The sequence below is a fragment of the Miniopterus schreibersii genome (genome assembly GCF_964146895.1).
Source record: "Miniopterus schreibersii genome assembly, chromosome: 8".
In the NCBI taxonomy this organism is placed as follows: domain Eukaryota; kingdom Metazoa; phylum Chordata; class Mammalia; order Chiroptera; family Miniopteridae; genus Miniopterus; species Miniopterus schreibersii.
Window position 1 is genome coordinate 26,765,708 of NC_138109.1, and position 206,514 is coordinate 26,972,221.

Consider the following 206,514-nt stretch of genomic DNA (forward strand, 5'->3'; position numbering starts at 1 on the left):
GCAGTTCAATTCCGGTCAGGGCGTATGCCCTGGTTTTGGGCTCGATCTCCAGTAGGAAGCATGCAGGAGGCAGCTAACATTGATATTTTTCTCTCCCTCCCCTTCTCCGTTCTCTCTCTACAAAAAAAAAAAAAAAAAGACTGTGGTCACTGTAGCCCCTTAAAAAATCAATTGTATTTCCATACCCCTGTAAAAAAATCAAAATTTAAATTTAAAAATTTTATAATACCATAAAAAGATGAAGTCCCATGAGTAAGTCTACCAAAATATGTGCAAGACCTCTTTAGGGAAAATTATAAAACTAATGATGTTACAGAAGATCTAAATAGGTGGAAAGATATGTTTATGAATTGGAAGAGTCAATATTTTAAATGTGTCGTTTGTCCAAACGGATTCAATGCAATCCTAAAAAAGATTCCAATGTGACCAGAATATTGTACGATATCTGTGGAAATGTAAAGGGCTAAGAATTACCAATTACTTCCTGAGGAAAACAAGGCAGCAGGACTATTACCAGACTCAGGGTTTCACTGCTTGGGGTGTTCTATTCAAGAACAGATCCGTGGTTGTCACAGAGCAGTTTTATTTCCTACAGTAAGTAAAGGAAACAGGGGATTCATATCCAAACCTCTGTGTCCCAGAAGGGAGGCTTAGCTATTGCTTATAACACTATTTGGTCAATTACACATTGATTTCTTCTTTGCAGTTGGCTACATTTATCAGGTTGAGTCACTGTAAAGCGCATTCTGTTTACATCTGGTCTGTAAAATACTGTACTGGGCTACACTTTAACATTTGTAAGAATAGCATTTAGTAAGGATGGCCCAGACCTTGAGACCCTTATCCTGTCTCATAGGGTCTACACTGTCAGGGAGCAGTATTTATTACAAAACTATTGTAATTAAGACAGTGCGGTGTAGTGTAGGGACTGGCCAGTGGAAAAGTGTGGATTTGGATAAAGGAAGCCCATACCTAGCCACTCTCCAAGAGGTCCAGCCAGCTCTGGGCACCTTCTCACACAGACCACTACCTCCCTTTATTCTCTAAAGTCTGGAGCCCAGAGTCTCCTTCAAGAAGTATAGTAAGGATTGGAAGGAGTGCCCGTAATAAGAGTTGGTAAACTGCCTCAGGCTATGAGCATCTGGCAACATTCTCCTAGGAGATTTTATAACTCAATTTATACAAGGAGCACACTCAAACGGAGTCAACATAGACCCTCCAGCATCCATGGCTGGACCTCATGAGAGCATACCTTGTTCTGAGTCTCAGTTCATGCTGAGAAAAACCACTCACTTCTATACCCAGAGGAGAGAACAATTCAACAACAATGGTTATAAAAGGATGCTGGCCCTGCCGGTGCGGCTCAGTGGTTGATCACTGACCTAGGATCCAGGAGATCCCAGTTCGATTCCCAGTCAGGGCACATGCCCGGGTTTCGGGCTCGATCCCCAGTAGGGGGCGTGCAGGAGGCAGCCGATCAATGACTCATCATTGATGCTTCTATCTCTCTCTCCCTCTCCCTTCCTCTCTCTCTAATCAATAAAGATATATTTTTTAAAAATAAAAAAGGATGCTGAAAGGGACTTTTCCTCTTATTCCAAAGGGTCCTCTAGGACCAACGTTGAGGACAAAGCAGCACAAAATACTCCAGATTCTAAAAAAAAGAAAAATCCTGCAATAATTAAAGGCTAGCCACCCCTTTGAGGACTTGAGTTAACCCATCAGCTCTGCTATCCCTAACCACCATCCCAAACTCCCCACCTCCATGTAAGCAGAAGAAAAGGAGGGAGAGAGGGGAACGGGAGTTACAGACAGGAATCTCTGGCCTAGGGAGAAGAGCCGTGGCTTTTCTTTCATCTTCACACGAAGGAGGAGGGGGATAGTCCACACCCCTCCCCAGGAGTGGCTGGTCTAAGAGAATCACTTGCAGAGGCGTTGGAGGTCATCACAAGGAGACTGGCACGTCATGCCCATGCTGGACGTGCAGCGGATTTGGTCTGCTTTCTGTGACTGGTTGAGCAGGAGGAAAGGAAATTGGAGAGATGGCAAGGTGACAAGAGGATACGACAATGGAGCAGCCTGTACTCCTGATTTGGAGTCGCCTATAGGCCAGCGGCCACCATGGAAGAGAGTTGAGCTTAAGTTACTCTGCCAGTTCCCTACTGTGATACTGTGATTTATAATAAGAAATATATATTTGGTCTTCTTCCAAGTTTGTGGCACAGAGCTCTGAAAACCCTTGGAATTTCCTAAGTGATGAGGGCATAAAGGTGTCTTTTGTTGTGTGAATGAGGTGATTTTGGATCCCCCTAAGGATAAGGGCTGGTAGGTAGCCCAGAGAACCAACCATGTGATTAGAGGGTTGGAACTTTCAGCCTTATCCCCCTGACATCCAGAGAGGGGAAAGGGGCTGGAGGTCGAATCAATCTCCAATGGCCAATGATCTAATCAATCATGCCTCTGTAATGAAGCCTTCACACAAACTGGAAAGGACAGGGTTCAGAGAGCTTCCAGACCCGTGGACATGCAGACTCAGGGAGAGTGGTGCACTTGGAGAGTGTGTGGAAGCTCAGCCCGCCCCCTTACACATACCTTGCCCAATGAATCTTTTACATCTGGCTGTTCCCGAGTTGTATCCTTCTATAATAAAACGGTAATCTAGTAAGTAAAATGTTTCCTTGAGTTCCAGTGAGCTGCTCTAGCAAAACAGTGAGACCCAAGAAGGGGGTTGTGGGCACCTCCCACCTATAGCAGGTAGGTCAGAAGCACAGGTGACAACCTGGGCTTGCAACTGGAGCCTGAAATGGTGGGGGCAGTCCTGTGAGGCTGAGTCCTCCGCCTGTAGAATCTGGTGGTGTCCCTGGGTAGATAGTGTCTGAATTAAGTGAAATTGTAGGACACCCAGCTGGTGTTGGAGACTTGCTTGGTGGGGGAGAAGTGAAGTCTTCTGTGCAAAAGTAAAAGGACACACACAGGGAATAAAGACATAACAGGGAAGGACTGGGTTTTGCCCTACTCAGGAGTTAGAAAGTCCTCCTTTACAAGAGGGTATGAGGCCACTAGGCCAGGCTGGACTGATCGCTAAGAGGGCAGTCTGTGCAAACAGGAGTCTAATTTATGCAGGCCGATGCATTTCCTCCATGGGGAGCGGCAATGGTCAGGAGCTGGTTTTATGGTTTGACCATTGCTGATCTCTGCTGGGTGGAGGATGAGATCTCTCTGTAGGGTGAGAGATGACAGAGAATCTGGTTTGTTAGTCTTTTTGTTTGTTCCCTGTTGATTTATGAGACCAAATCACTTAAAATATTTTGGCCCAGTGGAAAGGAGAAGAGGCCTTTGAGATCTGGACTGGTGAGTTTTTGTGGCTCTGCACCCACTCCAAGTAGTGACCGAAGCTGTAAAACTGAAGCTGCAAGCTCTGGGCATCCGTAAGCCTATAAATGAGAAAAGCCTTAAATCTCATTGTGTAAGTGTAGAATATTTTCCTACCTCCCAAGGGTATTAACAGATTAGATTATGAAGACTCAAATGAAAGTATATTTGTTCTGATGGGTTTATAGAGACCAACAAGAGCTTACATAAATCCAATATTGCCCAAACTCCCAGAAAACAAAGCAGCTGAAATTCTAACACTTTAAATGGGTTTAACAAAACAAAAACCCCTTTCTCATAGACACTAATAGCTCAGAAGCAATTTTATACAAAATCCAAGTTCATGTAATCAAGCCAAGTTTAATCTTTAGACTGATCTGAAGTTTTGCCTTAAAAACAAACATGTCTGTCTCCTGATTTTACCAGTGCGGAGTATGGTGCAAACATACATTTTAGTTTGATTTTTAAGATTTGTTTTTGTTTTCTTATGAAGAGAATAGTTGATGTGAACATTCCTTTTTTTAAAAAAATATTTCTTTATTGATTCCAGAGAGAGGAAGGGAGAGGGAGAGAGAGAGAGAAACATCAGTGATGAGAGAGTCATTGATTGGCTGCCTCCTGCATGTCCCCTACTGGGGGTTGAGCCCATAACCTGGGCATGTGCCCCGACTGGGAATCAACCAGGATCTCCTGGATCATAGGTCGATGCTCAACTGCTGAGCTACGCCGGCCATGCAATGTGAATATTCTGATACACAATACATTCCTCTGCCACTGTTCCTGCTACAGCCTCAATCACCTCATTATCATTTTTATCCAAGTAGCTAGTTCCTCCTTCAGAGAGAATGGGGAGGTAAGACATTAAGAACCATCTATCATGAACAAACATTTTATCAAACTCTTTTAGGTTCTTGGGCCTAATTCCAATGTGTATGAATGTATATGTATGTAATTCTCAGACACAAGCCTGGTGTCCTACAATTCAACTCAATTCTGACACTATCTACCTGGAGACAGCATTAGATTCCAGAGGTTAAGGGTTCAGTCCTACAAGACTCCCTGCCCCAGGTTGTTACTTGTGCTTCTGACTGGCTCCAGACTGGAGGTTCTCGTGACCCCTTTCTTCCTTGGGAGCAGTGGGTGGGTGGACAGCTCACTGACCCAGGACTAGAGCCCAGAATGACCCAGGTTCTGGGAGGGTGACAGGGAGAACAAGGAGACATGCCTGTGCCTGAGTCATTCCCAGGCCCCTGGCATGTTTCTGTAGGACATCAGTGGATAATGGGGTGTAGTTTTAGGTTGGGGCTGGAGGCAGGATTCCAGAGTAACTCCCCTTCCCCTCCAGCCCTGGCGTTCCAGACTTCCATAACAGAAACAGGCTCTGGATAAAAAAGCTGAAGGGTGGGGATGGCTCTGTCCTGTCCTACCTTGCCCTGGGAGGAGGGGGGATTGTTAATGGAATAAATGGATTGTTTATGGTTGGAATTAATGGATCATTCATAATTCACAAAGCTAATTCTTTCGGGTGCTGGTTGCTAATAAAGAACGAGAATCAGGAAGATTAGATCACAGATCCCAAAATCTCAGAACCAGAGCCAATTGTGGAATTCAAACCCAGGCCCTAACTCCAGACTTCACCTCTTAACCAGATGGTGCATTTGGAAAATTTTCCTGGCCCTATCCAGTTTGGCTCAGGAATTAGAGCATCAGCCTGTGGACTGAAGGGTCCCAGGTTTGATTCTGGCCAAGGGCACGTACCTTGGTTGCAGGTTTGATGCCCTGCCCGTCAGGGCGCGCGTGCTGGAAGCAATCAACCAATCAATGTATCTCTCTCACGTCGATGTTTCTCTCTCGGAAAAGCAATGGAAAAAAATACCCTCAGGTCTGGATTAAAAATATATAGTAATAAAATAGTATCTAATCACCATCATCAACCCCCACCAAAGACATCTTCTCTTGGAGAGCTACTTCAGCCTCTAACTGGCATCCCTGCTTCCATATTGTCCCCTATAATCTCTAAGCCTCAAAGGAGCCCAATGATTACTTTAAAAACTTAAATCACATTACACCAATTTCCTGCTTAAAATCTTTCTGTGGCTTCCCATCACACTTAGAATAAAATCCAAACCACTGTCCATCATCTCCAAGACCCTGCCCATCTCTGTCCTCATGCCATCCTTCTCTGCCTCTTGCTCGCATCACTGAGGCCACCCGGCTGTCCTGCTTTCTGTCCAGCATGCCAGGCTCTTCTTCGCCTCAGATTCCTTCAGTCTTCCAGTGCATGGCTCCGCTTAGGCCGTTAGTTCTCGGCTCACATTTCTCTGTTATGTCTTCTCCGTAATACTCGTCACCATCTAAAATTATATTATTGACTTTATTATATTCATTTTTCTGCCTGCCCACTGAGGATGAAAGTTCCTCGAGAGCAAGGCCTCTGTTCTGTTTTGTGTGCCACTGTATCCCCTAGTTCCAAAAAAGCAGCGCCTGACACACAACGGGGACTCCACGCGAATCGTAGACTAAAACCCCTTGTACGGCGGGGCGCGCGGCTCGGGGTCTGCGCGCAGGTGGGGCGGCGGCAGCGGGCGGAGAAGATCGGGGCCCCCAGGAGCTGGGGCAAGAGCCCTGCCCCGGCCGGTGGCGTGGGGCTCCCTACGGCCCGGTCTCCCCCCTCCAGCCTCGGGTCAACGAGGCCTGGCCGACGTGTGAAGCCCCAGCGTCCCCCAGCCCCGTCGGGGCCAAACGGAGACGCTGAGGCCGAGGCGGGCGGGGCGGGGCGGGCGGGCGGCTGACCCGGGGGCGGCGAGGCGCCGCCAGGTGTGGGTGGGTGGGGCCGGCCTGGCCCCGCCCCGCGCGGCGGGAAGGAAGCGGAGCGAGCGCCGTGATTGTGGCGTGAGGCGCGCGGCCGCCGACGTGCGACGCCGGCGGGGCGGCCGGGCCGGGGCGTCGGGCGTCGCGCGGCCGGGGCGCGGCGGCTCGGGGCCGGCGATGGACCGGGGCGAGCAGGTGCTGGACGGCTGGCAGGCGGCGGGGCGCCCGCCGGCGGAGGTGGGCCGGGCTGGGCCGGGCCGGGCCGGGCCGGGCCGGGCCGGGCCGGGCCGCGGCCGCGGGTGGCGTCCTAGGGTTCGAGGGCCGGGCTTGGGGGTTCGGCGGGCCGTGTTCGTTCGAGTGGCCGTGAACAGGGATTGGAGAAGGTGCAATGTTTCTGCAGCGTGGACGGCACCGTACACATCTACCAAAAAGCCACGCGTCCCTCGTTCCGCTAACGCCCGCCGAGCCTTAGGGCCGGCGCTGGGCGCTGGGCGTGGACGGCCCCGGGCGGCGCCCAGGGGGCACTTGAGGGAGGAGGCCGCGGTAGAAGTCAGCGGGACGTGGGCGGGGAGGAAAAAGTAAATATTTATTGGAGTCCTACGAAGTGGCAGGCCTCTGCCAGCCCATGGGAATACGTGGCGCGTTTTCCATAAGACGGTATACCTTTTTATTAATAAATCACGGGTGATTGGAAGTGTACGGTCAAGTACAGGGGCCCCGGGAGCAAATCAAGGTGCGTGGTCGGGTCTCGGGCATGGAGAGGCAGCAGTGGGCTTGGTCTGGGACGAGGACTGGCTAGGCGAAGGGCTTGCAGCCCCGAGAGCAGACCGCAGGCGCCTCCTGGGAGGAGGGGAAGGGGCGCCGTGAGACCAGGCCCAGGGAAGGGAGGCAGGGCCTCCGGCGTCCTGGAGGCCGTGCCAGGGCTTCGGGTGGTTATCGCAAGGTCAGTGGGAAGTCAGTGGTGAGTTTAAACGTGGTCAGGCACAATTAGGTTTGCATTTTTTGTCAACTGAGATTTGCATTTTTTAAAAGAGTGCCCTGTCAGTTGCGGGCAGAATCCAAGGCCATAGTGAGGAAGCTATTGTGATAATCCAAGTGGAAATGAAAATGGCGGCCTAGCTGAAGGGGTGCCGGTGGAGATGGAGATCCTGGGATCCTGGAGGTGTTTCGGGTGTGGACACCACAAGAACTGATAATTACTTGGATCTAGTTGGTGAGGGAGGCATCCAGGATGACTTAACAGGTTTCTGGTTTGCTCAATTCGGTGAGAATAGTGGTGACATTTTCTGAGAGGAAGAGATGAGAACAGGATTAAGCTTTTTTTTTTTTTTTTCCCCCTCCCTGGGGGTGTTTTGGGGGTTGGGTTAAGATAATCAGGATTTTGGACGTAGTCCAAAGTGCCTGTGGGTCATCCAAATGAACAGCATTAGGCAGCTGGAGGATTCTGGAGAGATCTTCCCCAGAGCTATTGTTTTGAGAATAATTGGAATATAAACAGAAATGGATTATTAGCATGAGAAAGATTGCCCTGAGAGTAGCGCCGGGGAAATCTGCAAAGGAGCCTGAGAAGGAAGGAGGAGGGCCAGAGAGTAGGAAGGAGAAAACTAGGCAGGTATGTCCAGGTGCTCCCGAGGCCAAGGGAAGGAAACATCTCAAGAAGAGTCCCAGTACTCTCAGAAGCTCCTGAGAGGGCAAGCAAAGAGGAGTCTGACAAGGTTTTGGACTTAAGTCATCAGTGACCTTTATGCAAGTTGGTTCTGTGGAGCAATGGGAACCAGAGTGAATTTGGGAGAATAGTTGAGGAATTGGTAAAAGTGAGTTTAGACATTTCTCAAAAAGTTTACCGGTGAAGGATCAGGAAAATAAAAGAGAGCCATTACTGGGGGGGGGGGGATGCGCACCCCAGAAATACCGTCCAATAGACATTTATCTGGGGCCTATTATGTGTCTACTTATGCTAGTTGCTGAGCATATAGTGGTGAATACAACAGGATCTCCCCAACACTTGCAGGGTTTAAAAAATTTTTTTCCCTCCCTAGTCAAAACATTGTCAAATCTATCAAAATTAATGATAGATAATCTCTTAATGACATTTTAGTGAAATTCTTATTCAAATTCCCCTTATTGTTCCTAAGATGTCTTTTAGCTGATATGTCCAAACCAGGATCCAATTTAAGAACGCACACTGCATCTGGTTATTATGTCCTTAGGGTATCTTTGAAATTATTATAGTTTTCTTTTTTCCTGACTTACTTTCCTTTTTTCATAATCCTACTTTTTGTTTTATAAAATGTTCCTTTTTCTGGATTTATCAGATTGCTTTCTCATATCATTTAGCTTGATGTTCTATCTCTTGTATTACCTCTAAATTAGTTAGATCTTAAAGCTTAATTGGATTTAAAAAATATATATTGATTTCATAGAGAGGAAAGGAGAGGGATAGAGATAGAAACATTAATGATGAGAGAGTCATTGATCGGCTGCCTCCTGCACGCCTCTTACTAGGAATCGAGCCCGCCACCCGGGCATGTGCCCTGACCGAGAATCGAACCCCTATCCCCTGGATCCTGGGTCGATGCTCAACTGCTGAGCCACGCCCGGCCAGGCTTAATTGGATTTTTGATTTTTGGTAAAGTCTCATAGGTTCGGTAAGCTTCATCTTGCATTGCATCTGGCTCTCCACATTTGCCCTTGAATTGATCTTTCTATTCAAGCTTATCATATATATATATATATATATATATATATATATATATATACACACATACATATACATATATATATATATACACACACACACACACACACATATATATATATATATATATATATGTTATGTGTTTCTTGATTTCAGAGAGAGGAAGGGAGAGGCATAGAGAGAGACAGAAACATCAACGATGAGAGAGTCATTGATTGGCTGCCTCCTGCAGTCCCGCAACCCAGGCATGTGCCCTGACCTGGAATTGAACCTTGATCTCCTGGATCATAGGTCGATGCCAACTGCTTAGCCACACCGGCCGTGCAAAAAATGTCACCACGTTTATCTTTAGCCTTACAGTCAGAAAGTAACCTGTGTACTGTTACCTTGGATGAGTCCCATTGTCCCAGTTTCCCACCATTCATATACCTACTGATTTCAACCAAATACTAATTTTTCCTCAATCAGAAGTTTCAACTATCATATATTGAATTGTTTTCCTAATTTCCTTTTCAGATTGTTCATTGATAGGGTTTAGCAACAATTGATTTTTGTGTGTTGACTTTGTATCCTGCTACTTTGCTGAATTTGTTTATTATTTCTTTTTCTTAAAAAAATTTTTTTTAATCCTCACTTGAGGATATTTTTTCCATTGCTTTTCAGAGAGCGAGTGGAAGGGAGAGAGAGAAAGAGAAACATCGATTGGTTGCCTCCCGCATGCACCCCTACTGGGGTGGGGATCCAGCCTGCAACCAAGGTGGCCCTTGGCTGTCATCGAACTCAGGACCCTTCAGTCCACAGGCCGATGCTCTAACCACGGAGCAAACCAGCTAGGGCAATTTGTTTATTATTTCTAACAGATCGTGTCAGTGTGTCTTTCAGATTTTCTACACATAAGATTGTATTATCTGAGACCAGAGTTTTACTTTTTTCAATTTGGATGCCTTTTATTTCTTTTCTTGCTTACTTGCTCTGGTTGGAACTGCCAGTACCATGTGGAATAGAAGTTATGAAAGTGGGCATCCTTTTCTTGTTCCTGACCTTGGAGAAAAGGCTGTCAGTCTTCCACTAGAGTTAGCAGTGGGTTTTTCATGAATGCCCTTTATTGTGTTGGAAGTTTCTATTTCTAGTTTTTGAGTGTTTTTAAATGAGAGAGTGTTGAATTATTTCAAATGCCTTTTCTGCATCAATTGAGATGATGATTCCCCCCCATTATTTTACTTATGTAGTACATTACATTGATTGATTTTCATATGTTGAATCACCCTTGCATTTCTGGGATAAATTCCACTTGGTCATGTTGTATAATCCACTAATATGCTGATGGATTTGATTTGTTAGTTTTTTGTTAAGGACTTTTGCATCTATATTCATAAAAGACTTATCTATTGTTTTATTGGGAAGGATTGCATTAGATGTGTGGCTTAATTTATTTTATTTTTATATATTTTAAAATTGAATTTATTGGGGTGACATTGATTAATAAAATTATAAGTTTCAGTCATACAATTCTAAAATACATCACCTGTATATTGTGTTGTGTGTTTACCACCCCAAGTTGGTTTGTTGTTTTTTTTACTTGTGATGTTTTGTCGGGCTTCTGTATCAGAGAAATGCTGGGCTCATAGAATGAGTTAGGAAGTATTTTCTAATTTGAAAACCATTGATGTTCTTCTTTAACTATTTAGTAGTATAAACATCTAAAGTGTGCACCTTAATGAATTATCACAAAGTAAGGACTTGTGAGATGTTGCCATACCACAGAAGCCCCTCCAATGCCCTCCCCCCCACTATAACTCAGCCTATTGTCGGAGCATAACTTCCTTGAATTCATCTACTTCTGCTCTATGATTCTGTAATTGGTATAAAAGCTGCAATTGCTTTCTTAAGTTCTGCTTTCTTTTTCTTTGATTTGTGGCAGCATTTTTCTGATGAATTTTATTTTTCTTTTGAGAAATTCCTTCCTTCCTTCCTTCCTTCCTTCCTTCCTTCCTTCCTTCCTTCCTTCCTTCCTTCCTTCCTTCCTTCCTCCCTCCCTCCCTCCCTCCCTCCCTCCCTCCCTCCCTCCCTCCCTCCCTTCCTTTTCTTTTTATCTTCACCCAAGGATATTTTTTCCATTGCTTTTCAGAGAGAGTGGAAGGGAGAGAGGGAGTGAGAAACATTGATGTGAAAATGACACATCAATTGGTTGCCTCCTGCATGCAGCAGGGATTGAGCCTGCAACTGAGGTACATTCTCTTGGCTGGAATCAAATCCAGGACCCTTCAGTCCATAGGCCATACTCGAATGCTCTAATCACTGAGCAAAACTGGCTGGGGTGAGAAATTGCAGTCTTTAATTTCTGTTTTGATGGTTTTGTGTCTTTTATGGATAATGTATCTATATATTTTTTAATCTTCACCCGAGGATATTTTTTCCATTGCTTTTCAGAAAGAGGAGAGAGAGACACATTGATTGGTTGCCCCCCCCCACGCCCCAGGGCCAGGGATTGAGCCTGCAACTGAGGTACACCGAGGTATGTGCCCTTGGTCAGACTCGAACCTGGGCCCTTTTAGTCCGAGGGCCAATGCTCTAACCACTGAGCCAAACCAGTTAGGGTGATAGTGTGTTTTTTTAACTTATGTTTTGGTTTTCATATTTGATTGTTTTTTTCTGCACTGTCCCAGTGGAGGAGTGGATGGGAGATGATGGGGTAGCTTTCCCAGTTTCCCAGCTTGAGCTCTATTGCTACAGTAACAGACGATTTAAAAAACAATTTTTGAATCCTATCCTGTTTCAAGAGGTTCTGCCACCAATCACTTTTTTCTTCATCTCAAAGTCTGCCTCTTTTTCTTTTTAATATATCTTTATTGATTTCAGAGAGAGGAAAGGAGAGAGAGAGAGAGAGAGAAACATCAATGATGAGAGAGTCATTGATCGGCCACCTCCTACACGCCTCCGACTGGAGATCGAGCCTGTGTCCCGGGCATGTGCCCTGACCGGGAATCGAACCCCAGTCGCCTGGATCCTAGGTCAATGCTCAATCGCTGAGCCACGCCCAGCCGGCAGTCTGCCTCTTTTTCTTACTTCCTCCAGTGCTTGACCTCAGACCTGCCCACAGCAGTTCCCATTTAGGTGAGACCCTCTTCTGTAGGTAAATAAGTATTTGCAGATGGTTGTAAGTTTTGCTAAAGCCGGGACCTAGCTGAAGTCTCTACTTTTCCTACCTTTGTGGTTCTCTGCACCTACCCTGCTGGTTTGAGATGTTCTCTCACCCTCACATGTAATCTGGAGTTTGAAGGTTTTCTCAGAGTTTTGTTGAAGGTGTAGTTTGTGTAATATTTTATTTGCTCTTTGTTGCTTTTTATGAAATAATAAAAACATGCCAAGGAGGAAAAGTGGCATGAATCACACCTAAGCTTCCACTGGTCCTATCAGCCAGACCTGCATCTTAGAAAAGCCCCAAAGGGCCCAGCCGGGTGTGGCTCAGCGGTTGAGCGTCAACCTAGGATCCAGGCGATCGGGGTTCAATTCCCGGTCAGGGCACATGCCTGGGTTGCGGGCTGCAGCCGATCAGTGACTCTCTCATCATTGATGTTTCTATCTCTCTCTCTCCCTCTCCCTTCCTCTCTCTGAAATCAATAAAGATATATTTAAAAAAGAAAAGAAAAGCCCCAAAGGTTTCAAAGAGGAATGTATTTCTAGAGAAACAAATCCATCCCTATCTTTCCACTTACTGGCCTATTCTGGTTAGACCCTTTACCCACCTGGTTTCTTGAGGCAGCCTTTCTGCCTTATTCTTACCTCCTTTGATCCATCCTGCAGGCTTCTCCCTGGTTCAACTTCCCAGATCTCTGCTTATCATGTGTTACTCTCTTCTAGTAACACTCTGATGCTTACAACTCTGTTCTTTTATGTGGCATTTAGGACTTTCCTTTTTATGAACCCAACCCCATTCAATCCTGGGTAGAGATCCCTGGGAAGTCGGGGAAGAGATTTGGGGTCCCCGTGATACTGGGAGCTTGGCCATGCTGTATAACAGGCCCTATTAGCCTTCTGAAACTTTTGCAAAAGCCACCCTGCCCACTCACTATCTGCCCTATGATACTGAACTCATGCTAACCCCTGAGTATTTGTTCACACTTTTTCCCTACAGCATGCCCTTTTTCCTCTATCTCTCAAATTTGATCCCTGCCTCAAAGAACACCACTTTGAACCCTCCCAACCCCAAGGCCATTCTTTTCTTTCCCTAAACTGAGGACACTCATCACACCTAGCCTTTGGGTGAGGGCGACCAGCTGGCTTCTGTGATGTTATATTTCTGTGTATGCATCTCTGTCTTATCCATCCCAGAGACCAGGGGCTTCTTAAGAAAGTCTGCTGTCAGTGTTTCTTTGCACCTCTCACTTAGTAGACAGCCGTAGTTTATACCATCACAGAGCTGTAGAGCTGGGGCTTGAGTATGAGGTCTAGACAGGTAAAGTGAGCATGCACAGGTAGAAGGAAAAAAAGAAATGCCCAAGCTGGAGCCCTGGCCGGGTGCCTCAGTTGATTGGAGCATCTTCCTGTGCACCAAAAGGTTTTGGGTTCGATCCCTGCTCGGGGCATGCACTGGAGGCAGTGGATCGAAGTTTCTTGCATCAGTGTTTCTGTCTCTCTCTAAAGTCAGTTTAAAAAAGGAAAACATATCCTCAGGTAAGGATTAAAAAAAAGAAAAGCCCAAACTGGAACATGGCCTGGAGGTAGGATAATACAGGCAAGAGGTGATGGATTCGGGTGTGGTCTAGAGATGGTGGGAGGGACATGTGGAACTGGAATTGGAGCTAGGATTAATTCCACCTGACTCTCCCTCTCCAAGGATACTGAGAAATCAATGTGCATCTTGGACATGTCTCCATCTCCTGGAAGCAGTGGAGTACACACCCCTTGGAACCGTGGCTCGTCTGGCATTCAACAAGACATCCTTCAGTGTCCACAGCTGGAGAGGATCCCCTTGGTTCCTGCTGAGGCGCCCAGGCAGAATGTGAATGAAATGGGGCCACAGTTCAGTGTGTTGCTGCCCGAGCATGGTGTGAACTACTGCCCCCAAGTGACTCGCCATCCTTCCCAAATGATTTACTCTCAGGGAATGTCTCCCTCTCAACCAGAAATGGTGATTTTCAAGGAAAAGTGGCATGATGTCCTCAGGAGAGCCCAGATGATGTCCTTAGGAGAGCCCAGTATTCAAGGGGTGGCCATGACCTTCCGTGGGAATCTAAGAATGCCCCGAAATGGGCCACCAGTCACAGCTCCCAGTGAAATCCTAATGATGTCCCACATTAGGACACCAACAATGTCTCATTCTGGCCACCCTACAGTACCTTCTGTTAGAGACTCTTTAACACCTAAAATGTTATTGCCCCCAACCATGCCTTCTGCTGAGGGCCAGGCAGTGCTCCCCTCTTTGGCTCAAATGTTGTCCCCTAGAGATCCCCACAGCTGTGGAATGCCCCCAGCTGGGTCCCCATCATTACTGACTTTAGAATCCCAGGACTCTTTTGTTAGACAGCCAGCCTCCCAGGAAGACCCCTTCCTACCTGAGCAGCTCACACCTGCTCCACAGAGAGCAGAGCAGAATTGCAGGGCCCTAGAAAGGGCTCCCTGGAGGAGAGCCCCAGTTGCAAGGCCTTACTGCTGCCAGTATGAGAACTGTGGAAAAGCTTACACTAAGCGCTCCCACCTCGTGAGTCACCAGCGCAAACACACAGGTGAATGAGGTGTCAGACAGGCGGGGTGGGAGGGAGGAGTCTGGGCTTTAGATTTGTGCTGGACCACTGGTTTGTAGTGGTTGGTGATTAGCCTGTTCCTTCCATTCTGGGACCTTCCTCTCTGTCCTCACCCCTTGGCTTTCCCACAGTCCAGTATGGCTGTACCAAAATGATGGGCACTGCCGGTGCTGTTACCTCCTCAGTTTTCCTGTGTTTCTCCTTTTGATGGCTCCGCCTTGACTGCTCTGCCTCACAGAGTCAGCCCCCTTCCTTCCCACCTGCTGGCCTAAATTCCTGTCCTTAATTCCTTCTCTCCCTGTCACTTCCCTTCCCAGGTGAGAGGCCCTATAAATGTACGTGGGAAGGTTGTACATGGTCTTTCTTCCGTTCTGATGAGCTTGGACGACATACAAGGATACACACCAGATACCGACCTCATAGATGTGATCAGTGTGGCCGCGAATTCATGAGGTCTGACCATCTCAGGCAACACCGAAGGATTCATCTGCGGGTGCCAGAATCCCCCAATCCACAGGCCAACAGTGAACAGATGGCTGGTCCTCCTGCTCCTGGTCTTTAGATCAGTCTCCTCTTCCCTTCATGTTGGCTTCTCCACCCAGATCCTGCCTGCCTCTGACCAGCTAGTCTCTGGTAGGTATAGGCTTAGATGCCGACCGAGAAAAATTACGAGGCAGTGTTAAATGAAGCCCATATGAGCTCTGGACCCCGTCAGGGACTCTTCCAAAACTGTCTTGGATGCCTTTACCTCTCTGGGGCCACCTACTTTTGCTGAGTTAAGCCACATGGAAAGATGGAGCAAAGTAGAGATTGGGAGCTTCATTAAAAAAATCTTTATCTTCTGCCACTCCCCAACTTGAAACCCTTCAGTGACTCTCCTTTGCCTGCTGCATAAAATCCAATTTCCTTATCTTGGTCTTCCACAGTCTCCAGAGCCAGGCTATGTTCAAATCCTGAATTTACCACTTGCTAGCCATGTGACCTCGGGACAGGTCCTTGATCTCTATGCCATGTTTCCTCTTTTGGTAAATGAGAAAAACACTATTGGACTGTTTGGGACACATGTATTGAGTCAGATTCTGCCTGGCACTCACCAGCCACATGCCCAGAGTTTCTGTCTCCTCCCGCCCTTCCAGGCTTGGATGGAATGCCCCACTGCAGGGCATGGGATCTGGCATCTCAAGTAGCCACTAGCAACACAAAAGCGTGGGGGAGCTAAAGGGAGTTGGGAGACCCAGACAGAGAAATTCCTTCTTCTCCCCTCCCTTCCCTGAATTGCTGCAAGGCACTGTTTCTCCAAACAGTACAGCCAGTGGGGAGATTTGCCAAGAAGCCAGTGTACACACCTGCTGTGCTTCTTCAAGGCTTGTGGTGAAGCAGGACCCCACCTACTGCCGCCTTGCATTACCTCCCATTCTCCCCTGCCTTGCTTTTCTTTTCTCACTCTCAGTGCCTTGGGTTTACACCATCCAAATAAAACATTGGTACTTAGTTCTTGTTTTGGGCTCTGTTTTCTAGGTGACTTCATGGTGAGGGACATTAGACTGGGGCAGAGAAGGGCAAACCCCCTGTAGCTTCCCCTTCTCCCTACAGAGCTCAGGTACCAAATACCATGTATTAGAGGGCCTGTCCTGCCCCTCCTGTTGGGTTGAGGGCCTAAGGGCTATCCTGACAACTCAGCGAGGTAGTTCAAAACCTCATTTCTGGGCTTTTCAGCCAGCCATTTTACTGACCAGCAAACTAATAGAAAGGAACTTGCCCAAGCTCTTAAGTGGTAGAGCTGGGATCCGAACCAGTATCTGTCTACTCCAGAGGCACATCTCTTAACTAAGATATGATGCCTTCTACAGGGGTTGCCTGAGCCTAGTCTGATGCAAAGCACTGCCAGGTGATGGCCGCAGTGAGATGAATTAGGACTGGTTCCTGCGGTCCAGGAACCATTTGGTCTGGGGGTTGAAAGGTCCGCCTGCCTAGGTGCAGTGACCATGGAGAGGAGGAACACCTAAAGGGGAAGGTAAGAAAGGCATTTTGGAGGAGGTGACCCTTGAGCTCAGCAAGCAAGTGTATGTAACATTTAGTAATTCCTTAAATGCTGAAATAAGCAGCAGGTGAATGAAGAGAGAATCCCAGGCAGGGAGAAGATCCTGGCAACTGCTCAGAGGGGAGCGAGCCTACAAGCTTTCATTTATTCGGCAAATATATATATATAAGTAAATTCTTTCCCAAGGTCATGCTTAGACACAGGAAGGGAGAGAGAAAGAAACACCAATCGGTTGCCTTCCCTATGCATGAACTCGCAACCTGGGAATCAAACTGGCAGCTTTTTGGTGCAAAGAACGATGCTTAATCAACTGATCAACACGGCTGGGCTCTGCAAATATTTTTGAGTCCACAATTCAGAGAGCATCACAGCTGTGGGGACTCATGGTGGGTGGCATGGAAACAACAAAAACGTGTCAGGGAAGAAAGACTTCTCAAGGAGGTGCCCGCGTCAGACCTGAAAAGCGCATGGGGGTTAGCTAGACCTCCCATTTTTCCTGGATGTCTGCCCTTGGTCATGCTTGGTGCTGGACAGAATGTGATGGTGCTTGCTGTAGGGCAGAAAGGTAACGGACAAAAATTCTGACAGTACTGCCAAGGTGAAGAGCTGAACCTCTGGGGGCTCGAACTTTCCCTGGGCAGCTGGGGAAGTCCCACAGCCTTAGCTATACCTGCCTCTCTCACCCCACCCTAACTGTTGCATGGCCACCTTGGTCTGTTCTAGTGGCCCCAGTGTACCCAGGCCAGGCTTTCAGGTGCCTTCCACCCAAATTCCAAGTGAGGAAGAAGGACATGATTTTTTTTTTTAAAGTAGGGGTAAGAGGGCACTGGCCCCAAGGACTCAAGGTTTCGAGTACTGAAGATCTCTTATTCCCACCTGCGCACTAGGTCCCTTCCATGGTGAGGGGTTGACTGGAGAAGAAATCAATCTGTCCTTTAACACGGGTGGGGAACATCCAGCCCACAAAATCATTTGGTCTGGCTCTGCCAAGGTCTCACCAAAACGAAGCAGTTCCAGCCATCACATTAGGGGCGAGTTAATTAAATATTTGACCAAATATAGTAGGCTAATTTTTAAGGTAGTAATTTTGTATGGCCCACAAATTTATAAATACCCCAATTGCCCTTGGCAGAAAAAAAGTTTCTCCACCCCTGCTTAACAAGTGATTACCTTATGCTAGGTTTGGGCTAAGCCTTTTGCAGTATCTTTTTCCACACGAGGCAGGGTAGTGGGTAGGAAAGACTTAGATTTTGAACCCTGTCTCTGCCATTTCCTGGCTCTCTGGTCTTGGACAATTTACTTTTATCTCTGTTGCTTCTGATAGCAAGTGGGCAAGATTGGATTCAAACTAAAAAGATAACAGTCGTGTTTAAAAAATGGTTTCTGCGACTGCCTTAAGGGAGAAGAAGGAGTTTCAGTGCTCCAGGTGACCGCTGAAGGGGGCTTGGACCAGTGTGTGGAAGGAGAAGATTAGGAAGGTTTAGGAGTGATAATTAATTGGGTTTGGTTGGGGGTGTGGTAAAGGATGGCCCCAGGTTTTTGGCTTGTGTAATAGCATAGAAGACTGGAAGAAATTAACTTATTTTCTATTTTTATGATCTCTGTTATACATGCAAAAAGTATTATTTTGTATTTATGCAATTTAAAGAATAATAAAACTTATCTACCCTTTATGTCCCTTGAGAAAAAGTGCATGCTAATACATTTGAAGCTGTGAGCTCCTCTCCCTGATCACACCCCCATCCTCCATAGAGGTAACCACTATCTTGAATTTTGATTAATCTTGCTTTTGCTTTTATTTGTTGTTTTTTACCATATATGTATCTAATCTTAAACAATATAGTGATTGGTTTTGAACTTTATTCTGTTTGGGCTTCCTTGAGCTGCTTCAATCCAAAGGCTTATAGTCTTTTTTTTTTAAGGTTTTATTTATTTTTAGACAGAGTGGAAGGGAGGGGGAGAGACAGAGAGAGAAACATGGATGTGAGAGAGACACATCAATTGGTTGCCTCCCACATGCATCCTGACCAGTGCCAGGGATTGAGCCAGCAACTGAGTTACATGCCCTTGGCTGGAATCGAACCTGAGACCCTTCAGTCCTTGGGCCAACACTCTAACCACTGAATCAAACCGGGTAGGGCCAAAGGCTTATAGTCTTAATAAAATTTGTAAAAAATTTGCCTTTGTTTTGTCAATTTTTTGTCCCTCCCGTTCTCCTGACTCACAGTCTGCTCACATGATAGACTGCTTGATGTTGGACTCAGACTGATGCAATCGGACCATGCTTGTGTGTAAGGAGAATGCAGTTAGCATCCGATACTGTACGGCATCATTGCATAACTGCACATCACCATGTCTGTCAGTGAGTTCATTATGCTTTAAGTAAAAATGTAATTGGGGGTTTCAGTGTTTTATATAATGTGAAATCCTTGGACTGTTATATGAGTGTTTGAGGAGATTTGAGGGAAGTGGTTGGGGTTTTCAGATGGGTTGGGAATGTGTTACCATTTTTCATATTTTTCAGACAATGTCAGTGGATTAATTTGGGTAATAAGGGATGGCTGCATTATTATTATTTTTTTTTAATCCTCACCCGAAGTTGTTTTTTCCATTGATTTTTAGAGAATGGAAGGGAGGGAGAAAGAGAGAGAAACACTGATTGATTGCCTCCTGCACGAGCCCCAACCGGGGTGGGGATTGAACCTGCAACCAAGGTCTGTGCCCTTGACTGGGAATTGAACCTAGGCCCTTGGGTCCAAGGGCTGACACTCTAACTACTGAGCCAAACTGGTCAGGAATCTCTTTTCTTTTTGTGGTTGCACTTAACATGAGGCCCAAGTACACTCTTATATCTCTTTGATCTCCCTACCCTAGTATGTTAATAATGTATAGAAATTTGGGGTTGTTATGGATTTTTTTTTTGTCCTAGCAAAAACACGGATGAATATTAGAAATAGGTTGAGTTGAGAACAAGCCAGTTCCAGAAAATTATAGAGAACATAATTTATATGAAGCTCAAATTAAAAAAATTTTTGTGATAAATCTATAGCAGGAAAATCAAGGGGATTTGTGTAACAAAGTTCAGAGTAGTAGTTAATTCTGAAGGATAGACAGACGGTTGGATGGGAGAAACGCATAGGTAAATGCAAAAGTATCAATAATATTCCAATTCTTAAATTGGATGGGGAGTCTGGCTCCAGGCCAAAATCCTATGAGTGATATTTTAGGCCTGACCATAAGGCTTTGCCTGGTTGGCCTCATGGGGGAAGCTGCCCTCCCCGCAGCAGACCTGGTGCACAGCCGGGGCACTGAAGTTTTCTGAAGTGAGTTGCATGGACTCAGGGCCCTCTGGGCCAGACGTGCTCTTATGCATATTGGCATTTATAGCCCGGTCACCTCCATCAAAGGCCTCCTTTATTTCCCACTCCTAGCCTCTCCTCTTCCTCCCCCAGGTCCTCCAGGTCCATGAAAAGGCAGGGACCCTCTGTTTGGGGCTGCTGGCAGTGAGATGACTCCGCTGACTGCCTGCATTCATGTGGCCCTGCCAGGTGCTGTTCCCTGGAGATAGCGGAGCAGGAGGGAGCCAGTGTCCCTCCTTTTCACCTCTTCTTGCACTGTCACAGTAAGCAAATAAAGGTTTGATTTTTATCTTCAATTTGGCTCATTGTTATAATTAACCATCTTGGCACCTGGCAACTCAACAAATTGATGACGTGAGCAGGGTGGCTAATTGAGCACGAAGCGCTTCTGGAAGAATAAGCAGCCTGAGGGTCCCTGGGGGCACTCTCCCAGTCATGCCATTGGGCCTTGGGGAGTGCTGGTGGGTTAGTTACAGAAACTTCAGTTCTGAGGGGAACCATTCGTCCCCTTTACCCTCTAATCCCTGTCTAGGTTCTCCCAGTTGATCAAATTAGAAATCTAACGAAGAGACTCTAGGAAAGCTACAGAAGCAGTTCTCTGGCTGCTACTTGTGGTCCTGCAGCAGTGGGACCAGAAACTGTCAGAGGCCTTGCATGCTGAATCGCATCCAATAACTATTGGCTCTAAGCAGGTCCCTGGGACCAAGGGATATCCTGTGACGCCTGGTGTTACTGCAACTCATGCCTTCAGTGAGAGTGTAGAGTCTCTTGGAATCACTTTGTTGAGTGGCCCAAAGAGACCTTAGTGACTTGGTTAGTTTGCCTCCACAATGAAAAAGATCATCTTGTTAAAGTTAGTGACGGAGAGCAGTGCCTTGTGGGGTGCATTACTACAGAACTACTCTTTCAAAGTGCCGTGACAGTGGCCACTTTGCCCAAAGAGGAAGAAGAGGTGGCTGAGAGGGTGTGAGCATTTAGGACAGCCTTCCTCAGTGGGTACTATTTGACTCTGAATGTTTGGCCCACCCATGACAAGTTTCTTGTTTGGACCACACTTGCAGAGGTTCTAACATCCCTGCAAGCCATCCTTGTGGTCCTTTGAGTCTACAGTGAGGGACTGAGAACAGTAGATGTAAGACTGTTAGCTAGACAAATTTCCAAGTTTGTGCTGTTCCTGCTGGTGTTGGTCACTGGGCCCCATTAAATCTCCTCCTGAGGTCAGGTAAATTGGTCCAGAACACAGCCCAAACCTTAACAAATTCCTGGACATGAAAACAGTGGCAACTGGCAAAATGGTGATTCACCAGGAGAAAGAGCAGCTAAGAGTAATAACCTAGTGCCCTCTCCTGGCCAACCTGGGCAAAAAGATCTGAATTTGATTCTGGCAGACAGTCTCAAAGGAGGAGTTAAGGGCCAAGTACCAGGCCAAGGGACACCTGATGGGGCTCTCAGTGACCCTGGAGATGAATCAGAAAGTACTGCCAATTTTACCTGGACCTCTTGGCTTTCAAAAATAAATAAGATTAGGGGTTAGGCCAAGGTCCCTCTGTCCCCATGGGGAATTGGAGACCTTATGCCAAGGTCAAAGGTCATTGAGGATGTGAGGGAGAAATGCGCTTCTTGGGCTTTGGCTGCTTGTGCACAGGTGACTGAGATTCCTGAAACCCTGGCTCCAAGATGAGGGGAAACAGATAAAGCTCTTTGGTTCTGGGTTTGAGGCCATTACCACTGGGACCCTTGCCCAAGCCTAGTGGGTCTTTTCAGGTCTTTACATACCTCCTTTGCTGTGTATGGCTCCCTATTGAATATATTATTGGTATAGATGCATTGTCTATGCGTACCGCTACTTGCCTTTGCCCCAAATCTCTGATAAGAACTGTTGCATTTTAGTGGGCCCATGAACCACCCAGTTACCTACCAATGACTAATACCATTGTTTACCCAAAACTGTATTAGCTGCTTGGAGGAGAAAAAGAAATAACTGCCCACACTGATGTTTTAAAATGCTGTCTGGGTCCCTCAAAAAAGGCTCAGGGATCTAGCTTCTGGGGCCTTTGTAAAGTAACATGTCAGGAAGAACCTGAAATGTTGGGGATTTGAGGTCCACTTCCCTTTGAGGGCTCTGGGTGGAAAGAGCTTTCAAAGTGCCCCCTCTTGGAAATAAGAAGTGGGACAGATCACATCATTGACTTTACTGAGTTATTTTCAGGGCAGGGACTACACAAGCTGGAGTTGGATGGGGGTCAAAGCCAAACCTAGGAGGCAAGGGCCTGCAAGAGCTGGGGGAAGGACCCAGTCAGCAGGGAAGATGGCTAAGCTCCTCAGAAGCAGATGCCAAGCCATGCCCATGTGAGGAAAACAGGCCACAGGTCACCCCAGCTGCAGACATGTCAGCAGAAACAAGGAAGAAAAGGGCCCAAGGCCCCGTGGAAAAAATAGATCCTTCCCCTCTTAGCCAGCACCTGACCATCCCTCTTCCAATGCCCCCCCCCCCATATTCTGACAACATATTGAGAAGACAGAGGGGAATAGGGGACACTTTGCCTGCGAGAAGAAATAGCCATAACAGGAGGTTCAACTTTTAAAAAATATATGTCTTTATTGATTTTAGAGAGAGGAAGGGAGAGGGAGAGAGAAACACTGATTGGTTGCTTCCCATACGCACCCCAACCGGGGATTGAATCTGCAACCTGGGCATGTACCCTGAGCAGGAATTGAACCAGCGACCTTTTGGTGCACAGGGTGATGCTCAACCAACTGAGGCCACACCAGTCAGGACAGGAGGCTCACCTTTTGAACAGATTAAGTGCTTCTGATTCTATTGAAATGTATGCATGTATTTCTTCTATGTTTTAGAAAATAAAAACCTTAAAAGTTTACAAGTAATATTAAGCATATAGTAATGTGGTAGCACAGTGCCAGGTGCTGAACAAAGTCTTAGTAGGGAGAATCTTGGTTGTACTCGTTTCCTTATGGGCTGATGGGTTCGTAGTCAGCAGTGGACTCTCTGATGCTGCTTTAAGTGATCAGATCGTGCAAAACTCTTCTTGCACAGAGTACACAGGTAGGGTCGCTCCCCACTGTGCCTTCTGTTGTGTCTGTGGAGCTCATCGGAACGGGCGAATTCCCATGTGCATCCCTTCACATTGCACTTGTAAGGCTTCTCCCCTGGACAGGAGAGAAAGAGACTTGTCACGCTTCAGGGTAGCATGGGACAAGGAAGCTGAAAGTGAGTGCAGAAGAAAAAGGTTTTGAGAATGTTAGTGTGGGAGAGGGAGAGCCAGAGGAGAGGAGACTGCAGAGGGCGTTTGAACACACACAGGAAGAGTGAATGAAAGAGGAAGAGGAGGGGGCAGCAGGAACTGGAAGGACGAGAACACGGGAGGAGGGAAAGGAAGAGAAAAAGAAAAACAGAAGTACAGGTCAGGAGGATAAGGAGAGACGGGGCGTGGGTGGAGGGGGTCTGTTGGGTCTCGGGAGAGGTCCAGGAACTGACAGCCCCAGTAGAGGCAGTGTCAAAACCATTCATAAGAGGCCAAACAAATCCCTCCTCTATTCCCATCATCCCAGCAGAGGCAACACGCAAAAGGCTGCAGCCAGGTTGGCTTTGATTGAGAACTAGTGTCTGTCCCTAGGGCTTCTTTATCCACCCCTTCAAATTTGCCAACCTTTTCTAGAGTTTAGTAGGGTTCCAGTCATTTTTTTAAAAAATTTTTGAAAAATCAATGAGACAGAAACATCCATTGGCTGCCTCCTGCACGCCCCCTACTGGGGATCAAGCCTGCAATCCGAGCACTTGCTGGATCCAGGAATCAAACTGGTGCACGGGACAATGCTACACCGGCCAGGCTAGGGTCCCAGTCTTAACGAGAGAACAATCTCAAGTGATCCCAAAGCTTTGTAAAGGCACAAATCTTTCGATTTACCTGTCACCCCTAACCCTTGGACCTTACTCACCGGTGTGTTTGCGCTCATGGATTTGGAGGTGGGAACGCTTTGAATATGATTTCCCACAGTCCTGGTATGTGCAAATGTAGGGCTTCAAAATGTCAAGATTCTTCTGTAACTGACATCCCTGGGTCTCAAGTTTTGACTGCTTTTCTAGGGATTGTTCTTGGGTCAAATGGGAACTTGAAAAATACAGGAATCTTGGGTATAGCAATGATGATGATTGACATGGCATTGTATGGCTTCCATAGAGAGTGTGGTCATTAGTGAAGGTTGTCATCTGACCACCATAGAGAGTCTGGTCACCGCTATATATTGTCATCTGGTCTCCAGTGAAGGTCTGGTTCCCACTGAAGGTCACCTGGCCTCCATAATGGATTTGGTCCCTACTGAAGGTCATTTGGCCTCCATAGACGATCTGTTCATCACTGAGGGTCTTCATTTGGCTACCTTCCTTGGAGATTGTCATGTTGTTTGCAGTGATGATTGTCTTTTGGCAATCAGTGAACGATGTCTTTGGGTTGTCAATGACATCTGTCATCCAGGAGGTTTCTGTGGGTTTTCTCTGATCAAAGGAGGTCACCTTCTGGTCCATGGAGAAAGTCTCACTTAATTCTCCAGGGGGCATATCAAGGGCTTTAACAGGGAGTGATGTTGAGTTCTGGCCAAGGACTGTCCCAGGGGTGTTAGAACATGCAGAAATCATCATGGTGGGCCTCAAGGGAGTCATCACCTGGTTCTGAGTGGACTCATGTTGGCTGTTCTCACCACAGGCAGTCAGAGGCATATAGAGCTGTGGCTGTGGTGCAGCTGGGGTTCTTGCCTTATGTGTCTCAGAGAGGTCCTGGAGAAGTTCCTCGATGTCCTCAAGTGCCTGAAGAAAAGAGTTAGTTTCTTTGCAGTTGCCTGATAACTGAAGTGGATCTTCAGCTGTGGGATCCTGCAGAAAAGTTAGAAGTTCAGGGATCCTACCCAAATCAAATCCCAATTACATATAACCCTTCCTTTCCATCCCTGCTGACCCAACCTAGTCTAGCCCACTATCATCTTTTGCCTAAAAGCCTGCAATTTCCTCTTAATTAGTCTGAGTTTGGAATTGAGTCCATCCGGTGTGCCTGTCCTCCAACTCTCTCCTCCACACCCAGTCAGGAGAACATTTCTAAAATGTAAACCCTTATTATGCTTCTCCTGTCTTCCAGTGGAGATGGGAATCTAGATGAATGCCTGACTGCTCCAACCATCCCCAGCAGAGATCTTGCCCCAGAGACTTTTCCAAAGATGCTCAGCCTCCCAGACGTGGTACTGGAAATTTGGTTAAATTGATGAACTTTTGCCCTGGCTGGTGTGGTTCTGTGGACAGAGTGTCGGCCGGTGCACCGAAGGGACACAGATTCGATTCCTGGTCAAAGCAACGTACCTGGGTTACAGATTTGATCCCTGGCCCCTGCAGGAGGCAACCAATCGATTCTCTCTCTCTCTTCCTCCCTCCCTTCCACTCTCTCTGAAAATTAATAGAAAAAACATCCTCAGGTGAGGATTAACAAAAAAAATTAAAAAGTAAATATATTCGAGTTTATTTGTCAATTGTATACCTCAATAAAGCTGGGGAAAATAAAAATAAAAGGACTTTCCGGAAAGAGAGGAAAGAAGCCACCTTTTTAAAGTCCTCACCTGAGGATATTTTTTCTATTGCTTTTCAGAGACAGTGGAAGGGAGAGAAAAACATCGAGACATAGATTGGGAATCGAACCCCGGAGCCTTCGGTTCGAGGGCCGACGCTCTAACCACTGAGCAACCCAGCCCGGGCCTGGCCCGCCTTCCCGATCTCTAGTGTTCAATCCAATCCACCCAGGCCCCTCCTCTCCCCCGCCTCGGCTCTACGCATCCTTCCGTCCCTTCCGCAATGTCCGAAGTTGCCCAGGCCCAGGCGGTGGTCCCGGGGACCAGCGGGGCAGCGGCCGTGCCCTCGAGGAGCCTGGGCAGTGGCAGCAGCAGGCCGTCTCGCCACTGGCTCCTCGGCGGCCTGGGGGTCTGCACGAGGGCGCCCCCGCGCAGGGCCGGCGCGCTGCTAGGAGGCCCGCTGTCTTCCTGGGTCTCTGACCTCGCACCCAGCGCCCGCACTTCTGCCCCGGAGCGGGAGGCGCGGACTCACCATCGCCGGGCGGCGTGCGGTCCGGAGCCACCGCGTCCCGCCGGCGCGGAGCCAGCGCGGAGCTGCGGGCAGGCGGGCGCGGGGCCGCCTCTTACGGCGCCCGCGCGAGGCCCGGGGCCCCATTCGCGCCCCCGCCGGCCACGCCCTTCGGGGGTGGGGCGGGGCAGGACCCGCCGCGTCTCCGCCCCTCGGGGCGCGGGCGAATTGCGTTCCCCGCACGGCGGGCCTGGGTTCCCGCCGCCCGGAGGCGCCCGCAGGGCCCGGCCGCCGCCTCCCGGGGCGTGGAGGCGGGTTTGCGGTCACCCTGCGAGGCCGACGGAGGCCCGGCGGGGAGTTCGCCGGGGCCGCAACACAGGGTCCGCCGTAGGTCCTGGATTTAAACCCCAGCGGTTTGCCCGAGTCCTTAAACACCGGAGGCCGTAATCCCTAAGTGGACCCAAGCGCTTATCCTGTAGGTAACATGTCTTTGATCACCGTAAACTTAATCAGATTACCTCTCGGGCGAAATCCTAAGAATTCGATCGGGTGGCCTGGAGATGGTAATGGCCTCTTTGGATGCCCACCCTCCCGCGAGCCCTCCCCCAACACCCACACACTCAGGCCCCACTGAGCCGGCTTCGCCCATCGGGGGACACAGGCCCGAGGCCGTGAGTGACCTCTGACCGCCTTCGCCTGCGCCGGGGTCTGCGTGGGACCCCGCCCCGCGCGGCCCCTCCGTCACCGGCCAGCCTGGCCGTAGCGACTGGAGGAAGACCCCGTCCTCTCCAGGGCTCCCTGCCAGCCTCGATCGCTACAATTCTTTATTTTATTTTTCTTTCTGGTTGGCTGAGGACCACCGCTGATTTCGTTGTGATTCACGGGAGCACACGGGCCTTTGAGGGTAAAACGGTGTGGCATTTGGAACCGAGCTGCTTTCACACACTTCAGGTGCAAAAATGCAAAATGATGAAAGCCCGGCATTGGTGTAATTGCTGGAGGTGGGAGTGCTGAGCTAGCTGGAGGCTGAGACTCCAAGTATTCTATGACTGAACTTATCCCTTGTTTATTTTTACCTGATTTCCCCCCGCCTTCTGGTCACTAAAGCTATTTTCATAAGGAGCAGTGACACCTATAGCCTGTATATTCATATGGTAAGTCTGAATTTGTCCCTGTCAGTGTTATCAGCAGAGTAGAATAAATACATACTGGTGATAGGGTTAAAATAAGTTTCTACAACTTTTAATGCTAGCCGCCCACACCCCTTTGCCTGGGGCCCAGGATGGGTAGTTAGGTGAGGCCAGGGGGCCAGCAGGAGCGTGACGGGCCCAGGGCTCCCAGGCGGACTTCTGCTCCAGGCTGTGGGAAGGCCCGTCCCAGGCGCACCTCCAGTTGCCTGCTCTCCCCTGGCTCAGAGGCAGCTATTGTCGTGGGATAAATGTATAATCCAGACTGTTTTCTCACCCTCACCCCTCCATCCCCAGGCAACCACTGTTCTACTTTCTTTCATGTATAGAAATGACAAAGTATAGTGTTTTATATGATTTTAAATGTATATAAATGGCATTATTCCGCACTTATTCTGAAACTTGCCTGTCTTCACAGGATGTGCGTCTTGAGAACTGTTCGTGCGGCTAGAGAGTTGGCTTGCTCCTTTAACTGCTGCCCTTTCCCTTGTGTGAGCAGAGGGACTGAGGGGGGCCAGCCAAGAGGACTTTGGATCCCAGGAGAGACCGGCTTTTCAGATTCGGAAACAGGGCAAGTAAGGAAGCCTTTGGTGTGAGCAACCACCAGGGCAAAGGAAACCGGTTCCTTTTCAGGTTACCTTTGAATAAGTTGGGAAATTACCTTTGAATAAGGCAGGCCAGTTGACCTTCATAGAGGTGTAAAAATAAAGGGCATAAGCCTCTTAAATTGAGTGTTGCTGACTGAATTTATATTGATCAGTTAAAGAAATACAGTCAATGGCTTGAAGGAATTAGTCTTTGGTAGTCTGAATCTTATGATGGTTTTCTATTTTTTTTTAAAATGTGCTTGCCAAGTGAAAAATAATTAAATTGGACTAGAATGAATTGTAAAACTTTGGTTAAAAGGTAAATATTACACTCTATTAAAAATTTAGAACTTCGTGTAAATAACTATGTAAACAACTAAGTTACTGGCAACATTTTAAATAGTATTTCTCTAATATAATTCCTTCACCTAAAGGTTTGTTAGATAACAAAGAGAAAAACTACCTTTGGCTCTAGTACCCTTGCTGGGTTGGAGATAAAGAATGAAGACATGCCCTGCCCAGTGTGGCTCAGTTGGTAGGGAGTCATCCTGTGCACCAAAAGGTTGCTGGTTCAATTCCGGGTCAGGGCACATACCCAGGTTGTGGGTTTGATCACCCAGTTGGGGCATGTACATTGATGCTTCCCTCTCTCTCCCTCTCCCTTCCTCTCTTTCTAAAATCAATTAAAAGAACATATTTTTAAAAAAGAATGAAGACGGGAAAGTTGACATCAAGTCAACAACAGAAAAAAGGTTTTAAGAAATTCTTTTGTATTAAGCCTTTTAACTGAGATTTAGAAAGTTAGCTAGATCAAGGAAATGAAAATTCCATCAAAATTAATTTAATATACTTAATAAGGTAAACCCTTTGATAAATTAAATTGTTGGAGGAGTCAGGGGCTTAAAAGATGGCTCTAAGACTTCTTGATTTTACCACAATGAGAAATAAACATGCAAATATGTCATTGTAATTTATGTAAGACTCTGGATCTGGTTTAAATAAAATGGCTAAATTAAAAGACTCACCTAAATTCCATAAAATTGCCTTATGAGTCATACAGTTTATTATTCACGCTAAATTTAAGAATTCTAATTGTAAACATAAGTGTATAATTAAGTTGAATCATAATTTAAATAACTAGTATCTTTATAAATTTTGTCCTTGTAAATCTCAGACAAAAATGAACATTATGTGAGCCTCTGGAATTATGCTAACTATACTAACTGGGTAAAGTTTTAAGGGGTCATATTTCTCTGTCAGATTCTTTTTTTTTTAATATGTCTTTATTGACTTTAGCCAGAGAGGAAGGGAGAGAAACATCCATGTGAGGGAGAAACATCAATTAACTGCCTTCCATACACACTACAACAGGGGATCGAACCCACAACTGGGTATGTGCCCTGATTGGGAATCAAACCGGTGACCCTTCGGTGCACAGGGCAACACTCAACCAATTGAGCCACACTGGCCAGGGCACTGTCAGATTCTTATTATTAACAGTGACTGTATTATTCTTTAGTGATTATTTAATTATATTATCTAAAATTGCTAACTGACTTCAGGACTAATTCTTGGACTAATACGATATTGAGATAATTAGTAGTTATTGTTTACCTGGAAGCCTCCAAAGAAATTCAAATTCAGGGAAGGGGAGAAAAAAATAAAATTCTTAATTGCCATTCAATCTTCAAATGAATTTTTAACCAATGTATTCCTGACTATATTTTCATTCTTCATAATGTTTAAATTAAGATGTAAAGTCAATCTATGTCTAAAAATCATTGCCCTAACATAGTGCATCTTTGCATTAGCTTTAGTTTATAAGAATCACCTGGAGAGCTTATTGAAATACAGATTTCTAGGTCCTACCTCTGGAGATTCTGATTCCATAGGTCTGGAGTAGGACCAGAGTTTGAACCTAACCAACTCTGAAATGGTGCTACTCCTGCAGATCAAGACTATTTTGTGTAACTGTGGCCCAGAACGAGGCTGATTAGATTAATTTTGTTTTAAAAACAGTTTAAAGCTTTACATGATATTATCATTTAAATATACTGTTTGATGTGACTTTATAAATATGTGCAGTTGTACATACTTGACTTTCAATGTATAATAAAATTAGCAAATATAAGAAATGTGTAAAAGAGACTGGTAGCACAGAAGAAAACAATTGGGCCCTGGGTATATAATCTGTACTCAAAACTAGGTAGAAAAATGTTTCTTGTCTTGTCTTCTTTTCTTTTCTTTTTTTCAGCATCCAAAATCTTTTTAATAACAAGGTAGGATCTGGGTTAGTTTTTGTAGCTGTGGCTGGCCCGGCCTCTTGCAAGCTCGAACTTCTGACCCTCCTGTTGTTTTATGCAGTCACCTGCTGTATAGGCTTGTAGCGTGGGAGCAGTAGGCTACATACACCCTTTAGCCGAGGTGTGCGGTAGGTTATACCATCTGGGTTTGTGTAAGTGCACTCAACAACAAAATCACCTAATGACACATTTCTCAGAACGTATCCCCACTGTTAAATGATACATGACTGTATTTTACTAAATTATTTAAAAGGGCTTAAATAATATTATGTTTCCAGGTTGTTTAGTCTTACTCAACACAGGGACGATCTATTGCTATTCTTTCCTTCAGTAGATGCCTGCAAATAAAACATCTTTCCTGTATAGCCTAAAAGAGCCACTTGCTTTTGTGGGGAAAAAAAATACAGTTATTGTGACCTGGGTTTACTACTTAGAACATAATATCTCTGCAGGGGAACACCATCTCCTAACAATCAAGAAAAAGATATTTTCAATTTCATACTATAATTTCACAGATGTACTCTTTATTGGGCATGATTGAAATTTTTCTCTTTTCCTTTCATGCACAAGAAAAGATAAATCTATGACTAATGGGATTCCATATTCAAAACATAGGTGTAGGTGTCTTTTTGCATTTAAATTAGCACTATTCATGAGCGTGAGATACCATAACTGTGCATAAGGCACCTAACCAGCCTTGGACAGTGGTCCTGCCAGAGACTTGGTGAGCAGGGGAAATAAATCCAAATCAGAATAAGTGTCTATTCCTGTGGGGGTCAAGTCACTGCCACTTTATGATGTGATCATCTTTCCTCCAGGTGTCTGGCTATCTGTCCCCAAGTTCAAGGGGCTAAGGATTAGTTACTGTTGCTGGCAAATTGGGCATCAGTAATGGCAATAAGTATGTCAACCTTGATAAGGGGAAGTCCATGTCATTGAGCCCATTTTCTTTATGAATCTATTGAGCAAACCTGGATGACTAGGGAATGAGGCTGACTAACACCCACAGAACAGGTCATCTTGTCTACCCGATTATGGAGCATCTCCTCCATTTTAAGGATTCACAAGGTGAATAAATACTCTCACAGTCTGGACCCATTTCAGGAAGGTCTTAAGTCCATTTACATACCTTTTCTCCTATCTTCCTTGTCATCAGTTTTCTTATCTTGCCCCTTCCAAGTCGTCCCTGACCAAACAGCTAACAATTTGCCACTGTCTGTGTATCACATAAGATCTTGCCTCAGGACATCTTCCCTAGTAGGTAGGCAGAAAGCAAGCTGTGCTACTTGAAACCTACCCACTAGAAGAATCTCTCTTTTCCACAGTCCTCCAGGGACGCTTTGAACATAACATAATAACACAATAGTGTACTGTGCTGAGAATTCTTAAAAAAGCTAGTAGTTGTCCCTCTTTGCTCACGGATCATAGGAAACTCTTTGTGAGGTCATAGATGTAGCTGAGGGATGGATGGCATTTGATAGGAGTAGACATCCTGCGAATGCAAGCAGACAGCTCCTGCAACTGACTTGTATATTCAGACTTGGGCTTGGTCTTATAAGTACCACTCCCACCTGATGGATGGAGTGCTCTCTATGTTATTGTTTGAGATCAGATTGGGCTGCCTAGTCATCAAGTATTTCATTGTTAAGTGCTTTTTTTGGTTTGTTTTTTGTTAAATATGTTTTTATTGATTTCAGAAAGAGGAAGGGGAGAGAGAGATGGAAGCATCAATGATGAGAGTCATTGATCAGCTGCCTCCTGCACGCCCCCTACTGGGGATCGAGCCCACAACCTGGGCATGTGCCCTGACCGGGAATCGAACCGTGACCTCCTGGTTCATAGGTCAACACTCAACCACTGAGCCACGTTGGCCAGGTTGTTAAGTGTTTTTATACTCTCCTGGAGTCCAGGAGCAAGCCAGGTGCTAGTTCTCAAAAGAAGAGCCATTTGCTGAAGAGGACATGCTTTCTATATGATACTTTATTTATTAGGGTAAAGTCAGCTTAACCTGGCAATTTCAAACGATTGTCCTTGTAGCCGTAATGTTCTTATGTTTCTATCAAACCAGACTATCTCAAACCAAAGTCTACCAGCCCTCATTTTTACTTCGCTCTAACTAGTCAAATAAGAGATTACTTCATACCTCATTTCCTCCCATCTGCCCCATTGATTTTAAAGAACCAAACAGCTCTGGCGAGGTGGCTCAGTTGATTGGAGTGTCATCCGGTACACCAAAAGATTTTGGGTTCGATTCCAGGTCAGGGCACATACTTAGATTGAGGGTTCAATGCCCTGTTGGGTCAAGAATCAGAGGCAACCAGTTGATGTTTCTCTCTCACATCGATGTTTCTCTCTCTCTCTTCCTTCCTTTCTCTAAAATCAATAAAAAATATATCTTCAGGTGAGGATTAGAAAACAAACAAAAAGCAAAAAGGAAAGGAAAGATGTGGTGTTAGAGAGCCCTTTGGGAAATTTCCCTATATTGCGTCCTGGATCCCATAAAACTGCCATATAACTATTTATCCTTCTCATGGGAAGCATATGGGATTAACAGACTGTGACACTGGTCTTTCATTTTTCCATAATATTTTAACTTCTATCTGTTAAAAGGCTTTCAAGACCAAAGAAAGCAACTTAAAGAAAGTAATTTATATTATACAATTTTTATTTGATTGAACACTTGATCTTTCTCTTTTGAGTTCAATGGCTTCACCTGGGGAGACATGAATGAGGTATTCATACCTTTTTTATTATGAAAAATTTCAAACATACATAGAGAGCATGCTATAATAAGCCTCCGTGTGTCTATCACCGGCTTCAACAATTACTAACATTCTGTTACTCTTATTTATACTCTACCCTCCCCACCACTACTTTTTTTTCTTTTGCTGGAGTATTTTAAACATTGCAAGACATATCATTCACTTGTAAATTCTTCAGTAAAAATCTCTATCACATACAAACTATTACTATTTTTTTAATATGTCTTTATTGATTTCAGAGAGAGGAAGGGAGAGGGAGAGAGAGAGAAACATCAATGATGGGAGAGTCATTGATCGGCCGCCTCCTGCACGCCCCCGACTGGGAATGAAGCCCACAACCCGGCATGTGCCCTGACCGGGAATCGAACCTCTATCTCCTGGATTATAGGTCAGTGCTCAACCACTGAGCCATACCGGCCTGACTGGATCCTTCCATTTTAGAAAAAAACAACTTTCAGAATAATGAGATGAATATACCTTGTTTTATAGTTTTAATATAAAAGTCCAGCGGTGATCAATGAGGTTTTTGTTTTTTTAAGCTACTAAGTTTTGGGGTGGCTTATTATGGCAGCAAAATCACAAGTCACAAAAGATCAGCATATAGCAATGAGGGTTCAAAAATTACTATAATCATGAGCTCATGAATGTTTATACATTGCATGTGTTATTGTTCATTGTAGTCATTCTTCTTGGTTCTGAAATTGTTCCATATTTGGCCAACGAGAGCCCCTTCCAGTTGGTGCCTGTCACTCTGACAGGTGCCCCTGTCTTTGATAGCGTTTTTACTTTTGGGTACAAGATATCCTAGGCTCATTCTGTATATTTTCTGCTCCAGAGTTGGAATCAGCTGTTTCTGCAAGGAGCCCTGGTTCCTGTTAGAGGGAAATGGCATTTTAGAGACCACCATCTGACCATTAGGGGTACTCATGGCTACTTGATTGCCATCAATTCTAGGGCTCTCCAGTGAACAGAGGAAGGAAATACTTGTGTGTGTTTTTTATTTTTTTAAAAAGTAAACAAGAGTTCAAACTGATATTTTCAATTCAAATTCAATATAGTTTTTACTCAACTTCTTTGACTTTAAACATACATACTTTTTTTCTCTTATGCTGAAAATCTTGGTTCCTAATGACATTTTCTTTACCCTATTATATAGTTCTGAAATATCGACACTGTTACTGACAGTAAGTCTACTGAGTACTGTTTAAGATCTCTTGGTATTGTTTTCGTCCTTCAGATTTATCTCACTATACACTGTACAGCTAATACACTGTGTTTCAAAGTCACTTGAAACGTTTCTTTCTGTACGGCCATAACACAACTTGATAGACAAAAATGTTTGTTTTTATTCAGTTTTTAAAAGTGATTGCTTGTTATTTTCTTGTAGTTAAGTTTGTTTTTCGAATCATTTGTATCTTTTATTTTTAATTTTTACCTGTATATTTTATTATATCAAAACTATAAAACAAGGTATATGCAGAGAAAAACAGCTTCCATTCCTATTCTTTCCCTGATAAGTAATTATTTTTATTAGTTTTTGTTTTCGACACTTTTAAATTTTGAAAACAGTGGAAGCAATTACATACTTTAGTTTCCTTTCATTTTTACACAAAAAGTATAATAGTATAACACACTCTTCTGCATAGTGCCTTTTTCACCTTCATTGCAGGAATAATTGAAAAGCATGTGCAATTAAAATTTTTTCCAAATGGAAATACTTTATTATTGTTACCAATTTCCAGCATTGTAGTAAGAGAGCACTGTTTGTGTTATTTGCATTTGATTGCAGTTTTTCTTTATGGCCTAAGATATCCATTTAAAAATATATATATTTTTAGTGATTTCAGAGAGAGGAAGGGAGAGGGGGAGAGAGAAACATCAATGATGAGAGAGTCATTGATCAGCTGCCTCCTGCACGCCCACAACTGGGGATCGAGCCCAAACCTGGGCATGCGCCCTGACCGGGAATCGAACCTCGATCTCCCAGATCCTAGGTCGATGCTCAACCGCTGAGCCACGCTTGGCCGGGCCATCCTTTTATTTTTTAACTTTCTTATTGTTTTTGTTTTGGCATGTCTTATATGTACCATATGGTTAAACTTTGCTTTTCTTGACAGTTTGGAAATACTTTTGTTGGATATGTGAGTTAGCCTCATTTATATTATTGATAAACACCATTTTTTTTCAATTATAAAATATTTTACCTGAGGATGTGTGCTTTATTGATCCTAGAGAGGGAGGGAGAGGGAGAGCAGTCAATTGGTTGCTCCTGCACGTGGATGGAACCCGAAACCTGGGTATGTGCCCTGACCAGACTCAAGCTCAGGGCCCTTCAGTGCACAGGGAAGACGTTCCAACCAACTGAGCCACGCCGGCCAGGCCTGCTTCTCTCTCTTACTCTCCAGATCTTTTAAAGAATGTTTCTCTTGGAATTTAGGGAGTTTTATATTTTGTTTTAATTGTTACCTTTATAATAATACATTTGCAAAATACTCTATCCTATGTATTTAGCAATCTCTTTTTTAAAGATAATATTCCAACTTCTCCCTTTGACTAATAGAATAATGTTAATAACAGAAAAGCCCAAACCTGCTTCTCCCTTTCCTTCCACAGGTGTTGGTACTAACAGCACTCCCTAAACAGAGATTGGAGTGTCTGAATTTCGGAGTTTGCTTTTCAAGACCCTCAGCCGGCCCTGGCCGGGCGGCTCAGTTGGTTGGAGCGTCACCCTGTACCCCGAGAGGCTGTGGGTTCGATCCTGCTCGGAGCGTGCACAGGAGACAACCGACTGGCGTTTCTCCTATAGATGCTCCCCCCTCCTCTGAAATTAAAAAAAAAAAGCACATCCTTGAGTGAGGATAAAAGAAGTCTTTTCTTTAAGCAGAGGGCAGAACAGTATGAGTGTCTGGATAGGGTTTGGCCATGGCTTTCGTAGGGGAAAAAGGAAATTAAGACTCTTTTGATAAGTTTGTGTGTCTGGGTGAGATTCAATTTCCATCCTCTTGTGTAATACAAAACCAAAGTAGCCTCGTTTATAGAGGTGGTCATTCCCCTCTATACTTTGGCAGGCTCTGGAATGAAGTCTGCTCTATGTTGTTACTCCCACTTTCAAATCCTCTATTTCATTTTTACACAAAACAATTTTGAGGGATAGCAATGGTCCCTGCCTTGTTCCTGACTTTAATGGCAGTGCATTTAATATTTAGACATTTATTATGATGTTTACTCGTAGTTTCTCAGAAAAAGAAAACCAACCAGCTTAGGAAATGTCTTTTGTCTCTTGTTATACTTAAAGTTTCTACCAAAAATGGTTCTTGAATTTTCTCAGCTGTTATGTAATCTAATTATATAGTTTTCAATTTGACTTTATCAATGTGATTAATTAGGTTGATAGATTTCCTAATTTTGAACTATCCTTGAGGGTCCCAAATAAATTCTGTTTTTAGGTTTATTCTTATGTGGCTAATAGTTTTTGTTGCTACTGTGAATGGAGTCTTATTTTCTATTACCTTTTCTAATTGGTTATTGCTGGTATATAGGAAAGCTATTGATTTTTGTATGTTGATCTTATATGTGGTCACCTTGCTGAATTCTCTTATTAGTTCTAATCGTTTGTCAATTGATTTTCTTATGTTTTTCTATGTAAGCAGTCATGCCATCTGCAAATAATCACAATTTGCCTCTTCTTTTCTAACATTTATACCTCTTCCTGCTTTCAGCCTCATCTTGAATTAGAACATCTAATACCACTTTGAGTAATGGTGATGATAAAGGTCACTCTTGTCTTGTCTCTGACTTCGGGAGGAAGTCACCAGTAAACATGGCATTCGCTGGAGGTTTTTTTTTTTATCATTGTTCTATTAAAAACAAACACTATTAAAAATTAAGGCTGTTTTTTTCCTACTTTGGCAGGGGATGTTTTTCTTTTGTATCATTAATGGGTATTGAATTTAAGGTAATATTTTTACTTTTAATGTATTCACATAAGTCAAATTGATATATATTCTAACACTGCACGGTCTTAGCAAGGCTGGAACAGGCCCTCTTTGGCATGATAAATTATTCTTTTAATACACTGTTGAATTTAATTTGTTGACATTTCATTTAGGACTTTTGCTTCATTGTTCATACATGGAATCATGTATATATTTTTTCTCTTATTGTTCTTGCCTGGCTTTGGTTTCAGGATCTGCTAGTCAGTAAAATGCGTGGGGTGGTTTTCCATCTTTCCTTTCTTTCTTTTTTTTTTTGGATGAATGACAACTTTGTCTTTTACACTTAAAGGCTAATGAAAGATGATCATTAATCCTATTAAAGAAAATCCAGCATCTGAATTGAAAAGTTATGGTACCTAGATTTACTCATTAAATACTATAAGTTTTCTAAAACAACTTGAAACTTCCAGCATGCATGTTCAATTTCAGAACAATGGATTCAAGACCAGGTATTCATGTTACATGCATCAAAGCCAGACTACAAATGACCTCAGTCGTCATCGTATCATTTCAGCTGATGGTTGATTAGGTTAGTTGAAATATGGTGCTTGGTGGTCTTCTTGCATTGCCTGTTTCATCCATCTCCTTGTCATGATGCATATCACAACTATTTTAAAGATTTACTTATCTAATAGGCAAAAATGGTATCTAATTACAGTTTTAAATTTTTCATTTCTTTGAATATCAGAGAGGCAGAATGCTTACCTGTACATCTTATGGCTGTTACTCTTTTTCTGTGACTTTCCTAATCATGTTCTTTGCCCATTTTGATAAGTAAGAAATTTGCCATTGGTTGGAAAATGTTGTTTATAATTAACCTGAGCAAGACAAGGTCAGACTGAGGTGCTCTGGATCTCACCATATACAAGGACCTTCTCTTTGCCACATTTTCTAAGGAGCCCCTGCCAATAGGGCACATGTGCACCACGTGCTGGGATAGCTCGGAGGATGAGGAGAGCCACTGTCACGCTTAAGGAGCGCATAGGATTGGTGGGGAGAAGGGAAGAGTGTGAGGACGCAGAGGGCAGGGGGAGAAGGGAGAGGAGGGCCCAAAGGAGAGAAGCCAGGCCAGGCACTGGGGGCTCCGGCCTACTCTTTCTGGGTCCGGCTGTGGACAGGCTGAGGAAGGACGGTCTTCTGGGGCCCTTTCATTCTACTTCCCACAGCTCCATCCAACCAGTTGGTCCCAGTTGACTCTCCACTGCCTCCTACCTGGTTCTCCTGCCTCTAACTCCACCTTCCCCACTGGCAGGCCACCAGCGATTTTTCTAAAGGATGAATCTGACTCTTTTCAGCCTTCTCCCCAAATCTCCTGCACTCCCACCCCCAATGCCCTTCAATGGCTTCATATTGCTCTCAAGATTAAGTAAAAACTTCTTTAAAGTTGGCTCTAGAGCCCCAGAGCGCTCCAGCCTTAAGTTCCTCTCCCAGGCCCCTTAATAGGCCACTGCAGTGCCAGAGTCTTTTCAGAAGTGACCCTGGGTTCCCCAAGTGGACCACCTGGGTGAGCCCTGCAGAGCAAGCTCCTCCCAGGGCTGGCAGTGGGACCTGATGCCACCTGCAGTCTGGTAGAGGAAGCGCGGCCAGTGGCTTCCCAGAAGGGTCAAGCGAGAGAGGGGGCGTCATTGCCTTGGAGGGTTTGGCTCAGTGGTTAGAGCATCTGCCCGTGGACGGGAGCGTCCTGGGTTTGATTCCAGTCACTCAGCTGCAGCCTTGATCCCTGACTCCCGTTGGGAAGCGTGGGAAAGGCAGCCAAATCCATGCGCCTCTCTCACATCTATGTGCCTCTCCCCCTCCCTTCCACTCTCTCTAAAAATAAATCAATGGAAAAGATACCCTCAGTCCCCCCAAGGGAGCTCTGGGGGATTTTCAGTGATAGTAGCTAAGGTGGCACTCCAAGGATGGGCGTAGAATCCAGACCATGACCAAGAATGGATGAAATACAATCCCTGAAGGTAAAACCCAAACTCCTGACCATGGTCCCCAGTGCCTGCCTCTGATTTTAGTTTGTTTGTTAATCTTCACCCGAAGACAAAGATATTTTTCCCACTGATTTTTAGAGAGAGTGGAAGGGCGGGAGGGGTGGCAGAGGGAGAGAGAAAAACATCTATGTGAGAGAGACACAGCAATCGGCTGCCTCCTGCACGCGCCCCAACTGTGGCCAACCAGGGCCAGGGATCAAACCTGCAACCCAGGTACATGCCCTTGACTGGGAATTGAACCCCGGAGCCTCTGTTGCACTCTGTTGCATGGGCCTATGCTCTAACCACTGAGCACACCGGCCAGGGCTGCCCCTGATTTTAAGTCTTCCTATATTCCTTCTCACCCAACACCCTGACCACACTGTCCTTTTTGATTTTTGTCCCTTCAGCATATAGTGTTCCTTCCATTTTAGGAGCTTTGCACTTGCTCTTCCTCCTGTCTGAAACATTACTTCCCCAGGTATTCTGTGGCTGTTTCTGTCATTTAAACTCAGCTCAGATTTCAGCTCCTCAGGAAACCTTCCCTGAACCCATCCTATTACGCTATTTTATTTTTTTCATAGCTCTTGTCACCATCAAAAGTTACACTACCTATTTTGTTTATATGCTCAATGTTTCTCTTCCTCCACTAGATATAAACCCCATCAGGAGATAGTTGTCATTCACCCACAGCGTCCTCAGATCCTAGAACTATGCCTGACAGTACATACATTTATGTACCATGATCCCTGTCCTCAAAAAAATGAGTCTATTAAGGGAAATGTATGTTAGACAAATAATTACACAGTAAATTAACTGTAAGTAGAGTCAAGTGTTTGAGGGAGAGGTGTAGGACCCTCTCCCCTGCTCTGTCCACTTCTGGCTCCAAGGACCATTCCCTTACCCTGTGGACAACTTCCGCTGCAAGACCCTGGCTTCTCCTTGGAAACTGTAAAGAGCTCAGAGGATTCACCCAGAAATCAGGTCTCAGAAACAAGGCAACGTTTGTACCCCCAGGCCCGTTTCTCCAAAGTTTTGGGATGTAGCTAGGCTTGTGTCTGCAGCTGCTGTGTCCCTGTATCCCCCAAGCCAGAACAGGCTACACCCATAGCCAACTTGGTGGGCTGTCTGCTCCTCCAGTGTCTGCTTGCGTCTTTAGCAAGCTTTGGCTTGGGGTCTGGTCCCCTTAATGCCTTTACAAGCCCCACTTTATTCTCCATTCTCAGTGCCCACTGTATGTATACTCTTGGTTGATTTGCAGAAGCTGAAGTTGGGAGCTGCTTCCACCATCCCTTCTACTCCTCTTCAGAACATCCTGTTCTAGGAGTTTCTCCAGGGAGATCAGCAAGTTTCTTCCCTTGAGAGATATTTCTTTCTTTTTCTTTTTTAATATATCTTTATTGATTTCAGAGAGAGGAAAGGAGAGGGAAGGAGAGAGATAGAAACATCAGTGATGAGAGAGTCATTGATCGGCTGCCTCCTGCAGGCCCCCGACTGGGGATCGAGCCCGCAACCGGGGCCTGTGCCCTGACCGGGAATCGAACGGATCACCTGGATCCTAGGTCGTCGCTCAACCGCCCGGCCGGGCGAGAGATATTTCTTTCAGCTTCTCTCCGCTAGGGCCCTGCTCCCGGCCCTCTGTAATCCACACTAATGCAGTCAGCTCCTGCACCACGGAAGTTTCAGGAAGCTGGGCGCCGGGGAAGCCCCACGAGGCCGCAGCCCACAGCCGCCTCCAGCCGAGGCGGTGCCAGCGAGGGTCCAGACTCCCCTCCATCGGGGCAGTCCCCTGGGTAGCCCCGCCTTGTCTGGTTTATCTCTTCAGCTCAAAATGCTTAGCAAAGCACCTGGTACATACGTAGCACTGAATGAACAGGGGAACTTAATGCCACTAATTCATGTAATAAAAAAATTAAATGTGCCAGGCACGGTGTTCACGTTCTGCACGGATTATCTGTACTTCACTTAAGCAGGTACCGTTACAACTTCCATTTTACAAATGAAGAAATGGGCTCAGAGAAATCAAACGACTTCCGAGGTCACAAAGTTCTGCGCACTCTTTTCCCTGCCTGAAATGCAACGGGGCAGCGGAGGGAGAAATGCCAGCGAGCAAGCAGCGCAGGGGCCCGGCGGGGGGCGGGAGCCGCGGCCCGTGGCAGGCTCCCGGAGGCCCGCAGCTTTCGCACCGTGTTGCCGGGGAGCTCGGTTCCTGCTAAGCACAGACCGGAAGTGTTCCTGTCGGCCGCGTTTCTGATGCGCACGACCGGAAGTTTCTGTCCGCGGCTCTGCGAGCCAGGGGAGCGGCGGTGGCGGTCGCTGGGGGCTACAGGTGCGGAGGCGATGGGGCCGCCCGGGAGACCCAAGCGGCTGGACACAGGCGGAAGGCCGACCTGACCCGGGCCCCCTCCTCGCGGCTGCCTCTTCACCCGCCCCCGCTTGGCTAAAGTGGCTCTTCCCCCTCATCTGAGCCTGGTCCCTCCTCAGGCGCTGACCCGTGACCTGGGGGCGCTCCCCCGTCAAGCGCGATGGCTACGGGCGCGGATGTGCGGGACATTCTAGAACTGGGGGGCCCAGAGGGGGATGCAGCCTCTGGGACCATCAGCAAGAAGGACATTATCAACCCGGACAAGGTAGCGGGGGCGCCTGAGGGCGCCGGGTAGCGGGAGTGACGTGTGGGGAGAGGCAACGGAAGAGAGATGGGTGAGGTGATGGGGTGCTACCCTTCTAGTGAGATGGGAGGTAAAAGTGTGACATAACCTGACAGAATGTGTGCTACCTTCGTGAGATGGGACAGAGGAGGTGAGACACCCGTGGGAAATGGTGGGTCCAAGAGAGTGTGATACTCGTAAAATATTGGGGTGGGGGGCACCAACTTGGTGTGATATTCTGAGCGATGGTGGAAAGGTATCTTCTACTCTGACAGGTTGGGACTCTACCCAGGTGAGGTGAGGCTGAGGAGGGCAGTGATCTGCTCAGCCTGGGGGTGCCCTTGTGAGTGGGTTTCTCTGCCTTCATAGTGTCACTGTGTTCCGTATTTGTCATAGTGTGTGTGTGTGTCATTGTACCTGTAGGTGCTGGTTTGTTCAGGGATTGAGCTGGGATAAAGAATTTTCAGGAAAGGGAGTCTAGGCTGTGGTTCCTCTCCTGTGGTTTCTCTTCTCAGAAAAAGTCCAAGAAGTCCTCCGAGACACTGACCTTCAAGAGGCCGGAGGGCATGCACCGAGAGGTCTATGCACTGCTTTACTCTGACAAGAAGCAAGTATTAGAATCCCAAGTCCCACCTGCATGTCCCTAACTTTTAGTTTTCTCTGCTAATTCTCTCCGGTCTCTCTGCCCTAGCCAGGGCTCCTGCTTACTATGTAGGAGGCAGGAGGAGCTCAGATCTCTCTCTGCAGGATCTGACTTCCTGGGTAGACCTGGGCCTGAAGGCTCTCTCCACACCTCTGACTCTAACCTCTCTCCTCCCTACACCTTGCTGCCAGGGATGCACCCCCACTGCTACCCAGTGACACTGGTCAAGGCTACCGCACAGTGAAGGCCAAGCTGGGCTCTAAGAAGGTACGGCCCTGGAAGTGGATGCCATTCACTAACCCAGCCCGAAAGGATGGAGCTATGTTCTTCCACTGGCGACGAGCTGCTGAGGAGGGTAAAGACTACCCCTTTGCCAGGTTCAATAAGGTGAGCCACCACCATTTGGACATAGGCCACGGTTGTCCACACACTGTGAACCACTTGTGTGGGCTCTAGAGGCAGGCTCAAGCCTTTGTTTCAACAGTGGTTAACCACTCAGTCTTGTGGCAAATACCCCCAGGGTGGGACTTTCTGGGTCTTTTCTGCAGTGGGCTCCTGTCCTTTCCTGGACCTGCTCTGGTTTTTGGTGGCTTCTCTTGACTCTTCAAATGTTGCTATTCCTTAGAGCTGTGTCCTAGGTGTTCTACTCTTCTCACTCTGTATTTTTTCCCTAGTTAACGTCTCATTTACCCCGTGGCTTCAGTTACCCTCTGTATGCCATTGACCCCAACTTAATACTTCTAGTCCAGAGCAACAGTTCCCACATATCTCATCTTTTGCTTAATGTCTGACCCTGAAGGTTCCACAAGTGCCTCAGTTTGAGTAGGTTCTCTTTCTTCCCTTCTCCCAAACCTGTTCCCTATATCAGTGAATGGTACCACTATCCATGCAATTGCCTAAACCAGAAACTTGGGAATCATTCTTGACTTAGTTCCTCCCTTAGCTCTCACATTATTTCCATCAACAGTGGGACGAAGAAGGTAGGGGAAGACAGATCAGAAACATAAGCAAATAAATTGGATTCTTCCAGGAAAGAGCTATCAACAAAATGAAACTAGGATGTTAATGGGATATGAAATGAGATAAAGAGTGAACTTGTAGGTGAAGGGGTTACTTCATTAGATAGGGTGGCCAGAAAGGACCTCTCAGAGAAGGTGGCATTTGAGCTAGACCTGAGTGATAATCATTGAGTCATATGGATTCTGTTTCCATGATAAATCACATCTTCCTGTTTATCATTCTTTGTGTCAGCACCCTAGTCCAACCTGAATTATCTGTGGTTTAGATTATGGAGCAGGGTCTTATCCAGACTCAGCCAGCCAGTGAGAGGCAGAGCTGTGCTGAGCTAGGATAATCTAGGCCACTGTTTAAGCTGCTGTACAATATGACCTTGCATTCCCTGCAGCCTGGAACAGCCTGCTCTTTGAGCCTGAAAACACTGGGGGCTTAAACACAGGACTCCCAAGTCCTGACTTCTTTCCCTCAATCCAATATATCCCACTACACCTGGATACCTCCCCCTGATGGCTTCTCAGACTTAGCATGCCCAGGTGTGACCTGTCATTCTCCCCTGTGCCCCAAACCTGGTTTCTTCCATCTTACCACCATCCTTAGGCCCCTCAGGCCCAGTGGAGGGAGAGGCTAGAGATGTAAGATTGAGAAGGGACAACCAAGAAGTGAGGCATTTGAGGCAGTGGGAGAGAAGGTTGGATGAGAGTTTGAAATGAAGATAAAAGAATGTTCATGTTGCATTTAGTAAATATCGCTCCATGGCATGCCAGGCCCTAGGCACTGAGGACACAAAAGTTAATCAGACATAATATCTGTCCTTGAGAAACTCTCCATGTTGTTGGGGAGGGGTTCGGGGGAGGCACAGGCAACTATGATTTGGTAGGATACGTGCTATAGTGGGAGGCTTTGAAGGTCATGAAAGCTTCCTAGAGAAGTTAGAACTTGAATTGTCTTGAAGGATGTCACCAGATGATATTAGGGAAGTAGTTCAGTGATTTTTTTTTAGGCAGAGGGGACAGCATGAGGAAAAGGCACAAATTAAAAACCAGTCACATGTATGGGATGCTCTGTGCATCTCCCTGTAGATGAAGCCTAAAGCTCAAGGCAGAACATGGTGGGAGATAAGGGGCCAGGTCAGGCAGGGCTTGGCAACCAGGCTCAGGAATTTGGGCTTTGCCCTGATGTCTTGGGTGGCCACTGAAATTGTAAATTTCAGTTTTAATAAGATCATGGTAACCACAGTGGATAATGAAGTCAGTTAACTGAACAAATGTGCTTCCCTCCAATACTCCTTATTTCTGGATTCCCGCTCTTAGTCCCTGGCTCCCAGTTGCTCTCTGCTTGAGCCAGAAAACATAGGAGTCAGCACTTCCTCTCCACTCATGTCCAGTTGCCAAGTCCTCTGGATTTTAATCTAAAGCATCTCAAGACTGTGCCCTTTTCTCTACCTTCCACTTGTGCTGCTTTATTTCAGGCCTCCACTTCTCACCCGGGTTATTTCTAAATGTGCCAGTTAGTCTTCCAAGCTCTTGTTTCACCCCATCTGTCCTCACTGCTGCCAGGGTGCTCTTTGCAAGAGAATCATGACCATTTCAGCTCTTTTCTTTAAAACTAACCTTATTGGCTCACACAAGGCCTGCAGCAGCTGGCCTCTTCTGACTCTGTTCACACCTTTCCTTGTGTTGCCCTTTACTGTTTCCCTAATGTGTCCCTGTCAGGCTCGCACACATTAGGCTGTTTCTCATCTCTGTTTCGCCCCTTCTGCCTAGGATTTTCTCCACCATCTCCCCTCACCAGTTCACTTTTGCTTGACCTTAAGATTGAACCAGGCTTCATTTACCTCTTCCCTGACCAACACCAGTCTGGATCAGGTGTCACTCACTACACCCTAGGCATGCCCTTGTCATCAGACTTGCCACACTGTTCTAAGTTATTTTTTCAGCTGGACTGTGATTCCTGTCCATCTTATTCAGTACTGTATCCCCAGCATAGGTCTAGTAGGTTCATGATAAATGTTTGGTGAATGAATGAATGGCTCCCTCACTTGAAAGTAGGACTGGCTGCACAGTTCTTGAATATTTTTTTTTAATTAAATGGAATTGAAATGCACAGGAGGGATACTTAACCAAGCCTGGGAAACCAGAGACTTCCCAGAGGACATGAGAAGTTATCTAGGTAGAAGGAATGTGGAAATGGGAAGACATTTCAGGCAAGAACAACGGAGGCTGAGGGGGACATTGCTAGTCATTTGGCTGGAACTTAAGGTCCAGGAGGCACAATGGCTGCAGAGAGACAGGTCTTTCACCCGTGTTCAGTGATTGATTCAGAAATATTCATTGACACCTATAGAGTGCCTGGCCCTGGGCTGAACCCGGAAGGTAGGAAGTGAATGAGACAACCCTTGCTCTTGAGGAGTTTACAAATTATCTCTAATGTGCTTTTAGACTAGTGGAGAGCATTGAGGAGTTTAAAAATGGATGGCTGGGTGACATGATCAGATATATATTCTAGAACAGTGCTTCTCAACTTATCCATGGTAAAGGACATTAAAAAAAATTCCAATCCATCAGAGATTGATATAGTAAAATTGTAAGACAAAGTACAAGTCCGTGTTTCTTCATAGTAGATTCAGCGGTGTATGATTACTGTAAAATCGTTACAAAGGTCTCTAAATGCCTACTCTCAATTGCCTTACTTACCACACACAAGGGATAAAAGTCTGCAAACAGCACTGGCCTGTAGGCTGTTCGTTGCACTGCTCAGAGATCCCATCTTGGCTGCAGATGGACAATTGCTTCGGGGAGGATTGAATGGAGGCAGAGAGACCATGAGAGGCTGTTTTTCTGATCCAGGAAAATGGTAGTGGTGATCTGGACTGGGATGTGGCAGTGGAGAGAGATTCCGGAGATAAAAGCCACAGATGCGGTGGAGAGGGAGGGGAATCAAGGGTAAAGGTAGGAATTAAAGAATGCCTCCCAGGTTTCTGGCTTGGGCACCTGGGTTGAATGATGGTGACTTTGACTGAGATCTGGACTGGAAGAGTTATAAGTTTGAGGGAGGGTGATGAGCTCAGTACTGAACATACTAAGTTTTTTAGTTTTTTTTAATTAAGGTATAATTGATGTAACATTATTAGTTTAAGGTGTACAGTATAATGATTCAGTATTTGTATATACTGTGAAATTACCACAGTAAGTCTTGTCAGTTTTCTATCACTTGAACATGTATAGTTGTATGTGGGACCTCCATAGGAGATATTCAGTATCTCAGGAGATACTGGAATTAAGAGTCTTGAGAGCAGGTTCAGAGCCCTGTGGTTTTCGATAGAGAAAATTCCCTGCTCCAACCTAGTATTGACTCCTTGGGGTATCTGACAGACCCAGCTCATGGTGGTGTTGCTTGTCCCTGAGGGAGGTCTAGGGCATGGGCATGGGCTGGGGTGCATATGTTGGAAGTCGGATTCAGGTGCCTTTTCTGTAGAGAGCTACGTGAACTTGGTCCCCTCTGGGGGACCTGCAATTCTCACTGTCACCACTGGATGGCAGTAGTGCTTCAGACAAGTTTTCCACGGACTAGGGGAGCCTGGGCATTTTTCCAGTATTTAGCCATCTGCCCTACTCCAGAGTTGACCTTTGGACTCCACAGAAGTGCTTACATGTGGGCCTGTCACCTTAACCATGGGGGCAGGAACATGTGTGCCATTACCGGGGCTCTGGAGCTGAAGGCATGGTAGAGTGGCTCCTGGAGTGAGTGCAGAGGCAGGCTGCAGTGCCACAGCTGGCCTGGGCTCTGGTTAAGCAGTTTCTTCCCTTACTTTGGAAACACCATCTCCAGGCTGCCCGGTGTAAGGCCCTAGGCAGAGGATTTGCTTTTGTCCAACCCAGGGATTGGCAATAAACAGGAGAGGCTATGGTCAAAGGAGACTGGAGCCTACTAGACATGACATGATGTGGGCATGCCCCAACTCTGCCCCTCTGTGCCAGTAGACGGTGCAGGTGCCCGTGTATTCAGAGCAGGAGTACCAGCTTTATCTTCATGATGACGCTTGGACTAAAGCAGAAACTGACCACCTCTTCGATCTCAGCCGCCGCTTTGACCTTCGTTTTGTAGTTATCCATGACCGGTATGACCACCAGCAGTTCAAGGTGAGCTGGTGTTGTTCATTTCCATGTGTGCCTAACCCCTAGACCTAGCAGGCCCACTAGTTTCATGCCATCCCTTCCACATGCCTCTAAGTGCCCCCCCCAATGTCTTTATTCTCAGAAGCGTTCCGTGGAGGATTTGAAGGAACGGTACTACCACATCTGTGCTAAGCTTGCCAATGTGCGGGCCGTGCCAGGAACAGACCTTAAGATTCCAGTATTTGATGCTGGGCATGAGCGACGGCGGAAGGAACAGCTGGAGCGTCTGTACAACCGGACCCCAGAGCAGGTAAGCCCCGAGCCCACAAACTCTCCTTCATGCCCCAAACCCACTGCTTCCATCCTCAATACCCTCAACTCACCCCCAGGTCCCCCTGCCTCCCACTGGTTACCAGTGTGCCTCACACCAGTCTTACCCCTCACTGGACACCTTCTCTGCTCTCATAGCCCTTCACCTCCCTCATGATCTTTTCTCAGGTTCCCTCACAGACAGCCCAGCACCCCTTCATCTCCCTGTCTACCCTCATTCCCCCACGAGCCTGTATGTACTTCTTAAGCCTCTCTCACTTCCTCAGGTAGCAGAGGAGGAATACCTGCTACAGGAGCTGCGCAAGATTGAGGCCCGGAAGAAGGAGCGGGAGAAGCGCAGTCAGGACCTGCAGAAGCTGATAACAGCGGCAGACACTACTGCAGAGCAGCGGCGCACTGAACGCAAGGCCCCCAAGAAGAAGCTACCCCAGAAAAAGGAGGCTGAGAAACCGGTGTGGAGACTAAAGCAGCCCAGCTCAGGGCAGAGGGGTCGCCTGACACTGGGGACCCTAGCTCTGAGAGCACCCTGAGCTGGCAGGGTGGAGACTAACACTAGGCCCTCTCGCTGTGACACCTTGGTCTTCATAACTCCTCCTCCCACAGGCTGTTCCCGAGACTGCAGGCATCAAGTTTCCAGACTTCAAGTCTGCAGGGGTCACGCTGCGGAGCCAGCGGGTATGTGTCACTTCCTTCAGTGTGTTTGGGCCCTGGGTGCTCGCTCTGTGGCCCAAATTCTGCAGGCCATGGGGCTGGAGCAGTAGGAGAGGTTGTGCCATGTGTTGCAGGTAGAGGTGGCCTTGGGGATGTGGCCAGGCTGAGGTTACACCTTTCACTGTATTCCACCACTTGCTGTTTCCTTTGTGACCCAGAGCTGCCTCCAGGGCTTAACTTCTCTTCCACTCCCCCACTGCCTTTAGTCCCCTTCATCTTAAGGTGCTTGTGGGGTGAGAGGGCTGAGTTGCTGGGTCATTGCAGATGAAGCTGCCAAGCTCTGTGGGACAGAAGAAGATCAAGGCCCTGGAACAGATGCTGTTGGAGCTGGGTGTGGGTGAGTGTGAAGGCTGGGCCCCTCAGGATGGGGGGCTGTGGGTAAAGACAGGGAGGGCATTTTCTGTTACCAGCCTTCCAGCATACCCTGGCTCTGTCCCTGTGCCTTCCACCCACTACCTGCAGAGCTGAGCCCCACACCCACGGAGGAGCTGGTGCACATGTTCAACGAGCTGCGGAGTGACCTGGTGCTGCTCTACGAACTCAAGCAGGCCTGTGCCAACTGCGAGTATGAGCTGCAGATGCTGCGGCACCGTCACGAGGCACTGGCCCGGGCTGGTGTGCTAGGAGGCCCTGCCACACCAGCATCAGGCCCAGCCCCAGTCTCTGCTGAGTCAGTGGTACCTGAATCTGGTCTCGGTCCTGACCCCACCAAGGACACCATCATTGATGTGGTGGGTGCGCCTCTCACGCCCAATTCGGTAAGAGCTTGGACAAGCTGGAAGATTATGAAATGGTCCTGCATGTGAGCTCACGCACACTTGTGCACAGGCTCTGCTCCCTCTAGTGCCTGTAATGGGAATTGTCACTCTGAGGGGTTGACACTGAGGACAGGAGTGGGTGGCCAGTATGAAATATGCACCAAGCCTGAATCAGGCCTCAGGGACCGGCCATTGACCTCAACACCTTCCGTGTCTCTCCTCAGAGGAAGCGACGGGAATCGGCCTCCAGTTCCTCTTCTGTGAAGAAAGCCAAGAAGCCGTGAGGGGCCGCATGGGGTGTGGGTGGTATTGCCGTGTAAATAGAGTTGCCGAGTTGGACTGGGCTGCTTCCTTTTCCTTCCCACCACTTCTGCTGCCCCTGGCTGGGAGGGTGGGCAGGAGGGGTCACCACACACACTTAATGGGTGGCATTGGGGCTTGCCTGCATGGAGGCCCTTAGCCCTCTAACCATTAACCAGTGCCCATGTTGCGCAAACACCTGTGCCCAGGAACACCTGAGGTTGTGCACTCAAGATGGTTCATACGCAGCGGTGGCGTCAGATACCAGCAGATTCAAACAGCCTTGTGCTCAGTTGCTGTGGCCCTGTGCATATTCATTGAGGGTCTCAGAGGCACTTCAGTGACAAGTAGCTGCACTGGTGGCCTTGAGCACAGAGCAGCCTGGAATACAAACTCCTACCCTTCCCGACAGTGTCATGCACAGCATACCTGGTCCACACACATATCAAGGGCCTTGTTTCCCCGACTTTATTCAGTGGCACGTTCACAGTGGGGATGGGGTAGACACAAGGTGGGCCCGATCTGTCCTGGAGCCCTGGGGGCACCACACACCATGCACTATGGATGGGAGGGGGCACAGGGGGCTTGGTGGTCCCAGCAGAAGCCTGTGTACCGGGGAGGAGGCAGTGAGTACCTGGGTCCCCCTAGCCCAGGCCCATAGTGGGAGGGGCTAATACTGAGCTGAGGTTGGGTGGGGATGGGGGGGGGCACAATGTATCTGCTCCAGAGGGACCAAGTGGCCAAGCCCTTACCTAGGGCACAGGCCCACAGGGAAGGCTGGGGGTCACTTGATGTAGAGCTGTGCCACTCTCCCTTTTTTCCTCTGGTGAGGGAGAGGAGGGTTCTGGGCTGGGCCAAGCAGCTATCCTGTACTGCCCCATCCCATCCTTGGCCAATCAGAACGGCTTCGAGGTCTGCTTGAAGATGAAGCCTCGATATGCAAGAGTCTTCATGATGTTGGCAATATTCTTGCAGTCATCTAAAAAAAGGAAGAGAAGACATTTAGGTGGGCCCCAGATCCTTTCCCTCCATGCCCACAGGTGCTCTTACACAGGTGGGGTGGGAAGCATGGTTAGATTCAGGAGGCAGACACTAAACTAGGGGGCCCCATTCCCTTGCGGCAGTATCTCCAGCTTTAGGTTTAGCTGGGTGATGCTGGCCGGGCAGGAAGCCTGGTCTCAATGCTTCTCAGTCCCATAATTCATGCTCGAAATTGGCCGGCGTGTCCCGCCCCGGCCCCAGCGGTGATGTATGGGCGCCGTCGCAGTAAGAAAAAGGCAGAGTAAATGTGTAATTTCTCCCTTGACGGCCCCCGGCCGCTGGGCGATCCTTCTTGTTGCCGCCGCGTGGGGACGGCCTGTCCGCCACACTCCGTCTTCCCGCCACCCGCCTTGATGTCTCCATTTCATTACTGTGCGGCCATTCATCACGCCCACGGCCAGGGTGACTTTGCCGGCACTTGCATGTGTGGGAGATGTGGCCCAGGCCATAATCACTGGTGACAAGGCACAAGCCTTGGCACTTTCGGGTCAGGGCCCTGGGAAACACCTGCCCTGGCTCCCAGGCTTATGTGCTCAACCAGCAACCTGCCTGGACACCTGCTCCTGTGCAGTCCCAGATCAGTGGAGAGGGTCCAGGTTTATGGTTCCCTACTGGATCTACCTGAGTCCACGCCCTGCCTCTTCCACCCTGACCTACTGGGCTCAAAGCTGGTACTGGTAGGGCTTTAGCCCTGTCTGGCTGTCTCTCAGGTTAAATATGTCTTCTGTCTGCCAGACCCTGTCATGGCAATTTCACCAGTATTGTTCCCCATGTTCAAAGCTGTCCCAGAACCCTGGTGGCCACAGGAACAGGTACTCCTGGGCCTCAGTATCATGGACATAGGCCAGGATGTGTTCTGTCACCACCAGCAAGAGGTACGACTGCCCAGAGCTTGTCCCACTATAGTAAGCCTAGGACAGAAATGGACCAAGTGCCTGAGTTTTTCTTTTCCACTGTCCAGAGCAGCTGCCAACTCCCTATCCCTTCACCAGCCTTTCCTCCCATTACTCTCCCATCTCCCATAGAGGCTCCTGGGCCATAACCAGGGCCTCAGCCTCCACCAGCCCTCATGGGATCAATGGCTGTGGTGGCTTAAGTATTATACATCGATGTCATAATCAGGTATGGGGGGTGGTAAGGTCAAGGTGGGGTCAGGAGGCCTCCACAGCTGCCAAGGAACAACCCCTTCCAGAGTGCCCCAACCTGCCCTTGCCAGGACTTTAGACTAGGAAACGGGGGCCCACCAGAGCTAGAAAAGGGTTGTGGGAGTGGGAGAAATCTCTGGTCAGCCCAGGGCAGGTATCAGCCAGACACCAGCTCTGCAGCCCCTCAGACCTGTCTTTGCAGACCTCAACATGAATGTACCAATGGTGGATGTGAGCATGGACAGGTGACCCAGGACCTAGACACAGGGACACCTTGTTCCTCCAGGGACTCAGGAAGCCACAAGGGCTGGTCTGAGGCAAAACAGAGGGAAGACAGATGGGTGGATAGTGGCGGCCATGGCAACTCCAGACGTGACCCATCCCCGTGGTTTATGGGCCGGACACGCACCCTGTTCATCTGAGGCCCCATCATTTGTCTCCCTTAGTGTGTATGCCCGTGCTGTGGCGGTGGAGAGTAAAGGGAGAGGGCTGTGGCAGGAGGAGGTAGGCAGTTGAGAGGGAGGGGGAGGGGGCAGAAAGGACCCTGGGAGGGGGTAGGGTTTATGATAGGACCCAGGGCTGTGATAGCACCATAAGAGGGGCTCTGATAGGGTGATGTTCTTCCTAAAAAAGTCTGGTCTTGTTAGGGCACCTCCAATCCTTCCTGTCTCCTGCACTCTGGGGACTATAGCTGTTCTGCATATTAAGAATAAGTCCCCTCGTTATCTGCAATTACCCAGCGGCCACACACCTCATTTCTTCCAGCAGAAAAGAAAATTAGTTTTCTATTGACTTCATCTGGCTCCTCCCTCATTGCTGGACAAAGTGCTCAATCTGCCTCCCCTGGCGCAAGTGAAAGTGCCCAGCCCCTCCCCTAGATCACCAGTCATCCAGAAGGCAAGTACGGATCTCCCACCTGTGCCTGGCCCTGAGCTGGGAGATCCATGTGCCCCAGCCTCTGTCCTTGACCTCTTCTGACTACACATGAGATGGCTTCATTCACAGCTGGAACTTCAGCTACCTCTGAGGATCACAGTGTCCAGCCTGGACCTCTCTCCTGAGCTTCAGACCACAGATCCAAATGCTCTGGAACATCTCTTTCTAGATATCCATACAAACTCAAAACACCCAGTAATGATAAGTTAAAAAAAAGGGGTGGTGGAGGGGATCAATGGGGGAAGCTGTAATACTTTCAACAATAAAGATTTTTAAAAAGCCCAGTAATAAACTGATTTCCCCCCCCAAGCCTCTTTACTCCCCTGTGTTCTCCATCTCAGTAAAAGGTACCCCAAATGCCCAAATAAGAAACGTGAGAGTCAAGTGTGACATCTTGCCTCCCTCACTCCCCAAATATAATCACACATGAACTACAGATTCTATCTTCTTATTTTCTGTCTAATCATCTACTTCCCGTCATTCTGGCAGTCACCCCCTTGGCCAGCTCATCATTTCTTGTTTTTACAACAATAACTTGTCCTCTTTTCCCCTTTAATCCATTCTCCTGTCGCCAAAGTGATCTTTCTTACACAAACCTGATCACATCCTTTCCTCTTTAAAGTCCTAACCCCTATCTTCCAATGTCAAGGAACCACTTACTGTTTTCTGAAAATGACAAAGTAGGAGTTTTACAGACCTGTTTGTAGTCTGAACTTCGCCCTATGGTGAGTGCTTAGTTTCTCTGAACTTCAGGCTCCTCCGCTAGGGGTGACAACGGACACTGCCTTCAGTGTTATGAGGATTCAACAGGTGACGCGCCCGCGTGTCTCTGTGCATGCTTTCTGTCTGGAATACCTCTTCCTGAAGGGAAGGCAAGGATGCTAGCTTTCTGGATGGCCCCATGGTGAGAAAGTGTACACTGTACAATCTATGGCATAGATGGCACGGGCTGGCACATTTGGTAAAACCATCATTCACTCCGCCAACTTTGACTGCTGGTCCCGTTTACTGGAGATTGTGGAGTCTAAGTTGCAACTGGTCCATTACAATGAAGAAAGAGAGACCCATACTGGGGGAGACATGTGTTTCAGTTCACCCAGCAAGTCAGTGGCACAGCACTTAAGGGCTTCCACACAGGCCTTTTCCCGTCCTTGAAGCCTTCATAAGAGTCTGTGCAACCTACTTACTGAACAGTTTAAACAGTCAATGGCACAGTTAGAAAATGAGGGACTGGGCAGAAGCACAGAGACAGATCTGGGTCCTTTAACAGGCCATACGATCAGAGAGACAGCAGCAGGATGAGCCTGGCGACAACATGGCCTCTCAGAGTCCTCTGCTTGAAGCCCTGTGGCCACCTGGGTCAGCAGCCCCACTTTCTGGCACCTCTTATTGAGTGATGAGGTAAGCCTGAAGCTGTTACAGGGTAGGAGACAAGAGGTGGTCCACAGCCTTGTGCTCACACTGAAGGCCTCCAAGGACAGGTCTTTCTCACCTCCAAATTCTAGAAAATTAACCTGTTTTATGTTATTGCAGGGTCATCAATTTGTGAAAAAAAGACCTTCTTCTTTTTATGGGCATTAATACTTAATGTTGAAAATATTTTTATATTGTCAACACCATAATGGGAGGGGTGCAGCAGCAGCATAAATTTTTCAGACAGGTGAGTGGAACTAGCACCTAATAAAGGATAAGCTTGTTGGCCTGGCCCAAGTTTAGTTAGTCCTGTATCTGCTTGGCAATAGAGCTGCTAGTGGAAGGGTAGCTCAGATCACTCGGGACACCCAGTGAGAGCTCACAGGGGGCAACCACCTGAGGCTGACATGCTCCAGTTAGCTGCACTTGTTTGGGAATTGAACAGTAGAGGACAGGAAGCAAGGCCTGGGCCAGGGCCAACCCAAGGAGGGAAGGGGGCCAAGGAAAGTCTTGGAGGGTCATTGATTCATGCACTCATTCATTCAGCAAACACTGACACCTCTGTGTACTGGGTGCACACAGGACATGTTGGCCACAGGGCTGCAGACTCTATAGCTCCGTACCCTCAAAGAGCTCAGAGACAGACCTGTAGGTGGTGCAGTGTGAACAGTGCTATGACAAAAGGAGGCACAGAAAAGGTACCTTGTTCAGTCTGAGGATCAGGAAAGAGTTCCTGGGAGGACGAAGTTAAGCAGAGGTCCGAGGGGCATGTGGGAGGGGCTAGCCAGAATATTGGGGTTTAAGTGGAGGCCATGTCCTTGCATAGTGAACAGCATACGCACATTCTGGAGGGGAAATGTGGAGTGTCCAAAAATACTTAAGTTTAGCGGGTGGTGTTGGTGGGGGTGATGAAGAATAAGAGGCAGGGGAGTGGAAGGAGATGAAGCTAGTGAGGTCAGTAATGACCGGCTAGAGAAAACCCCAAATACTGAGGCAAGGAACTTAAGGTTTTATTATTTTGGGAATGATTGGGAGACACTAACATGTTTAAGGAGAAACATGACAGGACCAAATCTGTGTTTCAGAATTATCATTTGAGGATGGGAGGAATTAACCCTCAAGGCAGAGACACCAATTAGCACACTGTACTATGGTTCAGGCCAGAAATGGTGGCCCAGAACTAGGCCGGTGCAGGCAGAGACAGAGGTGGAGGTCTACTGGTGATGTGGAGAAGCTGATGGAGGCAAGAAGTTTTTAGGAAATGAAATGAGCAAGTCTTAATGAGGGGATGGGAAGGGCTGGAGGAGGGAGGAGTCTAGGATCTTAGTGCTCACTGAGATAAGACAAACCAAGAGAGAGTGCAGGTTTGGGGCAGTGATGAACTTTGCTCGAATGTGTTAAGTCTTGAGGTTCCTATGAAACATCTAAACTTATCAGATATTTCCTTTATGGCTTCTAGCCTTTATATCTTGCTTAAAAAGGCCTTTCCTATCCCAGCGTTATTAGAAAGCTATCATCTATTTTCTCCTAATACTTTCAGTTTTTGTTTTTTGTTAATATATCTTTATTGATTTCAGAGAGAGGAAGGGAGAGGGGGAAAGAGAGAAACAACAACGATGAGAGAGCAACTGATAGACTGCCTCCTGCATGCCCCCTGCTGGGGATCGAGCCCACAACCCAGGCATGTGCCCTGAGCAGGAATCAAACCACAATCTCCTGGATCCTAGGTCGATGCTCAACTGCTGAGCCACACCTGGCCGGGCAACTTTCATTTTTTATATTTAACTTTTTAAACTGTCTGGGATTTATTTTGTATATGGTGAGAAACAGAAGATCTAACTTTATTTTTTCACTAGTGGATAGCCAGTTGTTCTATATCACTATTGATTGAACTACCTGCACTTCCCTCACCCTTTTGAAATGATGCCTCTATCATATGTACAATTCCCAAACCTGGGTCTATTGGAGCCAGGAAAGAGAATGAAGGTGAAACAATCAAAGAGGCAAAGGGGACATGACCTTTGGGAATATGAAGCAGTGTGTCTAAAAAACGATTCAGACACAACCTGAGGACTCCTGCCTAAAAGCCCAGCCTGGTGACACATCTTACTAGTAATCTCCAGGAACTGGTTGGGAATGGGGCCAGACCCGTGGAGCAGGGACCAGCAAAGGCCGTGTAGGGAGAACACTGCAAGGAACAGGAACCATGGGAAGACTGTGTAGACACTCTAGAAGCTCTTTTTATCGCCACATCTTTCTGTTTGTCTGGACATCTGGGCAGCAGCATGCCTGAGGACAAAGGGCCAGTGGGTCAATCCTAGCCTGCTTGACACAGGTTTGTCAGACTAAATATGTCCCCAGCCCCACCTGAGACATACATATACTAAAAAATTGTTTATCTGAAGTTCTGATTTAACTGATGTCCTATATTTTTATTTATTAAATCGGCAATTCTATGCTGGAGGCCAGCATCCTAAGCTACAGCTGTGTGCAGTTCAAGATACAACAGCAAATGGTAGCTCAGAGGGAAGGCAGTGAATTTAGGACTGAACCAGCAGAGGGACCCTGCATACCCTTAAATTCTGGGTTTGAATCCAAATGCTACCACTTAACTGTGAACTTGCCAAGTTACTGTACTTTATTTAACCTCTCTGGTTTCGATTTCTTCTTCTCTAAAATGGGAATAAAAATGATAATTAGAGCAATTACTTCCCTCAAAGGGTTGTTAAAAAAAGATGAAATGAGTTTTTGTGAAGCGTTTAAAACAGTGGCTGGGTTAATTATTATCATTGTTGTTGTTATTCTAATAATTTCCAATAGTAATATTGTTATTCCAAAAGTAACACTCTGATATTTCCTAACCCCTTTTTTCTTGTCCCAGGCATGGCCCCCAGTCTCCTGGGCCCTCCCCACAGTGCCACCTTGGCCCACCTAACACGCCCCCTCCAGACATAGACTCCGTCTCTCCACGGACGCCGCTCCCACAGCTCCCTCCCCCTCCCACAGACAGGGCCCTTATAGCCTCAACTCCAAAGTGACCCCTTCTTCAGTGCCCCCCCATCCCCTTCCACCCCACTGAGGTGCCTGGAGGTGCCACAGGGCTGATGGTGAAGGATGACGGTGGTTCCACAATAAGGGGAAAAGGCAATTTCATCTTGATTAGCAGGCGATTTCTCTCTCCATAATAAGCACGCTCCAAATAATTAGCGTGTTTTACGTAATAATGAAATTACAGAAATGCAGTCCACTTATTCAAACAACTCACCATTACCATATTTTTAAATATTAGACTTAATTAGAGTTTATCACTTCAGAGAAGTATGCGGACCGAAGATGTTTTTAAAAAAATCCTCATAAAGTGTTTATTAAGCGCTGGTAAAGCTGGGATAATGATGTGTTTGGAAATTAAGGCAATCAAACACTTACCGCTGCTCCTGGAGGCCGGGCATGGAAATGAGGCCATTACACGCCCATTACCCGCCAGCTCACAGCCACTTGGGGGGTGGGGAGAGGATGCTCCTGGCCGAGAGGGCAAAGTGCCCGGAAACGCCTGTGCCAACATATCCAACAGCCTGACCAGTAGGCACAGCATCATACCTTTTATGTCACCTACATCACATTTAGCCACCAGGGCCCAACTCAGACTTAGCCAGGCAAATGACAAGACTGGTCCCAAAAGCCAAAGAAGATGCCTAAGACCAAGCTTGCTCCAGACTCCCAGGCCTGGCAGGGTATGTCAACTCCATTCAAATCCCAGTGCAGAGTGGGGACAGAAGCCAGGTTGGTTAGTGAGAGGAGAAGTAGACTGAGGAAGCTACAGACCCAGAACAGGTGACCACTCCCCACTATGGGCCACATAGGAAGGGGCAGCTAGAGTGGCAGGAAGGGGCTAGGAGGGAGGTACGGAACTGAGTTGGGAGTCAAAGATGCTGAGGAGGCAGGGACCAGGCTTGATACACACCTGGGGATACAGACCTGGTTCGGGGAAAGGAGGCAAGAAGGGTGGCAGGAGAAGGGCTGGTGGCTCCAGGCCCCATTTATCCCGGTGAATAACTAATTCCAGAATTTATAGTGCTGGGGTTTTGTTCTGTGGCCATTTATATCTGCGAGGGGAGGAAATGAAGAGGCAGCACGGACGCCACATCTTTCTGTGTTATTGCTTGTCTGCCATTTGCAAATCATTATTAATTGTGGGCCCTGGTGGCGGGCCGGGCGGGGGCCGGACTGGGTACATCCACATAGCTCTTCATCAAGGACCCCAGCCGCTGCCCCAGAGAGCCAATTACCCCGCCCTGATTGGGATCAGATAAAGAGGGAATTTTTACAAATTAGGGAATAAATAGAATTTCCACACAGGGCGCGGGCAGGACCTGAGAGGCTGTAATGAAAAACCATCCGTCACCATCAGTGGCCTGGGCACGCAGGCCCGGCACTCCCTCCCCTTGTGGGCCCGCCCTTGTGCTCAGGGGCCTGGGTGTACAGGTCTAAGGATATCTCCAAGCCTTCCATGGCTCACAACAGGGAGAGTTCTCCAAAGGGGTATATACACCTTTTGGGCTGAAGAGGTCTAGGCCCCAGCTTTGATATTGTCCCTAGTGCTGCCTCTCCCTCTGGGTCTTGACAAAGAGGAGACTGACGAAGTTCTGAGAAAGGCCAGAGTTGGGGGCTACAGGGCAAAGACCAAATCTATGCCCCTACAGCTATGGCAGCCCTAGGGCAGAGCCCCAGCCCCGTGGACCACTCACTCTGGGCTCCCATTAGCGCTCCTCCCCTTGGATCATTAAATATGTATATCTTATTACACGCCTTGTTAGAGTATCGAGCTCTATTGACTGATGATAAATCCTGAGCCTCATCCTGGCCATAAATTTATCTGGAGATGATGAAGACTCAATAATCTAGTCAGGCAGATAATATCATCGGGCCTTAAAAAAGATCATTACATTATATGTCAGAATTAAAAGTGAAATACGCCGTAGTAACAGGGAGGCTGCTCTGGCCATTATAATGGGTGCCCGCTTTCCCCCACTTGTTTCTAGCCAAGGCCCCATCCAGGTAGAGGGGCCAAGAAGCCTTACCTTCCTCCTGGCTCTGGGATGCCATAGCTAAAAATGCCAGAGGATATTAGATAAGCTAAGGCCAAGTGAAGGGGACCTGGCCAGGGAGGGGTGAGGGGAAGAGATGGTTACTGAGAACAGCTGAGCACATCTGCCATACCTGGCAGCCACCTCTGGTCCAACCAAGCTTCCACCTTAACCTGTCCCTAAGGAGTGTCCTGTGGGACTATCTTCTGGGGGTACTTGAGTGGTTATAATAGGAAGGTGACCAGGGCCTCACCTCCTTCCTAAATGGCCTAACCAGGGCAGATGCTTTCCAAAATGGGGATATAGAGAGGTTAGGCTACTTGCCTGTGCTGCCCCAGGTACCTGTCACCTGGCCCCAGACCCATGTGTCAGCAGCCTACCTGGAGAATTTCTTGTGAGCATGTGTAATCAGTCCAGACCATGACTACCACCTTCCTGAGACCTGCCTGTGACAGCCTCTATATCCTGTCCTCTGAGAAACTTGCTGCCAGCCTCTTGGTTTTTTGACCTCAGCACTAATGACCTTGTCTGTTATACCTTATTTCCACCATTTCCACAATCACACCTTCAACCTCTTTAATACCCTCTACTGCTCTTAAAATATTAAATTCAAATACTCCTAGTTTCTGATGTTAATACACTTTTTCTTTCATCTCACTTGAAACCATTTATAATTCTGCTTCTCCATATACATCACCCCTCTTGCCTTCACCTTCTTCCCTGTCCACTTTTGATTGCTTACGCAACAGCCCTGCCTCTTCTGCCAAGTTGGCAGAGCCCACTCCTCACTCATGTGACCAGGGTGAATGCTCCGTGGTCTGAGCCATTGGTGGTGACCCTATTTCCCTGGCCAGTCACTGATTTAGGGGTGACCATGTGTTCTGGCTACTGACAGGAGGGTAAGTTAGCTAAAAGACCTTCATGGAAAATTTCTTCACTCTTAAGAAGAGAAGCACAGGGGGAAATAGCCCTTTATGTCCTGCTGGATATTTTCATGTTTGCACACGTCTGGGACTGCAGTAGCCATCTTCCAACCTTTAGGCGAGTTAGCCTATGAAAAACATGCTGAAGATAAAATAACAACAACAAAAAGGAAAGCCCGGCTGGGCGTGGCTCAGCTGTTGAGCGTCAACCTAGGATCCAGGTGATCGGGGTTCGATTCCCGGTCAGGGCACACGCCCGGGTTGTGGGCTCGATCCTGTCAGGGGGTGCAGTAGCCAGCCGATCAATGACTCTCTCATCATTGATGTTTCTACCTCTCTCTCCCTCTCCTTTCCTCACTCTGAAATCAATAAAAATATATTAAAAAAAAAAAAAAAAAAAAGGAAAAAATCTGGGTCTCTGATGACATTGCTAAGATGCTGAATTTAAAAGCCTGAGGATCACCTCCAAACTTTTGTGAGGTAATAAATCCTCTTATTAGTTAAGATATTTTAAACTGGGTTTTCTTTGTAGCTGAAAGCATACTAACTGATACAGAATATAAAGACAGAAAAGAGACTGATATAACAAATGAACCCTATAATGTAAACTTGGCTGAATGGAGGAGGGAGGGCAAAGGTCAATGAGGACACTGATATTTCAGGCTAGAAAGATGATAACTCTTATCATGCTCTCTATACACATGATCAAATTGTTTCCTGCTGCATCTCAGGATACATGCCATGCTACTAAAAAGGCAAAAAGAGTCCAGTTTAGATGGGAACCCATGCGGAAACAGAGAGAAAAGAAAATATAACTTCACTAAGAAAGGTTTTCAGTCTGTGGCTTGCAATCTAAGTTGACTAAAAGCCCCAAAGCTCCTCAAAGTCATGAGACTTGGGCTGCTTCTCTCCACCCTGCTCTTCTCAGCATGTTGTTTCTAATTTCCAAGTTATCTCATGATCCAAAATGGCTGCTGGAGCTCCAACCATCACATCCACATTTTAGGAAAGAGGAAGAAGGAAAAGGCAAGAACAATGTATATCTAGCTGAGTCACTTCCTTTTAAGTACTGTTCCTGGAGGTCTCACACAATATTTCCTTTTATCTCACTGGACAGAACTCAGAGATATAACCATATCTAACTGTATGAGAAACTAAAAAAACTAGCTTTTTAACTGGGTACATACTGCTGCCCCTAATTATACAGGGGATTTATTTAGTGAGGAAGAAGGACAATGGATCCTGGATGTGTATCAAGCAATTTCTGTTCTAGCATCATAACTGATCCATCTCACTTTGGAACTTGGATTCCATGACCCATCATGTCAATCCTTTCTTGCCAATATTCTCAACTCTCTTGCCCCTCTTTCCTTCCATCACCCTTGCCTGGAAAAACCCAAACTCTGCCTTTCTTATGCCTGCATTTGGGTTGAGTGTAATCAGAGAAAACTACAACCATATAGATTCACCTCACCCATAAAATCAGTCATCAACCTCAACTGGCTGTATAAAACTGCCCAGCCAATTTGGTCAGTGTGCACGCTCTCTCCCTTTTTCCCTAGTGACAATTTTAAATTTTCTTTTGCTGCCACAATCTCAAGTGCCCTACCCCCAACATCAGCCCTGATCCCCTCACCCACACACTCGTCTCCTACTTCATGGGAAATACTCTCCTGCATCTGTGCCAGCTCTCTCCTCTCATCCTGTTACAAGAGAGCACCCACCCTGATGTCACTTCTAAAGCCCATCCCTGCACTCCACCTGGAGTCCAATCTCACTGCCTTTTCAGGGCCTTATGAGTGACCCCAAATGTTTCTTCTGCACTGGCCCCTTCACATTAGCATGTAAATATATTAAATCTCTCCCATCTTTAAAAACTTCCCTGTAATCTCCTTTCCCATGAGGCTAGTATCTAATCTCTCCTCCCTTTCATAGCCAGACTTCAGAGTTGTTAACACTCATGGTCTCATTCACTCATCTCCCACCCTGCAATCTCCCTCACCACTGCTTTACCAAATTGCTTTCTCTAATGATCCCTATGACCTCACAGGGGTGAAGTCCAATGGAAGCTTCTCAGGTTTAGATGGATCTGATCCAATGGACTTACACCTCAAAACGTACTTCTTGGCTCCAGGAACACCATCTTCTCTCTATCCAACCCTCCTCCAGCTCCTCTGTACATGCCTTTGCTTCTGACCACCCCTAAGATGTGGGTGCTGCTCAGAGCGGTCATTGGCCCTCTTCCCTTTTCACTCTCTACTCTCTCCCTGGGCAACCTTATCTATCCCTGAGGTTTTAATTACCATATAGTTTCCAATAATTTCTAAACCTACATTCCCACTACTACTATCCCAGTCCAGGGCACCACCATCTTTCATCTAGGTGACACTAGTGTCCCTGCCAATCTTCTCCATGGTGTCTGTCTAAACTACAAATCTGGTCAGTTCACTCCCTGTCTTAAAACCCTTCAACGATCCAGGAAGGTCATTAGTGGAAGTACTGGTAAAATTCAATAAGGCCTTTAGTTTAGTTAAGAGTATAGCATTAATGTTAATTTTCTGGTGCTCATAATTGCAATATGATTATATAAGATGTTAACACTAGGGAAAGCTGGGTAACATATATAGAAACTTTTCTGTTAATATAAAATTAGTTCAAAGTAAAAAGTTGAAGAGTTAATAATTAAAACAACAAACCATCACCTCTAACAGTGCCTCACTGCTCTCAGGACAGTGTCCAAACTCCTTCAGAAAGTCCGGGGATCTGCCCAGGACTGGGGCCCCATCTGCCCCACTCTCCTGTTGTGTGAAGGCGGTGGGTGGAAGAGGGACTGCAGTTCAGACTCTCTTGTTGCTCAGCTTTTTCACATGCTTTTCCTTCTGCCTGGAACTTCTCCCTCCTCTTCTCCCCTAGCATTCCCCCGATCCCTCAGAACCTGGGCTTGCTATTGTTTCCTGGGGTGCCTTATCTGGGCCCCCACCTTTGTTAGGAATCCCTTCTATGTGCTTCCCCACTAAGATTGCCTCGGTTACCTCCTGCTAGATCACAAACCCCTTGAGGGCACTAATGTTAGAGGCCCCCAGTCTACATGTATTAAGTGGAAGAATGGAAGGATGGAGGAAAAGGAGGGAAGGGTGGTGTGACAAGATCACAGGTGAACCTACTCTGGCCCTGACATTTGCCACCTAAAGCCTAGACATGCCGGGGCCCTGAAAATCAGTTATCATCCCATCCCCAGAGCTCCAGGCCCTTCCCTACCTCCACTCCTTCCTAGTATCTTGGTTTCTCTAAAACCTGCCATGCCAGGAGGCTGGATGGGACCTGAGCTCTCAGCACTCTGGCCAGTCTGGCCTGCAAACCAAGGTACTGGGGGCAGCAGTAATGGTGCTGGGGCTCCCCAGTCCTAGCCAGTGATGCCCTAGACACAGGCCTGGCTATGCCTGAGGACTCAGATGGGGCTGCCCTCCCTAAGCCCAGTCTCACCTGGTAAATATTTCATCCTCAAGCTGCTCAGCTAATCCCTATTAATTTCAATACCGCAGCCTTGCCTGGCTCAGCTCCCAATGCATTATTTATCCCCTTTGTTTGTTTGTCACTAACAGGTGGGCCCCAGCGGAGCGGCTGACTGGGGAAAAGCCTACTCCATCACAGTGTGGTTGTGAATTAATCATGAGGACTAATGGGAACCACCTCAGCTCCAGGCACTTCTCTCTCCGCCTTCCCTTGCCCTGGCACACAGGGGTGGGCCAGGGCCATCTCAACTCAATTTAACTCAATTCAAAACAATACATTTTATTTACTATCTGCCTACATGAATCAGATGCTATGTTATGCTTTGGGGATACAAACTGAACAAAACAGATGTAAGTTCCTGCCCTCAGGGAACTTACAATCTAGTGGGGGAGAGAGGCATTAAATAACTCATTTCTTAATTATGATTGTGACAGAGTGTATAAAGGGAGTGAGGGGTGCTATCGAGTGCACGGGGGAACAGGGAAGACTTCCCTGGGGAAGCAAAATTTGAGCTGTGCTCAAAGGATGAGCAGGTATTAATTAGACCAAGAGGTGGGAATAGGGGCTCCCAGGGGAAAAATGAATGTGGGAAGCCTTAAGGTGAGAGAAGGCATGGAAGGTTCCAGGAAATGAGGGTAGGCATTGTGCTGGTGTACAGGGAACATGAGAGTGGCTTGAGAAGGGGCAGGGGACTGTCCCTACACCAACAAGGCCCAGTTTGGGGACGCTCTTCTTCCTAAACAATCAGTCCCAGTGGATTACCACAGAGTCACTCTGAACACCTTGATACAAACACACACTTACATCACTTCTGCTAACTTGAGCAGTATCTGATTTCTTGACTGTGCTCCTGAGAGATGATCAAAACCATTAATCCTCAATTGCACAGATAGGGAGCTCTGGGGAGCACTTGGTCTGAGGACTTGTGATGGGCCTGTGCAGGCCTAGGTGGTTTAGAGCTACTTGGAGGCTTAGGTGCACCATAGCACAACAGCACAGGACCTGCCCATGGTCCCCAAGGGGAGACCAGGCACAGGGTGGGGAACACTGACCAACCTCAGCCACAAGTGTTCACATCACCTACTAGGAAGGGACTTCCCTTGCCTCTGAAAACCCAGTACTGGACTTCTGAATGACTGAAAAAAAGCAAATGCCTGGCAGAGATCTTTTCCCCAGACATGATCCTCAAAACTCTCCCAGAGATTTAAGTAGACAACTGAGCTAACTTGTACTCAGGGTTTTATAGCACTTTCAAATCCTCGGAGGAAGCCTGGAGAGGCAGGAGCTATCATCAACCCCACTTTAAAGGGGAAGAACCAGAGGCCTAGGAAGGTGAATGGCTTACTCAGGACGCCCCACCTGGAAGTGATGAGCCTTAACTAAAGGCTCCAGAATATTCACAGATCCACCCCCTCTGGGCATTTCCCTAGGAATCTCTCTTGGTGACTCCAGGGACCTTAGCTCCCAAGAACAATCCTAAAAGGCACCTGGCTTATGAATCAAGTGCTGCTCTGCCAGGGTTTGTAATTCTATTCAAAGTGGCCACTTTGAAAATCCATATGTCTTCAGGCTCCCCGTACATCATGGTGTCAAGTCCTGGAGCAGAGGCATCCATCGGTGGCTCCCAATACTATGGTCTGTGTGCCCACACGCCTGATCCCACCCATGCATCTGTCTCTGGCGCCCAGCTGCTCTGGCAGCACTCCCCACCCTGTGCCAAGGCTCATGCTAGCTGCCTGCTTGGCCCAGCCTTACCCTTGCCTCCACACTAGTTTGGCTGCTGGGCCCCAGCCCCACCCCCACCCCAAACACCTCCTCTGCCCTACCCAGATACTCTGCTTGCTCTCTTGGAGCTAGGCAGCCAGCACAGAGGCAGCCTCGATAACTCGCTAACGTGCTGCCCATGCTGTTCTTAAAAATTTATGACTGTGCAACATGAAAAATCCGGCTGAGGAGCCGTCATTAGCGGCGCTGCCTCCCTCCCCCACCAGAGCCACCCTCGTAAATTGAGATTTATGGCTGCGGCAGGCGGGTGGGGTGTGTGCAGGCAGTGGGGATGCTGTGGGGAAGACAGGGAGAGACCGATGAGGCAGCGGTGGGGCCAAGGGCTCCCCCCTGCGGCAGCTCCCGTTTATCACAGTCTGCTGTGATACCTACTGAGAGAATGCCTGGCCTGGGTGTCAACATGGCGCAGATGCTAGATTCTACAAGCAGTGGGATGGGTGGAGACGGGCCTATCCTGTGCCAATCCTTTAGGTGAAGGATCAGATCCTGAGGTCCAGGTGCTAAGCAAAGGCTGCTTAGCTGGGTGATTTGGGAGAGGGAAGGTTGAACCTGCGGAGGAAGCATCATCCTTCTTGTTGAGGTCACAAACCTGGGTTTCTCCAACCAGATGCATCTAGGTTGGACTGTGACTGTGGTATCCCAACCACAGAACTGAAGGGGAGGCAGGGAAGGTGGAATAAGGATGCCAGGAACCTTCCCTTCCCTCTCCTTTCTCTGGTAAGAAGGGCCAGTGCAGAGGCTAGTAAAGGTGAGTGCAAGTACTGGACCCAATCACTCAGCCTCCCCCTACAGAGGCCAGACTGGGGCTGAAAGAAGAGGAGGTGATTCCACAAGCCCGCCCTCCCCCTCTGCAAGCCCTCCCTATTACCTCCCCTCCCCTCCTCCCCTGCTCACTTAGCCCTGTCAGCCAGGCCATTATGAAATTGGGGTTTCATTTACAGACTAATTAAACATTACAGCTTGTTCACAATTACAACGCGGGGATGAGGGAGTAACTAATTACGGAAGAAATGAGCTAACATTTATCTCTGCTCCCACCCTCCCTCTCCCCACTGCCCCCCCAATTTGGCTTTCTTCCACTCTCTGGTCAGTATCAGCTGGAAAGGCTTATTTCCTAGGATGGGGGACTGGAAAGACCCAGTCCCCACCCATCCCGGACACAAGATCTTACTGCAATTCCCAGCTACTCTGGGGGAGGGGCTTAGCTCCCAGGGCCCTGTCTAGGGGACAGTCATGGCTTTTGTGCAAGCCAGTGTATGACTAGAGTAGGACCCTGTGACAATGTGGGTTATAACACCTGGGCTGGGGGTAGGGGGACACTGTCTACCCTTTGGTGTATGACAGTACTGTGGGGCTCTATTTATCTTTACCTCGTGGGGCAAGGTTTTGGTGTGACTGATGTAGACAACTGTGTGACTGGGTATGGCAGTGAATGAACCATGCCCTCATCCCACAACCCCAGGAGAGAACAGATAAGAACTAGGTGGCTGCAGGAGGTGATGGTCAAAGCAGGCTTGGGATGTGGCCCTGGCAGCCCCAGGCCTGAATCTCCACTGGGAGGCCCCATTCACTACTGCCTCTGAAGCAAGAGAGGCAGAAGGGTTACCCTGCCCTGGGTCTCACCTTGTCCCTGGCCTTGGCTACTGACCAGATGTCCCCTGGGGCCCAAGGAGCCTTGGGGGGCCCCCTGTGGGCAGGAGTCCTGGGGTCTGGCTGGCCTGCCACAGAGTTTAATAATAGTAACAGTGAGAGTAAGCGTTTCCATCCTTCCTGCCTTTGGGCAGAAGAAGAAAGGAAAGAGGAGGGAGAGGAGGGAGAGGAGGGAGTGAAGGGAGCGGGCTGAAGGGAGGCTTTGAGGCCTCAGAACTCACATCAAACGGCCGGATCTGGGCCTAATTGTCTGACCCCTGCCCCTGCCTTCAATCAACTCTGAGGCTCCCCGCCCGCCCCTCGCCTAACTAGCAGCCATGTTCTCCTCATTAGAACAAGCTCCCCTTGCACACGTGTCCCCGGACATGTCCCCAACACTCCCAGCTCCCAACCTTGCCTGGTGGGTGGGTACAGCTGGAACCCAGTTTTGGAGGGGCCTCTGGGACAGCTATACCCTCAGCCACCACAGCTGGCTGGCCTGAGCTACTCAGCCCCTATCCCTGAGCTGTAGGAGCCTAAATGGCCACATGCTGTGACATATCCCTGGACAGGCTCAGCTGCTGGGTACATTCTGTCCTCTGTGTGTCCTTCTTGCTACAGCCCAACTGTCTCAGACACAAAGCTCCTGAGAGCAGCATGTGCTTGAATTCTGTTCCCTCTGTCTAGTTCAGCCTGGCAGGGGATCTGGTCTGGGTCAGGGTTTGTGCTCAGAGGCTACAAGCTGAAGGAATTTATCTGCCTACTGTACATGACGGTTCCTTTAAATAGAGACAGGTGTGGTGATGTGTGTGTCTGAGTGTGAGATGTTGGAGGCCTGGCTGTGAGGTAGTACAACTTGCTGATTAAGAGCTCTGACCCTAGAGAGATGTATATTTAAATTCCAGCCCTCCACTTCCTTGCTCTGTAGACTTGGGTGAATGACAACCTTCCTGAGCCTCAGTTTCCTACCTGGTGATATCTCCTATCTCATAGGGTTTGGGGATTCAATGAGATAACAGACATAAAGTCATCTTTACTACTTCTGACACTCAGCAAATGTCATGGAAGGATGCTGATATAGATGGGGATTCAGGCCAGACCAAACACATTCCCCTTTCTGTAGGCCCCAGGCCCCACTTTTCCCAGCTGGGCTCTGGGCCCTGGCCAATAGTGTTAAGGACTGGAAGACCTGTGAGGAAGGGACTAGAATTCTGAAGAAGAACAGCTCCCAGGGGCACAGCTAATACCAGGGGCAGAAGAACCTAAGCTGGAGCCTAACCTTGGAGGCAAGGATGTCACACAGCAGCAACAGGTGGGAGGGGCAGGGACCCAGACGAGGTAGGTTAGTAGGACTAGTCCGTGAGGTATGGGTCACCCTGTGAGTACTGTGGGCAAGGGAGGAGGGCTGCTGTGAACACCACTGGAGTGCAGGCTGTCTGGGCTGCTCTAGGAATTCATTCTCAGGGTACCAGGCCTGCACAAGATTGGGGGAGGGGCCGGCATAGTCTGGGCCCTGACATTGTCTCTCACCTTAAACCAGTGGTAATGACTTGCAAATATTGATGAAAACGCAAACTAGAGAGATTGTGTTTTTCGGGGAGCGAAGGTGGGGAGAGGGGATAAGGAGGAAAATAAACTGAAATGAAGTCCGGTTATCTCCCATCTGTGGCTGCTCCTAATCCCTCAGCCCAAAGGAATCCAATGCAGCCCCTTATCTGCCCTGTCAATCACTCCATCACCACCCAGTGCTTGGTGGGCACCGCACGCCCTCACATACACTCAAGCACATGCTCACGCATGCACACACACGCACACACACTTACTCCACCGACTCTTGCTCCAATACTCCCGCCCACCCCCAGCCCATTACTCCTCTGAGTAGAAGCAGCAAGCACGCGGGTCCTGCCAGATGGATGCAATTTGCATAATATCAGCAGTGAAGGCTGCAAGATCACCAGGGGTCAGGGCGCTGACATCCCCACACAGTCTATCTGCAAGTGCTAATTTGGCCAGCATTGATCTGTCTTTCTGATTTCTTTGTCATTTATGTCTGCGGTGGTTTGACAGGAGATACAGAGAGAGACAAGGGGAGGCCCAGCTGGGGCCTGGGGCTAGGAATATAGGGAAACAAAGATTGTACTTCCCAGTGCATCACACACACAGAACATATACGTACATATACCAGAACCTTCCTCCATCCATCCATCAATCCATGTGTCCATACATCTATCCATTTTCCCTGTGGTTGCTACTGAAGACTAGAGCATGGTGTCTGGCAAGGACCAAGTCCTCAGATGTCTGTGGGGCTCCAAGGATGCCAGCTTGGGGAGGAAGGTGTGTACCTCTCTCCCTGAGCACTATCCAAGCAGGCCAGTGTAGACTGTGGGTGCCTGGAGAGTCCTCTCTTCTCATGGCTATCCATCCTCCTCACTTTCTTTGGGTTACACCACAAAGAACAGACAGGAGTGGGGGTAGTGCTGGGGAAGCATGTACTCCAGCTGTCTCTGTGCCCTCCCCATAAGGCAGCCGTGCTGACTCCTCCCCTCCCAGCCCTGAAGATAGCTGAAGCAGGGGGGAGCTGCGGAGGTACCCCTCAAGGTCAGCTAGAAAGAGGGCTATCAGGTCTGCAGGGCCTTCATATCAATACTTCACCATCAGGTCATCTGAAGCCCAGACACTGGGCTCTTGCTAATTCTGAAGTCCTAGATGAGCCAAAAAATTCTATATCAGATCATATCTAAATGCCACATTCTGTTGAACCTTGGGCCAGAGTTCCCAAATTCTTCCTTGCATCGGGAGGAAGGTTCATCATAGGGATGGAGACCCTGCCAGGATGGGAGATGTCATGGGGAAAGAGGGGCAGAGAAGATCACAAATCTGGGAAGAGCCCACTGCACAGAAGTGGACATGGTTAAGGGAGGCAGAGGGCTTAAGTCTTCCAAAGGTGAAAGCCCCCGCCCACTGGCCACAGTGGCTGTCTTGGCCCCACCTCCTTTCCCTTGCCTATGGTAGCAGGCAGGGTGATCAGAAGGAACTCCCTGCTGGGCAAGAGGGGGGCTGGTGTTTGGTGTGTGCTAATCCTAGGCCTGAGGTCTTCAGAGGGACCCGGAGAACTTCAAGGAGGGGAAGGCAAAGCTGTACTGTAGACGAGCTCATTAGCCAGCACCCCCACACCCCCACTAGGAGGAGGAGGGCAGGCGGCCCAGGGAGCTGGTGGCAGAGACAGCAGAGAAAAGGCTGTCACTGTCCTTTCTTCCTTTTGGTACAAGAGTCTCCCTGAGCCGATGATTCTCCCGCAGTGACACCTCTTCAAGGCGCTAATGAGATCCATGTCACAAAGCTAATGTGCTCTGACTAGACTCTTAATAGACACCCCACTCCTTCAGGGGAGACCACAGGCCAGTACTGCCCTCCTGGGGCCAGACCCCCATCCTGCCACTTGCCAGCCTAGCTCTCTTGCCAAACTGTGCTGGGCTATAAGTCCCTGAGAGAACCTACTTGTTGTCTGGCCACCCCGCCTTACCATGAGCCTTGGAGGGGCCCTCCTCAATCCCTGAGCAGAGGGGTGAAGCAACAAGGGTAGGACCACCCAGCTGGGCATCAGGGAAGGTTCCAGTTATTCTCCCAACCAGCTGAAACCAACAGTCTATGGGGCCTCCACGTCCCAATAACTGGTTAGATTTTACTAACATTTCCTGTGCAGATTTCCAAAAAGAAAGAAGCAAAGGAGGCCTGGATCTTGCCCTTAGAGAGGTAAAGTATATGGGGACTGATCATTAGTAAACAAGTTATAATTGGGGCCTAAAGGTATATTCTGTATACTCACACTGGGAAGGCCAGGCAAGATTCCAAGAGGAGGTGGCCCCTGGAAGATGGGCAGGTTTTCCTGAGCCAAGAGGTAGAGAACAAACCCAACTCACAAAGTAAGAACTGTCGGGGTCAGAAAGACGTCAGGAGGTCAGAAGCCAATGGTTGCGGAGCCCTAGCTCTGAGCGAGACTACAGCGGAAGTGAAGGGGTGGCAACACCTCCTTTCCTTTCCTCCTCAGTTGTTGCTACTGAAGCTTTGTCAAGGCCTAAATGTTTCTCATCACACTGAAGGAAGTGAGGGAAGTGAACTTGTGTTCTTCCTCATTGTCTCTGTTGGTAGCACAAAGCCTGACACCAAAAAAGCACTTCGAGTTCAGCACAGTGGTTAGAACACAGGCTCTGCATTTAGATGCACCTGGGTTTGAATCTTGCTCCTCAGGTCACCTGGCTGTGTGACCTCAGGCAAGTCACTTAACTAATTAAGCTCCAGTTCCCTAACCTATAAAATGGGAATGATGATGCTGACCTTCATAATACTGGTGTGAAAATTAAATTAGTTAACATAAAGTGCCCCTAAATAATGTGAGTGCCTTGCTGACGCTTGGCAGAAATGAAAACAAAACCACACAGCACTCAGCAGTCCCTGGTGGAGGCTGCCTGCCGAGAGCCTTTGGACCAAGCCAAGAAAGCTGACAGAGCCCACAAAACAGCAAGTTCTACATACAGGCAGTCCCTCCTCACTCACAGGCCACTCTAGCACCACCTTGGTCACCAGGCTCACAAGGCCAAATCCACTCTCCCAAGGAAGAGGCATCCCTCCCCTAAGCGGCCATGCTGACAGCCCTATAGCCCCTTTCCTCCCAGAGTTTCACTGCTTCCGTCCCTGAGCCCTCTCCTCCTCCTCAGTCCTCAGGGCAAAGCCATTACCCCATCCTGAACTGTGCCTGTGAGCTCTGTAGGGGCTGGGCACTGTGTCTGTCATCTTTACCAATATATTTCTAGCACTTATCACAGCTCCTGACACATAGTAGGAGCAAGGTAAATGTTCACTGACCTGGTCCTGACTCCATTCCCACAGCCACTGCTGGCTCTGAATTAACCATCACCTCCATGTGCCTCACTGCACCTTCCCTTCTGCAATTTCTCCTCAGCAGTCCTCCCTGTGTACTCTCAGGCTGCTCTGACCGAAGCCCAACTCTAACCAGGTCACTTCTCTGCCTGAACATTCCCACATTCCCCCTCAAACAGCTCAGCTACCCATATACATCCCAGCGGCCTTCTCCCCTTCTATAGCTGGATCTCTCTGCCCCTCCCATCAGTCTACCCCTCCAGTATGCCTGCTCCTTTGCTCTCTCAGCACCTCCACCACCCAATGCTCAGCAGGAGTCCCCGCCAAGTAGGCCCCACAGGCTCCCCCTGCCACACATACCTTAGAAAGAGGCTCAGGATCATCGATGGGCCAAGGGTCATTGGTGATTTGCACATTGAGCCACTACTCCCTCCCATGGCATTATGGGAGAACCAAGCAGATCCTGGAGATTGTTAAACTGTGAGAATCTGCAGGACCCTTGCCCAGCATAACCAGTGCTACCTCCCCCCCACCCCTCAATATACATACCACTCCCCACTCCAGGCTGGCAGCTCCTCACACAGTTAATTAGCACCATGTCACTGAGGACCAGCCTGAGTGGCCAGTGACAGCAGCTGACCCCTGACCCCAGGGCTGGGAAATAGTCCACATCAAACTCTTACAGCGCGACCCTTTTAGCACGCACAGTAACTCGGGGCACCGCCAGCTGAAGCTCATTAAAGCTGTCTCTTTGGCGCGAGGGCCATTAACCTCACTGCTCAAAACCCATGCCTCCCCTCCCCGCCTCTCCCAGCCCAATTAATGCCCTGCATCCTCCCTCCCTTCCAAGCACCCTCACCCACACCTCAGAGCCAGCCAGGAGCTGGCAGGGCAGCCCTCTTCATTCAAAAATACAAACACCAAATGTCAGGAAACCCCAGTGTCCTTGAGTACCCACTGTTTGCATGTGCCAGGCACTGCACAAGCCCTTCACACAGCTGACTTCACTGAACCTTCCCAACAACCATGAGAGGAAGGTCACAGGGCTCTGGATGGTAGAACTAGAACTTCTGGCTCCAAAGCCCTTACTTACTCTGTTGTCACTCACAGCCTTGGGCTATCCCCTGGGGCCCACCCAGATGGAAAAACCTTCTCCTATGAAGAAAGAACACTTAAGGGGTCCTAACCCAGAATCAACATGAGTGAAGAGACAAGAGGGACACCACTGAGTCCCAGGAGGCAGCAAAGAGTGGAAACAAGGAAGCCTCCTCTCAAAAACACACCCTAGACAGATACATAGAAGCAAGGCACCCAGCTCCAGGGTGGGCAGGATGAGTTAACCCAGTCCTGCTCTCTCCCACTAGCCAGACTCAATTACAGGCAGTTCCTCCTCCCCTGGGCCAATGCAAGTCCTCTCACTGGTCCTCATTCTCTGTGGACCTTTCCTATCACTCTTCCATTGCCTCATCAACTCATTCATTCATTCACCTGATTGAACTGAGCACCTGTTAAGAACTAGTCTGTGCAGCAGAGTGCCTCAGTGATTCTGAATCAGAGCTCTGATCGTGCTGTTTTCTCACTCACAAACCTCCTCTGTCTCACCAAAACCTCACGAGAGCACAGCCGGGAGCGGCTCAGCGGTTGAGCATTGACCTATAATCCAGGCAATTGGGGTTCGATTCCCGGTCAGGGCACATGCCCGGGTTGCGGGCTCCATTCCCAGTGGGGTACATGCAAGAGGCAGCCGATCGATGACTCTCTCATCATTGATGTTTCTCTCTCTACCTTCCTCTCTCCGAAATCATTAAAGATATATTAAAAAAAAAAAAAAGAATGACACAGGGCATCCCAGAAGTCAGTGGGATGTAAATGAAGGAGTAGAAGCTCCCTTGGTAACTGAGGAAACCTTGTTTGGGGCAGCCTTGATATTTCTATCACAGCCCTCAGTGCCTTGGGTGGCAAATGCCCAGTTCAGTCTCTGTCTCATCCCAGGATGTGAGCTCCCTGAGGACAGGAACTTTTACTCAGAATGCCCAGCACGCACCAGGCACCAGTGGTATCTGTGGAGAGGATGACGGACTCGTTTGTAGCAGGCGACTGGGCCCTTTTGGTGTATTTTGCCAGTCCCCTCCCCTCAACCCGATACTTCCCCAAAGGTACATAGGTTATGATAATGTTGTAGCACCACCCAAGAATACTGCTGCTCCTCCCCACTTGGAACAAAGCTTATGCCTGCTTGGTAGCATTTGCATGCACATGTGTGCATATGCACACAAAGTAAGATACACAGAAACGAACAGACATACTTTCTGACAAGCTGACAGTTGCTACCATATATAGATACTGACCTCAAGAAAATATATATGTACTGTTACACACACATGCATCCCTCAGATACAGATGTACACAGACACATATATACTCTTAGACACATGGAGACAAGTAGCTGAAGTTGTCAGACACACTCAGACACACACACACACACACACACTCACAGACAGAAACGTATCCATACTGACAGATCAGAGGCTAGCAGAGCCTCCAATGCCTAGAACCACAGCCATTCCAGCCCCCTCCCAAGCAATAATCTCCCTGAGGGTGCACCCCCACCTGGTACCCCAAATGACCCCTCCCAACCCAGGCACCGCTCAATGGAGGCTGCTGCTCCTGCGGGGGAGTCAATACCCTGTGGATGGAGCCATCGGTCAGAAGGACCCCGACTAATTAAAAGCTGGTGAGGTTTAAATAATTCATCTCCTTAACTCCCATTGATTGCCCAGTTTAGTGGCCACAGACTTGAAACAATATTAAACAGCCTCTTCCAGCTCCATGGGGGGTGGGTGAGCTGACATGTGCCCACCCCTCTGAGGACATCACCCACCAGAGACGCAACCACCAGAGACACAGCCCACGGTGGGGGTACCTTGGCTCGAATCCAAGGCTATCTGTGAGTCTTCTCCTAAATATTGTTTTGAGAGACCCTTTCCAGTGGTCTGGTTCCACTCTCCCCTGACGCCACCTCCATTCCCCACTCTCCCCAGCTACAGAGAGCACGCTGTTAAGAGCACTGAAAGAGCCACAGAACCCCTCTGTGTGCTAGGGGACTGGGACATGTGGGCAGGGGACTGATTGAGCTGCCAGGGGGACATGTGGAAGGACTGACCAATGCCGCTGTGGGGCCGGCCTATGTGCTGCAGGCTGAGGCCCTTGTTCATGTCTAGAAGTCCATTCTTGGGCCAGCAGCCCATGGCGAAGCTGTAAGCCTAGAAGACAGGAGGCAAGAATGGTTAACAGAGGCCCTGACCCCTGAACCAACCCATCACTCACCCTCCCCCACCAAATCTTCCCCCCAAGACTCATAATACCACTTCATGAGAGTCCCCTCACTGGGTCTCCCTTCCATCAGAAAACCCCTTCCTCCTCCAGAGCTCCCTCTCTCCTGGGCATCTCTCCCCATCAGAGAGCCTTGACCCTCATTGGGTACCCCCTCACCAGCTCCTCTAGAGAGCTCCCATTTACTAAGATCCTTCTTGTCAGGACTCCTCCTCTCATTAGGGTACCTCCTTTGCCCGTAAATTCCTTCCTCTCCAAAGTCCCTAGCACTCTGCTGGGCCCCCTCCCCACAGTATTACTGGTCACAGAGACTGGTATCTGGAAGGACTTGGAGGCCAATGTATTCAAACTTCACGGATATGAAAATCGAAGCGAGAGGGGGCCAACCACCTGCCTGTGGTCAAGTTGCTTTTGACACAGAGACAGGTGAGGTTGTAGAGGCTGAGTGCCATGTGGGAGCTCCACTGAGGAGTAAGGTCACCTGGTTGACTCAAGCAGCTGTGAGGGGAGCACAGGAAGGGGGGTGGTGGTGGTGTGTGTGTGTGTGTGTGTGTGTGTGTGTGTGTGTGTGTTAGGGGGAAGCAGATCTCTGCTGAAGGTCAAGTGCTCACTTATGCATATTCAAAGCGGCCACCCATCGATCTGTACTTAATTGTTTTCCTGGGGTTGGGGAAGGAAGTGCTGGGGGCATCGATCTGCTCAGACCCCCGGCACTTCATTGCCCCCCTCTATCCCCTACTCCTGTCACCTGGCAGCCTCCAACCTCCATGGAGGGGGGTGGGTAGGACACATGGTAGGACATGAATGGCACCTGTTCTTACAATTCCTTACAGGCATGAAGACCTAATGTCACAGGTAAGGAAACTGAGACCCAGAAAGAAGAGACATATAAGGGTTAGAACACTATTAAGTGGCCCAATGGGAATTTAATTCCTGTTCAGCCTGCTAGCAAAGTCCTGGGCTTCTACCAGTGGGCTTGCGCAGCTAACTGATACTTCAAACATTACCCATCCCCTCACTTTAGAAGTCCCCAAACATCAGGCTGCCCTTCTCCTAGTGGCAGGAGGAGTGTGGGACAATGGTGAATGGGAATGAAGCTTGGGTGAGTCCCCAGAAGTCAGATGGTGAATCCACTCATGATACTAAAGTGACTGCAGCCATGGTCAGACAGGCACTGAAGTGCCCCTCACTGGGCCCAGGAAGTCCCCATCCCACTAAAGACTCCTTCACAAAGGAGAGCATCCAGCAAAGGTTCAGAAACTAAAGACAGTAGGCTGTACATAGTCTGTGCCAGGGGCAAGGAGCTGGGCAGAGGGTTAGTACCCTTCGTGCCCAGCTGCAGGAACCAAGCCTCAGCCCCATGGGCACTGAAAGGCTAGGAGCCAGTGTATTTCACCCTCAGCACCCTCCAAAGCCATTTTCCTTTACCACAGAGGTACCAGCCACAGCCCAACACCCCAGCCAACCCTCCCACCCTTTCCCAAGTTACAGCTCCAACCACAAATTGGGGGCTGAATGTAAGACTCAAGGACAGGGGAGAAGTCCCTGGCTTTGAGCTAGGGCAGAGCCCAGGAAACACAGGCAGGCAGGGAAAGCAGCCAGTGGGTGGTGCATAGCTGAAGAAGCTGCTATGCATGGTCAGGGCCATGGCTGGAGTGCAGTGGGCCAGAGAGCAGTGGCGGGCCGGCTTTCAAGTACTTTAAAATCACTTACAAAGGCCGGATTAAACGATCAGAAATTCCATTTAATAGGACAAATAAAGAAATAACAATCTACTCTATCAGCCTGGAGAAGGCAAGCTGGATGGGTTTTTTTTTCTCCTTCTAAAAAGGAAAAAGGGAAGGAAGGGGAAAAAAGAAGGATAATGTGTGTTTACTCAAGCAAAGAAAAAAATATTTAAGTGATGTCGGGGAGAAGATTGCAGTAACTAGTGAAGAATAACATCGTCTACTTTGCTGTCAAATCACACCCGAATTTCAGTAATAGATTCTCGGCTGACACTCAATTCAATTCGAAGGTGATCCTGCTTTATCCCAGCCCATCAAATATTAAACACTTGCATTAGCAGGTGCTGCCGCTTCCCGGCTTAAAGCGGCGGGCGGCAGGGCTGCTGAGGCCCCTCTGCTCTGCTCTCAGCTCGGGGACAGGGCAGCTCAACGTTATCTGCACGTCATCCTGAGTCTTATCACAGTTAAGCGGGAAGACCACTCCAGATAACATTAGACGCTTGCCCCAATGCGTGTCAGCATGATTAGATTATTATTATAATAATGACTCCCCAAGAACTTCCCCAGACTGGGACGTGTGGAAGGGGGGGTGGAGGGCAGTGAGCCCAGGAGGACCAGGCTGGACCAGGGCAAGCTAGCACCCATGTCAGGAAAGCAGGGGCACCAAGCAAGGCGTCAGCCCCTGTCCCGCCTGACGGATGCCTTTCAGGAAGGGCAGTCTAGCTTGTCAGAGCCAGGGTGAGATGAATTGGCGTCTCCACCGTGGCCGCGGGTGTTATGCCGCACAGTTTCATATTCCCAGATAAGGCGTGATAACCAATTGCTACCGTGACATGGCCTCATCCAGCACTTCCTCAGGGGGGCAGGGGAGGGGGGAGGAACAGCACGTGCACATGGGTCTGGCAAGCTCCTAATAAGAGGGATTTAATTTTTACAAATGCTGCTTCCAGCGGGGCCTTCACATACCAGCCAAAGTCCAAAATGATATTAAAAATGGTTAATTAAAACTGCTCTCCTTCAGCCTGGGCCCTCCCCCTGCTGCCTGACTGAGAACCCTGGCATGTTTCCTCCAGGTACTGCCACACAGCCCTGCAGAGCTGAACTTCACGTGTGACCACCAGTTTATGGAACCCTCTAGGCACAATAAGATGGACCAGCACCTCAAGCTACCCCTGCCACTTCTGGTAACCTTCAGGCACAGCCAGTGGACACAGAGAGCCACCCAGAGAATACAGGGTCCTACAGCAACCTGTGCTCCTACCAATGTGTGGTCTGGGTACTTGTACCTGCTGCCCTATGCACCTGTACCCACATGCCCACTGACCCCCCTCCAGCACACCCCTGCCTTCTAAAGCCCCTGCTCTCTCCACTGCCCTTCCATTTCCCACTCCCTCTTGACATCCCCCCTAAGAGATCATAACCATCCAGGATTCTTAGCAGAGCCTTCCTGGGAGTCTAGCTCAGGACAGGACCATGTGGACTATGTCTTAGATTCTGGCTGAGAAGTGAAGTCTGGGACCCAGGGAACCATCAGAGCAGCAGGATTCAGGGAGGCTGTCCCCTTGGGTTGCCTACAGGGACAATGGAAACAGATAGCCCTGTGGGATTAGAGGTGGCTAGGAAAGCTCCCTGGAAGGAGTGGTGCTGGAGTGTACCAGGTAGAAGATATAGCAGGGGCAAAGGAGAATTACAGGAGCAAGGTTAGTGAGTGCACAGGCAAGGGTTGGGTGCTGCTGGGGTAGCCAACATGGACAGAAGGAGCCATATCTTGAAGTGCTGCCTCTCAGCTTTGTGCAAACTGGCATCAACTGAGGGGCCCTAATTAGAGTCTACCCCATTTCCCCCTGCTTGCTTCCTATCCCCCCCTCCCCCTGCCAGCCTGTGCGGTGCGGGGGTAAGACCCAGAAGCTTTCTGACCTTGATCAGTACAGGGCAGCAATCTGTTTTAAGAGCTCTTGCCAAGATCTGTGCCTGAGCCCCGTTTCCATGCTGGTTCCAAATTCTCTGGGTACCACTTTTCCAGCTGCATTTCTCCCGGCCATCAGGGCCTACCTGATGGGTCCCTGACCAGAGAGTGGGGCAGGTAGAAGGATGTCTGAGGAGTCCAAGTCCTATCCAGGGCAGAGGGAGTTGGGGTGAGAAATACTGGTCTACCAAACTGCGCCATCCCAGCCCTGTGCCAGGCAGGCATGCACACTTCCTTTCCCCTGGGCTGCTGTAATTTCCATGCGCAGGGAAGCAGGTGCCGAGCTGCTCCCGGCTGGCTCTCCCCTCTTGTGGCTCTGCCTGCCTTGGCTGCTGCCCCATTAGCTTAGTGGCCAGCCATCTGCGACGGGCCTGCCACGCAGCCCTGCTGTAGGCGCGGCGGGTGGCCCCCTGTGTAACAGGGAGCTTTGCCATTAGCGCCTTTAATATTCTGACACCTCAGCACAGCCTGCTATTACATGCAAACGCTGATCGCCCTGTGAAATTACATTGCTGGGCCCGCGAAATGGAATCGTGTATAATCAGCCTCCTCCATGCACTGTCAGTCCCATCACAAACACGGCGCCCGGCGGCTTACGGGGGCTTAGCAGCTGCGACAAGTGTATTGGGTTTAATAGATGAAGTAGCCCTCATTGGCAGCAGCATCAGATCCTTCAAAGAGGAAAGAAGAGGCATCGACAGCTGCTGGGGTGTCTCTACCTACCCATTTGCTACCTACCAGGGCCCTGAGAGTAGAGCGGACATAGAGTGAGCATGAACCCAGATCAGACTGCAGACAGAAGCACAGACCACCCTGCAAATTCCAGAAAACACAGGGCTTCCAAGCCAACCCCAGCACATTGATTTATCCAGCCTCTCCACAAGTTGGGAGGAGGAGGCCTTTAACCAGATCTCTGGGTGACTGTCATCCCCTGGGCATAAGGCTGATGGGCCATTTCCCAAGATGAGGAACAGAGTAAAATCAACTGCCATCCCCATAAACACCCAACAGACAAAGCCATAAACATGATACTCTGGAGGAAGGGGGAGATAAAGTCTGACAGACATAACCACTACCTAACCTTTTTATCTAACTGGCCAATACTTCTATAGCTGGTGAACCGAGTACCGAGACCACAGGTAAACATGACGATGGCACGCCTGGGAGTCCAGTCTTACAGAAGGGCAGTGTCTGGGCTCAGGAGTCAGACAAACCAGGATCTGGTTCCCAGTTCTGCCAGTTATTGGTGCTTTAACTTTGGATGAGTTGTCAAACTTCTCTGAGCCTCAGTTTCCTGTACTATAAAATAGAATGGTAGTTCTTTCCTCCAGGTATGCCTAAGATCACTTAGGGATGCCCCTCCCACTGCCACCTCCAAATATCCTTGGTGCCAACACCCAAAGTGTACCTTGCTTTTGAGAATGCTGTTCCCTCTCCCTTTTCTGGGTACTAATACACCAATTGTGGCAGATTGTATTTTCCAGTGATGGCTGTAATATTATCTCCCACCTCACATGTTCTTACAATGTGACTGATACACCCACCATCAAGAGGGGAGTCTATGTCACCTCCCTGTGAAATAGGGTGGGTGGGCTTTTTTTTTTTTTTAACTATTTCAAGCAACATAGTAATGCAGAAGTAATGCTACGTAACTTTAAGAAATGCTATATGCTAAGGCCGCTTCCTCCTCATTCATTGGAACTCTTGCCCCGGAGCCCTAAGCTGCCCTGAAGTAGTCAGACTGCTCCGAGGCAGCCATGTTGTAAGGAAGCCCAAACAAGCCCATGCAGAGAGGCCACAGAGAGAAGCCACAAGACTAGGTAAAGAGAGATGCCCAGCCAGCCTCCAGCTGGTCCAACCTCACACTGTACCAGCTCAGTCACTGAGTACACGCGTGTGACAGAACCTGAGCCAGACCACCTAACTGAGCCCTTAATGAATGCCTGACTTACAGAAACCATCAGCTAATAAAATAGTTATTGTTTTCAGTCACTCTGAGTTTTATTACATCTCTGACGTTTTCCTGGCAATCTCTTATACAGTCTCTTCTGCATCTGGTCATCCAATGTGTGTGCTCATGAGCTCTCTCTTCCTGTTTTTGCTACTTTACCACTCTTTCTGTGTAATTTCTTCAACTTCCTAGTCTTCAACTTCTCCAACTTCTAAACTGATATTTCTTGCCTATACTTGAGTGTCAAATATATATATTCTGTTGTCTACCTGGCATTTCCACCTGGATTTTTGAAAAAATATATGTTATTGATTGTAGAGAGAGAGGAAGGGAGAGGGAAAGAGAGATAGAAACATCGATGAGAGAGAAATATCGATCCGATGCCTCCTACATGCCCCCTACTGGGGATTGAGCCCGCAACCCGGGCATGTGCCCTCACTGGGAATCAAACCAGTGACATTTTGGTGCATGGGACAACGCTCAATCCACTGAGCCACACCAACCGGGCTCCACCTGGATTTAGAAATTCCAGTGAACACTGTTTTCTGGTCTATCAGAAAAGTGGGGGTCAACCTTGCTTCCTTCTTTTTCCTTACTACCCACTAAGTCCTGGGATTGCTGTTTCATGCCTCTCAGACTTGGCTCAAGAAATTCTTCAGCCTACCGAGAATGCCCTGACTTCTCCCACGTTCTGTCCTAATGAACACATATTCCTCTTTCAATACTCAACTCAAAAGTACCTTCCTTGCCTGGCTGGTGTGGCTCAGTGGCGGAGAGTAGACCCATGAACCAGGATGTCATGGTTTGGTTCCTGGCCAGGGCACATGCCCGGGCTGTGGGCTCGATCTCCAGTAGGGGGTATGTGGGAGGCAGCTGATCCATGATCCTCTCTCATCGTTGATACTTCTATCTCTCCCTTTCCCTTCCTCTCCCTGAAATCAATTTTTCAAAAAAGTACCTTCCTTTACTAAGTCTTTCCTGACTCATGCCTTTTTTTTTTTTTAATCCTCACCTGAGGATATGGTTTTTATAGATTTTACAGAGAGCGAAACATCGATGTGAGAGAGAAACACCGATCAGTTGCCTACTGTACATGCCCCAATCGGGGATTGAACCTGCAACCTAGGTTGAGCCCTAATCAGGAATCAAACCCGCAACCTTTTGGTGCACAGGGCAATGCTCCAACCAACTGAGCCACCCAGACAGGGTCTTACTCATATTGTCTTTAAACCCACCCATACTCTACACAGTACCTGCAACATTAGATTTGCTTATAAATCTGTTACCCATATGCTAGGAGATCCTCGGGGCAGGGATTATAACTGCTGCCTCCCTGAATGGTCTCCATTGACGGAAGGAGAAAAAAGTCCTCTCTTTAGTTATAATTTTGCCAAGCAGGAAGGCCTGGTTTTCAGAATTGCTACCGCTGTCAATCAATTCTACCCAGTCTCCTTCAGGACCACTGCTGTTCTTGCCCAGCAGAACAGCAATCCTGATAACTGTCCTTAAAACTGGGGGCTCAGCTTCCTGTGTCAGCAAAGGAGACTGTTCCTGACCCCTTTTCCTTTTCTGAACTCTTTGGCCTTATGGGTAGCCCCCATTTCTCAGGCCCAGCAAAGGCCTGGCCAGCAATGAAAGGAAGGACACTCGCATCAGGTGACACAAACCCATCCTCTCTACTCCCAGCCTGTAGTTTGGTATGCTCAGTGTTCCCTGACTACCAGCATAGTTCAGGAGCCCCAGAGCTGCTGCTGCCTCTGTCCATCAGCAGAACCTGAGTGGGATAATTACCATCTCTGTGTACTTAACCTTCCTGCTCACTGCCTACTGTAGAACAGCTGCCTCTAGCGCACCGGACTACCACCACAGCAAAAGCACGGGCTGCACCGTACATCCAGGGACCACAACATTTGGAGAACAGCTGCCAGCTCAGTTTGTTCCCATGAGGGTCCTGAGTCTATTTTCAGGTGAAGTATTCTCCCTCACATTCCCAGAGCTTTATTACGGAGTCAGAGAGGACCTGGGGACACTGAGGTTTTGGGGATGAGAACCAGATAAGGAGTTCCTCAGCCACACTGCCTTGGCCCCTACAGAAGAAGAGGCTGGCCTGTCTGGGGATCCACGTGTACTGTCACAGAGTCAAGGCAGCAGGTCAGTCTGAGCCAACTGCCCAGGGTGAGAGTTACATTGTGAGTTTTCTTTGTTTTCATTACAATCTCCTCGCCCATTGCTTCTTTTTAGCCAGCCCTTTCCTCCCCGGGGTGCTGGGGATTGAATGAAATACCACCCCTGGCTCCAATAAGTGTATTTCAATTACATCTGTCACTGCATAACGATATAATGATATATCATGTGATATTAAATCCATGGTAATCATATCAGGGATTTTTTTTAATCGTGCACTAATTGCATTATTACATCTCTATAATTAACAACAGGAGGTATGAAAATTAAGTTAAGACAGAAGGCTCGATGTACTCCCCTCACCCCACCCCTGCCCTAGCTCCCCAAGATTAGGCTCGATTAAGAGATGGGGACTGCAGGGCACTAGCAAGATAGGGCAAAGCCCCCACCTCCCAGTGCCTCAGCCATGAGCAAAGCTTTCCATATCCAGGGCTGGCAGAAATAGGCCAGACTGAGACCTGTCTGTCTTGTGGATACTCAGGAAAGAGTCTGGGCAGAAGCCATACAGAGAGGCCCAACGACAAGACTCAGCTGAGCCTTCCGGAGCTCCTGCCACTATAACACCAAATCTTCTCCTTAGGGAGGGTTGTTACCTTTCCTTCAAACCAGCAAAGCCCTCAAAAGTTCTTATAAGGCCAGTTCCTGCCTCAAGGACTCCTAGACAAGAATTCCTCTTGCTACTGCTACACATACTCCCTCCCTTTGACCTAGCTCTTAGTGGTGGCAGTTCTCAACATCACCAGGTCCAGCAGCTGTGATGACTCTGCCTCTTGGTCCTATCATCCCTGAACTACACAAACCCAATTCTTCCTGGGGCCTTTCCTCCCCAATTTTCTCTCTGAAGTCTGGTTCTTCGTATTATATGACAAGTGGGTTTTTGATAACCATTGGGGTCATTCCCCTATCTCCCCCAAATGGTTCAAGTTCTTATGCCCTCCCACTCAGGCCTATATGGAGATGGGATGGGCTCAGGACTATAGCTTGAACTATGTCAAATGACCCTGTCTCTCCCACCCCCTTCCTGATATTGAGCTGTTGGGCTAACCCCTCAGGGGTGTCAGAACCAGTCTGCAAAGCAAAATTCTGTGTTTCAAGTCCAAAGCTTTGAACTTGGCATGTAACTAGTCCTCAGTGAGGGGCAGGCATTTTGCTAAGTTTGACTCTCAGAAGTTGGACAGGCCTGAAGATAAAAGAGAAAAATCATGTCCTTTTTCCTAATAAAAAGGAGACACTAATAGCAGTCAGCACTTAGGCAAAGCACTTTAAGTTTCTAAAGTGCTTTCCAAATTAAAATATAATCCTTTATTGAGCATGTGACACAACTAGGCCCACCCACTCCGCAAACACGAAGGTGTGTGCATACCTGTGCACAACACATGCACCTCCACTTTCTTGCTCCCTAAAAAAATAAAAAGGGTGTTTAAAACCTCCACCAAAGCCCGGCCGGGCATTGGCCTAGGATCCAGGAAATCACGGTTTGATTTCTGGTCAGGGCACACGCCCAGGTTGCGGGCTCGATTTCCAGTTTGGGGTGTGCAGGAGGCAGCCGAGCAATGACGACTCTCTCATCATTGATGTTTCTCTCTCTCTCTCCCTCTCCCTTCTTCTCTCTGAAATCAATAAAGATATATATTTAAACAACAACAACAACAACAAAAAAACCCCTCTACCCCAGATCCCCCCTCCCTCTTCACTGGCTTGCTCATATAACATACACTTACTAAGCAACTACCATGTGCCAAGCTCTATGCTAGGTGCCAGAGACACACAGATCACGTAAACTAAGCCACTGCCTTCAAGGGGCTTCCAAACTAGAAGGAGAGACATGTAAAAATGTATGTAAACTCACACACAGTGAGGGGTTGAGGACCTGCAAGAGCAGAAACCCTAACCAGGCTTGGAAGAAAATCACTGAGAAAGACCAAAATGGTCTTCAGTGGGACATCCAAGGTGGGCTGCCTGGAGAAGGTGGATATGTAGACCAGGAGCTCAGTTCAGTGGTCTGAGCTGAGATAAGACAGTTCTACGAAAGTATACAGGTGGTACATGAAACTGTGGGAGTAGATAAGTTCACCCAGGAAGAGAATAAAAGCTTTTAGGGTCAGATGAGGCCCTTCTCTTCTCTGATGTTTAGAGGGGGGAGAAGGAAGGCTGAGAGACTACAGTCTCCAGAGATAAGGCCCAAAGAGCCTCCTCTCCAGGCACGCCCAACCTCTGGGTCCCTGTACCTCCCTTTGTCACCTCTACCTTCACTCTACTCAGGTGTAATATGATGGAAGAGTATGGACTTGGAAATCACACTGACTAATTCACAACAAATATTTACTGAGAACCTGTTATATGCCAGGCTATATGCATTCACTGAAGGCCTGCCAGACCCTAGCAACTTAAATGAATCATATGTAGATCCTGTCCTCAAAGAACCCACTGTCCTTTGAGAAGAAACAGACATGGATTCCAATAAGTGCCCAATCACTGCAATAAAGAGTGATCAGAGAAAACTGCAGAGGGATATAAAGGAGGAAAATGCTCAGGCTCAGAGGCATCTGGAGCCCAGAATGGGGTGGGCTGTCTCCTATTCCTCTCCTCACCACACAAGCAGCAGTCAACTGGCTGGGACAGAAATCTCCACGCAGACTGCAGATTGGGCTGGGGGCAGGAGTGTGAGGAGAACCCCGAGCCAAGGTTAGGAAAGGGCTGGAGACTAAGAAGTGGTGAACCTAAGCCAGGATCTCCTGGTTGCAAAGATGAAGGTTGTAAGGCTATAACTAAAGTCACAGAAGAGAGAAGAGGGCAAGGCTCACTGTATCATCCCAGGATGATGGAAGGGGCACCTTTATAACAAATAACAGGACTTGAATAGAAAATGGCAACTCTAGTCCCCAGGCCTGTTTCCCCAGTGGAAAGTGAGGGACTTAATTGCTTGATTTCTTACATCCCTTCTTGATCTGAAATTCACCAGATCTGAGGCTCTTCAACCTCCCACAAAAGTCAGGCTTATTTCTGTTTTCACACCTTTGCTTATGCTAGTTCCCCACCTAGAACACTAGTCTCCCTCTACCCTCTCCAAATCCTACCTGTCTGCCAGGACACCACCTTCAGGAAGCCCTTCTTGATTTCTCTTCCTCCCTCTTCCATGTCCAATCCTGACCTCCACAGTTTATATCACAGTTCTCCCAACAGCACTTGGCTTAATTGCATATTACATATGGTCTGGTACTCTTACGTGACTGGCCTATGGACTGCCTACCACTCCTTGACCCTTGATATCCATGTCAAGGCAAGAGGGAAACTCTACTCTCACAGGGCCTAGAAGCAGGCAGGAGTCTAGGTCCTTGCTCCCTTTGCCCATACTCCTTTGAGAACTCGACAGGCCTCCACTTGAAAAGGGTGCTGAAAGCAATGATGTCTCCAAGTGAGATGGGAGATATTTGTGTCTGCTTTACCCTTGGCTTTTTGCTCCGGTTCAGGTAGGAGCGGGGTGGGCTGGCTGGCAGATCTGAGAGCGTGGCACGCCCCAGCGGGCAGGGCGCACAGCGCGGAGGAAGGCGCGAGTCAGTCTGGAGTGCTCCCCATTTATCAAGCTCACGCAGGCCGCCAGCCGAGCGAGTCTTTCTATCATTACACCTCTCAAAATCCGATTCATACCACTAATCCTGCCTTCATTCTCCCAGATTAATAACATCTCTTTCAACCTTCACAGTGTGATAAATAGACAAAGAGAGAACAAAAGGAGAGACAGAAGAGAGAGAAAGAGCTGGAGCAAGTCCCCATAATAGAGAGAGCTGAGAAAGAGGAGAGGGAAAAAAGGAGAGAGAGAGAGAGCAGGCAGCGGCCAGAGACTACAGCTACCTTAGAGAGCCACTGAGGAGAGCAGGCGCTGCACCCCGCTATGCGCTCTGCTCTGTCCCCAAGAGAAAGAAAGGCTCATTAACAGCTCCTTCCTGCCTGCACTTTTGTTCAAATTCTTTTCTTCCTTTCCAATCCTGCTTTAGGTCAAATTCCAGTGAAAATGAGTCTTCTGGCTTCCAGGTCTCCTCCTAGCCTCCCTGCCAGGCCCTGGCAACAGAGCTGGATCTCGGCACAAGGCAGGGCTGGAATGGAGTTAGCAAGAGTGGAAGAAACTGGCCTAAAGCTTCGCCAGAGCCATTTCCTTAGCCTGAACCTCTGCTCCCTTCCCTGTGTTGTGGCAGAATGAGAGAAGGAATAGAGCTAAGGGAGAGCTTGAGGTCCATTCCCTAAGGCTCTCTCTAGCACATCTTTCCAACGTAACACTCCAGCTGGTCCAATCCAAGGCCTGTAGTCCCCAGCAACCCAGGTAGATGGTGAAAGTAGGTACCCTTCAGGCTTGCTAAAAGAGAGGTAGGCCATTCCTCTAAACTAAAATGAAGTGTGACAGAGAAAATAAACCCCACTGGCTCCAGCCTTAGTCCTAGCACAACTATCTGTGACACTTATCATTCTCTCTGCCCAGATGCTTGCCCACACTTGTCTTCATAGCACACTACCCATCCTCCTCACAGACTCAGTTCAAGGGGCTCTCCTTCTGGATGCCCATCTGAGCTCTTCCAGGATAATTCAGGCATTTCCTCTTCTGGGTTCTGAAAGGCAACACCATTTATATTACCCTGTGTGACTGTCTCTCACTCCACTGGAAGTCTGTCTTCTGAGTTCTCTATTCCCAAGTCCAAGCTGCCCATAGCACTTCCATTCTTTCTTGACTTTGCCAAAACTAGCCCTAGCAGAAGACTAAGCCAAACATGGCTCAGTCCTCCCCCTGGACTGCAAAGTGTTCCTAGACAGCTGGCAAGCCTAGCTCAGAGGCAGAGGCAGAAGCACTCCACATTGGTCCTATGCAACCAATCCCTTCACAATCCATCAGAGTGGGTGAGGGGAAAGGGGGGCTGCAGCAGCCCCCCACCTACTACTCTATCCCCCAACATACCCTCTGAGGGGAGTGGAGGGGAGGGTGTGATGGCGCATGTGCAGAAGGAAGGCCTGCCTTGCCCAACCCAGTCTAGTAGGAGCTTCCCAAGAATGTCAAGGTTTCTCTGAGGACAGAGTCTGGTAATGGGTAGAAAAGACATGGAGTAGACCCTCAGGAGAAAGCTGGTGGCCCAGTGGTCTATTTAGCGGCAGGTCCCATCTAGGGAATATCTTGCAGGCACTTGCCAGATTTTTTCCTCCAAAAAACCTTCCTCTACTCCCTGCCACAAAACACAGTCCTCTTTTTGGATCAAAATGGCTGCTGCCTACTCCCACTATTCACTCCTGGGGATTCCATCACTTCTAGCCCCAACTCTCAGGTTAGCCTAGTTACATCTCTACTTGGGGAAATAACTCAAAAGCTCAGAGAAAAGGAGCCTTCATAGGGCCAAGCAAAAGAGCAAAGTGGGTAGAAGGTAGTCCTTGGGATCATATCCCTTTCACAAAAGATCCAGAAATTCCATTAACCTTCCCTTAGCCCCACATCAGAAGGACTCTTCACACTTTCACTTGCTCCAGCAGGACTCAAAGATCAGACACCTTGCAAATAGGGAGGATGGAAGAAAGACAGTGAGATGTTTGTTCATGGGTCCAAGTGGCCCAAGGAGGTGGGAGGCTGAAGAGGGAAGGCAAGGAGAGATGATGACACAGCCTCAGTGAAGGAGAACAGTCTTCCCTATTTTCTCTATTTTACAGCCAACCTAACCTTCTGGTGCCTGGCCTCTAGGGCAGGCTAGGTCTAGCTGGCCACACAGGCCCATATGCCTCTGAGTCCAACTAAGGGGACTCTCCTAAGTCCTAAAAGGAGAACATTCCCAGGCTCTGAGAGGAGAGGTCATGGCAGCGCTCTATTTTCTGCCTCTATTGCCAGTCCTAACGTAATACACATATCAGTGCCTCCTCCCAAGGTGAGCCTCTACCATGTCATCCAACTCTGAGGGATGAACCCCAACCCCTCAGGGGGCTTGGCCCCCTTAGTTGAGCAAGACAACATACACTCCAGTAAGGGAGCTGTCTGGGGATCAGATAGGAGGAAATCAGCCAGACACAACAGGGTTTTTGGCAGATCAAGAAGCCAGACCTGAGTGATGCTTCCCCCCCTAACCAGACTTTGAAAGCTCACTTCCTGAGTATCTGGTTCTGGAGCCCACTCCTCAAGGCAGCCAGTGGCATAGAACAGGGAAGAAGTTGGGTCCTAATGTGTAAAAGCTCCAGCAAAGCAAAATCATTTACTCTTCGGTGCAACTGCTCAGCAGAGCTAATAAATCTTGCATGAGCAGGGCCAATTCTAATTTCCTAATATGAAAAGGCATTTGGATTGAGAGAGAGAGGGGGAGATAAAAGTGATTGAATCTCCAATAGTCCAGGTTACTGACAAGAAACATCCTGCTCAGCCCTAAGAGAAGGATGGCAGCGCCCACCCGCCCACACACACCCATCCGTTCTACCCCCCTCTTGGCGCGATACATCTCAGTCTTTTCTATTGACAGGACGCGGCTTTAAACACAGTTACACAAGTTATCATTTCTGCCTTCTGATCAATCTGAATTTTCAGGACAATTACCCTCTTAATCAATGATTGCTATCAGCAGCCCTGCGCCTGGACGGATTTCTCAGCAAGGTAATCATGCCGCCAGGCTGGACGGCGCGTGCATAGGCAATGAAGCTCTGGGTGGGGTCTCCTCCCTCCCCAGTCCCCCATATCCCAGAGCTACTGCCAGTATCGAGGACAAGGACGACAAAGTGTGAAGGCCACTTCAAGGAGTGATGGGAGTAGAAGGGAGGGGAGGGGGCCCAGCCACCCAATCAGCCTTCCAGACCACCTGATTATGGAACAAACCTATTAAAACCCTAGATTTACTGCCCACCACCCTGATACATCTCCACATGTCCTCCTGCCAACATTCCTATCTCCTAATTAGCCTAATAAAGCCCAATTCCAATTATGGGCTCAAACTATTAGGGTGAGTAAGTACAAAGAAAAGAGAAATATTAGTTTTACTAATCTCTCAGAGCCATTGGTTCTAGAAATTCCTTTACTTCTACAGACCTGGTTCATATAGGCTACTGAATGGAATAGCAGGGGTAGCATATTCTCCTCCCCCAGATGCCCAGGAATTTGGAGCTGTCACAAAGCCAGCCTGTAAAAGTCCAACACTCCCTTCCCTCCAGGTTCTCCCACAGGCTTAGCCTTCCTTGTATAAAATAATCCAGGCCCTTCAGAAGAGGGAAGAAGAGAGAAAGGTAGAATCAATCTCTGCCTCAGTGTTGAGTTGGACGCTGTATCTGTCATCATGGAGGAAACTCAGGAAAATTTCCAAGATGAGCTATTGCTGGGCACGGACTTACACAGAGAGGTCAACAATGGAATGAAAAGGGTGTGGTCTGGGATACTAATGAATGAACTTATGCTTAAACATGGGTGGTGGAGATGTGTATGCAGTTATACCAAGGGCAGAGTGAGTAATGGGATTAAAACAGGTCCCCATAATTTGCTATTATATCCCAAAGGGTAAAAAGAATTAGAAAGCATGCATGTATTCATTCACTGACATTTACTGAGTGCTAACCATGGTCTAAGTGGTGGGAATGCAGCAGTGAACAATAAAGAAGTGACCCCTACCCTGGCTGGTGTGGCTCAACTAGTTGGAGCACCGTCCCATACACACCAAAAGGTGGCAGGTTCGATTCCCAGTCAGGGGCACATATTCAGGTTGCAGGTTCGATTCCTGGATGGAGTGTGTGTGGGAGGCAACCAATTTATGTTTCTCTCTCACACCAATGTTTCTCTACCTTCTTCTCTCTAAAAAAAATACATAAATAAAAAGAAAACACTGTTCAATTATAATACATTAAAAAAAAAAAGTGACCCCCTAGTCTCAGGGTCAGGAGCTCACACTCTACTCGGAAAGAGAGACAAGTGTAAAAAAGAAAAAGAAAAAGGAAAAAACCCAGTAAAGTGAACTTGTGCATGTAAGGTCATAGCAGCATTTGTCATAAGAGCCAAAAAGTGAAAGCAATCCAAATGTCCACCAATTGATGAGTGGATAAATAAAATGTGGTATATCCATACAATGGAATATTATTCAGCAATAAAAATAAAGTACTGATCCATGGTACAGCATGGATGAATCTCAAAAATTATGCTAGGTAAAAGAAACTAGTTACAAAAGGCCACATATAAGAAATTCCCGGAACTGCAAGAATAGGCAAATTTATAGAGGCAGAAATTAGGTTAGTGGTTGCTCAGGGCTAGGGTATTTGGGGGAAATAGAAACTGACTGCTAATGGAGTTTCTTTCAGGGGGATCAAAAATTTTGTAAACTTAGATGGTGGTGATGGTTGTACAACCCTGTGAATATACTAAGAAATACTGAATTGTAAACTTTAAAGAGGTAAATTGTGTGGTATGTGAATTATATCTCAATAAAACTTTTTAAGTACACTACAACAGAAGAAGTGCCTATAGCTGGCTCACCAACAGTGAACAAAGCCAGGGAAAACTCTAGCACAGTGTTTAGACACTCAGTATAGGTGTCTGAAGAGGGAGGAAGTTCCCAATGAGAAACTGGAATTCTTCACAGGGGACATAAAGGAGTTAGGTCTTGAAGGATAAGCAGGAATTCAGTAGGCAGGAATGCAGCAAAGGGCATTTGTTACAGGCAAATGGGACAGATGTGAATAAGGCCTGAAGTGGAACATATAGGCTATCTTGGTATAACTGGAAAGGTACTTGGGGGGGGCTCAAAGGATAGGGTAGAGAGCTTATACTAATCATTCAGCAGACATTAAGATTTTTCAAGTAGGGAAGTCAGATGGTCAGTACAGGATGGTGGCATGGGTTGGATGGTTGCATGGAAACAGCTTGTCATAGTTGAAAGGGCATGGTTTTTGGAGTTAAGATATCCAGGGTTTAAATCTTTTAATCCTTCTCCCGATAAACTGGAATGACCAGTGAAGGCTGGAATTTTGTCTGTTTTGTTCACTGTTTTACCTCCAGTGCTTGGCAGAGTGCCTGACCCAGTAGGTGTTCAATAGCCATTTACCGCATGAGAATGAATGACTGTTGAATTTAGTCCCATTTGACAAACATTTATTCAACACCTACTGTGAAACTGAACTCTGGTTACATAGTGTGAGCTCTTCAAGGGTAGGACCCCTGTGTGATCTCTGTCTCAGTGTCATACACAGATTCTGTTTGGCACAGGGCAGGTGTTCAAATCATATTAATTCCCTTCCCTCTCCTGGCCTAGGAGGTTTCCTTAAGACCCAGTGAATTCTTAAATAGGCTGGGCCTGAACACATCACTGTGGCTGGCAAGAAAAGGGTAACTGAAGCTGTAGGGGTAGGAAGGCTCAGAAGCAGGAAGTGGTGCCCACAGTATTTGTCCCAAAGCAAGCCATGGAGCTCTAGGAGGCCAGCGGGCCATCTGAGTCCTCAAAGAGAGTAAAGAACTGAGTGGCAATAATAGACCATTCCCACAGATCATTCTCAGAACCCTCTGCAGACTGCCCTGAACCCAAGGCAGCAGGCCTATGTGTAGGGTGGAGGCTAGCATGGGTAGAGTGGAAATAGGACTTGCAGCTGGATGAGGAGGGTAAGGTCTGGGCCTTATTTCCTGAGCACTGTCCAGATCCTGGAGATCCACCATTTCCGCTTCTCCCCTCAGTTCAGGAGAGCTCTTCAGCTCATGGCTGACCACAGTATAAAGGGGGCTTCTTCAATTCCTGTAGGGCCTCCCCTCCCCTCCCTTTTCTTCCTGCAGAGCTTCCCTCGAGCCATAAAAATAAAATAAAACACAAACACCCACAGTCCAGGAGGAGGGCGTCAGACAGATAATGGGCATTTTATATCTTTTTATGACACTCCCCATAGGCAGCTCAGCAATCACAGCGCAATAAAGGCAGGCATGCAGCTTGCATAGTTAAACAACTGCCGGGTAATTAGGCACAGCAAACACACCACTGGGGAGGCCTCATGGCTGTCCTGGGATCTGCCTACAGCCTTTACTCCTGCTTGCAGCCAAGTAGGTGCCAAGCCCAGGCCTAGCACCATAAAACCTGGTTGTGGTGCTGAGGTCAGACCACCGGCTACCGCCATATGCACACTTGGGCTCATGCCTGTGCACACTCACAAGCACACCTGCTCACACCCACACACAAGTATACTTCCTCAGCAGCTAGCCTGGACCTCATCTCCCCAGGAGGGCCTCTCTTCTTTTCTAAATAAGGCAGTCTATGGTCTCTCAAGGGCACTGCCTTAAGGCCCTTGACAAAGTGACATGAGCTTATCAAGTTGCACAAGCAGGGGACACATGAGCACACGGGCATGCTTACATAGACTCTGTCTCTTGTAAATTCCAACTCAGTACGGAGCTGAATTTGAAATAAATTATTTTTTTAAAATACACTTTACCCACACCATACACATATTCCTATCACTGTACTTACTACTACCTCTACTGTGCTTTCCCCCTCATCTGCCTTCACCCACCCATCTTCCATGCTAGAACAGGACCTCTGTAAGGGTGGAAAATAGACCTGATTCACTGGAGTCTAAATTCTCTAACACATAGGCTTCAGTGAGTGACTAGTGGCTGCATGTTAATTTAGATGTCCTGGCCCCGGCATAACACAGGTCACTTGCTACCTGAGGATTAGGTCCAGGCTAATCTAAGCCCAAACAGCAGAGAGAAGTCCTCACCAGCACTGAAGGAACTGCATTACGAGTCCACACAATGCCCATTCCTTCTCTAGTGACCCAGCTAGTCAAAATGGAAATTTCAGGGAATGGATGGCTAATTAATGGCACAGAATAGGCAAAGCCCGGCTATAATCCCACTTGCAGACTGAGACAGACAAAGGTCCCATCTTTAGGAACCACTTAGATAAGCCCTGAAGAGTCAGCCAGGGAAAATGAAGGCACCCAACTCTAAATCACTCTTCCCCCAAGATAGCTGATAACAGATCAGCTGAGCTCACAGACAGAAACTGCGATGAGCTGGTAGTCCCATATGAATGTGAATACATGTCTAGCTACCTTTCCTGGCCTACCTTGCCATCACTCTGCATCTGCCAAGACAATCAACACAGAGAATCAAAGGCCAGAGGAAGGGCCTGGGCTGCAGCCTGCATTAAGAAATAGGGAAACAACAAGCTTCTCCTCACTCCATATTCTCACAATGCCCTGCCTTCCCTGGACCCTCAACTTTTCCCAGTGGAATAGCATAGTAGTTCCAAGGCTAAAGATCAAAGTAGGTCAGGGTAAAAGAGGGAAATCTCTTACCTTCCTTGTGTCTGTTTCATTTTTTTGCTAGTAGCAAAAAGAGAAAACCTAGCCCAGCTGGCATGGCTCAGCGGTTGAGCATCAACCTATGATCCAGGAGATCAAGGTTCGATTCCTGGTCAGGGCACACGCTCAGGCTTGCGGGCTCAATCCCCAGCAGGGGGCGTGCAGGAGGCAGCCAATCAATGGCTCTCTCTCATCATTGATGTTTCTATCTCTCTCTCCCTCCCCCTTTCTCTCTCTGAAATAAAAATATATATATTAAAAAAAAAAACAACACTTAAGGTACCATGAATGATCTAAGAACAGCAAAGCTAGAAGAGTTTACTTCATCCAGCTCCCTTATTTGTTAGATGAGGAAATGGAGGCCTCAGAAGGGGCAAGAGACCCAACACGAGAGCCCATTTCTTGATCTAGCTTCAAGTGCAGTCCAGGGTTCTTTCTATTGCACCACATTGTCTTCTGGAGACAAGGGCCTCATCTGCCCACTTACAGGTGCCTGAGTTAAACCACAGATCCCATACCTACATCCTCACCCATATTCCCACATATGGGCATGTGCATACACCTAAATATACACAAACATCCCCACATGGAGTGATATACTTCTTTAAACATGTATAGACATGCACGTACACAGGGGCATATCCTCTTACACACAAAGACAGATCCCCATACAACAGGCGTCACTCCCAAGAGACCAAGGAGGCCAATGCCTATCCCTCCCTAATCACTGACTTTCACTGATAAGGCTAGTAATAGCTGGTATATGTTTGCCCAGGCCTCCAGCTTAAACCAGGCCAGACAAGAGGAACTACCTTCAGGGGGTATCTGCAATGGAACAAGTGACAAGAAGAAAGCCATGGAAAGACAGAAACTGGATCTACATCCTGGTCATGTGGCTCTGGGCAAGCATCTTAATCTCTCCAAGTCTCTATTTCAGCACCCATAAAATAGGGACAACAGCCCCTTCCTTGCTGAGTAGCTGAGGATTAAGTGCAATAATGTGTGTAAAGCACCTAGCACAGAGGCTGGCACTAACTGGGGCTCAGTACGTTGGTGCTCTATTATTAATACCCATAGACCTGGTCAAACCTGCCTTTCTAGAGTGGTCTATGGGGCAATGTGGGAGATGAGAGGCAGGGCTGTGCCTCCTGCCTTCAAGGAAGTCTCCTTTCCCTTTCTCTCCTTTTATGCAACTCCTCTCAGTTTCCATGGTCCAGAGTAGCAGCAACAACAAAAAGAACAAAAAGAAAAAAACAAAAAAACCTGGGAGAAGATTTTTAAGGGTTCCTTTAGTTTTCTCAGACTTAATACTGAGCACTGATGAGTCCACTTCTCCCCTGCTGCCTCACCCCTCTCCCAAAGTGCCCTCAGCTCTTCCACAGCACCTACACCTCTACTAGCCTCCTGAGGTCCCCTCTGCTTGCCTATCTCTATGGATTCAGAGAAGAAGCAGATCTAGTCCCTTTCCTTGAATGGCTCGTGGTCCTGCACAGGGACAGATCAGGCCACACACAATAACCAGGAGGCATAGACCCTGGGCTACTGTAGGCCCTAGCACCTGGATGAGGTTTAGAGTATGGGCTCTATGGGCAGGATGCCTAGGTTTAAGTCTAGGCCTTAAACACACTGAGGAGAGCTCCCCTCTCTCCCCTGCTCCAGAGTGAGCTCAAAATTCACTTCCTCAAGGACACAAGAGAAAGACAGACGAGGCTCATAGTGGAACCAGGACAAAGAGGTTGCATCACTTGACAGGGTACAGACTCTGAGCAGCAGCCAGTAACAGGCAGGCAGACCATGAGGCGGGCCTTGCTGTTAAGACCTGACACTGAGGGCACTGCAAGCAACTCCAGGGTAGAGGTCGATTTATAGCAGCTGCAGGGAACCTCACATAGGTAGAAAGAATCCCAGCTGCCTTGAGCTGATTCCCTCCCCTGCTCCTTCCCCCTTGTGACCACACTTACATGGGATGCAGAGCAAAGCAGGCCAGCTCAGCTCCCTGGCTGACGCTGTGCCAGGCTGCCCACCCACACACCAAGCCAGCACTTGGAGAGCTTACAAACATTACCTAATTGATTCCTCACACTGTAATTTGGCACATTTTGCCATAAGAATACTGAGGTCTTTTGGTGTAGCAGTCTTAGACTGCCCAGTCAATACTGCTATAAGGGATGGAGGTCTCTTTCCCTCCCTGCTTTCCTGGGTCCACTGACTCTCCCCTCACATGGACATGAACATGGCAGTTTTCTGGAGCTACTGCCTCATTCTTAGAAAGCAGTTTAGGCTGCCTCTACTCTAGACATTGGGCAGTGGTTCCTTACTGTGCTTGCTTGCTCTGCTTTTCCTCTGGTAATGGGCATACACATAGCTGGCCCACATAAGTAGCCTAAAAAACCTGAAAACTACTGTTTGTAGCTCCCCAATCCAGCAAGTTGTCTAACCCCTCGAGGCCTTTGTCCACTGCTCTCCCTGCCTGAAATGCCCTTTCCACCCTGTCTCCTGAAAACTTAATCTCAAGGCTCCACTCAAGTGTTTCCTTAATGAAAACTTTGTTGACTTTCTCTCCTACATGCCAGGTGAAAATGACTCCTCCTCCTTTGCACTGGAGGCAACAGAGCAAATAAATTCAGAACATAGTCTCTGCAGTCTACTGCCTAGGTGCACGTGCCTACTCCACCACTCATTGTCGAACCTTGTGAAAGGCATCTAATGTTTTGTACCTCAGTTTTCTCATCTGTTAGATGGCTAATAATTGTACTTAAACAGTTGTTTGAGGATTAAGCTAATTTATATAAAGCATTTAGAGCAATACCTGTTTATTATTATTATCTCTACTTTACAAATGAGGTAACCAAGGTTCTGAGAAGGAAAGTAAGTTGCCCAAGGTCATAACACAGGCAGGTGACAGAGCCAGCAACTGTTAGAAGGTGAATGTGACTGTATGCCATTGGACTGACGACATGCTGATGGCAGCTGGAATCAAGGACAATGAGATGATCAACTCTGTTCCTCAGAGTGAGCTGAGGATCAGTTAGTCTAAGGTTGGGATTAGGCTCCTCCTTCCTGGTGCTCCTTTCGATTCCGCCGGGTAGCCTCTTTTTCTAGCTCCTGCCCACAAAGGCTTGTATGGCTACCTTGAGCTTCTGTCTCCTTCACCCCTGTAGCCTAGATGAGATGACTAGGGGTGAAGAAGACAGTGTGAGGAACAAGGGAGGAACAGAAGAATAGTGTTACCATTTCAAGCCCAGGACAACACTAGGAGTGGATATTGTTTTTCCTGTTTTACAGAGGAAAAGACTGAGGTTGAAAGAAGTGAAGTAACTTTTCTAAAACCCCATAGCTAGTAAGTCCAGAGTTAAGGTTCTAAATCAAGTCTACTGGACACCAGAGACTAAGTTCTGTGTGTGAGATATTAGTCATCTTTTATAGGTTCAGAGGGGTTAGGGAACTTGCTCCTGATCACACAGCTAGTTGGCAGTGATATTAGAAGTTTGAGCCAGGCTCGTCAGGCTCCAAAAGCTCTTTCTCTTGTACCAGTGCTTTCCAGCCTATGAGCCACATCCCCAGGGGCCAGTGTACACACCAAGTACCACCAAAAGACTAAGTGAAGGGTAAATCTCACATGTAGCCTTTATGTGAAATAACTGTCCAAAGGTCATTAGTAGCAACAGGAGGCACAATCCCTTCCAGGATTTGAGTCCCATGAATGTTAAGAACCAATGCAGTCTCCAGCAAAGAGGACTCAAGTCCTGAGCTATGGAACGAAGGAGTCAGGGAAGTGAGTTTCTGTATTTCCTATCCTGGCTTCCAACTCCATGCCTGTTCACCTGCCTAAGATACATGGTCTGGGGAAAAGAACACACTTACCTGGGTTCAAATCCGAGCTTTACCTCTTCCTGGCTATGTGACCTTAGGCGAGTTACTTAACTTCTCTATATCTATTTGTCTGAGAAATCTAGCAGGGGAATAAGCATCTGGACTCTGGAGCTTACAGTCAAGCCCCATACTCAGTATGGTCCAACTAATACATGTTGATCCCTAGTGTGTGTCAGGCCCAGTGCTGAGCACTGGAAATACAGAGATGGATGGTATGTAGACCTCAAGTGGCTCAGTCTTATAGAAAACATAAACATGTAAGCAGATAATCACAAGACCATGTGAGACACTTATTACAAAGTCCTGAAGTCATACAACGGAGGCGATTAACTATCTACCAGAGGTGAGAGAACATCAGTGAAGGCTTCACAGAAGAGAGTTTTGAAGGATGAACAGGACTTTTTCTAACACACTAAAAGAAGAAAGGCAATGTAAGCAAAGGGAACAGAATAACCAAAGGGAAGTGAAACAATTACATATACTTGAAGAGCAGCAAAAACTTTTATATGGCTGGAATGTGAGAGGCACAGGAGATAAGATAGGGATGCTACAAAGAGCTAGCTCATCCAGGGCCTTGGGTATCTTGCTCAAGAGAAACGATGGGCCACAGCCTTCTATACCTATTCTCTTGGCTCTAGTGTTCTTCCTGTCAAAAAAAGCACACTGCAATCGCACCCTTTCCCAGGCCTTTGATTTAAGAGTTCCTCTCCTGGCCCTGACAGTAAGGCATTTCTGTCCCACAGATTATAACTCACTCTGGGCTATTATTCAGCTCCCCAGCCCTGGCCCTGCTGCAGTTAGTCCAAACATAATATCCTTCATGCATATATTATCTGTCTCCCTATTATCTGGAATCATTTCGGAATTAAATTTCAGTCCTGCAATATTGGCTTCAGGAGCGGCGCGCTTTATGGGCTAGTCAAAGGTTAGAATACCAATCAAAATAACAGTGCCGATGCAGCGAGACATTTTAATATTCCAAAACCCGGTAATTGTAAAAGGACATAATATTTTTTCCCTGATTACCCCAAAGGCAACACATGTTAACAAGGCAAGGGAAGGAGTGAAAGAAATTTCAGAGTTCAGACAGCTGTAAGACATATTTAAAAGAAAAGCCCAGGCAGGGCACTCCACCATGGGGGCAGGAAGATGAGAAGAAAGGAGACATTTTCTCTAGCTGCAACTGCCCCTGACTCCAAATACAGCACTGTTCCCTCTGCTACCTCTGGACTACATCCCAAGAGCTCATCCCCAAGGGCAGATGTTGCAGAGGGTGGGATAAAAAGAGAAAGAGCTCAGGATGTGGAGTTTTGAGGCCTGGGTTCTAGTTTCAGCTCTACAATTCAGTAGCCTCCAGCCCCCCTCCCAGGGCTTCAGCATCAAATCCAGCAGCAAGTTCGAGGCTGCATTCCCATTTGCCCTCTCTGTCACGTGCCTGTGCTCCCACCTCTCCCTCATTTATACCTGGTGCCTGTGTCTTGTCCTCTGTGCACATATTTCTTCCCAAAGACAGCTAGAGGCCCTTATCTTCCCGGCTTCAGAACTGGCTCCCACCAGGAGAGCAGCCTATAATTGCCTACTGCCCCACAGACAACGCTCTGTACTTCAGATGATGCCAAAGACCTGGACCATAGCCCGTCTGGTTCCTACCACTGAGTGGTCCTCTCCCCTCCAAAATATAACAAAACAAACACCTTGAAGGGCCCCTGGATCTTCATGCCTCTCTTGGTTTTCATTTTTGTTTCATTCTTGTTTTTTCCAAATTAGCTTCTGAATAGCCCCAATTGAGAGGCTCTGCAGCCAGCACCATGCAGCCACAGTGCTATAAAGAGTCCCAGCCTCTGTCAGGCTACCTACCACCCATGCAGCTTTATCCCCACAACACCAAAAAGTGAACTGACAAACAGAATTTCAGATCCTTCCACTTCTGATGGCTTCCCAGCTAGCTTAGCTCACTCACTGGAGCCTCCAATCTGCATCATCCCGACCTGCTGACCTGCCTATGGCCCCCAGCAAAGAACTTCATTAAGGCCGAGAATTTATTCCTCCATAAGCCCTTAATTTATTACTGTGCTGATTGGGACTCTGAATGCTCCAAGGTCAGGAAAAGTCATACTCAATTGTAGATACCAACCCTCCCTTCACCGGTTTCTCCTGCTGTCCATTCCCAGGGGAGGGGGAGGCAGAAATACTTCTTGGAGGGGCCCAAGAAGGTCTCTTCCTCCTTACTCTGTCACAGCTGGTTTCAGCCTCACCCCCTTCAGAGCACCCAGAAATTGCAGGAGGGTGTATAGCACAGATGGCAGAAGAAAAGTGGAGCAACAACTGTCACACCCTGCTACAAATGGGTCTGTTAAATTCTAGGTGACTCCCATTCCTACAGCTTCTGAGCATGACTGGCTGAGCTCCACCTGCCAAGACTGAGACAGAATCCTAAGGCTGCATGCCCGCTTTTCCAGAAGCCTAGCTAAACAGGTCCAGGCATCAGAGAGAATTCAAGACCTTTTGTGAGTGTATGTGCACAAACCTGCATCTGCATGGCTTAGTCTGAATGGACATGAATTGTGTACATATATGTGCAGGCATGCATTTGTACACATATTTATACCTATGTGTCCAAGCATATGCAGTGAGTATATATATTATGTGTACATGTATATATCCTTCCTTAGGAAGGATAGTATTCACGTCCTTATAGAGGCCTCATCTGACCTATTCATTTCTTGACCTCTTATTTACAATGTTCTCCTCCACCCAACCTTAGCTACCCACTCCCATGGGCATACCTTGGAACTTGCCAACACCTATAACTGCCTCATCTCTGAAATCACTAATCCAGACATTCTACTGTCTAACCATAATCTATTATCCTTCCATCTGGCATGCTCAATTACACCCCATATAACTGCTCCTCATCTTACTAGGACCTATCTACTTTTTCCATCAGGCTTCTTGCTGTCCTCTCTTCCCTCAATATCCAGCTTAGATCCCATAGTCCATCTTGGTAACCACTGTCTTGACAATATCTTCAACTCCTTTGTTCCTTTCATCACACTTCATGGGAAAATCCCCACCCAGGATGAATCCAAATGTCTGTCTTCCGCATGCCCACAGCCAGGCAGCTGAGCTCTGCTAAATAAAAGTCATGCAATTGAACAGAGTAGTTCCACTATAAATTAATGTCATCAGCCTCAACTGAACCCTCAGCACTGCCTAAAATCCTACTATACTTCTCAAGTCATCTCACACGTCTATTTACTAAAACTACAGCAATCCCTTTCCACTTCCTGCAAACCTTCCCATCTCTCCCTATTAGTTACCAGCAAATAACTAATCATCTACTTCACAGAGAGAAAAAAAGCCATCATATAGGAACTACTTCAACTTGCCATCATCAAACTCACAAACCTACCTGCATCTATGCACACCCATCTTCTTCTTCCTCTTGAGGAGAGCCAATTTCAAGAACCTGGGCTTTCCATCCCACCTCCTTTCACCTTCTCAGAGACCTCTCTCACTCCTATATTTTCAACCTTTCCTTCTCTAATAGTGCCTACAAACAAGCACACATGTCTTCCATCTTAAACCACAAAATCTGCCTCAACCCACTTGTCCCACCACAGCTCTTGCCCTTTCTCCTTTGAAGCCTCTCCCTATGTTTAGTACCCTTCAATAGCTTCCCCTTACCCTAAAGACAAAGATCAAAGCCTAAAGTGTGGACTACAAGTTCCCACTTCCCCCTCCAGTTTCATCTCATGCCACTCTCCTCTCTTTCCCACATCCACTATGCTTCAGGCAGTCATTCATTCATTCAACAGATAATGATTAATGATGGGGACAGAACAGTGAACTAAAGAAACAAAAATTCTCTGCTCTCATGGAACTTACATTCTAATTCCAGGAAGCTGCCAGGCTTCTCCTCACCTCAGGGCCTTGTCATATACTTAGCCAATTCCTGCTCATCCTTCAGATCTCAGCTTAGCCACCCTTCCTCAGGGGACCATTCTCTGACCCCATAGGTCAGGTCCCCTTATGAAACAATCCCATGACTCTGAACTTTTTAGTTTTGCAACACAATTAATACTCATCTTTTCTGTTTTATATTCCAGGGCCTAGTGCAGTACCTGAAACACAGGAGGCACTCAAGAATATCTGTTTATTGATGAAGATGTGTATGTTTATTTATATGCATGTGTATTTATACTCTAGGAATATGATTGTATAAACACATTTATGTCTATTTGCATATATTCTGCAGGTGACTATGTGAATATATGTGTATGTATGTATGGGTACCCATAAACACTTTTGGGTATGCCCACTTGCATGTATGCATTCACATGACTATACATGTGCATATCTGTGTGTGTGTGTATTCTTCCGGCTCTTCAGTGGCAACTTTGATCTGGAGGGAGCTGAGAGCAGGGCCCCAAGTCCTCTCTAAGCTGACAGTTCAATAAGAGTATAAGATCATTCAATGACACTCCAAATGTCGGCAAACATTGGCTTACTCTACTCTGTTACAGGAGAAGTAGGTGGAGGCGGGAGATGTGGAAACCTGGTCATTGAAAAGCTGCTCTTCCCTGATGCAACCCACACTGTTTCTGGACAGGAGAGGGCAGGTGAAAGAAAACATTTAGCCTCTTCTCAGATTAGAGGCCTTAGGAAATTGGGATGGTGAATTCAGCCTCAGTCGCTTACTTACTAGGCAGGTCTAGGTGGCCAAGCAGGCCAGAACTCTCCCCATTTTTTTTTTTAATGGGGCAAAGTTCTGTAGGGGAATTGAGGAGGAGAGGAGAAGGAAAGGAAGGAGGGACAAAATAAGATCAAGGACAGGAGAGGACCCTGTAGATAGCCAGAGTGTGGGTCATATATAAAGAAAGAAGGCATGGAGTAAGTAAGACTTTTGCATAATACTCCCACAACCTTGGCAATGACCTTTCTGGCTTTGCTTTTATTGTTACTCTTTTTAAGGGAGCAGGTATCTTTGTGCAGCCTGCACTAAGTCATATGGTATAAAGGTCAGAAAGATCACCATGCCCCCTCCAAGGCCCTGCAGCCTTCCTAACTTGAATGGCTGCTGGCAAGGACTGAACCGAAGTCTGGAATTAAGACATCTCTCCTGCTGGGTCTTCAAACAAAGCTGCAACATAATGTGGCTGGAGGGCAGAAAAGAAGGGGTTAGATCTCTTGCTTTTCCTAGACCTGCTAAGTTTACCTCACAAGGCCAACTGGGAATAGAGTCCTCAGTTTCCCCTTGTGCCCATTTCCCCTCTATGGCTCAGCACAGTCTGGTAGAGAGCTAACCTGAACAGGCTCAGGACAGCCCACCTCCACCTCCAGCAGCACCAAGGTAGCCTTGAGTGGCAATGTTACCACAGGGGTCAACTGCTTTCCTGCCTTTCCGCCAAGGAACCTAGAGGCAGGGAGCTATCCAAATGCCAAAAGTCTAGTGAACTTCACAGAGCAATTGTTTATGGTCAGCGCCTGCCTCGCCTGGCTGGGCCTTCACACTGCATCTGCTGAGGCCAGCAAGCAGCCTCAGATGTACTCTGACAGCTGGCATGCTGTCTTCCAGCAGTGCAGGTCTAACCACGCCTGCACATGCAACCCTATCAAATCCTGCGTGAGAAGGCCTCTATGGAACCAGTTCTCAATGACCAGTCAGCCAGCCAGCAATCATTCACAGAACACATACTCTGTACCTAGCCCCAATCTGGCCACTGGGGCTAGGTACCAGTGAGGAACCAGATTCAGTCTCTGTGCTCCAGATAGACATGTCTACAAGGAAACACACACAGACTTTGTTTCAACACTCTAAGATCCAAAGTGTCAAGGAGCCTCAAGGCAAGAGACTGATTGCTAAGCTTCTGAGCAGAGGTGATACCTGAGCTGAATCTTTAAGAGGAAATATGCCGATGACTGGAAATATGATGACTGGGGGGTACTTCAGAGAAGTAAGGTCGCAGGCCAAGGGCCCAAGGTAGCACAGAGCCTGGCTTCCTCAGCCAGATGGCAGGTAGTAAGTAGCTACTGTTTAGGTGCATGGGGGATAGGCAGAGAGGTGGGCAGGGGTCAAAGTACAAAGAAGCCAGAGTGCAGAGGACCTGCATACCGTGGGAAAGCAAAGGAGTTCACAACCGTTGCCATGAAGAACGAACGGCTGCCCTGAGACCTACAGAACAAAGTCCAAGGTCATTCTCTCCCACTGTTCCTTCCCATGCTCGCTTAGCTCCAGACCCACACATACCAAAAGCACACTGCTCCCCTTGCCTAGAAAGCCTCTCTTCCTCAGATCCATATCTCACCTTCCTTGAAATGCCCAGTTCAAGACTGAAATCATTACAATCCCAGCCTGACCCTCCAATAACCTTTCTTCTCTGAGCCCCCTGGGAGCCACTACTCTGATCCCTGGTGTGGTCTCCCTTCTCCGAGCTTCCTGGGAGTGACTACTGACTGGTGGCATGGGGTTCCTGAGGATGCCCCAGGGCTGTTGCTCTTACATTACAAGGATTTATGGGGATGAGCCTCCCTAGTGGACTGGGCCTCCTGGAACAAGGATCCTACTAGAGCAGGGATCTGGGGAGTCTATTCCTACACCTCCTTTCTTCTGCTTACTTAAGAAGTACAGCATATGCTAGGAAAGGGCAGTTTTCTGAGTGATTCATTCTCTGCCAGGGCCCACTTTCCTAGCTACATGGGGTCCCTCCCAGCCCACAGCCTCAGCCCACTCCCCAGGTGCTTGGTGCTCGAAGGGAATTGGGCTGCAGTTTCTGTGGCCCTTCTCATATGAGCAAGGCTCTGCTGTGGCTAGGCAGGACCAAAGCCAGCGTGAACCAACTCTACCTCCCAACCAGAGGAAGATACCAGGGCTAGTCAGCAGGGTCAGAAGCTACACTCATGATCGCATCAAAGGAAGAGACATTCCCAAAGACTCAGTTACCACCACATCTCTCCTAGAGGTAATACAGTTCAGCCCACAGATTCAGCTCTGAGCAAGAACCTGGAAAATCCCCTTAAATGGAATTTCTCTGCATATTAGGTGATACCAAATAGGGAAGTGTCATACTCCACTCAGCAGCCTGGTCCTTCCAGCAGCTCCCCACTCCCAGAAATAACCATAACCTTACAGTGCGCATTAGCTAGGGAAGAGGAAAGAGGGATGTTGAGAAAAGAAGAACAGAAAGAAAAGGAGAGATAACAACAACAAAAAGAACAGAAATGAGAAAAGAAACCAAGGGAGGGGAGATCTGAGGCACAGGAAAACCAGACAAAGCACACAAGTGGGGCTCAGATACAGTACCTTTTTCAGATTAATCCACTGCTTGAAGTAATCTGCCACTGGCAAGCCCAAGTACTGGCACTGGCCGGGGAGCCTACAAGAAACGGAACAGAAAAGTTGGGGACACCCACGTCACAGGTATGGAGTCTTAAGCTACAAAATCCAACATATAGCCTATAGACAAGACAAATAGACCTCATTAGTCATGGGTCCCACCCCACCCAAGAAAGGCACCCCATCTCCAGCACCCTGGACACTAGACTCCAGATCCAGCCCTCAGATCCAAATGTGAAAACCTGAAGACTGTTCAAAATAATAGCAGCTACTATTTTCTGATGGCCTATACTATGCTAAGTACCTTACTAAAATTTTCACATTATTCTTCAGAATGGTGCTCTGAGGTAGGTAGTGTGGACTACATTTTACAGATGAGAAAATGAGATTCAGAGGGGTTACCTAAGATTCCAGAGCTAAAAGAAATAACAGTGCCAAGAACTGAACCCAGGTCTGTCTCATTCCAAAGCCTATGTTCTCTCCAGTGCATACTAGCTTCTTGTTGTTTTGTTACAACAGAGAGGCAGAGATATAACCCATGAGGAGAGAGAGAAAGAGCACATGATTTAGAGATAGCTGGGCAGCGACTTCATTCACATTTAAGTCTCTAGCAATATGCTTTCTACAGATAGAGACCACGTGGACGGATGAGAAGAGGTCAAAATTTAAGCCAAGAGTCTGTTCTTGTTTTTTCTTTAAATTCAAATTTATAAACTGTCTACCCTTTGAGCTAATGATGCCATTTTACCCACATAAATCCATTCACCCAAACATTTGCTGATGTTTACTAAAAGTCAGGCACTTGGGACTCAAACAGTAAGGCTTAACTAGTGCTCATACGGGGCTCACAGTTTGTTCAGTGGGATGGACAATAAAAGAAGTAGACAACCCAGCCTTAAGTTGGAGCACTGGGGTACATGGAAGGATGGAGGAAGACATTAGAAATATCAGCTGGGGAAGATCATAAGAGTTTTCTTGCTAAGAGAAGAGCTTAGCCTCAGGCAATAGAGAGCCTTTGAAGAGTTGCGGTTTATACTGACCGAGGCAACAAAAACAATACACTAAAAAAAGCCAGGAGAATAGACAATAGTCCAGATATTGGAGATGTAAAAGAGGACTGAAGGGGATGTGGGGCCCAGTGAGAGAAAGCAGTAGAACCCAACTCAAAGGAGGTTTGTGCCTTGGCTAGCTTCTTGCTACTCACTGAGAGATATAAAGGAGACAGGGCGGAGAGAGCAATATTTGATACCCAGAGCAGACCAACATTTAGTCAATTTTATTATTGTTTTTAAATTCTCTATATACACTGTATCCTTTTTCTGCCCAAACCAGGGTGGACTGCTCCCACTGCCTCACCCCTAGTACGCCACTGGAAGGAGGCACAAGTTTGGGAATGTAGTGTTAGGTAGGTGGCTGGCACATAGTAAGCACTCAGTATCTGTTGAGTGTGAGGTGCCTATGAGACATTCGGCAGTGGGATGCTATCTAAGTGGCAGCTGGATATCCAGTTTTCAAGAGAGGTCTGGACTGGACATACAAAATGCTGAATCATTAATGTAATTTAAGTAAAATTAAAGCCATGAGAATAGGTTAAGATCACCTGGGCCCGGCAGGGCGTGGCTCAGTGGTTGAGCGTCGACCTAGGATCCAGGCGATCGGGGTTCGATTTCTGCTCAGGGCACATGCCCGGGTTGCGGGCTTGATCCTCAGTTGGGGATGTGCAGGAGGCAGCCGATCAATGACTCTCTCATCATTGATGTTTCTATCTCTCTCTCCCTCTCCTTTCCTCTCTCTGAAATCAATAAAAGATATATTTTTAAAAAAAAAGAAAAAAAAAAGATCACCTGGGAAGAATATGGCATGAGAGGAACAGAGGGCCCATATCTCGTAAATTTTACTGAGCTAAAATGGAACCCGGCCACCCCTACCAGACCATTATCACACACAAGAAACTCACTGCTTCAGCTCTAATTTGGGACTCCTTCAATTCTTAGACCATCCTTCCTTAATACAAAACTAAAATCTGTCTCCTTGTAACTTCCACCTTGAGGAATGTCTTTAGAAACTACAGAGAATGAGACATCCATCTCTTCCTTGCAGAACCTTCCCAAGAGCTGAGAGCCCAGGAAGCTTAAGCTTCCCCCAGAGTTCCCTTCTCCAGGTCACACACCCTGTGCTCCTTCAAGAATTCCACAGGAGTCTGTGGAGTGGCCCATTCTCTGTCTCTCTGCTTCACTAATAGACTCACTTTTACTTTAAACTAAAAAAAATAATAATAATAATAATAATTCCACAGGAGATAATGTATCATGAGTCAGGACTCACCCAACCCACCCCCATTCCTATTTTAGCTATCCAAAATCACACATGGTCTTTTTTTTTTTTTTTTAATTATTATTATTTATTTATTTACTTTTAATATATCTTTATTGATTTCAGAGAGAGGAATTGAGAGGAAGAGAGAGAGAAATAGAAACATCAATGATGAGAGAGTCATTGATCGGCTGCAGCCCGCAACCCGGGCATGTGCCCTGACCAGGAATCGAACCGCGATCTCCTGGATCCTAGGTCAACGCTCAACCGCTGAGCCATGCCCAGCTGGCCACACATGGTCTTTTTAAAAACTATATGTTTTTATTGATTTTAGAAAGAGAGGAAGAGAGAAGGAGAGAGAGAAACATCAATCGGCTGACTCCTGCACAACTCCCCACAAGGGATTGAACCCGTAATGGGGGCATGTGCCCTGATTGGGAATCAAACCAGCGACCGCTTGGCACATGGGATGATGCTCAACCAACTGAGTCACGCTAGCCAGGGCCACACATGCTCTTTTGACCCCATTTTACATCACCTGTGGTCAACCTAAACTACAGTGAAAGGAAGCTTCCCCTTTCTGGGTTCCTATACAGGGTGGGGCAAAATCAGGTTTACAGTTATTCATATGGAAAATAATACAATAATTAATAAATAATAATACAAGAATAAACTCTGTGTTTTGTGTACTCACAACTGTAAACCTACTCTTGCTACACCCTGTATATAACTGATTTTTGAGCTAAAAATGCAGATCATTAGTGTCAAATGCCATCAAGTGGTCAAGCAAGATGAGAGCTGAGAAAAACCCAAGAATTTGGTGTCAGTGGGCTGGTGGGAGCAGAAGGTAGCCTACAACATGTTTAAGAGGGAGTAAGAGATAAAACAGTGAAGACTACAAGTACAAACTCCTCTTTTAGGAAGCTTGGCAATGAGAATACAGTTGAGATGACTGATTCCACCCCAGAAAGTTTCAGGGCAGCTCAGTCTTCCCTCCATTCCTTTTCAGTTATCTGACAGACACCAATAGGAAGTTGATCCCCATGTGTCAACCAGTACAGTAAGGATTTACTTTTCTAAGTCCTGAGATAGCTTACCTGAAGGGAAGGTTCTTCTCAAGCATCCAGGTGGCAGAGTGACATTAACCACAACCAGTCAATTTCCTGGAAGGGAAATTCTGCTGAGGTCAAGACGTTGAATGGGTATCTAGGCAGGATGTGTCATGTGGGAACCAAGGACGAAGAATACAAGAAAACCAGGGAAGGTTTTGAAGGACGAAAGGTAGCCTGGGAGCTAGAATGTGATTGCCTAAGAAGCAGAACTGCAATGTTTGGATTATTTTATTTTCTTCAATTTCTTTTTCATGTTCCTAATCCTTATTATTTGTGAAAATGTTTGCTGAGCTCAGCTACTTTTGAAAAATCACATTAAGGACTGTGAGTGAAGGGGGCTACTGGAAGCAGCAGAGTCTACAAAGGAACAGTCAGGGGGACTAGCCAGCAAAAGGCAGAGGTCCTAGGCACCGATCATATTCTCCGTTAGCCAAGCCCAGCACCCTGATTCTCTTAGTTGACACAGGCTGGGAATGTTATAGGCTGTGGCTAGCCTTGGGGGAGGGAGAGAGAGCCTCTTTAGCAAGATTTCAAAAGTAGACATCAGGTATAGACATTCCTACTCAGGTAGTAAGGGTCTAGCTCAGTAGAATCCTGCCTGCTCCTGTTGGAAGCTGAATTATACCAGAGGGGCCACACTGAGGACAGATGAGGCAGACAGATTGTTAGGTAGCACACTTAGCCGCAAGTATGGCTCAGCAGCAATCCTGACTGCTGTCTGTATCCCATAACTGACTGAGGCAGAGGAGAAGGGGACTATCATTCTCACTCAGGGCTCCAGTCACCTGCAGGTACACATGCAGTTTGCACTCACAAACATTCCGGTTGTTGAGTCCTCTAGCCTGCAGCTGGTCCTAGCCCTATGACTTCAAGACACAAGTACAGATGTAGCAGGGCCCAGGCCCATCTACACAAAGGACAGAGCCAAATGCTGCAACTTGAACTGTCAGGTGCCTCATGGGAAGACAGCTACACATTTCTGTGACAGAACCCTATCCCAGCTTAGAGAGCACCAAGAGTAACTTGTGAAGAAGGTGAGTTTGAGTGGTCATTCCTTACATAGAAGATGAAACTGAGACCCAGAGAAGAAAAAGGACTTGCTTGAACATAAAACAAGCCAAGGGCAGAAGTAGAAACGGAATCTAAGTCTTCTGACTGCACAAGGAATCAGTTATGTAGATGCACTCAGAGCTCTTCACAGTCCCTAAGAAGGCAAGGTCTAGGAGGGCCTTAGAAAAGTAGGTAGCATGGTGATCATGGCTCATGGTCACACCTGGGTCCAAGGTTCAAAGAATCCTATAGCTAGGGTCAGTGGGTACAAGTGGGTACATGGTTCCCACCAGTTTGGAAAGGAAGAGGGTAGAAGTTCCCTTGGCACAAAGGGTCTGAGTGCTGTGAGTTCCTACCAGATACTGATCCCAAGAAAAGAGCCACTGGCAGTGGGCCCTGGACTAGCCTACGGGCATGAACATGCAGGCAGGTTTATGGTGCCCAGGTCTCCATGCAGCTGGAATCATGGGCACAAAGCTCCTCAACTGCCCAAACATCATCTGGCCATACTTATTACTGCTGCCCAATGAAATTTTATGCACCGAGTCCACAGGTGTGATTTCCCCTTCTTTATGAGGGTCGGAATGACATCACTGATGGCCAATAGAAAAGAGCCAATTATGTCCAGGCCATAAAAAGGAATGGGATTTTTTCAACCAAATCAAAACTTCCTTCAGTTTCATGAATGCAAGGGGCTCCCTTTAAGGAAGGGCCCCCCAGTCCTGCCTGTGGACTCTAAGCTGAGGAATATGATTGCTTTCCAAATACTGTGGGGTTTAGGGCCAGACCTCCCCGCCTTTGGCATTTAACACGTAGCCCTGCTCTTATCACACTGGACCCCTAGAGTCATCAAAACAGAACATCAAACCCTACTCTCAGACACCTGACTGGCTCCTTGCTACTGCATCTGGGGGAGGTTGGAGAAGATAGGATATGCCTCACGTTTCCTTATTATCCTTTTAAGTAACAAAAAAAGCAGAGAGCCCTCCCTGCTCAGAAAAGAGAGAACAGTATGGAAGGAACAGGGTTGTGAGAAACAGCCCCTCAACAAGTATACAGCACAAAGCAATAGGAGCCCAGCCTTCCCCACCCACCCCTCATCCAGCTCCACCACCTGCAGCCCAGCACTCGGGCTTGGTCCAGACAGCCCTGATGGCAAACAGGTGTGAGGAGCTGGGTGCAAGCCAAGGCAGGGGACTAGCTCATTAAGGGAACGCCACCCGCGCTAATGGGTATGGGCAGGATGAAGCCATTGTGAGCAGGAGCTCAGCTTTGAAGATTAGGTCAAGCAGTGCTGGGAGGCTCTGCTAGAATTGCTAGTCTTGAGTCAAGGAGGCGAGCAGCATCCATGGAGGTCTGACAGACACCAACAGCTAGGACCAGCAGGAGAGCAGGCACCAGTGACAAAAAAGGTCATGAACACTATTCCTTCTGTGCTTTTCTCTTTGCAAGTCTCAGGGGCAACCCCAAACCAGGGAGATGCATGCCACTCTAACTTTCAGCAGGCTCAAGCCTTTAAAGAAGAGGAGGTCAGCCAAATCTGGAGCCACATCTGGCCCCTTTCTGCCTCTCTGAAAAGGCTGTGACCCAGACCTTGGAGTGATATAGGCTGTCAGTTCTGGTGTCCAAAAGCTTTAGGACATGCACATACTGTTCACCTGCCAGGGCAAACTATTTTGTCCTGTTTGATATACAAAGGGGAGTGTTGAGGAGCAAAGGAGAAGAGCAGGGAGAAAGGCTCTATCTTCTTCAGTCATAGCCGGACCATGAAGGCACGGAAGGCCTAGTGTGGGGAAGAGGTTGGCCAACAGATCCAGCCAACCAGCCAAATGGAAACTCCTGCCAAGGGGACAGGTATGAAAGGTGGGTGGGGCTTGTTTCCATGCAAGGTCTCTCTACTTGCTCATTCCAATACAAACATTCCCACGGAATGTTGTTGCTGGCTGTCCTGCTTCTCAGGACTGCCACACTTCCTAGGCTTCTCCCCAAGTCCCGAAGGTGAGCCTCAGGCAAGGTTCCATTCCTACTGGGTCCCAGTCTGGGAGTCCTACCTAGTTAGAGCCTCCAGTCAGCAGGATGTGAGTCTGCATCCAGTGTGAGCAGGTTACCCCAGCTGAGGCCACACTGAGCTGGGGAGACAGCTTTTTGTCCCTCCTGTTTCTGTTCCCCCACCCAGAGGAGATAAACAGACCTGGGTGATAAACGGCCCGCCTTTCATGATCACTTTTCCTCAAGTTGAGGAGAGTAGCTGGTGATGGATGGGCTGGAATTTGGTTATCAGGAAGGGCTGTCAGCCAGAGGTGCCTATCTCCTCCCCCACTACGCAGGGCATCATTACACTGTGGCATCGAGGTAAAATATGAGCAAGGGGAGGGAAGGGAGAAAAAGGGAAGGCTGGGCTTCCACATGAAGCAAATTGAGCAACAATGAGAGCAGGCACGAGGCTGGGACGTTAGTTATCTGCCCGTGACACCTTTTATCTCTGCACAAATTGGTCCTTCCTCCCCCACTGCAGCCCTCTTATACAAACAGGCAGGCACAATGTGTCACCACTGCAATAGCGTAGCAATTTAACCCGAATTAGTGAGGGGGTCAAGTCAGGAAATAGGGGTTTCTCATTTCAACAGGTTCCTTAGTCTCTGCTCTGAACCAGCACATTGAGGGGAGGAGGGTAGAGAGAAAGCGGACTAATAATTGAATTCACTCACTTGGCTGCTGCTGATGTATAAAACATTAATGCTTGAGCCTCCTACTTATCAAAGCCAGTTAGTTTCCATCTCACCTGCGAGATGGCACCATGGCAGAAGACATGGCCCGGCCACCCTTGGTGGGCTGAGAACCCAGTGCTTTCAGCCAATGCAGGATCAGCAAGAACAGGAAGGGAGAGAAAGGCACTGCCTATAGACAGCAGCCTCATGCCAGCAACCCCTTCTAGAAGCCTAGAGGACAGAGTGCAGAGTAGGGGATAAGATGGGAGCAAAGAAGTGATCATATTAAAGACAACCCTGGACTGTTCAACACACTTGAGTCTATAGACAGAAAAGGCATTCTGGTTCTACCTTCCACCAGATGTCCAGGGTGTTTTTACCAGAAACCCTGCTCAGCCTTCAAACGGAGACACACACATACACTGCTGTGCTGAAACTGAGGAAGCCAACAGCAGCACTGATGGCACTGACAAGACTAAAAGAGCAGGGAGTAGAGGAGCCTGGTCTACTCCCCAGTGACTTCCCCCACTGCAGAGCCTGGGGCTAGAAGGGCCCCTGATGGGGGGCAGAGTAGGGGAGAGGGAATGCAGTAGAACTCTACCTAGCACATGGCTCTGTCACACTAAGAGACAACTGGTCAAGTGACCATGTGTTTTTAGGCAGGCTACTTCACCTCCATGCCTTACTCTGGGAAGGTTAAAGAAGCCAGCCAAGGGAAACATTGTATAAATAAGCGCTCATAGAATGATTCTGGCTATAAGAAGTCAGCTGAAACCAAACCTGCAACAACGTTTGAAGATGCTTCCAGGCCACCTGCATTGAGAAGACAGTGCCTTAGTCAGGTTCTGGATACTGGGGAAAACTACTGAGGATGAGAGCCAAAGGGGAAGTTCCAGAACCACTCCACAGTTGCAAAAATGAATTCTAAGAAGCTTGGGGGTAAAGGGAGAAGTTGTGGGTGGAGGAGGCAGCTTGGGACTCATTCTCCAAATTCAAATATCAGGGAACAAAAGCCAAGGCCCCCGTCTAGACACAAAATAGGATAACTTTCTACCTCAATTGCCACCACATATTTACAGGTATCATTGAGACTCAGGACCCTCAAGGGATAGAGGCCAATCAAGCCTGATTCCCATACTCAGGTAGCTTCCAGGCCCACCCAGAAGATAGCCACAGCACAAAACGTAATGATCGCTCCAGGAGAGACTACTGAGTAAGGGCAATCTCATTTCTGGTGATGGGAGGACAAAGTCAGGGGGCACTTACAAGACCTTTCTTTGAAAACACACACACACACACACACACACACACACACACACACACACACTCCCTCTGTTCTTTTCTGCCTGCTCACAGCCCTGGGAGAATGCACTGCCGACTTCTCAACCCACTTTGCCCCACACTTGCCCCCATCCTCTGGGACAGCTGCAGGTTACAATTCCAACCACAGGCTTCAGAAAGATGATACACTTGCTGGAGCCTGCAAAGGGTCAGGAGAGAGTGCTGTTTGAAATACCAGTGTGACAGCTGGCTTCTTGTCTGTCTCTTCCTCCCCCACCCCCCTCCCCAAACTTGTCATGGTACAAGAGTCTATAAGCATCCCATCAGCTTTAAATATCAGTGTGCGTGAAGCAGGAGCATGAGAGCGAGGGAGCGGGAAGCAGACAGCGAGCACCTCTGTCGCCACTGCCTGTCAGGGAACACTAATGAATTTCACCACCAGCAAGCCATGCTTCAGATGGAGGAGGAGTGGGGGGAGTTTTCTAGGGAGAACTCTTACAGTATTAAAACATCTTTCCCCAAAGCCCTGTTAATAAATGTCACTGCAGAGGGTCTGTCACTAGGACTTCAAGGCAAGGGAGGTGTTGGGATAAGCCCTAAAACCCTCCCAAACAGGAAGGGCAGTGTAAGTGTGAGGCTGGAGGGAGCCAGCTGAGGCCCACGGTTAGAGGAGGGTGACCACCATCACCCATACTCATTCATAACAGTCTATGATGCTTGGTTGAGAGGACTAGGACAGGAAGGAAAGGCCTCAGGCAGGGAAAGATTACCAGTTGTGCCTTCCTGACCAGACTTACTACCTATCCCACTTCCATCAATTTCAGCCAACTCACTTCACAGATGAGCAGGGGGCTCCAGACCATCCTTCTAGAGACCTAGGGGAAGTAGGGTGAGGAAACTCTGGCACCAGTCCCAAAAGGAAGCTACTTCCCCTGCAGATGACAGGAGGAAGAGCTTATTATAATCTCCATTTTACAGATGAGGAAATGGAGGTTCAGAGTAGTATTGTGACTTCCCCAAGATTCTATAACTAGTAAGTAGTGGAGCCAGGACTTGAACCCAGGTCTCTCTCTCAATTTTTAATAAAGGCCCTGATCTTTTTCCACAATACCAAGCAGCTCCTCTGAAGGAGGGCTGATCACCTCACTGTCTCCTGTGTCCTCTATTCCCTCCCACTGGTACACACACACCTCTGGCCTGGCATGGGCCACAGCTGTCATGTAGCACAGAGCTGGGCTCCAGGCCAGGGTGAACCCAGACTGGCAAAGAAAGGCCTGGGAGTGAGCCAGGCCATCACCTGGGAGTCTCTACAGCTCAGAGGGCATGGTTGCGGGCACAAGCTTTCCCTTGGGTGCCCTCTGCACAGCTCTGATCAGCAGTGTCTGATCTGGCAGCGACCTGCTATGCAGGGGGCAAATGACATTTAATTTCCTCTCGGTTTCCCTGTGGTACAGACGAAAGGCCGTCACCTGCGTCTAGGTCTGGCAGCACAGCTGGAAGTGTTCCCAGACATGCTGCTCTGGAGAGTTCCCAAACAGAAACCAGAACACAGGGTGCGGAGGGACGCCCCATAGGCCAGGTTGCCAGTCCTTCCGGAGAAAAACAACCTCAAATCCCCATTGCCAGGCAGTTGCTCAAAGCCTCCAAAAGGCACTGTACATGTATGTATACAGCGACTCTCTGCTCCACTGCTTTCTGGCCCACTTGCCAACTATCTCTACTCCCATTTCTCCTACATGGAGCCCACATAAATGACCACATGAAGCACACAGTGCCACAAACATCCTTTGGAACAATATAACATGCGCCTTCCCAGTACCACAAATACTCCCCTGAAATCAAATAACTTGTATCTCTCCAGCCCCTTTCCAGTGAAACGAGACAAGTGTCTTTCCAGGGTTCCTCCCAGGGCAATTCTTCCACCTGTTGTGACTGCAGGAAGTATTGGAGCTGCTGTCAGGACCTGGCCAGAGCTCTCTTTCCCAGATCAATGGCAGAGGCCTCAGCAGGCAGCAGGGAGTGGGGTAGAAGGAAGAGAAGAAGCAGGGGATGGGAGGTTTCCAGGGCACTTTGGTCAGTGTCTCAGCTGATGAGCTATTTATTCTCTTTTGCTGGAAAAATTAGGAGCTCCTTAGCAGTTGGAACTATCTCCAATATACCTCACTTATCCCCTACTAGTCTCTACTTGGCCTGTGGCCATCTTGACCCTTTGCCTCGGCTGCCTTTGTATGGCCTACATTGCCCTCTGGAGGCTCCACAGAGAGGCATCCTGCAAAGCGTTCAGGATCTGGAATACAGTTTGGCCTCTGCTCCAATACACCAATGAAACACCTGTTCCCTCTAACTCCTGGCTGATCTACTCTGCCCTGATCCCAGCTCCCCTGAATCTTTCAAGACATGTGAGCAAATGGTCTACACAGACCATTTCTGGGTGGGCATTAGAACAGGTTAGTGGTTTGTAAAATGTGCTCCATGGAGCTCTAGGGTTCCAGGAGGGATGCCAGGCTACTTTGAAGACTGGGGCAGGAGGAAGAAGAATGGGCTGGGCCTTGTCCCAGCTTCAACCAGAAGAGCTCAGCTTTTGTATATTTTGTAATTAGGCTTTCTTTAATATTTTGGGTTTTTAAAAAAAGTTTATAGCTAAAAAAAAAATACTACCTATTTAGTGTTTCTACTATGCTCCTCTGGGTTCTCATAGTATTTGTTTTGTATCTTCTTCATAGCGTACTCATATTCTACCTCACTTAGTGGTTAGTTATACACATGCTGCTCTTTCTGTCCTGATCACCTGGCGGTCCCTACAGATCCCAGCACAGTACTTACTGGGCCCAGAGCAGCTCTCAACAGGGGCTAACTTCAGGCTACTGCTGAAATGCCAGTGCTTCTAGGATATGCAGTACTTAGCACCTTCAATGAAGTTTCCAACAGTATCCCTTAGAAGAAAAGAGCTGCAGTAGAGGCTAACTTACATTGAAAAGAAAGTCCTAGTGAAGATGTGTGGCACATGCACTCTTAAGTCAACAAACGGGGCATACCTGCTACCATCATCAATCACTGAAACTGACCTCCAAGGGACCAAAGAGACTTCTGCATGTGGCCAATCTTTGGGCAAAATACAGCACATTCCAATAGGAAATATCACTCTTAAGTTTCTAAACCCTGAATGTAGATCCACTGGAATATTGGATGATAACCATAGTACTCAGCTGAGTACGCAAGGGTCTGTGCCCCTGTAGAGGAGTCACTAGGATTAGAAATGGGTGAAGCCCCTTGGCCCCATTAACCAAGCCCACGGTTTGGTCCCCCTCTGGCCAGCTTTGGGGAGGAAGCAAGGGGGAGGCAGGGTTCTGTGCTCCTCCTAGCTAAAGCCACTTGTTAATAGGCCCTAGATTCCCTTATCTCTGGGGAAAGGAAGGTAGCAATGAGCCCTTCACCCCACCCCCATACACACATGCCTCCCAGCAGGGCCAGGGAGGACAGCCATTAGTGTGTGCCTCAGCAGACAATGGGGAGGAGAAGTCTCCAGAGCAAAGGACAACTGCAGCAATTAGAATGCAGGGAGGTTCAGAAGCTATTTAACTGGGTGACCCCTGAGGTCGCTGCATCTGACTCCCATCCCTGGATAAATATTGTATGAGAGGGGAGGGGGGCGAACTAGGGAGCCATCGGAGTGCTGCTCCTCCTTCCACTCCTTTCCCCATCCCACACAGCTGCCTCCAGCCACACATGCCAGGAACATTATTTACAGCCCTGACAGACAGAGCAATCACACTGCTAACCAAGAGGGAATGGACAAAGTCGACTTACCAAAAATTGACTATGGCAATTGAAGAAGAAACCAGGGTTGGTGGGGGAAGGGAGCTGAACCAACACTGAGATGCAAGGGTCCAGCTGCAGAAAATACTGTCACCCCCCAAACCGCTGGCAGATGAAGCTAGTCCCAACTGGCAGAGAGTAAGTCAGAAATGGAATAGGTTACTGCCTTTTGAAGGCTCTATAAGGGAAAAATTCCTGGATCTTATCACTACCCAGGTGTTCCTTAGTAAAGACGGGCATCTCAGCTACCTTCCTAGAGCAAGTGGGACAAGCCACATGCTGCTTATCCAGCTGGTCCCTTAGCTGACCGAGTGGGGAAAAAGCAGGAAAGTCAGACATAGCAGAAAGGGGTCAGGGTGGGAGAAGAGGACAGTGTCTGAGTGTGGGCTGCGCCTCAGCCCCCACATTGCCGCTCCTCCAGTCCTGCTCTAATGCACCCTGACGTTCCTCTGAAGACAGAGAGCTGTTTGCAGTCAGCACCGTGATTTGTTAGTAATTATTTCCATGGTGTCACATTGCTGTCACTCTGTTAACAAAGAGACAGGCTGCCTCAGGCTGCCTGCAAGAAAGAATCGCAGAGAAAAAGGCCTGTCAGGCTCCCCGGAGTCTCTGGGCTAGCTGGCTTTCTTCCCCAAACCAACATCCTTGCAGGCTTTGGAAGAAACAGTTTTACAGAACTAACAAGTTTGAGTCATGTCACCCTTTAGCCAGGAACACTGGGAATTGATTCCAGCAACTCATAGCCACCATTCCCAAAGCCCTACAGAGCTGAGCCCGAGTCCACAGATCACTGAACCCTGGGCCACTACGCCAGCCACAGCCTTGGAGTTCCCTGGTCTTCCTCTTCCAATATCCCTGCTCCCTGACCCTTCTTCCTTTCTGAATGTTCAAAACCTCTCCACGCTCTTAGGAGCCCAGCAAAAGAAACCTACTTCAGACCACAATGAAGCAGTTGCCCCTCTGGCATAGACGGTGGTCAGGGAGAATATAAAGACAGGGTACCTTCCTTCCTTGAATCTGCCAAACACCATTCAGGACCAAAGCTGCTCAGGTGCCAATGCCCCGGTAGCCTCCAGCACTTGCACACCTGCAAGGAGATTCCCACAGAGCTTCCCTGTCGTTCCCAGTGCCTGGAAGGGTGTAGCATCTGCGCTCAAAGAACTGGTGCTTTGCTTTAGCACAAAGTAATGTCTCCATTACCCTGGCTGGGAATTAGAGGACAGATTGGTAAGCGCTGACAAAACAGAGGTCACTCACCTTACAGGCATGGAAAGTTGGAGATTAATTCTCTCCCTCACAGAGGGAATCAGACTCCTGGCTAATGGAAGGGAAGCACCAATATTGAGAAACCCTTTCAATGCCAAGCAGCAGCAGCAGGAAAGGGAGACCAAGACCTACAAGCCCTAGAGAGGCCTTATCAAGGTGGCAAGGGCCAATGCCACCTAGCTCCTGCAGAATCCCACAGGACAGAGGAGCCTGGAACAGACTAAGATTCTTCTGGCATTGGAGTCCAAGAGGCAGAGGGCAGTGCTAACTGCATACACTGAAATGTAAACTCCACAAAGGGACTATGTTTCAGAAGTTTGAGCTCTTTGCACACTGCTATACTCTCAATACCTAGAACAGTGCAAGGCATATAATGGCTATTCAATAAACACCTGCTGAAAGAATAAAAAAATGGGTCAGTATGGCTCAAAGGCCACTTCCATAGGAGTTCAGAGAAGAGGGAGGCCAGTGTGGATTTCAGAAGGGACAAGAAAGAACACATACCCAAGGGACTGGAATTAAGTTTTAAAAGATGAGGGGGATTGGGACAAGCTGATAGGCCTAGGGAGATTCTCATATCAGACTGAACATTCACATAGTCATTCAACAAATATGTCTTCAAGGACTAAAGAAGGTAGGTAGTCCAACAAAAGGAGAATAGATAAACTATAGTATAGTATCACAATGGAATACTATACAGCCATAAAAAGGCTGAACTGATACATAAAATAACATGGATGAATCTCATACATTATGTTGAGCAAAGAAAGTCAGACACAATACAGTACATCTTTCATGATTCCATTTATATGAATGTCAAGAACAAGCAAAACTAAGCAAAAGTAATAGAAGTCAGAACAGTGGCTACCTAGCAGGGGGAGGGCATTACTGACTGGGAAGGGGCACAAAGAAACTTTCTGGGATGATGGAAAAGCTCTTTCATCTTGATCTGGGTGGTGGTTACACAGGTGTGTATGTGTATAAAAATATAATGAGATGTACACTTCACATTTGTATATTTTATGCACCCCACTGCAATTACTTCATACCTTAATTTCCAGAAATATTTTTCAAAAAGTTGGGTCTCAAGAGTCGCACAAAGAGTTTTAAAAAAGCAAAAATATCTCACCCAAAGGAAAACAATTTCCAAGCCAACAGTGGCTCCTTCTTGAGTTCAGGGCACAAGCCCTTCAGCCTTTACTCTTTATCTGCCAGAGGAAAGAGGGCCCAAGCAAGTGGCCAGGGCCTCGAAAGATCCAAAAATATTCAATCACGAAAGAGTATAGCCCAAGTCCTAGGCGTTGTAGCCTGGTCGGAGGCCCACGCACCCTCTATTTCACACCTGGCGGGCTCTAGGGAAGCAGAGACAGATCAGATGGCCAAGCCGTGCTCCAAGCTGTTTCTGAGGCTCTCTGAAGCAGCGTGTCTGTCAAATTCTGCCACAGAGAGTAGAACCAGACTTCCAAAGACTGCTCTGAAGAGCCACAGACACAAGACCAATTTGTCTTCTTGACAACCTGCGCAGAGACTGGCTGAGCTACCCCAACACTGGGCTATAGCAAAGGTCTCAATGCCTGGCAGCCCCTCCTGCCAGCAAGGAGGAGGTGATAAGACCCTCACAGATGGTCTAGGGGAGCTCCAGTTGTAAGTCTGTTTTTTTAAGCAGTAAAAAGCCATCCTGCCAGTAGCTCTATAGCAGACCAAAGCATGAGGCTTCCACTGCCAAAACATCTCAAAGCCTGATTATTTACTACACAAATATCTTTTATTGGGATTTTAACTGAGCAAAACTTCCATTCTGGAGGTTCCTATAATCACTAGTTCTTTAGACCCTCTGACACCTTCCCAAGGCATGAGAAGAGGCTGCCACTAGAGTTTCACCCTTTAGCCTAGCAGTGCCCAGAAAGAGGAACTCCAGAGGCTCTGTCTGCCAGGGAGACAACAAGCATCCCCCTCATTGCCCCTGTAAGCCCCAAGTCCTTCCAGAGCACACCAACTTCCACAAACTCAGGCTCTGAGGGAAGGATACAAGATGAGCTGCCTGTTGACCTGCAGTGCTAGGAACATGGAGAAGACTGGGAAGGGAGCACAGATAGGGAGCCAGGAGCCTGCTTGGCCTCCACAGAAACCTGCTCTTGCCCTAGGGCCTGCCTATGGGAAGTGGATAGTCCATGGCCAAACCCACAATCAGGAGCCCCTTTATGCAAGCTCTAAGACCCAAGACATGTGCAGAAGTGGGGGTGTCTCATGCATTTGTGAGGATGCTGGCCCCAGAGGAATGTGAGCTCTTGGGTGGAGGTGGGGCACCCGTCGTTCCTCCAAGCTCAGAAACTCTCAGCCCAAGGAACTGTCAGGCTAACGAGGCTACCCCACCACCACTCCATCTGAGCATGTGGCAGGCTGTACCGCACGACTGGCTTCAGGTGGCTCTTCTTTAATTAATGGCATCCCAGGCTCTGCAGGGAGCTTCACCCCACAATGAATGGCCTCTCTCATTAGAAGCAAGCCTCCCATGATGTATTCAGGGTGAGGGCCAGGATTCATTTCCTTGTCTGTGGGTTGGGGATGGGAGGGAGGGGAGAGGCAGCAGGGACAGATTTATATCGAGTGACTTGGATTAGCTGCAGCTGAAACATGACCCCATCAACTCAAGCTGCCTTCTTGGGGCTAACCCAATGCACCTTTGCTGACGAGAGGGCTCTAGGGAAGCTAAAGGGAGGGCAGAAGGTCTGGTTCTTGTTCTCTCTGGGCTTTGGCTGCAGCTCAAGGGCCCAGAATTCCTATACAACCTCCAGAACCTCCCCCACAACACATACATACACTGTGTGCACTGGAAGCCTGACCTGACTGAGCCTCTTCATGGCCAGGAAGCTATCCCATTGGCCTCAGAGCTATAGGACTGAGATTTTGACAATGGCTGTCAGCTCACTCTTCTGCCTTCTGTAGAAAATACCCTCACTCGCTACATCAGAGGAGACCACAATGTGGAAATGCCCCCATAACTGCTGTCTGGAGAGGACCCAAGTATATCCTGACCCAGTGCATCTCAGCCCTCAAGGCGCCCAGCACTAAGGAAAAGGCAGGCATCAATCTGACACAAAAACAGATTGTCAGCCATCACCTCACTATGGTGAACCATTAGGCTAAACCCCACCTCTGGGGTGGGGAGATTCTGAGCAATGCTACTCCCGTTCTCTCCATCTCTGCCTGGCACCACCTCACAAGGATCTTGAGACTGAGCAGGGGAACTGAGGGCTTGTAGGCAGAGAGGAAAACTTGGGCCTTCGGTTGTCCATATTTCCACTGTACTCACAGCCTTAGAAAGGCCACCTGCACTCTGCTAGCCACACAGGTGGCTTTAGGCCTAGGTAGGTTCAGGCTGGCAGCAAATAGACACAGCCCTACAAACTCCCCCTGCTAATCCCACTAAACTTGACATTCAGTTTTGCTTGTGCTTGGAAAAAGTCATCCCTCAGAGTCTGCCCTCTATCCATTCTCAGCCCTCTTAGAATGCCCAATTCACTAAGAGAGGTGGTGGGTGGGCCTCACCTGCCCCTGCCAGCCAATCAGAAGGTTGCTTTGCAGGCCTGCTGTGTCCCTAGGAGGGCCAGGGCAGAATGCCTATCATCTGTACACACACCCACTCCACATCATCCATGCTTCTCCCGGGCCCTCATGGGGGAGCATTCATATACCCTTCCTTTCCTACTCAGAAAGAGATGTAGCTCAGTTCCGCTTTGCTAAGCCCTATTTGGCAATGTGTCTAAACACATGCAAACTTAATTAGTTCAGGAGGAGAGCCCAAGCGCTTGCAGTGACAGATAAAAGTATCAGGAAATGAGACAAGTCAGGACTGCCCAGGAGTTCTTTCTTACTCAAGCTCCTTCCCCCAGCAGGCTGCTAATCAGAGGTGATACAGCTCAGTGCTGGGACCCTCTGGCACACCCATGAGCAAGGGGTGAGGCTTTCATGGGCTTAGTGACATAATAAGATGTTCTGTATGCTTAGAGGGTCCACATGCTTTCAAACATACTAAGAGATAGAGGTGCCCAAAGCAATACTGGTAGTGGTGTTTTTTTTCTTGTTTGTTTTTTAATATTTCTTTATTGATTTTGAGAGAAAGAGGAAGGGAGAGGGGGAGAGAGAGAGAAAAAGAAACATCAATGTGAGAGCAGAACATTGACTCCTGCACACCCCCTACCTGGGATTGAGCCCATAACACGGACATGTGCTCTGACTGGGAATCAAACCACCAACCTTTCAGCGTGTGGGACAATGCTCAACCAACTGAGCCACAGCGGCCAGTGCCTGGCAGTGGTTTTCTTAAAACAGATCTGAGGATTCATTCATTTGTAGCTCTGCAAGGAGGCTCTCAGCCAGCCTCAAATCGTCCACCACCATACCTCCTGGCCAACCATGCCCCTACATCAAAATGAATGTAATAGCCCTGGTCCACCAACACCAGACCAGGTATCAGCAGCCAAGAAATCAGAGAACATCCCAAGGCTCTGCCACACAGTGCAAACAAAGGTGAGGGTGTTAAGCAGGGATGTGAAATAATCTGCTGCAATTATGAAAATGGAATAGAAGCAGCAAGACTGGAGTCAAAAAAGACTAATTAGTAGACTTTTGTAATAATCCACAAAGAATACTGTGACCTTAACTAGGGCAGTGGAAATAGGGATAGGAAGAAGGCAATGACCCTGAGAAAGCTCTGGGAGGAAGACTCAACAGGATCTGGCAACTAACTGGTTATGGCTAGAGAAAGGAACCAAGTTTGATTCTCAGGTTTCTGACAGAGCTATGAGTCAGTATCTGAGGGAATGCTGGAGGTCTAGTGTTGAGAGAAAGCTAACCCTTGAGCTTTTAGGGGCCCATGGACATCTAGACGGGGATGGAGAATAGGAGCTAGATATGAAGGCTTAGAATTCAGATGGCAGATGGAAGTGTCTTTTTTTCCAGTGGGATCTCTGCTGCCATGTCAGTTTCCATTTCTCAGTTGCAGAAAAAGATTAGTAAAGGGATAGTTGAATCTATGGCAAAAGATGAGATCACTCTGGTAAGTGTGAGTGTGCAGAATAAAAAGATAGCTAGGACAGAGATCAAAGAAACACCAATATTTAAGAAACACAGAATTTAAGAAAAAAGGAAAGAAGCATCCATAAGACACTGTGAAGGAAATGCCAGAGGGAGAGGAGACAGAAAAATAAAGATAAAGAACATTCCAAGAAGGATGGAATGGTCAGGTCAGCTCTGCTGAATGATGACAAGAGGTCCCAGCCTTTCATCTATATCCTACACTCTCCCTCCCCCCACAGGACTCACTACGCCAGAGTTCTCTCCTAGGTGGGTGATTCCATTACTATGGGACTTCATTCCAGGTGACTATAGTTCTTCAACAGACTTGGCCACTTGACTGCAGCTCTGAGGGCACCCTCAGTAGTCCCCACTGAGTTCATCTCCACCAAATAAAACTGAGTAATCTCAGCAAGTATCTTTTAATCTCCAGACTTCCTAAAACCTGAAGTGTTTCAGGTCCACACTGCACAGCACCAACAGAGGGGTGTAGTGTGCACACCTCATGAGAAAAGCAGCCCAGCATTTACACTTTCAACCTCCAATGGAAGGAAAACCTATTCCAGAGCTGAGGCTGAGCTTGGTGAGGGTCCTCACAACAGGCTCTGAGCAGCCCTAGACCCTGCTCTACCAGAGCAGAGTCTGATTATCCTGATCCTCTCCAAAGGTCCTCTTCTCAGACTGCACTGAGGACCCGGCTTTCCTTCATGTCAGCTCTTCCCTACCCCCTCCATTTTCACTCCCACCCCCATCTTTCTCTCTTCTTGATCTGCCCCTCTTCTCAGACTCACAGGCCACTGGAAAAGACTCTGGTCTAGCTTCTCAGCTACTCTGTGCTGTTCAGTTGGTGAACCCAGATCTTCACGCTCAGGGCTAAATTCTGAATTTCTCAAGGGTGGCACCTGTGCTGGTGTCACTCCTCACTCTGCACCAGCTCTACCCTCCCACCACGCCAAAGATGGAATTCCTTTACAGAGACATTCCTGCCTAGGTAAGAAGAGAAGAGAGAAAATTGGTGAAAGAACACTACACCCCATGAGGAGCTTCAAGAAACACAAGGTAAGGCAGAGCAAAGGTAGGTCAGGTAGGGAAGGCAAGTAGACCAAGGGCCAATGCCAGAAAAAGTGTCATACCTTGAACATATTTAGAGAGAAAATTAAATCTGCACTTACTAAATTAAAACCCTCCTAAGCAGGATCTGTGACTATAGCATCGAAGCCCACATAAACCTGGAGTATAAACTCATCCAGTTTTGACAAAAGATGGACACAAAATGATTTTGTCAGGATGGGAGATTTCTTTTCTCCAGTGGGATTTCTGCTGCCACTTCAGTTCCCATTTCTCAGTGCTTCGCTAATCAGGCCTTTCCAACAAAAGTGATGTGAAGCTGGCTGGGGGAAGCGGGGGTTGGGAGAGACAGGAAGGACAGCAATGAGGAGCCATGGCTCTAGGAAACTACAGTGGGAAATGAAAATATTTGCTGAATTCCTTAGACTTAGTTAAATCTGAAAATGGATGTCAAAATAAGAACTAAGCCACATACTAACAAGTTGTGGGTGTCAGTCAACCACCACCGTTGTCAGACTCATCATCAGCCTTTACCAGGAGCATAAAAAGGTGAGGGCTCTGACGAGAGCCATATGACGAGAGGTTCCAGGAACACTGATAAGCTGTGCGCTGTCACGCAGCACTACTTACGTTTCCTCTCTGGCTGTTTTTATTTTGTTACACATTTAATTAAGAGGCTTCCCAGCAGTTACGCGGAGTCCTGCTTCTAAAAGGCAGCCACAGAGCTCTCCTCCCCCAGATCCCTACCGCCTGACATCTGCTTCCCCCTGCACACGTCTTCAGAGCTCCAGTGGCTTTCCCAACCCAAACCCAAACCAGTGCCTCAAGTCTGCCCAACCCCTTTTTCCTTTTTGGAAGCAATGTGGTCTTAGAATTCAATTCTGTCCAGCTCTGAGTCTTTACCAATTTGAGTCTCAGTTTTTAATTTTATTTTGTCCTTTTCAGCTATAAAAAGGATACCATCTCCTACCAGAAAAGATAGGAGAACTGAATGACATATGGTTATGTGCTCATTAAAATGTGGTTCCTTTTCATAAATGCTTGGATTCAACAACCTAATCCTTCCTCTTGATCACATCTTCTAGATAACATAATTTCTTGTGAAGATATAGAGCGGCCTCCTGATTCATCAAAATCTGCCAGGGCCCACCATGCTGTAGGCCAAAATGGGCCAGACTCCAAGCTGAGGGGGCCTAGCCACAGTCCCCAGCCTCATACCCAGGAAAATTTTCATAGGCATATACAGGATGGGGCAAAGGTAGGTTTTGTGTGGAAAATAATACAATAATAAACTCTGTTTCACGTACTCACAAACCTACTTTTGCCCCACGCTATGTATGTACATGCCAGTCATAGTTAACACAAAAGATTCTGAAATTCGGGAATCTGGGACATGAACATGCCAAAGACAGGCAACCACTAGAAGAGTGGGAATCCTGGGAGGCTACCTGGAGGAACCAGGCCTCTGGACTAGACCACATGAGCTTCAGAACTCTTGAATATCACAGCCTGCACCCTGTCCCACCCCAAATAGCTTCTCATGTGCTGTGGAGCCCCACGTAAGTCCCTTTTCTGCTTCAAGTGCACAAAGCTGCCCAGTATGCCATAAACAACAACAGCCTTCCTCCTCCTTTCTCCATGGAACCCTCCTCTGATTCACATCAGCCCAGCCTGTACAATTTCCCTGACAAATGGGTATCATCCGGGAGAGCAGAGATCCTCTGGAGTTCTGGGAGCTGTGTGTTAGCCTGAAGGTGTGCAGCCAGTGTGTGTACATGACCTAAGGGATGTGGGAAATGAGGCATGTGGGTGTTTATGTGACCTGGGCTTGTTCTTCCTCCTGTCTCACCTAGAGAGTTGGTGTCCAACTGCAGGCCTGACACCCACCAAGCTGGGTACCTAACTTTGCCTCAATGCCCAGCATCCAAAAGGCATAAAAAGGACCTTGGTGAGAAGATAATGCCTGATTTGGTAGGAAATGTCACTCCCAAACCACTACTCCCAACTCCCCACCAACACCCCACCCTATGCTCAAAAGCACAGGCATAAGCTCGTATGTGTACACACACACACATAGTGCTTGCTGGCACCTTCAGTCACAAAGAACACAGAGTTATCGATTCTATCAATCCTCAGCAAATAATGCCCCCACCACCTCCACCCCACTGTAGTTCCCTGGGGGCTGCCTGAAGCCAGGTATCCATGAGGATAGACAAGAGACAGAAGTGTCAGCCCAGCAAAGGAACCAGTTTTGTCTTCCAGGATCAGGAGACAAAGGAGAAAAAGCAATGGGACAAAGAATAGAGGAGGCTGGTGACTTAGGCAGCTTCCTAGAAACAACCCTCTCTCATCCTACCACTGGGATCTCAGTTGGATCATCAGGGCCTTGTATCCCAGATAAGGGAATAGCACAGTGTAACGGTTAAGAAAAAGGACCCTGGAGCTAGGTTGCCTGGGTTTGAATCCTGGTCTGTGTGTTCTTGGGCAAGATACTTCACCTCTTTGTACCCTAATCTTCTCATCTATAAAAGTAGAAATAATAAGAGTACCTATGGTTATAAAATGAGTTACTATTTCTAATGCACACAGAATAATAAATACTATGCATTTGGTTAAAAAATAAAGACCTTCTTTTAACTCCTTCCTTCCAGGGCAATGCCACGTAGCCCTGCAACTGAAAGGCTGTCCTAAGTAGTAAGATCTGGCAAAGGCAGGAAGGCCCCAACAACAGCAGTCCCAGTAGAGTCCTTGATCTGTCCATTCCCTGCTTCAGAGGCAGAAGGCAGGGCTCCCAGCCCTCTTCTCATCCCAGCAGGCCCAAAAACCCAGGGACTCCCTGACCCAGCTGGCCTGCATGTTTGGGCATTTATTTCTGTAAAAAGCAAGAACTGGTCCCAAAGATTCCAAGCCCTGCCAGCAAAGTAGCCCCTCTCATACTCACATGATTTTTAAGTCCCAGTCTCCGCAGGTGACAAAAATTGACTTGACGTTTGGATCTAAGAGGCCTTCCTTCGCCATCCACTCATCGACCCTCTGAAAAGTACACAAGAATAGATGAGATTTTCCTATTTTTCCCCCTCCCAGAGTCTGTGAAGAGCCACAACAGTGAAACGCAGATAAGCTGCTTGTAATCAGAGCAGGAGAAAATTGTAATCTTATCCAGCCATGGCTCAGCTCTGGGCTCTCAGCCTTGGCTCAGAACTGAAGGACAATCCCTGCAGGAAGATCCCACAAGCCCAAGTGTTGGGGGAGGGGGAAAGGAGACCCTCCACACCTGTTACCTGGCAGCCTGCCCCAGACAGGATAAGGACAGATACCAGTAAATCAATTCAAATACCTTTGGCCCTCAAAGGCAGAGTCTAGGATAAGACATAGGCTGTCCTGGGCCATGAGAACAGGCTAGATTCCCAAGCAGGAACTCCAGTCCACAGGTTCATTCATTCACTTACTCATTTTACCCTCCTACCAAATGTTTATTAACCAAACTTATGAATTTGGTTATTCCCCAAATGAAAGTGAAGTTGATTTCCACCATGTGTCTAGCAGAAGCAGCCCCTTTGCTGGGCGGAAGCAAAGCTTATAACCAGCCCCAGACTTTACATCTCTCCTCTCCTCATTGAGGATTCAAGTTCAGTGGATTCTTTTGAAGGCTGAACTCAATTCCTAGGCAGGGAAAGAAACTGCTCCTAAACACCACTTTAAGTCTAGTTCTCCCTTCATCCCTTTGATGGGTTTTATTATTTGCACTCACACTAGAAGTACAAATACTAAAAATCAGTATATAATGACAGAATTATCATTAATAATTCATGAAGCATCGCCTATTTTTCAGACGATCCCAGGCATGGGGTAGGAGAGCAACAGATCACACCACTGCTGCACTCACAGGATTATTGTTAAAGACCATATGGCACAGTAGTTAGAGACACATGATTGAAAGTCAGATACATATGCGTTCTAACCTTGGCTCTTCAATATCTTGGCTGTGTCACTGATGAGAAGTTAAAAGTCATTTAATCCCTCTGAACTTCAGTTTTCTTCATCTATAAAACGAGGTAGGATGACTAACCTTACAGGTTGTTTTGAGAATTAAATGTAGTAATGTATTTAAGTGCCTACCACAAAATAAACAGTAGGCTAAGAAGGGGAGAGAGGTAGAGCATCATAATACAATTTAATAGATGAAGCAGTAAGGAAGTGACCAGAATGCTGTAGGACCGAAAGGAGGAAGTGGCTAGTCTACCATTCACAGGGAAAGGAGTCAGAAAGACTACATAAGGAAGATAACTGAATTAGGGGCTTGGTGATTGGGTTTGCCTCACAGGATGGAACAGAGAAAAGGATATTAAAGGCAGAAGCACAGGCCCAATCATTTTGTATTTTAGAACTAATTATCTGTTGAATGTCTCTCTTCCCCACCAGACTATAAGCACCATGAAGGCAGGAACTCTTACCTGTCTTAGTCACTGTGGTAATCTTTAACCCAGAACAGTGTCTTCTCAATAGATATTTCAGATTGATTGAAATATAAGTAGAGAGTAATGTGACCACAGTCCGCAGAGTATAGGGAGGAGGAACAGGAATTGAAGCTGGAAACTAGGTTAGGAGACCCTTCCAGCTACTGAAGGTCTAGAGGAGCCCAGCCTGAGCCTACTTAGAACATCTAATTCAGATGGATAGATGGATGGGTGGACTATGGATGGATAAATAGATGAGTGGATGTGTGGAGCATGAATGTGTGGATGGCTATGTGGATGGATGGATAGATGGATGGATGGGTTTTCAGGAGCCTAGAAAGTTCATCAAATGACTCTGTCTTGGGATGAAGGAATGACCACCATTCACTTCTGTATCTTCTCTCTCTCTCTGCTGGCTCCAACAGCTCCAGGATGGACAAGGGAAGTGGGGGATGGCCAGGCCAAATGAGCGAAGTGAAGGTGAAAAAAATACGAAGAACAAATGAGTCAGGCAAACACTTAGCTAGACACCTGCTCAGGGCTTTGCTTAGGACAAAAAGTTAGCTCTTTAGCTCTATAAATAACTTAGGGCTAATGAGACAAAGCAGAGCCCAGTCTGGTCTCTTATCTTGCCAGACTCCCTATTCAGGCCAATGTCAGAAATCTTCCCTCTTCCCCATAAAGTATGCTGGAATAGCAGAAAGCCCTTCCTGGGTGAGACTCAGAATCCTCTGAGCATTCCTATCTAGGGCTGGCCTTCTGAAGACTACATCTCCTCCTCAACTGGCACCACTGAGGGGAAAAAACCTCTTAACCCCACCAGCCCTGGTGTGGTACTAGCCTAGAGCCAGCATCTTCCTCCTAGGACCCCAAACAGAGACATTCCAAGAACAAGCAGCCTATCTTTTTATTTTATTTTAATATATCTTTATTGATTTCAGAGAGAGGAAGGAAGAGGGAGAGAGAGATAGAAACATCAATGATGAGAGACAGTCATTGATTGGCTGAGTCTTGCACACCCCCTGCTGGGGATCGAGCCCACAACCCCGGGCATGTGCTCTGACCGGGAATCCAACCAAGATCTCCTGGATCATAGGTTGAAGCTCAACTGCTGAGCCACGCCTGCTGGAAAGCTGTCTGTCTTAGAGCCTCCCTCAGGAGCCAGGCCCTATCTGGGGATGCTGGCTATAACATAGAGAAGGATAGGTCCCTTCTTTCTACTTGAGTCTGGTCCTTTGGGGAGCAGTCCATGAGAAGGCCCTCAGTCACAAGAGAGAATCTTCTATCAAAAAAAGAGGGTCAATGGGGTTGGGAGAAACTGTAGAGCTCATCTTATCTTTTCCCAACCTACTGCAGGTACCCTAACCCTGCCCCTGCCCAGAGCCTGACTGGTCACAGAGCCTAGGCTTGCACACTGTCAGGTACAGGAAACACACTCTGCCTAAACCCTTCTCTCTGGCCCTGGCTCCATCCTGAGGAGCCCCAGGAAATTCAGTTTGCATTTTCCCTCCCTGTGGGACAGGCCCTCTTGGCTAAATAAACAGTTCCTCCCTCTCCCTGCCACCACCCTCCTTTCTCTAGGCTACCTACCTCCAAAGCAGATGTGCCCTGCTTTTCCCCAGAAAGTCTGCTTTCTCCTGTGCTTTCACAGGGGCTCAGCTCTGGGTGTTTTGGTCTTAAAGATAAATAAAGGACCCAAGGACATCCACAGGCTTTTTATCTTCTCCCGGCCCCCAGAGAGAAGGGAGTGGGAAGGGGAACTTCTCCCTCTCTGAAAACCCCCAGTTGGAGGGAGTTGGGAGACAAGCTGAGGCAGAGCACTGCCCTTCCTCTCTCCCTTAGGCTGGAGCACAAGAAGCTGCACCTTAACCTTTCCAGCTCCTAGAGGAAAACATCCTAGAAGTGTGGTCTCTGCCAAGGGTTCTAAAGCCTTTAATTTGATTTCCCTCACACAGGCAATTGTTGTAATTATTCTGATTAAGAATCATTACCCAGTACAGCCTCTGTACCCAACAAGCACAATGCGTCCAGAGGCAAGCTGCAGTGGGGCAGGCGGGCCCAGCTGCACCTCCTGGAGGAACCGACAGCAAACAAAAGCCATCGATGGGGAGTTCTGGGGGAGTTAATGAAGTGCTCACATGCCACAAGAAACCAACACTAAAGCTAAACAAAAACACCTCCAATCCCTGGGGCCAGTCCCACAGTGCCTCAGCTCAGCTCCCCTACTCCCCAAGCTGCCCAGCACAGGCTGCCCAGAACTAGCCAGCACTGGAAGGGGTGGGGTGGGGGCCCTCTGCCCACCTCCTGGAAGTACTGGGACATCTTGTCAGTAACCCTGATGGGAACAGCTGGAGATGACAGATCAATGGTTCAATACTCTCAACAGCATGTCACTGATGTGACAGCAAATGTTATTCTAATCAAGCCATAATCATAGTCAAATTACACAGCTATATTCTCAGGAGGGGAGGGAGGGAAAGGCAGCAAGAAGGGGTGAGAGGTCAGGAATTAAAGGTCACTCAACCTACCTCCAGCACTTGCTGCAGGCTTGGCTGACCATCCACCATGGCTTGAATAATCCCGGTGAGCTAAAAGAAAAGATGAAGAGCCAATGAATGGAAAACTCACAGCTGGGCTGAATCCTTTCCTTTCTGTTTCTCTCCTTCTACTGTAAAGAACTCTGACCTGCACTGCTTTAGGCTGAGAAGCTGACAGAAGCCTTGGGAATAAAGTCCTAGGACACACTGTAAACTTCCCAACAATATCCTGCCCTGAAATGGGGATACACATCTATGTGCTGATCACAGGGTACATCTCACACCCTTTTCAGCTTTCATTTGCAAAAAGAAAAAAAAGATTTTACCTGTCTTTTGTGCTTAATAGGCTCAACAACTCCCCACAAACTACAGCCGAAAGTAAACTTCCCTCCAAGCTTCACAGAAACTCCGGTCAGACTTAGGGAATAACCAGGCAGGACAGGCACACTTGGTTTCAAGTCCACCCTTCTCTGGGCCCCAAGGTCCAGCATCTCCCCCTCTAACACCAGTGAAGGGCCGGCGGAGTCCCACAGGCACCCACTCTTCACCCTGCATACCTGGGCCCTCAATACCAACTAGCCAAGCAGGAAACAGGCACCTTTAACTGATAGGGAAACTCAGGCAAAAAGGCCTAAGGTACAAATCTGGTCTAGAGAATTTCTCACTCACAGGCCTATGCTCCACCCAGGGCAGGCTTAGGTTGAAACAAGCTTGTTGCTTTGTTTTGCTTTGTTTTGCAGTGAAAATATCCCTCAAGGACAGACTAGAACATACTGCCTCAAGGATCTGAGGCAGGGGGTCCCCGTCCACAGAACTGGACTCAGCTAGGAATCACCGTGCCCACTGTGCCCCTGGCTACTTCCAGAGAGAGTAGCATCTAAGGCTTGCTTGGAAACTTCTTTTTTTTTTTTAAGTGTTGGGGGTGCAGATTAAACTCCAATTAAACTATAATTACATTTAATGAATACCAAATACCCAACTCACAGAAACCGCTGGCACTAAGACGGAAGGTTATTTTCTCATAGAGACTTACATGGAATGGTAATACACACCTTTCAGGGAAGAAATTTTCATTTTAAGAACGCTGAGTTCCTCTAGGTGGGTTTCTGTAGTTCATCAAGTCATTATTAGGTGGTATTTTAAGGAAGTGTAAGGACACAGCCACTCTATTTTATATTCCAGAAACTGTTTTTATATTAATCTGTATTTTAATTGGGTAACAGCTGCTGCCTACAGACTTCCCATGGTCTAAAAGGAAAATAAATTAGAAAGATTAACTACACTGTTGTTTCACAAGGCTTTAACCCACAGCATGCCCACCCGGCTGGCACCTCCACACCCTTTCCTTGCTTGGGAGACCAAAGAACTGCCCAGCAGAGGGAGGGCCTGAGCCAAAGAGAAGAAAAGAGGGTCTACTGAGGGCTGAGGAGGGGGATCGGGGACGGGGGGAGGCGGGGAGGAGATGAGCCCTGGGTCAGCAGCTTTAATCTCGGAGTGCTAAGACTCCTTTTATTCAGTCAACAACTATTCGTGGATAGCCTACAATGTGCTGGGACCATTCTAGAAATTAGGGAGCTAGCAGTGAAGAAAAACATGAAAACCTTTATTGGATCTGTGTTCTCTTTGGCAGCTCTCTCCTATGCCCAGCCCCGCTAGCACCCAGAACCTGTACACCTTCCAGAGCCATACACTGAGCAGGCAGTTGCCCTGTGTTTTGTCTCAGGCTCACAGGTGCCAGAGTCCAGAGTAGACTTGTTACCAACTCCAGTTCCCATATCCAGATTACTGACTACTGTCCATGTACCTACAACTGCCCTTTCTGGCCTAGCTTCTCTCCCACTTAGTTCTTCTAGGGCGGAGCTACATCCTCAAGCTGGAGCTGGGCCTATCCTGGAAAAGAGGGCCCACAGTCATTCTTACTTCTTGGAAAGCTCGAGGGTCTGCGTGCCGGTCTCCTACCTGGTCTGAGTTTCTGGGGTAAGGGTAGGGTTACTCCTTCTCTTGACTCCCACCAAGGGTAACTCAGATAAGCTGAATGCCAAAGGGCTTCCAGACACACAGGAAACCAATGGCACTCTTGCCAAGAACCCTCCCCTCCTTGGAGATGGAACTTAAGGGCAGCATTTGTGTACCCTAGAAGCACCTGCTGTGAGCCGAAGGAAAATCACAGACTTCAGAGAGAAAATCACTCTACCAAAAAGGAAACCAGGGTTGTTGCTCTACAGGAGCTCTCACTACAGACTAGGCCTGCCTCTTTCCACCATCGGGGTGCGGGGTAGGGCTCTAGGATCTTGGGGCTTTCTCAAACTGCTCCCCAGTGGTCAGTAATCCTAGAATCATTGGCCTGGGAGGAAGCCAGTGAGCTCCGCTCCCTCTCTCTCCATACTTCCCATATCACGCCTGTGGTGCAGCAAGACGTGGCTTATAGCTGACTTCCTAAAGGACTTGACTCTACTCCCAGAGACACAAGGGCTTGAGCTCTTGGTTCAACTAGAGTCAGTCTTCCAAGGGGAGGCCTCATTCCCCTGTATTAATTTGTCCAAGGATGGACTACTACCTTATCAGCTCTGACAAGGCACTAGATCTGAAGAGGGGGTGAAATTAAGAAAGTTAGTCCCCCTACCTGATGCTGACAACTGGTAAGACACCTGTAAGACTTATACCACAAGCTATGAGGGAGAGGGACAATTTAATAAAATAACTACTGGGAAGTTCTACCTTAGGCATAACCTAAATCTTTCATGCTATAATTTAAGCTCATTCCCACTTGGGTTAATATATATTTGTAAAAAGCTTTCACATCCTTAAAATAAAAGGTACTAGAGCAAAACCAAGTATTATTAAGCTGAGAACCAGAGCTCACAGGCTAAACAGAGCTCAGAGACCTTAACCACTTAAAGCAAGAGAGGTGAGAGAAAGAGTTAATGTGTGCTCTGTGGCTGCTTTCACTAAGGGATTACAGATTAACTCCCGCTTCTCCAGACTCAGAAACCACAAGGCAAGGGGCTTTTGACCCTGACTGATAACATGGCTGGTTACTGAGATCCCCAACCCACACAAGGGCTTTGTCCAGGAACAAGCTGGCTTCACCACACTAGCAACTACAGGAAGCAGCCCAGGACATAGTGCCAAGAGCATGTCAGCATCCAGCACTTTCTCCTTTCACAGTTTATCTCCAACACAATCGTATCCTGACACCAAGACAGTTTGTTGATTACATAAGCACTTGTCTCTGGTGTGCAATCTGATAATCAGACCCACTCTTTCTGCTTAAAGAGACCAATAAATCTCACCCTTTATAAGTACAGGTGCAAGACAAAGCCCTTTACTGGCATTTAGCAAAATGGCTATTTTTCTAGTTTTTTTCATGAAAATGACAATGACAAAAAAGACTGCCCATGGTCAGGGACTAGGTGGCAGTCCAGCTGCTGGTGACAAAGATTTGATGAGTTGGAGCATATTCTAGAGGTGGTAGGGAAAGGGCTTGGGAAAGAATGAAATACATCCCATCCTATCTCTGTCAGAACCATGTCTCCAGACCGACTATCAATTGAAACTAAGAAAGGACCTCAAGAAGGCCAATAACATGTTCATTACACAGAGCAGTAAGAGTGTCTGTATGTGGGCTACAGACTCACCCAAAGCAGAATCCCTCTTCCTTCTGCCAGCACTGAGCCTATCTCCTCCCACAAGCATGTGCTCAATGTGTGCTCATGTGTCGTGTGTGTGTACATACAAACAGCTGCCAGAGTTCTTAAGAACTTCTTGTGCATGAGAGAAAATTCTACCAGAGGAGCTGCTTAGGCACAACCAGGAGCTTTGGGGTTATTCCTCACACTTACTAATGAAAGATTCCCTCTAGCTAGAAAGACAGTTACTGCCAGTTTGAATGAGGTCTGAGAACAATGACCCCCATCTGGTGTCCATGCCTCTCTCTACATAGCTGTTTCTTATGGTATGGAGATAGGGCAATATTTAGATGATCTGAGGTTTTCCAAACACTTTACTTACTCAAAAGAGCAAGTCAGCAGTACAGTTACTCTAGGGGAGACAAGGTATGGTTGGATAATTCCTTGACAATATTCATCCATATGAGGAACATGTATTAAGTGTTTGCTTGGTACCAGGCCCTAATGATGGGACACAGATGGATCAGATCTAGTTTCTGCCCTCAAGGAACTCAGTTTAGTGAGAAGACAGGTAAGTAATTACAGTATAATGTACATGATCAGTGTTAGATTGGGTTGAGCACAATCCAGCCTTCCCAGGCTTCCCAGAGAAGATGACCCTAAGCAGAATCTTAGGGAGACAAGTAGGGCTGGGGGCGGAGAGCAGGAGCATCATTCAGGCGAAGGACCATCATGTGCAGAGGCGGATTGTGAGAGGGTGACCTTTGGATGAGGGAGTGAGGGGAAGATGAAGCAGGGAGATATGAGGCTGGACAAAAAGGCAGGGACCAGGTCAGGGAGAGTTTTGAGCTCCAGAAGCCTGAGACAAAACGAAGACTCAGTGCCTGCAGCACAGCCACACCTTTACTTTCATAACAAGGAAGTCCCAATACTATCATGCCTACCATCCAAATTATGTATGTATGTCCTTGAGTGAAACTTTCTAGAAAAAAGAAACATAGTTTTCATCAGTGTCCAACAATCCCTCCTCCCTCCCCAAAAAAATAAAGCAGCTGCAGCCCTACTTTAAAAAAGATCACTTTTCCCAATACTATGGAGCATCCACTCTTGCCCAGGCTGAGCTCCAGAAGTGCTCTGCTCCATCCCTAAACAGGTAGCAACCTTGACAAATTTGGGCCTCCTTGTCTATGCCAAGCACCTAGCTGGAGCTGGACCCCCAAGGGGAAGTTATACACAGAGAGGAGGAAGAGAAAGACAGAGGACACTACACTTTCAGGCCAGTGGAGGGCTCAGGTAACTGGCTGGTTTAAGGAACGTTTTTCCCTTCTCCTCCCGTAAGGAAGGGGATTTCCATGTCATTAAAATGTTGATTTTTCAAAAGGGGCAAAAAGGTGAATTAGTATCCCCTGGTGGTATAGGCAATTCCCAGGGAAAGGGGGGAAAAACAGTAGACCCCAAAGGGAGAAAGAACCTCAATGTCATTAGCTGGAACAACAAAAGGCTTGAGAGACTAGACACCTTGGCAGATGGATGCCTGCCACAAAAACGCCCACTTGAGTCAGGGAGCAAACACTGGCATCAAGCCCAAGAGTGACCCTCAGGACCTCATATCTAGGCCCTCCCACCAGTAGCAGGCAGGCCCTCCCCCAGTCTCCTCCACACCAATGAGACTGTTTTGGGATTACTCAAGAATGTCTTTCCTCCTGTTTCATTCATATGTAAAAGTAGGTCTCTAAATGAAGGCACAAAGTCTCTAATGTACCCCAGCCCCAAATTCTGAAAGAATTCTAGAAATACTCATGTTCTCCCATCATCTCTGTTACTACATATTATTGACCATTCTCATGATTTTACACAGCCTGTGGACACCACAAAGAGCATAACATAACACATCACAGGGGAAAGCAGCCACAGAAGGCTCTCCATACAGTCATGAGAGTCAGAACTCTTAACTGTGCCTCCTCTCTGCCAATGGTTCGTTTGAACCTCCAGCAGAAATGAAGATCTTAGTTAGTCCCAGTTTCACAGTCTGTAAAATGGGGCCAATACTAATCTGCTGACAAGGTGGCTACGTACAGTACTGGCCTAGGACAAGGATAGGACATTTCAGCCTTGGCCAGGCTGTGCTCATGCCCCACTTGGATTGCCCTTCCCTTTCCTTGCTGATAGAGTGTGCTTCCCACAAACCCAACCAATGTTTCACATAGGGCCACTTTCCACAAGAACAGAGAAACATCATCAGAAAGCTAAGAAAGCCTGAACCTCTCCTTCTAAGAAGCTGAAATTTTCACCACTTGCCAAGGGACCCTACAGGAAATGAAACTGAAAAGAATCTGAGCCCCAGAAGCACCATCCTGTTCCTTGACTCCAAGTGTCCAGCCACCAGGAAGGGTAGGGATTACAAGGAAGGGAAAATGTTGGGGAAGCTGCGACAGATTGTGCCACTGCTTTCCCTGGGTCTCCAATGACCAGAGTGGCCCAAGTAGAGTAGCAGACTGTAAAGAGCCAACAGCTGGGTCCAACGTGCACCTGCCTTAACTACTGATAAGACTAACTTTCCCTGTATACCAATGATCCAAAAGCTCCTGCCCCAGTGGCCCTTGCTGCCAAGCTCTAGGGCCCTTACCTCTGTGCAGAAGGGAGTAAGCTGTGGATGGATTACGGGCTGGACATACATGTGAAAAGTAGACTCAATCTCCATGGTCCGGCCATTTAGCTTCAGGATGGGGAACTCGATGATTTCCTGGAATAGCAAAGACACTTCAAATAATAACTCAGAGTCAAGAATGAGGTAGTGTTTTGAACTCATTACCTCCTGCCAGGCCAAATCCAAGACTGAGTGAGATGGTGCTAACTGTTACAGTCCTAACCCTCCCACTATGAATATGCTCACAGGTTCCAGGGACTGGACTCATGCCCCATCCCCATTCCCCTTGTCTCTAAAAAGGCGAAGGAAGACAGTAGTGCAATCTGCCCCAGTTTTCCCAAGTGGTTCTCTAGCAAAGGCTTGCTCACTTGAGCCCCTAAAAGTCAGCCCCTCCTTCCCCTAACCAGGTCCCTGCCCTGGAAGGGGCCTGGATCTCCAGCCATATAGATAATTAGCCATCAGACCAATGCACAGCCTCCTGTATATCAATTAAAACAGAGCTGAGGAGTTTATTCATCAGTTTTTGCCAAAAAAGAAAGGAAAGAAGGAAGGAAGGAAGGAAGGAAGGAAGGAAGGAAGGAAGGAAGGAAGGAAGGAAGGAAGGAAGGAAGGAAGGAAGGAAAAGGAAAGGAAAGCCAAAGGGGATACTAAAGAGGGGAAAACTGAGTAAGAGTAATAAGAGCTGGTGCCTTCCACCTTTCTTTCAGGCATTAAGCCCTCCCCCCAGCTGGATCTCCCACCCCAAATTGCTTAACCAGACCTTCCCAGTCCACTGGAACGTAATGGAAGAGAAGGAGGAGTGACAATTTGTTTGGTGTCTCTAAGATTAATTTGTCTCCGTTATTTAATAGAGATGCACAGCACCAAGGTCCTGGTGTGCAAACAGGCTTGCAGAATGCTGGCTGTGCAGCAAGCCTCATACATCGCTCCTGGGAAGGGAGGAATGCACCAGAGGGGGGAGAGGGCAGGAGAGAGCACACACACACCAGAGAGAAGAGGGAAAGCAAGCAGAGAGAATAAAAAAAATTATTGCTTTTTAATATTCAAAAACAGTTTGCAAAATTTAATCAAAGCACAGGAAAAGCTAACATTTTTACCACTTTGACATTTTTATTAGCGCTTTCATAAATTTTTAAAACATGAATGGAATTAGTTTACAACACAAAAAAACTGCCCTGAAAACATCTGGAAGAGACAAATAGGAAATAATAAAAAAAATAAATAAAAGCAAAATCCTCTGAGTAAAATTAGCATGTGGAAAAGGCCTCCACTGCAGAGAGAGAGAGAGAGAGAGAGAGAGAGAGAAGGGGGGCTCTGCCCACTCAGTCGTCCCAGCAGTCAGTTCCAGTGGCATCCCTATCCCAAGTCCCCCACTCTGGAGAGGACCTTTCTAGCATCACTAAAATCAAGGCAAATTGGTTCTGTTCAGGGACAGCCTGGAAAAGCAGCAGTGAAGCTCTTGACACCTGACTACACTCAGGAAACAGGCACATGGAAAGGCAGGAGAAATGGCCAATCTCCTTGATACCCCAGGGCAGACAGGTATCCTTCCTCCAGCCCCCTAAACATACCCACTACTATTGGGCTTGTTTTCAAGCATCTATTTTTATCCAACACATTACAGCAGGATTGAAGAGCAAATCAAGCCAGTCAGATTTCATGTTGGAGAAATTCAAAGGTTCTGGTTGCCTGATCTCCCTGGGGTGACTCCCAAAGATAGGGAAGCTCACAGGAGCCCCCAAAATAGGAAGGGTAGAGAGGCTGCAATGCTGAAGCTGAAGGGGGGCAGAGAGGAGGCCCAGGCTGCTGCTTAGAATAGGTGATGCTTCTCTCAACACGCCCCCCAATTCCCTGGGCCTCTCATTCCCCACAATGCTCTACAAAACTGGCCAAGTGGAAGAGAGTGTTGTTAAAAAGCAAAATTGAGGCACATACACACATACAATATACATATTAGTTACCCTGAAAAATCAGATATCCAAGATCTCCAAGAGCTAACTCTGAGGTGGGGCTCATCTGAGCCACGCTCATCTGACTCTTCAATTTCAGATGTGTCCTTCATCTCCCACTAAGCAGAAAAAATATTTACCCAACAGAAAGAGCTCCATAGCCTGGTGAGTTCGGCTGCCCTGGTGTCTCAGGAAACAAATACAGCCAGTTCCTCAGTAACATTGTTAGCTGGGCCCACAATGAAATTTAACCTGTGACACAACTGTACTTTTCATTTAAACTTTCATTTCGAGAGAAGCAGTGTTTGGAGACCTGCAGTTTGTCCTGCTAATAAAGACAAGTGTTGGGACCTTTAAAGATGTCATTCATCTTTGGCTTTTATTAAATTCAATTTTCTTAAACCCGTGATACATTATGAAATTAGGAGTTGACATTCCTCTGGAAACAAAAATATCTATCAAACACAAATAGAAAAACCCCCTCTATTACCAAGAATTTATGGCTTAAAGTTGATCTCTTTCCACTTTTTTACATGCACATGGTTTGTTTTAGATATCTGAAATGTTATTATGGATCTAAATTTCATTAGTATTTATTATAAAATAGTAAGCGCTTCAGCTCCTGCTCTGACCAGCACCGAGTCAGCATCCCCAGTAGATTCTCTGAAAACTTGGCCTGTGGGTTTCCCCACTGCAGCTCCAACTTTCCTGCTGCTGGCTTCACCCCTGGGGAAATGGAACCAACCTAAGTGCTCACGCTCATTATTGCCCTCCTAGAGAGGAGGAACAAGCCAGCCTCAGCTCCAAGAAAAAAAAGGGGTAACTCAGAGAGGTTACCCCCAAATTATATGATGACCACATTAATTTCAAGAGCTTATGAAGATGTGCTTAAGTGCCAGCTTCTAGGGGCAGTTGCTTTGAGAATGAAAGTTATTCCTGTCCCTTCTCCTTTCCCCTCCCTCAATTTCATCATTCTTTTAGAATGATGAAAGAAGTCCCTTTTTAAAGGAATAGCTGAGTGTCTGCTTGTATAAAGGTAGCACCAGGAAGGAAAGAAGAACCAATTTGCATTTACCAGCCCCTTTTTCTTCTCTTATTAATAGTTTCACAATTCCTTACATTTGTATGTCATTTGAATTCAACTAAATCACCTGAGCATCTACTGTGTGAGGGACACTGAAGAGGCGTTGGAATGGGATTCAGAATTAAGATGTAGTCTCCACTTTGGAGAAGTCCACAGACTAGTGAGGAGAAAAGATACATTAACAAATAATGAACAACGCACTAAGATAAATATCTTAGTGGAGGAACATACCGACTGTTAGGCTTTTCAGTTTACAGTGTGCTTTCAAATATATTTTCTTATTTTACCCTTATTAATTCTGAAAGACGGGTCATATCATCATCATCATGAGGTCATAAAACAATGCTATTAAGCAACTACTATTTACCAGGTACGGGCTGGGTATGGACACAGATAAATGCAATGAGATGTGGCTCCTCTCTCTGAGGTGCTCAGAATCTGGGCAAGGGGTACCCCAACACCCTTGGAGACATGCAGAAAATGGAATCATTTCATTCCTTCCATCTATTGTTTACTATGTGGCAGATACTCTGCTAAATGCTAACAGGAATGATCTCATTGAATCCTCTAACAACTCATGAGGTGGGAATCATTATTACCTCTATTTTACAAATAAACTAAGGCCCCAAAAGAAGTTGTCACTTGCTCAAGGTTATACTGCTAATAAGGGACAGAGCTGGGACTCCAAATGGGGAAAAAGAGACTTAAAGAGAGTAGAACTAGAAGCTTTCAAAATCTGAAGGGTCAAGGAAGACCTGATTCTTTTAGTCTGAAAGGCTGTCTTTAGGGATCTCAGTCTACTATCTCCTAGTAAGAGAGACTGCTCTCAAGTTACCAGAGCAATAAATGTGGACTATCCAGGCAGCAAGTCCTAAGGACTACTACTGAACAGCCTCCACTATGGCTGCAGTGACACAGATGGCACTATGCTCTAAGCTTGGGGAGGGCAGAAACCATGAGCCTTCAGTTTGCATCACCAGCACTCAGCTCCACTCTAGCACGCAGACTTCACTCTCTCAACTTTTGGTAAGCACATGAAGGGGATGATAAATGGCAAGACAGAAAGGCCAAGCACGTGGCTCTAACAGAAACCACTCTGTTCTGACAGAGCTCTCCAGAGGAACAGAGAGGTGAAGTTTTCTACCTAAGGTGACAAAGCTAGAATTCAAACCTAGACATGGAATGCTCCAAAGCACTTTCTATCAGATCCCCTGCCTCTCATCTTTAAGTGGTTTCTCTTCCTCCCTCAACTGCTAAAAACCACCAATGTCCCAGTTTTCTGTTTGCTCAAACCAAGGGTTTCCTGGAACACAGGATTTTAGGGCTAAAATTGGGACAGTTCGTCACCCTACACCATCTAGAAGTTGCCTGCACCACTAAGTTGTCCGAGAGTAAAGCACCATAAACCCAAAAAGCTGATGGTGGATGGGAATTGGCCACAACTTGACAACTAAGGTCAAAGCCTTAGAACTTGGGTTTTTCAAAGTATCCATGGTACTAAACTGATTGTATGTCGTCTCCCTCAATAAAACGCCTGCTGCAAATCTTTTTTTTAGGGGAGGGAAGATAGAGAGGTAAAAAGGAAGCATCAAGTAAATATTCTTTTACCTTTTTAAGTGAGCAGAGGTTTAAGTTGGAGCCAAGATTCTAAATGCAGCTGCTTTCTAATTGCTCAACTAGGAATCCCAGAGATTTTCTTGATATACTGAGGACAAAACTGCAACAGCATTTCAAATGAAATTTCACACCCACAATCAGTAGATTACAAGAAATAAATGTGTAGATTGCTGATAGGGTATTCAAACTCCCTTCAACTAAAGTGTCTGTAGTGATAAGATTATAGTTGAAGATAGAACTATGACAAAAGGATTTTAAGCAGGAGGGACTTAGGTTAGACTGTTGGAATTTCTTGACAATGGGACAGAGGGTTTAACAGTGTAGCATTCTTACAGACTTTTTTTCCAAAGCACAGATTCTCCTTTGCCTGAGCTGATGGTTCTATGGTCCTATCTGAAATAAGGGAATGAGCAGATCATTTTTCATGGCTTCCCCCTCTCAACCTAGGAACTGGCATTTCCTCAATTTACAGACAGTAACAACTAATCTATCCCTTCCCTCCACCCTCTGAAGACAATTCCAAAGAGTGTGTGCCCCTGCACAGAAAGGTTTGATAAAATCCAAAAGCAACACCACACCACAAGGTAGAAAAAGTAGTATTTGGCAAAAACATGGGTTTTATCCAAATACTTGGTTTTTGGATAAAAGTCCCATGAATTGGCAGGTCCTTTCTCCAACAGATCAAAGAGCCTCCTGGTCAGGGTGAAGAGGGGAAGTTGAGAGGGAGAAGTAAGAGCTGAACTGGGCAATGAATGGGGAAAGGTTTGCTTAACAGTTTCTTCTTTGGGGGAAAAAAAGACATTTTATGCACAAGGAGCTTATTTCTTAAACAAACACTCGTGGTTTTGATTTACACCACAGCCTGCTCCTAAATAATTTATGGCGGGTTAAATTTATTGCCGAGCCCTGGCTGGCTGCAAATTCGAATTGCCAAATAATTAGATTTTAGGGCAAAGCTTATAAATTACCCGTCGATTTGTCCGGACTTGTTTGTCAGTTGCTTTGTGCTTCGGGTCATCTTTGGCATTTGGCTGTTTGGGTTTTAATTGCTGATTTACACTTTGACAGATGAGAGCTGATGCTCGAAGTTTCAGGACAAGGAAGGGTAAAAGAATTGGAGCTTTAAAAGGCTGATTTTTCACCTACACGTCCCTCTTTCCCCATCCCCACAGATTCCAAAGCAATTAAAACGTAGAAAAAAGGCTGAAAATGAATACCGCTATTTTTTTATTGGTGGAGGGGCACAGTGAATTATGATTTACTTTACTGAAATCTAAATTTTAAAAAAGTATATAATACCAATAAATGAAGGAAATCAGAAGTCTTAAAAACTGCATCCTCATCCAGGGGTGTGCATGCCCGTGTCTACCTCCCCATGCACATGACTCTCGATCAGTCCCAGTTCAAACATTTTTAGATATTCAATTGTAATAATTTCAGATATTAGTGGCCTCTGTGAAGCCGACCCTTCGGGGCAGCAAACAACCATATGATTTCTTTGTAGCTACCTGTATACATATATTTGTCAGGAATTAATTTAAACAAATCTCAGGTTGTGTGCAGGAGAGGCCCCCGGAGGCAGCACTAAGGGAGGGCATGGAAGTAGAAGGGTGTATCCCAATAGCTTACCATGAGGCTGTGAGTCAGAATAATACTAGTAGTAATTCTACTAACAAGAGCTGACACATATAGCTGTTACATGCCAGGCACTATTCTAAGCACTTAGATTTATCCTCCCAACAGTCCTATAAGATTGGTACTATTGTTAACCCCATTTTACCAATAAGGCAAGTGAGGCATAAAGAATACAAGTGCCTTGCCCAAGGCAAGCCATACTTCTAGTAGGTGGTGGAAACTAGGTTCAAATCCACAGAGTCCAATTCTGGAGTCCATGCTCTGAACCACTATGACATACAGCTTCTCATTTGAACAGAGTCTACCCAGCTCCCCTCACTTTGGAGGTCTAGATTCCACATTCTGGGACTTGGTCATATGCAGCCAAAGCCTGTTCAGTTAATCACCCAAAAAGGTGGGGATAAGTCATACAACATGCTTGAGACCACAAGATGAATCTAAGGCTTGGTTGGACAAAGCCCATTTTTCCGATCAATACAAATACTGTACTAAAGATCCATTAGCTGAGGTTGAAGAGGTAAGGGGTAAGTAACAGGCGATGAAGACAGGACCAGGCCCACTCAGGCAGACAGAGGGTTCTGATCAGGCAACTTGGATAAGAACCCAGAGAGGCTGGCTGGGCTTCAGGAGGCCTTGTTCAGGAACCCTATCCATAGCTCCAGGGGCTGCTGGTCTTATCACAGAAGACTGCATTCCCATGAGGTGCTTCATAGATTCCCTGTTCTCTGTCCATACCTGACGACGGCCAGATGCCAGGACAGGGAAATGGCTGTGCTAGCATGACAGATTTTGAAAATCACTGACCAGAAAGCAAGCAATATACAGACTGGCATCTGGCCCACAATGTGCTGAACACTTTTCTCACACATTGGCTCGTTTGATCCCACATCTCTGGAAGGCAGGCAGGAATTACTACCCTATTTTATAGAGGAGAAAGCTAAGGTAGTCAGTGGTTCTCAACACATGCTCTCTTCCCATCAACTGAGAACTTAATAGAAATGCAAGTTCCTCGCCTTTACCCCAGACTTTCTGAATCAGAAACCCTGAGGGTGGGCCAGCAATCTGTGCTTTAATAAGCCCTCAAGGTGATTCTGATGCTTGCCAAAGTTTGTGCAATATCCTGAGGCACTAAGCTGGGGACTCCTCGCTAACATCAGGAACTACCACATTTCACACCATCATCATCAACTTCCTGTAAGCCTCTCCCCCCACCCCCCCCACCCCCAGTATTGTCTCTCTAGTCATGTGAAAGTAGACCTTATCAAAATGTCATGTTTCATCCCATTCATCAGTCTGACTCCTCCATCCCCAACTACCTACCAGTCCCTTTCAACTGATCAGCTGGCCTTTCATTCAAATGCTGAAAAAAAATCCTGAACAATGCTGATAGTCCCTGGATTCCATTTCCAACACCACAATCTCAAGCCATGGCTCTGTTTCCATCTCACTTTTGGAGAGCAAGATGCCAAGCTTTCTAGCCAGTTATCATCCTATCTACATAATCATTACTACCTATCTCCCATAGGCCAATGGACAAACAGTTTATTAAACAGATCCTAGAGGAGTAACCACCTACATTGCCACTAAGGAACTCACCTATATCAATTCTCCCCAATAGAGATCTTCAGCTCAGAGTCCCCCATTTATAACCACCCTCGGTCCCACACTCCACTCCTTACTAAATCTCTTAGCACCATTGACTCCCAGGAGCTCACCAGTATCCACAGGAGCTATGAGCTATTTAAGAGCATGTTTCTCAAGCTCATTTCTTTCCCAGCACATGTAATGGCTACACCACCTAATTTCTCTCCATTCCCACCATCACCACCTCAGTTCAACCCACTAACATCTCTTTCAAATAATGCCTCCTAACCAGTTTCCATATGTCCATTTTCAACCCCCTGGAACACCTTCCCTTCCATTCTCATGAGCTCTGGCTTACAATGTCTATTTGTTTCTTCCTTCCCTCTCAACAATACATTCACACTTCCTATTCTGGCTCACCGACTTTGCCTCCAGCCTCACTGTGGACTCTGCATGTTCCTTTCCTTTTAGCAACTTCAGCATCTCCAACTAAGAGCCTCTGCCAGCATTTAGCATTCAGACCAGGCTTTGGCTAGAAGAACCTCCCCAGGACTAGACACTGACCATAGCACTAGAACAAAAGTGGAACCTCATGTAACAGATGTTTTGCTGCCCACAGACCAAGATCCTCCACTGGCCAACTATATACAGGAATGGGACCAAAACAGCAGCCCATCTCACCTTCAGACTGAAAGCTTCCCTGTTGTCTGTCTCTCCCTCCAGAGTCTACTTACCTCCTTTCTGATTCTCCCAGCACCTAATAGGGCTTTGCCCATGGCAGCACTCAGTACACACAAACCCTTCTCTGCCTGTCCCAGCCTGCTTACCCTTCTGCTGCAGACCTGCCAGCCTGGGGGGCTCCTGTCAATCAGGGAACACTCTTATTTCAGGCTTTTAGGCTATGACTCAATTTTCACAGCTAGAGCTCAAAACATCACATAAATGTGTGACTGTGGGGGCTTTTTAAGTATTTGAACACCCAGGATAAGAGAATAAAAAATAATCATCTCAATGGCATCTTAATCAAAATGATGCAGGATCCTTTGTCCCGACAAGACACAGAGATGGAGAAAACGTCTCCTAACATCAGTTTCCACATGTCAAACAACTGAGATCAGTCTACAAAGTAAGAAATGTAATCAATACTGGGGAGAAAGAAGCAAGACAGGATGGGGGGGCAGGGAAAAATGAAGTCTGTGGACTTACCATAACTACTCCTTTGGATTTCACTTCCCCACTACCCCTTCCTGACCTACTGGCTTTCTCTCTATGGCTTTGTACCTATTGTGGCTGCTCAGAGGGAGAGCTCAACTCCCCCCCCACACACGTGTTCCAGTCATCTCCGAAGTAGCAAATCCTCCCTAGTTACCCAGGCCTCCTGCGTCTTCATTAATCCTTCCTTTACCACTGTTTATCTGTTTGAGGGGTACAAACCTCCCTAATCAATGGAAGGTGGGTCTTCCCAAGGCATGCTTAGCAGATCCAGATCCAAACAGTCAGTACTTCTGGAGGTGGGGGCGGGGTGTCATGTCATTCTCTAGTCCTTGCCTCTTTCTAGAGACCTAGCAGCCTAATTCAGTGCTGCCTTCAATGGCAGCTGAGGTATCAGATGAAACCTCCATGAGGATGCCTGAAGGCCTCAGGTCACATATTTCTACACTGACCTTCACCCTTTTTGCCCACACTTTATTGGCTAAAATTCTCTTAAACCTCTTCTCAGGCAGAGCATCCCAATAAGACCTTCTAGCTTGAATGTGAGAAATACCATGTAACTGACACAAATAAACCTACTAACCAAATGGTAAAATATTTGCTGGTTTAAAGTCTTCATCCTCCCTCTTCCTCATTTTCAATGTTCCCACAAACAAGTCTGCAATCCAGGTCAGTTTTTTCCAGACTTAGGTCAATTCCTCCTGGCTAAGTCTGTGAGCACCTTCTACAAAAGTTCTGAGAAGCCTCAGACCTACTAGGCCCTCTCTAGTCTCCTAGGTTTCTTACCAGGAAGCCTATGAGACGCTTCCCTACACTGACAGTAGGGTTGATCAATCCCCTCCTTTGTGTCCTACTGTACCAAGTACTTATCTATGTGATAGTAGTTATCATACTGCTAAACAGTATCTACTCTCCTCAAATATGAGCTCCTTGAGGGTAAGGACCATTTTCTACTTATCTTTATATCCTCAGCATCTAACACAGAGCTTGAAGTTACTATCCAAAGAATAAAAAGAGGCCTTTTCACTGCCTCTTAAGGTGATTACAATAAGGTCCTCCCCATTCCTTTGCCCACTTCGTTGGTTTTGTCATGTCCAACAAAAAACGTAAAAGGCAGCTCAGTGTCACCGTTAGTTTATAGTCCCTGATTTCATTCATCATTTATCAATGGCCCTATTCTTTAGAGCTCTTCCCCACCACCAACCTTAGCCCAGTGTCTAACAAAATCTGCATTCCAACAGCTGTCTCAGTCTTGGGGAGGCCACCAGGATAATAGGCTGGGAGTAGGGGGGAGAATGCTTCTTGATTTGCACTAAATTATGTGGTGATTTTGTTACCAGTGACCCAGTGCTCTCCAAGGAAAGTTCCTCATCCCACCCCTAGGCAACTCCATAGCCTAACTACACACCATGGCAGCTTAAAGGTAGAGGGTAGAGAAGAGCGGAGCAAACAAACCCACTTCGATCATGTAACACCACCATGCACAACTTCTCCACTCCCCGAGATGTATGTTTTGCTTTTACATTGCTATGTCTGCTCCAAATAAAGAAGGGCTCTTCAGCTTTCACATAAGGTTACAACAGGGCCAAGAAACGGACACAGCAAATGCTTGTTCCCATTCAAGGAGCAGTAGGGAGGAGTCACAGTGAGAATCAGGGGGAGGCCCATCCCTATGAGGGACCACCAGGAAACAGCAGGTGGAGGAGGGGGGCTTTGGGAGGGGGAGGAGAAAGCACTACATTTACGGAGGCAGCAACAAAAAGGACAAAAGGGGCCAGTGAGCTGCCCCATTCCCACCACCATCACTGGTCACCAATAGAGGAATTCATTTATAGTGACCCTAGAAGAAGAGATATGTTAAAGCAGAGATATAACTAAAAAGAGAGGCAATAATTGGTCTGATGGGCAGGGGGAAAATTATTCCAGGAGTTGGGAGCCTATGCAAGAACACTTACGGCTTACATAGTCGTCATAACTCAGCGCCCTCAAGCATTTTGTGCTCTGCTTATGGTGTTAACTTTAATGTCTTAACATATAACACCATCCGCACTAACACAAAATACGACACACGCCAGATGAGGCTGAGTTATAGTTGCTGTGGGAAGCATAACTTTGAATTTCCTGATTTTGGTGCATTTAATCTCAACCATAATGTTACATTAACGTCGGTTTTGCATTTCATTTCCCAGTTTAGAAGAATAGCGTCAGTGCCTTCGCCTGTCTGTACAGAAAAAAGTGCAGGCTGACTGGGGCCACAGGCAGACAGATCACAACCCAACAACTGAGCCTCCTGCTAAAAAACCTGGCCCGACCCCTCCCACTTGGAGGAACTGCAGCCAAGACAAGTGAGTGAGGAGGAAACAGTGGGTTCTTTTCCTAGGGAACTGCCTTTCTGTCTACTTGTGTGTGCAGGAATCAAGAGCAGAGAGAAGGAGAAGCTGAATACAGAGCAAGAACAGTATGTGTGTATTGGGTGGGGGCGTTACAGGGTAGGGGGATCCTTCCTTTCAGCCTTAAATGGAGAAAGGAATCAATATAGTTTAGTTGTAGGAATCTTAACCAATTTCCTATAAAGTTTTCCAAAATGTCTCTCACAAAAGACTAACACTGATGTGCCAGCTCTAAGTCATACTGAAATTCTTCAAATGCCTCTCTTCTATATTACTTCTTCTCATGTCACCATCAACCCTCCCCTTCCAAAATAACCCAGCACCTGGACAATTTTCTATAAAAAAGAAACTCCTTTGCTCATAGTTCTAACTCAAAATGCAGATGCCTCTTTAAGGTTTCCTTTAAAAAAAAAAAAAAGGCCCTGTGGACAAAGACCAAACACTAAAAAAATACCCGATCCCAAAGGTCATCTTTCTCCAAAGTTACTGACACTTGAACACAAGACGAGAAGGACAACAGTCAGCAGGGGGCTACAGAGCAGTGAGAAAAAAACTATACCCAGGAGGCAGATGGATGGCCAAACGGAACTCAGGGGGGGAGGGTAGGCAGCAGCCAGAACCTCCCATTTCCAGATAAGGAGAGCTGGGCTGCCCTATCCCTGGCTATCAGGAAAGGTCGGGTTACTTCCTCCGCCCCTCTTGCGGTGGCCTATACCTCCTTTTCCTCATTTACATATGTTTTGGTCTTTTCTGAACACTGAGGTGGTGAGAGAACTGCCTGCAGGTTAAAGATACACAATGTAGAATCCCACCAAAGCTTTCAGGCTGCTCCCTGGGCCTGGAGGTCACAACCACCACCATTCCAAGCACATCCACACCAAAATGAGCAACATGAACCTCTGCTAACAGGATAAAGGAGCCATGATTCTCCCACACCAGACAAAAACCTACTTTCATATCAGGAAATAATTCCTAAAGCAAGAAAGAAATCATATTCCTCAAATTTAGAGTCTATAAAACATTTTAAACCACCTAAATTAAAATTTAAGTGAAAAAAATGTTTTCAAATGGAAAAAGTCTCTTATTCAACCAATACCTATTATGTTAATCTGAATCAAAACATGTAAAACAAAATGAGTGCAAAAACCAGAAAGTGAAAGCCTATTACTGGCAAACAGACCACTCCAGTTTCACCTAACTGAACAAAGTACAAAAATAAACAGCAAAAATGATGACAAATGGAAAATACCACATTTTACCATGTTTATAACCAATACTGTTACTCACCCAAGAACAACAGGGCTTACACCTGTTAGTTTTTCATAGTGGCATTCCTTTAGGATAGTCCCAGTAAGTTGATTCAGGGACTTCTGAAAATGAGAGACAGATGAGAGAAAAACCCAATGCCAAGCCTTCAGATAGGCCCTGTACCAAAATTTGTTTCGGTCTCCTACCTAACTGAGGGGTATGACACACTCCCATAAGAATCAGAAGTTGTGCTATGCAGAGGCCTTAAGTATTGAAAGCTCCTAGAAGCCAGGCAGGAGGGGAGCTGGATGGTTCTGATTCACAGTCCCAAGCCCATTCCAGGAGGCATGCAGACCTGCCCATAAAGTCTGTGTCAAGTGGACAGCCATCAAGCCATCTGAGAAAGCACTAGGGAAGGCTGATCTAACTAGCACACCATTTTCTAGTCCTTTTACTGTATCTTCTAAAAGTTCATTCTCACCCAAAAATCTCAATCTTTCCTACTTCCATTTAAATTCATTTCTTTTTTTGTCCATATTAAAATAAAGAGCAAATTATTTTCACACTCTTAGGAACAATTACTTCCCACATCATAAATTTATTTAGTCTGAACAAGAAATCAGTCACTAAAACCTTATTCATTTTTTTTTCTTCCTAAGTCTTATTTATGTGTTTCTTATGTTTTTATTTCTCTTATCCTGAGCTTTTCTAACTTCTCCACTGACCTTGTTGACCAGAAGATGAAAATAGCACAGAAGCTCTAATGAGAACCTGAACTATGATGAACTCAGTGGAAGGATGCTGTCCTATCTGGGACTGACAACTTCTTCAGTCCATCTTCCAAACTTTCTCTGAATCTTTTCACGATCCTGTTACCTGCAAACTTTAGGAAATATATATATATTTTTTTTAAAGAGGAAGATGGGGCCTTTAAGTTGCCACTAACAATAAGTTTCTCTTGAGCTGCCCATCCCTTTCCAGGGGCTGGTTTGATGGGTAGTCCAGCGGAGCTGCCTGGCCCCAAACTCACTCTCCTACCTGTTGATCACAGCATTGTAGAGGCTTAATGAAGTAGAGATGCATTACATTTATCACTTGCCCTAGATCCACTCAAATCCATCACTATGTCACAGCAAGAAGTTAGATTGATCTGACAGGATTTGCTCTTCTTCACAAACCCATGTAAGTTATTACTCAGTACCCTCTGCTCTTCTAGCTGTTTGTTGATTGATTATCTGACGATCAGGTCAAGTATCTTCTCTGGAATCACAGTAAACTAACAGGTCTATAATTTCCAAGATCATTCGTATTCCCCTTTTAAAGATAAGCAAGACAGCAAATGCGTCTTCCTGAGTTCTCTAAAGCAGCAGCTAATGCTTTGCTAATAATGAACCAGGGCAGCCAATTCCTTAAGTGCCCTTGGAATCACATCATCAGGGTTCATTGATTCTGTAGATAATCTTTAATCAGGCCCAGATCCTGGTAAACAGCATGAAGCCCTAGCTCAGCCTAAGTCTGAAAGACCTTGGTGCCTAAGTCTGGGAAGGAAGTTGGTTATACAGATGATTTAAATCTGTACTGCATTATGTCTTCAGCATACAATAAATAAATTTTAAAAAATAAAAATAAAAAAAACAATGTCCTTGAAAGAGAGATGAAAGGTGATACTGACACATCAAACTGAGACATGAATCAGGCTTCACCTTCAACAACATTGGTAGGACCCTCTGTAAAACAAGAGAACAGAGCTACACAATTATCTGAGCTTATAATCTAAATGAAAAGTTCAGAAACAAACATACATTGGTGAGGAGGCAGAAAAAATAGGGACGGCAATAAGGGAGGTGCCAAGCAATCATGAGGTTCAGAAGAGGGATGAATCATATGTAACAGAGATGTGTTGGATTTCAGATTCTATACCAGTAAGGGAAATAATAGGGTATATTAGGATATGGATCCCTGATTCCCAGCCTAAGAGAATCTACATAACCAAAATCCCCACCCACCACCCAGCCACACCCACCACAGAATCTCCAGTTCTGGGAGGCAGAGAAGACCCTACAGCATGGGCTGAGAAAGTAAATGTGGCTCAGGTAGCTTCTAAGCTGTATTCCCTTTCATACAAGGTTCCTTCCCTTAGGACATGCTCCTCAATCTGCTCCTGTCTTCTGAAGCCTTAGTAGGCCTGATTCCAATGCCTCAAAGGCAGACACTGCTTAAGGGAGAATAGAAAAGAGGAGAAATGGAAAGGAAAAAGGATTGTGGTATCTGCTTTATGAAAAACAATCTATTCTAAAGAAAGAACACCTTACTGGGAGAGGGATAAATCAACCATGAGCAATGAACTGTTTATCTCTAAATGGACCCCACTCCTCCCTGTCTCCCAAGTGCCTGATGCCAGTCTTTTTTTACCCCTTCTCCTTACTATTCCCAATCAATATGTCTAATGCATCCCAGAACTACACACCTGATAACCCAGGCGAACAGGGAAGAGTTAGTCCTAGAGCCAGGCATACCCAAGGTCCCCACACTACAATGAACGCCGCATCAGCTCCCAATCATTCCTCCAAAGCAAACACCAAGCACTCTGAGATCACCTAGCAAAGGTGTCCCCCTGCTGCTAATCCAAGCTTCCTAGTAGCACTGCCTTAAAAGGTCTCTGGATACAGTTGGTGACTAGGGAAAAAAAAACAAGCAAAAAAATGTTCCTTTCCAACAGACCACAATGGTATTTGTTCAGTTTATCTAATACTGCATAACAAATCATCCCAAAATTTAGTGGCTTAAAACATCAATAATCATTTATTATCTCTCACAGTTTCTGTAAGCCAGGAATTCAGGAGTGGCTCAGCTGGCCAGTCTGGCTCAGGGTCTCTCCTGAGGTTGAAGTAAGATGTCCACTGGGGCTGGAATTATCTAAGGGCTTGACTGGGGCTGGCAGATTCACTTCCAAGAAAGCACCAAGAAACATGACTAGCAAGTTCATACTGGCTTTTAGCTAAGAGCCTCAGTTCCACTACACATGTGCCTCTCCACAGGGCTGCTTGAGTGTCCTTATAGCATGGTGGCTAGCTTCCTCCAGAACAAGTGATTCAAAAAAGCAAGTGGACTGCTTTCTATGACTTCGCCCCAGAATGTCTCTTCCACTATATTGTATTGGTTATACAGCTCTGATTTAGTGTGGGAGGGGAACTACCAAGGGTATGACTATCAAGAGGCAAGGATTGCTGGGGACCATCTTGGAGGGTGACTACCACAGCATTCCTTAAAGAACATGCAGCAGTAGCAGTGGGAGAAGGAAGGCGGGAAGGGAAAGGATGGGACAAAAGGAAATATTTGATTCCCAAAAGCTGAGACCAGAGAGAAACAATGTACCCAGTTCTCTCCAGAGACTTCTCAGGTCTGCCTTACCCTAGCATGTCTGCCTTACCCTAAGTCCTGCTTCCTAGGCAGGAAGTCCAGATAAATAGCTAGAAGCCAGAAAGACATGAGAAAGTTCCTCCGGGTCCCAGGAAGCAAGATTATCCTCCCTCCCTCCTTACCACCCCGCCTTTTCTGAAGCAATGATGCAACAGTTACCTGAGGTTGAATCTGTGGCTTGTCGCACGTGGCCTCAAAGTCCAGCACTAAAAAGTAGTGATACCTCTGGGGAGGGAAGGACACCATTGCCGCCATGGATGCGCCAAAGCCGTGGGCCGCCAGCTTTCTGGTGGATATGGAGCAGAACTCCGGAACACCACAGGGAGCAAATAAGTGGGAGCCCAGCACTTTTCTTGCTCTTGAAAGTAAATATGAAGAAAATCGAGCTGCTCCAGTCTGCAAAGGTGCTAGCATTGAACATCCAGAAGCATCTAAAACTTTAGGGGAGGAAAATTTAAAAAACAAAACAAAACAAAAAACACAAAAAAACAGAGAGCCTGGGTTACTCCCCTCCCACTGTGGCCCTGTTCCATCTAGTCTTCAGGGATAGTCACACAACATGAACCACTCCCCAGATTGTTTCTGGGCCCCTTTCCTAAATCACCGTATTCATTATTAAAGTTCAAGACCCTAATACTGGCCCCTGCAGCATTATGACAGCTTGGAGTTGCCCAGATCATTCTCAAAACAACATGCAAAACTGGTGTTCATCTTGAAATGGAACTCTCAAGTTCAAAAGAGGAGAGAAAAATTCTGTGTTCCCTTCTCACGTGGCAACAGTTAATATTAAAGCTAAGCGTCCCAAAGTAACAGGAGGTGACCCAGTTGCACAAGTAGTCCTGGGAGCTAAGTAGACTCAGACAGAAAGCAGAAAACACTCAAAATTCTCTCAATTCCATTCCCAGCCATTTGTCCCTAGCTTTCCTGTCTGTATCTTGACATCTCTCCATACTTTCCTTCTCCAACGTGAAAGCAAACAGAGCCAATCACAGGGGAACTTGCTCGTGATATTCTGCTGATCTCCAGCCCCCACACCAGTAAGTGGCACTCTGGGAGATGAATAAGGCCTGCAGAGCACAGCTGGCAACAGCCTTAGGCCTTCCCATTTGCTGCCTTTAGAATCACTCTCTCCACTAGAGGCCTTGAATGACTGCAGGACTTTTTTAAATAGGGAAGAAAAAGAGAAAACCCAGATGTGGCAGTAATGGGAGCATTGCTAAAAGTCTAGTAAAGTTTCTGAGTGAACATGTGCAAAAAAAAAAAAAAAATCCAAATGACTTTTCAAGTTTTCCCTTTAAATTTGCAGAATGTCTGCTCCTTAGAGGGCTAACTAAATATAAAAATCAAAGCCTAAGTTTTAAATAACTCAAGCTCTCTTTAAAAAAAAGAAAAAAAGGAACAAAGCAGAAATTTGGTGTTTCCCCCCCCTTTTATACTAAATACTCAAATTCCCTCAAAGTCAAAAAAGTTTCACTGCCAATACAGAAATGGCCCTAGTTAATGCCTTTTGGAACCCCATTCTTACAGAGCCAAAAGCTTGGCTCTGAAAGGCTGCAAATGGGCACTTGCTCCCTCATGTAGGGGGAGGGGGAAAGCAGTCTGTGTAGTCACTACTATCTGGGTGGACATGGGACAATACCAAGTATCACTTCTCATCCTGGCTCTCCCGACTCACTGAATGAGCTACAATAACTTGCCTGCACATTTATTAGGATACATGATAGTGTGTGTTCTCAATTTCCCTATCTCTACAGTGAGATTCCATGTGGATTCAGTAGAGCTAAGACCAAAAAGTATTTTACGTTCTTCATGGTTCCTGCATAAGCACAGTGCTTGTTTTCATCATAGCTTCACAGCCTCTCCAAAAATGCAGCCAAAACTCAGCCAGGGGTAGACAATGAACCTTCTCTCAAGTTTCATTAGGGAATTCCTTGGAAAGGCAAATGGGCCAATGTTACTTTGAAAGCTGGAATCTAAAATAACTCTTCACATCACCCAATCCTGAGCAGTACTGAATCCTTGATGAGATGGGAGACACCAGTCTGCTCAGATTATGCATTCTAGTTTAGATCTAAAGTCCCTCAGGGCCTTAGAATACTTCTCTAACCCCACAAAGTCAGGCCATGCATAAGGACTTTTGAAAGTCTTAATGTTCTCAAGTGTGTGAATATAGTGTATAAGGTGTATATATAGTCAACCAGACCTCATCTGTTGTGATTAAGGAGGACTTCAGGTTTGAATACTGGCTTTACCAGTAATTTACCATGGCACAATGGGCAAGCTCTGTTCTTCAATTCCTCACCTGTAAAATGACAGTAATAACAGCTCCGACTCCTTAAGTGAGAATGAAATGAGAGGGCACACATAAAGCACTAAAAGCAATTGTTTGGCACATGAGGGCTCAATAAATATTAGCTTACTATTGGGAGACTCCAAGATGGCTGCAGAATAGGTAGAAGCTACACTCACCTCTTCCTGGCACCAAACTGGATTTACAACTAAATTATAGATCAATAAATATTAGCTTACTATTATTACTACTATCCTATTGGGCTATGCCCACCTGGTCAAACCTGGATCCCCATCCTTTGGGCCTGTAAATCTACTTAATGCATAAGGCACTCTCAGAAAGTAACATTAATGTCTCCTATATCATCCTGCATGCTCTAGACCTCTCATATAGCATACTATATATATGCTCCATCCCCTTCCATGGACAACATATTGATGGCCAGAGGTCCTCTTGACTGCAGACCATACTTTTCTCACCTGATTTCACCCACATCAAATAGCTTCTCTTGTAGGAAGTCTTGAGAGCAGACATCAGGAGACCAGGCCTCCACATGCCAGCAGTCACTGGGTTTTATATTTCCCTTGCTTCTAAAAACCAAGTTCAAGTCAAGTCAAAAAACAGAGGGCACCTCTTCCTCTTCCCTTACTGAAAAATTCAATCTAATGGCTTTAGGTAGGTGTTAACAACAGTTGGAGTGGGGGAAACAGAAGGGTCTGAAGGTTAGTATGAGAACCCAAGTAGGTGAAGAGAGCATCCATACAGATGCAGGAAGGCGTGATGTTGTAGTATTCAGAGCCCCTGTGGGGTATGGAGAGCACCCACAGGGAAGTGGTTGGAGGAGTCTGATGTGGGGAGTCATGGGCAGGGTAAAAAGGCACCCAAGAGGGGGAAAGAGCAGTGGCAACAATGGGAGATTACTTACATACAGAGGAATTAATTAAAGAGGGCATATATTAAGGGTAATGGAAACCCTTCTATTAGAGGATAGAATTAAAATATGGAAAAAGGGGAAAAATCAATTTCTGATATATAATATATAAAAATAAAGCTAGATGCAAATGTATGAATACACACACAAGTACATACACAAATATATAAACTCACACATATATATTTTCTAGCTCTGTCTACTGAAGGGCCTGGGAGGAACAACACTTCAATAGCAGTGAGCACACACCCAGTTGCTTTCTAAATAATATTCTCCAGAGCTCTTTGGAGAAATGGCTAATTCCAGGGTTATGGCAGGGAAAGGGACAAGATGAACCTGGAACATCCTGTGTCAGCAAGGAAATTCTCAATGATAGGAACATATCAAAAGGATGCAGAAGTCAGCTTCAAGGGAATCCCACTGGCAAAATAGTATTAATAGATTATAATGCACTGAATAAAAGGGAAACCCATGAATCCATACAGATATATATAAATAAATAAATTTAAGTTTGATAAGGGATATTCATATAGCTTGAAAGTATCTCCCCACAAAATGCTTATTATTACAGGGAGTAAGTTTACAATGGGAAACCTGGCAGAATCACCTTAATCCACTGAACAAAATGAACATCATGAATAAGGAGATAAATCAAAGTCATGCACCACATGATAGAATGCAATGAGAAGAACAAAGCATCATTTCTGTGATATTCCTGTCAAAGATGCACTACCTAAATATAATCATTAGAAAATATTGGACAAACACTAATTGAGGGACAGCCTATAATGTTCAAAAGTATCAAGGTCGTGAAGGTTAAGGTATAGTTACTTAGATAAGTGTAAAGGAGATTAAAGAGACTTGATAACTAAAAGCACAATTCTGAATTGGGTCATTTTGCTACAAAGAACATTACTGGGACAAGTGGAAAAATTTGAATGGTGTTTGAGGATTAGATAGAGGTAACGTTATCAATGTTAATTTCCTGGTTTTCATGGTTGCATTTTGGTTAGGTAGGAAAATGTTCTTGCATGTAGGAAATACATGCAAAGTATTCAGGGTGATGGCGCATTAGGTGGGCAACGTAACTCTCAAATGGTTCAAAAAATGTTTTCTTTATATTAAATTTCCAACTTTTATGTAAATTTTGTCTATTTCAAACTTTTAAAAAAATTACCTTTTAATCCATATGCAATGTGGTTTAAAAAAAGAAACCGAGAACAGACAGTGTGTAAGGTAGCAATCTCCCCGCACTGTCCGCAAAAGGTAGGCTGCATGCTCTCCTCTGGCAGGGAACTGGCTAGTCTCCATCATAAGAGCCCCCAATTGGTGCCCCTTCACTGGGCACTCCTGCCAAGATTACAGCTTCCTTGGGAAACACCCCCACCCTCAGTGCAGCGGAGCTTCACCTGCCCTTGCTTCCTCTGGCATCTAGGAGTCTCTCTTTTCTACTGATGTCTTTACACTTCAGTCACAAGTTTGCAGAATATGAGTCTAGAACTTATATTATCAACTGGGACTTGGGTATCTAGTTGAGGGGAAGAACACAAAAGGAACAGTTTATGATTCTGTGTATTTTTGCTCACGATCTTTCATCAGAGTCCAAGATTTATACACATTTATTCTCAGATACTCTTTTCTTTCTCCTAGTAAATTAATGGTAGTAAGAAGCCTATGGCAAGGAGGAAAATGAACAATTCTTTTCTCAAAATGAAGGGATCAGCCCCCTGGGGCAGGGGAGGGGTAAAGAGGACTGCCACAGGGCCAGTCAGATTTGGAGAAACAGGCCTGCGCCACAGCCCCTGGAGGATGGTCTCTGTGCAGAGTGTTTACACAACAGACACCAATGGCTCCTCTGCAGCCATTACTGTCGGTCAGGTAAATAACGCATGTGCCAAAACACACATTTAATGAGGGAAATAATATGCCTTTATAAAAAGCCTCAATCTGTATTTACCTGAGAGACCAGAGAAGCACCAAATCACCAGATTAGTGGAACCACAGAGGAGTCATTCTGGTGTCTTGGGTAAATAGACATTTTATAGCCTTCCATTACTGGAGGGGGGAAGGGAGGGTAAAGGGAGGGGGGCCATCCTTTAACATCCACATCCACAGGCCAGGGGAGCCTGGGGGATGGAAAAGAAGAAAAGCCCATCGTGAAATACGGCATCTACTCCCACCCTATCTCCCCAACCACATATACTTGGAATCAGGGAACGGGGGGGGGGGGGGGGGGGGGGGGTTGTACATCCTTGGATTCAATCCTTTCCATTAAAAGCTAGACTGGGAGGCACAAGATTCCAGAGAAACTCCAAGGCACCAGAGGCAGATTCTGAGTTCAGCTGACTGGAAGCACCTGGGTCAGCAGCAGCTTCCCCGTTCCCAGTCCCTAGAGCAAGACCCTGTCCCAATCTGACTTGTAATACCACAACCACTCAGGCACCTGAGTCGCAGAGGGATCAACAGAGAATACTGTAATACCTGCCTGGAACTTACTCAGTCACAGGCTCTAGCTTAGGCAGCTAAAAATAGCCTGGGAAAAATATAAATAAACTGCAGGGCTTCAAAAGTGATAATCTTTAATCTAATGAACGCATCCTTACCGCCAGAGCACTTTCTATGAAAATCAGACTGTCAAAGGTGAAAGAAAACCCAAGAGGCAACATAGTCCAGCCAGCCAATGAAAATGAGCCACAAGGTTCACATAGCAAGTAAGAGTAAGAATAGAACCCAGAGCTCCCAACTCCCAGTTCAGGGCCTTGGACCACTGCCCCAACACAAGGTGTCATCACCTGTTCCCCAAGCTTCTGTGCAATCTCACAGTGGACACCAAGGGCCTGAGAGCTAGGTCTAGTGTGCTGAAAGGCAGAGGTTGAGACAACAAAGCTTGACATACCCTGGAATCTCTACACAACTTCCTGATGGCCCCAAAGTGGAATGGGAGAAGGAGCTCTAAAGCTGGGTCCTCAATTCAACAAAACATTCTCCTCTCTATAATCTGTCACTCCTTGGCCTTTAGCCACAGCTACTTCTGCTCCAACACAGGACTAGGGAAAGCTCACCCAACATCAGAAGCAGCTGCTAATCCCAAACTATTAGCAGAGCTAAAGCCACTAAAGACCTCCAGGAACACCAAATTCTGGTGGCAACATCACAGACCACTGGAGGTTCCCTCCCCCCATGCCTGTCTCAGCAGGTCAAGGCAGCACATAAAAAGAAGCGACTGTGACTTGCCTGCTATTTGCTAACCCATCAGCCACATCCAGCAGCTTGGGCAAACTCCGTAGAGGGGCCAAAGCTGGGGAACTCCTCTTTGCAAAATCCTACAAGTCAGTTGTGACCCCACTGCATACAAGAAGGGGCAAAGGCTTATTTCCTAATACACTATAAATAGGATAGAAATGGATGAAGGGCAGGATATGGTACTCTTACCCTGTTCAGCACCTCCCACACTCACAGGCAGCATCTGACCCCAAAACCTTCTATACTCCTGCTTATAAGATGGAGAACTGATATAGAAACAAGGAGTCATATAGCTAGTTGTCAAAATGTTGGTATTAGCCAAGCTTAGGTTCAAATCCTGACTCTACCACATATTCTTTGTAATAACAGCTATAATAATACCTATCTCTTTGGGGTTCACAATTTAGTCACACAATGTATACAAAGAGCTTTGCACAATAGTAAGTGCTCAGGAAAAGGGAGCTACTGTTAATACATGATGAAGAGGAAAGGAAAACAATATTTTCTGAAAATCTACTGTAAGCCAGGCACATTATTAGGAATTTACATATTTCATCTCATTTAATCCTCTCAGCTATCAAACAAAATGGGTAACATTATTACCATTTTACATATGAGAAAACTAAGGCTCAGAGGCTCTTACCTCTTTAGGGTCCTGTTCTCCTCTCCCATGTTTGAGGGCCCACATTTCCCCAATGGACTGATTCCCCCATCAGCCATAAAGCTAACAATGCATATCAACTTCAGTTTTTTCTTTTGAAGTAAGGTGTGACTTTAACTCAAAGTAACTCAACCACAAGCAATAATTAAGTTTGTCCAATTCATCCAAATTTGTTTGCATAACAAATTTTTAAAAATATATTTTAACTAGAAAAACAAATTGCAGCCCTGGATACAAAAAGGAGAAACAGGAAAGGGTACCCTGGATTAAAACAACTGAAGCACAAGGAACTCAAAGCCTCTTCTCAAACACAATTCCAGAGGAGCCAATCCTCCCATCTCACAGAGCGGAGAATCTGGCAGGAGGCAAGGTGACAACCAGCTCTTGCTCAGCTCCCCAAATGTGATGTTTCCTTTTACAAATCTGTGCCTTGGCAAATGCTCCTTCCTCTGTTTTAAAATGTACTTCTATTTTCACCAGGCAAATTATTGCTCCTTCTTCAAAATCCAGCTCAAATCTCCCCCTTTTGGGAGCTTTCTCTGATACCCCATCATAAAGTGAATTGCTTAAGTGTGATCCAGTAGCACAGTTTATCCCTATTCCATAACTTTTATCGCACTATATTGTAAGATTTTAGTTATCTGTTTCTCCTCCTACCAGTCATTTTCAGGGAGGTGAGGATGGAAGATAGCAGGTATAGTTGTATGTGTGCACGCGCACGTGTGTTTAAAAATCGTATCTGACATGGTAATTTTTTTACTTGTTTTTGGTCAGATCCTTTAATAGAAAGAAAAGCATAAGATTAGTTTTTTCCATCTAAATAGTGCATGAGTTTAAAAAGTTTGAGAAACACTAAGCTAGACATAAATCCTTAAGGGCAAGGACCACGTTTTATTCATTTCTGTATTCCCAGCACAGAGCCAGGCACAAGTGTGAGTCAATGTTTGCTGAATGAATGTATATACCCAAAGTCATGATGTCAAATGCTCTGGAATCAGAACATGTTAGAGCAAAGCAGAACCTAAGCACCAAACAAAGCTCCTCGCTCCTCCCTCCTCCCTCCTCCCTCCCTCCCTCCCTCCTCCTCCTCCCCCTCTCTCTCTGTCTGTCTGTCTCTCTCTCCCCCTTTCAGCCTGAGCCACCCCATTCTGGCCTCCCAGTTACAGAGAGAAGAGAAACACTGCCTTGGTTGCCAGAATACTATTAAAAGGATTAATTTAGGAACCAGTGTTTGGACTGTCACATCCAATCACTACCCACAGATCTACAGCTTCCCAAATCAAGCTCATGCAAAGAGGAATCAATTGCAAGGACACAGAGCATCTGAACAGGCATACTAATGGCCTCCTGAGGTGCCAGCGGCCAGCTCTGACACTCCCATAAATTATCCGCCTTTTGATTTTACCTGTAGCTGTGGGGCACAAGGCACAATTTTGAACATATCAAAGCAATCTCTCGTAACCCAAGGCTCCCCCAAGAATGTCCCCAAAGGAGGACGGGATAAAAACAATGACCCAAAGGGAATCTGCTTCCCAACAGGCCTGTTCCTAGCAGCCATCAATTAAAACCCAACAGGACCTAGTGGATAAAGTAGGACCCAAATCAAGCCTAGAAGAACTGGATAAGGCATGCGCCAGAATGCATTTCTGCAGTGACTATACATCTTTCACTCAAAGGAAGAGAAATCATAGCAATAAACTAACACAATGTCATCTGGAGGCAAATCTGCTCTAGCTCTCACAATACCTAACAGCATGACCTTGGGCAACACGTTTAACCTTACTGGGCCTCAATTTCCTCAATTATCATCCCTGGGTAGCAGGGATAATAATGCTGACCACTGCCCAGCCAGTGTTGCTCAGTGGTTGAACGTCGACCTATGAACCAGGAGGTGATAGTTGGATTCCAGGTCAAAGCACATGTCCAGTGTGTGTGTGTGGGGGGGGGGGGGGTGCAGGAGGCGCCGATCAATGACTCTCATCATTGATATTTCTCTCTCCCTTTCCCTTCCTCTCTCTGAAATCAATAAAGACATATTTGAAAAATAATAATAATGCTGACCACCTGACCCACTTCCCAGAGTGGTGGCAAAAAGTAATAAAAGACATTTTAGAGGTACTTTACAAAGATGTAGGGCCACAAGGGTGGCAACAAATGACCCCAATGGATCTGGGAGAGATGACTGGTCACACTTCAGTGAATTTCTTTTGGGTAGCTGTTCTCTCAATTCTCTTCACTGATGTTACTGGGACTAAGGTCCACCCTAAAGAAAGCTCTGGGATTCTAAACAGAACTCTTGCTGTCTGAAAATTTCCATTATGAAAAGCAGTGCCTTGCTTTAGTTGTAACTGCCTACTGTCTGCTGACTGCCTCTGCCAGGGTCCCCGCTTCTATCACATGGCCACAATTACAACTGTGAGGACCCAAAACATACTAAGCCAAAAGCCAACTCACCCAATTACTGCCTGCCTTTTTAAAAATTATTAATTGTGTAAAATACCATTAGTAACAGAAGTTAAAGACACTGTGCTACGAGCTTTACATACATTACCTCATTAAATTCTTTAACCAACCCTATTAAGTTCCATTATCTCCATTTTACAGGTAAGAAAGCTAAATTCATAGAGGTAAGTCACTTAACCAAGGTCACATAACACTATTATCAGAAACCTACAGGCTTCCCTTCAGCAATGCAAGTACACTGGGGCTTGTAGGAGGAGGAAGACAATTCAAACACTCAACTTCATTTGGTCCCTATGCCTGACTAAGAGACATTCCCAAAACCAGGAAAAAAAAAAGTCATCATTCTGCCCCAAGCAAGGAGAGGCTGGGTAGGACATATAATGAGGATAATTCCTGGAAAACTTAGGAAAATGGGTCCTCCTCTGTGTGTATACTTCAAGAAGTTCAAAGCAACTGACATTAAGCTATGAGCCCTAAGACCAAGATCCCTACCAGGGCTCCATTTATTCATCACTTCTTTAAATAGAAAAGAATTCCCAAAGACTTTTCAATCATGACACCAACTTTCCTTTCCTACACCTTTTCTAGTCTGTGAAATAGGAACTGGTATCATCAACAAATTCTTTGGTAGCCATCCTTTAAGCTCCAGCAGATGACCTGGAAGTTAGTAAAGGGAACAAGTATATACATATATGCAAAGATTCAGTTATACTCAATCTTTAAGTGTCAAAATACTGCTTCAAAGAGGGAAATACAAAATGCTGCTCATGTAACTGCAAATCTCCTTAATGATCTCTCTTATCCAGTATTGTCCCCTTAGATCTATTCTTAACACTGAAATCAGAGCAAATTTTCCAAAACACAAGTCTATTATCAGTCCACTGCTTAAAACCTTTTCATGGATTCTTACTCCTCTTCTGAAAGTCTGATCCAGAGACTGGCAAACTATGGTCCACAGGCCAAATCCAGCTGCCACTGTTTTTATAAAACTTACTGGAATACACCCATGCTCATTCATTTTTATACTATGGCTGCTTTCATGCTGTAACAGCAGAGTTGAGTAGAGTTGAAGAGTTGTGACAGAGACCTGCAAAGCCTTAATATGTACTGGTCCTTTACAGAAAAAGTTTGCTGACCTAGTCTACTTTTTCTCCCCACCCACCACCTGCTCCTAAAGAGCCCATAAGGTCCTGGCTTCTGTTTACCCTTTCTCCTTCATTTCTCACCTTACTTACCTGCACCCTGTCCACAGAATACTTTTTCAATCACAATAAACTTCAGTTTCTCAAATTAAACAAAGCTCTGACCTTCACGCTTGGTCCCTCACATTTCCATCTAATTCCAGATGAGGAGGTTACTTCCTCTGAAAAGCCTTCTCTAAGCGCACTGGTCTGGGTGAGAAACCTTCTGAGTACTCCCAAAGCACCTACACTTACCTTATTATAGCACTCTCAGACTGTATTATAATTGCTTCTTTACTGTCTCCCGCATGAATCTGTAAGCTCTTTGGTGTCAGGGGCAGTAGCTATCTTATTTATCACCACAATCCCAGGACCTAGCAAAGTGCCTGGCCCTTAGTTATTAAAGAAACAGCCTCTGAGATCCTGGATATCAATATTAGAGTCTACCTTTTTAGCTAGCTCCAATCCTTGTAAAATGGAGAAAGGCTGGGATTAAGCATCCACCCAAAGGTGACTCGCAACCCAAATTAAACCAAGATCCCAAAGGCCTTGTTCAAAGGTATTATCAAAAGTCTAATGAATGTGTTCCTTCCTACTGTCTAAAGATGGGTATTTCTCAGGATAAAGAACTATTCCAGTTCTATTAAACCTTTCTGAACCTAAAGTAGGTGTTCATGCAATGCCCACAAAGAAATCATGACAGAACTTGAGAGTCTGGATACTCTACCTCCAACTCTCACACTTAAAGACTTTGGGTAAATTTCAGTGGTCTTTGAGCATATGGTGTCTTATCAGAAAAAGCTACAGACAAATACAATCTTCACCAACCCTGACCCCTCACCCTCCGAGCATAAATACTTTTAAGAAAGAAGTCAAGCGAAACTTGACCATGCAGCAGAATTCTCACCTCTCCTTACTTCGAAGATGCCAAGGCTGGTAGCTGGGGATGCTGAAGGTTCTGTGAGAGCAGGAAAGCCCCAATGCTGTGGATAAATACACATCTCTGCAACAAGTCTATTTCAATACATACGATCAAATCCTCAGGGGGCTGCTGTTCAAAATAATTTAAGTACCAAGAGTATATTTCAAACTCCTAAACTCAAACTACTTTGGGATAACAGCCATCTATGTGGAAGGACAGTGCCTGTACAGAAGTTTCAGAAGCTACTAGGTACTATATATTTTGGAATGATGAATTTTATGTTCTCTAGTAGAATATTTTTCTTCCTAAGGAGGCTTACCTCCTAGAAACACTAAACATTTACAATATCTAAGCTTGGACTGAAAAAGAGGGCCATGAAGTGTTGGCTCTCTGGATAATCTCAGAATCCTAGTCTAGTCAAGGAGAGGACACTAGTAAGAATGACAATATTCAGAACTCAGGAACTGAGGCCAACACTGGAGGAGGGATTGGTTGCCACAAAGCCACAAGTCATATTGCAAATGGCCACATAAACCAGGAAACACTTGCAGGATACTTCCAAGTCTGCCTCAAGTTCTTAGAAAATCAAGGTAACCAAATCCCAAATCAAATCATCAATGGACACTTATTATATTTATCACCTAATTCAGATCTTCCAAAGACCACAAGTTGCAGAGGTGCCCTTATAAGCCAGCAATGTCCTTTGCACAAAGAAACACCTACGTTTGGAACCAATCTATTCCTGTCTACCCCTCTATCACATTTAAGACTATTCTACTCAGATTCCCTGAGAAAATGCCACTCATTAACTTAGCCCATCACAAACAAAACTCTTTTCAAGATGAAAGGGAATAAAAGCACTTTTATTTCAAATTTTAAGTTGGAAGGAGAGCTCTCAGCCAAGCTCTATGACCTAGCTAGCCGATTATTTACAGGATCTTTGGGCAGGAATTGTTAATGAGCTTTTAATTTGGAGTGCTTAAGTTGCCAAAGTGCTCTGAGCTCCAGTGAAGCACCACAGAATCCATAAAGGAAACCTTATCAATCACTTCCCGGCTGCTCCCTTCCCCCACCCCCCACCTCTCTGAGGAAAGGCAGCCAAGTGGGTTTCTAACCAAGATCACAGAAACACACATTAGTGGAGTCACACTCCAAGTCCCTGTTTATAAATTGGCTTTTAAATGGTAGGGGATTCAGGTGTAATATACTTAAGCTCCAGGCATGAACCCACTAGAACAAGGCATGCTGTGTATGATAAAGTCAGAATAAAGCAGAATTTGATGAAGCCAATTTCTGGTAGAAACTCTACAATCAAAAATCATTCAGCCAATCACAACGTACTATAGTTCAAACAGTGCAGAGTCTTTAGCCAATGGGATTGGTATTTTTTTGCCCTTCCGCTGGGAGACTGATAAAAAGCTAATGCCATAGAAGTGGCCAGACACCTATAGCAGAGGCAATAACAGACACCATCAGTTTGCAAAATCCAGCCCTAAGGAAAGAATCCAAACCCCCAATGAGGGGCCACATTCAGCATATTCTAAGTCAACAGGAGCAGTTATATTAAGAACTCAAAGTCAAGCCCCAATCCTAGCTCATGCTTTTTTGTTTTAAGAAAGCACCTGTTGCTGTAACATTTGAAGGAAAAACAGAAAACTAGCCTAGTTAGGCCCCTTATTTCCTCCTTCCACCATCACTACTACCACTGTTACAGCCCTACAAAGAGGTAAACTGCTAACCTTGTGTGTCTGTGTGTGTTGGGGAGGGTGGAGAGGATGTTCTATCTACTATTTCTTTGCTGGGTTTCAATTCTCTCTGGTCAAACCTCTCCCTCCTCCCTAGTAACCCCATGTGAGAAGTCAGTACCCGTAGTCATCTCACCCAGTCTGTCTCGCAGAGCCCTCCCCACTCCCTCTCCGCCTGAGCGTTACTCAGTAGATCATGCATCCAGGGTGAGCACATGGGCCAGCACCCAAGCTGCACAAACCGTGCGCGCCGCGACCCTCACCCCGCATGCATCAACCAGGGCCCAATCTGGGTAGCCTCTCCGCGTCACCCACCCCGGGGTGTTGCCCCCAACTCGGGCCCATCCAAGTCCAGGGGAGAGTAAGGGGAGGGGCAGGGGGCCAGGAGACCAGTCCTCCTTCCCAGGGCCGCCCCCGCCCCCCGTCAGCAGCAGGAGAGGCTGTCGCCATGGCAACGCCCGCTCCTTGGGGCCAGCGCGGCAGGCTCCCTCCAGGTGCAGGCCCCGACGTCTCCCTCGGCCTCAGCAGGCGCTCAGGGCAGTTTACGGCGACGGGCGCAGCCCGCGCCGACTGAGGCGCCGGCCGGGCTGAGGCAGGGCCAGCTCCGCCCGCTCCCCACCGCCCGTTCCCGGCCGCCTCAAAGCAGCAGCCAGCACCACGAGTCCACAACACACCGACTCACCTCCGCGCACTCTGACCCCAGCCGACGCGGCGGACGGGCGGGGGCAGTGGCCAACCGCTGAGCCTGCCACGGGCTCCTTCCACCAATGGGATGAAGGTAGGCGGAGCTTATTCTCCTCAAAAGTTCGCCCTCGCGCCGACATGCGCTCTGAGGTACGTCAAGATGGTGATTCCCCGAGGCCGGCCTTGTGGGATTTGTAGTTTTGAGGTTGCACGTACTCAGAAGAGTGACGGGGGGAGCAGGGGGGATGACTTCCGACTGTGAAAGAATTTTTTTTTTTAAATACAAAAACTTTACAAGGCCTAGAGCGACCCAAGGTCCACCTCAGAATATATTCAGTACGGTGAGTGTGGGCTCATAAGGCGACATTATATTTAGATGACACCTCATGATTTGTTCATTCAACAAGTTCCCTTCCACTCTCTGTCGTGGGTCAGGGGCGGGGAGAGAACCGAGAGGAGGAGTGTTTCAGACTAAGAAGAGAATGCTTAAATTTTTTTCTTAGGTTTCCCAAGGGCCTTCCTAAGGATGAGGGAAATGACTTGTTCAGGTCGGCTCCAGAGAGAACTTAAGGGTTAAAAGGATTCTGGCCTCAACTGTGGAGTGCTTCCACAGACAGCTTCTTCCAGCCTCTTCCGTCAGCTGGAGAGAACTCTGGCCAAGCCAGAGATATATCTCTTCATCCAGGTTTTGTTCTCTGGGAAGTGATGGGTACCAGGTTGGAGCTGGGAAACCCCAGCCTCGGCCACCAATGATGGCTTTGACAGCCTCCCAGTCAAGAGCTGCCTCCTGGGCTTAGCTTTAGTCACCAAGCCCTCTGTCTGCTGTGTGCATATTTTCACTTAAGAGAAATTATGTCATATCTGGGCCGTGCCACTTTTGTGAGATCTAACCTTAACATAATGGTTCCCATTTGAGCTGGGAATGCCTTCCTTAATCTCACATAATGGATTAGGTGATTCTGCTCTGCACCTACAGAAGTTATTGCATTGTTTTATAATTGTTTCCTTTTTGTCTCTCCCCCAGGGCTGTCAACGCCTTTAAGGTAAGCATTGTTTCCATATGTTCATGCTGTATCATTAATACCCAACACAGTGCCAGGCAAAAGCAGGCACACAATAAATGTTTGTGGACAAATGAGATGAATAAACATCAGCAGGGATAGATGTCACTTAACCCAAGGTCAGTAAAGTGGAGGCTCATCTGCCTATATCCCCTGATTCTTGGAGCTGGAATTGAGTCTTTCTCTTTCTTTAATGTCATCTAAATATTAATCCCAGTTGATCAGTCAGTGAGCATATATTTATGGTACCTCTGCTAAGTTTCAGGCACTGTTTCTGTTGCTGAGTAAGACACACAAAACCTGTATCCTCAAAGAGCTTTTATATTGAGGAGGGGAAGGGTGAGGAAGAATAGAAAATAAACAAGTAAGTAGGTAAATAAAAGTAAACAAATAAAGGCCCCGAGATGGCCTCTCCTGTCTCTGGCTTTATTATATCCTGAGTCTGGCCTGAGAATAGGGCACAGCCAACCTTCTTGGCTGTAAAAATGAAGTAAATCTACACTGTCTGGATTGGAGTCTTTCTTTAAGGTCCAGCCCCAGTATTCTCCACCGAATGTCCCATGGTCCCCTTGATTCCCTCGGAATGTGCATTTTCCTCCTTGGTGCTCTAGAGCTGAACTGTATGGTTTCTAGGACTTCACCAGACTGTAAGCTCTTTTTAGACAAAGACCAGACAAAATACATTCAAGTAATAGAACACGTTAAAAGCTCTCTTTACACTTGGGGCCTTATATCACCACTAACCCAGCATTTGGCTCCATCAAGCCTTTAACTCTGTTGTGATTCCCTCTGTTGTCTGATTTTCTAGAAAGCAAAGCCTGAGGTGAAGCTTATGTGGTAAGACTTCATTAGGAAGTATAATCCCAGGGCAGCAAGAGTGAAGGGGAAAAGGGAAGTGAGGCAGGGAAGGAAGGAAAGAAAACATAAGGTAGTATAAAGTTGACCAGAGCTTCAAAGAAAACACAGCTAGTTGCTTTGTCATACAGGCCATGTAGAACCATCACTTCTCAAACAGGGAGAGGGTTGTGTTATCCCACCACTCGGGGAGTCACAGGGAGCACCAAATCCCACACCCTAACGCACAGTGGTCATCTGAGACTAGGAATGGTGAGAGGAGTCATACGTAGCCTCTGGTCAAATTAGCTTCATTGCAGTTCCACCACAGTGAGTACATTGGAGGCTCTTTCAAAACCTAATCCTCCTCCCAGAGGAGGCTAAGACAACCAGATGTGTTAGTAAATGAGTGATAGTAGTGGCAACTGGGCTGTCCCAAAAACAAGTGTCCAAGACCCAAGGTAAGGGGTGAAGACAGGGTAAGTGAATTTTTGGAGGCAGATGAACTGAATTCAGTACCCAGGCATAGATATATCCTGGAAAGCCTCCTGGCTGCTGGTTTAAGTGACTGAGCTAAAGTGAACACTGAGAACAGAGACCAAAAGAGGACCAAGTTGGTTCTTCTACTGCCCTGTCAAACCACCAGGAAAAGCAGCAAGATGGTCATCAAAGCTGGAACCTTAACCAGCAAGCAAAAGGTAGAGAACCCAGGACCCAAGGACAGTACATGGCAGCCCCCAAACTTGGCACAGCTGAGAGAACCCAAACTGGGTCTGAAACATTTTTATCTGAGAACTGGAAAAACTGCCCCTGCTATTCACAGTCCCTGTAAGCTACATATGACAGCATAGTGCAGGTACGAGGAGTGCGAGCTCAAAGAGAGCCTCTTCAGGTTTGAGTCCTGGCTCAGTCTGCAACCTTAGGAGAGTCCCATGCCTCTCTGAGGCTCCGTTTCTTCATCTATAGAGTGGAGATAATGCTAGTACCTGCTTGTAATTAGAATTAAATACAGACGTGCTTAGCACAGTATCTGGAGTTCAGTAAATATTGGCTATCACTTATTATTTTTGCTGTTCTCCCATCCCTCCCCAACTCCTCTTCCCACCATGACCACCATCACCCCACCTCCTCACCCCCTATCCTACTCCCACAGATTTCTATGCTCCAGGAGCAGTGAGGGCTGAATCTGGCCATGCCTTCTTCGCCTTGCTCTCCCCAGGGCAGTTCCCCATGAGCCTGAGCCATTCATCTCCCTGGTGACCTGAATCTGAACTAAGAGACGGATGTGGGGTGGCTGAGGCCAGGGTGGTAATGTGCTCCCTTATCTCCCTGCCCCTCACTGGGGCCTAGTTAATTTTCCCTTTGATTTTAATATAGATTTATTGAAAGTTTCAGTTATCAAAACAAACTGCAGCAGCAAATTGGTGTTCTTTGCAGGCCTACAAGTGCCTATAAAGCTGCCATGCTCGGGAACGAATGGCACTCTCTAGGAGGTCAGTCATGGCAACAGGAAGTCCCTGGGGAAACACACACTGCAGTTTAATATTTTTCTTATTAGCCTTTTTCTTCTTGGCTATCTAAGCCTCCCCCTTTAAATCAGAAATCAAATGGAGCCACCTGCCCAGGGAGGCTTTCTTCCCCAAGCTGCTTCACTCTCTGCCTTCCCTGTCCCCTCTGTAGTCCTGCCCTCCCCAACTCTGATCCTCTGACTTCACCCTGCCTTGCCCAGTGTTCCAGAGAGAGTTGTCATTCACATGCCCCAGAGGTGTGGCTCACAGCCCTTTCCCAACTGTGGAAGGTTGGCTTGGGCTGTCCAATTACTAGTCAGAGGAAAGCATACGTAGGAAAGATTGGGGCCCCAGGCCTCTTCAGATCTACTCCTAAGAAGGGAGATGCTTTTTAAGCAAAAGAGTTAATTCCAAAAAGGCAGACAATCCTGTCAGGATCCATTGAATGCAACAGAAGCAAAAGCGAGATGATGATCCTAGAGAATGGGCAAGTTCTCCTTCCTACCCAAGAATTGTCTGATTTCATTCTCATATCCTCACTGCCACTCCCAATATGGCCTCTCCTCTCCAACCCAACTTGATTTTTCAGACCCTCCATTCTCTGGTCCCAATCTGCCTCTCTAAGAACCAACCTGGTTTCCTGCCTCCAATTGCTCCCACAGCTAGAACCACTCCCTGCCACCTCTAGGCTCCAGAATCAATCCTATCCCAGGGAGGGTCTCTATAACCTGGTAACCATGAGGATACCATCATCTCCTCTTCTGGGCCTGAAGTGCCACTGGGTCACCTGTACATGCTGCATACCAATTCCCAGTGTCTTCTCCTTGCTCTTGAATATTCCCTGCCAGTAGCAAGGGCTACCGCCCTTCCTCAGAACTCAGACTATAACTAAGGGTCCTGACAACTATAGCTATGCTGCCAGAGTGGTGGCAGGTGCTGAGGTTTAGATTCAAACAGTCCAGGATTTGAATCCTGGATCTGACACTTACTGATCCTGTGACTTGGGGAACCTCTTTGTGGTTTCATTGTACCTTGTGTTTACATCTACTCTTATCTAAGGACTACTGTGTAATAAAATGATTTGCCTCTATATCTCTCACCTAAAATAATCTAAGATCCTTAAGGAAGAAGACTGTGTCTTTATCATCTTTATATTACAAGTACATATATTTGATGAATAAGTAAAGTCACCTTCTCTGGGCTTGTTTCCTCCACTATCAAATGGAGATAATGCCTGCATGACTAATAAAACAAAGAAAGCATCTACCACAGTGCCCATCCATGTAAGGTAGGTGCTCAGTGAGTGAAGTTTCCTTCATCATTTTCCTCTTGAGGTTGGTCATCAGCCACCAGCACTCCCACCTTTTGCCTGTTTCTATCTCAGTTTCAAGTTCATCTCTTTCCTCTTGTCTACTGCAGCTTTCCCATCACTGATCAGATGCCAGCATTTACCTTGGCCCCTTTAGAGTGGTGCGAACTTCTCAAGACCAGGCTCCTTCAGTTTTTTCAGATCCACTCACAAGCTTCTGCCTCTGGGTGGCTCTGTTTCTGTTCCCTGGACTGCCTTGTAGTTCATCTATAGGAATGCAGATGTACCCTACCATCTATACAACTGGTGGTACCAATGAATTTACATTAACATTAATTACTGCACCAATCTTGCTAATTCTGGGCCCCCATTTGCTCCAGCAGGAATACCAGTCTCTAACATGTTTCTTTAAAAAAGCCTCAATTGTGCCCATGGATCATCCAAGCTACCACATTCCACTGACCTGTGTCGTTAAGAGCTACTGGCTACTGGCCTTGAATCCCTCTGTTTGATGTGTTCAGTTCTCATGAAGCCATGACAGTGCGAGAGCATGGCGCACTCTCAAAAGTAGGAAGACTCCATTTATATCACATTCAGCTAGGACATGGAGCCCTTCAGCAAGGTTGCTTGAGCTCTTAAGTGTTTCAGAGACAGCTCTTTCCACTTATTCAACCAGTCCACTTTATTCTTGTGCACACCTAATAGAGTTTATGTAAGTGATGTGAGTTTATGTAAGAACCATCATACTGAACCAGAGTCATAATCCCTCTTCAATCCTTAGTCCTATGGTGGAAACTGGCAGACATCTACCAGACTCTTCCTCCCTCTATTATTAGTTCTCCCTCTGAATCTCTGCTGGCCCTTCTAGCAATATGGTGTCTGTTGGGTTGTCCATATACCGCTATTCTAGTCATCCTGGTATATACCGGATCCAGTTATGGGCTTTTTCAAATTTATTTGCTTTTCTCTAAGAGGCTTTTCGGCTCATGTCTATTCATCGACTGATTGAATACATATTTGGATCAGGGGATGTTGCCTAATGCCCTACATTGGATGTAGCCAAATATCAGCTTCAAACCCACTAGGACCTCCATTACACTGCCTTTTTTTCCCCTTCAGGACTTAGTAAATAAACTCCTTTTACTGCTTTTTTCAGAATAGTAGGGCCTTATCCTCACACTGGAATCCTTCCTGGTCTTGACTTGGCATTCAAGTCCTCTATACTTGGCCTCCAACCTACTCTTCCAGCCTTATTTTCTAGTAGTTAGTTCTTTAACTTCCTCTCTCTTCCAGGCCAAAGGGACTAATTATTGCTCACCACAGTGCTTTGCACTTTTCTGCCTCCAAGCCTTTGCTGGTGGTGGTCTCTCAACTGGGATGCCTTTTCTGTTCCCCTCTCTACCTACGGAACTCCTGGAGCAATGTGACCTGCTGCGGGAAGCATTTCCTGATCCCCCAAGTGACTGTCCTCTTTCTCCTCTGAGCCCCAAAGTCCTGCACTGCATTCACTAGTGCACAGGACAGGGACTTGCTCAACAGCCCCCAGGACCTGAGAATGCCATAGGGCTTTTAAGAGGGCATCCAAAACCTTTAGGGGATTTTCTCCAGCAACTCCAGCACTCACTTTTCCTGGATTGTAACTAAGAGCTTCAACCTATCCTCCAAATGCATACTTTTTAAAGACTTAACAAACATTCTTTGAATACTTACTTTGTGCTGGGCTCCTTAAAAGCACCAGACAGGAACATGAACAACAAGCACAGTCCCTGCCTTCACAAAACTTAACACTCTAATGAAGGAGACACACCAGTAAAGAACTGAGTGTCACTGAGAGTGATAACTGTGATCATAGAGGCCACTTGCAATGAGGGTTTGAAGATGAGGCATTGATCACAGCTGGAAAGGTTTCCCAGAACAGGTGACATTTAAGTTATCTTAAAGGTTGAATAGGAATTTCTCAGGTCTAAGGAGGGGAAGAAAAGAGTTAAAAGAAGAGGGCATTCCAGGCAAAGGGAATAGCATGAGCAAAGGTACGAGGCAAAGAAATGGCCCACATGCGGGTGGGAAGAAACTGAGTACTATTGGAGCAGAAAGTATGGCAAAGCGAATGGTGAAAGAGAAGATTGAAGAAGTAGCCAAGAGTTAAATCATGCATCGTCTTATAAGCAAGACTTCGTAATGTGTTTGAACTTGATTTAAGGGTAGTAAAGAAACACGGAAGGGTTTAAACGGCAGTGACTGGGTCAGTTCTGTGTTACAGCAGTGCTACTCAAAGTTTCATGTGCATTCCAAACACATGGGGACCTCTTTAAAACTCAAATTGTGATTCTGTGGGTCTGGGAAAGGCCTCAGATTCTGCATTTCTAACAAGTTCCCTGGTGATACTGATGCTGCCGGTCCTCAGACTACATCTGGAGTAACAAGGTTTTAGATAGTGCAATCTCATCAGCCTGCCTTCCCCAATTGTGTCTACTCACATCTGCACGAAGCATTCTGCTTTCCACTGAAAACGGTTCAAGTCTGCTGTGGCTCTTGATGTGTATTTAGCATCTGTATTTTAGAAACTGTTTACTGAATGTTTGCTCCATGCCCAGCAAAGTATTTTAGAAACTGTTTACTGAATGTTTGCTCCATGCCCAGCAAAGTACCAGGTGCAGGGGGCAGGTGGTTTGGGGAAAGACAAAAAGCAAGACATTTTCCTGCCCAAAGTGTTCATGTCATCTATGAAGGGGAAGCTTTCCCTGAGCTGACCTCTGCCACACCTGTCGTAAACATGGTAAATGAGGCCTGTATCAGGGCCCCACCGCTTCCGCAGCCCCATCCGGAGATGAGACTCTATATCCCTAACAGTTGTCTCTGACCTCTAAATTAATTCTCATTCTGATACAAAAACCTTAGTCTTCCCCCACCCTCTTCCCAATTCCGGGCTACATCAATTTGTAAAACTGGAGGCAGCATATGATGAACAAATGGCTTAACTTTTCTAAGCTTCAGTTTTCTCATCTGTAAACTGGGAATGATAATTCTTCCTATATCATGAGGCTGTTGTGAGAATCAGATGTAACAATGCATATAAAGCACAGCCTCTGAAACACAGACAGCACCCAATCACTGTTAGCTATTGTTTTTATAAATATGAAAACCTGTGTGCATAGAAGCTTATTAAAGCCCTTTGAAAGCCTATATAAGTAAAAGTCCCTGTCACCCCTTGTCCACCTATGATAGCTTTTCCTGTTTGCATTGCTCCCACCTCCCTAATGCTGGGGAGGCAGAATGCAGCCTTGGATGGTCAGCATAGACAAGCTCTGCTGGATGAGGCAGCCTTTGGGGCAGGAGGTTCCAGCCAACCAAAGCTGAGGCTTTGGTTGAAGGGAGATGCTTTGTGGATCCCTTCCTACCTCAGTCCATCCCCACAGTGTCCCCTCTATCCAGGGTCACCCAGACTGCCCCTCCTTCCAACTGCAGGGAAAGAGGCAGCTTCAATCATTCATCTTAATGTCTCTATTAAGCAAGGTTATGACCAGGATGAGACAAGAAACAAGGTCTTTTAGTGTAAAAACACAGCTCCCAGGGCTTGGCCCCAGGGGACTCCTTTCCGCACACTGCTGCTGCTCCCAGCTACTGTTGCTGGCGGGCAGCAGAGCCTTCAGATTGGGCAGGAGAGTTCTGCCCTGAGTTCTTTCTTCTCTCTTCCCTTGATCCTTCTAAAGGCCTGTCCAGAGCTTTCATTTCCAAAGAGAAGAGCAATGATTTGGCCTTTGGTGGCAGCCACAGGCTATCTGTGTTAGGTCTGCACCCTGACTTGGGATCACTCTCCTCATCACCATCCCATCACTCACAAGCATGTGGAAACAGTTACAGCCCTAGCCCTGGGCAAGATAGTGCCTTACCTGGAGTCTTGGCTCACAGCCTAGAGCCTAGGAGATAACAGTATTCCTGATTATGGAAAGCCCAAGGAGGATCCTAACAAGACCATACCTCAAGTCCCTATCACTCAGAGAAGGTTTAGGAGCCATCAGTGGGGTGAGCATATGCTTAGACCCAGGCCTGGGCTATGGGGCAGTAGCTGTTGGCCCAAGGAACCCAAGGCTTACTGACTCTTACCTATACCCATGCATGGGCAAGCGTTTGGGGGCAGCAGCAAGGCCAACCCCCTCACCTGGAGAGAAAGTCTGGGGCTTCTGGAGAACTAGTATCAAAAGACATCAACAGAACACATTCAGAAGGCCTCAAAGGGAGCAATGTGCACAGGCCCACCCTTCAGAGGCATGGAAAGAGTCCTTAGGTAACTAACTTCTCACATGTTAGTAAGGTCACCATTAGAACATGAGTCCTTTAGCTCACTGACACGGGAGGATAAGAGCATGGAATACAAAGAGGTGAAGGTTCGGAAGGGAGAGAGGAGTCATCCAACATAGTTCGCTGATCTCAGCCCTGTTAATCCTCAGGCCACTAACTTCAGTTTCCCACAGTTTTGCTGCCTTCTCTCTGGTCATGGTTTCTTCTTCTGAATCAAGACTTATCCTAAACATGACCTTTCTACACAGGCTTCCCTCAGGCAGGCTGGCGTAAAGGAAAAAGCTCAAGCTGTGGAGCTGGTAAAACTAGAATCACATCCTGGCCCCTTCTAAGCTAAGTGGCCCTGAGCAAGTCATTGCTACTCCCTAAACTTCAGTTTCCTCTTTTGTTCCTAAAGGTCTTGAGGAGTCAATGTGACAGCATGTGTACAGCTTAGTGTAGGACCTGGAACATAGTGGAGGAAGAGGTGGGATGGAGGAGAAAACTGGGGAGCTCAGTCCCTTTCATGCATAGGAAGGAAGCCTCTGTGTCTAGAACATGGGGTATAGCCTACTCTCCTCCCTGCAGGCCTTGGTTGGAGGGGCTTTGACCATGGAGGGCTGTGAAAGCAGGCGGTGGGGGGGGGGGGGGGGCGCTGTGGAGGGAATGCCAGAGCAGCTGAGGACAGCACAAAGTCAGAGTGAGTTAGCGCTGGTCCCAGGGGCTGCATGAGCCAGGCAGGCTTTTACAGAGATATCCAGGGAACAAGAAATACCAGCAAGGAAGTTGCCCCATTAATAAATAAGAAGATGGGAAATTAATGATGGTCTGAAAATGGCTGAGCTACTGAACTCGTTCTTTAAATCTCTGTCTTTAACAAGAAAAATAAAGAAAAGAGATTTGGCCAATTAGGAGGTAATGAAGACATTGTAGAAATAGCACCTGACAAAAACACACATTGGTGGGGGGGAGCGGGGGAAGGCACTGAGTGAATACCCAATGGCCTCAACCCTTTCCCCAACCCTGCCCCAGAAGAAGGGTGCCAACTGAGAGGAGAACAGGGAATCATTACAGGGTCCAGGAAGGGGTGGGGAAAGAACTAGGATTAAGAGACTCCAATTTGGGCTTAATTGATGTTTTTTGAGAGCCCACTGGAATGATGGAATGAAGGTAAGAATCAGGGCGGGGGATGGGTGGATAAAGGGAGAGACAGAGTGAGGGTAGATGGAGGTGATAGAAGAGAGTCTGAGAGGAGAGATTGCTAAGGGCAGAGAAAAAGTAGAAAATCCCTGATTAGAACTACAAAAAGGCTAGGCCCCTGACCTTTGGGGTGGTCCCTTTTATGGAGTCTATGTCTATAAATAGAAGAAGGTAACAGAAGAGGAGACATGGGACGGAAGGAGAAAGAAGTCAAGAGGAGAGATCTAGGGCCTAAAGAAGAGAGGGCAAGTTACTTATATGGAGGAAGGAGAATTAAAGATCGTATTTGGGCGAGGCTTAGGGAAGGAGCCAGCAAGGAGAGTAGGAGGGAAAAGGGCCATTCTGCTTGCGAATAGGCGGGAACCACACTGCTTGCAAAGTCTAGCACTCCACTGAGGCCCAGGTGACCTACCCTGTGAGCAGAATGGCAGCCACAGTGACAGATGGCAGTAGGGGAGAGGGGTCACAGGTTGACTGTAGCAGGGGAGCTTTGAGAAACAAAAGAAGGGTGAGCTAGGAAGATGAGGGTAGGAAAGAAGTCCCAGAGAAGAAGCAGCCTGGCCACCACAGGGAGAGCAAGCTGATGGAAGGCGGAATCTGGATGCTATTCTGCATACCCCTCCACCCAGGGTCACTGGGACAGCAATACTCATCCCACCCACTCTCTCTGAGGAGCTGGGGACACAGTGGGTGCCTGTGAGACTATCAGGGTCGCAAAGATTTAAAGACGGGCTCTTGGGAAAAATCTAGGGGTGTGTGTGGGGGGGTGGAGATCTTGAGGAAGAAAGTAAGAGATTAAGAATATAGATCCACTGTAGCTCCCGCCCACACCCCCTCTTATGCACAAATGAACATGGTCTTATGGAAAGAAAGGGAGCCCTGTGCTCCCTTACCTTTCCCCATCCTTTCTGAGGCCAGGATCCACCCTCCCCTGCTGCCTTTGGCCTAACCCCACTGCCCAGGGTAGCTAAGGCCCACAGTCGTCCCGGGGCAGAGGTGGTCCGACTTAGGAAGCCCACAAGCTCCAGTATCTGTCCTGAAATCTGGCTCCAGGATTCAATCCAAAGCGTCTGGCTATAACAACATCGACACTGTGTGTGTGTTGCGTGGGGGGTACTGGCAATGAAACTGCGGGAGAATGAGAGGGCAGCCAGTGATGAATAGGGGCAGCCAGAGCCTCGTTAGAGGGGGGTGTGGAGAGGATGGCCGCTGCAGGGATGAGCCCCAGTCCTGATTTATCATCTTCAGAGCTGATCTGAGTGAGAGGGGTTAAGTAGCAAGTTAATGAAATCCGCAGATGCTGCTAAATGGGGAGAGCTGGTAGCCTTGTGCTAGAGAGAATATCAGGAGGGAGGTAGGCACTGAAGGAGATCCATCTAGAGGGGAGAGAAGATGGACATATTCCTGCTGAGGGGAATCCTGTCATAGTTCTTGAAATCTGGTTTTGGCCAGTCAGGGAGGAAGAGGTTAGACAGACAGCAGGGATGCAGGGAGAGCCCAGGTCCTGTCCCAGGCACGTCCCGAGTCAAGCTTCACAGCCTCCTGCCCCAATCCCAGCAGGCTTCAGCGAATGCTTACTGGGCCGCCCCTGAGTCCCTAGACAAGGAGGTGAATCAGACAGGGCCTCTGCTGGCTCTTTCCCCCGGCTGAGTGGAGAAACAAGTAACTACAGTTCACAGTGATAAGTGCTGTTGAGCAACACAAAGGAGGGAGCAATTAATTCTGACAGGGGAGGGCAGGGAGGTCAGGAAGACATTAAAGCAAGGCTTGAAAAATAAGGATTTTACCAGGCAGAAAAGGGAAAAGAGGGATTCTGGGCAGAAGGAACAGCATGAGCCAAGGCCAGGAAAATACAAGGGAAGCCAAGGGGAAGGGAGCTAACCTGGCAGAGATGCCTGTTCAGGGAAGGGAATGGGCAGGGGAAAACTGACCAAAAACCCTCCCAGTCTGTTATACCACTGGGCTCAGCAGGGGATGGTCTATGCCATGTGAGGCCAGAGTGGCAGGCCCAGGTCCTATAGTGGTCTAAATGTACAGGGCAGGCCTGGGGGGCAGCAGAACCCTGGCCAGAAGAGCTGCTTATGCATGCCAGTTATATGCTCTACTTCTAACAGTACCTGGACCTCCATTATAGGGTTGACACAGGATTAACTATAGTCATCCATAGAGCTTTTGGCACAAGGCCTGGCACACAGTAAGTGTTTACTAAATGTAAATTATTATTATTATTATGACTGTTAACATTTCCAGGCTGAACTAAAAAAACTGGGCCAGTAATAGGGACCTGCAGCTCCAAATGCACCCAGGGAACCAGCAGAGAAATGACTACTTGATAAGTAGAAACTTGGGCCCATGAGGCAGAAAGTAATCAATCGCTCTAATGATGAAGTGGGACAAGGTGCTGCTGAGACATTAGGGATGGGAGATCCCTGAGAAGGGGAAGACCAACACATAGGCTATATAAAAAGGAACTTTGAGGACCAGACTGTCAACATCTCTACTCTGACGCCACAGAGGCAGCTCTTAGAAGCAGAGGAGAGCAGTTTGCATCTTAGGGCCAAATAGTCAAGCCATCTTATCCTTTCTCCAACTCTCAGAGCAATCCTGGGCAGATGAGTACAGCCTTTCCCCATAGAGGCCCTACCTTCTCTGCTCCTGTCCTGAGCAGCAACCCTCCCCTTATAGGAGAGCCTCCCCTAAGGGAAATGCCAAGAGTATAGTGGCAGGACAATCTACTTTACTACTTTTTATATTAACTAGGTATTCAGTGAATGTTTGTTGGACAAAGGACTGAATGAACTACTAAGAATCTTAAAGTTCTTCAACACAGCATAACACAGCCATAGGTAGAAAAGTCCCTACCACCACCACACACACACACACACACACACACACACACACACACACACACCTCTTTCCTCATTCTGTCTTGTGGACACTGGCATGAAGATAATGGCTAATAGTGTGGCTGTTTAAAGAATAGACTTTGGAGTAACATAGTCCTGTGATTCAGACTTTGCTCTACTACTCACCAACTCTGACTCTACGCTCCTTAGAAAGTTACTTAACCTCCCCAAATCTCAGTTTCCTCCTCTGTAAAATGGGAATAATAATGATAGCACCTACTTCATAGGTTGTGTGGATTAAATTAATAATTATAAGAGTTCATGTAAAGAGCTTAGTACAGTACCTGGTACGCAGAAAGTAATTGTTATACAGATGGAGTAAGATTCAGTAAAATTAAAACAGTAGAGAAAAAATAGTAGTAGAGAAAACATCTTAATTCTCTCTTCACCTCCACTTTTATATTCCTTTAAAACTTTGTCTGTGGGCCTGTACTTACCCTACTACTGTTGCATGGTTTTTAGGCAGGTCTTATAACCTTATTCTTTAATAAAAACTGAGACCCAAGTCATAAGGTTAGGAAAGCCCAGTAACAACCCATCCTAAGACAGAAGAGATACATGTGAAGTTGAGCATGAGCAGGACTAGAGAGCAGAAGATGCAGAGCAGGGATCCCAGACTCTCGTGTCATCTACCACTGGTGCGCTAGTGTCTCTCCTCAGCTCACACCTAGTTTTCATGGAGGAGTTCCTTATGACCAGGGAATAGGAGGGAAAGCCCTACTTTGGTTCATGGACTGGTTGACATATGTGGGTACAAGCTGAAAATGGACAGTGGCTACACTGAAAGATAGTAGTGAGGAAAATCCTCCCATTGGGCAGTGCACTGGTCATCCACTTTGTGTGGAAAGAAAAGTGATTCAAGGATAGAATATATATGAACTCATGGGCAGTGGTTGATGACTGGGCCAACTGGTCAAGGGCTCAGAAGGAGCAAGATTGAAAGATCACAGACACGGAGGCCAGTTATTGGACACATGAGACGGGGTACAAAGTGTGAAGATCTTTGTATCACATGTTAATGCCCACCAGAGAGTTCCATCATGGAAGGGGCACCAAACCAACAAGTAAACAAAATTACTCAGCCCATTGACATCAGCCAGCCTGTCACTGGCTACTTCAATATCAGCGCAATGAATGCATGAATGAAGTAGCTATGATGGCAGAGATGGATGGAAGTTGTGTACAGGCCCAATAGCCTGTGGTAGGTTCCCACTTACCAAGGCTAATCTATATACTGCCATTAAATGCTAAGTCTCTAGTATGGCACATCGATTGAGGAGATCATTCAGTCAGTTGGTAGCAAGTTGACTATTTTGGGCCCTTTCCACTCTGGAAGGAACAGAAATTCACTTTGACAGGAAAAGACGTATTCAGCTATGAGTTTGCCTTCCCTGCCTACAGGTCTTCAGGCAACATTACCAAATGAAGTCTCACAGAATATTTGATCCACCAGCTTAGGATCCCATAATATCCACCATGTCAGACCAAGGGACCCACTTTATAGCAAAAGAGGTGCAAGAGTAAGCCCATAACATGGGATCCATTGGTTGTATCACATGCCGTAACACCCAGAAGCTGTCAGCCTAATTGAGCAATGGAATGGCCTTTTGAAGGCACAGCTGAAACATCAGCTAAGAGGTGATTTTTTATGAGAATGGGACACATTTCTTGGATACTGTCTCTCAGTTGGGGGAAGTTTTGCCCCATAAGGGACATTTGCTAATGTCTGGAGACATTTCTCATTTCACAACTGGGGATGGGGGAGGAAGAGGTAGTGCTACTGGCATCTAGTAGGTAGAAGCTGTGTATGCATCCTATAATGCACAGGACAGCAGCCCCCCCCCCAAAAAAAAAGAATTATTCAATAAAAAATGTCAATAGTGCCAAGGCTGAGAAATTCTGTTCTAGGACACAGTATACATTTTATTTATTTATTTGTTTGTTTATTTATTTATTTATTTATTTTTATTGATTTGAGAGAGAGAGAAACATCTATGTGAGTGAGAAACCGATTGGTTGCCTCCCGCATGCGCTCTGACTGGGAATTGAAGCTGCCACTTTTTGGTGTACAGGATGATGCTCCAACCAACTGAGCCACACTCGCCAGGGCCACAGTATACATTTTAAATCAAAGACCTTCATATGGAACATGTACCCAGCTGGGTCCAGAAACCAAGCCCCCACTTATGATTACTCCCAGTGATCCACTTGTGGAATATGTACCACTCTGAGCTTTGCAAATTCAGAGAAGCTGATTCCAAAGGGGGAACACTTCTATTAGGAGACGAGTCCCATTGAACTATATGATATGGCTGCTGCCTGGGTTCTTTAGGTTCTTCATGCCAAGGGACCAACAGACAAGAAGAAAGTCACCATATCTTGGCAGAGGTAGTTGACTCTGATCATCAGGAGGCAGTAGGGTTGCTATTACACAGTAGGTGCAGCCAGCTGATCCACTTGATATCTGGGCACCTATTGGCACTCCCTTCCCCTAATTTGATGGTATAAGGACAAGAGCAATAACCTCAGCCTGAGAAGGGCATGGCCACCCATCTTAGGTAAGAATCTAGGTGATGACATCAGATCAGTTACCAAGACCAACAGATGTACTAGCTGAGGGGAAAAGGCATCTAGAATTGTGAGTAGAAGAGGAATATAGTGGATATAAATTGTGACACCCCCCCCCCCAAGACCACCTGCAACAGTGGGGTCTGTCGTTCATTCTGAAAACCTTCCTCTTCTTCATTTCCCCTAGGAAGAGAGGCCTACTGAAATCCTGGAGAAGATGCTCTCAGAATCTATATGAAAACTGAATCCAAGTGGTACCAGGGTAGATTGCAGTGGATGCTATGATCTGCTGCCTAGATCTTCCTCCAGGAATGAAGGACCTATTCCTCCAGTTGTTGGGAGTGCTGCTAGCAGATAGCCCTCAACTATTTCCCTTGTTGGGGGATTGCTATAGCCAAAGAAAGCTTCAATGCCCAAGGTCCCATCTCTTTCCAGGGACAATTCACATCAATGATTGATCAACACTGAGACATAAAGATCCAGCCCATTTGTTCCAATTCCAGATAATTTTGAAAGACCATTCCAGTTCCAGGGCTCCCTATAGGACTAGTTGAGACCTTTGTTGAAACTGCATTATAACTCACCTTCTCCCTCTGCCTAATCTGCTTCCCTCTGCTGATGTTGATCCCAAGATTGCTCTCTAATAAACATCCTGCATGCTAATCTTTTCCCAGATCTGCTTTCTGGGGAATACAACCTATGACAGTCAATAAACAAAATAAGATCTCTTTTCATGTTGAGATTACATTCTAGTGGAGGAAGTAGGCGAAAACCAACAAACATAAGTAAATCATTAAGTATGTTGGACTATGATAAGTATGATAAGTTCTAAGGAATGTAGAAAAAGTAGAGCACACTAAGGTGATCAGTAGGTCCTAGGTGTAGGAGCTGAAGAAGGGAGGCAGTATTAAATCAGGTATCAAAGTAGGTCTTATTGAGTTGAGAAACATTTAAAGGAGGTGAGAGAGTTGACCAAGTGGATATCTGGAGACATTCCAAGTAAAGAGAATAGCAGGAGCAAATTGGCTCTTAAGGCAGGAGCCAGTGTGTTTCAGGAGCACCTAGGAGGCCAGCGAGGATGAGCAAAAGGGGAATACAGTGACAGGAACAGAAACTGGGGAAGTAACATGGGGGTAGAGCGCCAGATTATTTAGGGCCATTTCAAGGATGATGGCTTTGCATTGAGTAAAATAGGGACTGTATCTTACTCATCTTTCTTCAGGAAGCCCTCCCTGATGCTCTCTAACTATATGCAGCCTCTCTGGTTCCTCCTTTGTGCTCTCACAGCCTCCTGGGCTTCCACCATGGTTGCATTTATTACACTTTATTATAACCACCTCATTGTCTGTCTCTATTACCCACTTAATTGTGAATGCAATGAGGACATACTGAGATTGCATTGGTAATAGGGGATCATTGTGAGGATATAGATGGAAATAAGGAAGTCAAGACACATAGGCAGCCACACAGTGAGACTTCACAGAAACCATAAAAACTGTGCAAACCGAAAAGTTACTCAGGCTACAGCATAGTCCTATAAATCAGGTGTTTTCATTGCTGCCTCTGAATGTGCATTCATTGATCTCCACTCTTGTATATACCATTATAGTCACTTAGTACTGTGTCCTTGCTTCTGCAGCACCTAATACTTCCAACCAACATGAGTTTATATTTTCCAAGAAAAAAAATATAGTTGGTTTGGCCACACCCCAGTCAATAACTGTTGAGCAGAGCTTTCTTGCCAGTCTACTTCATGGACTCCTAGCCAGCCAATAGGATCTGCATTTGGGTCAAGTGTCCATCCCTGATCCAGTTAGCTTTGGGCAAAGTAATAGAGTCACTTGATACAAAGCATGGTCATCTCTGCATAAGGAAGCACCCAGAGTCCCTTCTCCTCATGAGGAGCTGTGGATGCGGCAGTTATTAACTCTCTAGTACAGATTCCTTTCCAGCTTAACACAGTGACTGGCAAATGGGAAAGGTCAATAAATCAATCAATCTTATATAAAGCCCACCCCTCCCAAGGGCCTGGCACAGTGCTTGGCATGAAAGAGATAAGAATAATTACTTTGAAATGGAAGGCCAGTATGTCCAGACAGCACAGAAGAAAGCAGTATAGAGCAGTGGTTTTGCATGCCAGAGTGCTTGAATTCAAATCCCTGCTCTGTCACCCAGCAACCATGTGTCCTTAAGCAAGCTACTTAGCCTCTCTGAGACTTAGTTCATGCATCTGTAAAGTGAGGCCACAGATGGCCCCGATATGAGTAATGGGTGTATTAAATGAGACAATATACATAAAATAATTTTCTACAGTCCCTGGCATATGGCAATGTCTCAATAGCTAGTAGTATTGTTATTTTCCTTTGTGAGACTCATGCTAGTAAGTAAGCATGGAGCTCTAGGCTAAATACTGGTCTGGAAGGCAGTAGTCATGTCCCACCCTCAACTGAGCAAGGTAGGGTCCTACCATACAGAGAGCTTCCTGAACACTCAATGATTCTGAGACTGGCAAGGTCATGGTCAACTGGCTGGATCCACTGCCTTCCCTGTGCCCCCATCCACCAGGTTAGAAGTAAACTGGGGTTTATGGGTCATTCATACAGCTGTTGCTGACTTTAGCATAGAAAGGCACTATAAAAAATGTACCCCCAAAACCCTTCTAGGTCAGTAACAAATATGTTAGTTATTGGGCAAGCAGGCTGCTATAGTTTCCTGGCATGCGGGTGTCCAACAGAAAATGGAGGGAGGGGAGAGGAAAAGAGAAAGAGTGCAAGAGCACAATGACCACAGTTAAGGATTCTATATGTTATAACTCAGTATCTAACCAAGCTAATCTTTTTTTTCCATCTTTAATACTTTTTTATTTTTCAATTACAGTTGACATACACTATTATATTAGTTTCAGGTGTACAACATACTCATCACCCCAATAAATCTAGTATGCAACTGACACCATACATATTTATTACAATATTATTGACTATATTCTGTATGCTGTACTTTACATCCCCATGACTATTCTGTAATTACCAACTTGTACTTCTTAATCCCTTCACCTTTTTCACCTATCCCCTCAACTCTCCGCTCATCTGGCAACCATCAGAATTGTTCTCTGTATCTGTGAGTCTGTTTCTCTTCTGCTTGTCCACTTATTTTCTCTTTTAGATTCCACATGTAAGTGAAATCATATGGTACTTGCCTTTTTCTGTCTATTTCACTCACCACAATGCCCTCTAGGTCCATCCATGTTGCAGATGACAAGATTTCATTCTTTTTTATGGCTGAGTCATACTCTGTTGTATATATGCACCACTTATTTATCCATTCATCTATTGATGGACACTTAGGTTGCTTTCATATCTTGGCTATTTTAAATAATGCTGCAATGAACATATGGATGCGTATGTCTTTTCCATTTAGTGTTTTGAGTTCCTTAAGATAAATACCCAGAAGTGGAATTACTGGGTCCTTCTTTGTCTGTTGTTATAGGCTTTGTTGTAAAGTCTATTTTGTCTGGTACAAGTATTGCTATCCTAGCTTTTTATAAAAATTTCCATTTTAATGAAATATCTTTTTCCATCCCTTTACTTTCAGCCTTTGTGTGTCTTTCTAAATGAGGTATTTTGTAGACAGCATATATATGTAAGGGACTTTATCCATTCAGCTACACTATGTCTTTTGATTGAAACATTTAATTCATTTGCATTTAAAGTAGTTGTTTAGAGATATGTATTTATTGTTATTATATTATTCATATTTTTGATATATTTTTTTCTTCTTCTTCTTAAAGAAGGCTCTTTAACATTTCTTGTAATACTGGTGTGGTGGTGATGAATTAGTTTCGCTTTTCCTTGTCTGAGAAGCTCTTTGTCCTTCGATTTTAAATGATAGCCTTGCTGAGTAATTTTGGTTGTAGGCCCTTTTTTTTCATCGCTTTGAATATTTCATGCCAATCCTTTCTGGCCTGCAAAGTTTCTGTTGAGAAATCAGCTGACAGTCTTACGGGAGCTCCCTTTGTAGGTAACTAACTGCTTTTCTCTTGCTGCTTTTAAGATTCTCTCTTTGTCTTTAACCTTTTAGCCAAGCTAATCTTATTATATCTAGCATGGAGAAGCCTTTTGGTCACTACCTCTAGTCACACAGGGATAAATAAGAAGGTCAATATGGAGATAGCTGTCTGTGCATTTGTGTGAATATAAACATGTTTGAGATTGTAAGCTCATTCATGGCATGGCAAGGCCTACCTAGCCTTACACCCTCTTGAGCCCTGCTCCAGGCTGGCACACAGACTGCACCTGAGAGCTGATAGGTGAGGTTCTTCTTTGGGACCTATTTAACCAGGAAGGGCTCCATGGAAGGGATTATGCAAAGGTTTTGGAAAAAGAATAAGAGTAATTGCCTTGGCTCAGTGTATGTTGAGGAAGTAAAGGGGTAATAGGCAGAGAAGGAAAAGAGAGAGCAGAGGGAAGATGGAGTCACTGCTGCAAACTGGGCCTTCAGTAGACTGGGCAAGGAACAAGGAGAGCTCCTCGCTCCACAAGAGCACCATAGTGGCCTGTGCTGTAGACAGGAGCCTGAATAGCTTCTCTTCAGGGTTTTCTGGGGCAATATAGCGGGAACTCTCCCTCCAAGTGCTCCAACTGCTACAAAGTCTTTGCTCTGCTGGTCTCCCAAGAAGCACCATACAGCAATGCCACCTGCTCCTTTACTGTGCAAACACCTGGTGGCTTTGAGGAACACTCGTCAAGGGAGAAGTTTCCTTTAGGAGACCAATTTTATCTTTTCCTTACTAATTCAGCTATGAATATCCTTTGAGGAAATGGTGGTGCCCCAGGCACCACCAGGGGGCACTAGGTCCTCTAGACACCAGGGGCCAAGGAAAATGAAATTCCCAAAGTGTGGAGGACGCTGGTCCAGGTGCAGAGCTCCTCACTTGGCGCAGTAGATCAGGGAGAATGTGGTGCTGGCTCATCTAAAGAGAAATGAGAGAACTAGGCCAAAGAGCCCTATTTCTGTCCAGCCCTACACTACCTGCCATAAAATTAAATGATCATAATGAGTACATTAATTACCTGACACAAATGCTTTAACATAACAAAATTATTAGCCATTCTAGATTTAGTGTTTGTACAGCACACTTTATATTTGCAAGGGCGTTGCAATAACTTACCCTACTAAGGGTGCATTTAGGTTCCTAAACAACATCCTAAAGGGTTTCTTCTGGCCAGCCAGCTGTCTGGCCTCTGCCACAGCTGGTGACCTGCCCTTCTTGCCTTCACTGACTGCCTTTCTTCTTCTTCAGCTACCACCTGGCATCTCCTCCTGGCAGCCCCCTCATCTGTTCACCAAGTCCCTTTTACTTCAGAGCCATAAGACAGTTTATTTGTGCCCAGGTTACCTGATCCTGCAAAAGGATTAAAGGGGTCAAGGGCAGCAGCCCTGGGCAGAGGTGGCCATGGTGTCCAGCAAGTCTCTCTCCTGTTCTGCTGGTTATGGCTGCAACTATGGATACACAATGAGCTCTGTACATAGTAGAAACTCTGAGTTTGGGGTCAAACTCCACAGGATTTGACTGCAAGTTATGTTTTATCATTTGCAGAGTGTTCACTGCACCTAAACCAGAGCAAGCCCTGGGCCCTTGGAGAGGGGGGCATGGCATTGAGGGTACTCACCACTGTGAAGATTCAATTCCATACTGCATGGAATATCACAGGAAACTTTACTAGTAAAACTTGTTGCAGTTGGTTTGGGTGTGAAATCTGCTTCCCAGGCAGAGAGATCAAAAGCCCAGTTGATGGATGTCTGTGTACCCAGCTCTCCTTCCTTGCTTTCATCTTTCTTCCAGAAAGAGGAGTAAACATTCAGCTAGTGAACACTGCAGGTGTTCCCTTGAGGAGTAGAAAGGAATATCATTGAGAGCAGACAAGACCACCAAGGAAGGTGTCCACAGGGATATCAAGGATCTCAAGGAGGAGCAAAATGAAGAGCACTGATAGCAGCAGTTCCAGAATTTCTATGTAGGAAGGTCTTTGGGGCAGCAGCAGTTCGGCTGGAAGGCAGCTGGGAGGACTAACCTTAAAGTTGCCTCTGTATAGCTTGTATAATACAGGTCAATAACATTTCTTAGGCCGTTTTTAGTCATACTTTACAAATTTGAGAAAACATCAGTTTTCTGTATAAAGTTTATCTTAATGTATAATATAGTGTTTAAAAGAAGAACTCTAGCCCTGGCTTGTGTGGCTCAGCTGGTTGAACGTTGGCCCATGCACCACAAGGTTGCTGTTTCGAGGCACATGCCTGGGTTTCAGGCTTGATCCCCAGTGCGGGGCATGCAGGAGGCAGCTGATCAGTTTGTCTCTCACAGATGTTTCTGTCTCTCTCTCCCTTCCTCTCTCTCTAAAAAATCAATAAAAATATTTTTTAAAACCCCACAAAAAACCAAAGCAGAACTCTGGAGCTGGATTGCGTGGGTGCAAATTCCAGCTTCACCATTAATCAGCTAGATGACCTCAGACAAGGGCTTTGACTTCTCTGTGATTCAGTTTTCTCACCTATAAAATGTGGATAACTATAGTATGCACGTCATGGACTTGCTGTGAGGATTGAGTTAATTCATATAAAGTGTTTGGAATATAGTAAGTGCTTGTTAAAGGTTAGCTATTATTACTTACTTGGAAGAGACTTGGGAGGGCCTGGGGGTGCCTGTAGTGCCCAAACCAGGCATTTGGAAGTAAATTTCTGAGTCATTCAAAGTGAAGAGGAGGTGAGGAGAGGGATTCAAGATTTAGGCTAAAAGTGGTATGTATGGTGGGGTGCTGAGGAAACTCTTGGTAAAGTCCAGAGAATTCCAAAGGGGTTATGGAAAGGAGAGGGCTGGGTTCCATGTAATCAAAGATCCTCAGTCTTTTGGTGTGCATTGAGTGGTGGGGGCTGCCTGACACCCACTTTGACTGGACTAGATGTTACATCTGAGACTAGTGGGGAGAATGGTATATTCTCTTGCCTTTCTGAGCACAGTCTGGGATGCCTGTGAAAGGGTATGGAGTGGTGGAGTGGGATGGAGGGAGATACAGGAGAATCTGGGGTGGGGGAGGACATCTATGCAGTGGGCAGGCTGGCCTGCACCACTGCCCTACACTGCCTACACTGTCCTGTGTGCTAATCAGCCAGCTTCTGTTTCCCAGGCTCTGGCCTCCTAGGGAAGGGGGACACCTGGGTTCCTGGCCCTGACTCAAAGTGTTAATGAGGTGGAGATGAGCCCAGCAGACAAAGAAACCTGGCCTCTGGCTGAGTCCTGGAAAACCCCAGGCCCACGGTCTTGTGGGGCCTTGGTCACCTCGCCCCACATTTCCTTCTTCAGTGAGACAAGGGACCCTGACAAGGTTCCCCTAAAGCCTTTTTCATCAACGAGCCCAATTGAGATTCTGTCTCTTTTTGTGGTTGCCACCAGGGATATGAAGAAGCAGAGTTGACTTCTAGAGTTTTGCTATGACTTTTCTAGGCCCTGGAACATTAAAACTGAAATGACCAGGTCAAGCCCTGGCTCCTCCCCATGCTTCAGGGGCAGAGTAGGCTCACCTACCATGCAAGTGAACAAAAAGACATACATATTTCTTCCTTGGAACAGCATTTTAGGGAGACTCTGGATTAAAAATTAGAAAGCCAACTAGAAAAGTTCTGACCTTATTACTTGAGACAATCTAGGGGTCTTCAGAGATGATTCCTTAGGTCAGGAAGATAATAATTGAACTATAATTTACGTGTATTTTTTAATGTTAAAAAGAAAGAAATTGTATTTATTTGACATACACATTGAGACAGGCACCCTCACTTGGTAATTCACTTGGTCACCTGTCATGTAAGGGACATGATGTATGCTGAGGTGAGATAAGGAATTCAACAACACGGGGGTTGACAGTAGTGTTTATGACATATTACAGTTTACATGTGCCCAGTTAAGGGATTTACTGGTTATATTAACAAGTTTTAGCTAAACATCTTCATAGTTTTAGCTAAACATCTTCTTAAAAAGATTCCTGCAAAGAAAACATGACTTTTAAATAACACATAAAAAATGCAAGCACAGCAATTACTTCTATTCCTAGTAGGAGCCCTTAGTTACATGTCTTACAACTCTCTGAACTTTGATTTGCATATCTGTAAATCATTATAGGGTTGTTGTAAGGATTATATAAAAATGTTTAAATGTCTGCTACATTTGGGCCCCTGATCAGTGGTTGATATTATTACAAAGAAGGTATTGCTGAGCCAAATTAAGAGTATTAATAAATTAACAGTATAAACAATATTTTGGCACTTTTTTTTAAAAAATATATCTTTATTGATTTCAGAGAGAGGAAGGGAGAGGGAGAGAGAGAGATAGAAACATCAATGATGAGAGAGTCATTGATCAAGCCCACAACTTGGGCATGTGCCCTGACCGAAAATCGAACCCCAATCGCCTGGATCCTAGGTTGATGCTCAACGGCTGAGCCACGCCCGGCTGGGCTGGCACAACATTTTTAAAGTACCTAAAAGTTCCAATTCAGTTTGGGCTAAGGGCCAAGGATACAGAGATGAATTTGGAAAGACCTCATAGTCTAGAATTTGGAGTTGGCTTTGCCTAGATTACTATAACAGCCTCCTGACTAGTCTCTCTACCTTCATAGTCTCCCACTATTCCCTAGCTCCAACTTCCACCTTCATGTGACTGATAAACCAATCTTCCTCATCACTTTCATCTCTCATTTCCATTCCTAAAACCCTTCAATAACTCTCTTTTACTATACAATTCTGCACCTGTTATATACTGTTTTGTATGGTTCAGTAATTTTTCTTCAATTTAGACCTCTCTTCCCAGATAAACTGTTGTAGTTAGTACTTAGAGCCTACAAATAAGGAAAATAAGGTTGCCCTTGAGAGAATTTAACTTAATCAGCAGGTGATGAAAGGAACCCAGTGTCTCCCAGGCCCTTGGGAACAGTTACTTGACTACTAATCAGTGTTATTAACACATCTAAGGAAAGAAAGCTTCAATGTGGTCTCCAGTACAACCCAAAATAGAGGAAAGCTAGAGAGATAAAATTTAGCTGAATGCATCCAGCATGTCCATGAGAGAAAGATATTGGAAACAGGAGAACCTGAGCATTTCAATCATTAGTTTTCAGGGCTATTTATTTCCTCTGGCCAGGAGAGGTCCTGGTCCATTGTACATTCTATTTCTATAGTTAAGATAGCCAGCATTCTTCTCCTTTTGATCTTCTGGATGAAATGTTCCCCTCTTTTAATGACTAGTTCTGGGAATACCATCAGGGTTCTGGTTTACTAATTCTGCTTCCCAGGTACCTACGGATTGAGATGGGGTGCCTCTGCTAGGGTCCGAAGCAATACTAGTCAATGAAAAGTTACATCTTCTTTGTTTATGTGAGTCTGATAATCAAAGTCAGGTAATATTAGTTTTTGTGAATCTGATAAGTAAAGATTAAGTGAAAAAGATGAAACTTACAAATCAGGAGAATATGTTTTTTAAAATTTATCTTTATTGTTGAGAGTATTACAGGTGTCCCATTTTTCCCCCCAATTGACCCCCTCCACCTCGCTCCCACCTCTCCCCAGGCCTTCACCCCATTATTGACTGTATCCATGGGTTATGCTTATAATGCATGTAACTTCTTTGGTTAATCTCTTCCCATCCTCCAACCCCCTTCCCTCTTTCCTCTGAAATATGATCATCTTTTGCATGCGTCAGTGTCTCTGGATCTATTTAGTTCATCAGATTCTTTTGTTAATTAGCTTCTTCTTAAAGAAGACCCTTCAACATTTCCTGTAGTGCTGATCTGGTGGTGATAAAATCCTTTAGCTTTTCCTTGTCTGAGAAACTCTTTCTCTGACCTTCAATTCTAAAAGATAGCTTTACTGGGTAGAGTAATCTTGGTTGTAGTTCCATGTTTTTCATCACTTTGAATATTTCTTGCCACTCCCTTCTGGGCTGCAAAGTTTCTGTTGAGAAATCAGCTGACAGTTTTATGGGTGCTCCCTTGTAGGTAACTAACTGCTTTTCTCTTGCTGCTTTTAAGATTCTCTCTTTGTCTTTAATCTTTGGCATTTTAATGATGATGTGTCTTGCTGTGGGCCTCTTTGGGTTCCTCTTGTTTGGGACCCTCTGTGCTTCCTGGACTTGTAAGTCTATGTCTTTCCCCAGGTAAGGGAAGTTTTCTGTAACTATTTTTCAAAAAGGTTTTCAATTTCTTTCTTCTCCTTTTGGCACCCCAATAATACGAACGTTGGGCCTCTTGAAGTTGTCCCAGAGGCTCCTTATACTATCTTCATTTTTATGGGTTCTTTTTTTCTTTTTGCTCTTCTGGTTGAGTGTTTTTTGTTTCTTCATGTTCCAAATTGCTGATTTGATTCTCAGCATCCTCTACTCTATTGTTGATTCCCTGTAAATTATTCTTCATTTCAGTTCGTGTAGCCTTCATTTCAAATTGGTACTTTATTATGTCATCGATTTTCTCAGTTGTTTCCGTAATACTATTACTAATATGGTTGAGCATCCTCATAAACATAATTCTGAGTTCTGTATCTGTTAGCTTGCTTGGATCTAATTCATTTAGCTCCTCTTCTAGAGATTTCTTCTGTTCTTTCCTTTGTGACATGTTTCTTTGCCTCCACATTTTGGCTGCTTCCTGGTGTTTGTTTCTATGTATTAGGTAGAGCTGCTATGTCTCCTGGAATTTGTAGAGTGGCTTTGTGTAGTAGGTGTCCTATAGGATCCAGTGGCTCAGCCTTCCCAGTCACCTGAGCTGGGCCTTCTAGGTGCTCCCCTGTGTGGGCTGTGTGCACTGTCCTGTTGTAGTTGAGCCTTGGTTGCTATTGGCTTCACTGGGAGAAATTGACCCCCAGGCCAACCAGCTGTGAGGACCAGCTGCAACTACAGCCAAAGAGCTGCTGTGCTGGAGACACTCTGTGGAGCAGGATTTACTTCAGTGGAGCTTTAGTGTTCACCAAGTGTGCCCATTGAGTGTGTCACTCGTGGATGTGGCAGGTTGTAATCCAGCGTGGTTGAGTCTGACCACCAGGTGCACTGTCTCTGGGGCCTCCCTGGAGGTGCAAAGGCAGCCTCTGCCAGTGCCACCCAGCATGAGCTCCACAGCAAACCGTAGTTGGCTGCTATTTGTGCTGGGCTTGGCATTGTCCAGGAGAGGCGAAGCTATGAACCAATGCAGGCTGCTGCTAGTGCCAGGCCTGGGGCCACTTACCAAGCTGTATGGGGCCCGCTGCTGCTTGTTTGAGAGATTTTAGGAAAGTCCTAAGCATGAGGCTTGAGAGGCCACTTGCACAGAAAAGCCTTTGGAAATGGTTTCAATGAGCTTGCAGGTGGGGAGGGGCGGGGCCTCGGGGAATCACTGGGGCGGGGCCAAGGGTGTGAGTCAGGTGCTGGCGATTCAAATATGGTGCCTGCCTGCCTGCCTGCTCTGTTGGGGGAGGGCTCACCAAAGGAGCCATGGCCTCTTCCAGCTCTTCTGCCTGGGAGAAAGCTGCTCCTCCAGCTCTGGCCCCAATTTCAGGCAGGTTAGTTCCTCCACAAATGTCCCAGGTTCCTTTCTGGCTGCTGCCCAGCGCTGGGGCTCAGAGGGCGCGTGTCTGAGTGAGTCCGTGCTCGGGCCCTTTAAGAGGAGCTGCCTGGAGCTCCCACAGCTTCCGAGTCCTTCAGTGACAGTCCCCGCTGGTTTTCACAGCCCCAAGTTGTGGGAATTTCTCTTCCCAGCCCTGGCGCCCTGGGCTGGGAGTCTGATGTGAGGCTGGGACCTCTCACTCCTCCAGGAAACCTCCACTGCGGAGATGTCCCTCCCGGGTTTCAACCACTGCACCAGGTGTGTGCCCTGGGCCGCATTTCCGTGATTCAGCCCCGATCCACCCGCGTCTCCGCCCCTCCTACCGGTCTAGGTGCTGCTTCAGTTCCCTGGTTGTAGGACTTCTGTTCAGCTAGATTTCAGGAGGCTCTGAGTGATGGTGGTTCTGTATTTTAGTTGTAATTTTGATATGGTTGTGGGAGGTGGCGGGTGCAGCTGTTACCTATGCTGCCATCTTGTTTAGAAAAATAACAGAATATTTTTTAAATCTTGTGTTTGAAATGCTTCTTTTAAGTAAGACATAAAATCTAGAAGCTGTAAAGGAAAAAAGTTAGCAAAGTAAAATATTTAAACTTCTATACAATGAAAAACACTATAAACAAATTTGAAAGAAGTGATAGACTGGGGTCACATATTTGCAACATATATAACAAAGGATTGATATCCTCAATGTGTTAAGAGAGCCTAATAATGAATAAAGAAAAGACAACCAAACAGAAAAATGGGCAAAGGATATGAATTAGGAAAGTCACAGAAAAAGTGTCCAATATTAATGTCTAATAAACATTTTAAAAATGGTTCAAGTTCACTTTTAAGTAAGAGAATTAAATTGCAGTGATACACCCCTTCCATAAGATACAATTTTTAAAAATATATTTTTATTGATTTCAGAGAGAGGAAGAGACAGGGAGAGAGAGAGAGAGAGAGAGAAACATCAATCATGAGAGAATCATTGTTCGGCTGTCTCCTGCACGCCCCTCACCGGGGATGGAGCCCGCAACCCAGGCATGTGCCCTGACCTGGAATTGAACCATGACCTCCTGATTCATAGGTCGACACTCAACCACTGAGCCATGCTGGCTGGGCAACACCTTTTCTTTTTAATTTGTTGCATTCTTCGAGGACATCCATTTTCCTTTGGTTGTATCATCTTTATGTGTCTTCCTTAAAAAAAAATTCTCTCAAATTTTTTAGAAAATTGACTTTCTTTTCTGATTCACTATAATTAAACCAAGAATTATTTTGTTTCTTGCTGTTTTACTTTATTTATAAGTTATGCAATAGTGTTTATTGAGTCCCTAATTCAGTTTCTCTGCTCTACAATATCTCTTTTCATCTCATTCTGTTGTTTTTATCGTGTTGTCTTTGAGGTCTTTTATTTAATTTGTGATTTAAAATTTTTCTTTTATAGCACAAACCACTCATGGACAATTTTCTTTTCCTCTGAATATATTTTCCTCAACAGTGCATTCTTTATCTATTTTTTGCATAACATGTTCTTTTCTTACTTTCTTTTTTTCTCTCCATTTGCTGTGTTATACTTACATATTTATCATGCTGATATTATGAAGGAAATTCTTCATGATACCTGTCCAACCTTATTAATCCAAGGAGTGTGCACATATGCAAACAAGGCCAATCAGAGTTCTAAGACAATTAATAAATGGGTACCTGTTTCTTTTTAACATTTTATTGTTTTGGTTTAGAATTACCAAGAGAGTGTTTCATAAAATAGTGGGGTTAGCAGTCATAGCAGCTAAACATTCCTCACCCTTACCGTATGTCCTCAGGATACAGATATGTAGACTACCTTAGTCAACCCTCAAACTATAGCTCTTAGGAAAAAACAAATTTCTATATGTTCTAATATCACCTCCTCAGAAAAGCTTTCTCTGCCTACTCTTCCTAAGGGTATCCACTCTCTAGTTACTTATTAAAGTACCTGATTTTATGTCTTTAAAGCATTTGTCACTATTTGTGAGTATCTTATCTGTTTATTAGTTTAATGTCTTTCTGACCCTTGGAACATAAACTCCACGAGAAAATGAACTTTATCTCTGTTGTAATTTCTGTATCATCAACATCAAGAATAGGGCCAAAGACCATTGCTGTTTCAATAAATATATATTTCAATTTTGTAAATTATGCAGTGAACATTCTTAGCATACATCTTTTTGAACCATTTAAATGATCTCTTTAGAGTAAATTTCTGGAATTAGGATTACTGTATCAGGAGGTATACACTTGTTATATTATGTTAGCCATTGCCAAATTGTTTCCAGAAAGGTTGTTCAAATTTATACTCCCACCAAAAGTGCAGGTGAGTGCCCATTTTCCTTACCTTTAGTGAGTTTAGTCAATCTTCCTAATCTTTGACAATTTATAGGTAAAATATAATAGTTCATTGTTTTATTCACATTTTCTTTTAGCTATTTATATTTCTTACTTTGTGAATTGTCTAATTGTGCAGTTTGACCTTTTTCTATTGGGTTGCTAATATTTTCTTGTTGATTTATAATAGCTAGTTAGATATTGGTTATTAGCTCTTTTTAATTAAGTATATAAGTTTTTCCCTATTGTTATTTATCTTTCAGTCATGTTGTTATATATTTTTGAGCATTTCTTGTTATGTAAAATCTTTTCATTTGTATGTGATTAATAGTTTTCCTTTATGGCTGCTGCTTTTGGGAAATGTTTTGAAAGGCTTTCTTCACCTCCAAGATTATACAAATATTTTTTCATGTTTTCTTCAAGTATTTTTATGGTTTCACTTTTTTACCCCTTTACGTCTAAGGAGTGAGGTAGGGATAGAGCTTTATTTTTTCTAAATGGCTTGTGAGTTATTCCAAAATCATTTACTGAATTATTCAACATATCTGCACTGATTAGCATGTATTGACTATTTATCATATGCCAGACACTTACTAAATCCCTTACATACATAATTGAGTTCAATCCTTACATCAGAGTAGCATAATTAGATTTGCATTTACAAAAAAAAAACCCTACATGGTCTGTCTTCAATGTGAAAAATAGATTGGAGAGGGGAAAGAATGATTGTGAGAAGATCAGTTATTTAAGTGACCCAAGCAAGAAGCTGCTCTGAAGGCCTATATTCTAGTACTTACAGGTTATGGCACATGGCAGATAGTGAGCAAAACTTGTTAAATGAAAAATGGTAGTGGCTTGGACCAGAAAAGTGGAAAAAAGTAGACAAATTTTGAGAAATTTTTTGGAAATAAAATTAACACGTGTTAGTGATTATTTAAATATGATATGAAAGAGGGAAGATATGAGAGAGGGAGATGTCAAAGATGACTCAGATTCCTAGAAGGAACAGATTTAATGGGAAAAGGAGGAGTTAACTTTTGAACATGCTGGAGCTCAAACAATTCTAAATCAAGGTATTAATTTGAGGAGCAAGGCATACTGATAGTAATTGAAGCCATGGGAAGAGTTGAGATTACCTAAGGAAAGTATTGAATGAAAAGGGAAGAGCTCCTAGGGCAGATCCTTGAAACACTGATATTTAAAGGTTTAGTAGCAGAGGAACCAGTAAAAATGTCTGTGAAAAGGCTGCTGGAAAAGTAAGAGGAACTGGGAGAATGTGGTGTCCTAGAAGACAAGGAAAGAGTGTATTCAAGGAGATAGTTCAGAGTAATTCTAAGAGAGCGAATGAAATGATGCACCATAAATGCTAAGCTTGAGAAATAGAGATGTGAAGATAGGAAGGAAGTAATAGAAACAAGGTGAAGGGATCAATATTCTGATATTCAAATGAAAGGGAGTAACAACTGCAGTCAGGCTAGTTTAATAAGCAAGCTCCAAGGATTGGTGATTGTGGTCAGAAAGTAGACTATTAGAATTCGTGATTTTAAAAGTAGAGAAACATGGAGGGGTTTCAGGTGATGATGACAAGGTTCAGGGAGTGACTGTGGGGTAAGTGGTCAGGTAGCATTAGCATTGTAGGGGGACACAATGAAGTCACTTAGGACAAAGGCAGGATTTGTGTTACGAGAGAAGACAGGAAGCCACATCCAGTGTCTTCTGTGAACCATGAGCACACAGGAGGTAGGTAGATTACAATGACCAATCGGAGAGGGTGGCAGAGGTTTTTATAAAAGGGCAGAGAAGCAGTGGATTCTGAGTAGCCCTGGGGAGTATCTTTATCTCCTGCACTAACATAGGTGTGAGAACATGAGCAGACTTCACTGGAGGTTGCTGCAGGGAAATAGCTTAGAGAGAGCCAGGTCTGGATAAGGAAAGAAGTGGAAGGAACATTCAGAGAAGTGATCAAGGGCTTAGAGGAGGTGGGATACCAGAGGGCAAATGGAAGGTTTGGGCAGGGAGAGAAGAAGGGATTAGATTAAGTCTGAGGAATTTGGGGGATTTTAGGAATGATAGTTCCATAGAGGACAAATATGGGAAGGGAGCAGGCATTTATATTTGGGGCTCTGACCTATGAAAATAGGAATGGAACTTGGCAGGTTTGGTTCCAGCTGACTCTTGGTGACCAGTGGACACAGGCTAATGCAAGTCACCTGTGGTCTGGAAGGTCCTGTAAGTATTTCTTTTCATGCATAAGTATTATTAGTCGCAGTATATGCAGCAGAGGACAGTAATGGGAGTAAAGGAGCTTGAGGTTCAAGGTTCTTTAAGGGGAGGGATGAACAGTGGTCCTAAGACGATTAGAGTCTTAGGCTCAGAATCTACTAGTGTCCTAATTAATCAGGGATTGGAGGTCTTGGTGCTTGTAGCTTGAGGTCAGTTGTATGGAAGAATGGATTTAGTAGTGGCCCAGGAATTGAAGCTAGATCTAGAGGTACAATTATAGTTTAGAACTTCCATTGGGGCACAAATTTTACTTTCACTCCCAAAGTATAGAAATGATGCCTAAACTATTATTTCAAAACATTTACACTTGTTTTTGCAGGCTCAGATTTTAAATAGTTTCGGCCAATTCTCCCAAATGTAATTCTTATTTTAGCATATTATGTATTTGCTTAATTTTTTATTTACATAATTGTTTTTGTTAAGTTAAATTCTAACACAAGAGAAATCATGTCTTCATATTGGTATAATAATAGAATTCAGAAGTCCTAACAAAACTTAAAGTTGTCACATTTAAGGAGGAAAAATATAAAGCTTAGTGTTCAATTTGTTCTTTTCTTGCCAGTGCCTTATAGAATCAATAGAAAATTCATTAGCAGAACTAGGCCAGTATCATGCATGGTGCACTTCCCTCACCACCTTCAGCACCTTGTAACTTCTTGCTCCACCAAACTTCTGAGATCTTTTTTATCTCTAATACTATTTGGTATTTTTTATGGATATATTCTATTATTTTCTCATTGTAGAGCTTTATTTTTTACCCACATATAATCACTTCTTAGATGCATATTTTTCCACATTTTAACAGTTCAGAAATTGGGATGCTTCTTATAATCCAAACTATTTTTGATTTGGTGAAATATAGTACTTTATTTCACTCCCCCACACAGCCTAACAGTAAGCATTGAACAAATGTTTGTTTATTTATTGACTAATATGTAAATTAAGAAGAGGCCATATAATTTGAATTATTTCTTAAATACAAACTTTAACTTGACCTCCAGCATTTCTTCAAACTCTTAAGGTTCATAAGTCTTTATTTAATAAAATTATTAGACTGTTACAAAAAAAGAGGAAAGGAATAAGGAAAGTGTAATTATTTACCTGCTTTTATAGTGACTTAAATATGGTTCTAACATTTAAAAGGCATTTCTTAATAATACCTACCTTACCTTTGTGTGGAATTTATCCCCCCCCCCAAGAACCCCCTGCAATATCATATAGGTAGAAAAAAAAAACTAAGAATAATAGAGATGCCCTGGCCAGTGTGGCTCAGTTGGTTGGGACGTCATCCTTTACACTGAAAAGTCATGGATTCAGTTCCCTGTCAGGGTTTGATCCTCTGTTTGGCTGTGTATGGGAAGCAACCAATTGGTGTTTCTCTCTCTCTCTCGCTCTCTCACTCTCGCTCTCGCTCTTGCTCTCTCCCCTCTCCTTTACCCTCTCCCCCTTCCTTCCTCTCTTTCTAAAATCAATAAAAACATATCCTCGGGTGAAGATTTTTTAAAAATTTTAAAAAATAATAATGTATATGATTTACCAAAGTTCCACAACTAGTCAATGTCTTGGTTTCTTGGCTTACAGTACTTGTTCTTTTCACTGGGCTGTGTTGTCCCATGGAAAGGCAGAAGTATCAAAAGCATTCTTAAATGCAGCCCATTTTTGCAAAGGGCTTCTTAAAACTGATCACCTTGAAGTGATATTCTAACTGCATATGTGCTGTTGCATTCATCTCTTTCTGGTCTTCAAAAGAAAGAGAGGGAAGAGATGGAGCAGAGCTAAAGTATAATTGCTTATTAGGCATTGTTCAATGAGGGAGGCAGTAAAAAGTGAAACTACTGTTATTGCATAGTAAAGAGCACCTTATTTCACTCTTGGGAAAGATTGAAGGATATTTACTGCAAACATGCAATTTTCACTCACTTTGAAGGAACCACCACAAGAGTCAACTCATTTTCCAACTTTGAACCTTTAAGTTGTTCTCTCAAGATGTTTATATTCCTTTGTACTGCATGGCTCCTTCTCTGCATGTTCCTTCATTGTGTCACTCCACTGCTTAGCTTCTGTTTGGCTTTTCACTTCTCCACATAAATTTCAGGGCTCTCCTTAGGTTATCCCTTTCCTGCTTTTGCTTTCATTGCAATGATATCTTAGTGACATGCATTTTAGCCAAGATTAACTTCCTTTTGCCCCTGCATATTTGATTTTTCTCTACCTACAAGCTCATTTTATTTTATTTTATTTTTTTAATTTATTGATTTGAGAGAAAGGAAGGGGAGAGAGAAAGTGAAAGAGAGAGGAATATAGATTTGTTAATCCACTTATTTATGCATTCATTGGTTGATTCTTGTATGTGCCCTGACTGGGGATCAAACCCGCAACTTTGGCATATGGGGACCACACTCTAATCAAATGAGCTATCCAGCTGGGGCCTACAAGCCCATTTTGAAGCCAGGTGTGTCCCAATTGGAAGTGTCTATTTTTCATTTTGCTGAACTTCCTGGAATTACTTCTCTCTTGGGAAAAGAAGGATGGCTTACAGTGAAGCTCATTATTCCAGAAAATAGTGGACACTGATTTTATAGGTTACATTGATGGATCTTGATAGTAGTGGTTGCCCTTATTTATATTTAGTTAGTTATTTTTACTTTCTAGCAATGTTTTGCTTTTAAACTATGTTTTAGCTAACTTTTGGAGCTGGTAACTTGATTTCGCTTCAATTATTATATCTGTAAAATATGGATGAAAATGCCTATCAGGGTTTTGTGAGAATTAAATGACATCACTTATTTAAAAGTGGCTGTTTCATTTCACAGTTAGATCTTTATAAAATGCCATTCAGTTCAGTATATCCCTAAACTATTTGCAACTTGAAATCATTCTAATTCTTTTCTATGCTCTTGTCCTAAATGTTCTTGCCCTTAAGTTCTTGCCCTTTTCCAAATTTTATGGTCTTCTAGGAGGCCAGCCATATAATTTATTTGGACACTTTTGAAAGTGTAAGAGAGCAGAAACCATCAATTATTATGCTACTACAACAGGTGTAAACTGGGACCGTCCTAGGCAAATTAGAATGTATCCTACCCATTAACCCTCTCCTGGCTATAGCAGACTACTTCCTGCCCTGGAAATTATCTTCATGTTTTCCTTTCCAGGACTTCATAGCTTTATTGACCTTCTTACTCAGTATAAATTCTCCCCTCTGTCACCACCATTATCAATACCTGTGCTCAGAACTGCATATATTTATTTTCTAAGTCGCCCTGCTTTACCAACCTCTCCTCTTCTGTGAAAGGCTAGGCCACACTTCAGACTTTATCTCTGACTTTCCATATTCCTTTAAGTCTCACAATGCAGTAAGTTGGCAGAGTTTCACAATTCAATTCTATAAACATTTACTGAACATTTACTTTGTTCCAGACACCAAGTGAAGTGCTAGGGATAAAAAGATAAATAAGATGCAATCCTGATATACAAGAAGCTCACATTTTAAAAGGGGAGTTAAATGTGTAAATATATAAATAAATAAGCAATAAGTAAGTAATTGCAATACAGTGTGGTAAGTGCAAAAATAGAGATTGTGTCTTTGATATAGTGGTGATGTTAACATGGAAGTTATCAACTCTGCTTGGGTGGTTCAAGGAAGGCTTTGCAGAAATGAAGATGAAGTTGATCTGTAGCTTATTATATGAATCAATTAATAAATATATATTTTTATTGATTTTAGAGAGGGAGGGAGAGAGAGACACACACATCGATGTGAGAGAGATACATTGATTGGTTGCTTTCCATGCATGCCCAAACGGGGATCGAACCCACAACCTAGGTATGTGCCCTCACTGGGAATCAAACTTTCGGCCTTCTGTGCGTGGGATGATGCTCCAACCAACTGAGCCACACCGGCCAGAGCTAATAAATATTTTATTACTTATTACCTATTATTTTATTTGCTAGACACTGCTATGCACTGGTAATACATTGATAAGAAAGGCAGGTATGGCCCCTGTCCTCTTGGAGCTTATAGACTTTTAGGGAAGACAGTATAAAAGTGAGGAGTGTTAGAAAGTAAAAGATGGGCATCATATGAACATATAAAGGGAGAACTAACCAACTCAGCTTCCAAGTTGGGAATAGTTAATCTGAACCTTGAAAAGGGGAATAGGAGTAGTTAGGTGAAGGGTAGAGATGATAGGAGAGGGAAAGACAGCAAGGTGGTAAAGTAGAGTGATTTTTTTTGTTTGTTTTTTTAAATATGTCTTTGTTGATTTCAGAGCGAGGAAGAGAGAGGGAGAGAGAGATAGAAACATCAATGATGAGAGAGTCATTGATTGGCTGCCTCCTGCACCCCCCCACCAGGGATCGAGCCCACAACCTGAGCATGTGCCCTGACCGGGAATCGAACTGCGATCTCCTAGATCCTAGGTCAATACTCAACCACTGAGCCACACCTGGCCAGGCGAGAGTGATATGTATTAAAGCACTGAAAGGAGACCAACATGGCTGAGATGAGAGAGAAGGGGGAAAGGGACATGGGATGAAGGTGGAAATGTAGGCAGGAATAAGAATATACAAGATCTTGTGGATAATATTAAGGATTTTGTACTTTATCTCAAAGTCAGTGGGCAGTCATAAGCATTGAAAGTGACATAAACAGATTTGTCCTTTTCAAAAGGAGGCTGTTGCAGTAGCTTAGACAAGAGATGGTGGTGGCTGGTATGGAGAAAATTATGACTTTTAGAAATATCTAGGCAGTATGATGACAAAATCAATAATTGATTGGTTATGAATGGTGAAGAAGGAATGGTTGAGAATGGGACTCAAAGCAAAGCAGCTGGTACTATTATTTACTGAGTTAAGGAACACCAGAGGAGGACCAGGTTTGGGTCCAGTGAAATATTCAGGTGGAGAGCTTATGCAGGCAGTTGGATATGTGGGTCTGGAGCTATAGATTTGAGAATTTTAGGTATATCATTGATAATAAAACCATGGAGATGAATGCATTTACCTTAGGTAAAAGCCAAAGTGAGAAGAGATGTTTGTATTAGAACAGAATGTGAAACCCATTTAGTGGTCACATAAAGGAAGATCTGTTACCCCAGCCAGTTTTGCTCAGTGGTTAGAGCATTGGCCCATGGACCAAAGGGTTGCAGTTGGATTCAGGTCAAGGATCCCAGTTGGGACGCAACCAGTCAGGAAACCAATTGATGTGTTTCTCTCACATCGATATTTCTGTCTCTCTCTCTCCCCCTCTTCCCTCCCTTCTACTCTCTCTGAAAATCAATGGGAAAAATATCCTCGGGTGAAGATTTTTAAAAAAGAAAAAGAAAAAGGAAGATCTATCAAAGATGGCCAAGAAGGAACAGCTAGAGAAGAAAGAATGAAACCAGAAACTTGAAAGCATTTCAAAGAGGGAATGGTCAAGTAAAATGAGAAATAAAAAATTAATGACCTTACTGAGAGCAGTTTTTGAGGAATGGAGGAATGACAGGCACAAAATCCAGATTGATGGTGTTGAGGAGTGAGTGGGAGGTGAGAAAATAGAGGGAGAGAGTGTAGGCAACACTTTCCACAAGTTTGGGAAGGAGAGGGGGAGAGAGAGAGTGAGAGCTGGAGAAGGATATGAATGAACTAAAGAGGATTTTTCTTTTTTATAATGAGAGCTACTTAAATGCTGAATAGAAAAGAACCATTAAAAAGGAAGATGTTGGAAACAGGAAAGAGATAATCCTAGTGCAAAGGCCCCCAAGGAAGGCCAGAGCTCCAAGCACAGGTGGAGGGTCCAGCCTTTAATCTGAGGGCCTCTTCGTTCCTGTCTGCAACAGGGGAGAACAAGGAAAGAGAGGTACAGGTGCAAGCAGGAGGTGGGAAGTAAAAGGAATTTCCACTTGATGGCTTCTCATTTTTCAAAGATAGGTGTTCAATAAATATTAGATCAATGAATGAATAAATAACACAAATCTAAAATCTGCACAGTT

General features: G+C 46.3%; 3 protein-coding genes across 32 annotated transcripts; 2 read left to right on the forward strand and 1 right to left on the reverse strand.

Moving 5' to 3' along the window:
• Positions 1-13,733: 13,733 nt before the first annotated feature.
• Positions 13,734-15,187, forward strand: KLF17 (KLF transcription factor 17; the record flags this gene model as incomplete). Its single annotated transcript, XM_081144876.1, has 2 exons — positions 13,734-14,607; positions 14,943-15,187. The coding sequence occupies 2 exons, from the start codon at positions 13,734-13,736 to the stop codon at positions 15,185-15,187; spliced, it is 1,119 nt and encodes a 372-aa protein (XP_081001002.1).
• Positions 15,188-40,985: 25,798 nt separating this feature from the next.
• Positions 40,986-49,457, forward strand: DMAP1 (DNA methyltransferase 1 associated protein 1). The gene is made up of 11 exons (XM_081145893.1): positions 40,986-41,225; positions 41,381-41,526; positions 42,060-42,151; positions 42,379-42,574; positions 47,185-47,343; positions 47,462-47,629; positions 47,916-48,101; positions 48,253-48,324; positions 48,625-48,697; positions 48,823-49,118; positions 49,343-49,457. The coding sequence occupies exons 2-11, from the start codon at positions 41,422-41,424 to the stop codon at positions 49,400-49,402; spliced, it is 1,407 nt and encodes a 468-aa protein (XP_081002019.1). The 5' UTR covers positions 40,986-41,225; positions 41,381-41,421; the 3' UTR covers positions 49,403-49,457.
• A 406-nt stretch (positions 49,458-49,863) lies between these two features.
• On the reverse strand, positions 49,864-168,657 carry ERI3 (ERI1 exoribonuclease family member 3). 30 transcript variants are annotated; one of them, XR_013999446.1, is made up of 10 exons: positions 168,263-168,635; positions 166,188-166,263; positions 154,671-154,948; positions 138,352-138,468; positions 133,149-133,344; positions 132,088-132,147; positions 128,044-128,135; positions 105,380-105,452; positions 74,929-75,028; positions 49,864-50,397 (listed from the first exon to the last, which is right to left on the reverse strand). XR_013999446.1 is itself a non-coding variant. In XM_081145902.1 (10 exons), the coding sequence occupies exons 3-10, from the start codon at positions 157,354-157,356 to the stop codon at positions 50,315-50,317; spliced, it is 879 nt and encodes a 292-aa protein (XP_081002028.1). In that variant the 5' UTR covers positions 157,357-157,391; positions 166,188-166,263; positions 168,630-168,648; the 3' UTR covers positions 49,864-50,314. The 30 variants fall into 30 exon arrangements, 28 of the variants coding, with proteins under 28 accessions (XP_081002028.1, XP_081002027.1, XP_081002030.1 ...); XM_081145902.1 differs by lacking the exon at positions 133,149-133,344 and adding an exon at positions 157,281-157,391 and having other exon boundaries at positions 168,630-168,648; XM_081145901.1 differs by lacking the exon at positions 133,149-133,344 and adding an exon at positions 157,281-157,391 and having other exon boundaries at positions 168,263-168,627.
• Positions 168,658-206,514: the final 37,857 nt, after the last annotated feature.

Bases quoted from the DNA above. Each gene is read 5' to 3' on its own strand.
- DMAP1 (XM_081145893.1), top strand. From the start codon at position 41,422: ATGGCTACGGGCGCGGATGTGCGGGACATTCTAGAACTGGGGGGCCCA. The intron at 41,527-42,059 runs GTAGCGGGGGCG...TTCTCTTCTCAG, and splicing joins ACATTATCAACCCGGACAAG to AAAAAGTCCAAGAAGTCCTC. The intron at 47,344-47,461 runs GTGAGCTGGTGT...CTTTATTCTCAG, and splicing joins ATGACCACCAGCAGTTCAAG to AAGCGTTCCGTGGAGGATTT.
- ERI3 (XM_081145894.1), bottom strand. From the start codon at position 168,397: ATGGCGACAGCCTCTCCTGCTGCTGACGGGGGGCGGGGGCGGCCCTGG. The intron at 128,136-132,087 runs GTAGGTTGAGTG...TGTACTTTTCAG, and splicing joins GCCTGCAGCAAGTGCTGGAG to AGGGTCGATGAGTGGATGGC. The intron at 75,029-105,379 runs GTACTGTATCTG...CCTGTCTTCTAG, and splicing joins AGTGGATTAATCTGAAAAAG to GCTTACAGCTTCGCCATGGG.